At 43.8% G+C, this 243793-nt stretch overlaps 3 protein-coding genes across 4 annotated transcripts; 2 read left to right on the top strand and 1 right to left on the bottom strand.

Moving 5' to 3' along the window:
* The first annotated feature begins 54668 nt into the window (after positions 1–54668).
* Positions 54669–106529, top strand: LMLN2 (leishmanolysin like peptidase 2). Its single transcript, XM_040354109.1, has 15 exons — positions 54669–55279; positions 61448–61541; positions 64143–64194; positions 64283–64429; positions 68503–68628; positions 75526–75610; positions 79104–79240; positions 81246–81420; positions 81529–81598; positions 88406–88502; positions 88576–88671; positions 90837–90959; positions 104807–105051; positions 105521–105694; positions 106090–106529. Exons 1-15 carry the CDS (start codon positions 54991–54993, stop codon positions 106286–106288), a joined length of 2109 nt encoding a protein of 702 aa, XP_040210043.1. The 5' UTR covers positions 54669–54990; the 3' UTR covers positions 106289–106529.
* Positions 106530–108866: 2337 nt separating this feature from the next.
* Positions 108867–116238, bottom strand: C1H14orf119 (chromosome 1 C14orf119 homolog). 2 transcript variants are annotated; one of them, XM_040354130.1, is made up of 3 exons: positions 116151–116231; positions 112669–112792; positions 108867–109441 (listed from the first exon to the last, which is right to left on the bottom strand). In XM_040354130.1, the coding sequence occupies exon 3, from the start codon at positions 109436–109438 to the stop codon at positions 109091–109093; it is 348 nt and encodes a 115-aa protein (XP_040210064.1). In that variant the 5' UTR covers positions 109439–109441; positions 112669–112792; positions 116151–116231; the 3' UTR covers positions 108867–109090. The 2 variants fall into 2 exon arrangements, with proteins under 2 accessions (XP_040210064.1, XP_040210055.1); XM_040354121.1 differs by lacking the exon at positions 112669–112792 and having other exon boundaries at positions 116151–116238.
* Positions 116239–116354: 116 nt separating this feature from the next.
* On the top strand, positions 116355–243541 carry ACIN1 (apoptotic chromatin condensation inducer 1). Its single transcript, XM_040322561.1, is given in 28 exon segments — positions 116355–116513; positions 144450–144515; positions 156115–156226; positions 166223–166293; positions 167781–167876; positions 167878–167931; positions 167998–168364; positions 168367–170399; positions 170430–170578; positions 170637–173067; positions 173156–173866; positions 181859–182086; positions 188463–188575; positions 191661–191664; positions 192125–192129; positions 200238–200247; positions 221197–221432; positions 223971–224091; positions 231294–231339; positions 232661–232806; positions 234137–234286; positions 234383–234563; positions 234654–234802; positions 235693–235800; positions 237241–237348; positions 238416–238728; positions 240732–240832; positions 240988–243541. Coding segments are annotated over 28 exon segments (8526 nt in total). The 5' UTR covers positions 116355–116375; the 3' UTR covers positions 241267–243541.
* Positions 243542–243793: the final 252 nt, after the last annotated feature.

A 243793-nucleotide genomic window follows, 5' to 3' on the forward strand; every position in this document is an offset into this window, starting at 1 on the left:
CGGGTACACTGGGCTAGAGATCGGTACTTGGGTACTCTAAAGGTCTGCAGATAAGAAATGGTGTACGCTGGACTGGAGATAGGTACTCTGGGCTGGAGACAGGAACTTGGGTTCTCTAAAGAGCTGGAGACAGATACTTGGGTACTCTGATGAGCTGGCGACAGGTACTCAGGTACTCTGATGGGCTGCAGATAGGTACTCGGGTACTCTGAGCTAAAGACAGGTACTCTAATGGTCTGCAGATAGGTACTCGTGTACTCTGATGGCCTGGTGACAGGTACTTGGTTACTCTGAGGGGTTGTGACAGGTACTCAGGTACTCTGATGGCCTGGTGACAGGTACTCGGGTACCCCGAGGGGTTGTAACAAGTACTCTGGGCTGGTTACAGGAACTCTGGAACTCTGCGGGGTTGTGACAGGTACTCGGGTACTCTGATGGGCTGTTGACAGGTACTTGGGTACTCTGATGGGCTAGAGACAGATACTCTGATGGGCTGGTGTCAGGTACTCTGATGGGCTGGTGACAGGTACTCTGATGGGGTGGTGACAGGTCCTCTTTATTGCTGGGGGCAATCAGTGTGATTTGGTGTACACTGTAGGGCGGTAACGAGCTGTTACTGCAATATCCTCCTCACACACGATTGGTGTGTGAGGAGGAGAACACGGTAACAGCTCGTTACCACGGCTTGTTTACATTCTGTGTCTGGCTGTGATAGGACACAGACGGTCACGTGGTAAAGAGCCAATTTCATTTCTCTTTACCCCAATCGGGGATGGACTTTGTCAGGGTGACACGCCTCGTCCCCCATCGATGCTCTGCACGCCCCTAGTTGTGTGCACGAGCGCCGTGCACGAGGACAGGGAATGTAATCGGCTGTGATTGGACACAGCCAGTGACGTGGTAAAGAGGTACGCGACTCATCCCCGATCGTCTTGATGCAGGCTCTGCAGAAGCTGCGAGAACCAGAGGACGTCATATGACACCAGAGAGGGAGGAGATTTTCCTGCGGGCTTCATTTTACTATGGCCCGGTAAGGAAGTGGTTATCGAAGCTGGGCAGATGCCCTGTGTGTGCTGATATCTCATACCTGTGAGCTTTGTCGTAGACTTCTATGAAGGCTTTGGAAAAACTTTAAAACTCGTGCAAATGCTCCGATGCTTGATCAGATATCTGTTGTATCAGACCAGGCATCCTCAGTGTAGCAGGGGGGCCGGGCAGACTCACAGGTGATCAGTGCAGCGGCGGGGGCAGTTACAAGCACCAATCCCCCATATAGCCTTTCAATAAAGCAGGTGACAGCCACTTCTCCCCCTCTCCCTCCCACGGCTGCCAGCTGCTTTATTGAAAGGCTATACAGGGGGTATGGTTCTTGTAACTCCCCCCCTCTGTGGCACCGATTACCCGTGACTGTTCCCCTGTGTCCTCCTCTGGCTTCAGGTGTCCTCCTCCCTCCCTTTGATGACATCTTCCCTCTCTCCGTGTCCTCCTCCGGTCCCCATCCTCTTCCGGGTCCCCCTCTGCTCCGCAGGTCCTCCTCTGGTCCCCCCTCCTCCGGGTCCCCCTCTGTGTTCTGCGGGTCCTCCTCAGGTCCCCCTCCTCTTCCAGGTCCCCGCCTGTGAAAGTCATTCAAGATATTTTTCTATCCTGCTCCTTCACATTTCCTTGTCACTACGGTCCAAAATGAACATCGATTGACCACTAATGGTTAGAAAAATTAACAAACTTTCTTAGAACATCTTTTCCTAAGAATCTTCGTTCAAAATTCTATCCATCTATTGCCAGCTCAATTGTTATCAATCTTCTCAATGTTTTTAGGGTAAACTAGTCAACCACCCCCACTCTCTTCATCTCCAAAGCATAGGTGCCTCTTGACTTTTAGTCCCTAGATAAGAACATGGAGGGCTAAATGTGCCCTTTGAGATATCACAGGAAGTGCAGAGGACACAGGATAGTTCTGAATGTTTGACTAGGTATTTTTGCACTGATAAAACAGGTAAAACTAAACTCTAATGCCCCGTACACACCATCACTTTATGCGATCTAAAAAAACGACGTTTTCTGTGATGAAAAAAAACGACGTTTTTGAAACTTCAATTTGAAAAACGACGTAGCATACACACCGTCGCTTTTTCAAAAAGCTCTAGCAAAGCGCAGTTATGTAAAGCACGTACGACGTCCCTATAAAGGGTCGTTTCCATGCGGAAGACGGCCTCTTTTGCTGATATCGTGTTGCTGCGTGTTAATTTTTGTTAATTTTTAAGGTTAATATCTATCCAAAATATATTATTTTTGTATTATTTTTGGGTGTTGTTTGTCAGGTCACAAACTCAACTCGGGCCCCCCCCCCTCCCCCTAATGTTTTTTATTGCACATCAGAGGGGGTGATTAATCTGGTTAGTGATCCCATATTATTTTGGAATATTAAATTAATTATTTTTATTTTATTGTGATCCCTTGAATGTTTATAGATATTCTGTTATCAATGTTTGTTTGAATGTTTTTTTTCTTATTGTTCTATACAGTTCCCCACCACGCCACAGGAATGGCAGACTGTGGCAGCGGACTTCTCCCAGCGTTGGAACTTTCCGAGCTGCGGAGGAGCCATTGATGGCAAGCACGTCCGCATCGTGCCCCCACCCCATTGTGGATCCCATTTTTACAACTACAAGGGTTTCCACAGCGTTGTTTTGATGTCGGTGGTGTCTGCCAACTATGATTTCTTGTACGTGGATGTTGGGAAAAATGGCCGGATGTCGGACGGTGGTGTCTTTGCGGAGACGGAGTTCGCCAAACGGCTTCAGTCGGAGGACCTAGGATTGCCACCTGCGGAGGAGAACGAAGAGGGTCTGCCCTTCGTGTTTGTAGCAGATGAGGCATTTGGATTGGGTCCCCACCTAATGAGGCCATTTCCCCAACGCACCCTCACCCCTGAGAGGAGGGTTTTTAATTATCGGCTAGCCAGGGCAAGACGTGTGGTAGAGAATGCCTTTGGAATCATGGCCACCCGATTCAGATTGTTTTTAACTGCAATGAACCTTGTGGAATACAAATGGAATCACATCATATTATGCTGTTGCATTCTACACAATTATTTGAGAAGACATTCGCCAACTTACCTTACTGTATTGCCTGATGAGGCAGATGTTGTGGCCCCGGAGGTGCTCCGTGAGGCAAGCCATACAGGCTTGACCCCCCAAACCGCACGTGCAGTGCGTCAATCCTATGTTGATTATTTTATGGGGAGGGGGGCCATTGCAATGCCCGATCTTGGGTAAAAAATAAAATCTTCTTTTCTTGAATAAACCGTGTAATTAATTTTATTTTAATTGTGTTTTCCAATTTTGGGTATTCTAGCTTTTTACGAGGTTCTCATAGAGCCATGTGTTTGGGATGTACTAAATTCACATCATTGTCAATCTTAACCAACAAAATATACCTGAGTTATTTAATGAGTCAGCATTGATACAAACAACTAGCCACACATTTTTGATAGTACAAATATCTTTATTTTTTACACGAGCAAAATTTTTTTTTTCAGTATTCAAAAATAAAATCACTTTTTTTAATTTTTTTGTTTTTTTCTTATTCTAATATAAAATCAGATGTTTTTATTTTTTTGTTTTTTTCTTATTCACCATATGCAAATTCCGCGGCTAGGGGGAGTGTACAATTTAAATCAGGCGCGTTCCCGCGCCGATTTAACTGCGCATGCGCCGCCGGCGAAAAAGCCCAGTGCGCATGCTCCAAATGACGTCGCTAGGACGTCATTGTTAGCGGCGGGTACGTCAATTGCGGCCATCGGGATTCCCAATCGACTTACGCAAACGACGTAAAAATTTTGAATCTCGGCACGGGAACGGCGGCCATACTTAACATTAGCTACCCCTCATATAGCAGGAGTAGCTCTCCGCCGGAAAAAGCCGAACGCAAACGACGTTGAAAAAGAGCGACGGGCGGGCGTACGGACGTGAATCGGCGGTTTTCCTCATTTGCATATGCGACGTGTAAAACAAAGCGACGACACCTAGCGGCCGGCGGGAGATTACAGCCTAAGATTCGACTGGTGTAAGTCACTTACACCAGTCGGATCTAAGGGAGATCTATGCGGAACTGATTCTTATGAATCAGTCGCATAGCTCCGACCGTGGGATCTCACAGATCCGACCGTCGGGTCTCACAGATACGACGGGGGATCAGGAGATCCGCCGGCGTATCTATTGATGAATCTGGCCCAGTGTGTCAACATGTGCTATCTGCCATCACAGGATTTATATGTCTGTGCTTTGTGGGTGCAACCCCTTCCTCGCTCCTCAAGTTGGTGAGAGGAAGGGTTTGCACCCCCAATACACATCCATTGATCCCCCATGATGGCAGATAGCACATGTTGACATTTGGCATGGGATCAGGATAGGAACTCTTCAAAGCCACATTAAGGAAAAAAATAAATACAATTCAGCCGTTTGAAGAAACGCTGGATACCATAAACACAGCCCTATTACAGTCAGCCGACTTAATAGCGCCGAAACGTAAAACCTGCATCAGGAAAAATAACTCCAGCTGGTTCAACAACCAACTGGCATTACTGAAGCAAGAGCGTAGAAGGGCGGAAGCTGCCTGGAAAAGAAGTTCTTCAGATGAGAACCTCATTGTCTACAAAGCAACAACAAGAAAATACCACAAGGAAATCTTCAAAGCCAAGAAAAACTATTTTTCCGAGGCTATCAACAGCGCCCTTAATCGCCCACGCGAACTCTTCAAGTTGGTCACTCAGACCATGAATCCAGGATGTCTTGAAGCCCCCAATTCGGACTCACAAGAATTTTGCAGTGAATTGTCAGATTACTTCATTAATAAAATCGAGGGGATCCGACAAAGCATTCAGCAAAATAATTCCCCCTTCAACCCTCCCCGTAATGATTTACACAATACCTGCAGTAATTCACCACAACCAGGTAAGTTCACGCTGGAACCTATCTCTATCCATGCCACTAAAAATATCATCGGTACTCTGCGTAACAGCACCGCGCCGAATGATATCATCCCCACTAAACTGCTGAAGGAATGCGCCGACATCTTGGCACCTCCTATCACGCAGCTTATCAACCAATCCTTAAGGGAAGACATAGTGCCCTCCCAGTTGAAGGAGGGTATAATTCAACCCATCTTGAAGAAACCCAACCTGGACCCCAAGGACCCACTCCACCGTCGTCCAATAACAGGCCTAAATGTACTCTCAAAGGTAATGGAAAAAGTAGTGGTACAACAGCTGCAACAGCATCTAGATACCCACAACCTACTTGACCCATTTCAATCGGGATTCCGGCCTGGACACGGGACAGAAACCGCATTGCTCAAAATATGGGACGATGCTCTCGAGGCCGCAGACGAAGGAGAATCTTGTCTTCTGGTTCTGTTGGACCTAAGCGCAGCCTTCGACACAGTAGACCACAAGCTTTTATTGACTCGGCTAGCTGAAGTAGCCAGAGTCGCAGAAGGCGATTTATCTTGGTTCTCCTCTTTTTTGGAAAACCGATCGCAAATAGTGAAGTTAGGACCTTTCACTTCTGAGAAACGCACATTATCGTGCGGAGTCCCTCAAGGATCCCCCCTGTCGCCGGTGTTATTCAACATCTATCTTCGCCCTCTTTTTGAGATTATTAGCAGTCAAAAACTGCTCTACCACTCATATGCAGACGACACGCAACTATATTTCCGCATTTGCAATAAAAAGGATCATCACCTCAATCTAGAGACATGCCTCTCTTTGATAGAGGACTGGATGACAAAGAGTTATCTTAAACTCAATGGAGAGAAAACAGAACTTCTCCTGTTTCACGCCAAGCGTATGAATCAACCTACAACAACTTGGACCCCCCCGCCCATTCTGGGCAAAATCATCACCCCTAGCGCCAAAGTCAAAAGTCTCGGGGTCATCTTTGACTCTCACATGACATTGGACGCACAAATAGGGTCAGTAGTCAGCGGATCTCACCATCTGCTGCGCCTACTACGCAGACTTACTCCTTTTATTCCCAAGGAAGACATAGCGGTCGTGGTGGGAGCTATTGTAAACTCAAGATTGGACTATGCAAATGCCCTTTTCCTCGGACCCCCCAAGTACCAAATCGCTCGTCTACAAGTCGTTCAAAATACGGCCGCTAGACTTGTGACTGGGAAAAAACCTTGGGAATCAATCTCACCTTCATTGAGAACCCTTCACTGGTTACCAGTAAAAGACAGAATCACTTTTAAACACTCTGTCTAACGCATAGATGTATCTATGGGAATGCTCCCCATTATCTATGCGAAAAAATAAAAGCTCATAATCCCAATCGCGTTCTGCGATCCACCAATCAAAATTTCCTCCAGATACCCAAAGCCAGATACAAGTCCAAAGGAGAAAGGAGATTCGCGGTCCAAGGGCCTAGACTATGGAACGCTTTACCAACCAGCATTCGGTTGGAGGAAAACCAGTTGACGTTCAGGAGAAAGATCAAGACTCATCTCTTTTGATACCAAAGGAGACAGGAACAACAAGCGCCCAGAGGCGATTAAGTTCGCATGTGCTGCGCTATATAAGTTTTCATTCATTCATCTTCTAATTTTGGCTTGTTGTGGGGTGAAATCACCCCATCACGTGTTTCTAATAAGGTTGAACTTTGTAAGTTCCATTGTTTGTAGATATTTGCTTGTTTTAAAAAAGCCTGGTTTTAGGCCAAAAAAAATTTTTATTTTTCTACCTGAAAATTAAAAAAATGCATAAGTTGTGCCCAGAATAACCCCCCCCCCCCAAAAAAGGAGTTTGCGACCTGAAAATTTTAATATCGCACAAGTTGTGCACACGATAAAACCCCCAAAAAAAAATATTTTGTGTGGCTTTCTATGCTCAATACCAGTTTGTACATTTAAAAATAAATGATTACTGTGACAATTGTGGTTATTTACTAAAAAAGAGAACTACATTTGGCACTACAAGTGCACTAGGAGAACCAGGGAGACAGATAAAAGAAACACAAGCAAGAATGACAAAACTGGATTTTCAAAGATCAAATTTGGTGTTTATTTTTTTTATTTTTTTTTAAAAGAAATATGCTCTGGCATAACGAAGGCCCCCCTACCCATGAAGTACTCCACGTATCTTTATCTGGCATCTCGAGCAGTTCGGGGGGCCAAGCCAGTACTGCCAGTGTCCAGGCCAGTTAGGTTTTCTGAATGTCTGGCCTCAGGCCCAAGGTTAGTAAGGTAGGTCTCAGAATGCATGCGCAAAAAATTGTGAAGTATGCAGCAGCACAATATTATACTGTTCAGTTTGTATTCCGCCATGTGGATGGCTGTCAGGAACAGGCGGAACCGGCTGGCCATTATCCCGAAGGCATTCTCGACAACCCTCCGGGCTCTGGCCAGCTGGTAATTAAAAACCCTTCTCTCCGGGGTGAGGGTTCTCTGGGGAAATGGCCTCATGAGGTGTGGTCCCAGCCCGAAAGCTTCATCCGTGACAAACACAAAATGAAGTCCCTCCACATTATCTTCATCCCGTGGCAGTGCCAGGCCACCAGTCTGGAGATGTTGGGCAAACTCTGTTTGCGCGAATACTCCACCATCGGACATCCGGCCGTTTTCCCCCACGTCCACATACAGAAACTCGTTCTGTGCCGACACCACCGTCATCAACACTATACTATGAAAACCTTTATAGTTAAAATAGTATGACCCCAAACGGGGTAGCGGCACTATGCGGACATGTTTCCCATCAATTGCCCCTCCGCAGTTAGGGAAGTCCCACCGCTGGGCAAAATGGGATGCCACAGTCTGCCATTCCTGTGGCGTGGAAGGAAACTGTGGAGTCAAACAAAAAAAAATTAGTACTTTGGCACATTAACATTGCAATCAGATTACAAAAAGACATCCTTGTCCAAAATCAGTATAACATTTATTTGAGTGAGTATTTCAAGCCAAAAAAAAAAATAGGCCCACTTTTAGACTCCTCACCCCTCTGATGGCCCATTAAACATTTTAAGGGGGGGGTCTAGCTGAGTTTGGGCCCAGAAAAAAAATCCCTCTAGCACTCTGCCAAAATGGAATGAGAAACAAGACATTGGGACACATTTTAAGGGGGGGGGGGGCAGAACTACAATGAAGCAGACTAAAAACAAGTTTGAAAAAGACTAGGCTAGGTGTGTTTGGGCCTAGGATAGCATGCTGGAGAGGTTAGTGAAGGGAAATATGCATGTAGGTCAAAAAAGGAGCATTAAAAGCTTACAGCCTGCATGGGGACAAAGGGGACATTCACAGCATATTACAATCATGGTAATTAGGGAATGATGCAAGAAATACAAGACATTAGCATACATTAAAGACATAGATTGTGATGTTAAAGGAGAAAACTTACACCCAAAATAACAGGTTGGCAAAAAAAATCCATAAACTGATTGTGTGAACGTAAATGGAGTTCATAAATGGAGAACAGAAGAAGTCCCTTCACGATCTTCAGACAGTGCTTTCACCACACCACAGTGACTGCGTGATTCCACCACCCATCAGAATGCAAACTCACCACAATAAATGGCCTGACACTCTTGTGTTAAGGCACACAGGCTTTTTAACTGAACCACTCAGTTTAATTGATGGAACTCCCTCTTTGGAAACTGGAGCACTCAGTTAAATGAATGGAGATCCGTTGGAAAAAGGAAAAACTCCAAGATGACAGCCACATGTATAATGAAGAGAGAGAGCACAATAGTGTGATATTGCAACACAACTTTTAATAAAAACACTAAAAATCTCCCAATAGATGCACTCACAAAAATGACTCTTGTCATAAGCAGTGATTAAATCCAAACATCACACGGTGTAAACACAAACGAAAATTTTCCTCCAGGTGAACCAGTGGTCACGGCGGACCAACAAATAGCCCAGGTTTACTCACAGCCCTATGAAGGTGTACTGGAGTCGCTCTTCAGATGACTATATTGGTGACAGATGGACCGTTCCACGCCCGACCAGTTCAGTTTAAGGTATGCGGTTGTAACTTAGTACCCACGCCCCGACATGTTTCATCATACTGATTTAATCATGGGGATGCTTACCAGATGTCACATGCCGCTATATGTAGCTGCCAAGGTCCCCCCCTCACTTGCACATTGGTGCACGCCTTCCGTTCATTACAAGCATCAGCTGTGTGGACAAACGTCCCACTCAGCTGTGCTGGCATGCAAGTGTGCAGCTCTGACCAAACAGAGCAGCATAATCATGTGTGCGAGGTGGAGGCCCCCAGTGGTGACGTCGGTGTACTACACCTAATCACACTGCCTGTATTCAATGAGGTGTCTATCACCAGTGGTCAAACTGGTGTATGACACCCATTCCCACTGCCTATATTCGATACAGTGTCTAACCCCAGTGGTGAAACTGGTGTATGACACCCATTCCCACTGCCTATATTCGATACAGTGTCTAACCCCAGTGGTGAAACTGGTGTATGACACCCATCAAGCATAGAGTGTACTGCAAACTGAAAGAAGGGGGATATCCCTCTAAGAAATAACTAACAGCCATTCGGGTGTCCCCATGACCACGAGTCACCTCCAGGTCTATACAAACACGATCTAACAGTGTAAAGTCAGAAACACAAAGTACAATATCTCTCATTAATCTAAAGTGAGAGCATACTACATGGTTATATGAATCTAATATTATTCCATAATCTAAAAACACATAATCAACCATAAATCATAAACTGAACTGGTCGGGCGTGGAACGGTCCATCTGTCACCAATATAGTCATCTGAAGAGCGACTCCAGTACACCTTCATAGGGCTGTGAGTAAACCTGGGCTATTTGTTGGTCCGCCGTGACCACTGGTTCACCTGGAGGAAAATTTTCGTTTGTGTTTACACCGTGTGATGTTTGGATTTAATCACTGCTTATGACAAGAGTCATTTTTGTGAGTGCATCTATTGGGAGATTTTTAGTGTTTTTATTAAAAGTTGTGTTGCAATATCACACTATTGTGCTCTCTCTCTTCATTATACATGTGGCTGTCATCTTGGAGTTTTTCCTTTTTCCAACGGATCTCCATTCATTTAACTGAGTGCTCCAGTTTCCAAAGAGGGAGTTCCATCAATTAAACTGAGTGGTTCAGTTAAAAAGCCTGTGTGCCTTAACATGAGAGTGTCAGGCCATTTATTGTGGTGAGTTTGCATTCTGATGGGTGGTGGAATCACGCAGTCACTGTGGTGTGGTGAAAGCACTGTCTGAAGATCGTGAAGGGACTTCTTCTGTTCTCCATTTATGAACTCCATTTACGTTCACACAATCAGTTTATGGATTTTTTTTGCCAACCTGTTATTTTGGGTGTATTATTGACACCTATTTTTTGACACTGATATATTGTTTCACATAGAGGGTGGATCACTCATTATTTTTCACTTAATAGTCTAGCAATATTATATGTGTGTTTTTTTATTTTATTCTCTTGAGCGCTGCTTAATATCACATTTGATACCTTTTTTCACATCAGGTAGCACTGTATTTGCATATTACATTTTGATTGTTTAACTTTTAGAGCAGCAGCTCACATATATTTATTTATTAATTTATTTATTTATTTATATTATCAATATCACTATATTTTCACTTATATTCTCCAGTTACGCGCAGTGGGGGTGGCTCAATTAGACGGCCCTTATTTCCACCTTTTTCCCATACAAAGGAGAAAACTTACCTTAAAGAGGGGGTTCACCCTAATAAAACAATTTTTTTTTCTAGCATTAAATTAGGCATAGTAGCGCGAGCTACAGTATGCCTGTATTTATTTTTTTAGCCCCGTACTCACTGTGCAATCGTATAGAGAAGATTCCGACTCCCCGCGGGGAATGGGCGTTCCTATCCAGAGGGAGCATGATTGACGGCCGGCTATGGCGCGTCACGCTTCTCCGGAAATAGCCGAAATAGGACTTGGCGCTTCACGGCGCCTGCGCATAGTCTGTGCGCAGGCGCCGTGAAGAGCCGAGACTTACTCCGGCTATCTTCGGGGAGCGTGACGTGCCATAGCCGGCCGTCAATCATCCTCCCTCTGGATAGGAATGCCCATTCCCCGCGGGGAGTCGGAATCTTATCTATACGATTGCACAGTGAGTACGGGGCTAAAAAAATAAATACAGGCATACTGTAGCTCGCGCTACTATGCCTAATTTAATGCTAAAATGTTGGTAATGAGGGTGAACCACCGCTTTAATATAGTCCTTCTGCATCACTTGTATGATGGCAGAACACGTCTCCAGGATGATGATCCCAAGAGCCTGGGGGGAGATGCCTGTTGAGAACTTGAGGTCCTGCAGGCTTCTCCCAGTCGCCAGGTACCTCAACGTGGCAATGAGCCTCTGCTCGGCCTGTGATGGCTTGGCGCATCACAGTGTCCTGCCTCGTGATATAGGGGGATAGGATATCCAAAAGACGGTGAAAAACGAGGTCCGTCATACGGAGAAAGTTCCTGAAATCATCAGGGTTATTCTCCTGGATTTCCCTAAGCAGAGGAATATGAGAAAATTGGTCAAGCTGGCACAACCAATTCTTGGCCCATGAACTCCTCCTCGCGGCCACAGCCATTCACGGCCACAGATCGGGTAACATTATGAACTGCAGAAGACAGCCCATACGCAGCACGAACTCGAGAATGAGAACGCACTTTCAACATGGCTTCAAACCGGTCGGCTGGTCAGAACGCACTTAAAACAGAACGCACCCAGGAACAGCAAGGCCTATAAAGAACGACCCGAAAAACAGAAATCGAGCGGACAGGAACGCACTGCAAAACAGATACGACCTGACTGCAGGCACTGAAAGACAGATACGAGCCCACAAGCACGAACTGAACACCAGAAAACGATCTGCAAAGCACGGAGACTGAAAAGCGCGAATCGGCTCTGACCAAACTTTTACTAACACGCGGTAACACGGAATCAGCAAAAGCAGACCCAAGGGTGGCGCCATTGGATTTGAACTTCCCCTTTATAGTGCCGTCGTACGTGGTTTACGTGACCGCGTTCTGACACGATCGTTTTTTTAACCGATGGTGTGTAGGCACGACTGATCATCAGTCAGCTTCATCGGATAACTATTGAAAAAGTCCATCAGTCCGTTTTCATCGGATGGACCGATCTTCTGTACAGGGCATTGAGCTTACTTTACAGTCACACAACAAATCTTAAAAGGCATATTCTCTCTTTTTGCTTCTGTGAACACAATATACAACTGTTATATGACATGCATATATAAAGTCACAGTAAATAACTCTGCTTTTATCTCTCACATATGAGCATATGAATTGTATTAAGGTTATTAGCAGTTCTAGCTGTATATACATGTAAGCAGGGCTGGACTGAGACCAAAATTTGGCCCTGGACTTCATACAGACCGGCCCACTTTAAGTTTTCAAACAAGCACAAAAACAGTATTCAAAACTATATGCAATTGTGCAAAAAAAACATAAGTAGCATAACATAAGGAGTCCTCACTCACCTCGTTTTATTATTTCCCTTATTCTCTTCTGTATTTTTCTCATCCTTCTCACATCACTGCATGAAGTGGATGGCGAGCTTCACAGCCATTACTTTGACAGGCTGTCACTGAAACCGGCCCACTGAGCCATCGGCCCACCGGGAAACTCCCTGTAGTCCCTATGGCCAGTTCATGCTTGCATGTAAGTCACATTAGCAGCCTAGGACAGGTCTTAGCTGGTCAGCTAAGCACCGGGTCCTGAATAAGCGAGTTGTTTAGTCTCCAGTTCCTTCCCAACCTAATATTTAATATTTCTAACTTAAAGTTGATGTCACAATGTAGAGTATAAGATTCCTATCATCTGTGCCCAGTCTTGCCACACAGAGTTAATCCAGCTCTGAGCAATCCTCTTTTATTGTTCAGTGAACATTAACAGACTTCCAGATAAAACCTGTCTAAATACAAAATCCTTACTTTGGACTGTAAGTGACAAATTTATGATCAATAAACTTGTTTTTGGATTAAAAAAAAAAATACAAAATCCTTTTTTCTCTCCATGCTTTGAGTGACAGGTTATTTACATATCTAGCTTGGACATGTTTATCATATGTTATGTTATGTTTATCATAATATGAGGTTATCCACATGTCATTGTAAATTACCAGGATGTGTTATGTGGTGGAGGGGTGGATTTCTCACTTTTTATACTGTGGATCACCTCATATTATGATAAACATAACATACAGTAACAAATGATAAACATGTCCAAGCTAGATATGTAAATAACCTGTCACTCAAAGCAAGGAGAGAGAAAAGGACTTTGTATTTAGACAGGGTTTTATCTGGAAGTCTGTTAATTTTCACTGAACAATAAAAGAGGATTGCTCAGAGCTGGATTAACTCTGTGTGGCAAGACTGGGCACAGATGATAGGGATTACATCCACTTTAATCACTACAGGGGCACGGTCAGATAAAGTGTTTGCTTTAATATCTGCACTTTTAAGAGACGGTAATAGTTGATGTTCTATAAAGATGTAATCGATCCTGGAGAATGAGCCATGGACTGGAGAGTAGAAGGTGTAATCTCAATTTCCTGGGTGCCTAACCCTCCATGTATCTACCAGCTGATGTTCCAGTAGTAATTTTTTTACGGCCTTCTGTCTTTTAGCTGTATAGTGAGAGGGGCCTCCTGTTGTATCTATCTGCGGGTCTATGCTCAAGTTCAGGTTCCCCACCATTATGAGTTTACCTTTTTTACATCCTTCAAGTTTTTTCAGGACTTTCTTTAGGAATAAGTCTGGTTCCCTAGTTGGGTAATATATATTTAACAGTATACTTTCCATATTAAAAAAATTCCCTTTTGCAAAGAGAAATCTCCCCTCGGGGTCTGTCAGTTGCTCTCTTAAGGCTCGTACACACGATAGGTTAAACCGATGAAAACGGTCTGATGAATTTTTTTTTATTGGTCCAAACCGATCGTATGTGGGCACCATAGGTTATTTAACCTTCGGTTAAAAAAAAGCAAACTTGCTTTAAAATTTAACCTATGGATTCCTAACCGATAGGTCAAAACCGATCGTTAGTATGCAAAACCATCGGTTAAAAATCCATTCATGCTCAGAATCAAGTCGACGCATGCTTGGAAGCATTGAACTTAGTTTTTTTCAGCACGTCGTTGTGTTTTACGTCACCACGTTCTGACACGATCGTTTTTTTAAACTGATGGTGTGTACACACGACGGACCATCAGTCAGCTTCATTGGTTAACCTAGGACAACTGTCCTTCAGACCGTTTTCATCGGATAGACTGATCGTGTGTACGATGCTTAACTGTAAAAACTGTGGTCTTATCAAAGCCTATAGCCACGCCCCTCGAGTGGCTAGATGTTGAATCGCCATAGAACCACATAGGAAACGAATGTTAAGCCAGTCTACACCCTGAGGCATGAGCCATGTGCGTCTCTTGGAGACAGGCCACATTCGCCCCCAAGAAAAGGAGCTCTTTGTTTACTTTATACCTTTTTCTTGGGGTATTAATCTCCCTTACATTATAAGTAATTATATTTATTGTAGCCATGGTTCATCCTAGAAAACCACCTGGTAGACTGTGACAAATCCAGAGAGAAGGAGAATAAAAAACACCCATTCTCTGTCATGCTTGTTTCAGCTTACATGTAGCGCTGAATACCCCCTGGACTCGCAACAGCTAGTGCCCCTTTCCTCTCGTGTTGGCTTAAAAAAAAATAGTTTTTACCCCAACTGTCAATGGTATCCACAGATAGGAGAAATATTTTCAACCAGTAACGACAGTACTTAGTGAAAGGTAGCGAACCTCAGTCAATAATGTAAATTATCTAGCCTCCACGGGTTTATCAGCAAATAGCAATATTTCTCAACAAGCAGCGGCAGTTGTCACGTGGTAGAAAAAGTTAACAAATAGATTGTCCAGATATTAAGGCAATTTATCAGAAACAGTTACCAATAGTTAATAGTTAGCGACAATTGGCTAGTAATAGCGGCAATTTATCAATGAAAGGTGGTAATTATCTGCAAATGGCAAGGAGTAACAGCAATCATCAAGGAACGGGAGCAGTTCTTATAGGATAGCAACAGTCAAAATTATGGCCCCTATCCACAGATCAACTTTAGCTTCAATCAGCAATTATCCGGATACAGCGACAGTTATCCACAGGCGGAGGAGTCGCCTCCAGGCATCAACCATTTATGAGCAAATAGCAATGAATATTAACAGGGGGCGTTAATTATCTACAGCAGTCTTCAGCAAATAGTAGCGTTATCAGGAAGTAGCGATAGTTATCTGCAACAATTATCGATAAACAACTTCAGTTATCAGAGGGCAGCAGGAATTATCAGCAATAGTGGCCGTTATCAGTGAATTAAGATCATCAGCGGCAATCATCAACAGAGGCAGTGGTCATAAGGGGGTAGCAACAGTAATCAGCAAGTAATAACATTGGTTTTTCAATAAAAAAACAAATAAATATCATAAGTGTGCCTGTGCTGTGGGGAAGAAGCAGAGAAAAGCAGAAAAAAACCTTCCAAGCTTTCCACAGTCCTCACAGTTTGGCATCAGTTATCAACATATTAGCTATTTTTAAGAACTATCATATATAGGGAGGTGTTCCATTGCCTTGCATACTTTTCTCACGCAGTAAACAGTTCCGTCCACACAGATCAACACATATAGGTTGTTTGTGCTTAGCTCACCACCTCCAGATCTCTCGACAGTGGGGGGGATCCAGCTCCAGCTGTAGCTGACATGCGGTTCCCATCAGCAAGTCCTTCCCGAACAACCATCAGGCAGCATATCCATATTGTGGGGGGTGAAGAGGCAAAGGAAAAGGAGCGGCGAGCGGCAACTCAGATGTGGGGGTGAGATGCCGGGACGTCCAGGGGGGAAGCGCGAGTGCCGTGGGCAGTCACACTACCCTTCATACCTCCTGCGCTTCAGCCGCAGTCCTCCACGCACGCAGCTCACTCTCTCTTCTCCCAGCATCAGCATCTCCTCAGTGTTGGCGGGAGTTTCAGGTGGGTGGGTGGTGACAAGGCGCCGGCATCCAGCACAGGGTGCTACGTGTAGGAGCTCCCCCCCATCCACTTCGCAATACGAGCTTCTGAACCAAACCAACGTATAAATACTTCAATGATCTGAGAATAATCCTTAACAGAGGTATTGAACAAGGAATACTCTCTAAGGATGTATGCTCATTCCTTACAAACAACTATCCTACAATCGCAACTTTTTATGCTCTCCCTAAGGTGCATAAGAACAGAGAAAAAAAAACAGGTCACCCTATAGTTTCGGGGAATCAAAATCTGACAAAAGGTGTCAGCAGATATATTAATTACATCCTTCGTCCATATGTCCACAGTCTCTTCTCATATATTGAGAATACACAAGACTTTGTTAATAAACTTTCGGACATTTCTTTGGAGGAGGATGTTTTACAAAGTAAGACTTAAGAAAGTCTTATGAAAAGGTCAGCACTGTCCCAAAGGGATACTTTACTTGGACAAAAAGGGTCAAGACTGATGATAATGCAGGTATGCGTATTATAGGGAAATACTCAAATAAATCTGGTGAAATTTTTAATATCATTAAGAAATTTTGGAAGTGCTATTGTACATAGATAACAAAGATCTATCTAAAATCCTTATGAAAAGCCTCATAATCACATACAGAAGGGGTAGAAATCTTAGAGACATTCTAGTGCATAGTCATTTAGGAACTGCACAAAAAAAGTAATTCCCCCATGGATGCCGGAAAAACCATTAGGTAGCCACAGATGTGGACACTGTAAGGCATGCCCTTATATTGCCACTGTTAAAGAACCCCAAATATGGAGAAATTATTAAAATACTATCAGTCTTCAATTGTAGTACAGAGGGAAGCATTTATGTTATGGGATGTTATGAGATGGAGCATGTTAATGGCATTGCACAAAAAAAAAGATAGACCAATTGCTAGGCATGTCCCTGAAAAAACATGGCGCGGAATCTAAGGTATTAAAATTTTGGGCCATAGCTCAATTTAAATTGGGCCCAAGGAAAGGTGACCTAGATAAACATCTATTGAAATTGGAAGCATGATGGATTTTCCGTCTCCATTCTCGAGCTCCATCTGGCCTCTATGAAGGCTTTGCATTGCTATCTTTCATATATGACTAAAAATCTTTGGATTTATTGTCTAATAACCTCATCCAATATTAATACTTTTATGGATCATATTGGTATTTAGAAAAGGACATCTGATCCCTTTTTGCTCAAAAGTAATTGTATATATGTAAAGGACAATGATATATGGGATAAGAGCAATCAATAAGTGATTGCCTTGTAATTGTAATTGTCATCCACAAGATGGTGATAGGATTCTCCTCAGAAATGGGCATGTGCAGCGGCCATCTTAGATGGCCAGGTCATAAATAGAGGGACTACAAACCAAAGACAGCATTTTCTTTTCACCATGATAGTCAGCTACTCTTGGTTGCTTATTTTCTTCACTTTTCTTTGATTTTTTTTTACCTTTAGATGAAGCTCTATTTAAACAGTGAAACATGTTATGTTTGGGTGATTTTATTTTGGGAGCACCTTCTGACTTTATATTGATTTAGGTTCACGTGATTCAATTTTTGTCTTAACACGTCCCCCCCCCCTTTTTTTTTTGCATTTTTGTGGGGCGAGATATACCTTGTGTCAATGCAGTCTTGGTTAATAGAGAAGCTTTTCTGTGGATATAGTGATATATGGGGCTCGTCCATCAGTGGTTATGTGTGTCCACATGGATCAGTGTACCTGTATTGCATATGTGAGATATAGATAATCTCATAGGGCAAAGGACGATAGCCCACATCTTCAGTAAGACAGTATTCACTAGTATACTTTCTCTTTTTCTGTTCATCTCATTTTTATATGTGGCCAGTAGATGGGAGGAGAGAAAGATATACCCCCATCTCTTTATACCAGCTGGTGTTGGTGAGTAGACCTTGAGTTTATATATCCTATAAACTACCTGGAGCCTTTCTATTGAATGTAAGAGGAGATTACAACTCTCATATTGTACAGTATCTGACAAAAGTGAGTACACCCTTCACATTTTTGTAAATATTTTATTATATCTTTTCATATGACAACACTGAAGAAATTACACTTTGCTACAATGTAAAGTAGTACGTGTACAGCTTGCATGACAGTGAAAATTTGCTGTCCACTCAAAATAACTCAACACACAGCAATTAATGTCTAAACCGCTGGCAACAAAAGTGAGTACACTCCTAAGTGAAAATGTCCAAATTGGGCCCAAAGTGTCAATATTTTGTGTGGCCACCATTATTTTCAAGAACTGCCTTAACCCTTTTGGACATGGATTTCACCAGAGCTTCACAGGTTGCCACTGGAGTCCTCTTACACTCCTACATGATGACATCACAGAGCTAAAGGATGATAGACACCTTGTGCTATGGTCTTGGCCACTGTGCTGCAGCTCAGTTTCAGGGTCTTGGCAATCTTCTTATAGCCTAGGCCATCTTTATGTAGAGCAACAATTCTTTTTTTCAGATCCTCAGAGTTCTTTGCCATGAGGGACCATGTTGAACTTCCAGTGACCAGTATGAGAGAGTGAGAGTGATCACACCAAATTTAACACACCTACTCCCCATTCACACCTGAGACCTTGTAACACTAATGAGTCATATGACACGGGGAAGGAAAATGGCTTATTGGGCCCAATTTGGATATTTTTGTTGCCAGGGGTTTAAACATTAATGGCTGTGTGTTGAGTTATTTTGAGGGGACAGTAAATTTACACTGTTATACAAGCTGTACACTCACTACTTTACATTGCAGCAAAGTGTCATTATTCCAGTGTTGTCACATGAAAAGATATAATAAAATATTTACAAAAATGTGAGGGATGTACTCACTTTTATGAGATACTGTATACATCAAGAGACGTTTCACCAATTAAACTTGATAGATGATATTATTACTACATAGATATAGAACGTTGGTTCATATATAATGGCATTGACCTCATCCTATTGGTATACCTGTTAGGGTTATTTGCATACCTTTTTAAAAATTTACAATAAAGTTTAAGTTTTAGTTAAGTGGGCTTTTGGTGCATAGGGAAGCGCACCCTTGTCTAGATAAAGAAGAAATCAGACCAGAGGAGTGAGGGAATATATTCTACAACAGCCAAGTCTGGTAAGATCTGTCTAAGTCCAGGTTTACACTGGGCTGCGGGAATGAAGCCGTGCGAGTTCAGCTGAACTCGCATAATTTCACTCCCGCCTGTCAGTCCCGATTTTCAGCCGCGACTACAGAGACATCTGTGCAGTAACCTGTACCAAAGTAAATCGCCCGAAATCGCAAAAAGTAATACAGAATCTACTTTTTGAAATCGTTGCAGTGTGGCAGATGCGGCATCGCACCGATTAAGACGACACCATTGCTGGCAATTGTGGAAAATGCTGCCGATTTGACATGTGATTTGACATGTCAAATCGCATGTCAAAATGCACCAGTGTTTACCAGGGCTAAAATAGAGAGCATTAATAGGGCCAAGAGCTGGGTTCATATAAGGGGCACAGAAAGAAAGGGCAATCATGGTTACAGGGAGTCAGATGCTCATCTTTTCTCTTTTTCTTTTTCTATTTTCTAAGCTTAATTTGTAAAATTATTGGACCGGCGGTGTTACAGAGACAATAAATGAATACACGCGCTAAGTGCTAAATATTATTAAACAGATTCCATATCATTCTATAACACTGTCACGTTAATAACAGTCCCAATCCAGTAATATTTGGTGCTCATCAAAGGTTACAAAATCCGTGTTTCTTGGTGCTTAGACAAGGTGCCCCCACATGGATGTAAACTCACCCCTCAATATGGACCAACTATTTCTAGTTTGGTTAGATAAGCGTGTGGGGGAGACCCCTGAAGATTTTCTTGGGCTGACGATTTCTGAAGTGTATTTACTTCATACGAATGGATATGAAAGAAGGAACTTCATTGCGCAATACCATTTGGAAAAGTTTATTTTAAATTTTAAAAACAAAGTAGTTGAACTCACTTACTCATGTAAGGGTGCCTGTGGCCTGGCACCGGTGTAAATAGCAGGTGATTTTTTGGGGAAATCGGCCCATAAACAATTGTAGACCACTGCCGCGGTAGTTGCTCGAATCCCTGAAACAAATGGTGGGCGTAAGCCTCAGCGCATTTCAGCCAATCTAATGGGCCGTCATCAGGAAGTGTTACAGAGACCTCTGGCCTAAATTTGTTTGATAGTTTCTAGTGACAGAGATATTTAGATCTTGGACATAATCTATTAACTATAAAGTCATGGTTTCTGAAAACAAGAGAACACTGGGATTATGTAATGTTATCACTTTAAATGATGGCAGTCAGGGACACCATTAGATATTGGGGGGCCCCATATACCCTTCTACAGCCTCCACCTCAACTAAAAATGAGCCCCTTAGGACAGTTAAAATCTACACCCCACTGCCTCAGTACAGACCCCCTTTGCAGCCTAACCTCAGTACAGACCCCCCAGTACAGACCAGACCTTTCCCAGCCTAACCCCTTAGTACAGCATCCCAAGTACAGATCCCCTCCTAGCTTAACTCTTCAATACAGACCCCCCTCCCCAGCCTAAACCCCTCAATACATAACCCCCAACCCCCATTCCATCCTTACCCCTCAGCCAAGATTCCCTCAGTACAGGCCTCCTTTCCCAGACTATTCCCTCAGGACAGAACCCCCCTCCCAGTCTAATCTCCTTACATCCTAGCCCCTCCTTACATCCACAGACCCCTCTCACAAGTAAAACTCTCCAATGCAGACCCCCCAGTACACACAGACTGCTCCCCCCCAGTAAACCCGCCAGTACACATCCAATCAGTACAGACACCCCCTCCCATTACAGACCTCCCAGTACAGACCCCCACAGTGCAGATCGCCTCACCAAACACCGGCAGTTCAGAGTAAGGGAATTCTTCCCCTTTGGTTGTGTCATGTGACTGGAGCTGAGGGGAGGCTCTGTATTGGTACTGTGCTGCAATGCAATGCACTTCTGCCTGTCTGACAGCAGCACAAAAAATAAACATGTAGAGCGGCTGGCACACCCTAGATTGGCAGTACTTGGTGCGGACCACGCCCCTGCACCTACAGGGCCTTGAAAAAGTATTCATACCCCTTGAAGTTTTCCACATTTTGTCTTGTTACAACCAAAACCACAAATGTATTTTATTGGGATTTTATGTGATAAACCAATACAAAGTGGCACATAATTGTGAAGTGTGGTGTGCATTTGTATGAGTCAATACTTTGTAGAACCACCTTCCACTGCAATTACAGCTGCAAGTCTTTTTGGGTATGTCTCTACCAGCTTAACATATCTAGAGAAGGGCAATTCTGCCATGTGCAAAATAGCTCAATTTCTGTCAGATTGGATGGAGAGCGTCTGTGAACAGCAATTTTCTAGTCTTGCCACAGATTCTCAATCGGATTTAGGTCTGGGCTCTGACTAGGCCATTCTAACACGTTTCCACATGTTTACTGTGTCCCCCACATGGCGTCTCGCAAACTGCAAACTGAACTTTTTATGGGTTTCTTCATGCCACTCTTCCATAAAGGCCAGATTTGTAAAGTGCACGACTAATAGTTGTCCTGTGGACAGATTCTTCCACCTGAGCTGTGGATCTCTGCACCTTCTCCAGAGTTACCATGGGCCCCTTGGCTGCTTCTCTAATTAATGCTCTCTTTGCACGCCTGTCAGTTTAGGTGGATGGCCATGTCTTGGTAGGTTTGCAGTTGTGCCATACTTTTTCTATCTTAAAGGAGTTATAAATAAAAAAAAAAGTTTTGCTGAAATGACTGTTTACAGGGTATAGAGACATAATAGTTAACTGATTCCTTTTAAAAACGATTAAAAATAGATAAAAATCAATCATATAATGTACCTGTAGTTTCCAGTTTTGTTTTTGCATGTTTCCTGCTTCTCTGCTGTACAGAGCCACAGAGCCAATACAGGGCAGTGATGGTTTGTAAAACGAAACTGATTGGTGCTGAGGGGTTTTAGACACACAGTAATCACACCTCCTTGAAGTTCAGTGACCGCAGAGAGAAAGCTCCCAGTACTGTGGTTATCAGGAAACAGACAACCAGGAAGTGTGGAGATCAGAGAAGAATTACAGCAACTTGAGAGCTAAAACGAACAATGAGGACATGAAAACAGCACTGCATTAAGGTAAAGGAAGCTATTAAGATAAAAAAAAAAATCCTTTACAAACATTTTAAGATGATGGATTGAACAGTTGATGTTTAAAGGTTGGGACATATTTTTATAACCTAACCCTGCTTTAAACTCCTCCACAACGTTATCCCTGACCGGTCTGGTGTGTTCCTTGGCCTTCATGATGTAGTTTGTTCACTAAGGTTCTCTAACAAACCTCTGAGGGCTTTACAGAACAGATTAAATTACACACAGGTGGACTCTATTTACTAATTAGATGACTTCTAAAGGCAATTGGTTCAACTAGATTTTAGTTAGCTATATCAGAGTAAAGGCTGAATATAAATGCACACCACACTTTTCAGATATTTATTTGTAAAAAAAATTTGAAACCATTTATCATTTTCCTTCCACTTCACAATTATGTGCCACTTTGTGTTGGTCTATCACAAAAAAATCCCAATAAAATACATTTATGTTTTTGGTTGTAACATGACAAAATGTGGAAAATGTCAAGGGGGTATGAATACTTTTTCAAGGCACTGTACCTAAGTACACCACTGGCCCAGGCCCCATCAGTTCAGGAGCAGTGCCCAAGTATACAAAGGGGACTATTTAGTAATTTTCTTGATCAGGTGGATCCTCCATGCTGCGGCTCCCACCAATTTCCTGCCCCAGGGAATTAATATAACAGAAGGGGTGTAAATATTAATTTATTTTGTCTGGAGCCATGGCATGGGGGATTATTCTGCCTGCTCCTGAAAATTTGTAAATTCCCAAACCCCTGCTGTTGTGCCCGGGGTACTTTTATTTAAAGTGGATGTAAACCCAAATTTCCTTTTTTTTTTTTGTCACAATGTAGAGTAAAAGATTTCCTATCATCTGTGCCCAGTCTTGCCACAAAGAATTAATCCAGCTCTGAGCAATCGTCTTTTATTGTTCAGTGAAATAAAACGGACTTACAGAGAAAAACTTTAGTCCGTTCCGCCCCCTTGCTGTGAGTGACAGGTTATTTTCATATCTCATGCACTAGCTTCAGACAGGCATTATTTTTTAATTCCCACCCCACTCCTTTTGTGAAGTCATGTGGTCACTTTTCTGGATTTTGACTGGATGTTGGTGATCATAGCAGAATTCAGTGTAAGAAATACATAGGACAAAATGCATGTTGATGAGGGGAGTTTGGAGGTGGGTGGGGAGTCTACTGACATCACGACTCCACCCACCGAGCTCCAGACAACAGATCCACCCACAGAATCTGCAGTTTTTCAGTTCTTATAACAGACAGAGGGGAGACATTTGACAGGTAAGGATACATGCAGGAGGCATGCATATCCTTATAGATCAGCACTATGGCAGTAGTTTAGAAAGGATTAGAGTGGGTTTACATCCACTTTAATCAATGGGAGTTATAGCCCCTGGAATTACTGTGCATGCAAAGGTATTTGAAGAGTCCCCGCTCTGCTCCCAGGCCCCCTGCTGAACTGATGGGACCTGGGCCTTGTATAGGAGGACTGGCTCTACTATCAGCGTCCCTGATTGCAATTCTGTTTTGGAGCTTTAAACTCACTATAAAGATGACAAAATTGCCTGATCAATAAAGTGGATTTTCATCTGAACTACAGTGCAGTCTCTCTGTCTGGTGACTAGTATACTGCAGATTAGTGATTATCACTAATCTGCATCTTCGGATCTGATCTGTCAGATCAGCAACATTTACAAACAAATTGGAATGTGAGGGCCTTTCTGAGTAGATAATCATTTGAATAAACTGGTAAAGAGGAAGTAAACCCTGATGGGTGTTACTTCCGCTTTGTTTCCCTGTAAGGGTAAAGCATAATGGACTACTATGCATCGCATAGTAGTCCATTATGTGACACTTACCTGCAGGAGAAGCCCGCAATGTCACTGTCTTCCTCGCTAGTAGCAAGCGGCCATTCTTCACCCCTCTTCTTCCGGGGCTGCAAACTCCGGCACTGTGACTGGCGCGTGACGTTGTGTGATGTCACTCCCGCACATGCATGGCATGACCCGACATGCGCGCCCTTTCTAACTCCGGCGCATGCGCAGGAGAAATCGCCGTACGGCGATTTGCAAATATCTCCGTGCAGGTCTGGGAGATATTTTAAGCACCTACAGGTAAGCCTTAATATAGGCTTATCTGTAGGCTAAAGTGGTTGTAAAGGTTTTTCAACCACTTTAAAGCTAGCCGTACACGAATCAATCAACATTCAATGAGCTGAGTAAAAATGTCTCTGTCAAACATCACCTGCATCCAATCAGGTGCAAGCACTGTTCAGGTATTCTGATAGCCATGGGTGCCTGCAGTCAGAATACAAAATCTGCTACTGCTGTTTATTGTGGATGGGGAGTTATCCACAATAAACGTTGATTTATTCTGGGAGGACGTCCCAGGGACGTCCTGCCAGAATCCTGCTCCCGTGCGCCCCCTGGGGGGTGGTAAATTGCTGCTGATAGCGGCCGTTTACCACGTGATCGCTCCGCCAAATGACAGAGCGATCACTTGTAAACAAACCGGCAACATGTGATGACGCCGGTTCCTCCCTCCCCTCTCTGTACAGATCGGTACAGTGTGAGAGGAGAGGGGAGAGATCGGATGTCAGCAGCAGTGCTGTGGGCTGGATCTGTGACAATCACAGTCACAGATTCAGCCATCCATCCCTCCGTGCTCAGCCATCCCTGTGCAATACTCTGCAATACCCTGTGCAATACCCTGTGCAATACCCTGCAAATACCCTGTGCAATACCCTGCAAATACCCTGTGCAATACTCTGCAAATATCTTGTGCAATACTCTGCAAATACCCTGTGCAATACTCTGCAAATACCCCGCAATACTCCGCAATACTCCGCAATACCCTGCAATACACAGCAATACTCCGCAATAATGCGCAATACTCCGCAATACTCCAATACTCTGCAATAGTCCAATACTCTGCAATACTCCACAATACCCTGCAATACTCCGCAATACCCTGCAATACTCCGCAATACTCCAATACTCTGCAATACTCCGCAATACCCTGCAATACTCTGCAATATTCCAATACCCCGCCATACGCCCCCCCCCCCCTCCCGCCACCCTCCGGTGCTTCTACCGACTCATCGCTATGATCGAAGCCAGGATCATTTTTTTATTTTTATTTCATACTTCCCAGCCTAGAGGTGAGATGTGGGGTCTTATTGACCCCATATCTCACTTTAAAGAGGACCTGTCATGCTATATTCCTATTACAAGGGATGTTTACATTCCTTATAATAGGAATAAAAGTGATCAAAAAATGTATTTTTGGGGGGAAAAAGTGTCAAACTAAAATAAATAAAGTAAAATGAACAATACATTTTTTTTTTTTAAAGCGCCCCTGTCCCCGTGTGCTCGCATGCAGAAGCGAACTCATACGTAATTCCTGCTGACATATGAAAACGGTGTTCAAGCTACACATGTGAGGTATCGCTGCAAACGTTAGAGCGAGAGCAATAATTCTGGCCCTAGACCTCCTCTGTAACTAAAAACATGTAACCTATAGAAAAAAAAATTAAAGCTTCGCCTATGGGGATTTTTAAGTAGCGAAGTTTGGCGCCATTTCACTAGTGTGTGCAATTTTTAAGGGTGACATGTTAGACATCTATTTACTCAGCGTAACTTTATCTTTCATATTATGCAAAAACGTTGGGCTAACTTAACTTTTTTTTTTTTTAAGCACAAAACTGTTTTAAAAAAAAAACGTGTTCGAAAAATTGCTGCGCAAATACCGTGCGAGATAAAAAGTTGTAATGACCGCCATTGTATTCTCTGGGGTCTTCGCTAAAAAAGCATATATAATGTTTCGGGGTTCTATGTAATTTTCTAGCAAATAAATGGTGATTTTTACATGTAGGAGAAAAATGTCAGAATTGGCCTGGGTGCTCCAGAACGCCTGATGGTGCTCCCTGCATGTTGGGCCTCTGTATGTGGCCACACTGTGTAAAAGTCTCACACATGTGGTATCACCCATACTCGGGAGGAATAGCAGAATGTGTTTTGGGGTGTATTTTGTGGTATGCATATGCTGTGTGTGAGAAATAACCTGCTAATATGAAAATTTTGTGAAAAGAAAAAACAAATCATGATTTTGCAAAGAATTGTGGGAAAAAAATGACAACTTTAAAAAACTCGCCATGCCTCTTTCTAAATACCTTGGAATGTCTTCTTTCCAAAAAGGGGTCATTTGGGGGTATTTGTACTTTTCTGGCATGTTAGGGTCTCAAGAAATTAGATAGGCCGTCAGTACTTCAGGTGTGATCAATTTTCAGATATTGGCACCATAGCTTATGGACTCTATAACTTTCACAAAGACCAAATAATATACACCGATTTGTACTTATTTTTACCAAAGATATGTAGCAGTATAAAATTTGGCCAAAATTTATGAAGAAAAATTACACATTTTATAAATTGTAGAACAGAAACAAGAAAAATTCATTTTTTTTACAGAATTTTCAGTCTTTTTTCTTTTACAGCGCAAAAAATAAAAAACCCAATGGTGATTAAATACCACCAAAAGAAAGCTCTATTTGTGTGAAAAAAAGGACAAAAATTTCATATGGGTACAATGTTGTAGGACTGAGTAATTGTCATGCAAATTGGGAGAGCACCGAAAGCTGGAAATTTATCTGGTTAGTAAGGGGGTTTAAGTGCCCAGTAGACATGTGCACAACAAAAATGTTCGTATTTTTTTGTTCCGTTTCGTCTCGTTCCGTAGATTCGTAAAAATTTGTAATTTCGTAAGACTCAAGTTTTCCTATTCGGACCATTCGTATTTCGTAAGACGCAAGTTTTCCTATTCGGACCATTCGTATTTCGTAAGACTCAAGTTTTCCTATTCGGACCATTCGTATTTCGTAAGACGCAAGTTTTCCTATTCAGACCCGTTCGTATTTTCGTAACAGTTTTATTTTCGTTTATACTGAATGATTCGTAATTCTGTCTAATTTATTTTCGTTGATTCGAAATTCGTAATTTTGTTAGATAATAATTTTCGTTTAATGGATTCATAATTTTGTACTTTCGTAAATACATAGCAACATGCGGCTAATCCATATTAAGATATACTTTCTCTTAAAGGGACACTAAAGGCAAGATTTTTTTTGTTTAAAAATAACAAACATGTTATACTTACCTCCGCTGTGCAGTTCGTTTTGCACAGAGTGGCCCGATCCGTGTCTTCTGGGGTCCCTCGGCGGCTGTCTCTGCTCCTCCTCGCAAAAGCTTTCCACCTTCATGCAAGCTCCCTCGCATTGGTGGAAAGCTTTTGCGAGCGCGCTCCCGTGATACAGCGGAGGCCATAACCGCCAACTGTATCACTCGGCCCCGCCTCCTGGCCAATGAAAATACGAAGAGACAAAGGATTTAAAAGACGGAATGCAAATTTTTGTTTGTTATAGATGTCATTTTCGTTCTTTTGCTTTTTCAGTGTTTTGTATTTTAGTAACATTGTCCAATCATACGTTCGTATTTTCGCTTGTTTGTTATTTTGCTTATTCGTAATTCCGTAATTTTCGTATTTTGGTTCTTTCAGCTTTTCGGATGTTCGAATTGATCCGAATGTACGAATACTAACAAATTCGTACAAAAATCCATTCGTTACGAACGGGAATGCACATGTCTGGTGCCCAGTGGTCAAGTGGTTAAGCAAGATAAGGGGTAGATTTCTAAAGCTCTGTATACACGGCCTGAATGTTGGACAAGCATGCTGGAAAACCAGCAGCCAACCTGCTGGGTTGAAAAAAAATAAACTCATAGTGTGTACCAGGCTTTAATCTCCCTTTCCTCTGAAGTCAGATCTGCGTTTGGATCGTGCTTCAAAGGCTACTGACAGGTGGTGAGGAAGTGATGCAAAGCCTTTTCACCCCCTGTTTTAACCTCAGCCCATAGGCGCGATGACGTCACTCCGGCAAATGCAAATGTCAGAGATAGGAGTTTACTTCCACTTTAAACCCCTCACAGATAAGCAGGGGCTCATTTACACTTTCGATTGGGTGGTGGCAAAAATAGGGGTTGATCCATCGTTTTATAGCCCCCGCAACTGCCCCACTTAGGCTTCATGAACATTGGTATGCTCCAAATATAACCGAAGTTATCAGAAAATAAAACTCTAATCTCTTGTATTTGCGCTTATTTATGCGTGTTTACCGGTGTATGGCAGTTAAAAACATATGAGCATAAACTCTCTCTTTTGGCTAGAATACCAATTTATTCTAGCCACTAGGCTTGGCATGTCCTCCTTCCATCCAACTAAGATACTTAAGATACCTAAGAAAAAACTAAATGCCGGCCACTCTGGAAATTCTTCTGTAATCTTTTATTATAACATGACCATGACCATGACAGTTGACACATTTCGGCACTTAGCCTTGTTCATGGTTGTGCTGTGAACAAGGCTAAGTGTCGAAACGCGTCACTATGTAAACAAGGCAATTCCCCGTTCTACCCAATAACATGTCAAAGATCTTCTGTTACCAGTGATCAGGAACAGTGATCTCTGTCATGTCCCAGTGAGCCCATCCTCCCACAGTTAGAACACACCCAGGGAACACACCGAACCCCTAGTGTTAACCCCTGCCTTGCCAGTGTAATTTCTACATTGATCAGTGCATTTTTATAGCACTGATCAATGTAATAATGTCACTGGTCCCCAAAAAGTGTAATTTGGGGTCAGATTAGTCGCATTGAAGATCGCCACCATTACCAGTAAAAACAATTAAAATAAAAGTCCCTAAATCTATCCCGTAGTTTGTAGACACAATAACTTTTGCGCAAACCAATTTGTTTTACCAAAAATATGTAGAAGAATATATATTGGCCTAAACTGATAAAAACATTCATTTATTTTAGTTATTTTTTGGATATGTATTATAGCAGAAAGTAAAATATATATATATATATATATTTTTTTTTGTTTATAGCGCAAAAAATAAAAACCGCAGAGGTGATCAAATACCACCAAAAGAAAGCTCTATTTGTGGGTAAAAAATTAGGTCAACGTCAACGGCGCAGTTTTCAGTTAAAGCGACTCAGTGCAGTATCGAAAAAATAGCCTGGTCATTAAGGGGGCAAATCCTTCCGGGGCTGAAGTGCTTAAAGAACATAAGTGATATGGTAAATATCCTTTTTATAGCAACGCTGTTATTTAATTTACGCTTAGATCTCTAGAAAATTCACATAAAGTTTACCTGACAATTATTTTCATGTAATTTTTTAATATTTTTACCTTCTTGCCTTATTTTCATGAATGTATTTTTACCTACACTTGTAGGTATGCCATCTAGTGGCTATTTTTATATCACACAATGCTAAACAACCAGCAGGACCTGCTGTTATAATAGAAAGTATAACCCATTTACTCTCCATCCTCAGGTGCAGGTGCAGGTCCCTATAGCTCTTTTTTTTTTACAGCACACTGTGTTGCTGGACACACCCAGGGAGTATTAATTCCTCAGCTTCCCTGCCTTTAGCACCTCAGAGAGGTCACACCTGATGAGACAGAGGTAGCTAGGTAAGTGATCTGCAGTCAAGTGAGAGGCTCTCTACTCAGAACCAGCATGTGATTCTCCAGAAGACCAAGCTACCATGAGAAACACCTAGTGCTATATCTAGCTGTTCGCCTGTGTTACCAGAGCTACCATGGACGTCAGAGATGCTGTTTATGAGGATTTTATGTTGTTTTCTTTACTGTTTTATTGACGTTGTTATAGAGCCCTAAGGAGACTATGCTATACAACCACATTACCTCATTGAACCACTGAGACATTCCTGTGAGATATATACAAAACGGCTCCTTTCACAAATGCAGCCAGGGGATGGTAAAAACAGAAAACAGGCAGTTGATCCAAGTTTTTATCGCCCCCTGACCATCCACCTACAAGTGGACATGGTACTGCTCAGATGAGTACACATTTTAATGCCTGTCAACCCCATAGCTCCCAACTGTCCCTGATTTTGAGGGACTGTCCCTGATTTGAAGAAATGTCCCTCTGTCCCTCTTTCCTCCTCATTTGTCCCTCATTTTGGTCTGATCTATATATATGTATATAAAATGCACTTTTTATCTATCAAAAAGTGTTTTCCAGCACTAACCTTTTCATCCAATTTCTAAATGGCTGCATTTGTAAATTCCAAAAGCTAATATAAAGGAATAAGGGGAAAAGGGGGATTAGGCTGTTTCAGGGCCCCCCTTTTCCTCATGGGATTCATGACAGGGGGCAGTTTCAAGTATTCCCTTGGGCTTTTAGGCGGGAATCCTGGGGATTGGTTAGTACAGGCTGTTGCTAGGGGTTAAGGATGAAGCTGTGATAGGTTTAGGGTACTTTTGAGCGGGAATGGTCGTGATTGGTGTAGGCACTCCAGTTGCTGGGGTAGATTTTAAAATTTAGGGGTTCTGGATAGGTCAGTTAAGGTCATCTGACCTTCCAGAACATTCCAGCTCTTGGAGAATCCCTATTTAAAGAGCTGTTTTCTGCGGGTCAGGGCCAGCCGTTTCCAGGAGAAACCAACAGCGGATCTCTGAGCTATTGCTCTTTTCAGAGCTCTTAACACTTTCCCTGTGGTTTCTCCCAGTGGCATGAAGACGTTGATTAGGCAGCTGCTGGAGCGGGGGGACGCTGAAGGAGAGGACTGGATTCGCCAGTGCCTTCGCTTACCGTCGGGTCAAGACGCGGAGTTCGGCATCGACGACGGGGAGCTGCCGGAGGAGTCGATGGACGCCATCGTGGAGGAAGACGAGGAGGCGGGTCCAAGCATCGAATTTCCGCTTCCAGGTCGGGCCTCGATCTCGGCGTCGGCTCGGGAGGAAGAGGAGGACCTTCCGGTGAAGAGGCGGCGCACGCTGAAGAAGCGGTTCAGCCCATCCTCCAGCCCCTGTCGATCAAGGAAGAGGGAGGAGTCGGTGCCGCGGTCGAAGCGGCAGCCCGCCCAGTCAGTGTCAGCGAGAGGAGGGAGCGGCGAAGATCCGACTGCAGCGTCACGGCTTCCGGTGGCGTCACCACGGCAACGTGCAGCGTTGGCTGCTGATACAGAGAGGGGTCGGCGAGGTGGCTCTCCGGCGCCTCGCGCAGCGGAGAAGAGGAGGGAGTCCATTGCAGGGGCAGCTGGCTCCATACCAGTGCTCTGTGCACCACAGATGCCAGCACGCCCGGCGGCAGAGCTGTCGCAAGGTGAGACAGTGATGTTAGATAGATTTTCTTCTGCTCTGACACAGTTTTTGTCTGAATTTAGGAAGCAGAATGCATTTTCCCCAGGTATTCCGGTACTCTCTTCAGGTCCTCACAGGGCTAGTCCTGTGGAGGCGGCTGCGGTAGTATGGTCTAATGACAGGCATGATCTGACAGCCGGATCATCAGTGGTACCTGACCCAGTGCCTTTGGCTGTTTCTGCCCAGGCAGCTGGCAACCTAGTCTCAGCTCCGGATAGCCAAGTAAGGGAGGCAATGCCATGTTTGTTGTCCCCGTTAGGATTTCATCTCTCTGCTACTGTTAAGGAAAAAATTTGGAAGGGAGAATTTATTGAAATTCTCTCTTTGCTGCCTAATAGTAAGGAGTCGTTGAAATCTGAAAAACCTGATCGGTTAGAGGAGGACAAACGTAAGTCTAGTCCATACAAATCCTTTTCAAATTGGTTACAAGGGTTTTGTGTTTATGCCAGCGTGATGTGTGAACGGTTTCCGGTCAACAGTCTGGGATTGTTCCAGCATATAGACATCATACAGGAGGCGTACAAGGGTTTTCCAGGTTATGCATGGTTTGTGTATGATGAAGCATTCCGTCACAAGCTATCTGTTTATCCTTCTTTACAATGGGGGTCCAAGGACGTAGGTCTTTGGCTTAATCTTTTCCTTCCGCAGAAACAATTAACGCCCAGGACGGTCCCAGGTAATGCTCCATCTGTTAATAATGTAGCTTACAAAAAAGGTCTGTGTTTTTCTTACAATGATAGCCAGTGTAGATGGCCCTCATCGTGTAGGTATAAGCATGAGTGTGCCCTCTGCGGAGGTTCGCACCCAGTGGTTAAGTGCTTTCAGAAGATGTCCGTTGTCAATCAGCCCCAAAGGGAATTTTTTTCTCAAAAGCAACCACGCCGCTGAGGCAGGAAAAAATGCTCCCCTGGTTGTTTCGGTACCCAAGGCAACGGACGGCGGAGCTCCTCATTAATGATTTTAAAGAGGGGTTTTTGATTCCGCTTTTTTCTGGTACAGGCGTGACTATGGTTGAAAATTTAAAGTCTGTGTCTGCTTTTCCTTTGATAGTTGAGGAAAAGTTGACGGCGGAAATCAAGCTGGGCAGGATTGCGGGCCCATTTTTAACACCTCCTTTTTCAAATTTTAGGTTATCTCCTTTGGGGCTTGTGCCTAAAAAGGAGCCTAACACTTACCGGTTAATACACCACTTATCGTTTCCGTCAGGTACATCACTGAATGATCAAATTGATACTGATTTATCATCCGTATCTTATGCATCATTTGATCAGGCGGTTCAGAGAATTAGAACATTGGGAGTTTCGGTGTTATTGGCCAAAGCGGATATCAAGGCCGCTTTTAGGCTTTTGCCCATTCATCCTAGATGTTTTAGTTCTCTGGGGTTTCAATTTCAGGGACAATTTTATTTTGATCGTTGTCTTCCGATGGGATGTTCATTGTCCTGTTTCTATTTTGAGGAATTTGCTACTTTTTTGGAATGGGTAGTTTCCTGTACTTCAGGATCCCCCTTTCTAATCCACTATCTTGATGACTTCCTTTTTATGGGAGCGGCTGATTCCTTGCAATGTCTGGACCTTTTACATCATTTTATGAAAATCTGCACTGCTTTTGGCATCCCATTGGCCCATAAAAAAAAGGGTTTACCCTTCTACCTGTATCGATTTTCTCGGTATCACCATTGATACGGTTAGAAGGGAATTTAGGTTACCGTCAGAAAAAGTCCTGAAATTGCAACACCTTATTCGGTCTTTCATTAAGAGGAAGAAGGTCTTGCTTAAAGAATTGCAGTCACTCTTAGGCCTATTAGCGTTCGCAACTAGGGTTTTGCCGGTGGGAAGAGTTTTCTCCCGGAGAATCTATTTGGCTATAGCTGGAATCAAGAGCCCCTATGCGCACGTTCGATTGACCCTTGATTTGAAGGAAGATCTTCTAGTCTGGCAGAATTTCTTGTCTCATTTCAACGGGAGAGCTTTCTGGCAGGATGAGTTTGTATCGGATAAGGATTTCTGCCTGTCTACAGACTCAGCTGGTGCTGTGGGTTGTGCAGCTATCTGGGGTAATCACTGGTGCTGTTCTTCGTGCCATTGGATTGGGTAAGTCGGGGATTATGTAAGAACATTGTCCTGCTGGAACTTGTCCCTGTCGTGGTAGCCCTGGAGGTTTGGGGGAGTCAGTTTGCTAATAAGAGATTATTGATTAGCACAGATAATAAGGGCATCATGTTTGCCATTAACTGTCTGTCCTCCAAATCCACACCGGTTATTACACTATTGCGTTATTTGGTATACAAATGCTTGTTATTTAACATTTGGATCAAAGCTCGGCACATACCAGGTAAGACTAATGAGGTGGCGGACGCCCTATCTCGTTCACAGATGGAGCGTTTTTTCTCCCTGCTACCCACGGCAGACAGAGTCGGGACGTCTTTCCCAGCCAATATATGGGGAATCGTTTAATATCCAAGCATATTGAGAATTCTCTGGCTGCTTCTTCTTTGACTAGTTACAGGTCCTCTTGGTTACTTTGGTTACAATTTTTGAATTCTTGCGGAACCCCTGTTGGTTTAGCATCTGAGGAGTTGGTGTTATCATTTTTGGAAACCTTAATGGCAAGTGATTATTTATGGTCTCATGTGTATAAGGTCTTATCTGGTATAGCATTTTTTCAGAAATTAAATAATAAACCGCCCTGTTTATCTTATTTTTCGGTACAACAGTCTTTAAAAGGTTATAAGAATGGTCATTTTCATAGGGATAATAGATGCCCGGTCACTCCTCAGATGCTGGCCTCTTTATGTTCAATTACAAGTTCTGTTTGTTTTTCCCTTTTCAAAGCTGTCCTTTTCAAAGCAGTGTTTACAATGGCCTTCTTTGCAGCTTTGCGTATTTCTGAAATTGTGTCCAGTAGCAAAAAGGATCCGGCAGGTTTGTTTTTTCATCACGTTATTATTGATGGGGCTGGTTTACAAATTTTTATTCCTCACAGTAAAACGGATCGCATGGGAAAAGGTCATTGGATTCGCTTGTCGGCATGTCCAAGTGTATCGGTATGCCCAGTAGCATGTTTATCAGCTTATCTACAGGTCCGCCCGCATAGGGCCGGGGTGATTTTCTTACATGAAGATTCCTCTCCTCTCACTACCTTTCAATTTCGGGCAGTTTTGTCCAAGTGTTGCAAGGCTTTGAATCTCTCTGATTTAAAGATTACATTGCATTCTTTCCGTATTGGAGCGGCCACGGAAGCTGCTAAACTGGGTTTTGATTCAAGTAAGATTAAATCTTTGGGTAGATGGAGATCTAATGCTTTTCAGCTATATGTGCGTCCTAATTTTATTTCTTAACTGTTTTTAGGTGTGCCGAGGGTGGTCTGGATAATCGGACACTCGTTTGTGTACTGGGCACATCAGCGCGCGGACGCCAGGGGTTTTTCTTCCAATTTGGGTCTGGATCCGAAATTATTTCAAGTTTTTTGGTGCGGTAGGAGGGGAATGGTTTGGGATGAACTGTTGTTTGAATTTGATGCTTTAGTTTCTGTTTGGCCCAAACCTAGTATTCTAATTTTACACTTGGGGGGAAATGATATAGGAAAAATGGACTTTGGATCTTGTCTTTGGGATCAGGGATACGATCCAAATTCTTCGTGAATCCTACCCGCAGATGGTCATAGTTTTTTCAGAAATTGTTCCCAGGTTGCGGTGGTTGGATTCGGCTGTTCTCAGACCATTTGAGAAGGTCAGAAAGAGGATCAATAAGGCGGTGGAGAAATTCATGCCACTTGTGTTGGGTTTCTCTTATCGACACGTTGATCTGGAGGGTGGTTTCCTTGGGCTGTATATGGACGACGGAGTCCACCTTTCGGAGATAGGCCTGGACATATTCAATGTTGCTCTTCAGTCTTGTATTGAAAGGGCCGCGGTTTTGGGGTCTGGGGACAGGCAGGGCTAAGTCACCCTTGCCTGTTGTTTGGGGATAGTGGTTGAATGATTTAAGCCAATTCATGCAGCTTGAGCCTTAGTGGCTGAGCTGTGAAGTTTATTTGGTACAGTTGTTTCGAAGTTATAATATTTTAATGGTAATATTTGTATTGAAAGAAGAAACCAATAGTTATGCCGCGGCATTAATTTATCCAAAAAAAAAAAAAAATTATATATAATAATATTTATATAAGTGTTTGGCTATTTTAACTTAATAAAATTGATGTGTGTATTTATTTATTTAATAAATTATTTTATTTGAATTCAAATATATAAAAGGTGTGTGGTCTACAGTTATTGTTATGTCCAGGCATCCTGTTTATAATCCCATAAGGGGAAAAGGGGGATTAGGCTGTTTCAGGGCCCCCCTTTTCCTCATGGGATTCATGACAGGGGGCAGTTTCAAGTATTCTCTTGGGCTTTTTGGCGGGAATCCTGGGGATTGGTTAGTACAGGCTGTTGCTAGGGGTTAAGGATGAGGCTGTGATAGGTTTAGGGTACTTTTGAGCGGGAATGGTCGTGATTGGTGTAGGCACTCCAGTTGCTGGGGTAGATTTTAAAATTTAGGGGTTCTGGATAGGTCAGTTAAGGTCATCTGACCTTCCAGAACATTCCAGCTCTTGGAGAATCCCTATTTAAAGAGCTGTTTTCTGCGGGTCAGGGCCAGCCGTTTCCAGGAGAAACCAACAGCGGATCTCGCCACCACCCCTTTCCCTTGTCGCGGTGTAGCTATCTGGTAAATCCATTTTGCATGTTGGCAAAAGGGGATAGTGGTTGAATGATTTAAGCCAATTCATGCAGCTTGAGTCTCAGTGGCTGAACTGTGAAGTTTATTTGGTACAGTTGTTTCGAAGTTATAATATTTTAATGGTAATATTTATTGAGTTCTGAAAGAAGAAACCAATAGTTATGCCGCGGCCTTAATTTATCCAAAAAAAAAAAAAAAATTATATATAATAATATTTATATAAGTGTTTGGCTATTTTAACTTAATAAAATTGATGTGTGTATTTATTTATTTAATAAATTATTTTATTTGAATTCAATTATATAAAAGGTGTGTGGTCTACAGTTATTGTTATGTCCAGGCATCCTGTTTATAATCCCATAGTAGTGGTAGAAAAAGCACTTGTGGCTTTAACCAATCTTGTTTTTTTTGTACAATTCTCCTTTAAGGGGGCATGACAAGGGGTGTGTCCTATGCCTGCACACTTTTGCTGATAGGTGTCCCTCATTCGCATCTCAAAAGGTTGGGAGGTATGGTCAACCCCCCCCCCCCCCATGTTGGCAAATGGGTCCACGCTGCAACCGCAAGCCAAATGCTGGTCTTCCAGTTGCGGTGTGGTCCTACAATGTAAAATTACCCTTTGGCAATAAAATAGTGTCATCCACTGACACCCGCAATCACATAGGGACCAATGTCTGTCCCGTTTTCATCCGCAACGGATGGATGAAAATGCGGACATATGGTCCGCACATGTGAAAGGGCCTAAGGCTGATCCCTGCTTAGCAGGTGGATGACAGGTCAGTGCCTGATCCACTATGCAGAGCAGACATGGACACAACCCGCTCTCATCTATGGGGTAATCGAATGGAAACAGACTACATGTCCATATCATCCGATTTGATCCACCAGACAGGGGAATAGGTCCACCATCCGTCTGTTTTTGCCAGACAGGATCGGATCGGATGTCTGCTGACATCTGCTAGTCCATAAGAGACTGGAGGGTCCAATCAGGTCCGCCTGAAAAAACGACAGGTGAACCTGATCAGTAAGCCCATGTGAAAGGGGCCTTATAATGAGTGTTCAGATGAAATTAAACTCTGCAGAGATACATTGTACTGTTCTTACAACAAAATAGGAAGTCATCTGAGATTTACGGGAAAAAGGAAGAATTTTGGAGAGTTGTAGATATAACAATGAGAAGCTGCATGATCCTATTTCAGCATAAGAATAGAGAAGGTGCAGGCCCCTTAGGCATAGAGAGAAACATGGTGGCTGACATTGCTGCTTGTTTGGCTGTCATTGTAACCCAATGGCTTCAATACCTTCTAAATCACTGGCCTAGAATAAGCATGCACCAAGTGAAAACAGAAAAAATACATGACTGTGTACTTGTTCTAACTACAGTGCCTTGAAAAAGTATTCATACCCCTTGATATTTTCCACATTTTGTCACGTTACAACCAAAAACATTAATGTATTTTATTGGGATTTTATGTGATAGACCAACACAAAGTGGCACATAATCGCGAAGTGGAAAGAACATGATAAATGGTTTTTAAAATGTTTTACAAATAAATATGTGAAAAGTGTGGCGTGTATTTGTATTCAGCCCCCCGGAGTCAATACTTTGTAGAACCAACTTTTGCTGCAATTGCAGCTGCAAGTCTTTTTGGGGATGTCTCTACCAGCTTTGCACATCTAAAGAGTGACATTTTTGCCCATTCTTCTTTGCAAAATAGCTCAAGGTCTGTGAGATTGGATGGAGAGCGTCTGTGAACAGCAATTTTCAAGTCTTGCCACAGATTCTCAATGGGATTTAGATCTGGAATTTGACTGGGCCATATGAACATATGAATGTGCTTTGATCTAAACCATTCTTTTGTAGCTCTGGCTGTCTGTTTAGTGTCGTTGTCCTGCTGTAAGGTGAACCTCTGCCCCAGTCTTAAGGATTTTGCAGACTTTAACAGGTTTTCTTCTAAGATTGCCCTGTATTTGACTCCATCCATCTTCCCATCAACTCTGACCAGCTTCCCTGTCCCTGCGGAAGAAACACATTACCATAACACAGTGCTACCACCACCATGTTTCACGGTTGGGGTGGTGTGTTCAGGGTGATGTGCAGTGTTAGTTTTCCACCACACAGCATTTTGCTTTTAGGCCAAAAAAGTTACATTTTGGTCTTATCTGACCAGAGCACCTTCTTCCACATGTTTGCTGTGTCCCCTCACAAACTGCAAATAGGACTTCTTATGGCTTTCTTTCAACAATGGCTTTATTTTTTGCCACTCTTCCATAAAGGCCAGATTTGTAAAGTGCACGACTAATAGTTGTCCAGTGGACAGATTCTCCCACCTGAGCTGTGGCTCTCTGCAGCTCCTCCAGAGTTACCATGGGTCTCTTGGCTGCTTCTCTGATTATTGCTCTCCTCGCCGGCCTGTCAGTTTAGGTGGACGGCCATGTCTTGGTAGGTTTGCAGTTGTGCCATACTCTTTTTATTTGCGGATGATGGATTGAACAGATCTCTGTGAGATATTCAAAGCTTGGGATATTTTTTTATAACCTACCCCTGCTTTAAACTTCTCCACAACTTTATCCCTGACCTGTCTGGTGTGTTCCTTGGACTTTGTGATGCTGTTTGTTCACTAAGGTTCTCTAACAAACCTCTGAGGGCTTCACAGAACATCTGTATTTATACTGAGCCTAAATTACACACAGGTGGACTCTATTTACTAATTACGTGATTTCTGAAGGCGAATGGTTCCACAAGATTTTAGTTAGGGGTATCAGAGTAAAGGGGGCTGAACACAAATACACGCCACACTTTTCAAATATTTATTTAAAAAAAATGTTGAAACCATTCATCATTTTCCTTCCACTTCACAATTACAGGTGAAACTCGAACAATTCGAATATCGTGCAAAAGTTCATTTATTTCACTAATGCAACTTAAAAGATGAAACTAATACATGAGATAGACTCATTACATGCAAAGCAAGATAGTTCAAGCCGTGATTTGTCATAATTGTGATGATTATGGCTTACAGCTCATGGAAACCCAAATTCCACAATCTCAGAAAATTAGAATATTACATGCAATCAATAAAACATGGATTGTACATACACTGTATATGCCACTTTGTGTTGGTCTATCACATAAAATACATTTACGTTTTTGGTTGTAACATGACAAAATTATGAAAATTTCAAGGGGTAGGAATACTTTTTTAAGGCACTGTGAGGCCTCGTACACACGGACGGACTGTCCGATGAAAACGGGGACATGTCCGCTGCCGGATTTTGGTCTGATGGTTGTACACACCATCAAACCAAAATCCCCGCGGACAGGATACGCGGTGACGTGGCCGCGCCGTCGCCGCGACGATGACGCCGCGACGTGCGCGACCCTGGAAGGTCAATGCTTCCACGCATGCGTCGAATCACTTGACGCATGCTAGGGCTTTCGGCCGAGCGGACATGTCCGGTGAGTCTGTACAGAGGACCGAACATGTCCGACGGACAGGCTTCCAGCTGACATGTTTCTTAGCATGCTAAGAAACATTTGTCCGCTGGAAACCTGTCCGATCCGCCGGAAAATTGTCCGGTCGGACGTACAGACGACCGAACATGTCCGCTGAAACTGGTCTGTGGACCAGTTTCAGCAGACATGTTCGGTCGTGTGTACGGGGCCTAACTGGCTCACAGCCAGGCAACCAGTTTTTCCAGAAGCAGAAGTCAGCAATATTTGCCTATTTTTCTCAGTACAGGTTTCCTATTAATAATATATTTCAGCCTTCTAATAATAATGTACTTTAGGCAGTGGCTGGATTCACTAATGTGTTTGTGGTGATGTGTGGCTTGTATCAGAGTATATTACAGCATTTATACTAGAAGATTCCAGCCAGAGTATATAAGACTAGAAGTTTTCCTGCCTCTTGCTTCATGTTGTGTATTGTGTACGCTCATTTCAGCTACAACACACTTGTTACAGAGAGTATGAAAAGGACACGACTTGTCCAGTATTGTGTCACACGCTGTGGCTTTTGGTCTGAAGTGGGTGGGTTGTTCTGGAAAGCAATTCATCAGATGGAGGTCCTCCCCCATACCCAGGCTCACACGTGAGGGAGAAACTTCTGCCCGGAATAAAAGATTGACACCCAGTGTTATGTACACTGACACACACTCCAAATGTTTATCCCTTTGCTCATCACCTCATCACAAGGGACTTATTTACTTATTTACTGCTATGTGCTGGTAAAACTGAACCTTTTGAAGGAAAAATCTATTATTGTAGATGTAAAAAAAGAAATAAAGTATATGTAAACTATAATGCCCTGTACACACTATAGGAATTTCCTATGGGCTAAAATCTGATGGAATTTCCTGTCAGAATTCCGTTCAAGCTGTCTTCCATCAGTCTTGCATACACACTGTCAGAATAAATTCTGACCGTCCTAAACACGGTAACGTAAAACACTATGACGAGCCGAGAAAAATTAAGTTCAATGCTTCCGAGCATGCGTCGACTTGATTCTGAGCAAGGGGGCATGATTAGTGCCCACAGCATGGGATTGTGGCTATCCCACTTTTACTGAAAGCGGTTAAAGGGTTAACAGGAGGCTTAAGGATTGAGAGGAAGTTTGGGCGGGAAAGTCGAGTTTTTTGAACAGGGACACAGGTGTTTTTGAGCAGGAACATCACGTGTACTGCATGACTCATACACGTGCAGCAGGGGGTATTTAAACCCCCTCCTCACATAGGCAGTCAGGCACTTTACCTTACGCATTGAAGAGCTCCCCCATCCCTCCCACCCTGTCGCAGCACCTTTATGTGGTTCGTCACCCTTGGATCAAGGGGGGACTTTTGTTTAATATTTTATTTATGGTACTCGCTCGAGTCCTAAGACTGAGTGAGATTTGGAAATATTTGGAAAATAATTTAAGTTTTAAATATTTATTTATTGATGGAATTTAATAAAGATACGTTTTAATTTATATTACAATGTTTGTATTATATTTACACCAATAAAGGTGCCGCGGCCTATTTATCACCATCTTTGATGGTCTTGGTTTGGTGTTATTATTCATTAGTTAAGAATTGATATAGCCTACATTCCCATGAGCAAGCGTGGGTTTTTTCTCCGCTGGAGTTCCACCAGACGATCGGAATTTCCCATAGGTTTTTAAAACATGTTCTATTTACAAACTCCTATGGGGCCCACACATGATAGGAATTTCGAATGAAAAAAATCCATCAGACTTTTTTCATCAGAAATTCCTATCGAGTGTACGGGGCATAACAATCAACTTCTCTTATTTGCTTCCTTTTGGTCTGTTAAATATAAAATTAAAAGCATTTTGTTATATCTGTTAGTGCAAAAAATGCCTGTTGATCCTGCCATAATCCATTGTGCTCATAGCATTCAGTACACTGTTCCTGTGCTGCAAAGTTATCACATAATAGTCTAATTTCTAACAGTTCTTTCTGTGGACTACAGAACACATCCTCTCTATATTACCTAGATGAGGAGAGAAGGAGGTATTCCGTAGTCCTGTACTAGGATGACAACTCTTCTCCTACATAGATACAGTATGGGAAGCAAGTGTTGTCAGCCTAGGACAGGAATGGTGTTACTGGCAGTATCACCAGGTCAAAATAAAGAAAAAACTGAAAAAAAAAAAAAAAAAAAACAATGCTGCCACCACCTCTAAGCACTGATAAGTTGCAATATATTTAATGTTTCTACTTGGTTTTAGATGCTCTTTAACCCTTTAGCCACTTGCCAACCGCTGCACACCTATTTACATTGACAGAATGTCACGAGCAGGCATATTGGCGTACAGGTGCGTCCGTTTGAATCCGCTGCCAGGGGCACGCGCACGCCGTGGGTCCTGGGAACTCGATGTTCCCGGGAGTCCCGCTATTGCGGGTCGGCAAGGGCAGAACAGGGGAATGCCTTTGTAAACAAGGCATTCCCCTATTCTGCCTAGTGACACTGACCGTGATCGGGAACGGTCATCAGTGACATGTCACATGCAGCCACGCCCCCTAACAGTAAAAATCACCTCCTAGGGAACACTTAACCCCTGCAGCGCCACCTAGTGGTTAACCCCTTCACTGCCAGTGCCATTTTTACAGTGAGGCCGGGTACTCACGACCAAACATGTTCGCTGGAAATGTCCGACGGGCTGTTTCCGGCGTACAAGCCTGTTTTGTCATTTGGCCCGCTGGCTTGTACACACCAGCGGACCATATTTCCCGGCGGACCAGAACGCGTGCACGTAATCCACGTTTGACGTCACTATAAAGGGAAAGGCCAAAGTCAATGGCGACGCCCTCTGTTTCGCTTTTGCTAGTTACGGCTTTGCTCGTGTTAGTGAAGGTTTGGTTAGAGCTGATTCGCGCTTCTCGGTCTCCAGGCTTTAGCAGGTAGTATTTTCTGGTTCAGTGCGTGTGCTTGTGGGTACGTAGTTGGCATTCGGGTACAGGCGTGCAGTTCGTTCTGCTTTGCAGTTTCGTACTGTGCGATCGTATCTGTGTGTCGTGCGTTCTTTGCAGGTACCGCTGGATTTGATTGTGCTTTCTGTTGGAGTGTGTTCTTGACTGACCAGCCGGCCGGTTTGAAGCCATGATGGAGCAGCAGCGTCAATTTTCGCGAGTTGGTGCTGTTTATGGGATGGCTGCTGGATATGTTCATTATTCCAGTACTTTGGCCAGAAACAGGGGGAGGCGTTTCTGGACCAAGAATTGGTTGCGCCAGCGTGACCAGTTCTCACATATGCCTCTGCTTAGGGAAATCCAGGAGAATAATCCTAATGACTATAGGAATTTTCTCCGCATGACGGACCCCGTATTCAACAGTCTGCTGGAACTTCTGTCCCCCTATATCACGAGGCAGGACACTGTGATGCGCCAAGCCATCACGGCCGAGCAGAGGCTTATTGCCACGTTGCGGTACCTGGCGACTGGGAGGAGCCTGCAGGACCTCAAGTTCTCGACAGGCATCTCTCCGCAGGCGCTTGGGGTCATCATACCGGACATGTGTGCTGCCATCATCAAAGTTCTGCACGAGGAGTATATTAAGGTAAGTTCCCTCATTTTAACCTCACAATGTGTCTTTAATAATGTTGGCAACTAACATTTTTTTTAAGTTCCCAGATATGCTGTGTGTTTAACTTTTACGTTCCCTTTTCTCACTATGCATGTTGATATCAGCTTTTACATGTTCTTTTTATTTTGGCCTACCTGCATATTTGTATCTTACCCAATATTAACCTGTCCAGCATGCTATCTTCGTGCCAACCCCCACCTTGCCACTTTATATATTTTTTTTTTTTTTTTTTTCTTAAAACAGTTTAAACACCCCCCACCCCCCCTTCAAAGTGTTTTTGTCCCCATCAGAGGGCTGTGGAGTCTCTTATTAATTAAGTGGGCCTATCTATTTGTGCCCCGAAATTCTCCCTTCATAATTTTAAAATGCTATTTTAAAAATGTAAAGTTGCACAAGGATGCTTGTAGGATTATGTTTGCTATGTTTATGTGCCAAAGTACTAAATCTCTTTTTTTGTTTGTCCCCACAGCTACCCTCCACACCACAGGAATGGCAGTCTGTGGCTTCCCAATTTGCCGAGCGGTGGGATTTTCCTAACTGCGGTGGAGCAATAGATGGGAAACACGTCCGCATTGTGCCCCCACCCCACTCGGGGTCCTACTATTATAATTACAAGGGTTATCATAGTATCGTGTTGATGGCGGTGGTGTCGGCACAGTATGAGTTTCTATATGTGGACGTGGGGAAGAACGGCCGGATGTCAGATGGGGGAGTGTTCTCACGGACTGATTTCTATGATCGTCTCCAAACTGGTGGTCTGGCATTGCCACCAGATGAAGATAATGTAGAAGGACTTCCGTTTGTGTTCCTAGCGGACGAGGCTTTCGGGCTTGGACCTCACCTAATGCGGCCTTTTCCCCAGAGGACCCTCACTTTAGAAAGGAAGGTGTTAAATTTTCGGTTGTCCAGGGCTCGGAGGGTAGTCGAGAATGCCTTTGGGATCCTCACCAACCGGTTCCGCCTGTTCCTGACATCGATACATTTGGCGGAATATAAATTAAACACCATTATATTTGCCTGCTGCATTTTGCACAATTTTCTACGCAGGCACTCCCAGACGTACCTAGCCCCCATGGGCTCTGAGGCAGGACTACCCTCAGAGAACATTCCTGGCCTGGACACTGGTCGCGCTGGCTTGGCCCCCCAATCTGCTCGTGAGGTACGCGACAAATATGTTGAGTACTTCATGGGTCGGGGGGCCATTGCTATGCCAGATCATATTTCTTTCTAATTCGGCCCCCAAAAGAAAGGAATATTCTCAGAACTAATAAATAATTAGACCATTGGACTTTATACAGTTGTTTGTCATTACTGCTTTTTCTCTATTTTTCTGTCTTCCAGGTTCTCTCCAAAAATAGTGCACTTCTAGTGCCAAATTTACTTACTCAGATGTATTAACTAACCACATTTGCACATTATTCACTCATCTACAAACTGGGTATTCAGTCTAGAAATAAGAAGCCACTCATTTTTCAGCTTTTGATGTCACAACTATATTTTTTTTATTTTAGTCCTTTTTCCCCAAAAAATGCTTCTTTTTTGGATTCAAACATTTTTTTTTAATTTTGTGTTGAAAATATTTGCTTTTAATTCTTTCATTTTTTTTCTTTATTGACAGTGATTATCAAGAATACTGATCGAAACACAATGTAATAATAATTTCACTGAAAATATACGCCAGAATTTTTTCGCTTGTCTCCTATATATCTATCTATCTATATATATATATATATATATATATATATATATATATATATATATATATATATACACACTTCTAAACATATATTTTTACTACTTTTGTTCAAAATTAAAGGTTTTATTTAGTTTGGTTTTCAGTAACCCAGAATAATTTATATGTTTCAATTTTTTTGGGTGTTTTTTAAAATATTTTTTAAATTTTTTTTAAAAATTTTTTTATTTTTTCTAAGAAATTTATTTACATTTAAACATTTTTGGGTATTGTTTTTCTACAAAACATTTTTGTGCTTTGTATTTTTTTGTGTATATTTTTTTTTTGTAAATTTTAACACAACCAAAAAGTTTGGTATTTTTTTAAGCTAATTAGTTAACTTATTTCTTTAGGTGATATTTCTTGTTCGTTTTGTGATCTGAAACTGTAAACATTTACAACCAAAACAAGATCAACACCAAACCAAAAAATAAAAAAACAACAGCAGTCAGTCATGGATGGTGTGCTTTCACACTGGAACACGCTAAAATTTCTAAATGCACACATTCAGTGAAAAATCGCCAAATGTCATTGGTTAAACAGACAAATGGCCACATGTGCTATCTGACATCATGGGTGATCAATGTCTGTGTTTTGTGGGAGCAAACCCTTCTTCCTCTCAACTACTTGAGGATCGAGGAGGGGTTTGTACCCACAAAGCACAGACAATAGATAGTCTGTGATGGCAGATAGCACATATTGGCACACTGTGTGTGCATTTAGAAATTTTGGCGTATTATAAAGTACAAAAATTAAAAATGGTTTTGTGGGCGGGGGATGGGCGGGGGATGGGCTTTTGTGTTTCAGTCTTTGACACGGCCCATCATGTCAATGATATTTTTGAAATTCTGTTTGATGACTAGCATCCTTTGGCGCATGTTGTCCATTTCCGTGCTGCACTCTGAAATGACATTTCGAACATTCTGCTCCATGACGACCATCCTTTCCCGCATATTGTCCATTTCCGTGCTGCACTCCATTACTTGCTGTACAATTATTGAAGCACTTGCACGTGAAAAATGTGCTACACCATCTTCATCCCCTAAAAACAAACAAATTGGCATTCAAAATATGTAAAGAGTTTCCGGCCTATCTGCATATGTTTGGCCCTATTAATGTTGGGGTGACACTGACCTGATGGCCTGATAATTTCCACATCCACAATTTCACAATCTTCGATGACTCCTCCTTCTTCCACCACCTCAGCCTCATCCTCCACGACTCCTCCTTCTTCCACCACCTCCCCCTCATCATCCACGACTCCTCCATCTTCTTCCAGAACTCCTTCTTTATCCATCACTACCCCTTCAAAATCACGCAATTCTGCTTCGTCCAGTTCTGCCTCATCTTCACCGAATTCTAAATCCAGAGTTAAGTCTTCCTCCTCTCTTCCTTCCACATCCTCCTCTCTTCCTTCCACATCCTCCTCTCTTCCTTCCACAGCCTCCTCTCTTCCTTCCACAGCCTCCTCTCTTCCTTCCACAGCCTCCTCCTCCTCCACATGTGGAGGTGTTTGATTTTGTGGGTGTCTGGCCCTCTCTGCCTCCTCCAATTGCTGGCGTCTTCTTTCCCCTATAAGAAATACGAAAAAAAAAAAGGTATACTCATCAGCACACAGATATTGTAGATCATAAATCACACACATTGCATAGACGATACATTTATGATGATTTTTGTTTGTTTATTCTTTCAGCAATCCTCCATTTTTGGCGTAGTTCTAGGCCAAGCTCTGATCCTGCCCCTTTTTTGCAAACAAGTGACACACATGGATGTCCCCCCAAAACATTAATTCTCGTCGACCCTCCAAATAAATATCCTTTGATTGTTGAGACACAGGTGCTTTGCATTTCCAGATGTTAAAACATCAGCTTTCTTTGCATTTTGGAGAATGAATCTTGTTTGCCTGTCACATGCACTCAAGTAAATTTCTGTGATTTTGCTATTTATAAATGTTTGCAAACAAGGTTTGGGGCCAGTCAGCCATGTCCAGGTGTGTTGTTCCTGGACTAACCTCGCATTTCAGCGAAACAATGTCATATTACGCGTGTTTACTATTTCTCGAAATTTGGTAAAGCTTGTTATTTTACATAAACACAATACAGTATCTACACGTGTTCAAAAGTACAAGCAGGCCAAGGAGGCAGATGTCAAAAACTACATGTCAACACATTATTGCAGACATTTCCCCCCCCCCCCTTAAATAATATGGACTTACTTTTACGCAGAATTTTGAGGATCTTCTTCATGTGATGTGGCTCCCTCAATTTTAAATCGGACCAACGCTTCCGGAGTTGCTCCTTGGACCTGGTGACACCAAACATTCTCCTCATTCTCCTTGCCACCTTGTCCATTATGTGTGACTTTCTACGGTTCGGTGTTTTGTAGGGCCCACATTCACCATCATAATCCTTCCTCCTCATGATGTAAACCAACTCCACCATTTCTTCAAACGCCATATTAGTGGCTTTATATCTTTTAGGCCTGGATCGGGACGGTCCTGCCTCTGTCCCTTCACTTGCGCCATGAGAGCTCCGTGCCCGCTCGTGTGACATCGCCATCTTTCCTTCCCACAGAGATTAGGGGCGTGGAAACGAGGAAATGTCCCGTCAGGCCGGAGATGAGGGCGGGGATTCTTGCATATGCGGAGTGTCGCGAATGCCAACAACGTATTGACGTAGGTTACGCTGAGAATATTCGCGCGATTCCAGAACCTACACAGTTAACGCCATATTTAAATTTTCAATTGATTAGGGGCATGGCAAAGGTGACGAGGGCGGCATTTCATACATACGCGGAGTGCATAAAAGGCGCATGACGTGATTACGTTGGTTACGTGTTAATTCATCGAGCGTAACAAACGAGGATTTTGAGAGAGGCAGGTAAGAAATTTAAACATGGGATCAGCAGCGGGCTATAAAATGTAGAGCCATGGGATGGGGGTTTGGTCTGTTGGTTGCACAGTTTTATTAAGCTATTATGTCTCTTGGATACCAGAATGTGATTTTCGTACCCAAATGCTTTTGTAGACATCACAAAATATAGATGTAAAAAATGATGTAACGCATTAGCAATTATGTAGGGTGTATTCAGATCAGGCCAAGTATTGTTCTGTGTTGGTTGGACAGAGGTCATTAGGAAGTGTCTTTCATGTAATCAATGCTGAGGGGCAGGATATCTACACATGCAATAGTGCCTTGAGGAATGCTGTCATTTGTAATAATTGTGTATGGTTGTATATTTCTATTATTTCCTGCAATGGAACCAAAGGGGCGGCATGTATTTAAAAAATGTTAGCTACAACCAACCAATGGGGCAGAGCTGGCCAGTATTTTGTAAACAAGAGACACTGTGTTTGTATTTCTATATAGGTCCTACTTTTTTAACAACAGATTCTATCAATGTAAATGCTGAGCCTTTTTTAAATCGTGTTTTTGGTTTCTTTTTCTTTTTGTAATCTAGACTAAAATTACAACAATAAAAATTGTAAATGGATCTACTGCAGACCCAAGACATTATCCAGCACTTGCTGGATAAATTCCGAGAAATGCCCATCCTGTGGGATTCAAAGCAGCCCACCTACCACAACAAGGACGTACGAGCGGCAGCACTTGAACAGCTAGCAGCATACATGAGGACATGGGTGCCAGAATGCAGTGCCAACATGGTGAAGAATAAACTTGCCAACCTCAGGGGCACATATAGGAGAGCATACAAAGCTCACCAAAAGCAGCTAAGATCTGGAGCAGCAGCAAGACCACCAAAGGAACCCAAGCTGTGGTATTACAACCAGATGTCATTTTTGCGGGATCAACTGGAAGGCAGGCCATCTATGTCAAGTCTGACTCCCAGCCTTCCCTCCACGCTACCTTCCAGCGGGACTTCCCCAGATCACCACAGCCCTGCAGAGTCGGATGAAGAGGGCCTGGCTGACAGAGAGGCAGATCTGCGCCTCTACGATGATGAGGTATAGTAGTTTCAAAACTATTTATGGAATAATATTAATTATTGTTTGATTATTGACTTGATATTGGTTAATAAAATACAAGCTGGGAAGAAAAAATCAAAAGTCGTGGGCAAACAAATAGGTGTCAGGGATGACAACTGCAGGGGTCAGAGGGTGAGTCTGTTTTCAAGTTTAAATTAGCGGCAAAAAAGAAGATTCAAGCATGAAAATGTGAGTGATTATATTTATAAATATATTACAACATGTCCCTTTTTTTTACACAGGAAGAAGAGACCAGCCAGGAGGTGGCAGATCCTCTCCTCACTGACAGCCAGGCCGAAGGGGTCAGTGGCAGCCAGGAGGAGGCCGGACCCAGTGGCGTTCAGCAGCTCCCCAGGACAACCACCACCAGCCAGGCTCCTCCCCTCCATATTAGGCCACCAGGCCGAAAGAAGAAATTGGGGCAGTGGAGGAAGCCAGCCTCCAAATGATTAGGGAGGCGAGTGCCATCATGAGGGCCCCCCTCAACCCCACTGAGGCCTACAGTGCCTCCCTGGCACACGATCTAAACAAAGGCACGGAGGAGCAGAGGCAACTGGCAAAGGGCGTGATCAACCAGGCCCTTTGGTGGATGGAGAGGGAGCTGCTGACCCCAGACACTGGGCTATGTGACCCGGCCCGGCTTGCTCAACACCATACTCCTGCTGCCACATCATCCCCACCTGCAAGGGCCCAGGGAAGACCCGCTGGAAGGCAGCCTGGAAGGAAGGTTGCAAGGAAGAGGAGACGTTGATTCCCTGCCTTCCATTTGATCCCCCACAAATGGCATCTTGTTTGGACTACCACAGCTTGGGTTCCTTTGGTGTTATGTGCTGCTGCTTCAGATTTTAGTTTGTGTGCCTCCTGAGGTTGGCTAGTTTAGCCTTCACCATGTTTGACAATGCAAGTTTGCATGTATTTTGCTAGCTGTTCAAGTGCTGCCATTCTGTTTTTGTTCCTTTTTATCATTTGCTAAAATAAAAGCGTTTTTGTTTAATTTAAAAACGTGCCTATTGTTTGTAATACTGTGGGGATTATTTTAGGCATCAAACATTACAAACAAATAAAATGTTTCATCTAAAAAATTCACTAACTCATGTGGGGGGGGGGGGGGGGGGGGCATTTGGTGTGCCAACATGGTAGACAATTTAAACAACCTTCAAAATAATCCAGTTAAATATACAAACAAAAGCAAAATCCTAACAATTTGCTATTAAAAAATTCTAAATGGTGACATAACTATAAACACATAAAAAAAGTGGCAAAGATAAACATTAAACCTTAAAAAAAAAAACATATACATGTGGAGGACCACTAAAAATATGATACGTCGGGCCAATAAAAGATTGCTAAAATCTTACAACATCACAGCTAACAAATGTCACTTTTCAGTATGGAACAACTCAGTTGAAATAACATGAGCTAAATAACTGATTATTTCTAGCAAGAGAAGAATGAATAAAACGACGGCATCAAGTGTTGTTTATTGTCTCGTTTTGTTCAGTGTTCTATTGCTAGAATTAATCTTTCTATTGACGAATGTGCCATATCCCAAACAAACGTGAGTTTTACCTGAACGAGCGCTCCCGTGGCCTCATTTAGTCTGAGCATGCGCGGGGTTTTTGTACGTTGGTTTTGTGTACTCACCACCAAACATGTCCGTTCGGACAGGATTTCAGCGGACGGTTTTAAAACAAGTTTGGAAATAAATGTCTGCTGAAAAACGGCCCGGCGGGCAAATGTACGGTGAAATTCTGTACGCTCGTAACTACACACGACCAAACATGTCTGCTGAAACTGGCCCGCGGACCAGTTTCAGCAGACATGTTTGGTCGTGTGTACGGGGCCTGACAGTGCATTTTTATAGCACTGATCGCTGTAAAAATTACAATGGTCCCAAAATGGTGTCAAAAGTGTCCGATGTGTCTGCCATAATGTCGCAGTCACGATAAAAATCGCTGATCGCCCCCATAACTAGTAAAAAAATATATATATTTATAACTGTCACATATGGGAAGTGTGAACATTAAAAATGTTAACGTCCGAGAAACACATTAACCTTTTAATTTATAATTTGTTCGGCAGAAGTTTTCCAAAATGTTCCTTTTCTGTTTGTCTATTTGTGCCAATTAACTGGACGAAAAACGAACGAACAGTCCAAATGACAGATTTTTAACAACAAAAATTGTTTAGTGTATGGGCACTATTAGGGTCAATGCCAGGGTCAAAGATAAAGGTCAGGGGAAGTATAATTTTGGTAGGATTTCAAATGAAATAAAATAAAAATAAATTTGTATCAATCCCTGTACACACGGCCGGGAATCCCGTCAGGAAAAAAACGTTGGTTTTCCTGACGGGATTACTGTCAAGCTTGCCATGCATACAGACGGCCATTCAAAAGAACTGCCATTCTTTTCAATGGCAAGAACGCAGTGACGTCATCGACTACGACAAGCCGGCACTCATCACATTTGATGCCGTTGCTGCCATCTTGCTACACCCCACACTAAACTTGTATGCTACCGTGCATGCGTCGAAGTCTCATCGACAAAATGCTCTCCCAGCAGCTTTCTTGCTGAGAAAACCAGTTGTGTGTACGAGGCTTCAGTGTAATTTAGTGTCAGCGTGTTTAAAGGGGAGTTCCAGACTTTTTTTATGTTTATTAAAAGTCAGCAGCTACAAAAAGTGTAGCTGCTGACTTTTAATAAACAGACACTCACCTGCTGCACGTTCCAGCGCCGCGCCACCCGGAGCTCCGCTCCTCTCCCCCTCTCCGGCCGGCGTCTTCACCCCTAGTGTGGGCACCCGCCCGTGACAGCTTTCGGCTTCAGGGCCGGGCACTCACTGCGCATGCGCGAGCGGCGCTGTGCTCTATGAGTGGTTACGTGATCGCCTACAGGGAGGGGTCGCCGTAGGCGATATGACGTATCGCCTAAGCAGTCCCTGGGCGGAAGGAGGAAGTTAGACAGGAAGTCCCACGCCTACTGAAGCCCCCACTCCCCCCCCAAAAAAAATGACATGCCAAATATGAGGGCAAGGAGTGGTTTAAGCAGAAGTTCCACTTTTGGGTGGAACTCTGCTTTAAGGTAGGCTAAAAAAAGCAAAATGTCCATTATTGTCTCTGGGCTCTACTATGGGTACAAACAACAAATAACATACACATATGCGGTATACCTGCGATCATCAGAAGCAAGAGAATTTATTTTGAGTTGTTCTTTAATCGTAGGTTATGGTAGTTGCAAGAAAAATACAGGTACATATAAAATATATATACGTTTTTGTACTTTAGGCTAGTTTTCCTTTGATAATGAAAAAAAAAAAATTAGGAGATTTTCATATACCACTAAATGAATTTGTCCTAAAGAAAAAACAAGGAATAACCCACCTGGATACACAAACTAGTTAAGTTAATATGTACAGTTTTAAAATTACACGTCAAAGTTGCAAAATTGTGTTCAGGTGTTCGCATTTGTTTTACCCTGAAGGGGTTATTTATGGTATTAAAACAGAACATTATACACTGTAACTGCCAAGAGAGTTCATTGTGTACTGGATACTTTGGCATTACTGTATTTGCCTTGTTGTATTGTCCTATGTGGATGGAACCTGCTGCTGCTGTAAAAAAAGTTTTGAAAAAAAAAAAAAATTACAAAAACAACATTACAAATCTGACATGCATATTATGATACTAATTAATAAATTTTCTTCGAATATATTTTTCATAGGACCTTCATAATTGCCCCAGGGTTAAAAAAAAACAAATACAGTAAAACCTTGGTTTGAGAGTAACTTGGTTTGAGAGCGTTTTGCAAGACAAGCAAATTGTTTTAATACATTTTGCCTTGATATACAAGCGATGTCTTGATATAAGAGTAGCGTCATGACACAACTGAGTATAAGTGCCCATTCACACCTAGGCGTATATACGCCTGAAGCGCGACGCCGCAGCAGCCCCTGATACGCTGGAGGGGTGAGTTTACATTGTCGGCTATGAAGATGGTTCACATCTCCACGCCGAACGCAGAAACGCCTGAAACCCAAAACAAGTCCCGGACCTTTTTTTCAGGCGGCTTTCGGCGTTCGGCCATAGCTGACAATGTTGATCACCCCTCCTGTGTATGTTACCGCGGCGTATTTTACCGCGTTTTGTCACGGCAAATCGCAGGACAAAACGCCGCAATTTGTCGCGGCAATTTGCGGTAAAATACGCCGCGTTGTAGTGTGAATGCAGCCTTAAAAAGAAGAGAGGAGCCTCTAAGTGTAGCAATATGGTTACATTTAATGAAGGTACAACATTTAGCAACTTATTGCTACACTTAAGCCTCGTACACACGATAGGTTAACCAGAGGACAACGGTCTGAAGGACCGTTTTCATTCGTCAAAACCGATCGTGTGTGGGTCCCATAGGTTATTTAACCATTGGTTAAAAAAAGCCAACTTGCTTTAAAATTAACCGATGGATTCCTAACCAATAGGTCAAAACCGATCGTTAGTAGGCACGACCATCGGTTAAAAATCCACGCATGCTCAGAATAAAGTCGACGCATGCTTGGAAGCATTGAACTTTGTTTTTTTCAGCACGTCGTTGTGTTTTACGTCACCGCGTTCTGACACGATCGGTTATTTAACCTATGCTGTGTAGGCGTGACGGACCATCAGTCAGCTTCATCGGTTAACCTATGACAATGGTCCTTCAGACCGTTGTCCTCTGGTTAACCTATCGTGTGTACGAGGCTTAAGTGTAGCAATAAGTTGCTATATGTTGTACCTTCATTAAATGTAACCATATTGCTACACTTAGGCCCCATACTCACGAGCAAACATGTCTGCTGAAACTGGCCCGCAGGCCAGTTTCAGCAGACATGTTTGGTCGTGTGTGGGCGCGAGCGGGCCGAATTCCAGCAAACATTTGCCCGCCGGGCCTTTTCCCAGCAGACAAATATTCCTGGACTTGTTTTAAAACAGCCCGCTGGAATTCAGCCCGCTCGGACATGTACGGTCGTCAGTACAGACCTACCGTACATGTCCAGCCGCCCGCCGTGCCTCGCATGCGTCGAATGACTTCGACGCATGCGTGGAAGCATTTTAAAGGCGGGCCGCCCACGTCGCCGCGTCATTGTCGCGGCGACACCGCGTCATCGACGCGGCGACACCGCGGACACGCCCCGCGTATTGTTTACGCGCGGACTTCTGTACGATGGTGTGTACAACCATCGTACAGAAGCCCTCTGGCAGACATGTATGGTGAAAACGGTCCGACGGACCGCTTTCACCATACATGTTTGTCCGTGTGTACCCGGCCTTAGAGGCTCCTCTCTTCTTTTTTATACTCAGTTGTGACATGACGCTACTCTTATATCAAGACATCGCTTGTATATCAAGGCAAAATTTATTAAAACATTTTGCTTCTCTTTTATACCCTGTAAAAAAATGCTTTGATATACAAGTGCTTTGGATTACAAGCATGTTTCTGGAACGAATTATGCTCGCAAACCAAGGTTTTACTGTACAGACAAGGAATACACAAACCTTTATAAGTGAAGCCGGTTGTGTATTCCAGAAACTCATCCCCCCCTCTATTGGTGTCTTTCAGTTTCATGCTCCATGTCCCTTTCATGGTGTCATCCTAGCTCCCCTCCTCTTTCACGCTCCCTGATCCGCTCTCATGCTCTTTAGATTATTAACTTCCTGAGCAACACAAACCAGTTCTACAACTTTCTGTCTGCCAGTCTCATCCAAAGCTCACAGATGATAGAGAGACAACAAGCAGGAGAGACAGCTGATCACTATATTTGAGTCAGTGTACTTGGATGAAAGGATGGTGAGCCAGTATCTGCCTGAATGAAAGTATCTAGCAAAAAATAATAATTGGCATGGCAATTGCAGTAAACAACATGAATCTCCATTAATTTTCTTTCAGGCATTTGTCTGTGTTAAGCCCTTTATTACCACTTTTCCCTGCCAATGTTCATTTTTACATGTTTCCTGTGGTTTACTGTAATTATAAGGCTGTGTTTTTCCCTGTGCCTCCATGATGCTGTACAAAGAGACACCCAAGTGGTGTCCCCCCAAGATGCCTCTACCAACGTTAGAAGGATAGTTAGCCGTGCCGCAACATGGGCACCTCACTTGCCACTTCGGGTGACTCCCTGGTATTTACCAGGTGAAAGTGCCCTTCTTACCCTACTACAAATATCCCAACTGCAGACAGCCATGAAAGAAGTCACCAAGACCATCGGCAGTATGTTATCAGGTGAGACACAGACTATAGTACAATGCTAGAATAGTTATAGGACAATGTTTCCCAGCAGAACCATAGATTAAAAAAATAGTCTGCTTCTTTTAAGCTGTTCTAATTACCAATTTAATCATTTTATTCAGCTTTTAACTTGAATTTTGGAAAAAAATGCCTTGCTGGCAAGCACTGAGGACTAAAGCCTCGTACACACGTTTAGATTTTCGGATAACCGAATGTCTGTTTTTGTGGCATTCTAGTCTCATGTCGAAAGTGAAGAGGTTATTCACAATACGAAAATTTTTAGAAAATGGCAGAAGTGACGTAATGTGTTGAATAGTTTTGTATGTATTCTTTCGCTGCTGAGCATGCGTAGTCTTGCTCTTACGATTTTTTTCGTACGAAAACCGTACTATGGAAACAAAAATCAGACGTTGAGTTCACATCCGACAAAAATGTTATAGTCTGCACGTCCAGCTTTTGTCTGATGAAAAAGCAAATCGTCTGTTGAAAACACCGTACTAACGATCCGTAAATCGTCAGACAGCTCGTCGTACAAATGTTTCCATCCGATTTTCGTATCGTGTGTACAGGCCTTTAGGCTGACCATACACTGGTAGATCTTGAAATAAGCATTCGTACGAAAATTCTCAGTACTTTTGACAGCATTTAAAAGTAGTTAAAAATCTTGTTTTCTTTGAACTTTTTTCCAGAGTGACTTTACCGAATGAAAACCACGTTCACTGTTAGAAATCTGTTTATTTAAGAGAAATTTTCTATTCTTTTCCTCTGTAAACCGCCGCCAGCGGTTCACACTGACATCTGCGAACTGCTGCGAGTGTCAATGTTAAGTTAATGACACCCCCAGATCGGTTTGCAGATCGCAGTGCGAACTGTGAAATGGTGCAGGAATCGGATCGCATGGGTGTGAACATTCATGCGATCCGATTCCAGTGCAGACCAAAAAAAGGGTCCTGCACCATTTCGGTGCAAATGCGATGCGATTTTAGCCATACAGTTTGTATGGCTAAATTTGCATCGCACAGACATCTCATGTGATCAGCACAGCAATGCAGTGCGACTCACGCGCGATGTCTGTGATCGCACAAGTGTGACCCCAGCCTTAAGCATGATAAATTACGTTAACAGTAAGTAGTTATATCAGCAGCCCTATATAAATTGTTATCTATATGGTTCAAGGTCATTCTCCCGTGCAGTGGCGGCTGGTGCTCCATTTTTTTGGGGGGGCGCAAACAAAACCCCAGCCCCCCCTCCCCCCCGCCAAAGTCACTCGCAGACAATGGGACCTGCAAACAGACAGACAGATATTCCGATAGATAGATAATTGGATAGACAGACAGATAGATAGAGCTATAGATAGAGAGATAGAGCTACAGATAGAGAGATAGAGCTAGAGATAGAGAGATAGATAGATACAGAGATAGATACAGAGATAGATAGATAGATAGATAGATAGATAGATAGATAGACACATAGATAGATAGATAGATAGATAGATAGATAGATAGATAGATAGATAGATAGATAGATAGATACAGAGATAGATACATACAGAGATAGATACATACAGAGATAGATAGATATATAGATAGATAGATATATACAGAAATAGATACAGAGATAGATACAGAGATAGATAGATAGATAGATAGATAGATAGATACAGAGATAGATACATACAGAGATAGATACATACAGAGATAGATACATACAGAGATAGATACATACAGAGATAGATAGATATATAGATAGATAGATAGATACAGAAATAGATACAGAGATAGATACAGAGATAGATAGATAGATAGATACAGAGATAGATACATACAGAGATAGACAGATAGATAGATAGACACATAGATAGATAGACAGATAGATAGATAGATAGATAGATACATACAGAGATAGATACATACAGAGATAGATACATACAGAGATAGATAGATAGATAGATAGATAGATAGATAGATAGATAGATAGATAGATAGATAGATACAGAGATAGATACATACAGAGATAGATACATACAGAGATAGATAGATAGATATATAGATAGATACAGAAATAGATACAGAGATAGATAGATAGATAGATAGATAGATACATAGATAGATACATACAGAGATAGATAGATATATAGATAGATACAGAAATAGATACAGAGATAGATACAGAGATAGATAGATAGATAGACACATAGATAGATAGATAGATAGATAGATAGATAGATAGATAGATAGATAGATAGATAGATAGATAGATAGATAGATACATAGATAGATACATACAGAGATAGATACATACAGAGATAGATACATACAGAGATAGATATATAGATAGATAGATATATACAGAAATAGATACAGAGATAGATACAGAGATAGATAGATAGATAGATAGATAGATAGATAGATAGATAGATACAGAGATACAGAGATAGATACATACAGAGATAGACAGATAGATAGACACATAGATAGATAGATAGATAGATAGATAGATAGATAGATAGATACATACAGAGATAGATACATACAGAGATAGATACATACAGAGATAGATACATACAGAGATAGATACATACAGAGATAGATACATACAGAGATAGATACAGAGATAGATAGATAGATAGATAGATACATACAGAGATAGATACATACAGAGATAGATAGATATATAGATAGATACAGAAATAGATACAGAGATAGATAGATAGATAGATAGATAGATAGATAGATACATAGATAGATACATACAGAGATAGATAGATATATAGATAGATACAGAAATAGATACAGAGATAGATACAGAGATAGATAGATAGACAGATAGATAGATAGATAGATAGATAGATAGATAGATAGATAGATAGATAGATAGATAGATAGATAGACACATAGATAGATAGATACATACAGAGATAGATAGATAGATAGACACATAGATAGATAGATAGATAGATAGACACATAGATAGATAGATAGATAGATAGATAGATAGATAGAGAGAGAGAGGGGGGGACAGATAGACACAGAGAGAGAGAGAGAGAGAGAGAGAGAGAGACAGGGAGAGAGAGAGGGGCATATAGACACAGAGAGAGAGAGAGAAAGGGGGGAGGCATAGAGACACAGAGAGAGAGAGAGAGACAGGGAGAGAGAGAGGGGCATATAGACACAGAGAGAGAGAGAAAGGGGGGAGGCATAGAGACAGAGAGAGAGAGAGAGAGAGAGACAGGGAGAGAGAGAGGGGCATATAGACACAGAGAGAGAGAGGGGTAGGCATAGAGAGAGAGAGAGAGAGAGAGAGAGAGAGAGAGAGAGAGAGGGGGGCATATAGACACAGAGAGAGAGAGAAAGGGGGAGGCATAGAGACACAGAGAGAGAGAGAGAGAGAGAGAGAGAGAGAGAGAGAGAGAGAGGGGGGGGAGGCATAGAGACAGAGAGAGAGAGAGGGGCATATAGACACAGAGAGAGAGAGAGAGAGAGAGAGGGGCATATAGACACAGAGAGAGAGAGAAAGGGGGGAGGCATAGAGACACAGAGAGAGAGAGAGAGAGAGACAGGGAGAGAGAGAGGGGCATATAGACACAGAGAGAGAGAGGGGGAGGCATAGAGACACACAGACAGAGAGAGAGGGGGGGACCAGATAGACACACAGAGATAAGTGATCTGTTAAACACAACTGTAGGACGCTGTATTCAGAGCCCTCACACACAGACACAGACAGGGAGATGTGTAAGGCTCTGATGATTGCTGGGTGAAGCACGGCACACAGCACCCTCCCCCCCTCCCTCCTGTCCTCTCTCAGTCCGATCACAGTGCAGGCTGAGCATACAGCACAAGCTGCTGCCTGGACATGGATGGGTGGACAGGACAGACAATGAGACAAACAAAGTATTTTAATATGTTTCCTACCTTAGAGTCCTCCGGGAGCCAAAACTAAATTAACACTGCCCTGGAAAGCACCGCCCATTTCCTTTAGCAGAGAGGAAGCAGCAGGACCCAATTAGAGTGGAGACTGTGGAGACACTGGAGCGTGATTGGCTCTTGGCGCACAGCACATAGCCACAGAGCTTAAAAAAAACCTGCAAATGAAGCGTCTTGCCTGCTTGCATTGGCATGACGCTTCAATGACGCTATAGCAGTGGACTGAGTCTGTGACCGGCGCCCACTCTGAGCATAGTAGTGCTGTTAAAGGGCCTTTTTTTTTTTTTTCTTAAAGGGCCAAAAAAAAAAAAAAAAAAATTTTTTTTTTTTTACTGGCTTTGGGGGAAGGGGGGCGGCGCCCAGGCGCCCCCTATGGACGGGCCGCCACTGCTCCCGTGTGCAGTTTCTCAGAAATATATAAAACTGTAAAACAGACTTACATATGCATATTTTAAGACAATGTAGCAAGATCTAAGGCAATGCACATTTTACAAATGGATTCATTTTTTAAGGTCCTAACTGGTAAACCTGTGTCTGATGACATAAAAGAAATAGCTTTAGGATCCATGTACACTTGCTTATAAAAACGCCAGTGCTCTTGGCAGAAAAAAACGCTAATTTTGAGCATTTTTTGAAAACTGCCATTAAAAACGCAAGACAGAAGTTTTTTTTTTTTTCTGCCTCTAAAGCTTAAGATATGTCTCTAATATATGTCTCTAAAAGTCCTATTTTGCATGGACACATAGGGGTTGATTTACTAAAGGCAAATCTACTTTGCACTACAAATGTACTGCAAGTGCACTTGAAAGCAGTGGCGGCTGGTGCTCAGAATTTTTGGGGGGGAGCAAACAAACTGTGCCCATCAAACGCAGCTACTGTGCCCATCAAACACAGCCACTGTGCCATCAAATGCAGCCACTATGCCCATCAAATGCAGCCACTGTGCCCATCAAACGCAGCCACTGTGCCCATCTAACGCAGCTACTGTACCCATCAATTACAGCCAGTGTGCCTATCAATTGATGCTAGTGTGCCCATCACTCGCCGCTAGTGTGTCCATCAATTGCTGCCAGTGTGCCAATCAATTGCTGACACTGTGCCCATCAATTGCCGCTACTGTGCCCCATCAAGTGCTGCCAGCGTCCCCATCAATTCCCGCTACTGTTCCCCATCAAATGCTGCCAGTGTGCATCGCTTGGCACTTACCTGTCTCGCAAAGGGTCAGCGGCAGTGTCATGCACGCTCCTTGATGTCTTCTTCCGTCCTCTCTATCAGGCGTCCAATCACAGCGCCTGACAATTTAGGCAATGAGGTGACAGGTAACAGACCCAAGCACCTGATTGGCTGAGAGGCGGTTCAGTGTTAGCAAAGCAAATTCCTTCGCTTTACTAACACAATGCTGAGTGAACAGCGAGCGCCCAGCCTATGGCTCTAATCAGGTGCTTCCAAAAAACACCCCCACCACTGTAATTCAGGCGCCTGGCGCCCAAAAAGGGTCCGGACACCTGAATAGGGGGTGTCAGTGGCGACCATAGATAGATAGATTCATGCAATGCAATGCATGAATCTATCTATGGTGATAAAGCAGTGCCAGGAGAGAGGGGGCGGTGCCCATGCGCCCCTTATGGATGCACCGCCACTTCTTGAAAGTGCATTTTATTTGATTTTATTATCCAATCATGTGCAAGCTAAAATTCAGTTTTTTTTCTTGCATGCCCCCCTCAGATCTACAGTGACTGCACTTGTAGTGCAAAGTGGATTTGCCTTTAGTAAATAACCCCCACAGAATAACATTAGCTGCTTCTACAGGCATAACGCTAAACTCCTCTAGAATCTTTGTTTTTTTAAGCTACTGTGCATGGACCCCAAATATATAAATTGTAATATAAAATGAAAGCTTTAGCCCTGGTTCACACCAGATGCGACATTGAAATCGCGCTACTTCAGTACGATTTCAAAGCCATCAGTGCGTTGTCATGTGCGGCTTTCCAACAGCTGTGCAAATTTATGCACATATTTCTATGCAAGTCACACATGAAATCACCAAAAATAGTAAAGGAACCTTTTCAAAATCGGTGCAAGTCAGAATCGCACCGATTTGAAAGGTTCCATAGGCAGGGTGCGACTTGTCATATGATTTTAAACTGTCAAATCGCATGTAAAGTTTCACCGGTGTACATGGGGGCTTATTCTATAAATGACAGGTAGCATATATGAATAATGTGTTTGTATCTTGCAGTTCGTAGACGGGAAGGACCATTACTCCTGAATCGTGATATGAATAGATATTGTCGTTCTGTCTGGGGTGATCCCTCGCTTCCCAATTATAAAAGGTGAGACAAAGTTTCTGCTGTTTTATTCTGCTTATTTTGTCAAAACATGAATTACCATCCCTATTAGCAACAAAAAAATAAACATAAACAGAGCCCAGTTTATCATTAGGCACAGTACGCCTGTGCCCATAGGTGGCAGAAGCATATTGTCCCTGTATCAATTTTGACAAGACATTTTTTTTAAATAGTCATCTCATGTAAGTTCACATACACATTATTATAATATTTTAAGACCAGGTTAGCACCAGAAAAACAGGTAACTCTTTTGGGTGATGCAAGCAGAGGGAATGCCAAAAGTTGTTTGTGCCTACAGGCTCTAGTAATGGAAATTTGGCCTGACTGTACAAATAAATTTTGCACTTCCAATACCATGTGTGTATACAAGGAAAATATTTTCAACTGCCGTTTTACTGAACCTAAAACTTTAATAATGATTCACATAATCTAATATTACAGTGCCTTGAAAAAGTATTCATACCCTTGAAATTTTCCACATTTTGTCACGTTACAACCAAAAATGCAAAGGTATATTATTGTGATTTTATGTGATAGACCAACACAAAGTGGCACATAATTGTGAAGTGGAAGGAAAATGATAAATGGATTTCAATTTTTTTTACAAATTAATATCTGAAAAGTGTGGCATGCATTTGTATTCAGTCCCCTTTACTCCGACACCCCTAACTAAAATCTAGTGGAATCAATTGCCTTCAGACGTCACCTAATTAGTAAATAGAGTTTACCTGTGTGTAATTTAATCTCAGTATGAATACAGCTGTTCTGTGAAGCCCTTAGAGGTTTGTTAGAGTACCTTAGTGAACAATCATCATCATGAAGGCCAAATAACACACCAGATAGGTCAGGTATAAAGTTCTGGAGACGTTTAAAACAGGGTTAGGTTATAAAAAAATATCCCAAGCTTTGAACATCTCATGGCGCACTGTTCAATCCATCATCTGAAAATGGAAAGAGTATGGCACAACAGTAAACCTACCAAGACATGACTGTGTCCACCTAAACTGACAGGCTGGACAAGGAGAGCATTAATCAGAGAAGCAGCCAAGGGGCTCATGGTAACTCTGGAGGATCTGCAGAGATCCACAGATCAGGTGGGAGAATCTGTCCACAGGACAACTATTAGTTGTACACTCCACAAATCTGGCCTTCATGGAAGAGTGGCAAGAAGAAAGCCATTGTTGAAAGAAAGCCATAAGAAGTCCTGTTTGCATTTTGTGAGAAGCCATGTGGGGGACACAGCAAACATGTGGAAGAAGGTGCTCTGGTCAGATGAGACCAATGTTTTACTTTTTGGCCTAAAAGAAAAACGCTATGTACGGCGGAAAACTGACACTGCACATCACCTTGAACACACCATCCCATGGTGGTGGCAGCTTCATGTTGTGGTGATGCTTTTCTTCAGCAGGAACTGGGAAGCTTTGTCAGGGTTGATGGGAAGATAGATGGAGCCAAATACCGGGCAATCTTAGAAGAAAATCAGTTAGAGTCTGCAGAATACTTAAGATTGGGCCAGAGGTTCACCTTCCAAACAGGACAACTACCCTAAACATACAGCCAGAGCTACAATTGAATGGTTTAGTTCAAAGAAAATTCATGTGTTAGAATGGCCCAGTCAAAGTCCAGACCTAAATCCAATTAAGAATTTGTGGCAAGACTTGAAAATTGCTGTTCACAGACGCTCTCCATTTAATCTGATAGAGCTTGAGCTATATTGCAAAGAAGAATGGGCAAAAATTCCACTCTTTAGATGTGCAAAGCGGGTAGAGACATCCCCAAAAAGACTTGCATCTGTAATTGCAGTGAAAGGTGGTTCTACAAAGTATTGGCCCTGGGGGGGCTGAATACAAATACACGCCACAATTTTCACATATATATTTGAAAAAAAATTAAAAACCATTTATCATTTTCTTTCCACTTCACAATTATGTGCCACTTTGTGTTGGTCTATCACATACAATCCCAATATAATTTTGGTTGTAGCATGATAAAATGTGGAAAATTTCAAGGGGTAGGAATACTTTTTCAAGGCACTGTAAGTAAAGCTACAAGTTGGATATGCAGTAAAAAAACTGCAACAAATATGTTGTATTTCTTGGATAAAGCTAGTACTTGCTTTTGTTTTGTACTATGGTCTAGACCAGGGGTCTCCAAACTGCGGCCGAGGGCCGGATGTGGCCCTTTGCTAGCCTTCATCCGGCCCTTGGGGCAGTATTGCTTCCAATGATATGAGGCATTATTCCTACCAATGGCACCAACAATGGGACACTATCTCTTAGACTAATAGCAATGATGGAGCCCTATTCCTCCTCCTACTGCCCACCAACACTGGGGCCATGTTTATTTTCACTGATGCTCGGCCCTGGGGAATTTTCTACCCAATCCGGCCCCCCTGAAGTCTGAAAGACCGTAAACTGGCCCTTTGCTTGAAAAGTATGGAGACCCCTGGTCTAGACTAGACTAATGACAGTTGACATATAATCAGGCAACAAGCATTTCAACATAATTTATATATAAACAAATAACCTGATGACTAGAATGTCTCATTCAATGTGCTACTTCTGATTGTGTATGTTTCTTTCTCAGGTGTGGATCTCGAGACAGCTCTTACCATGGAGAAAGATGTCTAGATATCTTGGTATGAGTGTTGAAGTGTTAATACAATAGCACTGATAATATCAGCTGGAATGATAATACCACATGCTTTAATCTATCTATGTTTCTAGATACCTGAATCCCACCTCTATGGATATAAAGTGTGGCCAATGAATGGGACAGAGCCAATTTATAAAATACCAGATGGTTCTGGTGTTTCTGATACAGATTTCTTGCTGTATGTGAGGGTGGCCCAGACAGAAAAATGTGCATTAAAGGTAAGAAATGGCAGGGTCAGGAGTGCATAATGCACATAGCGCAGGGGTTATGAGTGCCTAACGCACAGATCGCCAGAGTTAGGAGTTAGTAAAGCACAGAGTGCCAGGTTCAGGAGTGCAAAACCAGTACATATCCAAACTCCCCCCCCCCAGTACAGCTCTCCCCAGTACACAGATCTTCCCCCAAGTATTGATCACCTCATTACAGATTCCCCTTACCCCTTAGTACAGATGCCCCCCCAATACAGTCTCTCCCCTCCATGAAACACACTCACCAATTTAAAGTGAGAAGAAGTCCTCCCTCAGAAGTGTAATGTGACTGGAGCCCAAGTCCTTCCCTCTGAACTGCAGCTGCCAATGTTTAGACCTGATCGGCAAAAGGTCCAGCGGTTGCAGTGCCTTGGTTGCACACAAACTGTCAGCGCTATATCCTGTACCACAAATGCTCTGGGGGGGTTGGACCCCCTTATCTCCCACCTTATCTACGCCCTACTGAGTGTCATATTCCTGGTGGAGAAATGCAGTGGCTACATCCCTTGCATGGATTGTCAGAAAGCCAGCCTTATCCCTGTTTTAATTTCAATTTTAGTTTTATTGGAAAATGATTATACAAATAGACAAATATATACATTAATGGCAAAATCATACCATCAAAACATCTTACAAATACATTATACAAACTAACATAACCAAAACAACAAATAATAAACAAAAAAAAAGGGGGGGTGGTGGCAACACATAGACATCATATATTAAAAACTTATTATATCGCATTTAGGCTCTACTCTAATTCCCGTAAAACATTCTAGTTTACTGTTGTTTCCCTAAAAGTCCTCCAGGGGGCCCATACCGGACGGCATTTTTCATATGTATCCAATTCATATATTAAGAGGGTCTCCATCCTCTCAATATAGTCCATTTCCACTACCCATTACTTCACAGATGGGGATTGTATTGATCGCCAATGTCGTGTAATAACCAATCTGTGTATCTAAAAAGACCCTTTTTAATATTTTTATAGGGGCCTGGTAAGATGGATAACAGGGTAATTTGAGGTGTATTGGGGACTAGCTCCCCTGTAACTGTAGTATACAACTGTATGATCCTGTCCCAAAAATTATGAACTTGGGGGAATTCCCACCATATGTGTATCAGCGAGCCCTTGGCAGAATGGCACCGCCAACATATGTCAGATGCGTCTGGGTATATACGCTGCAGGGATGTTGGGTATCAATACCAACGATAAACAAGCTTATAGCTTGTCTCTTGGGCCTTAGTTGCCAATGACAAGCAGTGTGTGAGGGTAATTGACTTTTCCCACTCTTCTTCTCTAATTTGAACATTAAGATCATGTGCCCATTTATTTGTAAATTCTGAGAGCTCAGGATGATTTTTTGCCTGTTTTAAAATTATAGATACATCCAATATTTTAACGAAACCTAGCAGGGGGTCTTGTGTAGTCACCAGAAACATGGAGAGCCCATTCCCACACCACGTTCAAAACACACTGGGGGACAGATCCACAAAGAAGTTACGCTGGCGTATCTATTGATATGCCGCGTAACTTCTAGTTTGCTCCGGCGTATCTTTGTTTTGTATCCACAAAACAAGATACGCCTGAAGCTGTGCTAGATCCGACTCGCGTACGTCTTAGTACGCCATCGGATCTAAGGTGCACATTTACGCTGGCCGCTAGGTGGCGTTTCCGTCGATTTCCGCGTCGAGTATGCAAATTAGCTAGATACGGCGATCCACGAACGTACGTCCGGCCGGCGCATATTTTTATGTCGTATCCGTAAGGCTTTTTTCGGCTTATAGTTACCCCTGCTATATGAGGCGTATCCTATGTTAAGTATGGCCGTCGTTCCCGCGTCTAATTTTGAATTTTTTACGTTGTTTGTGTAAGTCGTTCGCGAATAGGGCTTTGCGTAGAATGACGTTCACGTCGTAAGCATTGGCTTGTTGCGGGTTAATTTCGAGCATGCGCACTGGGATACCCCCACGGACGGCGCATGAGCAGTACAAAAAAAACATCATTTACGTCGGATCAAGACGTATTTACATAAAACACCCCCCCATCACATCCATTTGAATTGCGCGCACTTACGCCGCCAAAGTTACACTATGCCGCCGTAACTTACGGCACAGATTCTTTCAGGATACCAAAAATACGCTGTAAGTTACGGCAGCGTAGTGTATCATAGATACGCTACGCCGGGCAGAAAGATGCGCCAGGGTACGTGGATCTGGCCCTGGGTGTGCAATCTGCTGCGGGTGTCAATTTATTCTTAATGACACCCCAAATGCAGATCGCAAACATGATACGTTTGCCTGCACAGGATCGCACGGTGCCGCAGTATCATGCAATCCTGTTGCAGTGCTTTTTAAAAGTAGTGTATGCGTCCAGTGCAATTTCAGCCCATTCAAATTAATGGGTTGAACATTGCACCGCACTGTATTACGCAGAAACATGGTCTACGTTACTGTGCGATTCAAGAGTGAACTGCTCCTGAGAGATGTAGAAAAAACTGTTGTTTCATTCTTCAGCATCTGTAAAAAAAAAAAAAAATATTAGTTTTGGGTGGACTGACCTTTAAAAACAATGGGCCAAATCCTCAAAAGGGATACGCAGGCGGATCTGCTGTTCCGCCTGCGTATCCCTGTGCCTATCTTTGGAACTGATCCTCAGAAGCAATTTTCCAAAGATAGGCAGAAGATCCGACATCTGTAAGACACTTACACTGTCGGATCTTAGGATGCAGTACCGCATCCGCCGCTGGGGGCATTTCGTGTCGAAATGCCGCTTCGCGTATGCAAATGAGGACTTACGGAGATCCACAAAGCTTTTCAGCTTTGTTTTTTCTCCGTAAGTTTAGGTTTGCATGCGTAAAATTAGGGCTGCTTTTACAAGGTGTAAACTGTTTACACCTTGTAAAAACAGACCTTTTTTTCGATCGCCGCAATTTTTTTTTAAATTTGATTTTTTTTTTTTCCGCCGTATCTTTTTTTTAACCCGTCGCAACTTTTTAACCCGGCGCGATCCTCAAAACTCGGCGTATCGTAAAAACACGCGATGCACGTCGGGAAAAATGACGTCACGGGCATGCGCAGTACGTCCTAATCGCCCATTTGTATTAGGAACGCCTTGCGCCGGACGGAGTTAAGTTGCACTGCCGAAAATTTCCAGGTAAGTGCTTTGAGGATCGGCACCTAACTTGGGAGATTTGCGGCAGTGTAACTTAACTCGGAAAAGTTAAGTTAAGCCCGTTTTTTGAGGATTTGGCCCAATTTACATAGTTTATTTACTATAATGGCATTTTTTAACAAGAAGGTCTTGTACAGTAATTAGTTTTTTCAGACTTGTCACTTATATTGTACTGAATAAACTACAGCGAATATATTTAAGGACATAACTGAAAAATCTTATTTGCTATAAGAGATCATACAAAATCCAACAACCTGCACTAAGTCACTGCTTGTCATAAAAAACTCTGCACTAATGATGACAAATAATTATAGTTGCTTGGGGACTCACAGACCTTCAAGTGCAGTAACACAAACCAACCAATTCCCCCAGCGATTTAAATTATGTGATAGAAAAAAGCAAATGCATCCTTGCTGATCACGGAACATCTTATATAGCTCCCTCTAGAGTGCATCTGTATTTACTGCCTCGGTCTGATCTGTTTGGCTTGTGTACAACCTAATTCTGTTCTGTTTGCCAATTTTAATGTCACAATGCAAACACTTAGTTTAACCCTGCTTTGTAAATGGGGTATGTTAATAGAGCTCTTATTTATTCAATACAGGTACTTATATAGCGCTGTAAACTTTTATGCAGCTCTTTACATATATATTATACGTTCACATTAGTCCCCGCCCTCCCTCAAGAAGCTTACAATCTAAGATCCCTAACTCACATTCATACATACTAAGGCCAATTTAAATAGGAGCCAATAAACCTACCAGCATGTCTTTGGAGTGTGGGAGGAAACCAGAGTACCCAGAGGAAACTACTTGATATAAATTCTACTTTGTTGTGAGCTATGTCATTTTTGTGTTGTATTTTTCAGCCCGTAGTTATTGCTTATGCATCGTACTGTCAGCTGGACCACATAGGTCGTCCGATTGCTGGAATCATTGTGTTCTGTCCAAAGCGCCTTCGAGAGGGAGTATTCCAGCATCATCACATTGTACAGGTATGGCAGCCACAGCTGATCACTTTCAAAAAGTTCTCAGTAAATTTCCACAGTTTGTATCTTAAAGCCTATATTTATGTAGTGCTCACCCCCGAAGGAGCCGCTGATTAGTTTGGGATCGGCTTACTGAGTTACCTTCTTGACTTGGTCTAGGGGTGATTTCTGTGAGTGTGAATAAAGAGCAAGGGCTAGATTCAGCAACAACATACGGCGGCGTATCTCCAGATACGCCGCCGTAATTTCAAATCTGCGCCGTCGTATCTTTACGCCGATTCTCAAAGGCAGATACGTTGAAAAAATAGGCTTCCTCCGCCGACGTAACTTGAATATGCCGGCGTATAATTGTGTGCATATTTACGCTGGCCGCTAGGTGGCGCTTCCGTCGTTTTCGGCGTAGAATATGCAAATGACCCAGATACGCCGATTCACAAACGTACGCGCGCCCGGCAGAATTTTTTTACGTCGTTTGCGTAAGGCTTTTCCGGCGTACCGTTGCTCCTGCTTCTATGAGGCGTACGCAATGTTAAGTATGGACGTCGTTCCCGCGTTGAATTTTGAATTTTTTAAGTTGTTTGCGTAAGTCGCTCGCGAATAGGGCTGGACGTAATTTACGTTCACGTCGAAACCAATATGTCCTTGCGGCGTACTATGGAGCAATGCACACTGGGATATGTACACGGACGGCGCGAATGCGCCGTTCTTAAAAAACTTCAATCACGTCGGGTCACCATCCATTTACATAAAATACGCCCCCCTCATACTCATTTGAATTAGGCGCGCTTACACCGGCCCCATTTACGCTACGCCGCCGTAACTTAGAAGGCAAGTACTTTGTGAATACAGCACTTGCCTCTCTGATTTACGGCGGCGTAGCGTAAATACGATACGCTACGCCGCCGTAACAATGCGCCCGGCTACCTGAATCTAGCCCCAAGTGTCCAGACATCAATTCAGTTTTCAATGCTTTTCTCCAAGGCCCAACACGGCCAACATCTACATGACACACGACAAAGAAAGGTTGATGAGCGTAGAGAAACTTTAGTATCAGGCCTTGGATATGAAGAGAGAGCAAGCCTGCTCTCAGCAATGATATAGCTCAATTTGTCGCCACCCCAATCAGGGTGGGTAAAGTGCCCCCGGACAGGCGGTTATCTCAGGCCTGGCAGCCAGGGCGTCACTTGTGGGTCACTGGGAGGAAACAGACCTCTGCCACAGGCCTGACTCAGGGCCTCTGCCACAGGCCGGACAACTTGGGATTTGTGAGATCAATTTGAACAAATCCTCCCAGTTAGTTCAATCAGTGTCACCCACTGACAGCTTGAGCATACCTGTCAAATGGTGTGGTGACCGGATCCCCGATGGTTCGTCTAGGCCTCCTGGACAACCTCTAGTTCTAGGTTCCCCCGAGCCGATCCCCCATCGAACAGCCTCCAGCTTAGGATCCTCTAAACAGAATGTTGGGACCCAGCAAGTCGCTGGGGCCCCTCTCAATGTTGGGATGAGGCTCTGCATGGTGCACAACCTCAGCGAAGCAGGCCACGGTGGCGGGGCCCAAGGATGCGCGTACCCTGAAGGTGGGTACCGCACCTGGAACTCGGGCCCTGCATAGAACAACCCGCCAAAAGCGGCTGCCCCAGATATATCCCCCTCCCATCATGCCCAACGAGGGAAGAACTCCTCTGATTGGCTGCTGGGAGAAGGTGGGTCTGTCAGAACCCCTCTAGCGCCAACTGCCGCCCAGGGGTGATAACATACCCCTGGAGCGCAGACTGACCTAGAGGACCGATTCTGAAGTGGGCAGCAGTCTGAGTTTCCATAAATCACGAATAGGAGTAAAACTAACCCTTCCATTCCCCACTAACTTTAGTGTAGCGCCCGCACTGAAAGTGATGGGGGCGCTACATTTACATAAAAAAAATGACTAAAAAAGCATAAAGCCCTGTACACACGATCAGTTTGTCTGATGAAAACGGACCGATGGACCGTTTTCATCGGACAAAACTATCTTGTGTGGGCCCCATCGGTTTGTTTTCCATCGGTGAAAAAAAAAAAGAACATGTTTTAAGATTTTCCTATGGATAAAAAAACCGATAGAAAAAAACGTTCGTCTGTGTGGAAGTCCATCGGTCAAAAATCCACACATGCTCAGAATCAAGACGACGCATGCTCGGAAGTTATGAACTTCATTTTTCTCAGCACGTCGTAGTGTTTTACATCACTGCGTTGGACACGGTCGGATTTTTGACCGATGGTGTGTAGGCAAGACTGATGAAAGTCAGCTTCATCGGATATCCGACAAAAAAATACATCGGATTCGATTCCATCAGATATCCGATCGTGTGTACAGGGCTTTAGGGACATTACTTACCTGCAGCGTGACGTGCCCCTTGTGCTGGTTCAGTAGAAATGTTCCTCATCTGGTTAGGCAACAAGATTGCCCAGCAATGTCCACCGTTTCCTACTTTTAGAGAAGTCATACTACAGCTTCTGTTAATGAAAGAGGATCTATGAATAGAGGAGGCAGATCTCTCAATCATCCACCCATCCTCCATTTAGATCTTGTTTCATTCATAGAAACTGCAGTGAGCACTTTTATGAATGGAGAAGCTGGGTGGACATAGTTGGGTACTCTTGATAAGTGCAAGTGACAGTTCCTCAGTTCCATTAACCATACAATGGAAGATTACGGTGGCTGGAGTAAGGAAGGCATCATAAGGTGTAAGATTTCTACTGAACTAAAAAGACAGAAGCACAAGGGAAACATCACATCAAACATTAGTAGGTACAAATTTATTGGCCACACGCTTTAAATGGCCACATGATCCCAAATACAGCTTCTTTATATCTCTAACAGTTAAGCACAGATACTTAAAGGCCCCTTTCATACTGGGGCAGGAGGTGTGGTGGCAATATAGCGCCGCTAAAAATAGCGTCGGCCGAAAAAGGGTTAATACCGCCTCTGCAAAGCCGCATTGCGGGCGGTATTACCGCAGTTTCCCATTGTTTTAAATGGGAAGGAGCGGTGAAGGAGCGGTATACACACTGCTCCTCTCACCGCTCCAAAGATGCTGCTTGCACATTGAGAATGCTGGACAGGAGTTTTTCAGGCGGTATTTAGGCACTATTTTTAGCGTTATACCGCCTGAAAAACTCCTCAGTGTGAAAGGGGCCTTAAAGTGGTTGTAAACTGTGTTGCACCACTTTTACCTACAGGCAAGCCTATAACAAGGCTTACTTGTAGGTACAGTGAATATCTCCTAAACTTGTAGGAGATATTCAGTATATGCACTGCTATCGACGGTATGCGAGGGAGTGATGTCATTGCAGCTCCGGCCAATCAGAGTGCTGGAGCCACGAACCTGGAAGTAACTGCGGTGGAAGATGTCTGCCCTGTACTTTGAATGCCGACACCAATTCAGGGCATTGTTCTAAGGTAAGTATTTCATAATGATCTAGTATGCGATACATACTAGCTCAATAGGCTTTTGTCTTGCAGGGTTTACAACCTCTTTAAAGGATAGGTTCACTTTTAAAAAACAAAAATTGCAAAAAATTTTGCAGGTAAAAAAAAAACATGCATTTACTACTTTTTTTTAGGAGCCTGGAAAGAATTGCATCCAGGATCAGCAGATTGCTGGTGCCATTCAGGTCTCCTGCAGACTGTCAGTGTAAGCTGTGTGCTCGTACATTGTATGGACAGGCAGTTTCACACTGACAGGAAAAATCAATGCACTACCACAACACTCAACAGCACCCCCGTAGTTTATTGAGAACTACAAACCGACAGCCGCTAAGGCTGTCAGTAGTTGTATTTCATTAATTTACAGAACACTGAGAAGGAATGACGCAGCCTTGCAGGTGGAGCCCTGCACGTGTACTCTCTTTTTAGAAAGTGACAGCTAGTACTTGGAACTTCTCCCTGTACTGCTGTCACAGCGAGAGCTTGGACTGCCAAGCCGCTTTGGAAATGAGAACATGTTTCAGGTTCCACCCTAAAAATGGGTGGAACCTGTAACATGTTCCTTAAGCTAAACGTATCCTTAAAGTGGAACTATACTCCCCTTTTATCCAGAGCGGCAGTCTTTCACACTCCCCACCAGCCACTGTCATCTCTGGTCAGATTGTCTCCCGGGTACCGATCTTCAGCCATTTTCATTGGTCTGGCTGGGATTATGTCATTCCGTGCATGCACTGGAGTTCATTCATCTTGGCATTGTTGAACTTTGTACACTGAGCTGCAAGTGTATAGAGAGACATAATATGTCTTTGCTACATTAAAATTCAGACTGTTTGCCAAATGTTTATTTTATTAAACTCTTACTTTAAGTTTAAATAAACACAATCCAGTTTGGTACATCTTTGCATACATTTTTCCATGTTTAATCCCTTTAATAATGGTTCAATTACACAAAAATACCTTTTGATCTGCCAGAAATTCATTAAAGTGGATGTAAATCCTCACATATACCCAGTGAAGTAAACAGCCTCAGATGATACACAGATATGAAACAAATCTCCCTACATAAGTTTTACTTGTATATTTGCTGTCTTTATATACTGTTTAGAAAGTGCACATCATGTTAGATTTTTTCCCTTCCTCATTCCGCAGTAAACGCTTAGTGTTGGATTAGACAGCTGATTAGAGGAAAGGCACACACCCCTCCACATAGGCAGAGCCTTTCAGAGCTCTGCTGTGAGTAGAGTAGCTTTCTGCTAATCTATTTATAGCATCCACCCTGACACAAATTTCAAGCTGGTTTTATCACTTGTGTCAGAGAACATGTCAGAAGTTATCATGCTGATAGTGGTGCTTTACCGGCGCTTTGCCGAGCAGGGTGCTTTTAACCAAGGGGTTAAAAGTGCCCGAAAAGCGCTGCTGTCAAATTGATTTCAAAGCCAGGGGCAGTTTAGGAGCAGTGTATACACCGCTCCAAAGACGCTGCTTGCAGGATTTTTTTTTCCGTCCTGCAAGCGCACCGCCCAAGTGTGAAAGCACTAAGGCTTTCACACTTGGGAGGCAGTTTACAGGCGCTTTACAGGTGCTATTTTTAGCACTAAAACGCCTGTAAAAACGAATCAGTGTGAAAGACCCCGTAGTGCAGTAGGGGCAACTTTTTGAGATGGGAACGAGGGACACCTTTTAGCAAAAGTATGTGGGCATAAGACACACACCCTGCCATGTCCCTTAACCACTTGCCTACTGTGCACATAAACCCCCTTCCTGACCAGACTAAATTTTAGCTTCCGGCACTGCGTCACTTTAACTGACAATTGCGCGGTCGTGCGACGTGGCTTCCAAACAAAATTGACGTCCTTTTTTTCCCACAAATAGAGCTTTATTTTGGTGGTATTTGATCGCCTGTGCGGTTTTTAGTTTTTGCACTATAAAAAAAAATAGAGTTACAATTTTGAAAAAAAACACAATATTTTTTACTTTTTGCTATAATAAATATCCCATTTTTTTTAAAAAAACATTTTTATCTCCGTTTAGGCCGATACGTATTCTTCTACATATTTTTGTTAAAAAAAAAAAAAATCGCATTAACCGTATAGTGACTGGTTTGTTATATTGCCTACAAAATAGGGGGACATAATTATGATTTTTTTTTTATTTATTTTGTACTAGGAATGGCGGCGATCTGCGATTTTTTTTTGGGACTGCGATATTATAGCGGACACATCGGACATTTTTTGACACATTTTTGGGACCATTCACATTTATACAGTGAACAATGCTATAAATATGCATTGATTACTGTATAAATGTGACTGGCAGGGAAGGGGTTAACCACTAGGGGGCGGGGAAGGGGTTAAATGTTAGTGCTGCTTAGTGTTCTAACTGTAGGTGGAGGGGGGTGACTGGGGGAGGTGACCGATCTGTGTCTCTATGTACAAGAGACACAGATCGGTCTCCTCTCGCCCTGACAGGACGTGGAGCTCTGTGTTTACACACAGAGCTCCACGTCCCCGCTCAATTACCGGGCAATCGCGGGTGCCCGGCGGCCATCACGTACGCTGGGCACGCGCACACGGTTCCCAGTAACGCGACGTGTGCGCGCGCCCCCTAGCAGCCTCTAATGACAGGACGTCATATGACGTCCTGTCAGAACAAGAGAGGATACCGCCCGCCGTCATTTGACGGCGTGCGGTACTAAGGTGGTTAAAGGAAAATTTTACAACAGATTACAGCCGTTGATGGAGTAAGTGCCGGTGGACCGTCAGACAGTGGGGGGCTAGGGGGTTGCCCCCCCTGCCAAACAAAAAAAAACACCAGCCGCCACTGTTGGGAGCTATGGCACTGTAAGTGGGCACTGCAAGTTTAATATGGGAAATTAGGAGCTTAGGTCATTTCCGGCAGGTCAACGGTTATTTTCCACTACTTGAATTGTTTTCACACAACAAAACACAGGGAAATGTGTGTGTATTGCAGAGACGTACTGAATGCGTTTTGTTTTTTTTCGACCGGATCTGCTCTTTAAAATTTAGTTCCCGTGAATGACTTCCTTTCTTCAGCAACAAGTCAGTGCTAAGCAGGACTAAACCAGGTAAAAAAAAAAGTTAAGCTCCCATGATCCTACATGAGCTGTGCCTTCAATCAGCATGATGCATAGACGATGGGGGATGGGGGGGTTGTACTGTAGCAGTTTTCCAATTACAAGGAAAGAAGGTAACATATTAACTGATTGTATTAAGTGAATTCAACTGTTACTCAATTCTAAATGTGATCCTGCTCTTTAATTAGTCTGGCGCTCCTCACTTAAGGCACTTCAAAGCAAAATGTAATATGTTTATCACGTAAAATAGTCAGGATAACTACTGGTATATGTGCTAGCCTTTGTGAGTTTTATGCGTCTGTTGTATCCTTGCAGCTAAATCTTACTATGTATCCCACATCAGGTATCTCTGCATGAGATCCTTCATGCTCTGGGATTCTCCAGCAGCCTCTTCGAGAAATGGATAGACTGCAGTTTTTCACAATATGGTAATGTTGATCCTTTGTCATTTCTATTCCATACATCCTTAAACCCTGCAAACAGATACATTGTATAATGAAAGCACTTTTATGTTTACTGGGTTGGTCATTCTGTACAGCCAATGTTGTGATTTACATACTTTCTTCACACCGTTCCGCCAGGCAGGGCACACAGATAGGCTAGGTTTAGAAGGTTGTCTCTGTCTGCAGTCGGATTACTTTTCACAAGCGTTTGACAGACAAAATGTACCGCCCCTCAACTGGAAGTCTAAGGCCCCGTACACACGACCGGGTTTCTCGGCAGAATTCAGCAAGAAACTCGATGCAAGACGTATTCTGTCGAGAAAACCGGTCGTGTGTACACTTTTCGCCGAGAAACCCGCCGAGGAACTTGTCAAGCCAAATAGAGAACATGTTCTCTATTTCCTCGTTGGTCAATGGGAAAATTTGGCTCGCCGAGATCCTCGGCGGCTTCACAAGGAACTCGACGAGCAAAACTATGTGTTTTGCCCGTCGAGTTTCTCGGACGTGTGTACGGGGCCTAAAAGAGCTCATATTTCCTGAATAAACAATTCATCTTACATATTCAGATTCCTGTGTTGCATATAAACTCTTCATTGAACAATGAATCATTATCACTATCCAGAAAACAGGGAGGTGACCTGGGAAGTAATAATGCTAAATCAGGAACTGGCAGAGTGATCTCAAACATGGATGGACAAAATGACCAATCCTTTGGCAGATAATACAATGAAAGATAGCCATTGGAGTGGTTAGCACTAGGGGTGTCGGTTCAAATCCCAACCATAGCAATACCTGTATGGAGTTTGCATATTCTCCCTGTGCCTACATGGGTTTCCTCTGGGTACCTCCCTCCACCCCCAAGACATACTGGTAGGTTTATTGACTCCTGTCTAGATTGGCCCTAGTAAGTGAATGTATGAATGTGAGGGCAGAGACTGGTGTGAATGTACAATATACACTCACCGGCCACTTTATTATGTACACCTTGGACCCCCTTTTGTCTTTAGAACTGCCTTAATTTTTCGTGGCATAGATTCAACAAGGTGTTGGAAACATTTCTCAGAGATTTTGGTCCATATTGACATGATAGCATCACCCAGTTGCTGCAGATTTGTCGGCTGCACATCCATGATGCGAGTCTCCCAATCCACCACATCCCAAAGGTACTCTATTGGACTGAGATCTGGTGACAATGGAGGCAATTGGAGTATAGTGATCTCATTGTCATGTACGAGAAACCAATTTGAGATGATCTTTGAGCTTTGTGACATGGTGGTAGCCTTTAGAAGATTGATACACTGTAGTCATAGGGTTGGACATATCAGCAACAATACTCAGGTAGGCTGTGGCATTTAAACAAGGCTCAATTGGTACTAAGGGGCCCAAAGTGTGGCAAGAAAATATCACCCACACCATTACACCACCACCAGCCTATAACGTTGATACAAGGCAGGATGGATCCATGTTGTTTACACCAAGTTCTGACCCCACCATCTGAACGTCACAGCTAAAATCAAGACTCATTAGACCAGGCAAAGTTTTTCCAATTTTGGTGAGCTTGTGTGAATTGTAGTTTCCTGTTCTTTGATGACAGGAGTGGCACCCGGTGTTGTCTTCTGCTACCGTAGCCCAATTGTTTCAAGGTATGATGTATTGTGCATTCAGAGATGGTATTCTGTATATCTTGATTGTAACAAGTGGTTATTTGAGTTACTGTTGCCTTTCTATCATCTCGAAATCTGCCTATTCTCCTCTGACCTTTGACATCAACAAGGCATTTTTGTCCACATAACTGCCGCTCACTGGATACTTTCTCTTTTTCGAACCATTCTCTGTAAACCCTAGAGATGGTTGTGCATGAAAATCCCAGTAGATAAGCAGTTTTTGAAATACTCAGATCAGCCCGTCTGGCACCAACAACCATGTCACGTTCAAAGTCACTTAAATACCCATTCTTCCCTATTCTGACACTTGGTTTGAACTTCAGCAAGTCATCTTTACCTTGTCTAGATGTCTAAATGCATTGAGTTGCTGCCATGTGATTGGCTGATTAGCAATTTGGTTGTGCGTATAAATTTCAGTAGATCAGTCGTTTTTTAAAATACTCAGACCAGCCCATCTGGCACCAACAACCATGCCACGTTCAAAGTCACTTAAGTGCTGCGTAAAATTGATAGCGTTATACAAGTACCTGTAAAAATAGAAATTTAGCAGTTATTGGTTATTTGTGTACTCATGATAATTGCTAGTAAAACATTTGCAATCATAGACTTTTATTTTGGTAATGTGAAGGTAGTAAATTATCTAACCAAAAAATACCCTTGTATATACCAAATGTATATACAATCTATGGGGCATATTTGTTTCCATGAGGGAAACAGGCTATCTGTTTACTGACTTTGGGTTATGCACTGAATGTCTCCAGCCTAACCAGTGGATATTTTTATCTGGCTTCTTTGTTGTACTGAATTTCTATGTAGCAACTACAACACATGCACAGCCGAGTTGGGATAACAAACTGAAGTTGGCATTGTTGGACAACTGCCTCCAAATGTCTACAGGTCTTAATATATGTAGACTATCAGATTTAATTTCCCAGTATTAACTGCTGCCCTTCCACCACACTCATAGTTTGGAAGTCTCTGGACTTGGACATGAGACTCCTGCTAATCGGTTTGGTTACCAGGTCTCTGGCCAAGCTGGAATTCACTGAAGCTCAGCAGCTGATTGGCTGATTGAAGTAGTACTTCACAACAGCCAGATTGGTGAGTCAATGCTGGAGAGGAGGACAGAGCCGGGGGACACGTAGATTGTAGCTAGAAGCCTCGAATAAGGGTAAGTGGAGGTGGGTGTTGGGATGAGTAGGCAGATGGGGGTCCTGTAACGTCACCATGCCTGTTTTGTTGTCACAGTTTAGTACTATGGTGCTGTGTATGTGACAAAGTTGAGTAGACTATAATTGAATCTGCTGTATGCCTGTCATCATACCCCTAAATCTCCTAGATTTTGGTAAACCCCCAATTTATGGTCTACTGTTAATCTCTACAATGGGCTTTGCTAATACTAAGAACACTGCTATAGATGCATGCCAACCCAACAGAATCTCAGGCTCTAGTTGTTTCTAAAAAAAACACAGGTACAGCCCTACTATTCAGTGGACCAGATAGCACAGAAAATTGCAAAAGATTTCAGGTATTTTAACCAAACAGCACTTTTGCTCTTCTGTAATAACATGTTCTAAGAACTGAAGCTCCCCCTACTAAATAGATTGAAAATGTCAAGGCTGCTCTGATGCTGATTGGTAGCTGAAGAAAAAAAAAACGAACTCTTTGTACAAATTTACTAATCGATAAGGCCATTTGCTGTTTGATCCAATACAACAGCTAAAGATTACACACATTGCCTAGGAGATTTCTTTGCTAAATGTAACCGGTTTGTCTGCCCTTTAGTTTTTAAGTTCTCTTTTTTTTACTTTCAGGAGATGTGTGCTCGTCACGATCCCGTGTGACAAATACAGATGAAAATGGTCAACTCCGCATTTATACTCCAACTGTAATGCAAAGAATGGGGGAACACCTAGGTGTAGGAAGCACTGGGGCACCCCTTGAGAATCAGGTAAAACAGCCTGCCATATAAAAATCATGATAATATACATATAAGATGTTATGGTAGCAACTACATGCAGCTAAATTATGGGCCTGGTAAACAATTTTTTACAGATTTTTAAAATTTACTGTTCACAATCCTAATACCATAGCAATAAAAGTAAATGGATTTAAAGAGAAACATTTATGGGAAATGTCCTATATCATTATCAGGTCCCTTTGTTCAGCTTACAGGCAAACTGTGGAACCTGAAAAACATTTAAACATGGTGCCAAGTACAGGCAGAAATATGTGCAGGCTACACAAATAAATAAAAGTCTTTAGCAGTAAAGTGAAGAAACTCAAAGTATCCAATCAAATCTTAAAAAAAAAAAAAATAGAAAGAGGAAATATGTATTCTGAAAATTCTGTTTCCCTGGATACCATACACGACTTCAGTACTTTCTGGGTCACTGACCTGGCCCAACAATGTAGATCAAGAATTACTGACTTCACCCTGGCTGTGCTTACTGCCTTAGAATCCAATTGAACCCTCAGGCTGTATATACAATAATGGATATACCCCTTTTTTTCCTGCTAAATGCTACGACAAGGGCTAAAACTCTCAGTTGGCAGCACTATTAGAGTCAGACTGTAATAAACAAGTAGTAATCTAAGGCCCCTTGCATAGGGGGAGTTTACTTGTTGTGCCTCCCACTCAGCATTTTAGTGCATTATGGACATTTGTTCTTGAACCCATAGGCATACTGAAAAGAAATACTACATGGACATTTTAGGCACTGATATACAAAAAAGCTACTAAAAACTTATACACATTGATAAACTTTCACAATATACATATTGCATGTAAACGTTTATCACACCACTAAATAACACCATATCACTCCTGAATAACCGTCGGTACGCTTGGTGTGGCCACTATCAATATCCTATCAGGCTTGGTGTAGATAGATGTGGTGTGATGCAGCTCTACATGTTACTCACATAAGCACTTCCTCAGGAGATGGGCAATTACCGGTAGTCCCTGCGGTAAGGGCACCAATCTTCAACGGACCATCCACTTAGATAAAACTAGGTCAAGACTAAAAATTGGGTAGTAAATTGCGCAGGTCCAAAAATAAAAGGTCCTTTTAGATGTACAATCCCCCACATCATTATATAATATGTATCCACAGTACCACCCTGTAGTGATACAAATATATTCGATTTACTTGAACTCATAGGGCCTTAAATGCAAGTTACACTTAGTAAAGTGTTCGGCTCCGACTCTCCACAGCCTTCGGAAAGCTGCAGTTAGCGAGGCTGGAAGCTGCAACTGTGCCTCCTTGGTGCATTAAACTTTGGGAAGCTGGCACAACAGCTAGACACCCCCCTGTGCACAGGGCCTTAGTCCCTAAAAAAACACCCCACTGGATAACAGCTGTGTTTAGGGAGTGAAAGTGATGTTGATTGGAGCAGTGTTCAGTGGGGCATGTCTGGAAAACGTGAGAACCGGGTGTATGATAACCCTAGTTCAACTCTCTTGCTGAAGCACGTAGCTGATTAAAAAAAAAAAAAAAAAACGGAAAGACAAGGTATATTCATTATTGTATATGCAGTCTGACTCCATTAGGCCCCTTTCACACTTATACGACTTGTCCCACGATTTGTGATGGCAAAGTAGCATAAGTCGTTTCCCATGATTTCAAATGACAACCATTCATATTAGTACGACTTCAAGTCGTTCCGACTTCAAAGTAGTCCCTGCACTACTTTGGTCCAATTTTGATGGCACTTACACAGGCATGCCCTTAAATCGTAGCAAAATTGTGGCCTCGAAATCACGGCAAAATTGCGGTAAAATTGCGTGACTTTGAAGTCGCAGTAGTGTGAAAGAGGGTTTAGAGTATTAAATTAGGAGGGTTCAACTGGGCTACAATTAGAAGAATGACAGACGAGTACTGTCTGTACCCATAGGTTTCTTTTTTCATCCAGGTGAATAACATTTTTTACCACAAACCTCTTAATTTCTACAGGAAAAATCAACTTCCTCCCATTGGGAGTCAAGAATCATGCAGGGATCAATCTTGACAGCCTCTATCAACCCTCCTCACCTTACGTTCTTGGACCCCATCACACTGGCAGCCTTCCAAGATATGGGATGGTATGAGGTGAATTCAAGCATCAGCTATAAGCTAGCGTGGGGAAAAGGTGAGAATGTAAGATGTTGAATGTTGAATGTCATTAGGATTTTTATTGGTAAAAATTGGTGCTGCTGTTTTGGATGCTCTATATGATAATCTATGAATTGTGTCATAGGTGCTGGGAATTCGTTTGGCCTTCCTCTCACTTGCCACAAAACATCCGAATTTTTCTGCACAAATAAGAGGTAAATACCATTAATCGTAATGCTGTTTCTCAAGTCTACATTAATGTGGAACTCCAGCCAAAACATTTTGGTTAGCATGGGGAAGGTTCACAAACAACACCATCTTTATCCACATAAAATGAAGATTTGACCTCTCTAAAAAGGTGATCACTGCCACCTAAACAGGAAGTGAGGGGAAATCCCTCCAGTGGGACCACAGACAACGATAAAAACACATTTCAAAACAAGTAAGAAGGCCGAGCAGCGGCCTGTGTTTATGGGAGGAGCCCGGGGAGCCTATATAACCTCCTCGCCTCCCTCCGGGCTCCGTCGGCTTCCTGTCTCTGCACGAGACTTCCGGCGCACTTCGATTGCGTCATCCGTCGCATCCGCGTCTTCCAGCCGACACTCACCGCAGACGCCGAGACGTCCCTCCGTTCGCCTCCGCTCGACCGCGACAAGGTAGGCCTGCTCCCCCAGCACCCGAACCCCGCCCGCACCGGAGCCTCGCCACCCATTTCGGCCCCCTACCGCACCAGTAACAGCCCGCACGGCTGCGGCGGCCACACATTTCTTCATGTCGCCCCATGTCCTGCTCACCCCCCCTCTTTTTTCACGCTAACTACTGTCTCTCCTTGGTCATATTCTCCTCTCACATCTCAATTACTTGTCCGGTGTATGCAATGGTTCCCTGGCCGTTCACAGGAATAGCACTCATGCACATCCACTTGTCCAAATGTTCCCACGTTAATACTGTATGTAAATATCGCTCACAGACAATCTGTGCATCCAACTTAGGACAGCTTCACTTGTCTGGCATATTGAGAGAAACTCATAGGCGTTCTGATTGTGCTTCTGTGCAGTGAACCCATCAGTGCTGCTACACTTGCGAGGCTTTGTATAAATGTCCACTGCAGGGCTCTCCAGGGCATGCAATGTTTTTGATTAACATGTGTCTCAGGTGGCTGAGTCGAACAATTACCACATACCGAACATGTTGATTCACAGTCACACATCACTAGTTTCCATGCTGCATGTGTTCATGTCGTTTTAAACTGTGTATTTTCTTCCCCTCTATTTTTTTTTTTTTTTTTCTTCTCTCCCCTTCCCGTGTTTTGTTGTCGTTGTTTTCTTACCCACTTCACACACGCACTGCAAACCAAACTTGCAGCTTCCCTGATTCCCTGCACTTGCAGCTGAATCGCTCATCCCCAAACCCTGCCTGAGCAGGGACGCATATCTCTATCCCACATAGGAAACCCACGTGATTCATCCCTCAGGTAGGCTTACAGCTTACTGCACCCCTCTCATTGCACGGCAATGCACGAGGCACTCACGCTGTCAATTGTTGCGCGGTGCCTCATGCTCTTAACACAGCCGTTCATTTTTCCCCACTGGCTTCAGAGCAATTCCAGACACACCCCACTTGCCTCCAAACGCATACCTCCACACAGCCCGCGCTCCTCACACGTCACACCCGCACCCACACCAGCCGCCGCACCCTCGCTCAGCAGCGGCCTCACCCCTAGCTCACGCTCCAAAGCCCGGCAGTCGCCGGACACACAACAACGCACTGTCACGCCTCTCTTGTCGGACGTTCCCCCACTTACCCAGCTGCAGTACGTCTTGGGTGTACACAAGCACCTTCTCAGCTGCAGCCTCACCCCATTCCATACATGGCCAATTCCACCGTGGCCCCTTTCAGTACATGCTCCAGAGCCCGGTTGTCAGTCACAATCACACTGCACCGGTTCATGCCTCTGTCATGGGTCATTTCAGTCACTCGCCCTACCACAAACACACCCCAGCAAGCCCACACACATCCTCACACTCAGTCCGGACCCTAACATGCCCCTCTCTTTTTAGCCCCATTTCAGCACGTGCTCCAGAGTTTCGCAACTCTGCCATGGGAATTTCTGTCACTCATTTACTTGACACAAGTCCAGATCTCAACCCCTGCATGTTCCCGCTGGCAGGCTTGCCTCGAACGTTCCCCAACAGTGTCACCCTCATTTCAGCACATGCTCCAGAGCCCCCACGTTGCCAGCCACACCCGCAACGCACCGTTTCAGGCCTCTGTCATGGGACATTTCGGCCACCAAGCCGTCCCCGCCGCCTCACCCCCTTCGTCGGTCACTTACAACATTCGAGCTTGGCTAGCACCCGTCCTTATATATTGTCATTTCTCCACAGGTCAGTCAAGCTCACCAGCTCCCCCTGCACGCCAGATTCAGTAATTTCTACAGGTAAAAAAAAAAAAAAAGAGGAAAAGGGGATCCCCCATCCCCGGCAGGACACGGAAACAACCCCTTTTATCTCACCCCTGCAGGTTCCTGCTCGTCCCACCCCGACCTCCTAGACAAGACTCCGTACCCAGGGCACGATTTACCCTGAGTCATGTCTCAGGACGGCAGCGAAGACCTTTTTGCCCCTTCATCACCGCCCCCCGCTTCAGAGAGCGGCAGCGCACGCTCCTTCAGGGGATGGACCATCCCCAAGTTAACAGCGGAGTTGAGGCGCAAGCATGTGCCCTTTCCGTCCACAGCCAGGAAGGCAGAACTTTTCAGGCTCCTGTTCCCACCTCCTGCTTCAAACAACTCCCCGCCAGCCTCACCCGGACCAAGCACCCAGCAAACTTCGCTACACTCCATATCCGCCGCCGTGTCCCAACTCCACAACATGGTCGCAACACTCTCCACCACAATTACAGACGTACAGGCGAGAATGATGCTTCTGGAGGCTCGCCCACCTACAGCTACCCCCGATCCATCCACGCTCACCCCGTCTGCAGTGCAACCGCAAATACCTCCCCCGCTTACACCCACAGGCAAGTGCTCCGTAGTCCTCCCAGCCCACTTGGTTCCTGCCAACATCAGGAAGGACATCCTGGACGGCAAGGACATCAACCTAGCCACCCTCCTCATCTCGGTACACGACCTAGCCGACAACAAGGCCTACGCCTGGGGAGACGTCTCAGTGGTCCTCAAGGCCAAAGACCCAAGGCTTAACCGTAAACTATCGGTCCCGGAATTCGCCTTGGCCTTTGGCATGCTCAGAGATGTCCTATGCTCCGCCTCCCCCAGTAGGAGGGAAGAGCTGGACCTTTATCTCCACACCATAGTGGATCTGGGCTACAAGTACGGAGGGTTTTCATTCTATGACTACCACCGCTCCTTCTCAGCCAAAGCAGCAGCCAGGCTGCTGCAGTTCCAGACAGCTACAGATTGGAGTCTCATGGACACCGAGCTGTTCTGCCGCCACTTTGCTGGCCTGCGCTCACCATTATGCGCTGTTTGCCAGTCCTCCACTCACACCGCCACCTGGTGCGCCAACACCACCTCCAACACTCGCCCGTTCGAACTCCCCTCGACCTCGAGGGCAGCTCCGGGCCTACCGGCCACCCAGCAGACGTCCCAGGCCGACAAGTTCGGGCGCCCAGTACAGACGCTAGGCGGCGCGGCCATCTGCAATAATTTTAACCATGGCTCCTGCAACTTCAGCCAATGCCGTCTGCTCCATGTCTGCCTTACGTGCCATAGAGCGCACCCCAGGACCCTATGCCTAGTCAAGCAACAAAAGAAGACCTGACTAGGCCGCATTAACATCCCCTGGCTGGAGCTCTACCTCACCTCCCACCCCACCCCCTCCCTCACCACCTTCCTCGTCCAAGGCTTCACAGAAGGGTTCCACACAGGCCTCATTTCACTACCCCACACAACGCACGAATGTAGAAACCTGCGCTCAGCCGCCACAGACGAGCAGGCCATAGACCAGCTCTTACAGACAGAGCTAGAGCGAGGCTTCATCATAGGCCCCTTCACCACACCCCCCTTCAGCACCTGGAGAGTCAGCCCTATTGGGCTTGTCAAGGGCAAGTTTTCAAATAAAACACGTTTAGTTTACGATCTGTCTGCGCCTCATTCTTCCCCCACCCCCAGCCTGAACTCCCTGATCCCTTCGGAAGAGTTCTCCCTAAAATACGCGTCTGTAGACATGGCAATCCAAGCCATAATCAAAACCGGCACGGGCACCTGGCTCTCCAAGGCCGACATCTCAGACGCCTTCAAACTCTTGCCTATCCACCCGTCCCTCTGGTGTTGGCATGGCATGAAGTGGAGAGAGTCATACTACTTCGCCACCAAGCTGACGTTTGGCTCCAAGTCTAGTCCCTGGCTCTTCGACACCTTCGCACAGACTCTCACCTGGATACTCGTGCACCAAGCCCAGTGCCAAGAAGTCATCCACTACTTGGATGACTTTTTGCTAATTGAACAACCCGACACGCCTCCAGGAGACCTCCAGAAGTTGAGACTTGTCTTCAAGAATCTCAACGTCCCCCTCGCAGAACACAAAGTAGAAGGCCCAGCACACTCCATTACCTTCCTCGGGGTTAATCTGGATACCACCTCCATGCAAGCCAGCCTCCCCCCCGACAAACTGACCCGCATCAGAGCAGTCCTCCATAGTTTCACCCAAACGCAGGGCTGCACCAGGAAGCAGCTGCAGTCCCTCCTGGGAATGCTAAACTTTGCGGTAAGGATCATCCCTCAGGGCCGATCCTTCGTGTCACGCCTTCTGGTCTTCCTTTCCCACGCACAGGACCCTGATCAGATTCTCAAATTGGATACCGCAGCCTTAGCGGACCTCTCGATGTGGGAAGAATTTCTCACCAACTGGAACGGTATATCGATGTTTATACCGTCAGTGTCACCCCTTTCCCCACAAGTAGTGACCGACGCCGCAGCCTCCACAGGCTTCGCGGCTATTTTTGGCCACCACTGGTTCGCAGGACCATGGCCGCCAGAAATACTAGCGGTCCCGGGCTTCACCCAGACGTCCTCCTTGTTCGAGTTGTACCCAATCGTAGCAGCCGCTCAACTCTGGGGCCACAGCTGGGCTGGACAAACGGTAACCTTCACCACCGACAACCAGGCCACAGCCGACATTATCAACAAGGGCAGGTCCAGGTCTCTTGTTATAATGTCCTTCCTACGTCGGCTAGTCCAACTGTCCTTACTACACCAATTCAATGTGCATTGTAACTTCCTCCCCGGCAAGTGTAATCTCGCCGCAGACGCCTTGTCCCGCTTTAATTATGCCTCTTTTTTCCAGCAAAAACCCGCAGCCGATCCATCTTCAGCCCCTATCCCTCCTTGGTCTCAACTGACCCTGGACTGACACAGCACCTACAGCAAGCTACCCAGCTGATCAACCAGTCTCTCTCCCGCAATACCCTCAAAGCCTATCGCACGGCTTGGGACTCTTTTTCCAAGTTCCTGACGCGCCACTCCGCTAACACCACCCCGAGTGTCAAGCACGTACTGGCCTTCATCTCCTACTGCCACACTTGCCAGTCCCTTTCATACAACACCATCCGTCTCTACCTGGCTGGCGTCCAGCACTTTCTGGCCTTACAAGATCCGGCGAAGCCTTCGCTGTTTACGTCCCACGCAGTCAAAGCTGCCCTACGCGCAGTCCAGAAGCTACAACCAGTCGTCATCGCCAAACGCCTGCCTGTTACCAGCACCATATTTAGAGACCTGTCTGCCATCCTCGCCACATCCCCGTTTGGCCTCCTGCCTAGCTTGGTCATACAAGCGGCCATCTACCTAGCGTATTATGGTTTCCTCCGGCCCAGCGAGTTTGCCTTCAACAGCCCTGCTGGCCAAATCCTGCGCAGACGACACCTGGTCCGCCATCAAGACCGCTTCACGCTTCACCTCACTACCACCAAAACACAGCAGTCAGGCCCCGGCTTAGACATCGCCATTTTCAAGACGGGTAACGCCTGGTGCCCAGTGACCATCTTGGACCGCCTACTCTTACTTTTGCCAGCCCAATCAGACTCCGCTCCTCTACTCCCTTTCCCGGACAAACCTCTCAACACCAGCCAGTTCATTAAACACGTAAGGATCCTCCTTCGGACTCTGCACCTGAATCCTACCCAGTATTCGGGCCACTCCTTTCGTATCGGAGCAGCCTCAGCTGCCTCCCGACACGGGGTCCCCGACCATATCATTAAGAAACTAGGCAGGTGGAAGTCTGCCTGTTTCGCTAGGTACATTCCTGACCCTCAGGCGGAGATGGCACAAGCCTTCGCCAAACTTGCTCTCTAATGTTCTGGCTCAATAAAACTATAACCCTACCTGTATGTTTTGCCCCCTTATTCTGGCGTACCGTCCATTAGGGCCAGCGCACACTTCAGGTCCATTGTATGTTGTGAGTCCTAGTCAGTCTGTGTCCATGTCCGTGTCGGCCGTAGGGCTCCAACCATAAGTAAGAAGGCCGAGCAGCGACCTGTGTTTATGGGAGGAGCCCGGGGAGCCTATATAACCTCCTCGCCTCCCTCCGGGCTCCGTCGGCTTCCTGTCTCTGCACGAGACTTCCGGCGCACTTCGCCCGCCCCCCCATCCCATTTCACAGGAATTCCCAGGTTCATTCCTCTCCACAACATCTATCATTTAACAGGGTATGCCCCCTTATTCTGGCGTACCGTCCATTAGGTCCAGCGCACACTTCAGGTCCATTGTATGTTGTGAGTCCTAGTCAGTCTGTGTCCATGTCCGTGTCGGCCGTAGGGCTCCAACCATAAAGAAGAGTTACAGATTTTGTCAAGCATTTGCTACTGTTGGTGTCCCTACTGTAAATAGTTCCCTATTTGTCATTCCCTATAATTGGTGCCACCAAGACAAGAATTAATAAACATCTCCTAAACAAGAATCCAGCCAGCAATAAATGCTTAAACTTTCCCCACACTATCCAGAACTTAGAAAGGCTTGGCTGGAGTCTTGCTTTAACATTCATTTTTTGAAAATTGTATCTCGGTAGTGACATTGGCTGCCACCATTTGCATCTGGATAAGGGAAACTGCTCCACTGACACGTTCCTGGATGGATGTTACATTTATAAGCCACTCCCACACGGAGTAAGTTTTAAAATCTAGTATTTTTAAGATAATGTAGTGATATGGCCTAATAACGTTTTTCAAATTTTGGCAGGGTGAATGCTGGCTGGAGAATGACAATAAGGGATCAGAAGAAATTTACCATCATCAGAGTCGTTGCTTCTATTCAAACCTCACAAAGTTTCCAGAGGTAGCTGCATTTACTGGATGCACACTGCTTTTTCTACAACCCAATATATAGGCATGTTTCTAAGGAGCAACACTTTGTTTAAAAATTTGATGTGAGCTTTTGGTCAGAAATTCTGACCGTGTGTAGGCGCCATCTGACTTTTTCTTTCGGCATTTCCAACAACAAAAATTTCAGAGCTGGTTCTCAATTTTTCTGACGGGAAAAGTTCTTGTCAGAAATTACAATTGTCTGCATGCGATTCCGACGGAGAAAAATCCTATGCATGCTCGGAATGAATTCGACGCATGCTCGGAATCATTGAACTTAATTTTTCTCGGCTCGTCGTAGTGTTGTACAACACCGCGTTCTTGATGGTTGGAATTTTGTGTGACCGTGTGTATGCAACACAAATTTAAGCCAACATTCCATCTGAAAAAAATCCACGGTTTTCTTATCGAAATTTCCAATCGTGTGTACGCGGCATAAGGATAGGTTTAGACCTGCGTCCAAATTGCTGCTCCACTAACCGCCTGTTTAATCCCATAATTCACGCACAAATGTGTCGCAGCCTCGTTCAGTGCACGTGGTTGCGAGGAATTTGCAGTGCTTCCTATGTTGCTTGAATGAGCCACGAATGGGAGCACAACACTCAGATTAGTCTTATTTTATTTTAAATGTTATTACAAAGCTACAGTATATTTATAGCCATGGATCTGCTAGATGAAGATGTCTAGTGCATGGCCTAAACAACCTAATTACCACAAGCAACCAGGACATGTATTGCATCTTTTATGTTCAGAATTTCGATCCATATGTGGCCGTTAATGCCCAACATCATTTGCTGGACTTCTGTCAAAGGGACAAGTTGGACAGTTTTCAGTTTATTGGCTGCACCCGCTGATCAGTGTATTCTGACTGCTGGCTGAACAACAACAACAAAAAAGCAAGTGTAGCACCCTCTAATGTGCTAGAATGGAAGTGTACATAGTTGTTTAGTGTAGGTAAATTTGGCTTGGGTTTGGCTTGGGTCAATTTGGCTTGTGTCAGGGTTTAAGCAACTTAGGGAGGCTGGAATGACTCATCAGGCAGCACCTCTGTTACCTCCCCCTACTTGCTGGAACATTGAGAAACTTTCAGAAGAATGGGAGGGAGGTTAATACCCCAACCAATCCCTGGCCAAATGGGCTTTCACGGGGATGGACTTCTTAGTTTGAGTGGAAGATTGAAAATAGAGCGCTGAAGAGGCTGTTGGAGGCCCTTGAGGAAGCCCCCTAGTCTGGGGGGGTAACTTCGAGCCTGGGGCTCGTGTGCTGGAGGGATCAACACACTCTACAACACACGTGGAATCCTATCCTGGATGCATTCGAGCAGGTGTTAGGACAGCGGGAGAGAGTCAGCTTGGCCAGAAGATCTCCAGGAGGAAACAGCCAGGTGGATGGTGATTGAAACAGTCGGGGAGGACTGAGGAGAGGCAGTCTGAGATGGTTATAGAGTCAGTCTGGGAGGACTGTGGAAGATTAGCCTGCAGGGCTAGTGAAAGGGGCAGCTGCTGCCAGACAGGCTGGCACTGACAGTGCCTGAAAAGGTGGTGCTGGGATCAGTAGCCACAGGAAGGCAGCTGGGCACTGGGACTTTCCTACACACCAAAGGAGTCCACGGTCCCTGCCTGTAATGGGCCTTTGCTTTATCTGACTGAGCCCCTTTGTCACATCATCTAAAGTTGTCCCTGAAGAGTTTTGCTAAGGTCAAGTGGGCATCCCATAATACCCTTAACCCCATCCAAGTTTACTAACCCCTAAATAATACAAAAAAAAACAAAGCTGCTGGATTGTTTCTTGTCTCAAGAGTGCTGTGGAAATTATGTGTACCTGACTGTGCAGGGTGGAGGATCCCTTTTCATCAGCGGCTTCTAAATTTTATTTTTTTTGTTCAACCAACGGGTAGAACAAGCTCATTTCCCCCATCCACACATTCAAGGGCTTAACAGTGTATGGCCAGCTTTACCCTGGATGGTGCCTGAGAAAAAATGGCTTCCTGGAGAGAAATAAAAATTAAGGCATTGTTAGGAGGACTACTATTATCTCTTCAGAGGTACTAAACATATTATGCAGCATTAAGATACATAAATGTATATCTGATTCTAGTTCACTTTAATAGCTTTTATGTTTTTCCTGTACCTTGCTCAGACACTGAAGAAAGAAAAGGTGAAAGGTCGTTGTTATCTTCATCGTTGCTTTGGTCCAAACACATTTCAAGTCCAGGTTCAAGGATCAGAATGGATAGACTGCCCCGCTGGAGAATGGATCAATGTAAGTTTACAGAATCTTCCATTTCTATCTTTATATATAACAAAATTTAACTGTATACTGAAGCTGACCACCTACCTATCACTGTTTCTTTATTTCAGTGAATACTTTTTAGCTGGAAATGGCTAAACTTATGCCGTGTACACACGATAATTTTTCGGCATGAAAAAAAATGACGTTTTTAAAAACGTCATTTAAAATGATCGTGTGTGGGCTTCACATCGTTTTTCGGCTTCTGAAAAACGACGAACATGCTGCATTTTTTAACGTCGTTTTAAAAAATGACGTTTTTCGGGTTGTAAAAAATAATCGTGTGTGGGCTAAAACGACGTTTTAAACCCGCGCATGCTCAGAAGCAAATTTTGAGACGGGAGCGCTCGTTCAGGTAAAACTACCGTTCATAATGGAGTAAGCACATTCATTACGCTGTAACAGACAAAAAAGCATGAATCGTCTTTTACTATCACGGAATCAGCTAAAGCAGCCCAAAGGCAAATAGAACTTCCCCTTTAGAGTGCCGTTGTAGGTGTTGTACGTCACCGCTCTTTTTTCATAATTTTTTAAAAACAATGGTGTGTGGGCAACGTCGTTTTTAATGATGAAGTTGGAAAAACTTTGTTTTTTTGACATGCTGAAAAACAACGTTTTCTTTTCATGCCTAAAAATGATCGTGTGTACGCGGCATTACAGTTTTTTTTTTGGCACAGTATTATGATTCTTTGGCAAATGTGTAACAATGTAGTAATCATCCTCAATTCATTCATTTTGATTTAAAAAAAAATCCCCAATTTGACCTCATGAATTCTGATTTGATCACAATCATATCGTTTTGGTTGTGCAGTTTTATACTGTTAAAATAGACTTATCAGATTGTGAGCATGTTGTCAGGAGGAGAGCTTTCATCAATATCATGTCTGACATATGAAAAAGCTATAATTGAAAGTTTAACTCTCATTTCACACTGCCGCTACCTGAAAGTCGCACAGCTTACGGTGAGACTTTGCCAGGAAACTTCCTGGCAACTTGAGTACTACTTTGAGGCACAAGTCAGATAGAAGTCACCTTGAAATAGTACTTCAAGTAGTGCTAAATAGGACAGCTCTCATTTACTAAAATGGTATTTCACATGTCATGCGTCTTGGTGTTAAAACTCTATGAGAGGTTCACAGCTGCTGCGCCAAGCAGTATCAACATTTAGGGCGGTATGTGCCCAGGTATGATTCCTCGGAGTGCATACTACTTGTGTTCAGGCACACAGATTGCCGGTAGTGAGGCTGTTGCACTTGCGACTTCCGCCTGCCAAATGCCCAGTCTGCATGGGTCCTAAAGCCTTTAAAAAATCCTAAAAAAATAAATAAAAACCTGCAAGACAAAGGTGAAGCCCCCGAAGCCGTCCTCGTACACTGCTCAGGCGGCAGACATTTCTCCCAGGACTGACTTCCGGGTATCATGGCTCTGGCGCTGTGATTGGCCGGAGCGGCAATGACGTCACTCTGGCGCATGCGTACAGGGGGCTGCCAGTCACGGCACGGCCTCCATTAGGAACAGCACGCTCGCCGTTGCTAAATTTTGCCTGCGCCGTTGTCTACGGCACACACGCTGTAGACATCACCGCCCGTGAATTTTGTAAGTATCTCCTAAACCGTGGAGGTTTAGAAGATATTTCAAGCACCTACAGGTAAACCTTAATCTAGGCTTACCTGTAGGTAAAAGTGGTTGTAAAGGGTTTACAACCACTTTAAAGTGGAGGTTCATCCAAAAATCCACTTTTTGACATTAGCTGTAGCATATTGCTAACATCTGCAGTATGCGTTTTTTTTTTTTTTTTTACTTGTACTTATCGTTATATGAGCCCTTGTTTTCCGGCTCCGAGCGGGGAATCCTGTGGGGAATGGGCGTTTCTAAGCGAAGAGGAGTTGATTGACGGCTGCTAAGGCGCGTCTTGGCCTCTGTTTAATCTTCAACTGCCATGATGCTGCACATGTGATCAGTTATGACACCAGCCATTGGATGGTTTGACAGTTTGGTTGAGAGCACAACCAATGTGAGGCCCCGTACACACGACCAAACCTGTATGCTGAAACTGGTCCGCGGGCCAGTTTCAGCATACATGTTTGGTCGTGTGTAGGCGCGAGCGGGCCGAATTCCAGCAAACATTTGCCCGCCGGGCCTTTTCCCAGCGGGCAAATATTCCTGGACGTGTTTTAAAACTGTCCGCTGGAATCCTGCCCGCTCGGACATGTACGGTCGTCAGTACAGACCTACCGTACATGTCCAGGCGCCCGCCGTCCCTCGCATGCGTCGAATGACTTCGACGCATGCGTGGAAGCCTTTAAATGGCAGGCCCGCCCACGTCTCCGCGTCATCGCCGTGTCATCGTCGCGGCGGCTACGACGCGGACACGTCCCGCGTAATGTTTACGCGCGGACTTCTGTACGATGGTGTGTACAACCATCGTACAGAAGCCCTCTGGCAGACATGTACGGTGAAAACGGTCCGACGGACCGCTTTCACCGTACATGTTTGTTCGTGAGTACCCGGCCTGACAGTTAGCATTCCCGGCATGCCAGGAATGTAACTGCTTTTTCAAACTGTTAAATTGACGGGTGAACCCCCGCTTTAAGCTGCATAAAGTATGCTGTGAGAATGAGCTGAGTGGCCCTGCCATATCGAGTAGGTGTGCCAGTGTGAAAGGGGCAAGGATCCCACTGCAGACCTACAACAGCAGCACATTCTTAGTGTAGGAAATGCTAAAATACTACATTTAGCTTTATCAGTAAAGAAAGCAGCAGAACTGATCATCTGAAAGCACATCTGTAGATTATTTAGCATTAGCAAACCTAAAGGTATGGTGCACTTTCAGATGTTTTTGTGGTTTTAACTAAGTTTTAGTGTAGTTACTGTATATTACCTGTGCTGTTTGTTTTCCTTACCTTTTAATGATGGGGTCACATGTTGTGGCTGCAGTTTGCAGTGTCATGGCTCATCGATTGTTACGACCCTGATTCTGAGAACACTCTGTCTCAAGTTTAGACTCCAGCTGTAGAGGCCTATCAGAATTAACCACCAGCTCACTCTCACTGAACTATAAGAGTATGGGGTCTATATCATCATATCCTCTGATTGGAGCAAAACATGTAGTAATAGTTTAATACTTGTTAAACTATATAGTAACCTTTGTCTAGAGCAATGACAAGGATAAGTCTTTAGTAAGTGCTTTTTGAATATATAGGTACTGAACTTGAGTCATGTAGGAAATTAGCACTCCTGATATAACGTATAGAAGCAAAACCTCAATATATTTAGAGCAAGTATCTCAATAGTTAATATGTATTTCTGAAAGAGAGAGAAGGAGGTAGTCCAGACTATGGGCAACAACACTAACTATATGGCAAAATAGTCTTTAAACACAAGCAGTTAAAGAGGTAGTGTGGACCAGGTCAGTTTGCATAGTAGTAGATGGTAATCCCAATGTGCAATAATATGCTCTATATAATTATGCAGTTTAAGAAGTAGTGTGAACCAGGTCTGTTTGCATAGGAGTAAATGGTAATCCCTTTATGCAGTAATATGCTCTATATCCTTTATGCAGTTTAAGAAGTAGTGTGGACCAGATCTGTTTGCACAGGAGTAGATGGTAATCCCTTTATGCAGTAATATGCTATATATCCTTATGCAGTTTAAGAAGTAGTGTGGACCAGGTCTGTTTGCACAGGAGTAGATGGTAATCCCTTTATGCAGTAATATGCTATAAATCCTTATGCAGTTTAAGAAGTAGTGTGGACCAGGTCTGTTTGCACAGGAGTAGATGGTAATCCCAATATGCAGTAATATACTCTATATACTTGCGGTTAGGAGGTAGTCCAGACTGGGAAAATAAGCACAGGTGTAACGCTGGTGGTCCTTCTATCTAGTATAGCAACTAAGATCTGGATTCAAGTATCCCACAAGTGAAGTTCAAGGTTGGTGTGAGTTGGTGGAGGGTCTCCAGGTGGCGACAGGGTCCAACAGGAATATTCCAACAACCTGTCGCCAGTGCTGGAGGTTTAAATAGCCCGGTCTCCCATGCACGCCGAGCGCCGCACACTGGAATGCACTTCCGCGTTCCAGCGTGGAGCGCAGACGTCCGCGTACCGGAAGTGACGCGGATGTCTTTGTGAATGGAGCGCAGCTGTCATATTAGGTAAAGCTGCGCTCCTAGTACATAAATTAACGCTAATAGCGTTACATACTCCCCTCCTCAAGGGGGCCCATCCGGGGCGCCTAATAGGAGATGGTTTATCAGGATATTTGTGATGGAACTGCTTAATAAGTCTAGGGGCATGAATATCTGATGAGCATTCCCAGGAATCATCTGTGGGAGAATAGCCTTTCCAACGAATCAAGTATTGAATGGAAGAACCTCTCCTCCTAGAATCCAAAATTTTCTCTACTTGATATTCAGTCTCACCAAAAACTTGAACTGGTGGAGGAGGTTGTGGATCTCTGTTTGGAAAAGGGTTTGGTTTGAAAGGTTTAATTAATGAAACATGGAAGGATGGATGAATCTTCCAATCGGAGGGTAGAATTAATCTGACAGCATTATTGTTAATGATGTGGGAAATTGGAAAAGGTCCCGTGTACTGACGGCCAAGTTTCTTAGAAGGAATCTTGAGTCGTAAATTCCTAGTAGATAACCATACCAAATCTCCAATCTTATAAGATGGGGGTTTTGTTCTATGAGAATCGTAGTACTTCTTTTGTCTAATCTGCGCATCTTCAAGATTAGAACGGAGAGTATCTAGAGTATCCTTTATGGTTGATAAAAGATTCTGAACAGCAGGGACATTAGTTGAAGGAAAAGTAGACGGTAAATTATTAGGATGAAAACCATAATTTGCGTAAAAAGGTGAAAACTGGGAGGATGAACTGGAGGCGTTGTTGTAAGCAAATTCTGCATGTGGAAGTAAATGAAACCAGTCGTCTTGGAGGTGGGTGCAGTAACAGCGCAGATATTGTTCCAGTGTTTGATTTACCCGTTCTGTTTGCCCATTAGTTTGGGGGTGATAGGCGGTAGACATGCGATGATCTATTTGTAGCGTTTGACAGAGAGCTTTCCAGAATCTAGAAATAAATTGTGAGCCTCTATCTGAAATGATCTGAGATGGTAAGCCATGAAGTTTAAGAATATTGGATATGAAAGCCTTTGCCGTCTCTTGAGAGGTTGGTAACCTCTTCAAAGGTACAAAATGGGCCATCTTTGTTAAAACATCAACTGTGACCATGATGGTGTTTGTTCCATTTGACCTTGGGAGGTCAACTATGAAATCCATAGAAATAACGTCCCAAGGTCTATTTGGTACTGGGATAGAAGTTAATAGACCATAGGGAGGTTTTCTAGAATGTTTGTTGGTGGCACAGGTCTGACAAGAATTAACATAGTCCTGAACTGTCTTTGTGAGATTTGGCCACCAGTAATTTCTCTTGACTAGATGAAGGGTCTTAGTAATGCCAGGATGTCCTGCAAGTGGAGCATCATGAAGTTGTTTTAGTAACATAAGTTGCAATTTTGGTGGAACATATATCTTGTTGTTAAAAGTTAATAGTCCGTTAGACTCTTGTTGTAAACCCATAGGTAAATGAGATCTCTCTTTAGTGAGGGTTTGAATAAGCAACTTATTGAAGGTCATAGTAGTACCCAGAATCCTATTGGATGGAATAATTGAAAATGGTGGAATCTCCAATGTTTGTTCTTCATGCATACGAGACAAAGAGTCTGCTTTAGTATTTTGGGTACCAGGAAGGTAGGAAATAACAAAATTGAATCTATCGAAAAATAGACTCCATCTGACTTGACGGGCAGAGAGAGTTTTGCAAGATTTTAAGTGTTGTAAATTTCGATGATCAGTGAGGATGGTGATAGTATGTGTTGAACCCTCCAGCAAATGTCTCCAGTTAGAGAGAGCATCTCTTATTGCTAGTAATTCTTTCTCGCCAATAGGATAATTTTTTTCCGCTGAGGAGAGTGTCCTGGAAAAAAAGGCAACTGGATGTAGTGGTTCCGATAATGTAGGTTGTTGGGAGAGTACAGCGCCAAGAGCAAAATGCGAAGCATCTACTTCTAATGTAAAATGGTATGATGGATTTGGCAATTGAAGAATAGGAGCAGAAGTGTAACTATTCTTGAGTGTGTCAAAAGATTTCTGTGCATCATCATTCCAAACAAAAGGTATCTTTGAACTGGTTAAGCTGGTTAATGGTCTCACAATAGCTGAAAAGTTCTTTATGAACTTTCTGTAGTAATTTGAAAAACCGAGAAATCTCTGAAGAGCTTTCCTAGTTTGTGGTGAAGGCCAGGACAGAATACAATCTACCTTAGATCGATCCATCTGAACTCCACTAGGAGTAATTTGGTAACCCAAGAAGGAAATAGTAGTTTGATTGAATACACACTTTTCAAGTTTTGCATACAAAGAGTGTGTCCTAAGCCTAGCCAGAACCCAGCGCACATGTTTGTGATGTTCATCCTGATTCTCAGAATAAATTAAGATGTCGTCCAAATAAATTACAACGCAAATATCAAGTAGATCATGAAAAATATCATTAATGAACCACTGAAAAGTTGCTGGAGCGTTACATAAACCAAAAGGCATTACACAATACTCAAAAAGGCCATATCGGGTTTTGAAGGCAGTTTTCCATTCGTCACCCGAACGGATTCTGATCAGATTATATGCACCTCTGAGGTCCAGTTTTGTATAGATCTTGGCGTTCTGTAGACGCTCAATGAGTTCCGGAATGAGTGGTAATGGGTATCTATTTTTTACAGTGATATTATTGAGGGAACGATAATCAATGATTGGTCGGAGTGAACCATCTTTATTTTTTACAAAAAAGAGAGCTGCACTTGCTGAAGAGGTGGAGTTCCTAATAAACCCCTTTTTTAGATTCTCATCGAGGTACTCTTTTAAATGTACAAGCTCTGGTTGAGAGAGGGGGTAGATTCGAGCAGTAGGAATAGGACTGTCGGGAATAAGGTCTATGGGACAGTCGTAAATTCTATGTGGAGGAAGTTTATCTGCATTAGTCTTACTGAATACATCAAGGAAATCATGTAAATATTCAGGTAGGTCATGTGGAATGGCGTCAGAGAAAGAGATGATGCATGGGGAATAACAGAACTGTTTACAATAATCAGACTGTAAAGAAATTGATTTGGTGGACCATAAGAAAATAGGCTGATGAAGAAGCAACCATGGGAGGCCTAGAACAATGGGAAAGACAGGTGAGGAAATAATATCAAATTTGAGGGTCTCAGAATGACCAGTGGCACATGTAACCTTTAGGGGAGATGTCTGAGATATAACAGGACCATGAGTTGAACTGGACCCATCAATAAAAGTGAGTGACACTGGATTTTGCTTAAACACACAGGGAATTTTATTTGATTCTACAATACTTGAATCTATAAAGTTGCCGCAGGCTCCGCTGTTGACCATTGCTTCAATGGAAATCTCTTCTTGATCCCACTGTAGAGTAAGAAGGATAAAGATATATCGATTAGACGTGGAAAGGGATGAGTCTAATTTATTAATGTGGGAAAATTTACCTTCAGAGTTTTTCTTAAGTAGAGGACAGGTAGACACAATGTGGTCTGGAGCTGAACAATAAAGACATAGATTATTGGCTCTACGGCGTTGCTTTTCTGCTGGAGTCAAAGGTCCTCTTATAGTTCCAAGTTCCATTGGAGACTCTTTTGAAGGCGATCTGAATCTCCTGAAGGAAGTGACTGGGTATGTATTTGCACGTTCTGCCTTTCTCTCACGCAGACGGCGATCGATAGTCACTGATAGGTGCATGAGGTCTTCTAGAGTATCAGGGAGCACAACGCGAGCAAGCTCATCCTTCATAGCCTCTGATAAACCCAAACGAAATTGATTTCTGAGAGCAATCTCTGACCATTGGGTCTCCCTGCTCCAGCATTTAAATTCTGAAATAAAGTCCTCCACAGGCCTCTTACCCTGTTTGAGGGTTCTGATTGAATTTTCAGCTGTTAGCTGTTTGTTAGGCTCTTCATATAAGAGAGACATCTCATTAATGAAAGTATCAAAAGCTCCCAAAAGATCTCCATGTTCTTCTATGTATGTATCAGCCCACACTCTGGGTTCACCTCTGAGATAGGTAACTAAAGTGAGGATCTTTATTCTATCAGAGTAATAAGTGCGCGGACGTAATTCGTACATCAAACGACATGAACTAATGAATTGTTTATAATTCTTCCTTTCACCAGAAAAAAGTTCTGGTGGGCAGACCTTAGCTTCAGGTCTGTCTCTAGCTTGTGCATGATTGAGATTGCGTAAGGTATCATTCTGAACACGCAATTCATTCATGTTAGCAGTCAGGTTATCCACTCTTTGGGAGAGTGTAACTAAATGATTTGCAAGTTCAGCTGGATCCATCTTGAATGTTTCCTTTTTTTTTTTTTTTTTTTTTTTTTTTTTAAAGGGGTTGGAATATTATGTTACGACCCTGATTCTGAGAACACTCTGTCTCAAGTTTAGACTCCAGCTGTAGAGGCCTATCAGAATTAACCACCAGCTCACTCTCACTGAACTATAAGAGTATGGGGTCTATATCATCATATCCTCTGATTGGAGCAAAACATGTAGTAATAGTTTAATACTTGTTAAACTATATAGTAACCTTTGTCTAGAGCAATGACAAGGATAAGTCTTTAGTAAGTGCTTTTTGAATATATAGGTACTGAACTTGAGTCATGTAGGAAATTAGCACTCCTGATATAACGTATAGAAGCAAAACCTCAATATATTTAGAGCAAGTATCTCAATAGTTAATATGTATTTCTGAAAGAGAGAGAAGGAGGTAGTCCAGACTATGGGCAACAACACTAACTATATGGCAAAATAGTCTTTAAACACAAGCAGTTAAAGAGGTAGTGTGGACCAGGTCAGTTTGCATAGTAGTAGATGGTAATCCCAATGTGCAATAATATGCTCTATATAATTATGCAGTTTAAGAAGTAGTGTGAACCAGGTCTGTTTGCATAGGAGTAAATGGTAATCCCTTTATGCAGTAATATGCTCTATATCCTTTATGCAGTTTAAGAAGTAGTGTGGACCAGATCTGTTTGCACAGGAGTAGATGGTAATCCCTTTATGCAGTAATATGCTATATATCCTTATGCAGTTTAAGAAGTAGTGTGGACCAGGTCTGTTTGCACAGGAGTAGATGGTAATCCCTTTATGCAGTAATATGCTATAAATCCTTATGCAGTTTAAGAAGTAGTGTGGACCAGGTCTGTTTGCACAGGAGTAGATGGTAATCCCAATATGCAGTAATATACTCTATATACTTGCGGTTAGGAGGTAGTCCAGACTGGGAAAATAAGCACAGGTGTAACGCTGGTGGTCCTTCTATCTAGTATAGCAACTAAGATCTGGATTCAAGTATCCCACAAGTGAAGTTCAAGGTTGGTGTGAGTTGGTGGAGGGTCTCCAGGTGGCGACAGGGTCCAACAGGAATATTCCAACAACCTGTCGCCAGTGCTGGAGGTTTAAATAGCCCGGTCTCCCATGCACGCCGAGCGCCGCACACTGGAACGCACTTCCGCGTTCCAGCGTGGAGCGCAGACGTCCGCGTACCGGAAGTGACGCGGATGTCTTTGTGAATGGAGCGCAGCTGTCATATTAGGTAAAGCTGCGCTCCTAGTACATAAATTAACGCTAATAGCGTTACATCGATTCTCGTATATCCATGTAGTCATTCACCTTACTTATCCCTAGTCACCATAGGGACAGACGACTTCTTGTTTCAGGTTACACAGCTTCCAGTCCATGCCCAGCCATTTCTTCTGTGTTGCATCACAAAAGTGGAGTACTAATGTAATGAAAACACATCTCTTCCAGCAAAGTGATTTCTCTGTTAATTGCCCTGACTGATTGTGTCCGTATCAGATCTAATTACTGTTTAGCTTCTACCTGAAGAACACTAGATGAACAGATCTAGGGAGAGTTTCACGAGAAACTCGGTCAAAACCCGGATTCTGCCGAGAAACTCTGTCGTCTGTACAGTTTTGGCTCGATGGAGCCGCCGAGGAGCTCGTCGAGAAAATAGAGAACATGTTCTCTATTTTCTCGTTGTTCTATGGGAGAAGGCGGCCCGCCGAGCTCCTCGGCGGCTTCATCCCAGAACTCGACGAGGAACTTGACGTGCTTGGCACGTCGAGTTCCTCGGCCGTGTGTACGGGGCCTTAGAGTATAGACAGTGGCTGTAAACCTTGTTTTTTTTTAAATAATGAGCACGGTTTTGCACAGATCTCCTCTTCTGGGGTCCCCCACCGGCACTCCTTGCTCCACCTCTTCAGGTAATATCCCCATAACAAGCCACTTCCTATGGGGAAACTCATGTGGGCTAGATCTCGAGCCGTGCTGCCTGCATCTATAGACAAAAACAGCACAGCTCAGCCCTGTCCCACACGTCACAGAATTTTATTAACAGCAGCAGGAGCCAATGGCTCCCACTGCTGCCTCTCTGCTCTTAGAAACAGTGCTGCATTAAGATTGGGTGTTTAGATAAGTACAAGAGGGGGTGGGGAGGGGGGTCCTGTGCATAGGCAGAGAATGCATTAAGGTTAAAAAAACCTTAAGTCTTTAGAACCACTTTAAAATGTAAGTTCACCTTTACAGGAAAATCTGTAAGGGCCGCCTTACTGCATTATATAGGCCTTCAGTGGTCCTTAAGTGGTCAAAGGGTAAGTTCACCTTTACAGAAAAATCTGTAAGGTGAACCTACACAGGACCCCCACCTCGCCAACCCCAGTCCCGCTGACCTGCATGGCGGCAATCGCCCGTTCTGCCCCCGGTATAGCCACCGCACGGGTCCGGCGCTTAGAAATCCGCTCAGCTTTCTCTCATTTTCATCCCCGCTGAGAGGGCAGGGATACTCAGCTTCTTGTGGTCCGCACTGCCCATGTGACCGTGCCGACCAATTAGAATGCTCCTAAATGTACCTCCTGATGGAGTAGGTTTAGGAGATTAAGCTCCGGGGATTTCTAACCCCAGGAGTCGTGAGGTGGCTATACCACGGCTCAAAACCGACGATCGCCGCCATGCAGGTTAGCAGGACTGGGGTGTGCGAGGTGGGAGTTCAGTGTCAGTTCACCTTACAGATTTTTCTGTAAAGGTGAACTTACCTTTTAACCACTTAAGGACCACCCACGGCATATATACTGCGGCAGGGTGGTCCTATTGTGCAAAATAACATAACCGTACATCGTTATATGCACGAGACACTGCGGGTGTGCGCCTGCTGCACGACGGGGGAGCCGATGTGCGGGTGCGTCGGCCACCCACGATCACTCCTCAGAGAGGTAGAATGGTGATCTGCATATGTAAAAAAGCAGATCCCTGTTGTGTCAGGGGAGTAGAGAGATCGTCTGTTTCTAGTGATCAGGAACAAGGATCTCTCTGTACTCTCAGTCAGTCCACTCCCCCCACAATTAGAAACACCTCCCTAGGATACACTTAACCCCTTGATCGACCCCTAGTGTTAATCCCTTCCCTGCCAGTGTCATTTATACAGCAATCAGTGGATATTTATTAGCTCTGATCGCTGTAATAATGTCTCTGGTCCCAAAAAAGTGTCAAAAGTATCTGATCTGTCCGCTGCAATGTCGCTAATCACCGCCATTACTATAAAAAAAAAAAGCCATAACTCTATCCCCTATTTTGTAGACGCTATAACTTTTGCGCAAACCATTTTTTATTGAATATGCATTATAGCAAAAGGTAAAGAAATATTCTTATTTTTTTCAAAATTTAGTTTTTTTTTTTGTTTAAAGCTCAAAAAATAAAAACCGCAAAGGTGATCAAATACCACTAAAAGAAAGCTCAATTTGTGCGGAAAAAAAAGGACATTACATTTATTTGGGTACAGCGTCGCACGACTGAGCAATTGTCAGTTAAAATAACGCAGTGCCATATTGCAAAAAAAAAAAGGCCTGGTCCTTAAGGGGTAAATCCTTTCCGGGGCTGAAATGGTTAACCTGCGTAATGCTCATATTTGAAGAGAAACAGAAATTGCTGACACAAGAATGTGAATTTTCACTCTACTCTAGGCTGTTTATAGCTATGTACTGTATAGACTGCGTGCACAAAAAAAATAAAAATTACACCATGAAACCATAGATCAGTGATGGTGAACCTTGGCACCCCAGATGTTTTGGAACTATATTTCCAATGATGCTCATGCACTCTAGATGAGCATCATGGGAAATGTAGTTTCAAAACATCTGGGATGCCAAGGTTCACCATCACTGCCATAGATCAATGTATATCTTATGCAATTAAAAACATAAGAGGCAGGTAGAAGTTTTTTTTTATTGCATTTAAATACTTAGGGATCTATTTAAAAAAACGTTTTCACACTTTAATTAGGTAGCTTTCACCCAAGACTGACACACTTTTTTCTAATTGGATTCAATTATGTGTGGATCTTCTTGGATAAAAGTTGTGTGAAAAAATGTATAGTTTGTGTCAAGTTTTTTCTGCTTTCTGGGTCCCTATTGGGAAGATTTACCTCAGGACACTAATGAAGGGAAATCTCTCCAACAGGAACAGAGCCAATAATAAAAACACGTATTGGTAAAGTGAGGAGGGGTTAGAGCTTCTGGCAATGTTTTCTATTGAGGTTTATGCTTTCCCATGATGGTGACTGCCACACACCCCTTATGTATTTTACGAATGGCACAGTGAAAAGGTAAGTCTCCTTAGCGGGGTCATAGACAAATGGAAACTTGAGTAATTCCATCTTCCCCACTCTAGCCAAAACTTAAACATACTTTACTTGGAATGGGTCTTTCTGCAGAACCCCAAGGGATTTGGCAACTCAACAAATGGATCCTAAAGGCAGACAGCCACTGCTGTGCTTTCTCTAGCTAACATATACTATAAACAGTTTGAAATATGAAAAAAAAAAAAAATGACCCAACCATTATAGTTTTTCTGCTTTAAAGTGGCTCAAAAGCCTTAAGGATTTTAACCTTAAGAGAGATTAAAACATTTTTTTTTTCAGAATCATGCTTACCTTGGTGGATGCAGCATCGGTCCGATGCTGCATCTGTCCCCCAGTACCTCTAACACTGAGAACCGAGCGATCGAACACCGCAGATCGCTTCGTTTTCAGAGCTCCGTGAGCAGAGAGCTGTAGACTGTCAGTCACAGCTTTCTGCTCTGCCCCTTCCTTGCTCATCTGAGCTGTGGAGGGGACGGAGCGGCCATCTCAGCGGCTCGCTGAGAGGCTGAGCCGGGTGTCAGTCTAGGCACCTGGCGGATCCAGACTTTATTATCATGATTATGCGGTGCCTGAACTGACATCCGTGACGTCGGCAGAGAGCAGACTTCAGACTGCTCTCTTCTGAAAATGGGTTGCTGGAGTGCAAAACTAATTGACCTATAGGAGAAGTACAGCTTGTCTGTGTTTATGGACGTAGGCAGTGCAGCTCGGGATCGAGCCCGCATAAGTGCCCCCAATAAGCAGCAGCTTCCTATTGGGCACTCGACAAAGAGAAGGAGCCAAGAGCACCGGCAGGGGACCCAAGAAGAAGAGGATCGGCATTGCTCTGTGCAAACCCAGAGCAGGTGAGTATACCATGTTTGTTATTTTTTTTTAAAAAAGTAAGGTTTAGAATAACTTTAAATTCACTGCCAGTGGCAGCCCTGGTAATGTACAATTTAAAAAAAATCTCATGTTAATTACTTTTTTTTTTCTACTTCTTAATATGATAATGTAATAAATGTGTATTACTTATATTCACAATGATTCAAGCCTTAACTGCCTGCTTTATCACACAGGTGGCAGGTTTTGATGGCGCGCTATTGTGCCCAGATGGACGACTGTGCTTGGGGCTTGAAAGCCCACTCCTCCCAACCTCTACTTCTACCGCCACCCCAACCTTTAGCATACCTAAGCCTGTAACACATCAGGATATGACCGTGCAAGTGACACTTGTGCATGGCCTTAAATGGACGTCTGAAAAGAAAATACTTCTAATAGAAGAAGTCCTTGGAGTTATTGCACACCATGCAGGAGTGCAAAGGTGAAAAAAAAATCACGTCAATTATAGATGTACACCAGTGCAGGTAGATGAAATGCATAGGGGGGATTTATCAGAACTGGAGCATGTGCATGATAACCAATCAGCTTCTATCTTCATTTAATTTTTAAAGCTTAAAAGTCAAACTTTGTTTTTTTTTGCCAGCTGGATTCCATTGTGTGTGTGTGGGGGGGTTGTGGGCATTTCCCTTCACTTCCTGTCCCGTAGCTGAAACAGGAAGTGAGAGAAAAGGTTCAAGAGCCTCAAATCATATCTAAACCAGTTCATATTTCAAAAATGTCTCAAATTAGGAGCAGGTAAATTCTTTAGCTTTGAAGAAGGTACCATCAGCTGTGCACCAGAAGTATACATGTACATTTTTAGCAAAGTTTCTAATAAAACTCATATTGTATGTGTGTGTGTATATATATATATATTTTATTGTAATTATTTACTGTGTTTTTTTGTGTAGGTGCTTATTGCACATATCCACAGTGCCAAATAAGGACTTGACATTTACTATTAAACCTGAAGATCCCAGTAATTGCCCTCCACCTGCTCCAGAAACTCCACTTCATCAACTTCTGATGAACCTCACAGATCCGATCACATATGAATCTCCTCAGTTTTCTCATGTCCTCATCAGGTAAGAACATTTAAGATGGCTATACACAGGTCAGAGGGCTGAATGAAAAATAAGTGTCCCAATTCCCCCATCCACACATTTAAGGTTAATGATGGAATCCTCCTCACTGTGTCATTATATTCTGACAACAGGGAGACTTCCCCACAATCAGAACCAGCCTGCAGCCTGATCAAGCAGTTTTTTTTTTTACCAACAGGGTGGTGAACAGAAGTAATCAATCAATAGATTGATTTCTGTTCAACCACAGTGGCTATACATGGTTCGAAATTCCCTGCAGAACTGGTTCCATTTTCATCCATGTATGGCTAGCTTTACACCTTCTTAAAGTGTAACTGTTTCAGCAAAATACTTCTGCAAAAATCCTTATTATTCAATACATAATGTCTTTGCTACAGGTTGCTGGCCTCTGACTCCCATCATTACCCGGTGAATCAAGATGCTATTATAGGAAGCTGTGCCCTTTTCTGTGTATTGCTGATGATCTCCCTCCTCTGGTGCAGACACAGGGTACGGACTCGGAGTATGCAAGTGAGGGATATTTATAACGTTGAAGACAAAAATCTACAAGGTGAGCATGTGCCAGCTATCGTCTGAAAGAGGAAAACAGCTGACTTGTGCATAAGACTCACAAGATACATCAAAGGCTTTGCTTCAACATTAAAATGAGGACACCAGAATTTCTAAGATTAAATATTTGTTACAATTTTTTTTTATCACGTGAGCTATCAAGATGAAAACGTCAGCCTCCTCTAATGTTTTTGAAGCGTTTGTGTAGCTAAAACATTTTTCTAGTTTTTAATACAGTAGGAAAGTATTACAATCCCTATCAGCTGATTTTTTCTGTCCTGCTGGAAAGATATACATTTTCTCCCTGTCCTGCACATGCAACAGAAAAAAAAAAACCACACACACACACACACAAGGACTCACAGGTAAGCATTCCAGGGTTGTTGGAGTTCCACCTGGGTAAAAGTTGCTAACTTTTAATAAGGACACTTACCTGTCCTGGTAGCCCGCAAAATGTCAGGACCCTGAAGCTGACCTGTCCCTCGGCTCCGGGCTGCAAGTTTCGGCATCATTACTAAGGGAAACAGGAAGTGAAGCTTTATGGCTTCACAGCCCGTTTCCTTCTGTGCATGCACGAGTAGCACTGCACTTTCTGAATGATACCTGCTGTCTTCTGAGCCCTGTGTCTTGCAGAAGGCAGCAGGGAGGGAGTAGAGGAAGAGAGACCAGACGTTACGTAGTTTTGCCTGGAAGTGGGAGCAGATACCTGGATTTGACAGGTATTTGCTCCCCCCAAATGTTGCACCGGAGGGGGGGGGGGGTGGAGGAGTAGGAATCCGATCAGCAGAAGTTCCAGATCAGTGGACCTCCGCTTTAACACATCCCTGAGTAGCATGATGGTGCAGATTCTGTGTCTCTAAAGCCATGTATGTACGAATGTGACAAACCCCCCTGAGCCAGGGACTGATGGGCTCATCCAAGCAATTAAAAAACCCAAGAGAGGTTTTAACATCCCCACATTCTATCAAAATCTTAAACAGAGTGTTTGCCTTTATGTACATTTAATGTATTTTTTCTTATATAGTTTTTCAAGCTTTGGAAATAGAGAAAAGTGAAAAACAAATAGTTATGGTACAATGACACAAACAACACAGTGTATATTTTAATCTGCTACATAAAGTAAGGTAAAAGGTGAAGAGATGGCACTGCGAAGCAGTAAAGAAGGTATTGCACTTTTCCTTTGGACCAGAATGGCACTGTTCTTTTTCAGTGACTAAGAAAAGCTTTGCTGGAATGTAAGAATAAAACCCAAAAACAAAAAATTGTATTAAATATTTTTTTTTTTGTATTTATTTTCACCTGATGATCCAGTTAGTAAGTTACTTTAACAGAGCCCTCCAGCTAAAAAATAGCAGTTGGGGGAGTTAGAGACAAACCATTTAAGATACGTTCACCTCAAAATTAAATACACATCATTTTGCAGGTAAAAAATATCCAAAGTGGATTTGCCTTTTCGTAAATAAAACCCATTGCACTACACTGCTGTGTGATGTGATCATTTTTGAATAAAAAACGTTTGAACTAAATTGATTCTTGGGTGTGCTGGCAAATATCTACATATTGTCAGTGTATCTGTCTGCTCGTACCTCATAAAGGGAAGGCAGATACAAACTGACAGGAAGAGACAATGAACTACCTAGAGCAGTGGTTCTCAACTTGGGGGTCAAATGATGATTTGCCAGGGGTCACCAAATCCTGGACTGTTCCTGAAGCCCACACTGTTTTCCCAGGAAGGGAGATAAGAGGGGGGAAGAACAAAGAAAAAAAGGAGAGAAAGTACAAAAAGAGAACAAGAAAGTAAGTTAGAGGGAGGGATGGGGGAAAAAACAAGGAATTAGGATAGAGAGAGATAAAAGGGAAAGAAAGGAGAACAAAGATAAAGAGCGGTGCATCCTAAAATGTACTATAAGGGGTTTTAATACTGTACGAGTGGAAAGCACTCAGGGAGCGCTAAATGTCCGCGGGTTAGGGGTTCAAATTACTTGTCTTGCCTTGGGAGCTGACAACCCACGCTATGAAAATAATTTTACTGTTAGGGGTCCCCACAACTTGGGACATTTTATCAAGGGGTCACGGCATTAGAAGGTTGAGAACTGGGAGCTGCGGTGGCTCAACGCGATTGGCACTGCGCTGACAAGCCATTCACCTCTGCAGCTAGGGGTTCGGATCCCGGTCTCGGCTACATGTGAATTGAGTTTGGTGGTCTCAGCCCGGCTCCCGGTGGGTGTGCTAAGCGAGGTAAGCTTGCGCTTAGTACGCCCACCCCCCTCCCACAAAAACCACCACACTTACACGCACTCGAAATTGGGTTAACATGCACGCACTTTGACCACGCGGTCTCTAAAAAGAGAGACGAAGGACTAACGGGGCTGGTTGAGCGGGCTAGATCCTCTCACTCCCTTATAGGGAGTCCCTCTGCCCCGTTGGGCTTCAAAGCGGAGCAGGTAGGGCGGGCTGTGTGGGAGGACCCCCTCACACACCTGCCATTGCCACCCGGGGCATGGAGAAAGGTGGCAGATTGCCTCTGGGGGAGGCCTGCCTACTCCCAACTCCTACAGTCCGGCTCCTCTCTCTCGAGTACACGCACAAAAATAGATCCCCCATCTGGAGTACATCTTTAATTTATTTTGTTAGAATGCAGACACCGAAAGACTTGGTGTGTTACTGGTAGGATCACCAGGGGAAAAACAAGACAAACAAAATTAAACAAATGCAGCTGCCACATCTAACAATTTGTATGCTGCAATATATTACATTTTTGCTTTTGGGTTTAATACCACTTTGACTATTTGACACCCATTCCTGCTTGTTTCGCTCCATGGTGGGGGATCAGTCCTTGCTTGCTACTCCAGTCATCTCCTTATGGAACAGCGCCACAAAATCTGGGTCTAGCTGCTGCAAACGATGTATAAATTCATTCCTTTCTTCCTCATCCCAGCTCTGGAACCACTGATCCCAAAGTCTTATCTGGCACTGAAACAAGCTGGGAGGTGGAGCAGAAAGGTTCAGGGAGCCCAGTCCATCAAGTAGAAGACACAATTTGCCAGGCACGGCCTTACACAGCAAGTCCTGTAGAAAGTGGTTGCGCTGTGTTTCTGTCCATTGTGCAAACCAGTGTAAAATGCATCGCATCTCCTGTGCAGGGACATAGGAGATAGGGACAACGTCTTCTGTCATTGCCTAGAAGACAAGGTCACACAATTAGGCATCTTTTCAAGATGAAATACATTTTTTTTCCCCACCACCTAAAAAGGAATGTAATGTACAGTATTTCAAACACATTTGAATTGTTTAATGCGGTCTAAAGCTGGACATCCACTGATCGAAATTAGTCTTGTTCAGCAGTGACTGGACAAATGTTGATCAATGTGTGGTATCAATCGTTTGATCAACTGCTGTGGAAGGGACACATTGGAAAATATTCCTCCATTAGTGGCTGAAGCCACTAATAAATGTAGTTTGGACAGCAGCAAGTGCCGCTGTCAGAATACAATGTCCCGGTGGAGGGGATTGAGCCATCCACCTCGTTTGTGTGGACTGAGGAATTCAGCCTCCTGGCTGAAAGAAAAAAAATAATAATAATAATAATAAAATAAACAGTATGGCCAGCTTTAGGTGTTTTCCCTCACTTTAGAGATCATATCTTTCACTTCCTGTCGAGTCTCTAGGACAGAAAGTGATGGGAAATCTTCCATTATGGGACACTGATGGCACAAATATAAAATAATGAAACAAATAAATTGGACTTAAATCTTTTTCTCCAGTAGTTTACTAAGAGACTGCATCCAAGAGCTTGGACACAGGCACATCACCATCTTGGCCATCTACCTTCATGAGCAGCTTAAAAAGGAGAAACCCACTCTTGTATTAAAAAAATATATATATATCTAAATTATTAACATATGGCCTATACAATTGTTGCACAATCCATTTTGTAAATTTACTTTTATTAAATTACCTTTTCATCTCAGCCTGTGTTCACACATATGCGATGTGGGAACCAGCGCGATTCTAGTTCACACCATCTGCAAATCGCTGCAGGTTTCAATACAAAGTTAATGACACCCCCATATCGGTTCACAGATTGCAGCACAAACTGAATTCGGACAGGAAATGGATCGCATTGATGTGAACATCCATGCAATCCGATTCCAGTGCTTGAGGGGTTGGGTGGGGGGCAAGGTTCCTGCACCTTTTCTGTGCGAATCCAATGCGAGTTCAGCCATACAACTATATGTTTGAATTCACATTGCACAGACACTGCGTGTGATCTGCACCACCAATGCGGTGCGAATTATATACAGTGTCTGTATTCGCATATGCATGAACCCAGGCTTATGCCGCGTACACACGTACACATTTTTTCATGACGTTTTTAACGTTGTTTTTCAGGTTGTAAAAAATGGTCGTGTGTGGGCTTTAACGACGTGAAAATTTTCACGATCGTGTGTAGGCAAGGCCGTTTTAATGATCAAGTTAAAAAAAAAAAAAAAAAAAAAAACTTTATTTAATTTTTGGTAACGTACAACCGAAGGGTTAACCATTTCTAGATGAATAACAGACACTGCAGCTTTCCTCATTAGAACATTAAAGGCCTCATGCACACTGGGTGTTTTTACAGATGCTTCTAGTGCCATCTATGACGCTATGCATACTAGCTTATTATGCCTTTCTCTTGCAGGGTTTTTTTTTTTTTTTTTTAAAGATATGCTTCAGAGGGTTTACTGCCTCTTTAAAGGAGAGTGCTACTACTGTGTGAAAGTGCTTATCCTATGTGGCGAATTGCAGGAAGCCCAAGGGTGGCCTGGGTAAAAGGGTTACTAAACCAACAACAGTAAAATCAGTCTGTATATGCAGAAAAGCATGCTTGTTATACTCACTGTGGAACCTCAGGGGTTATTCCTGTGCATTGTGTAAAAAGGCTGTTTTATCCTGTCTTCTCTTATCCTCCCTTCTTCCACAGTCCCCAATCCATCTCCTGATAGAACAGAGCCTTAGAGGTACTCTAAACATGCTCGGTTTGGTGTGCATTGCTAGAAAGTTTTTATTTCTTTTGGGAGGATGCATGTGATCAGCACAAGGCCAATGACACTGTCCAGGCAGAGGGTCAGGGATCCTGCAGCCTCATAGGACAGTCAAGGGAGAATAAAAATGCCTCCTCCAAGCTTTAACCAGACACTGATAGAAGTCACAATGATACTATATACTGCTGATGAGAAAAGGTATTTAGCAGTTTATATTTACATTTTCATGTTCTGTGCAAGACCAAATATAGTGAATGAAGGGTCCTGGGTTTAGCAACACTAAGTTGTTAGAAAGGCAGTACCAAGCACTGTGGTGACTTGCTATTCACCCATCTTGTGTTAGCATTTGTATGAGTGTTTATGCTCAGTCTGGTGCAGTGTAGCAAAGATATACAATCATTAAAGCCTAGCTCTGCGTGCTGGCACTGCAAGGGTTAACTGCTTGTTTTGTCTAGAGGAGAGAAGTGCCTTTATTTACCCAATTTTTGTTCTGCTGCCCCTGAAAATGCCTCCCCCTCACACACACTCCAACAGTTGGCCGTCTCCTGGCTTCATGATGTCCAGTGCATGGCTATGGTCCCTACGTTGGTCTTTTCTTTGTCCCCCTAGACCAGGGATATGCAATTAGCAAACCTCCAGCTGTTGCAGAACTACAAGTTCCATGAGGCATAGCAAGACTGACAGCCACAAGCATGACACCCAGAGGCATGATGGGGCTTGTAGTTTTGCAACGGCTGGACGTCTGCTAATTGCATATCCCTGCCCTAGACCTAATTGAGCAATTAACCCTCATAGTGTGTGCACAGCCCCACTGCAAGTGAGAAGTTTAAAGTTTCCCAGAAGTCAGCTTTAAAAAGTGATACTAAACACATACTGTATAATTTACATTGTCCCTTCTATTTCTGTATATGGATGATGGCACTGTAATTATTTTCATAAAAATAAATCAATTTTTCCTAACCGATATACAACTGTCACATGACCCAGCTCTTCTTCCCAACCTGTCTACAGGAGGAGCTTCTAGTCCTTTGCTGCTGGTCACATGTTCAAAAACACAAACAAGCAAAAAAAAAAATCCTTTGGAATACAGAGTAAAAAATAATGATTATTACATTAATAAACGGTTTTAAAAATTGTCATACAAATATATATATTTTGAATCAAATCTTGACAAGAACATGATGTGGGAACAACACGGATGAATTTCTGGACAGCTGCACTCTTGAACAATTGTTGCCTTTATTTAAAACAGGAACAACACTACAAGTCACAGCAATCGAACCTCAGACAGCTGACGCGTTTCACACATCTAGTTTTTAGTCATAGCCGCTGTCCAGAAATTCATCCTTGTTATTCCTGCCTTGCTGATTGCATTGCCTGCACCTGGAATCTTTGTGGGGTGGATTATTGCCAAGGTCTCCACCTGGAGCAGCCATCTCTTTCCAAGAACATGATGTGGGCGGAGTTCTGCCAGTCAGGGGCTGTGTCACGTCCCTCCAGCCTGTATCTTAGAATAAGAGGGGAAAAAGGAATACCCTCCAATGGAGTAGGGATTATTATGGGCAAAACAGACAAAATGAACTCTGGAAACAAGATTATAAAACAATATAAAACGCCATTACATATCAGAATACAAAAAAAAAATTTTTTCAAAAGAATAGGGCTTGTATACAGATGTATGGTAGCAGCTCAGAAAGGTGGCTACCAAAACCATAACCAACAATGATGGAATGAGACATCCATAAAGTTTATAAGGTTCTTTGTCTGGTATGCCCATATTAATCCCTACTCCATTGAAGGGTATTCCTTTTTCTGTCTAGACTGGGATGATGGCATTCTCACAGCTCTTTGCCATATGTTCTTTAGAATAAAGGAGGGTGAAGCCTTCATCAATCAAGATGAAATATTCCCTCCACCCCCATTGTTTTTAGCTGGTTAGTGGACATGGAGGAGGTGGGAGCGAGTGGACTGTCATTTACAACTGTGTATACACCCACGTGTGTGACTGATCACATGGGCTGCTCCGATGTGAAATGGAGGAAATGCTTAGGGTAGAAATACACTGAAAACTGAGCATGTACAGAGCTGCTCTGCAAAATCCCTAGCCGAATTGGGAACATGAAGGTGGAGATAGAGAGCAGCAGGATCCACAAGATTTTTTGCAGAATAGAGAAAAAGAATCTCATAGTCACTGAGTATAAACAGCATGTAATACCAGGGCTGTGGAGTCGGTAGATAAAATGTTTTGACTCCTAAATGTTCCGACAATCTAAATTTAGTAGGAGTCGGAGTTGGAGTCGGTGCATTGTTTGCTGACTTTGACTCTGACTCCAGGTACCCAAAATTTCCTCCGACTCCAGGTACCCAAGATTTCCTCCGACTCCAGGTACCCAAGATTTCCTCCGACTCCAGGTACCCAAGATTTCCTCCGACTCCACAGCCCTGTGTAATACACCATTTATTGATGGTTTTTATGATGTGGGTTTAGTGACATTTTAAAGCAGAATCATTCAACAAAATATATAAAATGGGCTCCATGAGCTTTTAGCCATAAACTGCTAACATGCACAGCATATTAACACATTATGCAAGACTAACCTGGCAACTGATCCCCTCTAGCACTGCGGTGTCAGCGCTCCAGTCTATCAAGTACGCTTCCAACTTCTCTTGGTCTTTCTTTTGGGTTTGGAATCTTTTGCTGCTTGATTGGCCAGGAAGCACCCTTTACCAAGGAGGCCCCCAGGTCCCACCCCTTCCATGTGAAGGAGTATGGGGTATGGGGTACCCCTACCCATTCACGCCAAAAAAAAAAAAGCGTAGTGTTACAAGAGACAGTTTCCCCAGTCATAGCTCTTACGTGTCTTCTTTCTCCGGTCTTCTCCCTCTGGTAATGTATTCTTCCTCCACCACCCCACTAAAAGTAAAAAAAGAGTCTGCCTCTGATGCTGGCTCCCGCTGTTGTGTCAGCTGCCAGTCTTAAAGCGGTAGTTCACCCTCCTTTCCATCATTAGACCATTAAATTCGGCATCGTAGCGCGAGCTACGGTATGCCGGTCTTAAATTTTTAATCCCCGTACTCACTGTGGTATCGCTGATTGAAGAATCCGACTCCCGCGGGGAATGGGCGTGCCTATGGAGAGGGAGGATGATTGACGGCCGGCTCTGGCACGTCACGCTCCCCGAAGACAGCCGGAGTAGGTCTCGGCTATTCACGACGCCTGCGCACAGGCTATGCGCAGGCGCCGTGAATAGCCAAGCCTATTTCGGCTATTTCCGGAGAAGCGTGACGTGCCAGGGCCGGCCGTCAATCACCTTCTCTCACCATAGGAACGCCCATTCCCCGGATTCTTCAATCAGCGATACCACAGTGAGTACGGGCATAAAAAATGTAAGACCGGCATACCGTAGCTCGCGCTACGATGCCGAATTTAATGGTCTAATAAAAAAAAACTTTTTTTTTTTTTTAACAGGGCGAACCCCCGCTTTAACTATGGGCGTGGCCATCCAATGACTTCACCCAGAGACCCCACCCCTTCTGACGGCACTGTGCCGTCACAAGGGGCGAGGTCTCCATGTGACATCACCAGTTGGCCACGCCCTATAGCTACATAAAAACAGGCAGATAACGCAGCTTTTATTTTTAGCGGGTTGGCGGCGGCAGAAGACATCACTGGAGGGAGAAGCCCGGAGAAGAAAGACACGGAGCCATGACGCGGGACAGTCCTCATTTCTGATAAAGAACCTGTCTCTTGTTTTTCGTAACACTACACTTCCATTCACAAGGGGGGGGAGCACGATCTTGGGGCCTCATTTGTTAAAGGGGCTCTCAGATTCCAAGAAGTATAAAGGGAAAAAAACTGCGCTTACTATAATCAAATTAAAAAACAAAACAATACAAACTCTAACAACCCCTTACAGCAGCAATAGTGGGATGAACACAGTGAAAATAAAAAGGAAAAATTATGCGAAAGGTCCAAAGAGATGCTAAATAATTGAGTCCCAAAAAAATCCAATTAGTACCCTGCCCGCAGACCCCCACAACCACCGCCCAAGGTTGTCGGAAAAGGGCTCTTGTTTTTGTCCCCATCAGCACAGAGCCCCCCCCTGCCCCAAAGCACCAACCCCCCCCCCCCCCCCCTCATGTCGAAGGCATGTGTCCTGGTATAGTCCAGGAGAGAGGGGGTGTCTGGGGTGCTCAACCCCTCCCCCTTTTCTAAACTGCCAGGCTGCATGCTCGGATAAGGGTCTGCTAGAGATCATTGGGTGGGAGGCCCACATTATGCGTTATTATTTATTTTTACATTTTGGCGTGGGGTTTCCCCAAAAAATCCATACCAGACCTTTTTCAAAGTCGAAGCAGTCATGGGGAACCATTGATTTTGACATGTCATTCAACTTGTGTTCTCGAAGTTGGAGCGCATGTGGGACAAGTGTGAACTGGCCCTGATCCCGGCATCTGTGTGATTTCCTTGTAACAAACATGAGCCTAGAGCTGGATACACACTATACAACTTTTGTCAGATTTCCCTTCAACTATGTAGTGCAAGGACCTGCCTCATTGTGTTTAGGTTTGACCTCAATTAGAAGATTTTGGTAAATCTAAAAAGGAAAAAAAATTAAATTTAAATAAAATTGTATATAGTGTGTATGCAGCTTTAGACTCGACATGTTCCAAGCACAGAGCAGCATTATTGTAATACGAAAGAATTGCATTCGAGCGCTTTTGCATATTGCTAGAGCACAACAGGTTCTGCTGCAGACGCGACAAGCTATTGAGAAGCAGCAGATATTACCTTACCCAAAACCACAACTAGATGTCGCTGCCGCACTGCACTTTCTATTACGTCCAAAACAAACACCACTTACCACGAAAGCGAGGCTTGTGTGGGCGGAACCTCACGTCTGAACGAACGTGAGGTAACAGGAAGGAGGGGGGAAAAAAAAGAGAATCTCCGAGTGGAGCCGAGCGGGGAGGCGGAAGTGCCCGAGGCTGACGTCACGCAGCGGGATCGGCCGAACTCGGTCGTATAGCGCCCCTCAGCCGGTGCTCCTTCTTCCTGCTAGGTTTTGCAACGACTGAACACGTCCAAAATGGCAGAACTAGAAGACGTGACGCTGGACGGGAGGCCGCTGGACAGCCTTCGTGTAACTGATTTAAGAACGGCACTTGAAGAACGGGGACTAGCTAAGAGCGGCCAGAAGAGCACACTCCTGAAGCGTTTAAAAGGGGTAAGTAGTTTCACAGCATCCCGCTCGTTACTACGGTATAACGGCACCTCTCGCGGAAACGCGCACTCCCCACAACAGTGTTCCAGCGCGCTCCCGCCGCCCCCTCCTCTTCCTATCGACAGACCCAGTGCGCTCGCGCAGAGCAGTAGGCCGTGCTGGACATGCGCAGTGGCGTTCGGCGCGTGCGCACTTGGCCGAGTGAGGCCGTCTTCCCGCCCTTTGTCGCTAAGCGTCGGGGTATGGGTGCGCGCTCGGTCTGCCAAGCGCCGCCCCTTATCCCCCGCGTGCTCGCGCACCTGTAGGACTGTGGCCTGTGAAATGTATATAAACACTAATGAGTGTGAGATGATGTTATGTGACCGAGGACGGTGTAGAGAGGAAGGCATTGTAGTGAAAAGGCGTAGCTTGACATTGTTGTGCCTTATGGCTGACTTGATTTGTGTACTTCGATTGACATATGTTTATGTGACCTGGATTGGGTTTGCATTCTTGTGGATATATAGCATTTAAAAGCCTGCAGTGGGGATGTGTACAGTCTCTATACCTGTACATATTTATCATCGTTCTCTGATGATCAGTGCTATGCGATATGCCGTGTTCTGATTCGATCTGCACCAACAGGTCCAGGTGTATGTCAATCATCCCACCCCAGTCTACAGCAAACCGTTTCCCATTCCAGCCCCCCTCAGGGGAGATGTACTCTTCTGCCCATTTCAGTTTCTAATAAGGTGATCCTGGTTAATCCTATTCACGCATTAGCTTTATGCCAAGCATATGTTGGCTTGTTAGGAGTGGCCAGATCATGCATATTACATTTATGATTAAAGTTGATCAGGATATCTTTTTTTTTTTTTTATAGGACTGCTGATTTCCTGGTATGAATTTTTTTTGCATTGTTACATTGGTTCAAGCCATAATCATACACCATACCTGTGGCAGTGGAGTGAAATCTAATCAGTGACTGCCTCGTAGCACAGCCCTTTGTTTAAATTTTAAAACCAGTTTGTGAGCTTCTTTTAAATCCTATGACTTGGCATATAGGGCAGCATCTCTGGAGTTATTCATGTTAACTGCTAGATGACTTCTGTATTCCAGGTTGGGTGACACCGGGGCAGCTGTGCATACTAACCAACTGGCTTCTAACTTCAGCTTGTTCAATTCAAGTGATAGTAAAGGTAAAAGTAAAGAGAAAAACGATAAATATATTCTGTGCAATAGTTTTGCACAGAGCAGCCCCAATCCTCTTTTTGGGGTCCCCCATGGCGCGCCTGGCTCCTCTTCCGAGTGCTCCATAACAAGCGCGCTTGCTGCTGAGCCCCGCTCTGTGAATGGGGCTCAGCCCTGCACCCTCCTCCCTGGCTGTGATCGTCAGCAGTGGGAGCCAATGGCCCCCACTGCTGTTTCTTAGCCAATAAAGAGGCAGAGATGTGGGAGAGCAGCTGCTTTCGTGCATATCGCTAGAACAAGATCGGGCTCAGGTTAGGTTGAAGGTTTTTTTATCTTTATGAAAACCTTCAGCCTGTACAACCACTTTGACAATAAAACCTGAAAGCTGATTGGTTACTATGCACAGCTGCACTAGATTCTGTGTGCACCAGTTTTAGGGCTCATTGACTCCTGCTTCAACAAGGCTTGAGGCTGGGTTCACACTACTACACTACTTTCATCCTACTTTGCTCTGTGTTCAATGTTTCCCTATGAGAGCGTCTTGTAGCGTCCTACACAAGTCGGTCCGACTTTGAAAATGCTCCCTGTACTACTTTTGGTCCTACATTGATCCTACTTCAGGCCCATTGAATATCATTGAAGTCGGACCAAAGTAGTATCCTGTTCATGAAAGTAGGATGGATGTAGGACCAATGTAGGATAAATGTAGGACCAATGTAGCAGAGCAAAGTAGGATGAAAGTAGTGTAGCAGTGTGAACCCAGCCTTAGCCCTGGTTTACACTGCTGCGTTTTGAAATGCAATTTGACATGTAAAATCCGCGGCTTTTGCCGGCGATGACACCTTCCTAATTGTTGCAACGCCGCATCTGCGGCGCTGCACTGATTTCAGAAAGTAGTTTCTGTACTACTTTTTCCTATTTCGGGCCACGATTTACATTAACTGTGCAGATACCTGCACATATGTCTCTGTAATTGCGGCTGAAATCGGGACTGACAAGCGGGAGTGAAATCGTGCGAGTTCAGCTGAACTCGCACGGCTTCATTCCTGCAGCCCAGCATGAACCTAGGTTCAGACGCGCTTTGTTAAAGCTCTCTGAGTGCTAGTCTAAGCTTCTGTCACAAAATGTAATGGTTGGCTTACAGTCCTGTTTACACCTTGCTTTTGCTTCAAAAATGATACCCTATGTAGCTTCAGTGGTGCTTCAAAGCCTCCATAGTCGTCTATGGCAAAGCTCGCTCAAAGCCTCATTTAATCACCAAGCAAAAGCAGGTGTAAAACAAGACTGTAAGCTAACCATTCTATTTACTGACAGGGGCTTTGACTGGCGTTCAGTGAACTTTAACAAAGCCTGTCAGAAGCCATGTTTTGAAGCAAGTGTAAACTAGCCCTTAGTAAATCTTCCCTGGGTGTCATTAAACTCCCCAAAAAAATTATGGATCCTGTTACTTTATACTAGCATGTTATACAGCACAGTGCTTGTGCTGTGTCATTTGGTCCCCCCTCTATCACCTGAACTACCTGGCTGGTTCTGCCCTCCTCCCTGTAACCTGACCATGGTTTATCATGGCTGCTGAGCCTTGACAGTGTGGTCAGTTTATGTGCCTCCGTCATCCACAGCTTTCCCCCGTCCTCTCCCCCCTCCCTGCCTGTCAGCTCTTGCCAGTGCCCGCCCCTCCCCTCCTGCTTCTGAAATTACTGTGTAAAGTAAAAATAATCCCCTCTGTTAAAACGTCCTATGCTACAGTGTGTGTTCTTTGTAAAAAAAAAAAAAATGCCCATTTCTACCATATTTCAGAGCGTTGCTCGGCACTCACATTGTTCCTCGCTCCTCTCCTCCCGACTGACGTCAGTGGGGGATTCTTGGCCCCTCCTGGTGCTGTCAGATCGGGATTGGGAGCAGTCACGTGAGCAGTGCACTGAAATAAGGTAGAAAATTTGCATATTTTTTTACAAAGAACATGCACTGCAGCATGGGACGTTTTCTAACCAAGGTTTGTGTGTACCTTACAACCACTTTAAGGATGCATTGTGAGTGCAGAGTGTCATGAACCCAATCCCGATCTGACAGCACCAGGAGGGGCCAAGAATCCCCCCCACTGACGTCAGTGGGCAAATCATTTTTCCACAGGGCCACTGTCGTGAAGGGCCAAGCCAAAGTTTAGTGTATAGTTAAAAATCTTTTGATTAAACCAGCAGATGTAGGTGAACAACGCTGGGCTGGGAAGGTCGGTAAGTATGTAATCATATAGAAAACAAACACCTGGTGCTAGGAGTAGTAGGTACAACTGCTCGTGAAATTGTGTAAACACATGAGTATTAGAAGCAGTAATGAAGAAATGCTTTCCCTGATCTTGCCATAATGTTGGTGAAGAGCGGGTTGATAAAATCAGTGAAGGGGGCTGGCAGGGACAGGGGTTAATTAACTAGTGTCAATATGTGACAAGGATCACCTAGGCTCTGAGGAAAGGGGTGCGCCCCAGAAACGCGTCAACCATTTTGCCGGCTTGATACCATCCGATCCTTGTTGTCATCAGGTTTTGCTGGCGATGCTGTGTACCAGTCTGATTGCTTGACAAGCGCTCTGTACAACTCCTTTTGGGAGTAAGATTATTGTTTGTATTCCATTTAATAAAATTTTTTAAACGGTACTGAACTAGGTCGGTGCGCCCTCCTTTTTCTTTTCTTCTTGTCAATATGTGACTGACAGGCTTAGGGAGATAATGGGCAGAAGAACTGCAAGCACTAGAATTGGAGTGACGGAGACCGCAGTTCAGCTGGGATTTCTGCAGATCCTGACCTGGAGTGAAGAACACGTGTGCAGCTCCTAGAGTTTGCAGCATGCAGGTACTGACACAGGAAGAACCTGGCCGGGTGGCAGAAGAGCGTCATTGCATCTCCTAGGCAATGCTCTACTGTCAGAACTAAGCCTCCCTGCTATACCAAGAATCGGGTCCCTGGGATCGTTTTCTAGTTCTTGCAGCTCTTCACACGGACATCTCTCAGCCTGTCAGCTTGCCTCTCAGTGAGGAAACTGACAGGCTCAGAGAAGCATGGTGATGTGGAGGCTTTGAGGCCCGGATGTGGCCCTGGGGCTACAATTTGCCCAGGGCTGCTTTAGAGGGCATCACCATAGCACTCTGTGTAATGATGCATATTATTGCGCTTGCTACCCCGTATTGTTTGGCTGAACTCCAGGCATGTATTTTATTGCTTAGTTACATTGGTCCAGCTTGGACTAATGTAGGTATGCATGTGCCTTACCTGTGGGATCCACGTGGAACTGGAAATTACTTTAGTAATCGCCGCTGTCCTGGTCCAATGCTGAGTGACTGAGTGCTTCATAGTGACCAAGGGGAACACAGTACTATGCTTTACAAACCATACCTGGAATTCAGCTTTAAAGAGACCCTTCATCCACATCCTACCATTACAACAGAATGCATGCTGGCATGTTCTTACAGAAGCACTTCTGCAGTAGTAATTTGGGAATTCTACCCAGGAATATCTCAGCTGCTGTTTGACTGAAAATCAACATTTCCACATGTGTCAGATTCTCAGACTTCTGGGCCCTTACACCATCATGGTGGTTCTGCAGCAAGTACACAAATCTTTCAAGAATGCCGTTGGAAGCCACTGCATAGCATTGAAAGCATGTGGCAAGGATGACATGGATCTCTAAAGATCCACCACTTACAGATTTTTTGTCACCCACTGGCTTCTATTGGCCATCTGTTGTTGGCACTCCCTCCTCTATCTTACAATAACACTGCACTTTTTGTTTTCCTCAGTCCCCCCTGTAACCTAGTTCTATTACCTATTGATCCTACCAGTAGATCCTTCATATTTCTAAATTGTTTAGGACCCAAATACACCTGTAATCTACAGTGTGTATTTTGCTGGGAGGATCACAAGGTGAAAATGAACAAAAAGCCGAAAAACTAATGCAGCTGCCACATGGAAGAATAAGTAAACCAACTACTCTACATTTTGATTTATATTTTGCAATAATGGAGAACTGAGGTTTAGTATTCTGTGTTTAACCACTTGCCTACTGGGCACTTTTACCCCCTTCCTACCCAGGCCAGCTTTCAGCGCTGTCACACTTTGAATGACAATTACACGGTCATGCAACATTGTACCCATATGATATTTTTTATAATTTTTTTTCCACACAAATAGAGCTTATTTTTGGTGGTATGTAATCACCACTGTTTTTTTTTTTTTTTTGCTAAACAAACAAAAAATACCCGAAATTTTGAAAAAATAAAAATAAAACCCAGCTCGAGGAAAGAAAAGCAGATAACCGGCTTGTGTTTACATCTGTAATCAGCTGTCATTGGACACAGCTGATCGCATGGTAAAGGGCCACTTTGATTGGCCCTTTACCCTGATCAACGATCAGATGAGTCTGTAGGACTCAGCAACCACAGAGCGTGCCGCCCATGCGCCACAGGCAGCACGATCACAGGAGGATGTCAAAGAAAGCCAGCTTTGTAGCTGTCTTTCGGCTATAGCGGGGGTGAAAAGCAGTTAACAAAGTTTCTTATCTGTAATTTAACCGCTCCATTTACAGTGGGTATTAAAAGAATTGTCCCTTTAGGCTACTTCCACACTGAGGAGCTTTAAGGCACTATAGCGCTAACAATAGCGCCTGTAAAGCGCCTCTCCTGTCATTCCAATGTGAAAGCCAGAGGGCCTTCACACTGGAGCGGTGCGCTAGCAGGACACTAAAAAAAGTCCTGCAAGCAGCATCTTTGGGAGCAGTGTACACACCGCTTTTAAAGCGCCCCTGCCTATTGAAATCAATGGGCAGCAAAACGCGGCGCTTTGCCGGCGCTTTTAACCCTTTTTCACTGAAAAGCGCAGCTAAAACGATGGTAAAACGCTGTACTGCCGACGCTCCAGCACCTCAGTGTTGAAGTCCCCATAGAATCACATTTTGTTGCTTTGCAGCCTGAAATTAAGACCCAGATTTTGCTTTATCCAGCTGTATTTACTCAGTGCAACTTATCACATTCAAGTGAAAGATGTATCATCAACATGTCAGAAAAAAAAAATCAAAAACAGAAGAGTTGGAAAAAGGATCACAATGTCAGTATTTTGTTGAACCTCATTTTGCTTTAATTACAGCCATATGTCTCTACTAACTTTGCACATCTAGACTTTGCAATATTTGCCCACTCTTCTTTAGAGAAACTGCTCATGTTTAGTTTAATTTGCTGGACTGCAGTCTTGTCATTCCACAGATTTTCAATGGGGTTTAGGTCTGGGCTTTGACTAGGCCATGCAAGGACATTCACCCTTTTCTCCTTCAACCACTGTGTGGTAATTTTGTGCTTTGGGTCATTGTCATGTTGGAAGATGAACCTTCTCATTGACAACTTTCTGGCAGAGGGCAGCAGATTTTCCTTAAGAATTTGACAGTATTTTGCCCCACCCATTTTCCTTCTATCCTGACAGTGTGCACCTCCATGCTTTACTGTAGGAATGGTGACTCAGAATCTCCAAGGTGCGTTTTGGAAAAGCTCAGTCGTGACTGCATGTGGCTTTTTCCTTGCAACCTTCCCATACAAGCCACTTTTTTGGGGAATTATTGATGCTGTCACATGCACACAATGACCACCCTTTGTCATACATTCCTGCAACTGCTTCAGAGTTGCTGTAGGCCTTTTGGTAGCCTCTCTGACCAGTTTCCCCCTGGCTCTTTCATCCAGTTTGGAGTGACATCCTGATCCAAGGAGGGTCTGTGTTGTACCAAATGCCTTCCACTTAATAATACTTAACTGTGCTTCTAGGCCTTGATAAAGCCTTTGAATTTTTTTTGTATCCATCTCCTGACTTGTGCCTGTCCAAAACTTTATCTCAGCGATCTTTTGACAGTGCCTTGCCACCCATAGTTGATTGCTTGCTTCAGGTGCACTACTAGAGACTGAAATGCTCCAGGAAAGCTCTTTTAATGCTGGGCTAATACAATTAAATGGCCCAGTGTGTGATTTGAGAAGGTGATTAGCTACACCTGATTGAGTTTTTAGAGGGGGGGGGGGTCCTTTTTCCAACTTCATGATTCTGTTTTTGAGGTGATTTTGTTTTGTTTTTTATTTATATGACATGTTGTTATGTCTTTTGCTTGGATGTTATAAGTTGCACTGAGCATATGCAGCTGGGTAAAACTAAAACTGTGTCTGTCTTAATTTCAGACAAATGTGATTATTTTAATGGGAGGGGGTGATTCTTTTCTATACCCACTGTATTTTATGATGCTTGGGTGCCATATATAAATATCTGGAAAAGGCTGGATTTTGCCATTTTTGAAAGAAGCGCATTTGTGAAAATTGGTACAGACTTGGAGCTATTTTTCATTCATCACTCATTTTCCAATACACAACCAATAATGGCTCCAACGTTCCCTGTTCCTAGTTATTAGCTGTCCAAGTCCTATTCTAAACATCTGCATACACATCTGTAATGTATGTCCAAATCACCACTGACCTTGTGTTACAGAAGTAATAAAATATACTGGAAAAGGGTATGTTTGAGCAAAGTTTTTTTTATTATGGCAAGTATGATGAATGGGGTTTGGTTAGACCTTATGCTAGGCCCAAGAAATCTTGCAGAGATCTATTAGGCAGCTAAAACCAGAACCAATCCTGGTTGTTATTGCCGTGTTTTGTTTTGTAAATTCTTCAGACAGTATTGATTCACATTTGCAAGTACAATCGATATTGACCCATATGTTTGCTCTCTTCATTGTACAGTGCTGACCAATATGCTTTCTCAGTGCCCCAGCGCTGACCCATATGCTTTCTCCACCTCACAATACTGATCCATATGCCCACAATCTCGCAGTACTGACCCTGCTCTTGATGGCAGAGAACTATTCATATACACTCTCACTGTGACTGCAAGCTCGTTCCTGTCATTCACAGGGAGCATGATGAAAGAAACAAGATGCAAGTGCCAAGAAGTTTCTTGCAGCCACCAATTCTTTATGTGACTGGAAATGGAAACAAATATTGATCTTCTGTGTCTGGTTTGACCTCCTCCATTTTCTCTGTCCAGGGTAGCAGGGGGACCAGGCTTTCCCTGATCATCAGAGCTCTAACCCATTCTTCCTCTCCATGCTAACCCTGGGTCCTGATACTTAAAAGCAGCATTATCCTGCTTGCCATGGCCGCTCACAACCAACACTCAGTTCTGGATCAAAACTTCGTAGTGCCATTGGGTTACTGAATCTGCACAGGAGGGTCCATTAAGTAAAGTGTAATTGGGTAGAGCAATATTTTAGATGCACGCAGAGAACCCACAATCAGCAGGGCAAGATTTGGTGTTCTGCCTGGAGCCGAGAGAGAGGGCCACAGGGAACAGAACATAGCTGCAGGAGAAGAAAAGGTTGCATCCTCACTGGCTTCCTCACATCACCCCCGAAAACACTTGTAGATATCCCATTTTTACTAAACACCATCTAGTGGTAGCTCGTGAAATAAACTGGTTATAAAATGCTTAGATGCATAGATGCCCAAAGCTTTTTTTCATCCTCGAGGTATCTGTGCTGATGGTGCTTAGCACTGTACACAACTGATAACATTATGGTGTAGCCAGTATTTGTGTGTCATCCTATAAGGAAACTTTGTTGGTACAGAGACTGCCTTTCTCGGATCTTTCAAAAACCCTCTCGCTATCGACGGGTTGCCGACCCTCGCATTAGTGTAATAGTCATTGAAAGAATCTTCCCATTGACCACAAGTGTAAGGAGCAATTTCCCCCTTACAGATGGTTAAAAAGGTTAATGGTGTCAGTGGGAACTTGTCTGAGAGGCAGAAATTGCTGATTGCTCCAAAAACCCCTATAAACCTCTCTAGAAACCCTGATCTAGATGCTTGTCTGCTGGCTGTGGTATAATGCCAGTGTACCTTTTTTATAATCCTATCATATGGCTAACATGAAAATATTTATTTCCCTTAATTTGGTAAGCTGTGTTTACAGAAGCTTCAATATTAAATCATGTGCAATATAAAATAATGTGAATTTAAGTGATGTGCATTTGTACTCTTAAAACGGGGGTTCACCCTATGAACGCAAAAAAAATATTTTTTTTCTTTTACCATAAAATCAGGCATTGTAGCGCGAGCTACAGTATGCCTGTCCCGATTTTTTTACCCCCGTACTCACCTTGTACTCGTACATCGAAGATACCGGGGAATGGGCGTGCCTATGGAGACGGAGGATGATTGACGGCCGGCCCTGGCACGTCACGCTTCTCCGGAAATAGCCGAAATAGGCTTGGCTTTTCACGGCGCCTGCGCATAGCCTGTGCGCAGGCGCCGTGAAGAGCCGAGACCTACTCCGGCTGTCTTCGGGGAGAGTGACGTGCCAGGGCCGGCCGTCAATCATCCTCCCTCTCCATAGGCACGCCCATTCCCTGCGGGAGCCGAAATCGATAATGTACGATTACAAGGTGAGTACGGGGTTAAAAAAATCGGGACAGGCATACTGTAGCTCGCGCTACAATGCCTGTCTCGATGGTAAAATCATGTGAGTGAGGGTGAACTACCGCTTTAATGTACTATACATAAGCATAATGGTGGCATCAGCGGCAAATCGCTGCTATTTTTAGCGGGCTTTACCGTTGTTTTTGCGGTACACTTTTCGAGCCAATAGCGGTGCGATTTTGACCCCCGCTAATGGCTGAAAATGGGTTCAAAGCACCGATGCAGCTGTGCTTTGCTGGCGCTGCCCATTAATTACAATGGGCAGGGGCGCTTTAGGAGTGGTGTATACACCGCTCCTACAGCAACTTAAAGATGCTGCTTGCAGGACTTTTTTGAGTGTCCTGCCAGCGCACTGCTCCAGTGTGAAAGCGCTCAGGCTTTTACATTGGAGTGAAAAGAGAGGCGCATTACAGTCGCTATTTTTAGCGCTATAGCGCCTGTAAAGCACCGCAGTGTGATAGGGGTCTAATAGTGTACCCAAACATATCAACTGAAACAGACCTAGTATGCATATGTAAAATTTTGGTTCACGTTGTACACAAACAAGAAGTTTGTAACCGGGCTTTATATGAGCATTCTGCAATCGCTTGTAGTTCAATAATGAGATTGGGAGGGTCAGATGTGTACATCAACCAGATCTCTATTGCTTGCTTAGAGCTCAGTTCTGCCAGTTAACTCTGGCATTGCAGATGCAGGCCACCTGCAAGGGAAAATGTTCAGGATTTCTGAAGTTCAGCTTTAATTGATAAGGAAGCTGAAGTGTTAAGAATCAAAAATTGGAGTAAAGATTGGGGGAATGAACATTAGTCTTTGATACACTGATGACACAACCCTCCTCTCAAAAACAAGGTCTGAAACATTTGACCTAAAGGATAAAAGTAGGGTTGTCCCGATGCCACTTTTTTAGGACCGAGTACAAGTACCGATACTTTTTTTCATGGACTCGCCGATTACTTTTTTTTAAAATTTGTCCATGTGTCTCCCCAAATGCAGCCGTGTCCCCAAATTCAGCTTTGTGTAGGTCTCCACCCCCCTCCCCCGCAGTCTAGTTGATCAGCGCTTGGGGAACATAACAGCTCCTGGGATGGGTGATCTGTCTATGAAAGTGCCCGGACAAGGGGGAGGGGCTATATATGATGTAGCGTGGCGGGGAACACACAGCTATTCAAATGAAAGCTGTTATGTTCCCCGAGCGTATCATTAAAGCATCGGGAGCATTTGCGCAAGTACTACTAGTATCGGTATCGGGACAACCCTAGATAAAAGAGAGAGAAATTTTGGTCTCCTTTTTGAACTGCGAAACACTTATTTGCTTTACTTTTTCACATAGGGCTAGGCAGATTTGGACAGCTTTTTTCCCTTTTATACATTGAGTCCTAATTTAAAAACTGCATTTTGTATTTACTTGGGTTATCTTTGTGTAATATTAAAATTGGTACACCCTAATCAATATCTTTCCTCCCCTGAAACTTTGGAGGGCACTCCTGTAATCCCTATTGCTCTGTTGTGGTAAGACTGCTTCTCGGCCAACAAAAGATAGGTTATATGTGCCTTGTCAGCCTAACTACCCGCATGCAAACATAAATATACTCCTACATCCCTATGCGCAGTAACTGTGTGTGTGTGTATATATATATATATATATATATATATATATATATATATATATATATATATATATATATATATATATATATATATATATATATATATATATATATATACAGGGGTCGACAAATCCCGGGCGCCAGGTCGCCATGGCGACTAGAAATAGGGTCCTGGCGACTTGGCTTGGAAGGGGGGGCAAAAAAAAATTTTTTTTTTTTTTTTTTTTGTGAGCTGGCACCATCTGGTGGTGAGCCGTTGGTATTACAAGTTATTACCACCAGATGTGTAAGCTGGCGCCATCTGGTGGTGGCCGTTGGTATTACAAGTTAAGCATTACAAGTTAAACAGCAATTCTAATGTAATTTTTCACTATTTTCACTGCCATCTTCTTCCCTCTAATTAGAACCCCCAAACATTATATATATTTTTTATCCTAACTAGAGGTCGACCGATATATCGGCCGATATTTGGCGTTTTTTAATTAATCGGCATCGGCCGATTTGTGCTTTAAAAATGCAGATTTAAACTTCAGCACCGCAAAAAGGCAAAAAGCTTCTGTAATAGAAGACCTTCTCTCTCTCCTAGGCAGCCTGCCAAGTTTTAGAAAAGATATACAATGTTGCTACTTATCAATGAACTGAACTCTGTGTAGGAGAATTCTCAGTTTAACCATTTAAAGGCTAAATCTTTTTTGACACTTGTTGCATACAAGTAAAAATCCTGTATTTTCTGCTAGAAAATCACTTGGAACCCCCAAACATTATATATTTTTTTTTAGCAGAGATCCTAGTAAATAAAATGGCGATTGCTGCAATATTTAATGTTACACGGTATTTGCGCAGCGGTCTTTCAAACAATTTTTTTGGGGAAAAAATATACTTTAACAAATAAAATAAAAAATAACTAAACAGTAAAGTTAGCCCATATTTTTTTTTTTCGTCCAAAAGTTTTCATTACCTGTTTTTGTGAATATATATATATATATATATATATATATATATATATATATATATATATATATATATATATATATATATATATATAAAAAATGTAATACACAAAAACAGGTAATGAAAAATTTTGGACGAAAAACAAAATATGGGCTAACTTTACTGTTTAGCCCAAAATCGGCCTAACATATCGGCCCAAAAAAATCGGCATCATAAATCGGCTATCGGCCGCCGCGATTTCTAAATATCGGCATCGGCCAGAGAAAAACCCATATCGGTCGACCTCTAATCCTAACACCCTAGAGAATAAAATGGCGATCGTTGCAATACTTTCTGTCATGCCGTATTTGCGCAGCGGTCTTGCAAGCGCACTTTTTTGGGGAAAAAATTACACTTTTTTAAATTAAAAAATAAGACAACAGTAAAATTATCCCCATTTTTAATAATAATGTTACGCTGAGTAAATTGATACCCAACATGTCACGCTTCAAAATTACGTCCGCTCGTGGAATGGCGTCAAACTTTTACCCTTTAAAATCTTCATAGGCGACGTTTAAAAAACTCTACAGGTTGCATGTTTTGAGTTACAGAGGAGGTCTAGGGCTAGAATTATTGCTCTCGCTCTACCAATCGCGGCAATACCTTACATGTGTGGTTTGAACACCGTTTACATATGCGGGCGCTGCTCACGTATGTGTTTGCTTCTGCGCGCAAGCTCGTCGCGACGGGGCGCGTTTTCTGGCTCCTAACTTTTTTAGCTGGCTCCTAGATTCCAAGCAAATTTGTCAACCCCTGTGTGTATATGTGTGTGTGTGTGTATATATATATATATATATATATATATATATATATATATATATATATATATATATATATAATATATTATACACACACTGTACTGTATTACATCACTGCAGTGCACCAACACACAAAGTGCCCATTTACAGCAGTTGTTATAGTCGCATGCTTTTGGTAAATGTATGGTTTGTGTGGTCTTTTACAAACTCTGAAAGCTGTAAGTGAAAAATATAAAACCTCAATTTTTTTAGAGTAAGTTGGTTATTTACAGTTTTGCATAACTTGATTTTCACAGTTTTTTACAAAAAGATGAATTATCAAATCTTCAAATACCGGTATTTATTAGCTTGACACAGCTTTGCAAACTCTGAAAGCTGTAATTGAAAAAATATTCAACATATTTAAAATGATTTGGACACCCGAGGTATAAAGTGGAGTGCAGGGCCTGACAGTGAAAGGGTTAATAGGCCAGGACCTTCCACTACTGTTCAAAGTCACCATGTAAGACTGTGTTCATACCTTTTGCAGGTGTGATGGTGCTCATGTATTTGTGTACATTACCTTTTTAAAGGGGTTGTAAAGATAAAAAAAGAAAATCCCTAAATAGCTTCCTTTACCTTAGTGTAGTCCTCCTTCACTTACCTCATCCTTCCATTTTGCTTTTAAATGTCCTTACAGTGCCTTGCAAAAGTATTCGGCCCCCTTGAACTTTGCGACCTTTTGCCACATTTCAGGCTTCAAACATAATGATAAAAAACTGATTTTCGATTGGATTCAGGTCTTGCCTTTGACTTGGCCATTATAACACCTGGATATGTTTATTTGTGAACCATTCCATTGTAGATTTTGCTTTGTTTTGTTGGAAGACAAATCACTGTCCCAGTCTCAGATCTTTTGCAGACTCCATGTTTTCTTCCAGAATGGTCCTGTATTTGGCTCCATTCAGCTTCCCATCAATTTTAACCATCTTCCCTGTCCCTGCTGAAGAAAAGCAGGCCCAAACCATGATGCTGCCACCACCATGTTTGACAGTGGGGATGGTGTGTTCGGGGTGATGAGCTGTGTTACTTTTACGCCAAACATAACGTTTTGCATTGTGGCCAAAAAGTTCGATTTTGGTTTCATCTGACCAGAGCACCTTCTTCCACATGTTTGAATATGTTGTAACTTGCCCTCAGATCCGATCTGCCTAAGCAGAGGTTGGATCCCCCTTTTTTTAAAGACCGGATCTGACCTGAGGTAGGCTGGTGTAAATTGACACAAGACCATGTACACCCACTGGTCCATAGGAGTGAATTGACCATCCGACCAGGTCCATCTCAAAAACTGACAGGTGGACTTGATTAGAGGTCGACCGATATTTTGAAAATCGGGGTGGCCGATATATAATGCCGATTTTTTATTTTTTGGGCAGGTGGCACTGACAGGTGGCACTAGCAGATGGCACTGGCAGGCACGGATTGGCACTGGCAGGTGGCACTGGTTGGCACCAATTGTCAGGTGGCAATAATTGGCACTGGCTGGTGGCAGTGGTTAACACTGATTGGCACTGGCAGGTGGCACTGGTTGGCATTGGCAGATTGCACTGGTTGGCATTGACAGATGGCACTGGCAGATTGCACTGGTTGGCATTGGCAGATTGCACTGGTTGGCATTGGCAGATTGCACTGGTTGGCATTGGCAGATTGCACTGGTTGGCATTGGCAGATTACACCGGCAGGTTTCACAGCTGATGGTGTAACTGCTCTCTGCTACAACGTGTGTATGAGACTGCATGGAGAGAGGGGAGCTGAAGCATTCAGCGTAATTTCGGAGGTAGGCGGGACCCAGCAGCTATCCAGCCAATGATTGGTCTGTTTGAGAAATGGGTGGGGCCACATACACGTAGCGGCCCGCCCAGATCCCATTCCATTGGCAGGTGTTGGATAGCCTGGTTCCGCCCACCCCGACAATCAACCTCCATTATGACAGGTCCTTTCTCTCTCCCTACAGTTACGCGCTGCTCTGCCAACAGTGTGGAGAAGGGAGAAGCATTCTCCACACTCTGCAGGCAGAGCTGTGGTGACTGCAGTCAGTGTTATATTGGCCTAATTTGGAGAATAATCGGCCGATGCCGATCTCTCCAAAATGGCCAAATATCGGCCGATATATCGGTCGACCTCTAGACTTGATCAGACTCTATCACTAGATAGCTATGTTAGTCCTGTGTGCATGCATGGGAGTGACGTCACGGAGCCGGAGTCCACGGCCCTGGAGAGTAGAAGATTGATGCTTCCACCAGCGGGGATAGTGTGGGCTTCAATTGCAGGTAATTGCCACATAATGGGCTAGTATGTGATGCATACTAGCCCATTATGCTTTTACTTTGCAGGGAACGACAAAGGAAGTAAAACCCATCAGGGTTTACTTCCTCTTTAACCACTAGCCGACCGCGCACCGTCATTATACGGCGGCAGGTCGGCTCTCCTGGGCGAGAGCCCGTAGCTATACGTCCTATCGTATAGCCGCCACTAGGGGGCGCGTGCGCGCTCCCCGCTCGCCCCCGACTCCCGTGCGTGTGCCCGGCGGGCGCGATCGCCGCCGGGCACACGCGATCGCTCAGTACAGAGCGGGGAACGGGAGCTGTGTGTGTAAACACACAGCTCTCGTTCCTGTCAGCAGGGGAAATGCTGATTTTCTGTTCATACAATGTATGAACAGAAAATCAGTGTTTCCCCTAGTGAGGCCCCCCCCCCCCCCCCCACAGTAAGAACACACCCAGGCATACTTAACCCCTTCCCCGCCCCCTAGTGTTAACCCCTTCACTGCCAGTGGCATTTTTATAGTAATCTAATGCATTTTTATAGCACTGATCGCTATAAAAATGCCAATGGTCCCAAAAATGTGTCAAAAATGTCCGAAGTGTCCGCCATAATGTCGCAATACCGAAAAAAAAATCGCTGATCGCCGCCATTACTAGTAAAAAAAAATATTAATAAAAATGCCATAAAAATACCCCCTATTTTGTAAACGCTATAACTTTTGCGCAAACCAATCAATAAACGCTTATTGCGATTTTTTTTACGAAAAATATGTAGAAGAATACGTATCGGCCTAAACTGAGGAAAAAAAATGTTTTTTTTATATATTTTTGGGGGATATTTATTACAGCAAAAAGTAAAAAATATTCATTGTTTTCAAAATTGTCGCTCTATTTTTGTTTATAGCGCAAAAAATAAAAAACGCAGAGGTGATCAAATACCACCAAAAGAAAGCTCTATTTGTGGGAAAAAAAGGACGCCAATTTTGTTTGGGAGCCACGTCGCACGACCGCGCAATTGTCTGTTAAAGCGACGCAGTCCCGAATCGCAAAAAGTACTCTGGTCTTTGGGCAGCAATATGGTCCGGGGGGTAAGTGGTTAAGAGCCTTTCACTCCAATAACGGGATAGTTAGATAATGGGAGACTATGAGTCCCAAAATGGGCATACAGAGCATGTCGCAACTGCAAATACTTCTAAAAACAAACATACACTGTTTGCACAATTATTAGTCGGGTTGTATTTTTGAGGAGGCTCCATTCACACTGGCTTCAAAAATGCTGCTTCTATAGGAGCTTGTAGAAGCAGCTCAATGTTATCCTATGTGTCCATGCACATAAGGACAATTACAGGCATATTTTGAGCTCCAATGTTTTAGAGGCTGGAACAAAAACCCTTCTGGTTTGCGGTTCTGATTGGAGCTCAGTGGCAGAAAAATGTAAAACTCTCTTCTAAACTCATCCAAACTTTGTACAAGAAACATTCTATAAGAGCGTTTTTTTTTTTTTTTCTGCCAAGTGAACTGAATTTTTTGAAGCCCAGTGTGCATGGAGCCAAAGTGGTTGTAAGACCTGCCGGGCTGCGTGCTCGGATAAGGGTCTGGTATGGATCCTGGGGGAACCCCCACGCCGTTTTCTTTTTTCAGTGTGGGGGATTCCCCTTAATATCCATACCAGACCGAAGGGCTTGGTATCATTCTAGGGGGGGGGGGGGGGGGGGGGGAACCTCACGCAAATTATTATTTTATTTTTTTTACATTTTCGCTGGGGTTCCCCTTCAAGATTCTCCACACACGAGCCGCCCCGCAAGTCGGATCATCTTGATCCGACTTCTTTTGCAACCTCTATTCAAATCAATGGGCTCCCATAGGGAACCATTTGATTTTGGATAGAGAAAGAAACGCCGGACGAGGCTTAACACAGCATTAAGCCTCGTTAAATCACGTTTGCCGGTGTCTGACGTCTTTACAGCTCTAACGCTGGAGCTTCAGAACGCACTGGTCCTGTTTTTTTTTTTTTTTTTTTTTTTTTGCAGCTTAAAAACGGCTCAGCCATTTACAGCTCAAAAACGTCATAGTGGGCATGAGGCCATAGGCTAACATGGAGAGCCGTGTTGGTTTTTTTTTTTTTTTTTTTTTTTTTTTAAATCAAAAATGTTTATTTAGAAAAAAAAAAAAAAAACAGAAAGGAAAATCACAGGGAGTACACAGCTCATTAACACATCACCGAAACATTCCACCAGTGCAAATAACAGTTCACACCTGAATCACCGCAGACTCCCAAATAACAGAAGACCTCAGTGCGAGGCCACTATTTAAAAGGCACTAGCCCCACTGGAATACACACGTCCCCCAAATCATATACAAACGATAAAACCAATGAATCAAACTCCCCACTCTCCGACTGCCCCCCATGGCTGACCACCCCCCTCATCTACCTAAGCAGCCTATCCATGACCAGATCCACCGGGGATAAGCCAGGTGAATCCAACCACGGGGCCCACACTTGTTCAAACTTTCTCGAGCAGCCCCTGTGTTGATAGACATACCTCACCAATCTTATGGCGTCACCCATTTGAGCAATCCATTCCTTCAACGTTGGAGGATCAACTGCCTTCCAATGCCGAAGGATTAGCCTATGGGCCTGAAACAGAGCTCTCAATATGGCTTGCCTGCTATTGTCGTCCAGTGACGCATCATCTATAATGCCAAGAAGACATGGTTTCGGATCAACAGGAATGCTAGTCAGATAAACTCTGTTAAGGAGAGTCACGACCCCTGACCAGAATAAATTAAGCTTGGGGCACCGCCACAGTAAATGGATCAAGTCGCCATGGTCCCTTGCGCACCTGGTGCAATTGGAGTCTGGCCTCACCCCCATTTTAAATAGTCTGACGGGTGTGTAATGCACTCTGAGCACAATATACAATTCGGATAATCGCGGAGAGCCGTTTTTAAGCTGCAAAAAAACGCTCAGAAAAGTGGCTGTAAAAACGTCCCTGGACATGAGGCCTTAGAGTTTGAATCTGGTAAATATCATCAGACTCGGAGATCATGTTTTTTATTTAAAGAAGAAAAATGTAATACTGTTTGTTCTACCGATTTTTAGACAGCACTGTAATATATATTATGTATGACAGACTCCCTTATCATAGGCAGGTGGCTTGCTTGCCTTTAACCACTTAACGACCACCGCATGTAGATATACGTCGGCAGAATAGCACGTACAGGCAGATGTACGTACCGGCACATGCCTGCCTAGACGTGGGTCGGGGGTCAGGACCCCCCCCCCCCCCCCGGTTCTTGCGGCGGTCGGTAAGCCTCTGGTAGCGATCTGGGATGAGGGGGCGGCTATTCGTTTCTAGCCACCCCCTCGCGATCGCTGCCCGCTCTCTGCCTGAACTGTAAACACAGGCAAGGAGGAAGTGATGTAATCTCTCCTCTGGTGGTCTTTTCGTTCGGACCCAGAGGAGAGAAGACATCAGAACAGTGAGTTGCACCAACAGCACACTAACAGAGTTACACATAGGCACATAACCCCCCCCAGATCACCCCCCAGCCCCCTGTCATAGTGTCACTGATTGCAGTGATCATTTATTTTCTGATCACTGCATTTAGTGTCATTTGTGACAGAAAAAAGTGTTAGGGCAGTTAGCTTTAGGTCCAGGGTAGCCCCCCCCTAATAAAGGTTTAACCCCTTGATCACCGCCCTAGTTAACCCTTTCACCCCCTATTGCCAGTGTCACTAAGCGATCGGTTTTCTGATCGCTGTATTAGTGTCACTGTTGCCGCTAGGTAGCTAGTTTTTTTTTGAGGTTCGCCGCCAGGTTTCTATAGCGTTAGGTACCCCCATAAATAAAAGTTTTAACCCCTGATTGCCCCTAGAGTTAACCCTTTCACCAGTGATCACCGTATAAGTGTCACTGGTGACGCTGGTTAGCCAGTTAGTTATTTAGTTGTATTAGGTTCGCCGCCAGGTTTTTAGAAAGCGTCAGGTACCCCCATATATTACCTAATAAAGGTTTTAACCCCCTGATTGCCCCCTAGTTAACCCTTTCACCAGTGATCACCGTATAAGTGTTTCGGTTGACGCTGGTTAGTTAGTTTGCTGTTTATAGCATCAGGGCACCCGCCATATATAACCCAATAAAGCAGTGGTCTCAAAGTACCGGCCCGCGGGCCATTTGCGGCCCGCGGACCAGTTATAAATGGCCCGCAGGCAGGGTGGAAGTGGGGGGAGCAAAGAGTAAAAAAAAAAAAAAAGTGAGCTGGCGCCATCTGGTGGTGGCCGTTGGTATTACAAGTTAAGCATTACAAGTTAAACAGCAATTCTAATGTCATTTTACACTATTTTCACTGCCATCTTCTTCCCTCTAATTAGAACCCCCAAACATTATATATATTTTTTATCCTAACACCCTAGAGAATAAAATGCAATACTTTGTTACGCCGTATTTGCGCAGCGGTCTTACAAGCGCACTTTTTTGGGAAAAAATTACACTTTTTTTTTTATTAAAAAATAAGACAACAGTAAAGTTATCCCCATTTTTTTTAATATTATGAAAGATAATGTTACGCCGAGTAAATTCATACCCAACATGTCACGCTTCAAAATTGCGTCCGCTTGTGGAATGCCGACAAACTTTTTTACCCTTTAAAATCTTCATAGGTGATGTTTAAAAAAATCTACAGGTTGCATGTTTTAAGTTACAGAGGAGGTCTAGTGCTAGAATTATTGCTCTCGCTCCAACGATCGCGGCGATACCTCACATGTGTGGTTTGAACACCGTTTACATATGCGGGCGCTGCTCACGTATGTGTTCGCTTCTGCGCGCAAGCCCGTTGGGACGGGGTGCGTTTTCTGGCTCCTAAATTCCAAGCAAATTTGTCAAACCCTGCCTTACACCAGTGCTGGTGGTAATAATGCGCTCGCTGACACCAGTACTGTTGTTTTTGAAGTTTGAAAGTTTGCATGCGGCCCCCCATGGCATACGAAAACTTGTCTTGTGGCCCTCAGGTAATTTGAGTTTGAGACCCCTGCAATAAAGGTTTAACCCCCTGATCACCCGGCGGGTGATATCAATTAAATTTTAGCGTCAGTCAGGGTCTGCGTCGCCCCGGGCAGCGTTAGGTTAGTGCCAGTAACGCTTACACCCACGCTCAAAACATACCCCCCCCCCCCCCCCCTTAGTGGTATAGTATCTGAACAGATCAATATCTGATCTGATCAGATCTATACTAGCGTCAAAATATTAAATATTCCATGGACTCGACATGCCTCTCAGCAAATGGCTTGGGGTGTCTACTTTCCAAAATCGGGTCATTTGGGGGGGGGGTTGTGCTATTTTGGCATTTTTTGGCCTTCGAAACTGTGATAGGTAGTGAGGAGTGAAATCAAAAATTTGCTCCCTTAGAAATGCTGAAGGCGGTGCTTGGTTTTTGGGGCCCCATACACGGCTATGCTCCCAAAAAGTCCCAAACATGTGGTATCCCCGTACTCAGGAGAAGCAGCAGAATGTATTTTGGGGTGCAATTCCACATATAACCATGGCATGTGTGAGCAATATATCATTTAGTGACAACTTTTTGTAAAATGTTTTTTTTTTTTTTTGTCATTATTCAATCACTTGGGACAACAACAAAAAAATATTCAATGGACTCAACATGCCTCTCAGCAGTTTCCTTGGGTTGTCTACTTTCCAAAATGGGGTCATTTGGGGGGGGTTTTGTACTGCCCTGTCATTTTACCACCTCAAGAAATGAGAGGCAGTCATAAAATAAAAGCTGTGTAAATTCCAGAAAATGTACCCTAGTTTGTAGACGCTATAACTTTTGCGAAAACCAATAAATATACACTTATTGCGATTTTAGTAAAAAAAAAAAAAAAAAAAAAAAGACATGTGGCTGAATAAATTTTGGCCTAAATGTTTGACTATAATTATTTAGTTAATTCAATATTTTTTACTTTTTGTTATAAGAAAAATCGTTTTTTTTTTCAAAATTTACGGTCTTTTTCCGTTTATTTTGCAAAAAATTAAAATTGCAGAGGCAATCAAATACCATCAAAAGAAAGCTCTATTTGTGGGAAGAAAAGGACGCAGATTCAGTTTCGGTACAACATTGCATGACCGTGCAATTACCAGGTAAAGCAGCGCAGTGCCAAATTGTAAAAACACCTTTGGTCCTTTGGCTGCATATTGGTCCGGGGCTGAAGTGGTTAACCACTTTAGCCCCGGACCATATTGCTAGTCAAAGACCAGAGCACTTTTTGCGATTCGGCACTGCGTCGCTTTAACTGACAATTGCGTGGTCGTGCGACTTGGCTCCCAAATAAAATTGGCGTCCTTTTTTTCCTACAAATAGAGCTTTCTTTTTGTGGTATTTATTTGATCACCTCTGCGGTTTTTAGTTTTTGGGCTATAAACAAAAATAGAGCGACAATTTTGAAAAAAAAAAATTTTTTTACTTTTTGCTATAATAAATATCCCCCAAAAATATATAAAAAAAAATATTTTTTTCCTCAGTTTAGGCTGATACGTATTCTTCTACATATTTTTTGTAAAAAAAAATGACAATAAGCGTTTATTGATTGGTTTGCGCAAAAGTTATAGCGTTTACAAAATAGGGGGTATTTTTATGGCATTTGTATAATTTTTTTTTTTTACTAGTAATGGCGGTGATCAGCAATTTTTTTCGGTACTGCGAGATTATGGAGGACACTTCGGACACTTTTGACACATTTTTGGGACCATTGGCATTTTTATAGCGATCAGTGCTATAAAAATGCATTGGATTACTATAAAAATGCCACGGGCAGGGAAGGGGTTAACACTAGGGGGCGGGGAAGGGGTTAATTATGTTCCCTGGGTGTGTTCTAACTGTAGGGGGGGTGGACTCACTAGGGGAAATGACTGATCGCTGTTCATACATTGTCAGGCATTTCTCTCTCTGAAACGAGCGATCGCGGGTGCCCGGCGGCGAACAAGCGGGGGCGCACGTGCACGCCTCTGGCGGCGCGCACCCCCCCCATTGGCTGCTCGGCGAGATGACGTATAGCTACGTGATCTCTCCCAGCAGAGCCGATCTGCCACCGTATAACTGCAGCGGCTGGTCAGCAAGCAGTTAAAAAAAAAAAAAAAAAAAAAAAAAAAAGACTTCCTTCAAAAAAAATAATTCATTTCAAGAATCCAAGATTTTCTAATTGTTAGTGGGGTCAAATCAATGTTAGTTTTTTTACCACAGTGACGGGGAAAATAGGAGCAGAATAGAAAACTTCTTGGTCAAAGGAATTTTCAGACGGTGTATGTGGTTTTTGTTCAGAAATGACATCCATTTTCAAACAACATTCTTTCATTCAGCAAATGTACAAATCTCTTTCGTATGAATATTCTTATCCAAAAATCCAGGGCTGTGGAGTCGGTAGATAAATGTTCCGACTCCGACTCCTCAGTTTTATGTACTTCCGACTCCGACTCCCCGACTCCGACTCCTCTGTATTAATATGCAAATGTATTTTATACATTCCTTGAGGGAAAGAAACACAACCTACCACAGGACTATAGGCTGGGAAGCCAACAGTCTACTGTATTGCTCAGTTTAAGCAAAAGACAAACGCAATGAAAACAACGTTTTATAAAAAAAAAAAAAATATTAATCAATCAAGTGGCTGGATAGTAGCAGCAGGCATAAACATCAGGAACAGGATCTTTACCAGTTCAAAAATACAAACCACATTATTTGGTTGTTTTAGAACAAAAACAAAGCTTATCTATAATGAACCAAAAACAAAATCTGTAAAACCTAGAAATGGTTTATATTAATCTTGAAATGTAGTTGTAGGCTTAGCAAATGCAAATCAATTCAATGTAGAGTTCTAAGGAAGAGAATTGCCTCTGCCAGATCCTCTTTCATAGAGGCTCTTAAGTCAGACTTTATTATTTTTAGGGCTGAAAATAATCTTTCGACACTGACTTGGGTGGGTGGCATTGCAGTAACTATTCTGGCCACATCACTAACGATCTCTGGATAAACAAGGATGGCTTCTTCAACAGTAAGTTTTGATGAGCGATCATACTTTTCAACTTCTTTTAGTGCTTTATAAAACTCCTGTTGGAATTTTTTTATTTGGACACTTACTGGTTCTCTAATTCTTCGTTTGAAGAAGATGATCCGGAGTTACCACTATTGCTTAAAAGAACTTCATCCCTGCATGCATTGGTCTTTATTCTTACAGTAGAGAAGTCATTAATTATAACTTTTTGTGAATTGGGACATTTAAACTTGCTTTTTTTTTTTTTTTTTTTATTCCAATCTAAATTTAGTAGGAGTCGGAGTCGGTGCATTGTTTGCCGACTCCGACTCCAGGTACCCAAAATTTCCCCCGACTCCGACTTCTCGATTCCGACTCCGACTCCACAGCCCTGCAAAAATCGATACGTGTATTGCCAGCACTAGGGATCGCTTCACACCTATGCAGTTTGCTTTTGATCCATTTTTTGCACACGCGATTTGCATTTTATTTTATTTATTTTTTGCTTTTTGGGGGGGGGGGGGGCTAATTTGTTGGGCTGATTAAAAAAGCAAATTGCGGCAAAAACGAACTACATGCTTCTCCATTGAAATCTATTGAACCAAAAAAAGCACAGTTTTGCGTTGAAAAAAGTCCTTGACCCTTTCCAAATTCACAGCGGCTGAAATAAGCATAGATGTGAACGTGTCTCCATAGGAAACCATGTTTAACCCCTTGCCACCCAGGCCAATTCTGACATTTCTCTCCTATATGTAAAAATCTTATTTTTTTTTGCTAGAACATTGCATAGAACTCCCAAACAGTATATATATTTTTTAACAAAGACCCTAGAGAATACAATGGTCATCGTTGCAACTTTTTATCTCGCACAGTAATTGCGCAGCAATTTTTTAAACGCGTTTTTTTTTTTTTGGAAAAAAACGTTTTATGCTTAAAAAAAAAAACAGTAACGTTAGACCAATTTTTTTTGCATACTGTGAAAGATGAAGTTACGCTGAGTAAATAGATACCTAACGTCCCCATAGGCGACGCTTTAAATTTTTTTTACTGACCAATGTTCGCAGCGATACTTCACATGTGTGGTTTGAACACTGTTTTCATACGTGGGCGGGACTTATGTATAATTTTACTTTTTTTTTTACACTTTAAAAAAAATAAAAGTAAATTTTTGATCACTTTTATTCCTATTACAAGGAAGGTATAGGAATATGGCATTACGGTCTTCTTTACAGTGAGATGTGTGGTCAATAAGACCCCACATCTCACCTCTAGGCTGGGAAGCCTGAAATAAAAAAACAAAAGGTCTTGGCTTCCCGCGCTATTTGTTTGAATGAAGAGGCCGGGCATGACATCATAATATCATGCCTGGCCTCCGAACGATCATAGAGACTCCGGTGACCATCTGGTCTGCCGGAAATCTTTATGGTAAACATCCTGGGCGGCGGATCCTGTCTCTGACTCACCGCTGGAAGCGGTTCAACCCTCGCCATCATGGGCAAGACCAAAGAGCTGTCAAAGGATGCCAGACAAGATTGTAGATCTGCACCAAGCTAGAATGGGCTACAAGACCATCAGCAAGAAGCTTGGTGAGAAGGAGACAACTGTTCGAGTGATTATTCACAAATGGAAGAAATACAAAATGACCATCAATCGCCCTCAGTTTGCAGCTCAATGCAAGATTTCGCCTCATGGGGTAAGGATGATCATAGAACTACAGGGGAGGAGCTTGTGAATGATCTCAAGGCAGTTGGGACCACAGTCACCAAACAAACCATTGGTAACACAATATGCTACCTTGGATTAAATGCAAGGTCCAATCCTCAAGAAGATACATGTACATGCCAGTCTGAGGTTTTCCAATGAACCTCTTAATGATTCAGAGAAGGATTGGGATAAAGTGCTGTTTTCAGATGAGACCAAAATTTAGCACTTTGGCATCAATTTGACTCGCTGTGTTTGGAGGAAGAAACATGCTGACTATGGCCCTTAGAACACCATTCCTACAGTCAAGCACAGAGGTGGAAACATGGGGCCAGATTCACAGAATAGATACGACGGCGTATCTCCTGATACACCGTCGTATCTCTTGTCCTATCTATGCGGCTGATTCATAGAATCATTTCCGCATAGATAGCCCTAAGATCCGACAGGTGTAATTGACTTACACCGTCGGATCTTAGGATGCAATACTTCGGCCGCCGCTGGGGGGATTTCACGTCGTATTCCAGCGTCGGGTATGCAAATGAGGATTTACGGCGATCTACGAAGGTTTTCGCGTTCGTTACGTCGTCGCTAGTAATTTTTTCCCGTCGCAAAGTTACACCTGCTTTAACATGGCTTAAAGCGGAAGTAAACCCATCGATGTAACACTTAAAAAAAATGTTAAAATTCCCGGCATGCCGGGAATGCTAACTGCACATTGGTTGTGCTCTCAACCAAACTGTCAAACCATCCAATGGCTGGTGTCATAACTGATCACATGTGCAGCTTCATGGCAGTTGAAGATTGAACAAAGGCCAAGATGGCAGCTTCCTTGGCTGAAAAAGATAGGAGGGTTTACAACCGCTTTAACTTTAGTCGAGCCATGTTAAAGTATGGCCGTCGTTCCCGGGTCGAATTTCAATTTTTTTTTTTGTTTTGGCGTAAGACGTCCGGGAATACGAATGGACGCTACGCATGTCGCCGTTATAAAAAATTACGTCACATCGCGCAAAGCACAGCGGGAATTTCTAAACTGAGCATGCGCATTACGTCCGGCGCGGGAGCGCGCCTAATTTAAATGGTAAACGCCCCATTTGAATTGGGCGGGCTTGCGCCGGACGTGTTTACGATACACCGCCGCAAGTTTGCAGGTAAGTGCTTTGTGGATCAGGCACTTACACTGAAAACTTGCGGCGGTGTAACGTAAACGGGTTACGTTGCGCCGCCGCAATTGTACGAGAATCTGGCTTTAGGACTGTTTCTTGACTTTGCCGCATTGATAGGCAAATAGAAGGGGCCATGTATTGTAAAATCTTGGATGAGAACCTTCTTCCCCAGAACACTGAAGATGGGTCTTCCAGCATGACAATGACCCAAAACATACCGGCAAGGCAACAAAGGAGTGGCTCAAGAAGAAGCACATTAAGGTCATGGAGTGGCCTAGCCAGTCTCCAAACCTTAACCGCTTCCAGCCCAAGGAAGTCATATGACGTCTTTGACTTTCAGTGGGGATATCTGAATGATGCCTGCAACAGCACCAATTCTGTGCACCGCAAGAACAATCATAGCGGCAGTTAAGCCGCTTGATTGTTCTTACAGGCGGCTGGCTGGAGGGGACATCTTCTAGACCCCACATCTATTTATACAGAGGACCTGTCGCGCACCATACCTATTACAAGGGATGTTTACATCCCTTGTAATAGGAATAAAAGTGATCAATTTTTTTTTAAGCGTGTAAAAATAAAAAAATTTAAGTAAATAAACAAAAAATAAAAACCTTTCCAGCGCCCCTGTCTCTGTGTGCTCGCGCACAGAAGTGAACACACACGTAAGTGTGTAAACATATGTAAACACTGTTCAAATCACACATGTGAGGTATCGCCATGTGTGTTAGAGCAGAAGCAACAATTCTAGCACTAGACCTCCTCTAACTCTAAACTGGTAACCTGTAAAAAAATCGAAAGTGTCGACATATGGAGATTTTCAAGTACAAAAGTTTGGCGCCGTTCCACAAGTGTGCGCAATTTTAAAGCGTGACATGGTGGGTATCTATTTACTCAGCGTAACATTGTCTTTCACATTATACAAAAAAAAATGGGCTAACTTTACGGTTTTATTAATTTTTTTATTCTTGGAACAGGCCCCCCCCCAAAAAAACATGTTTGAAAAATTGTTGCGCAAATACCGTGTGACATAAAAGTTGCAAAGACCGCCAATTTATTCCCTAGGGTGTCTGCTAAAAAGCATAAAATGTTTGGGAGTTCTGAGTAATTTTCTAGCAAAAAAGTTTTACATGTAGGAGAGGAGTGCCAGAATAGGCCTGGTATGGAAGTGGTTAATCCAATTGAAAATTTATGGGGGGAGCTGAAACTTTGAGTTGCCAAGTGACAGCCAAAAAAACTTAAAGGGGTTGTAAAGGTACACGTTTTTTCACCTTAATGTATTCTAATACTCTTTATAGTGTACTTCCACTGTGATTGATGGATGGATTGATTTTTTTGGTAGTTACAAAAATTCAAAATTTTACAACTGTCATGGCAACCGGAAACAAAAGGGAAAGCTTTTAATCAGGGCAAGTGTTCTGGTGAGTTCAGAAGTGACTTTCTCTTCCTGTCCTGTTTCCAAGACAGAAATTAAAGTCGGATCTCTCCAATGGGACACATACTGGAGGTGGTATCACACTGCCCTATGCCATCCAAAAAAAGTTTCCTATTACTTTTTGTGTTATTTTGAATGGAAAAAAAAGTAGCAACACAATGTACTGGTGTGTTAAATGTGTGTGTGTGTGTGTGCACAAGCTGCATCCCATAGGTGTGAATAGGCCTTCATAAATTCATATAGAATGTAAAATGTACAATTTTAATTGTAATTTTTGTTCCTGATAATTTATTTTCAGGCACTGATGCTGGAAAACCTCCAGAAACATTCGACTCCTCATACCGGGTACCAGCCAAATTCTCAGGTATGTGTTGTGTGTTGTAGCAGTTTTTTTTTGTTTTTTTTTAACCACTTAAGACCCGGACCATTATGCAGGTAAAGGACCTGGCACCTTTTTGCGATTCGGCACTGCGTTGCTTTAACTGACAATTGCGTGGTCGTGCGACGTGGCTCCCAAACAAAATTGGCGTCCTTTTTTTTCCCACAAATAGAGCTTTCTTTTGGTGGTATTTGATCACCTCTGCGGTTTTTATTTTTTGCGCTATAAACAAAAATAGAGCGACAATTTTGAAAAAAATGCAATACTTTTTGCTATAATAAATATTCCCAAAAAATATATGGGAAAAAAAAAAGGTTTCCTCACTTTAGGCCGATACGTATTCTTCTACATGTTTTTGGTAAAAAAAATCGCAATAAGTGTTTATTGATTAGTTTGTGCAAAAGTAGTAGCGTTTACAAAATAGGGGATAGTTTAATGGCATTTTTATTAATAATAATTTTTTTTTTTACTAGTAATGGCGGCGATCACTGATTTTTTTTTTTTTTTTTCGTGACTGCGACATTATGGCGAACACTTTTGACACATTTTTGGGACCATTGTAATTTTCACAGCGAAAAGTGCTATAAAAATGCACTGATTACTGTGAAAATGGCAGTGAAGGGGTTAACCACTAGGGGGGGCGCTAAGGGGTTAAGTGTGCCCTAAGGGAGTGATTCTTACTGTACGTGTGACGTCACTGATCGTCGTTCCCTATAACAGGGAACAGATGATCAGTGACAAGCCACAGAGAAGAACAGGGAAGGTTTGTTTACATTCACCTCTCCCCGTTCTTCAGCTCATGTGACCCCATCGCGGTACACCGGCAGAGATCGGGTCCCACGGTCACGGAGCTTCGGGTCGCGAGCGCGACCCACGGCTGAGCACTTAAAGGGCAATGTACCTGTACGTGCTTGTGCCCAGCCATGCCATTCTGCCAATGTATATCAGCGTTAGACGGTCCTCAAGTGGTTAAACCCAAGCAGACAAATTTTAATATTACAAGTCAGAACGGTGAGGTAATTGGCTGTAGTGCTGTCAAAGCTTTTTATGTAATTTTTGATGAAAGTGGGGGAAGAGTTCGAGCCTATTCATAATTTCTGTTTCTGCCTGTGTCCCTATTGGGAGATTACCACTTCCTGTCAGGACAGGAAGACATTAGAAAATCCATCCAAGGTGGACACAATACAAATACATTTTTGGTGCAGTTGGGAAAGTAAAAATGGCTAATGTTTTCATTGTTATCTGCATGTTTTCATGCAGGGAGCAGGAAACACTGTGGAAGAGCAGGCAAAAAGACTGTCACGAAAACCTGTCATGCAGTGAGTTCAGTTTTACAGCACCACATCAAGATACTTGCAAAAAGCATATGCATTTTTTTTTTTTAAACACATTTCCTGTGACACCTGCACTCCCCCCAGGAAATAATATATTTCTTGAATGGGATTGCAAGCAGAAACTTTATCTCTTCCTGATGTTATCCACAACTAGGCTGGAGTTAACCCCGGCGTTTTTAAAATATCAATTGTGCTTTTGTGAGAAATGTTAAAATTTTACATATAGCCTTGTGCACTGTCCGTCTACAACTGGCCACATTGGACCATAGAATGCTCACAAAGGCACAGCGCCTACCCATATCACATGGTAACAAATAGAATGAAAATTTGAATAGAAATGAAGATGGTGCCGGAACTGGAAGTCACAAACGCACTTCCGGGGGCTGTTCATTTGCTTAAAGGCAGCACGACGTGATAAACTGAGGACATGCTGCCTGGGGAACAGTCTGCTGAACGCCGGACAGGCACATTTAGCAGGACAACAGCAGCCTATCTCTCTGGCCGATCTCCGCTTGCCTGATGGAGCTTGAGGATGGAGCACCCGCTCGGCTTGAACCAACGGCAGCTTCCGGGTCCCATACTGCCCCCAAGGTAAGCCGTTCTCTGTGGATAGCTTCTATAGCAGGGGACTTTTTTGTATGGGCCTTTTTTGTTTATGGTTCTTGTTTCTGCTTTTTTCTAGGCCAAACCAGTGAAGAAGAAATGTGGGAACTGTAGGGCCAGTCTTTCTGATAGTTATAAGAAACTATTTTGTGAGGATTGTATTCCATCCAGAGCTAGTTCAGAGACTTCCTCTTTTAAAGAGTTAATGTCTTCTATGAAGGAGGTAGTGGCCTCCATTCGGTCCCTTAATGACAGGGTAGCTGGACTAGGGCCTTCCTCGTCTAGATCCATAGCTCAAGAGCCTTCAGCCTCGGCTAGATCCCTTCCTCTGTTAGTGTCTGAGACCATTAGTTCACGCCATGCTTCTGATCTAGAAGAAGGTGAGAATCCGTGTTCTTCTTCTGATGAGGAATCTGCATCAGAGGAAGATACGGGTAGCTCTAAGTATCATTTTCCAGTTAAAGATATTGACAAACTATTAAAGCGGGGGTTCACCCTAAAAAAAAATGTTTTCTTTATCTACCATCCATTCCAGCATACTAGCGTCGGATACAGTATGCCTTTTTTTTTTTTTTGCGCTGTACTTACCGTTTAATCGTCCAGTTTCGTTTTAGACTCCGGCGGGGAAATAGGCGTTCCTATGAAGAGGGGAACATGATTGACGTCCGGCTATGGCGCGTCACGCGTTCCAAAAATAGCCGAAATATGACTCGGATATATACGGCGCCTGCGCAGTCAGCTCCTAGTCTGTGCGCAGGCGCCGTATAGCGCCGTGAAGAGCTGAGTCCTACTCCGGCTATTTTCGGAACGCGTGACGCGCCATAGCCAGACGTCAATCATGTTCCCCTCTTCATAGGAACGCCTACTCCCCGCGGGAGTCTGAAACGAAACTGCAGGATTAAACTGTAAGTACAGCGCAAAAAAAAAAAAAGGCATACTGTAGCTGACGCTAGTATGCTGGATGGGATGGTACATGGTTGTTTTTTAGGGTGAACCTCCGCTTTAAAGTCAATAACATTGAGATGCCACTGCAAGCCCAATCTGTACAGGATAGAATGTATAGGGGCCTACAGGGGCGGAAGTTTTCCGGTACACCAGTTACTTAAGGACATGATTCTTTCTGAGTGGAAAGAGCCTGAAAAAGGGTTGTTCCAGTTTAGAGGGCACAAAAAGGTTTCCTTTTCAGTCTGAGTTTGAGGAGGTTTTCTTTAAGTGTCCTAGATTAGATGCCTATATGTCAAGAGGTCAGATCTTTCCTTTGAGGACTCTGGGGTCCTTAGATATCAAATGGACAGAAAGGCCGACTCGTTGCTTCGTAAGGCCTGGGATGCTTCAGCTTTTTCTTTGGGTCCAGCGGTAGCATCCACCTGTGTGACTAGGAGTTTAGACGTATGGGTTCAGCGTCTGGATGATCTTCTTTCATCCGACACCCCCAAAAAGGAGATTAGGGAATCTCTCCTACTCATTGCTAGGTCGGTGGCTTTTTTAGCTGATGCAGCGGCAGATTTTGTAAAAGCTGTAGCCAGGTCTTCTGCTCTCATTAATTCAGCTAGGCGGGCTATCTGGCTTAAGTCTTGGGAGGGTCACCTTACATCCAAGAATAAGCTCTGCGGCATTCCCTTTTCAGGCAAGCTCTTATTTGGTTCTTCCTTAGTGGAGGTCCTAGTTCGTTCCTCTGAGAAGAGTAAACTGTTCCCTTCTTCCCAAAGGAATAAACCCCAGAACAAGAGGCCTTTTCGCGGCTTCAAAAACAAGGTTAATTTTAAAACCAACAGGCAAAGAAGTGGTCTTTTAACAAAGGCAAGCAAAAAGGGGGACTCTCTTTGCTCATTCAGCCCATTCCAAAAATCCCCAGTGATGCAAGAATAGGGGTAGGGGGAAGGTTGTCCCATTTCGTTAAAGAATGGGCAGAGATTTCCGACAATTCCTTTATTCTTCAACCATTGGAAAGGGGTTACAGGTTGGATTTCAAAAGTCCCCCCCCCCCCCAAGATTTTTTCTTACCCACCTGCCAAGAGACAGCAAGCCATTATGAATCTAATTTCTGTGTGGGAAAAAGACTTGCACGGGTCGCCTGCTGGACTGTATGCAGGAGCTTCTAGAGTACAGCCGGTGTGCAGGCGTAGAATCGGCAGACAGGTGACACCCGTGAGGTGTTGCAGGATTCAGATAATACTGCGACTGGAGCGTAGGTCAGAAGAAAGCCTAGGTCATGAGCCGGGTTGGTATCGGAGCAGACGTGGTCGGGTGGATAGCTGGAGTCGAACACAGGAAGCAAACAGGAGACAGGTCAAGGACAAGCCAGATCGGTAACAGGAGACACAGAAACGGAAACATCACGATCCTAAAACACTGGAGGAGGTGAAGATCAACCAGCAAATGCAGACTTCCTTATATAGGCCCATGTGACCTGCTGGTAGAGATGCTGGGTCCTAAAGCCCTTCTCCTGCCAGAGATGCTGGGTCCTAAAGCCCTTCTCCTGCTGTTGGTTCCCTGACAGGAGGTTCCTTTCGGCTAGATATAAACATGCTACCAAGATTGTCAAACACGTTCTTCCCTGGGACTGTCGTTGGTATTAAATGCTCTTACAAGGGCTCCTTTTGAGCCTTTGCATGAGGCTTGCCTTAAATAAATTTCTTTGAAGATTTCCTTCCTTTTGGCCATTACGTCAGGGAGAAGGATTTCTGATCTACAGTCTCTTTCCTGTAATGACCCCTTCCTGAGGATTCTAGAGGACAGGGTAGTGATTAGGCCTGATCCTTTCTATTTGCCCAAAGTATCTTCGAATTTTCATAGGTCCCAGGAGGTAGTCCTTCCTAGTTTCTGTACCTCTCCCAAGAATGTGGAGGAGAAAAGATTTAGTCTTTTAGATGTGAAGAGATGTCTTCTGCTTTATCTAGAAAAATCCAGCGGTTTTAGGAGTTCCTCCCAACTGTTGGTGTTCAGTGGCCCCAAGAAGAGGTCCAAAGCATCTAAAAGTTCTATTGCTAGGTGGATTAGGGAAGCTATTTGTGAAGCATACAAAGCATCAGGTCGCACCCCTCCTTCTCAAATTAGGGCTCATTCAACGAGATCCATGGCCACGTCATGGGCAGAAAGAGCGGGGGCATCCATGGTAAGAAATTTCTAAAATGCTGTCTGGTCGTCCTCTCATGCATTTGTCAAACATTATAGAGTTCAGATGCTTTCCAGCCAGGACCTCTCCTTTGGTAGGAAAGTGCTTTAGGCTGTCGTCCCTCCCTAAGGTATAGAATCTTGCTTATCCTCTCAAGCAGCTGTCCTGGAAGGTGAGAGGGGAAACCCCCCGTTGGATTTACCGGTAATGGTAATTCCAGGAACCTTTCAGGACAGCGTCTATATTCCCACCCTATTCTGTTTTTTCACTGGTTGACCTTGTTTACCTGGTGGTGGTGTTTTTATATGAGTTTCTGTGTTTTGTTTTTCTCTGCAAAGTGCACTTTTGGTGGAGGTTTACTTGATCTTCTAACAACTGAGGGTCAGAGGAAAGGGAGGGGCCTTTTAAATTGTATCTGATTTGTGTTTCCTGTAGAGGGCGGAGCCAATCATCTCTCGTAGCTGTCCTGGAAGGTTCCTGGAAATACCGTTACCTGTAAGTCTAACAGGGGTTTTCTCATCCCAAAAACATCTCAGGAGTTGGAATCCATAGTGTCATTTACAGAACCTACTAGCAAGAGTTTGTCTTCTCCCCCACTTAAGCTCTTAAATTTTATTCCTTGATCAAAAAGATTGCCAAATCTCTTTGCTGCTATTCAGCAGCTCTTCCCTCAGGATTTCATTACTCCATTTCCAAACAAGGAACGATTTCAGGGTTTCTATTCAAACCTGTTCCGCTCACATGCCTGGGTCTTTTGATACCAGGGTCAGCCCTTGATTTGTGCCTGCATTAGGGTCTTGTGTCTGATGGTAGTCTCATTTTGAGGCAGTGCTGTACACTCAGTTTCACTCCAAACTATTGCACTGCAATATTTCAGCATAAGTCAAACTTGCTTGGTCCTTGGACCACCTCATGCTTCTTACTTGGTATTGTGGATTTCCAACCCAACGCTGGAGTCAGGGAAACCCTTTTCTTCAAAAAACATAGACAGTTCTCATGGCGCATGCCAGCCTATCCTGCTTTTGGAGGAATCCTGGATTTCCTGTCAGTGTAGGGAGTTTGTTGTCACAGGAAGCTCATCTTTCCATCAAGATTGTGGGACTCTGAGCAATTCCGTTGTCCCTTTAATGCTGGCCCTCTCAGCTGTGAGGTCACCTGACCAGAATCTAGTCACAACTCTAAGAAAAACAGACTTGATTATCAATCGTGAGGAGTTATTAAAGGATGAGTGTAGCTCTATTCATCAAAAAGTATAAAAGATAACATGTATCCACACTGCAGTGAAATTATAGTGTGTAAACCCCTTCGGAACCCTGAAATAAGTAAATTTTAAACAGTCATCATATGGTGACCAGTATCAAACATGGTCCGCCTGAAAGGGTGCTTCAAGAGTGTGACCGAAACCAAAACGAAAACAATCCACACCACTCAATTTCTGAGCATCTGACTCTTCAGTAATGCCTCACATTTTCCTGTAGATCTGAAGAACCCTTCAGTATACTTCATAGGAACAAGGAGGTTTTGAGGCCAAAAGCCTCCTTCCCAACCAAGGTGGTTTCCCTCTTCCATCTCAACCAGGACATTGTTATGCCTTTTTCTTTATCATGGTCCTCTCCATCTGAGGTCTCCCTCTGCTATACAAATGTAGAGCATGCTTTCAGAATTTACCTCTCAGCTTCAGCTTCTTTTAGCTGTACATAATCGACCACTAGGAGATGACCCCTGGTTTCTTCCCAACAGGTCCAACCTGCTGTCTCAGGGCCCTCTACTCCATCTTGCTTCTCAGTTACTGACTTTAACAGCATGGTTGTTCAAACCAAGGTCTTAAGGGATGAGAGAGAGAGGAATAGTCAGTCATTCTTTCTTTACTAGAAGCAAGAAACGTCACTTCAAGAAGGATCTATTGTTGTATCTGGAAATCCTGGTGTGAACACAGGCACTTCAAACACAGAGATTACCTCTTGGATACTTGCCTTCCTAGAAACAGAAACCACTGTTTAAACCCATTAGGGAAATCGCCTTAAATTGGAGGTTCCATCAAAAAAACAATTTTGCTTTAAACTGTAGCTTACGACTAAAAAAGAAAAATTGTTTTTTTACTCATCTGGAAATGCCTGTTGCTATGCGGTCTCACGAAATCTGCCTTTGAAACCACCTAGGATTCTGACATCATCTCCCTCTAATGCTCCTGGGAAATGTGTGTCATTTTCCCAGATGCAGTGCGCTGTCCCAATTATCACTCCCCATCCAAGACTTCCAGGAAGTAAGTGCCTGTAGGCTTCACAATGCCCACAAGCAAAATGGCAACGGTGTAGATATAGTTTTATAAACTATTTTTTTTGAATATCTATGCGGATCGGCGCGGATTGTAAAATAGTAAGTGACCAGATTTATATTATAAAAACGCAGGATGAAAGGAAATACATTTAAAAAATGCAAATTGTGGTTGGAACTCCGCTTTAAATGATTTTTCCTTAAAAGTGGTCTTCTTGGTTGCTTTCATGTCTCTCAGATGTGTTTCTGAGCTAGCATCTTTCTTGTAAGGAACCATTCCTCACTTCCTAAGGGTGTATCAGTCTTCCACCTCTAGTGAATGCATAGTCCTTTCTTTTTTGTACCCTGCTTCAAAGCTACCAAAGGAAATCGCTCTCCACTGCCTGGACATAGTTTAAAGCCATACAGTCTACCTCAAAGTGATGGCTTCTGTCAGGAAAGTGCACTCCCTATTCATCCTACCTACAGGACCTTGCAAGGGACATCCTGCTTCCATGTCCACCATCGCTAGAAAGAAAGCTCATTGTCTGAGCTTACACTCTAAAGGATAAAGCTCCTCTAGTGGTGGATGTCTTCTGTGGCTGCAGCTTTCATCATAAAGATTCTTGCGGTAGCACTCTGAAGTTGGGTCTGTTAAACCTTGTTGGGATGGTTAGAAACAGTTATGTTTGCCTAGTTGTTGCCCACCTTTCTCATTTATTGCTTGGGGATGTCCCAGGGTCTGTGAATATTATTTAGTTTGTGTATGATTTAAGATCAATGGAATTTTGATGTTGAAGTACAGTACATGCCACCTGGGTTTCTCTGCATTGCTTGCTACAAAACTGAGAATTCATAGAACTTGGCAGTGTCCAGTCATCTGAAGGCAGCAGCCTTTAAACCATGGTCTATAGATATTTAGCCTGTCCTGTACTGTAAGTTAAGATATGGAGTTTACAGGTAAGCCAATTTGTTTGTGCCAGGTCGTTGCTTTTTTACTTCTTCAGAACTGCCTGGCATACTTTCAGTTTTTTGTTTACTGTGCCTTCTAAAAGCGGAGTTCCACCCAAAAATTGAACTTCCGCTTATCCTCAGGTGTCACATTTGCCACCTTTCAGGGGGGAGGGGGGAGCAGATACCTGTCTAATACAGGTATTTGCTCCCACTTCTAGCAATAGATCACCGCAGAATCTACGCCATATCCGGCCCCTCCTCCGTCCCCCCTACTGTCTTCTGGGAGACATACAGATCACAGAAGACAGCAGGGACCAGTCAGAACTTGCAGCGTGACTCGTGCTTGCACAGTAGGGAACCAGGCTGTGAAGCCGCAAGGCTTCACTTCCTGAATCCCTTACTGAAGATGCCGGTGCCTCTACCCGGAAGCCAAAGGACGAGTCTGCTTCGGGTGAGGACATCGCGGGTGCCCTGGACAGGCAAGTGTCCTTATTTTAAAAGTCAGCAGCTGCAGTATTTGTAGCTGCTGACTTTCAATTTTTTTTTTCCGGCGGAACTCCGCTTTAAACCCTCTGAACCTCCGCTAACTTGTGGTGTAAGCTCTTTGACTTACAGGTGTATTTGTGCATATATCCATTGTGCCTTTTTATATTACTGAGAGGATTCAAGTAGTGTTAAACCCCCAGTGTTTTTTTAGCTTAAAGTGTTGCTAAACCCACAACAGTAAAATCGGTCTGTATATGCATTAAAACATGCGTGTTATACTCACTGTGAAACTTAAGGGGTTAATCCTCTGCATTGTGTATAAAGGCTGTGTGATCCTGTCTTCTCTGATCCTCCTCTTCCTTAACTGACTCCAACCCATCTCTTGATGGAACAGAGCATTAGAAGTCAGGCTGCACACGCTCAGTTTGGTGTGTATTGCTAGAGCGTTGTGTGTGTGTGTGTGTGTGTGTGTGTGTGTGTGTTTTTTTTTTCTTGGCAGAGTGCATGTGATCAGTACAGACAGAGGATCAGGGGAGAATGAAAACTCCCCCTACAAGCTTTAAAGAGGAAGTAAACCCTCTGTTTTTCTTATTTTTTTTTTAAATACACCTGCAAGAGAAAGTTCTAATGAGCTAGTATGCACAGCGTACTAGCTCATTATGTGTCACTTACCTGAGATCGAAGCCCCCCAAAGTCCACCTCGGTCCCGTCCACCGCTGCCGCCATGTCCCCTCGATGCGCATGCGCGACAACACGGCATTAACCCAGTTAATGCCATTCACAAAAATGGCTCCGCTCAGTGCGCCTGTGCCGTTTGTCTACGGCGCCCGTTTCTGTAAAAAATATCTCCTTAACCGTCTAGGTCAAGGAGATAATTTCTTTGCACCTACAGATAAGCCTTAATCTAGGCTTACCTGTAGGTTCAAGTTACAAGAGTGGGTTTACAACCACTTTAAAGCATAGGTTCACACAAAAAGTGAACCTCCGCTTTTTGGATCCCTCCCCACCTCCGGTGACACATTTGGCACCTTTCAGGGGGAGGGGGGTGCAGATACCTGTCTGAGACAGGTATTTGCACCACTTCCGGGTCTGATCCCCGTGGGGAATCCAGCCTGTGACGTCCACATACCCGCTGTCTTCTGGGAAACACTGTTCCCAGGAGAGAGCGGGGGACCAGTGACAGCGCGCCGCGATCCTCGAGCATGCACTGTGGGAATCGGGCAGTGAAGCCGTAAGGCTACAAGGACTGCTGTATACTGCTGATGAGAAAAGGTATTAATCAGTTTATATTCACTAAAATAATCAATATTTCCATGTTCTGTGTACTGTGGGAGACCAGATATAGTGACTGGTAGCTTCTGGGTTTAGTAACAAGTGTTAATAAACCCAGAAGCTGCAGTCACTATATCTATAACCTATAATGAGCACAATATCATTCCCCAGTAAGCTAGTAGTTTCTTAACCTCAGCACTTGCAGATTACAATTTTTAATGCTGCTGGCTCTCGTTGTCTGCAGTGCTTCCCGAACTTCTGCCCTTCATAGGAAAGGGTTGGATAACAGTGCACAGGGCAGTCCAAAGCCAGTCTTTATGCAAGGATGAGTAGGGGAGTGCTTTGCTATCCTAGGCTATGGGGCTGTGTGTTTCTATAATGCAAACAGGGCAGGGGAATACATTTCTAGTCTATGGCCCGGATTCAGAAAGGAGATACGACGCGTATCTCCGGATACACCGTCGTATCTCTGAGTGTGCCTGGTCGTAACTATGCGACTGATTCAGAGAATCAGTTACGCATAGATTTCCCTAAGATCCGACCGGCGTAAGTGTCTTACACCGTTGTATCTTAGGCTGCATATTTACGCTGGCCGCTAGGTGGCGCTTCCGTATAGTTGCGCGATGAATATGCTAATTAGGTAGATACGCCAATTCAGAAACATACGTCCGGCCAGCACATTTTCCTTACGTTGTTTACGTTAGGCTTTTTTCGACGTAAAGTTACCCCTGCTATATGAGGCGTAGCTAATGTTAAGTATGGACGTCGTTCCTGCGTTGAGTTTAGAAAAATTTTACGTAGTTTGCGTAAGTCGTTCGCGAATAGGGCTGTACGTAAGTTACGTTCACGCCTAAAGCAATGGCGACTTGCGGCGTAATTTCGAGCATGCGCACTGGGATTTTTTCACGAACGGCGCATGCGCCGTTCTAAAAATACGTCAAATACGTGGGGTCACAGTGAATTTACATAAAACACGCCCGCATCATCCCCATTTGAATTAGGCGGGCTTACGCCGACACACATACGCTATGCCGCCGTAACTAAGGGCGCAAGTTCTTTCTGCATACGGAACTTGCGCCCTAAGTTACGGCGGAGTACTGTATATGTGATGCGTTACGCCGCGCCGACAGATACTGCAATGTATCTGAATCCGGCCCCATGCATGCAAGGGTGGCTCCATAGGATGCTGCAACAGAAAGGAGCCACCCTGAAACAGGAAACAAGGACAGCTTTCATGGCATCAGCTTAAATTGAAACATAGGCAAGTATTAGAAGATAAAGAAGCTGCATACTGAGGTCTTTGATGTTGTGCTTAGCGATCGTTATGAGCAGAGGAAACATCCTTTTAGAGTAGTTCACTCCAATGGAAGATCCAGCCTTTTTGTATAACTTGATGATCTCGTCTGTAAATTTCCAATATGATGCAAAGACCTGTCAGAATGAATAGATAAGTGCTCAAATAAAGTTTCATATAACTGCATGATTTTATTAATATATGTTGTCAACTTTGGATGCCTTGACCATTATCATGCAGATAAAATGATTGTGTAATTATGTTGCCCTACAGATGGGGGAGGAAATGGGACAAAACAGCTTTATAAAGCAGTACCTAGAAAAGCAGCAGGAACTGCTACGACAGCGGCTGCAGAAAGAAGCACGAGAGGCACAAGAAATCGAAGGTATAGTTTGAGTATTTGTGAAAGAACCTTGCATCTGTCTAAAATTACACAGCATTAAGGGTCCATTGAAAATCACGTAAAACCTTTCACATGCACGATCCAGTGCCCGAACAAGTTCCTCTGTGGCTAATTTTGACTTGAGGGGAAAAAAGGATTGTAGATGTGGCGCTGTTCCTCTTAGAAAAAACTGTACCTTATGGTGATGTTTAAAATAAAGTGACAAGTGCTGTGAACCACTAGGTGAAAAAATATATATGTAAATAAAAAATAAAATGAAATAAATTTGTCAACCTTGGTCTAATAAATTAAGTGGTGTATTTGTGTTGCACCCTCTGCAGGGTGCACAAAGACTAAGGGCCTGATTCCCAAAAGAGATACGCAGACTTAACTGCTGTTCAGTCTGTGCCTAACTTTGGAAACGATTCTCAAAAGGCTTTTTCCAAAGTTAGGCAGAAAATCTGACATGTGTAAGACACTTACACGGTCAGATCTTAGGATGCAGCACCGCATCCGCCACTGGGGGCATTTCTCATTGAAATGCAGCTTTGAGTATGCAAATGAGGACTTAAGCAGATTCTCAAAGCATTTCATCATTGTGATTTCTGCGTAAGTTCCGAATTTGCTTGCGCAAAACTAGGGCTGGTTTTACAATGTGTAAAGTTAGTCACACCTTGTAAAGGCCCATTCAAGCGACGGCATTTGGTATGCATTCCTGAGGGAGAACTCCACGGCAATTTTAAATTCAAAACCGGCATGGGTTCCCCCCCAGGAGCATACCAGGCCCTTAGGTCTGGTATGGGTTGTAAGGAGACCCCCCCTACACCGAAAAAATCGACGTAGGGGGTCCCCCTTCAATCCATACCAGACCCGTATCCAAAGCACGCTACCCCGGCCCGGTCAGTAAGGGAGTGGGGACGAGCGAGCGCCCCCCCCCCCTCCTGAGCCGTGGCCAGGCCGCATGCCCTCAACATGGGGGGGTTGGGTGCTCTGGGGCAGGGGGGGCGCACTGCGGGCCCCCCCACCCCAGAGCACCCTGTCCCCATGTTGATGAGGACAGGACCTCTTCCCGACAACCCTTGCCGTTGGTTGTCGGGGTCTGCGGGCGGGGGCTTATCGGAATCTGGGAGTCCCCTCAAATAAGGGGCCCCCAGATACCGGCCCCCCACCCTAAGTGAATGGATATGGGGTACATCGTACCCCTATCCATTCACCTGGAGGCAAAAAGTAAAAGTTAGTAAACAACACAACACAAGGGTTTTTTTAAATAATTTATTATTCTGCTCCGGAGGCCCCCCTGTCTTCTTTATTAGCTCTATTACCAGGGGGTCTTCTTCTTCCACTCTCCGGGGGTCCTATCTTCCACTCTCCGGGGGTCTTCTTCCACTCTCCGGGGGGGGGTTTCTTCTTCCGCTCTCGGGGGGGGGCTTCTCCGCTCTCCGGGGTCTTCATCTCTCTTCGCCGCACTCGCTGTTGACTCGGCGAACCCTGGTTCTTCTGCAGCTGTCCGGTGCCCTTCTTCTTCAGCGCTGGCTGCCTGCTATCTTTGTGTGTTAGCTCAATTAGTAACAGGCAGCCGGCGCGGTCTTCTGTGACGTCACCTTCTTCTCTTCTGTTCTTCTCCCCTCTTCCGATGTTGCCCTCGTCGCCTCTTGTCACTGTAATGATGGAAGCGCGCCCTTGCATCCCATTTATATAGGCATCACTGTCCCATCATGCTCCGGTAGGTACTCACGTGGTGGGTGACCCGTGGGTAGGCACCCCACCACGTGGGTACTCTGCCGGAGCATGATGGACCGGTGATGCCTATATAAATGGGATGCAAGGCGCGCTACCATCATTACAGTGACAAGAGGCGACGAGGCAACATCGGAAGAGGGGAGAAGAACAGAAGAGAAGAAGGTGACGTCACAGAAGGACCCCGCCGGCTGCCTGTTACTAATTGAGCTAACACACAAAGATAGCAGGCAGCCAGCGCTGAAGAAGGCACCAGACAGCTGCAGAAGAACCGGGGTTCGCCGAGTCAACAGCGGAGAGCGGCGAAGAGAGATGAAGCCCCCCCCCCCCGAGAGAGCGGAGAAGCCCCCCCCCCCCGGAGAGCGGAAGAAGAAACCCCCACGGAGAGTGGAAGAAGACCACCGGAGAGTGGAAGAAGAAGCCCCCCTGGTAATAGAGCTAATAAAGAAGACAGGGGGGGCCTCCTCGGAGCAGAATAATAAATTATTTTAAAAACCCTTGTGTTGTGTGTTTACTAACTTTTACTTTTTGCCTCCAGGTGAATGGATAGGGGTACGATGTACCCCATATCCATTCACTTAGGGTGGGGGGCCGGTATCTGGGGGCCCCCTTATTTGAGGGGACTCCCAGATTCCGATAAGCCCCCGCCGCAGACCCCCGACAACCAACGGCAAGGGTTGTCAGGAAGAGGTCTGTCCTCATCAACATGGGGACAGGGTGCTCTGGGGTGGGGGGGGCCCGCAGTGCGCCCCCCTGCCCCAGTAGCCACCCAACCCCCCCATGTTGAGGGCATGCGGCCTGGCACGGCTAGGAGGGGGGGGGGGGGGGGCGCTCGCTCGTCCCCAACTCCCTTCCTGACCGGACGGGTAGCGTGCTTTGGATACGGGTCTGGTATGGATTGTAGGGGGACCCCCTACGTCGATTTTTTCGGCGTAGGGTGGGTCTCCTTACAACCCATACCAGACCTAATGGCCTGGGTATGCTCCTGGGGGGGGGAACCCATGCCGGTTTTTTTTCTTTGAAAATTGGCATGGAGTTCTCCTCTCAGGAATGCATGGTGAGCGACGCTGTCATTTTTTTTTTTTATTATTTGTTTTTCCGGCGCCTTATATTTTTTTTCACCCGTCGCAACTTTAGTGTCCCGTCGCAATTCTCAAAGCGCCCGCGTTAATTACGTTCGCGCGCTGCACGTGGGGAAAATGACGTCACACGCATGCGCAGTACGGCCGGCGCGGTGAGCGCGCCTCATTTAAATTTTAAACGCCCCGCGGAGAGGAGGACCGCCTTGGCGACGCGGCACTTAAGTTACACGGCCTGAAATTTCTAGGTAAGTGCTTTGAAGATCGGGCACTTAGGTAGAGATTTTAAGTCAGTGTAACTTAACTGCTGAAAGTTAAGTTAGGCAGCTTTTTTGGGAATCAGGCCCTAAATGCCTAGTGCTAGTCAATAAGGAATGACCCCCTGGGTCTTAATTGGTCCTGTTGTGTTAGTGCTGTGAAAAGGGTTTGACCCCCCTGTGATAAATGGTAAACTGATATGCCAATCAATTATGATTTATACGTGTATATTAGAAGCCTTGATACAATTATGACACACTATGTAAACTAAAAATTGATGAACAAATAATCCTAAGTGAAAATACCAATTAAAGTGACTTGTGCTCTTTTGAAAAGTGTCCAGTGCTCTTGCAGGAAAAGATGTAGTAATCCTTTTTCCTCTTAGTTTGGTGATGATTAGGATTGGTGATCTTAACCATGCTCTTACAGTAAATGCACTCACCGGTTTGCCTTCCCCACCACGGGCACTACGCGGCCACGGTATATGCCACTGTGTAGCACTTTGGGAAAATACGTCATCTGGACATCTTGAGTGACGAAACGTGTAGGGCGGTGTTACATTAAGTTTTTCTTCACTTCCGGTCAAAGCCGAAAATAGGATTTTCTGCACGGCATCTTTCGTTTTGTATTACACGTTTGTTTTTTAAGCAAAAAATACGAGGACATCTCCACTTTTTAAATAATAAAGCATTGCTAAAGCTGGATTACGCTATGGGCATTCTTTCCTCTCTTGCATAATAATATTGGTGGAACATTACTAGCAATCGTTGGACGGATCTTTTCCCAGAGTGCTACACAGTGGCATATACTGTGGCCGCGCAGTGCCCCTGGTTGGCAAGGCAATTCTGTGAGTGCATTCACTGTAAGAGCATGGTTAAGATCACTAGATTACATCTTTTCCTGCAAAAGCACTGGACACATTTCAAAAGAGCATGCGTTACTTTAATTATTTCTTGTTTTCTTTTTTTTGCACCCAATGCAAAAAATATTTTCACTTGGGATTATTTGTTCATCAATTTTTTCTTTACATTGGGCCAGATTCAGGTAGAATTGCGTAAATCCGCGGCGGCGTAACGTATAACATTTTACGTTACACCGCCGCAAGTTTTACGGGGCAAGTGCTTGATTCACAAAGCACTTGCCTGTAATCTTGCGGCGGTGTAACGTAAATCCGTCCGGCGCAAGGCCGCCTAATTCAAATGGAGCGTGTATCATTTAAATTGGGCGCGTTCCTGCGCCGAACGTACTGCGCATGCTCCGTTTTGAAATTTCCCGCCGAAATGATGTCGCACCGACGTAATTTTTTGAACGGCGACGTGCGTTGCGTCCGTTCCTATTCACGAACGACTTGCGCAAAATTTTTTTTTGAAATTCGACGCGGGAACGACGGCCATACTTTAACATGGCTAGTCTAAATATAAGCCATTGAAATAGCATCCGTAACTTTACGCCGGGAAAAGCCGACTAGCGACGACGTAAGAGAATGCGACGACCGCGCCTACCTTTGTGGATCGCCGTAAACAGCTAATTAGCATACACGACGCGGAAAACGACGCAAACTCCACCCAGCGGGCTCGGAAGTATTGCATCCTAAGATCCGAAGGCGTGCGAAGCCTTACGCCTGTCGGATCTTACCCAAATGCTGTCGTATCTTGGTTTGAGGATTCAAACTAAAGATACGACGCGGGAAATTTGAAAATACGCCGGCATTTCAGTAGATATGCCGGCGTATTTCATCTGTGAATCTGGCCCATAGTGTCAAATTTTTTTAAAATATCATTGTTTGACATATCAGTTTACCATTCATCACTCAGTGCACTTTTCACAGCACTAACACAACACAAATACACCACTTAATTTATTACATCAAGGTTGACAATTTTTTTTATTTTATTTATTTACATATATATTTTTTCACCTAGTGGTTCACAGCACTTGTCACTTTATTTTAAACATCACCATAAGGTAGAGTTTTTTCTAAGAGGAACAGCGCCACATCTACACTCCTTTTTTCCTCATTTATCTGTACTCCACCTAGGTGGCAGTATTTTGTAGGGGCAGTTCTCTGGTTACTATATCATTTTTTTCCTGCCTTGTACATTCCTTCGCGCGGAATCATACACCCATTTCTTCCATTAATTTTGACTTGTACACAAAGGACACTGAATTTTCATTTCAGATGCTGCTGCACTGAGCGATATACATGGGCCAAACCTGCTTAAACATGCAAGATACCTGTTATGCTGAATGTTCTGGTTTTAAAGTGGATGTAAAACCCTCACATATATACCCAGTGACGTGAATAACCTCAGATGATACACATAAATTAAACAAATCTCCCTACTTAAGTTTTAAATGTATATCTGCTGTCTTCAGCTTTCTACATGCTTTAGAAAGTGCACATTGTGTTAGACATGTTTCTTCCTGTTTCAGCAGTAGGAGGGGAGTCTGGGCATACACTGTGTGTAAGCCAAGGGTGCCCAACCTTTTAAAGCACGAGGGCCACGTAAGCGAATTGGTCACTGGTCGCGGGCCACAATGAGCAGATTGGGCGGATGTCAGGTCAGTGTCTGCATATTCAGAGTGGATACGGACACAACCCACTATACTCCCTTTTTTTTTTTTTTTCTGATGCTCTGCTGTTTACTCGCACCGCTGGGGGAAACACAGTGTACCTTTTGGCTTTCCTGCACTTTCCAATAGACTTCTATTGTATTCTGCAGGTTTGGTGCACTTTCAGAAAGCTCACTAAACTCGCAGTTATTAACAGAAGTCTATGGCTCAGTGCAGGTAACCCGCAGGTGCGCTGCTCTGCATCTGTGGGTCAGTTTGAAAGCAGCCCAGTAACCACTGCAGAACAGATATGCCCAAATATACACTGTGATTTTAGTAATAAACTGACCTTTAACAGTATTCTATTCCACAGCAGGAGGTCGCGGGCCACAATAGAGGGCTCCGCGGGCCACATGTGGCCCCCGGGCCACTGGTTGGGCACCCCTGGTGTAAGCTGATTGGAGAAAAGACCCCCCCCCCCCCCTTCACATAGGCATAGAAACAAAGAAACTTTCAGAGCTGTACTGTGAATAGACCAGCTCTCTGCTTATCTGTCTCTAAGTTACCTCTTCCAGCTGCTTTTATCTCCTGTGTCGGAGAGCTTGTCAGAAGTGATTATGCTGATAATAGAGGAACGAGACTTAGGGCTTTGGAAAGAGATAAGACCCCCTCTTGCCCTCTCCTCCATAAAAAAAAGTTCAATGGAGATGCTTAAAGAAAATGACTACCACAGTCAGGCAACCAGCATTTTAAAGGGTCAGTAATGGCACATCATTGAGCACTCCCCATGCAGTCAATATTAACCGCTTTATAACTGCCTGCCTGAATTGTACTGCAGGCAGGTGGCCCCTACAGGCACAGTGATGTACTTCTATGGTGCTGCCTTCTTCCAGGTTCAGTGTGTGCACCCCCTAACCCCCCCCCCCCTGGATTTTGTCAGCTGGTACCAGCCAGTGATTCATGGCTTGGAACTTGAGATCGCTAAAAAGATCGGTGGTGTCAGTGAGAACTTTTCTGAGGGGCAGTCCCCTCCTGGCAGTCCCCTAACATTGATCCAGGGCAAACTGGGTGCCGTGCTTATGGCATCCTGGGGGAACCCAGAGAACACCTCAAAGTGCTGTCGCACCATAGCTGAGTAACACTCTTTTAAGGAGCCCTCTTTAATACTACACAACGACCAGTTAGTATTGAGGCCTAGAGCCTCCTTCCTAAGGTGGTTTTGGCCTTCCACCTCCACCAGGATAACAAAGCCGCAATCGCGGCTGTCGGCATGTGATCGGTGATTCTTTTTTCACCGATTTTCATGCTTGTAAGCCTGGAGGAGAGATGTGAGGTCTTATTGACCCCACATCTCTCCATAAAGAGGACCTGTCACACTGATTCCTATTACAAGGGATGTTTACATTCCTTGTAATAGGAATAAAAGTGATCAATTTTTTTTTTTTTTTTTAAGTGTAAAAATAAAAAAAAAATAAGTAAAATAAAAATAAAATTTACATTTTTTTTTTTTCAAAACGCCCCTGTCCCCGTTATCTCGCGTGCAGAAACGAACACGAATGCAGGTTTCGCCCACATATGTAAACACCGTTCAAACCCCACATGTGAGGTATCGTTGCGTGCGTTAGAGCGTGTGCAACAATTCTAGCACTAGACCTACTCTGAAACTCGAAAATAGTAACCTGTAAAAAATGTTAAAGCGTCACCTATGGAGATTTTTAAGTACTGAAGTTTGGCGCCATTCCATGAATGTGCGCAATTTTAAAACGTGACATGTTGGGTATCTATTTACTCAGCGTAACATAATCTTTCACATTAAACAAAAAAATTGGGCTAACTTTACTGTTCTGTTATTTTTTAATTCATGAAACCGTTTTTTTTTCCCAAAAAAAGGTGTTTGAAAAATTATTGTGCAAATACCGTGCGAGAAAAAAAGTTGCAATGCCCGCCATTTTATTCCCTAGGGTGTCTGCTAAAAAAAAATATATAATGTTTGGGGGTTCTGATTAATTTTCTAGCAAAAAAATTGTGATGTTTACATGAAGGAGAGAAGTGCCAAAATTAACCCGGTGGGCAAGTGGTTAATAAGAGAGTGAGGCCTCGTACACACGACAGAGTTTCTCGGCAGAATTCACCGAGAAACTCGGTCAAAACCCGGATTCTGCCGAGAAACTCTGTCGTCTGTACAGTTTTGGCTCGATGGAGCCGCCTAGGAACTCGACGAGAAAATAGAGAACATGTTCTCTATTTTCTCGTTGTCCTCGTTGTTCTATAGGAGAAGGCGGCCCGCCGAGCTCCTCGGCGGCTTCATCCCAAAACTCGACGAGGAACTCGACGTGCCAAGCACGTCGAGTTCCTCTGTCGTGTGTACGGGGCCTGAGGTTTATCCTTGCAATGGAACTATGCAGCTATGTATATTGGACATTAAAGCGGAGTTCCACCCTAAAGTGGAACTTTCGCTCATCTGATTCCCCCCCCACCTTTTAGGGGGGACAGGTTATCCTTTCCCACTTCCGGGAGTCCGGGACGCTGCCCGTGACGTGACAGCGGCGCTCCCTCCTCCCCCCCGGCCGCTGGGTCAATAGGGAGGAGCTGGGTGTCGCGCATGTGCAATAGGGTTTCCGTCGTGAAGCCTTAAGGATACACTGCCGGGTTCCCTTACCCACAATGGCGGCGGCAGCCGACATCGAGGGACTCTAGGACAGGTAAGTGTCCTATTATTAAAAGCCAGCAGCTGCAGTATGTGTAGCTGCTGGCTTTTAATTATTATTATTTTTGTCGAACACCGCTTTAATGCTTGCTTACTGTTCTGTAATGTTAGTATATTGTGAACAGTGTATTCATCTTAATTGTACAGGACACAGAGTATTCATACACTATGGGTTATAGGTGTGTACCTTCTGGTGACTGGACACTAGCAAAGCTTTAGAGAATGCCTCCCTGGGCATCTCCCCTATAACTATAAACTACTCCGTGAGTCGTCAGTTTTGTGCTAGCATCTGAAAGAGATTGACCTTTTTTCTCCTTCACTGAGAAAAGAACCCTTTCCTTAACTAGTTTATTATTTTTCATTTATTTTTTATTCTTCAGGTTCAGTTTCAATAAAGCCCTCACTGTATTCTAATGTCTATATAGAAGCAGTGTATTTGTATCAGTGCAACTTCAGTAAAACCTTGGGAACCATATCCTGACCCCACGCTGTGGAGACAGCCTGTAATGTTGCTTCGGGCACTGGATCGTGCATGTGCGCTCACCTTTGCACTTTGTAAAATGTGTTGTCAGCCACTGGGCGCTATACAGGTCCAGGGCCATAGTCTATAATTGTATGCTCCTTGTGATAGGTGAAAGCTGGACTGTATATACAATCCAGTGTCGTGGACAGTCCTTTTTTTTTGGTGCAATGCTTAGCCCACAAAGGTCTCCAAGCCTTTCCTAAAGCCAAAGTGTTCTCACTCCTGAGAATGGGGGAGGGGGCGTCTGTTACAGTTTGTATATCTCTGGGTCACCGATGCCCTGGACCTGTGCATTGAATCAATGATTTCAAAGGGGTACAAAATAGAGTTCAAAAGTTTACCACCCCAGCACTTTCTTCTTTCAAATCAACCAAAAACTGCCAAAGAACAGTTCGATTTGCAGAATGCCCTGAATTACCTCTTGTGCCAGGAAGACGATGTGTAAGGGCTGCCACAAGACAGGTTTAAAGGACTCTACTCAAACCTGTTTAACTATCCAGGCCAATTATGACACTGCGCTCCTACGTGTGTGTGTGTGTGATATATATATATATATATATATATATACACAAATATAATAATTTTAGCAGTGGCCCTAGAATAGAAAATGATGGGTGTTGCAATTTTTTATGTCACACGGTATTTGCGCAGCGGTTTTACTAATAATTTTGTTTGGGAAAAAATGTCCTTTTATAGAAAAAAATTGGGTCAAATGTTTTTTATTTGTGAAAGATGATGTTACGCAGAGTAAATTATTGTTGTATGATTAGGAAAAGAGGAATTTTTACTTATCTGTACATTCCATATCTTGGAGTACAGTATATAGGATACAGGCCACCCTCTCTTCCATTCCTTGATTTACCCTCAGTGGGTTAGGTTTATAGGAAAGGTGCCCAGTGGGTGTTCCCTCTGAAGCTTTGCCAGTGTCCAGTAACCTGAAGGTACATGCTTATAACCCATGCTGTATAAATACTTTCCTTACTGTCTTTTTAAGAATTTTTTTTTATTTACAGAAGTCAAAAATCCTTTGTTTACCCCCCCATTATCTTATTTGTCCTGTATTATGCAATTTTGTGTTGAAATAAAATTAGGTTTCACAAAATGTTTTTTACTACTACATACAAGCTCTCTTTGGTTCACAGAACCTTTAGCGAATCCGAGAAGAAAATACAATCCTGACATTGTGCCAGAGCCTCCTGATATTATCTGTTCTTTTTGAAGTGCCGGATATTGAGCTGGAAAACTACTTCAGTATGTATTTTTAAATAATTTAATTACATGATATACAGTAAATAATTATTTTTTTTTGTTTAAAAAAATAAACAAATGGCACACATGCCATTTATTCACCAATGTATTTGTTTTAGCCATTGATTGTAAACTGTTTCTAGAAATGGCAAATAATCAAAGCTTTGTTTTATTTTCTGGCCTTCATTTGAAGATTTCAGATAGATGGCTGTTTTTGTGCGGTTTTTTTTTAGAGTACTTTGTAATTTGACAGTCCATGAGTTTTGGCACATCTTAGGCCTCATACAGACGGGGAGACAGGTCCGCTAAAACGGTCCGCTGGACCGTTTTCAGCGACATGTCCCCTCAGAGATTTCTGTCTGATGGTTGTACACACCATCAGACAGAAATCCGCGCGGACAGACAGCACAGTGACGTGTCCGCGACGATGACGCGGCGACGTGCGCGACGCTTGGAAGGTCAATGCTTTCCACGCAATGCGTCGAAGTGATTCGACGCAAGCGAGGGATGTCGCCGCTCGGACATGTACGGTGAGTCTGTACAGACGACCGAACATGTCCGACGGACAGCATTCCAGCGGACATGTTTCTTAGCATGCTAAGAAACAATTGTCCACTGAAAAAAAAAACGTCGGCTGGACAAATGTCCGCTGGAAACCTGTCCGGTTCGGCCGTACAGCACGACCGAACATGTGAGACATGTTCGGTCGTCTGTACGAGGCCTTAGCGGGTCTCTTATTAAAAAAAAAAATTATAAATAATTGCATTCAAAAATCATAAAATCTAATTTTTCCTTCAAATGTATAATGGAAATCCATATCGGTACTTTAAACAGAATGTTATTTAATACATTATCGCGTCAGAAATAGGATTCAGCCGTATCAAATTTCAGTCTAAAGTTAAAATAAAGCTGAAACTCATGCATTCATTGTAAATATATTCAATACAGCTTGAAAAATAAATACTGTATTTGTATTGGCTCCCTGCTGTCATCTGTGTAATAGTCTACACACTGTTGGTGTTAGCCTAAAATTGTAACATTCTTACAGGAGAATAGAGTACACGGGTACGTTTTATTCGTTGTGCTGATTTTTTGCCCAGCAAACAAAGTGGGGGGAGGAGAGGAACCAAAGAGGCAGAACTCTTTCAGCAAAATGTTGTGCACATTGAGGATGTTTGCAGCTATAATAGTAAGGTAGAAAGTATATATGGGACATTTAATTAAGATCCCTGAGATTATGATTTTTGCCTGAATATCTGCTTTAAGTAATGTTGTAGATGTGAATCGAGAGACCTTCTATTTAATCCATTATTAAATGAGCAAAGTGTTAAAAACCGCTAATGTCAAATCTGTGTATGATGACACAGCTGGATGTCCAACTACTATTAATGTAAACCGCAAAAAAATAAATACATTTTCTGTGCCATGCGGTAATAGTGGAGATAAAACCAGGATGAGGTGCCATTTTATAATTTTTTCTTTTTTTTTTTTTTTCTCTCTTTATCATTAAAGAAAAAAAGCCTTTCTGTCTTGGAAGACCCAGATGATTTCTGAGGAAGAGATTCCCAAAAAAAGGGAGAGGAGGTCACCCCGAGTAAAACAGGTCAGATTTACACCCATACTGATCATAAAAAATTTACATATCTTAAGACTGGTGCAGGCATTAAAGAATATACCTTAATTTGCAGCTAAAACTTCAAAACCTCCAGTTTTAACACCACCAACACAGGACCAAGAGCCACGTAGATCATCCATCCGTGGCCGACGGTCTAAAGGAGACTTTGCCAAGGAAGAAGCAGAAGATGTGGGTGAGGAAGAGGAGGAAACAATGGAAGAAAGGGAGCTACCCATTGAGAAAGATGAAGAAGAAACCCCTAAAAGAAGACGATCGTCAAGATCAGCTACTGTCCAGCAGAAAAAGTCTCCAAAAGTCAAGCATTCACCTTCTCCTCCTGAATTATCAGAAACTGTTTCCAAATCAACTTGTGCTGAAGAAATAGCAGAGGAACGTGTTCCACCATTGCTTTCTCTGGAAGGCTTCAACATCGGTTCTCTGAAAAACAGATGACCACAGCAACTGAGAAAGCAGTTTCCCCACAGTTTCTTCACAAGGAGTCTTCAAAGAGTCGTAGATCTCCTCAAAAGTGGGGGCGTCATGTGAGAGAGCGCAATGAGAGCAATTCAAATACTTCAGCACAACAGCCTCCAGCTGCTACTTGTATTATTCAGCAGACTCCTAACTGGTGTCAAGAAGCTGAAAAAGCTAGAACAAAAATACAGGATTCACATATGACAGAAGAGACTGTGAAGAGTTCCACAACAAAAGATGTCAAAGTGAAATCATCACTTGTTCTTCTAAAGCCTCCAGTTCGCTCAAAATCTGTGGGTAAAGCATATGTGAGTGAACAGAGCCTGCATATAGTGGAGAAGTCATCATCAAGGGGGGTTCAAGCTATGTCGATTTTAGAGAAGCAAGAACCAGAATTTCATGAAAATAAAGAGAGTACCATTACATTGTCAAGCTGTCCTGAAGTGGGAAGGTCAAATGTTAAGACCATGTCTATTTCAGAGAAGGTAAACAAGGACAAATTGAATGCAAATTCAGCAGTGTGCGGTGGTGATGCTTTTGAATCTGACAAAGCAGAAGTTGTTTCCTCAGTTTGTGTTTCCAGCTTACCTAAAACAAGAAAACTAAGAGTCCGATCATCCTCTTCAAATCGGAATCAACCGGAAACTAACATTTTACAAACCGTTCCTGACATTCAGGAAAAACATAAAACACAGGTGCCTAATGTGGAGCAAACGCCTGTACCTGCGTGGACTATGTTGGACAAACCAAAGCTGCGGTCATGTGGGCTAAAACAGACAAAGGAAGCAACTGATTTTCTTAGGGGACAGGATAAAAGTGTAACAGAAGAGCTTACTAAGAAATCAGATTTAGATGTTTCCCATGTGTCTGGTTCTGACATATTAGGAGGGGCCACCAGCAGCACTGACCCTTCTCTGGGTGATGAAGTCTCACCTTCTGGCTCAGTAGAAGTACAACAACCCTTTTTAGGAAATCTGAGCTCTGAAAAAGAAGAACCTATGCATATAAATGCAATTTCAGAAATCAAACAAATAGAAGTCAAACCATCTGCTGAAGATGATTTGAATATGTTTGAAAATACTGTACAATTAGAGGAATCTGTGAAATTAGAGCAACCAAATAAAGTTACCTCTGAAACTGTTGTAGGCGGGATTCCATTACAGCAATTTGCTAAAATAAGTGAATTCGAATCTGAAGCTACAACAGGGACATGTGAATCATCTTTGATTGTGGCAGAAAGGTGTGAAGATTCTGCAATCATATCAGATGCTAATGAAGGATCTCTGGCTGTCCATGAAGCTATGATGTGTGACCCAGATTTACAAGAAACGTCTGACATTTTGACACAAGTGGAATCTCAACAAATAACATCACAGAAAGACACAATCACTGAGCCAGTTTTTTTCGAACAATCAAGCACAACAGAATATTCTAATAAATCTTTTGAATTAGATGCTCAGGCAGAAGATATTGCAGGTGTTAAAATAACTCCTAAAGCCATGGTCAAAAATCAAGCTTCACTTGAGGCTCCAGAAGAAGCCACCCCTGTTGAAATCAAAACAAAACTTGCCCAGGAATTTTTTACAGTTATACCAAAAATGACCGGGGAGTTGCCCACAGAGGAGCGTGCCGAGGCTGAGTTGCCCACAGAGGAGCGTGCCGAGGCTGAGTTGCCCACAGAGGAGCGTGCCGAGGCTGAGTTGCCCACAGAGGAGCGTGCCGAGGCTGAGTTGCCCACAGAGGAGCGTGCCGAGGCTGTGTTGCCCACAGAGGAGCGTGCCGAGGCTGAGTTGCCCAGCGAGGCCGAGGAGCGTGCCGAGGCTGAGTTGCCCAGCGAGGCCGAGGAGCGTGCCGAGGCTGAGTTGCCCAGCGAGGCCGAGGAGCGTGCCGAGGCTGAGTTGCCCAGCGAGGCCGAGGAGCGTGCCGAGGCTGAGTTGCCCAGCGAGGCCGAGGTGCGTGCTGAGTTGCCCAGCGAGGCCGAGGTGCATGCTGAGTTGCCCAGCGAGGCCGAGGTGCGTGCCGAGGCTGAGTTGCCCAGCGAGGCCGAGGAGCGTGCCGCGGCTGAGTTGCCCAGCGAGGCCGAGGAGCGTGCCGCGGCTGAGTTGCCCAGCGAGGCCGAGGAGCGTGCCGCGGCTGAGTTGCCCAGCGAGGGCCGAGGAGCGTGCCGCGGCTGAGTTGCCCAGCGAGGCCGAGGAGCGTGCCGCGGCTGAGTTGCCCAGCGAGGCCGAGGAGCGTGCCGCGGCTGAGTTGCCCAGCGAGGCCGAGGAGCGTGCCGCGGCTGAGTTGCCCAGCGAGGCCGAGGAGCGTGCCGCGGCTGAGTTGCCCAGCGAGGCCGAGGAGCGTGCCGCGGCTGAGTTGCCCAGCGAGGCCGAGGAGCGTGCCGCGGCTGAGTTGCCCAGCGAGGCCGAGGAGCGTGCCGCGGCTGAGTTGCCCAGCGAGGCCGAGGAGCGTGCCGCGGCTGAGTTGCCCAGCGAGGCCGAGGTGCGTGCCGAGGCTGAGTTGCCCAGCGAGGCCGAGGTGCGTGCCGAGGCTGAGTTGCCCAGCGAGGCCGAGGTGCGTGCCGAGGCTGAGTTGCCCAGCGAGGCCGAGGTGCGTGCCGAGGCTGAGTTGCCCAGCGAGGCCGAGGAGCGTGCCGCGGCTGAGTTGCCCAGCGAGGCCGAGGAGCGTGCCGCGGCTGAGTTGCCCAGCGAGGCCGAGGAGCGTGCCGCGGCTGAGTTGCCCAGCGAGGCCGAGGAGCGTGCCGCGGCTGAGTTGCCCAGCGAGGCCGAGGAGCGTGCCGAGGCTGAGTTGCCCAGCGAGGCCGAGGAGCGTGCCGAGGCTGAGTTGCCCAGCGAGGCCGAGGAGCGTGCTGAGTTGCCCAGCGAGGCCGAGGAGCGTGCTGAGTTGCCCAGCGAGGCCGAGGAGCGTGCTGAGTTGCCCAGCGAGGCCGAGGAGCGTGCTGAGTTGCCCAGCGAGGCCGAGGTGCGTGCTGAGTTGCCCAGCGAGGCCGAGGTGCGTGCTGAGTTGCCCAGCGAGGCCGAGGTGCGTGCTGAGTTGCCCAGCGAGGCCGAGGTGCGTGCTGAGTTGCCCAGCGAGGCCGAGGTGCGTGCCGAGGCTGAGTTGCCCAGCGAGGCCGAGGTGCGTGCCGCGGCTGAGTTGCCCAGCGAGGCCGAGGTGCGTGCCGCGGCTGAGTTGCCCAGCGAGGCCGAGGTGCGTGCCGAGACGGTGTTGCCCAGCGAGGCCGAGGAGCGTGCCGCGGCTGAGTTGCCCAGCGAGGCCGAGGAGCGTGCCGCGGCTGAGTTGCCCAGCGAGGCCGAGGAGCGTGCCGCGGCTGAGTTGCCCAGCGAGGCCGAGGAGCGTGCCGCGGCTGAGTTGCCCAGCGAGGCCGAGGAGCATACAGAGTTGCCGGTCGAGGCGCCCACCGAGGCTGAGTTGCCGGTCGAGGCGCCCACCGAGGCTGAGTTGCCGGCCGAGCATACCGTGGCACCCACCGAGGCTGAGTTGCCGGCCGAGCATACCGTGGCACCCACCGAGGCTGAGTTGCCGGCTGAGGAGCATACCGAGGCTGAGTTGCCGGCCAAGGCACCCACCAAGGCTGAGTTGCCGGCCAAGCATACCGAGGCCCCCACCGAGGCTAAGTTGCCATCCGAGGCACCCACCGAGGCTGAGTTGCCGGCCGAGGAGCATACTGAGGCACCCACCGAGGCTGAGTTGCCGTCCAAAACACCCACCGAGGCTGAGTTGCCGTCCAAGCATACCGAGGCACCCACCGAGGCTGAGTTGCCAGCCGAGCATACCGTGGCACCCACCGAGGCTGAGTTGCCGGCCAAGCACATGGAGTTGCCCACCGAGGCTGAGTTGCCATCCGAGGCACCCACTGAGGCTGAGTTGCCGGCTGAGGAGCATACCGAGGCTGAGTTGCCGGCCGAGGAGCATACCGAGGCACCCACCGAGACTGAGTTGCCGGCCGAGGCACCCACCGAGGCTGAGTTGTCGGCCAAGCATACCGAGGCGCCCACCGAGGCTGAGTTGCCGTCCGAGGCGCCCACCGAGGCTGAGTTGCCGTCCGAGGCGCCCACCGAGGCTGAGTTGCCGTCCGAGGCGCCCACCGAGGCTGAGTTGCCGTCCGAGGCGCCCACCGAGGCTGAGTTGCTGGCCGAGGAGCATACTGAGGCACCCACCGAGGCTGAGTTGCCGGTCAAAACCCCCACTGAGGCCGAGTTGCCGGCCAAGCATACCGAGGCGCCCATCGAGGATGAGTTGCCGGCTGAGGCGCCCATCGAGGCTGAGTTGCCGGCCGAAGCGCCCACTGAGGCTGAGTTGCCGGCCGAAGAGCCTACCAAGGCGCCCACCAAGGCTAATTTGCCGGCCAAGAAGCATACCAAGGCAGAGTTTCCTGCCAAGGTGCACACCAAGGATATTGTAGCAAAAGACCCTGAGCTGGTGGACCACAAAATCACTGAGCCACAAAGTGATGAAGAGATTCTTGCTGTGCAAAAAGAGTCTGAATTCATGCCATCAGAGATTTCGACAGACGGTCAGAATGCTGATGCGAAGATGACAGATGTGCATGGGCCCAGGGAAGTGAAAATGACCGAGGTAAATGTTCCATTTTCTAAAGTGGAGATAACTGAGGGGACTGTTCTGTCTACCCATGTGGAGATGACTAATGTAAATGTCCAAAGTACTGCCCAGAAACTGTCTGAAGGTGAAAATGTTGATGATGTTCGAGAAACAATTATGACCGAAAAATCTGTAGATTCAAAAAAAAAAACTTGTGGATGAATCGGAGGAAGTTCCCTTTCATACTACATCAAATCCTTTATCCACCCAGGATGCATCTAAACGGTCTCCTGTGGAGGCTGTTAACTCTTCGTATCCTGAAAGGGAAAACGCCAATTATGCATGTTCCAGATCCTCTACAAGCAAAATTTTGCATACAGTAGAGCAAAATCCAACAGAGCTACATTCAGATATAAAAGTTTATAATGAACAGATCTTATCGCCTAACAATAGCAGTAGCAAAATCCACAAGACTATAGAGCTAACAGAGAAAGTCGAATTGCATATGGAACATGTGTCGGTTATTAAGCAAGATGAATTCCTTCCAGGCACTATGTCTCCGGAACATCATACTACAGATAAATTACAGCCTGTTAAAGAGGAGGAAGACTGTGTAAGAACAGTGGAGTTGCATGTAGGTGCTGAAGAAAGTGAAAATGTTGCCTTGGTAGGATCCCGACGAAGATCCTCTTCATCATCCTCCTCCTCATCATCCTCTTCCTCCTCTTCTTCCTCCTCTTCCTCATCCTCTTCCTCATCCTCTTCTCATTCATCACGCTCCTCATCAGATAGATCCTCCCCCTCCAGACATAGCTCCCATTCTAAATCAACCTCACCAGAAAGGCCAAATCGTATGTCACGGTCGTCAAGGTCATCATCATCGTCTTCATCCTCTTCTAGTGATAAGGTGAGAGTTTTTTTTATCCTGAACTGTTGGCAGTCACTTTGAATTATGTTGTGAATTTTAACCACTTATGCTCCAGAGCAATTTTTTTCACTTTTTGCACACATTAAAAAAATCTGCATTTTTGGCCATAAAATTACATAAAGCCCACAGAACATTATAGATTTTCTGAAAGCAGAGGCCTCGTAGAGTAAAGGGGTAACAATTTTTTATGTTGCACGATATTTGCTCAACAGTTTTTCAAATGCATATTTTCAGGAAAAATAAATTAGATTTTAGTGCATACAAACACAATATAATATCCAATTCTTGGTAATGAGGTTGTGTCGAATAGATTCCAAATGTGTGTTTTTTTTTGTATTTTCTGTTGATATTCTGTCTCTATCATTTAAAATACACCTGTGATAAAAACTATAGACCTAATGCTCTGTACACACGATCTGAATATCGTACAAAAAATGTCGTCCGAGGAAGAATCGTCCGATAATCGGATCGTTAGTACAGAGCTTTCGAGAGCCGATCATGACGGTTCATCCGATATTATTTTATCGGACATGCACGAAAAATGTTCTTGTACGGTACCAGATCATACGATTTTCGTTTAGTCTGTATAGTTGTCGTACGAAAATACAATACAAATACATTACAACACATGATATCACTTCCGATTTATTTATTTTTCTGTCGTACAAGATTTTTCGTGACTAATAATCTATTTAATTTCTACTTGCGACTATTAAGCGAAAAAAGTCGTACGATATTCGGATCTTGTGTACGGGGCTTTAATTTCTTTGTCAGTGGGCAAATATATATATACAATGAGGAAAATAAGTATTTGAACACCCTGCTATTTTGTAAGTTCTCCCACTTGGAAATCATGGAGGGGGTCTGAAATTGTCATCGTAGGTGCATGTCCACTGTGAGAGACATAATCCAAAAAAAAAATTCCAGAAATCACAATTTATGATTTTTTATATATTATACCATAGTTTGTAGGCATTATAACTTTCACGCAAACCAAGCAATATACAGTTATTGGGATTTTTTCTACCAAAGACATGTAGCAGAATACATTTTGGCCAAAATTTATGAAGAAATTGCATTTTTTTTTTTTATTGTTTCATTGGATATGTTTTGTAGCAGAAAGTTTAAAAATATATTTTTTTCAAAACTTGCGGTTTTATTTTCATTTATATTGCATACCAAATGGCACCAAAAGAAAGCTCCATTTGTGTAAAAAATAATAATATAACATTTGTTTGGGTACAGCACTGCATGACTGCGCAGATACCAGTTAAAGTAGTGCTGTAGCAAAAAATGGCCTGGTCATGAAGGGGGTAAAATCTCCCAGAGCCGAAGTGGTTATATAATCAATGCACATTTATAGTAAAGCTGTAGATGGGGGTGGGGAGTTGATCTAGCTAAGCAGGAAACTGCATAAAAGGCCTGCCTTTATCATCAGAAGTACCCCAAAATTCCTATTTAAGATGCTTTTTAAAAATAAAACCTTGTACAGGGCTGAGCAAACTTGCCCCCTCCCTGAATTCTTTGTTTCGGGCTCAATACATTGCTGGACTGGCACTGGCTCATTGTTTTGAGGGAGGTCAGAAGTTGCATACATGTTCTACAGCAAAATGCCCAGTGTTTATTTTTCAGGTTTACTTTAACCATTGTCATTCTAGGTATTTTACATTGGTTTCATTAAAGGTATTAGTTTCAGTTCACAGGCACATTCAAAACGGGGTGTTTGGCACATGTTTTCAACACCTGAAAGTTCTAAAAGGCATACTGAGACTAATAGCTCAACCCATTCTACTGGGTTGATCAAAAATTGCATTGCCAGGAGAGTGTTCACCGCACAGGCAAAATTGAGTTTGCACAGCCCAGGCGCTAGATGCTCTTTTGCATCCAGTGCCCTTGTACATTTACTCTTTTACTTGTACAAAATAGGATAGAGCAGTGATGGCGAACCTTGGCACCCCAGATGTTTTGGAACTACATTTCCCATGATGCTCATGCACTCAGCTGTTTTGTTTTGTTTTTGTTATCAGTGTTATTGCTGTCACAAGGAATGTAAACATCCCTTATGACAGTAAGGCTGCATTCACACCTAGGCGTAGGCAATAGCGGCGTTTTCCAGCGTTTTTTTTTGTGCGTATTCATGCTAATATGCGCGTTTGCATACAGCGTTGTCCGACGTTTTTGTACTTGGACGTTTTTTTTTTAGCCAATAGGAAAAACTCATCTTTTCATCACTTGTTGCTATGTTGGTAGATTTTTTTAATCTTCTGCATGGGCGACAAGTTCTATTGACGAAACGCCTGTAGCAAACGCTTGTTGTCGCGCAATACGCGCGTATCTGGCGTTTTACATTGATTTCAATGGAAAACCAAAAACGCTCAAATACGCGCATATCGCGCGTATTGCGCGACAAAAAAGGGTCCGGAACTTCTTTTGACTACAGGCGATGCGCGTCAGGCGCATCAGCGTGCAGATGTGAACCATCCCCATTGACTTTCATTGCTTTTCGTCCCTCTGGCGTTTGTTCGCGTCGCGCTACATGCGACAAAACGCGAAGGTGTGAATGGGGTCTAATAGGCAGTGACAGGTACTGTTTATGGAGGGATCGGGGGCCTATAAGACCCAAAACCCCTCCTCTGCACTTGAAAGTATTCAAAACGTCAAGATCTGCGTTTTTTTGTTTTAATTGGCTCTTTTAAGATGCCAGTAATCTGAGACTCCGACAAAGCATTGGCTTTGTTTGGGTCTTTGGACAGCCGGCGGATGTGCCGGTTGGATGCTCAGGCCTCCCGTGGGACGGGAGAGCCTGGGCGAGCGGCGGAAGGAGGGGGGGGGGAGACTGTCCTCTCCTGCTGCTTGCAATAACGAGCAGCATTGGTTGTTCTTACAATGAAGCTGACCGTCCACTCTAAAGCATGGTACCGGGGTGATGCCTGTAGCTGTACGCATCACCCCAGTAAAACCCCTTAAAGATAATCGGCCTTACCGATAATCGGTCGATCCCTACTCATGGGTGTACGAACGTGTCTTCCTTCTCTGCTCTAAGTGAATCCTTTTTTCTTTTCTTTTTTTTTTAGTTTTTTCTTTGCTAACATTATCAAAAATGATTGTTTGATGAGGTCTGTAGCTGCTTATTACCACGGCAACTTCTATTTAGCAGCTTTCTGGATCAGTTGACTACCAAGTTGTTGGGAGTATACCTACAGGGAGGAGTCTTATCTCTATCTCCTACTGGCTGCTGGGACCACAAAAGTTTTCTAAAAATCAGAGCTATGACTCTTTCTAGGATACTGCTTCCCCACTGGTTCCGCGCTGTGTTTATCTATGTAGAATATTCTGATTTTAAATGCAAGTTGCTGCTTTCAAATATTTTTTTATCGAATTACTGCGCTATGGAGATCTCCTTTTTCTTCTATGAGTTGTATATGGAGTATATATGACTAATAAAACCAGGCTTGCCCAGAGCTGAAATCGGGAGCCTTTCTCCCCATGTCATGGAAGGTGCTCACGAAAGACGCTAGTCCTAGAAACCTTCTCAGTATAGGGGACTTAGCCTAGCTCCCAATCAAAATCTTGGAACTGGGTGATTTGGTTGGCCCTTCAATGCTTGCACCTCTCGTCTTGGTGTCCAGGTTTAACAAGCCAGACAGGTGTGTTGCCAGAACCAGGGATCCTTAGGCCATGAATGCCCTGGTTAATCTGTAAGATCAGACATGATCTATGCTTTTCCCCATCTTGCTTCTTGTTCCATCATTGGCAGCTGAATTAGACAAGTTATCCCTGAACCTACAGTTTAAAGGGTAAGCCCCCCCCCCTTTTCAGGTTAAGGCACACACTATCAGACCTGTCATTGTTTTGTGGGCTTTTCAGCATCAGATATTTAACTAGATTTTCAGGCGGACACCTGGTCTTCTGTTCACACATTTGTTTAAGAATAAGTGCATATTTACAGAGATTTGTCACCCTCAACCTTTGGGTATTTTTTACACCCTGTACCCCAAGACTTCTTCTCCAGGCTGCACCTGTGCATTACACTCCGATCGACTCTATGGGACTGTCAACCTGGTGAGGAGAGGGGGGCTTATGGCATGTAAATAATGACCGAACGTTGTGGGTGATGGATCTAGGTAATTACGGATCTATGGAGGGTGGGGATGGTTTAGGTTGGGGCACAGGGGCAAAGTACACTTTGTCTGAAAGTGAATTTTTTTTGTTGTTTTACTACCAGATGGATCAGGCTACTAATGCCAGTTTTGGGTGTAAGGTGCTTCGGGCTGCTCTGACTTATCAACCCTCTGTTTTCCTTTTTATACCATGGGTCTGTTAGTGTTTTTTGCTGTGTTGCTTTGTTTTTGCACATCCCAATTGTCTAAAGCTAAGATCCTGTGTCCAGTAATGTGCAACTAAGAAAATGGGATATATGTATACATACTGTACCTGTAAATTATATTGCAGGACACAGGTTTCCCAACAGCCCCCTTTCCCCACCCTCTGCTATTATGATCCACTGTTTTTATTGTGTGCTACTAAACTGAGGCTTGCTCTGAGTGGGAGGTTTTTTTTGGGGGTTGTCCTTGCAATTTTGCCATTGTCTAGTCATCTGAAGGTAGCTGCATAAATTATTTGACTAAAGGCTCATACACACTATAAGAAAATCGGGCGAACATTTTTGTCCAAAGAATTTTCGTACAGTGTGTACAAAAATTCCCGAAGGGACAAACTCCAAAAAATTTCTCGTACAGCAACAAAATTAACAATTTTTAATGTGTACCGTTTTTGTACAAGAAAAAAACAGAAACTAAATACTGCCCAAATCAGAAACAATAAACAATTTTGTATGAATTTTCGTTCATTGGTTCCAATGTTTTGTAGAACAACGTGGAAAATTGGATGAAGGTTCAGTGTCAGGCTCGTTGTTCCAGCCTGATGCTGCAAACTTTTGTCCCTGGCCTGACATCGCCTATGCTCCAGCTAGCAGCCCAGAAATGCTTGCATGATCTGCAAAGACAGATTATGCAAGGTTTCCCTAGCTGCTCCCAGGAGTGCTGGTGGCATTAGGGCTGGAGAAAAAGTGCTGCAGTATCTGGTTGGAACAGCAAGCTTCCGATGTTTTTAGAAAGTGTTGGAGGAAATGGCAGAATATCAGATGTGTTTGCTGCTCACATTTAGCTGAAAGCGGAAGTTTAATTTGCTTAAATGGGTGAATGAAATAAAAAAAACATTCCTTTTTCATTGTACCTCATTATAATTAAAGGGGTTGTAAAGGTTTATTTCCTAAATAGGTTCCTTTAAGCTAGTGCATTGTTGGTTCACTTAACTTTTCCTTTGATTTCCCTTCTAAATGTTTGTTTTCTTTGTTTGAATTTCTCACTTCCTGTTCCTCCTCAGTAAGCTGTTCTGGCTGACTAACCACCATGGATGATATGGGCAAGCTTACTGAGAAGAAACAGGAAGTGAGAAATTCAGACAAAGGAAAAAAAAACATTTAGAAGGAAAATCGAAGGGAAAAGGTAAGTGAACCAACAATGCATTAGCTTAAAGGAACCTATTTAGAAAAAAAACAACCTTTACAACCCCTTTTAATACCGTCTCTCTGTGCTTCTCTGTGCGATGCAGACAGATCATTGCTAGTGGGAGGGGCCGACAAGTTTCTTTATATAGCTTCCTGAAGATCACCCCATCTCACTTTTTCTCATGAGGTGGGGGTAGCTGTCACCCTGGAGAAGTGAGCATGCCTAGGTAAGCTGTATTTCCATTCAGACCTACCAAAGTGTAAAGCCCACATGTGATGCTGAGCCTCCATGACTGGAAGAACTGAAATCCAATTAATAAAAGGGGTCGACCAGAATAGTAAAAACTGGGAAGAAAAGGGTTAGATGGTGGATGTCCTCTAGCCAGGAAATTACGAGTGCTCAAACTAAGCAATTTCAGTACAGGAAAAGGGTGGAGTTCAGCTTGAAAAGATAGGCAGTCAACAATTTTTTAAATTAAAGTACATTCTCCTAATCTGTTCATCTTAGTAGGCATGGAGTTGTAATGAACTCTCTTCTAGAATATGGAAATATTTGAATGCCCAGAGTCTGACCCCAGTTGTAGTTGAAGGAAAATTTGAACTGCATTTTAGTTCAAAGCTCTTATGTAATGAAACTTTCAAATCATATCTGCTTCCTCCTTGTCTTTATTACATGAAGTCTGATGTGTTTGTCACTTGTAGATCTTATTGTTGTACAAGCTTTATATAGCGCCAACAGATTATGCAGCACTTTACAACATAAGGGCAGACTGTGCAATTACAATAAACTTTACTACAGTAGGAATCGGAGGGGACTGGAGCAGCTATGCACAGTAACCAATCAGCTTGTTTAGCTAGGGCTCATTTACATTTTCTCTCAAAAAGGTGATCTAACACTTTAAGGTTTCAAAATGAAAGCTAGAAGCTGATTGGTTGTCTTTAACAGCTGTACCTGATTCCTGACTGCTTCAATTTTAATAAATTCCCCTCAAATGTATTTAACAGCTAAAGAGCAACTTACTAAAGCCCTAGTACACATGGGCCAATTTTTGAGAAATCAGTCAGGTCAATAAAAACCGTCCGACATTTTGGCCAGCTTCTGTTGGACGAGCATGCTGGAAGACCAGCACCCAACCGGCTATCGATTGGCGCTCTCAGGCAATGGCAGAGAGCGCCGATCGGAGTGTTCTGATGGAGAGCTGTCCCCTGTCAGAACACAACAGCTCAGTGAGGGAGATCACAGTAGTGTATAATTAGTACAGTGGCTCCGACCAGAGCAGTCAGTTTTTTATTTCCTTTTTCTTTCAACTGGCTGGATTGAATGAAAAAACTAAAAAAAGCTGATAGTGTGTGCTAGGCTTTAGACTTGGTTCCTCCCATGCAATTTTGCACATTGGGCAGCTCTGCCATGACCAATCCCAAGCTTGTGCTGAGGAAACAGAAAGGTTGTGCTCTGGCCAAGCGACCCAGCCCCATATATCTTTACTGCTACAAAAACATGAAACGTGAAGTTCACCTTTTTTAACTTGTTACGCTCATATTCAGGGTGTAACAAGTTACAGATGCAGTGGCTCCACCCCCACCCCATTTTGACAGTGAGTCGGGGAATCTTCTGCCTCTTCATTCATTCACAGTGTTCTGTGAATGTGAAAACTACAAGTGCGCACAGCCATTGCGGCTGTCGGCTTGTAGTTCTCAATAAACTACCAGCGTGCTGTTGAGTGTTGTAGTAGTTTGAGTCTTCCTGCAGGACTGTGGCATTACACCCACAATCTGATTGTGGGTACAGTGCTTTGCAGGCTCCTAACAAAACAAAAAAGTTTTATTTATATATATATATATATATATATATATATATATATATATATATATATATATATATATATATATATATATATATATATATTATAAAGGTGAACATATCCTTTAAATTACTTTTGCCCTCAGTATATGTTGCCTGTGAACTGAAAACAATTAGATAAAGGTCTTCTACCTTATAGGAGATTTTATGATGGAGAATATATATGATATGAAAATCTGATTCTTTTAAAGACTTTCTAGAACGGGAGTATACAGTTATATATAAACACAAATACAAATCTGATTTTATTATTTTTACGATTTTTGACCCTTTGTGCAATAGAACAACCCACACAAACCGCAGCAGGACATTTACTCCACTGTTAAGTTTGAAGAAAACATTTTTAGTATAATTCCTGCATAGAGACATTTTTTTAGTATTTGAATGCAAGTGGTGAGGTATTTGAATAGATTTGTATATGATTTTACATGGGATTTCTAACCTATCTAGTTCAGATGAAGGAAGAAAAGAATGTTAGGGGAGGATTTCATGTGTTGCTACCCCAATGGTTAGAATTTGATCAAATTTTAACCTGGCCTAAAAGATGCCTGTGATCGATGTGGGTGTTTAATGTTTTTGTTGTGTGCTTTTTATTCTGAAGGAACTACCGTGTAATAAAAGTTCTTCACAAAGGGAAAATCAAGAAACCTTTTCTCCTGGAACATTACCGTTAAATTTGGAAGCAACAAATCCAATTCAGGATTCCTCTCCACCTCCATCACCAAAGGTAGCACTGATTCCGCAAGATGCACCAACCTCTGACAGTGCTACATTATCCCTTGAGAGGCATCGGCGGACGCATGAAATGTCTGACGACACAGAAGAAGAAGTAAGTCAATTACATTTTAAACCATTCTTATTTTTTTTTTATCCCAACAAGCATATTTTCTTACACCAACTTGTTACTTTATTATGTTAGTGCTCTATTAATGGTGAGTGGTGTATTGTAACTAATATTGCTAAAAATAACCACTCCTACAACTTGTTTTCCTAACAGATCTATTGCTTGCACCAACACTAGGTTACACTGTCCTTTACTGTATTTGTATGTGCATAATAATTCATTGTGTTGGTGTTCTGTTTAACTATGGATGATATTTCATATTACTGAAATATAACCACTCCTACCTTCTAAAATAGTTATTTATTCGTTATTGAGAAACACAGGATTTGAGAGACTGTTGGGTTATATTGCCACCTACTGCAGGATCCGACACTGGTAAACAAAAACAAAAAAAAAACAAGTGACTGGCCTGATATAACACTTCTTACTGCCAGCATGTCTTTTTTTTTTTTTTTGTGTCCTAGGATGAACACCTTTTTCTGCTCTACAGAGAAAAGCCAAACTTTTTTGACAAACTGTGACCAACTCAATATGATGCTGTTATACTTCCCAGCATGCCTCTGTTTTTTGCTACTGTCCTAGGGGGATGGACACTTTTTTTTTTCTATGCTCTGCTGAGAGACTCCTCCACAAGCTTCTTGAGCTGCTCTGTCTGCACAGCTATCCGGATTAGCGTATCCCTCAGCAATAGCTTCGAACCTCACTGGACAGACGATTGCAGGAAATCTTTTCAGATGTGCATGTACTGTATGGCTCTGCATGGTCACATCCAGACCTGCGTGGGAAGCCGATCGCTTTTCCAGGTCCAGATTTTGGTGTGACAGTGCCTCTGAAGACCCACTTTGCAAGTAAGCTATACAGATTAAGCAACTGCAGCTATCTCATTTAAAGAACCATTGGGCACCATTTTTTTTCAAAAATTGTTGTTGGTTTACGGCAAAAAACAGCGGTTGAGCAAGGGGTGTCTTCTGCTAGTTGGAGTGTCGCATGCATGTATCCTGTTCCCAGTCAGCTTTGAGGAACCACCTTCCTTCGCTGCTCCTGATTACAAATGACAAACCAGGGCATGCTGTTAGTAGGAGGGGTTAAACTGCCCTGGTCATTGTGGGTTTTTTTTTTTGCCAATGTCCAGTCCTTCTGTACGTGGCAGTACAACCCAACAGTCTCTAAAATCCTGTGACCCTCAATAAATTGGTTTTACAAGAAGTACAAAATCTCATTTATTTCTCGCACCAACGCAAACCCACACTAAGCTTTTCTATAGCCATATGTACTTGGTGGTTTTTGTATTCGATACACTGGTCTACAAATTTTGGGAAATTATCGACCTCTGAAATAAAATATGCAAATTCTTACATATTTTGATTCCATAAATTAAATTCCAGGTGATAGAGGTGCTAGTTGGCTAAAGTTTTCAAGATGGCTCACAATAAAGATTTATACACAGGCAAGTATATTTGCCTACAAGGGAGGGAGGTGTCTGATGATCGTAATGCCTCGTAAATTCTCGACAAAGTACGGTAGAACAGTGAAAATGGTACCGCATGTGTCAGGACCTGTGTCATTGTTTGGGCCACCTGCTGGTGGCGTTGTTGTTTTCAGAACCAAAGGGTGTAGCTCTGGTGGCCACCAGGTGTCTCCCAGCAAATGGACCATACAGGTAATTGGGCTGCACCTGATAGGACTGCTGGGGGTATATAAGCCTGCCTTGCACTGAGGTCCAGTGCTTCAGTGTTCACCCTGCAAGCCGTGTCCCTGCTTGAGCCTAATTTGTTGCTGTACCCTGACGCGGAGACCTGTCCCCTGGAACCTGCTTCCTGCTGCCACTATCTGGCTTCCTGCTCCCCTTGTCACTGCCTTTCTCAGAAGTGCAGTATGATGGCAGTGGTAAAACAGGCATACCACCTATATTTTGGATTTAAAATGGGGGATTAGGACAAGAGTTGGGCCCCTCATTATTTTTGCATTACATGTGCAACTTATCTGCGTCATTGGCTAAACATTAAGAAAAAGTCCATTCCTTTCGCAGTCCCAGTGGTGTGGAGGAAGCATGACAATGTTACATGAAAAAACAATAAATGAATGAAAAGTTATGTTATTGGTATCAATAAAAAGATGAATTTATAATGATTGATGTGGCACCATTTTCATTGCTATATCACATTTTACAGAAAAATTGTGGAGCATAATCGCACATTCCCCTTGTAATTTTGAATTATTTTGATGCAATTTTGACGTGAAGCTGTATCTTGGAAACTGGAGCCAATTAATACTCGGGGCTTAATTTTCCTTTATTAGTAACCGAATTCTGGTAAATTTTGGTTACTTTCAATTTCGAGGCTTTGTCCTCGTATTATCAATTTATTGGTGGGTGATGAATGTTGATTCAAATTACTGGAAAAAAAAAAAAAAATTATATGTAATTTTTTATTTTTTTTGCCTCCATTCTTTTTAGGATTATTTTTTTTTCAATAAATACAAACATATACCATAGAAAAACATCCTAATACAAAACAAACCACATGCAAATAAAGACAAAAATTCCCAACATTATAGTTTTAAAACAGACATTCTAATTTATCCCAGCCGTCTGCTCAAAATAAAAGGTACTTCAGTACTTCTGAGCTTGTAGCATTTTTAATATTCTTCTAACCGGTACCAAAGCGGGTACATGAATGCATTCTGTTCAAATCTTTTGAAATTTTGTTGAAAGTTCACCTATCCTGAAAAGTCAATTGCTGTCATTAAAAATTTACATCGACTGGCAATACTTCTTTTTTTCTCTGTCGGAGTTCCACGCAGACGATCGGAATTTCCCATAGAATTTTTTTCCATCAGAAAAAAATAAAACATGTTCTATTTCCAAACTCCGATGGAAAAAAAACCTTATGGGGCCCACACACGATAGGAATTTCTGATGAAAAAATTCCATCAGACTTTTTTAATCAGAAATTCCTATTGTGTGGACAAGGCATTACTGTCTGAGAGGTAATTGCCCTAATATCTCCAATCATTCACCCTCTTTGTTGCCTTTGATATGAGACTGTTGCTGTCTGCCTTTCAAGGCATATTAAAATCAAGTATTTACTGTATGAAGTATGAAATGTTTTATACATAAGAAATTTTACCCTTCGTATAATCTGACATCACCACATACTCTAATACTGGGATTCTATAATTTCTCATAGCTCTCATCGTCTTCTGAGAGCTTATTGCATGACACAGTTGTAAATACCGGGAGAAACTTTGTTTAGAGAAATCTGTTCCCATATAGAATAGTATAGTATACAAAACTCTGATACTTGCATATACATACATACAGTAGGTATACATATTCTTAGAAAAATGGGTGTAAAACAAGTAAAATCCTTTTTCTATTTTAAGTTTAAAAAAATATATATATTTACTTGCTCTGTGCAGTGGTAAAGCACAGAGCAACCCCTTGCCTCCTCTGATGGAGTCCTCTGCCAGCGTTTTGTCCGTTTCTCCTCACCGTCATCTGCCCCATAGTGTGCTGTGTGGGCACACTCTCAAGTGGGGCTATGTGCACCAATAGATGGCTATACCGCCTTCGTCGGTTATATGCTTTAATATTTCTATATTTATTCTGTTGCTCCATATAAGATATTTCAAGATGCCCCTTGATGAATTATGAAGTGCGTATAATAATTGAGGCATCCGGCTCATCTTTGTATGGTTGGATCTGCCAACTATAGAAAAAGGTAGTTAAAGGAGTTGTAAAGGCAGAAGGTTTTTTATCTTAATGCATTCTATGCATTAAGATAAAAAGCCTTCTGTGTGTAGCAGCCGCCCAAGCACCCCCTAATACTTCCGTGAGCCCCATCTTTATACAGTGATCTCCACAAATCCCTCAGCAGTCCAGGACTCTCCCTCCTGATTGGCTGAGACATGTCAGCGGCGCCATTGGCACCCGCTGCTGTCAATCAAAGTCAGTTAGCCAATCGGGAGAGAGGAGGGACAGACGGCAGCTCCGTGTCTGAATGCACAGAGCTGCAGCTCGGATCGGGTCCCCCCATAGCAAGCTGCTTGCTGTGGGGGCACTAGACAGGAGGGAGGGGCCAGCAGCAGCAGCGAAGAGGGACCTGAGAAGGATCCAGGCTGCCCTGTGCAAAACCACTGCACAGAGGAGGTAAGTATAACATGTTGGTAAAAAACGAAACTTTACAATCGCTTTAAGTCCATGAATCGCACTGTGCCTGAGATTTGACAATAAGTGTATCCACAGTAATAAAGCATACATCTTAGGGTATGTAGAAATTGTTCCATTGTTTGTAAACCGTTGTTTGTATACAGTAAAACCTTGGATTGCGAGCATAATTTGTTCCGGAAACATGCTTGTAATCCAAAGCACTTGTATATTAACCACTGGACGTCCTCTGCTTTGTGCGGTGATATCTGAATGATGCCTGCAGCTACAGGCATCATTCAGATATCACCGTCTTCAGCCGGCGATTCTGTGCAACATAAGAACGATCATAGCGGACATCCCCCCCCTCCCGCCGCCATCCGGTGCTTCTCCAGGCTCTCCCGTGCCATGGGGGGCCCGGAGAGTGAACAAAGCAATCGCGGCTGTCGGCATTAGATCAGTGAATTTTTTTCACTGATCGAATGCTTGTAAGACTGAAGGAGAGATGTGGGGTCTTATTGACCCCACATCTCTCCATAAAGAGGACCTGTCACAGTGATTCTTATTACAAGGGATGTTTACATTCCTTGTAATAGAAAATAAAAGTGATCAAAAAAAAATATGTAAAATAAAGTGTTAAAATAAAAAAATTAAGTAAAATAAAATTACAAACAAATTTTTTTAAAACGCCCCTGTCTCCGTTAGCTCGCGCTTAGAAGTGAACTTGCATGCAAGTCCCGCCCACATATGTAAACGCCCTTCAAACCCCACATGTGAGGTATCATCGCGTGCGTTAGAGCGTGTGCAACAATTCTAGCACTAGAGCTCCTCTGTAACTCGAAAATAGTAACCTGTAAAAAAAATGAAACCGTCGCCTATGGAGATTTTTAAGTACCGAAGTTTGGCGCCATTCCATGAGTGCGTGCAATATTAAAGTGTGACATGTTGGGTATCTATTTACTCGGCGTAACATCATCTTTCACATTATACAAAAAAATTGGGCTAACTTTACTGTTTTGTTGTTTTTTAATCAATGAAACCGTTTTTTCTCCAAAAAAAAGGCATTTGAACGATTATTGCGCAAATACCGTGCAAGAAAAAAAGTTGCAATGACCGCAATTTTATTCCCTAGGGTGTCTGCTAAAAAAAATATGTAATGTTTGGGGGTTCTGAATAATTTTCTAGGGAAAAATTGTGATTTTTACATGAAGGAGAAAAGTGCCAAAATAGGCCCGGATGTCAAGTGGTTAAAGCAAATTTCCCCATAAAAAATAAACAAAACTAAAATGATTAGTTCCACGACCATTTATTCATATGCCCATCAGTTTATAGTCCGTATAACAAATATGATAACAATGTGACCAGGCTGTGTAATCATAAAATGCCCAGCCACAAATGGCAGCCTCCACAGGGGGATTAGAAGCAAAATCCAGCAGGAGCTACAGAGTATAAAAGAGAAGAGAGGCACCTTAAGGCCTCGTACACACGACCGGACATGTCCGCTGAAACTGGTCCGCCGACCAGTTTCAGCGGACAGATCCGATCGTGTGTACATCCTAGCGGACAGATTTCCAGCGGACAAAGCTGGAAAGCTGTCCGGCGGACATGTCCGCTGGTTAGTACACCTAATCAGCGGACAGATATCTCCCGCATGCGTCGAATGGATTCAACGCTTGCGTGGAAGTATTTTACTTACTGGTTTGGTGACGTGGCGGTGTCAATGTCACCGCCACGTCACCGCGCTGTCTGTCCGCGCGGATTTCTGTTTGATGGTGTGTACAGCCATCAGACCGAAATCTCCGAGCGGACATGTCCAATGAAAACGGTCCGGCGGACCGTTTTCATCGGACTGTCCGCTCGTCTGTACGGGGCCTTAGTGTAGAAATAAGTTGCTAAATGTTGTACCTTTATTAAATGTAACTGTATTGCTACACTTCGAGGCTCCTCTCTTCTATTTTATACTCGGTTGTGATATGACGCTACTTGTATATCAAGTCAAAATTTGAAAAAAAATGTTGCTTGTCTTGCCAAACGCTCTCAAACCAAGGTTTTACTGTATTTTAAAAAGTACATTGAACATTTTAAAAGTCATACATTTATTGGACTTAAAGTCTGTTTGGTTGGGATTTCCTTTGCCTAATTTTTACTTCAATGTTCTGCATCTACAACCACAGCTTGCACTCTAATGTTTTTTTTTTTCCCCTCTCTGTATAGAATCGCATTAAGAGAATAAGGTTAGAGCCGCAGTCTGAGGTTCTGGACCAAAGCAGCTCGGTCCAAAGTGAGCACGAGGTGGGAGAGGAGCAGAGCACAACAGAAGAGAATGTGTAAGTGGTGCAAAGGTGATAAAAAAGAGGGAGGGTTGTACATATTTTTACAGAGGGAGTGTTGTACACTAAAGCATAGTATTTTTTTTTCTAAAACATACAAGACATAAGCATGGTATAAATTAATCAAAATTTGTTCAGTTCAGCAGCAAGCGGCAACATTTCAATATGTATGTATGTATGTATGCCTGCCTCCCTGTTCAACAGAAGCCAATCGTTAGACCAGCTTCTGTCAAACAGTCCTGCTGGAAAACCAGCTTTCGATCAGCACATGCAGAAAATGGCTGCTGGACTGATTTGTGACCGGTGAGGGGAGTTCCTGCTTTTAGAATACAGTGGTGTAGCAGCAGAGATTGCTGCATCCACATTGCTTGTGTGGATGTGGGAATCTGTCAGTTTTTGAGAGCTTATTCTTATTGCTGCACTACCAGGGCAGGCTGTAACTTTATCTGCTTGCTCCCAGTTTAGCTCATGCAAAAAAAAGCCTCATTCTCTTTTCTTCAGAGAAAAATACATTTCTATGATTATTTTTTTTTTTTTTTTTCAACATGAAAAATCTGTGTGGGGTCTCTTGTTCCCATAGTCTGCTCATTTTGGAGACATTTCCTCTCACTTATTTCTGTGTTTACACAAGTAATTTTCCTGCCCAATGGGACACAGATGACCAAAAAAAAGGCAGCAAGCAAGCAACTTCAGGTGATTGGACACTGGTAAAACAAAAAAAACTGTGCTTAGGCCACGCTAATAACCTCTCCTGCTCCTTGAAACTCCAGTTTTTTTTTTTGCTAGTGTAGAAGTTTTCATTTTTTAATCTAGATACAAGATGCCAATATGTTAATTTAAAGGCATACAAAATATATTTTCTGTCTTTTCTGCCCTCCTTGTCTCCTACCCTCCAATCTGCTAGCATCGACTAAATTGATTTGCTGGTTGGCTGTCTTGGGCCAACTTCTGTCCCAAGGAATGGTTAAACCAGTTCCTCCAGTGGAAAGGTCCTGAAGTTTTCATCCACACCTATTCAGCCCTCAAACCAGATGGAGGCATCCGTCCCATAATGAACTTAAAATCTCTAAACATATTTTTGGGGGAATCAAAATTCTGTATGGAACTAGCAAGATCTCTCATTGCTTCTTTCCTTCTTTCAGACAAAATAATTCCCTTCACAGCAACATGTTCTGTGTTTTGTTGTGGATGACCAATTTTTTAATTTGTGGCACTACCATTTGGGTGCTCCTCTGAACCCCAAAGTGCTTGCCCCACCTTTTGCACTTATGCATACCCAGGGCACTGCCTGTGCCTGTGGGGGTTTCACCTGGGTACTCCGTTTTTTGTTTGTTTTTTCCCCTCCCACACTCCAGACATACTGGTAGGTTAGTTGGCTCCTGTCTAATCTAGGCCTGGTATGTATATGCATGATTTCGGGCTATGGATCTTTTAGATTGTAAGCTTCCTGAGGGCAGAGACTGATGTGAATGCACAATAAACGGCAAAGCACTGTGTAAATTGTCGAAGCTATACACACCCAGGCGTTTTCCCTACACTGATTGGATCTCTTCAGGGCTGTCAGGGTCGAATTGGCAACCTCGGCTTCTGTTCACAAGTATGAGTTCTTTTTTGTCTTGTGGATCAGACAACTTATTTCCAGGGCCTATGACCTTGAATTGTTCACCATTTCAGGAAAAATGAAAAGGTGAAAACCGTACTCCCTCACCCTTGGTCCCTTCTGTACTTTCCTCTGTTGATGCTGAGCTATCGGTGCCCACGCAGCTAGTGCAGAAGTCCAGGGATTTTACATCCCTGCTCTTATACCTCTTTGTGTAGTTCTTTCAAGATGGATTAGTGATTATCACATTCTGGTCAGAGACGGCGCTGACCAATCTGAGTTGGAAAAGGAATTCCTCCTTCCCCCTACAAGCTCATTTCCTCAGGTCTGTTTGTCTCTTGGGCCTTCCAGCATCAAGCATCTGTTTTCCAGATTTGCACGGCCTCCACCTGGTCCCATCTTCTCATGTTCTCCAGGCTCTACCAGGTGGATGTTCAGTCTTCGGCTGGTGCCAGCAAGGTACTTCAAGCTGTTATCGGCGTGTTTTTGGTACCTTAACCCCTATGTGTTTTTTTTTTTTTTGGCAGTTCTGTTTTGTATGTTGATGTCCACCCCTTAGTTGATTGCTTTGGGATGTCCCATGGTCTGTGACAAGTCCTGTATTGTATGATTAATATAATGGGAATTTTTACTTGTCTGTAAATCCCTTATCTTGGAGTACTTTGCAGGACACAGGCCTTTCCCCTCCAGTCTTTTCTGGTCACTCCTTATTGCTTGCATTAAAACTAGAGTCACATAGAGTGGGTGGTTTATATGAGCATTCAGCAGGGGTAGTCCTGAAGGTAGCCTGCATTAAACCCAGGGTCTATAAATACATGTCTATAAACAAGCAAACTGCGCTAAATATCCCTACATAGCAAACGGCAGCAATCAGCTGTAAGATACACATAGTCAAAGCACAATAAAAGGAAGCTGCGCTAGAACATAACTTAAATGTGAAAGTACATAAAAACAACTTATTATAGTCCGTGGTAAACATGAACACCAAAATTGCAGAAAGAGCAAAAATCTGTGTATCGCTTTTCAGAGTGAGGTAAAAAAAGTGAAGGTTGGTAGATCGCTTGTCCTTGTTTGATGCTAGTGATTCACAAACACAGCTTGACAAATCCCTCCACCACATAGAATGCACGCTTACAAGATAACAAGTGTTGTGACGCTTGTGGTTTAGGGGCAGCCTGGGCCTTTATCTCCAGCAAGAAAATCAGATGACAGCTCTTACGGTATATGGAAAGCTTCTCTTATGGTGGAGCAGGGCAGATGGTCTGAGTCTTTACACCGGATCCAAAGGAGCCAATCTCATTCAATAGGTAGGCTCAAAAAAGGTGACCCAGAAAGAAGAAAAAAAAATTGCCATGGTTTAAAAAAACTAACTACATTTATTCAAATAAGGTAATGCACTTGCTTGTAAGAGCATGGAAAAAACAGCATGTGTAAAAAGCCAGCAGGCTAATGTAAACGCCTGTCCTTCCGGGATCGTAACAGTGCAGTGACGTCTATATAGAAAAAATAGTGCAGCGCAAATAATACAATAAATACAATAATAAATCAATAAATCAATTTGGTAAAGTGCAAAGTGATAAAAGTGCTCCAAATAATCAATGGTGATCAAAAGTGCAATAATCTTCAACAGATCCGTGACCCACAGGAAAGGGTTAACCTCCACCAAGAGTAAAGGGTGGCCTCTCACCTCAATACTTCGACCTGTGGCTAGGTCAAAAGGCAAGAAGCAAAATCTCCAGAGATAGGTAATCAGCTTTACATGGGTTCAATTCCAAAGAATCCACCAGATGGCACCAGCGGGCAATAAGCAAGGCAACACTCTCCCATACAGCAATAACATGGACCGAAAAGGAGTAAGAAGGACAATTCTAAGTGCTAACTGCTTAAAACGTTTAATGAAATTTAAAAGCATAAGATAAAAAACTCACATAGTCCTGCACTCATAGACCGAGTGCAGGTATAACAGCAGTTACCGGAACGAACGTCCGGATCAATGTACACAGCCTGTTGGGTCTCTGTGAGGCAAACGCGGATGACGTCGACGTAGCTCCTCCCCCTCGTACGCGTTACGTCCCAAAGTGGGCGGGACTTCATCAGCGTGGGGCGGGGATCTCCGTGAACGTCCCGCAGCGCAATATATACCATGTGGTTGCCATAGCAACATTCACAGGGACTAGTTAGCCAGCGCCATCTTGTGTCCACAAAGCAGAGTACAAGATAGATAAAATATTTATTTAAGGGCCAAAAAGTTACAATACAATTAGCCTAAGGCTGGCGCCATCTAGTGTTTAAAGAAAAAAACACCAGACAAAGGATAATAAATCCTAATGTACATCAGCCAGGCAATATAAAATTAAAAAACAAACGAATAAATAATATAAATTAGACGTCAGCCGCCTTTACCTCTTCCAGACCTCAATTATCACATGATCATCATCATAATAACCAAGCAGTAATTAAATAATTCAATAAAAACATTTAAAATAAAATACAGATATATTATTTAAAATTTATATATAAAAATAAAAATTATATATATAAAAAATCCCCAATAAATTTCTCAACGATTAGATATAAAACAGTTGAGATCAAACTCAACGTTTAATCCCAACGGCACTGAAACCTTCATCTCATAGATCCAATAGGATTCACGACGACTTAATTGTCGAATGTAGTGACCCCCTCTCCAGTGTCTAGAGACCTTCTCTATACCCCAGAATTTGAGGCATTTGGGGTCTCTTTGATGATGGTCTCTAAAGTGTTTAGATACACTATGGGTCTTAATGCCACGTTTAATGTTGCTCACATGCTCGCCCACTCTCACGTGCAGCTCACGTGAGGTGCGCCCTATATATTGTAACCCACAGTCACACTCGAGCATATATACTACACCCTCTGTGGCACAGGTGATTAGCTGCTTTATCGGATATTCTACGTGGGTTACATTAGAAGTAAAAGTTTTACGTTTTTTAATGTTCAGTTTTGCATGTTTGCATGTGGCACATCTGCCACAGGCATAGAACCCTGACAAAAAATTAAAGAGCCTGGGGCGAGGAATAACAGGAGGGTCAGTGACTCCAGGGGCCAATCTATCTCTCAAAGACGGTGCTTTTTTATAGATAAACTGAGGCCTCTCAGGAAGCGCAGGGCCAAGGATTGAATCTCCCCTTAGTATCGGCCAATATTTGGCAACAATTTTTTCAAATGCTTTGTGTTGGACATTAAAATCCAATAGCATCTTGAAATTATTGTTCACTAGATCATCTTTGGGAGGATTATCTTGTATCATCAAATTTCTATCTGCAATCCTGATTTTCTCTATTTCTTGCTCTATCAAAGGTTTGGAGTATCCCTTAGCAACAAACCTAGTGGCCAGCTCGCGAGACTGCACCAGGAAATCCGATTCCCTAGTGCAGTTTCTTCGCAATCTTACAAATTGGCCACGAGGTATGTTACACAGCCACAACCTATGGTGGCAACTATTTAATGGGATGTATCCATTCCTATCCACCATCTTAAAATGATTTTTTGTCACCAATCTAGACTCAGATTTGGATATCTCTAAGTCTAGGAAGGTCACTTGTTCCGTAGAGACGGTCCAAGTCAAGACTATACCCAACTGGTTTGAATTCAGCCTAAGCATAAAGGCATTCAAAGATGACATGTCACCTTCCCAGATAAGTACTATATCGTCTATGTATCTACGATAGCAGCGGAGCTGAGGTGGCATATCATGGAAGATCGCATCTCGCTCCCAGTGGGCCATAAAAAGATTGGCCACACTGGGAGCGAAACGAGCCCCCATTGCAACTCCGCAACGCTGAAGAAAAAACTGCTTATCAAACCAAAAATAGTTTTTAAGTAAACAGAATTCCAAGCTATCCAAAAGAAAACGAACATGCTCGGGATCTAGATCGGTAGAATCCAGAGCCCATGCAACCGATGTAAGGGCTGCATCGTGCCCTATAATGGTGTACAAAGACCCCACATCAGCTGTCACCAATATCGTTTCAGATGTACACTTGATTGAATTCAGAATTTGGATAATTTGCTTGGTATCTCGTAGATACGCAGGCAATTTGCAGACTAACGGCTGTAAAAATATGTCCAAATACTGCCCCAACCGTGAACTGACTGAATCGATCCCATTCACGATCGGGCGGCCTGGAGGCCGTTCTGCATTTTTATGCAATTTAGGCAAGAAGTATATGATCGGTGTCCGACAATAATAAGGGTCTAAATACGCAGCTTCCTTCTTATTGAGGATCCCAGATCCCTTGCCTCTCTCAATCAGAGTATGGAGGTCATTTTTAAAATTCACCATTGGATCACCTCGCAGTAAGAGGTAGGTGTCTTGGTCACCAAGTAGCCTACCCATTTCCTCAAAATAATAGGTTTTACTAAGGACCACTAACCCCCCCCCCTTATCTGCGGGGCGTATAACAATCTCGTTACGTTTTTCCAGAGAGGCTATACCCCTCTGTATACATTGTGAATCTTTCACTTTCTTGATTCTCAAGCTATCAAGATCTTTACAGACAAGATTCCGAAACACATCCAAGTGTTTGGTATCAGTGTATTGGGGATTGAAAACAGATTTGTTTCTCAATGTAGAGTGATGAAAAGTTACAGCTATATTGTTCTTTATAACTGGATTTGACAAGAAATACTTCTTTAAGTTTAAGTTTCTTATATACTTCTGTACACTTACATACGTTTCAAACTTATTAAGATTACGCACAGGAGCAAATTTTAAACCTTTATCTAACACTCTTATCTCATCCTCAGTAAGATCAACTCCACTAAGGTTAAAGATTCCAGTGCCGATCACGGCCTTGCTCTTTTGGACTCTTCTCCCCCCCCTGACTCCTCTTGATTTTTTCTTTTGGGCCTAGAGGTGGCTGAATCGGTGGAGGAGGGTATGGGAACGGAGGGGGCTCCCTCCAATCTCCGGTCCAAGTCGGTGGGAAGGGTGGAGGGGCCCTCCACCCTTCCCACCGACTTGGACCGGAGATTGGAGGGAGCCCCCTCCGTTCCCATACCCTCCTCCACTGATTCAGCCTCCTCTAGGCCCAAAAGAAAAAATCAAGAGGAGTCAGGGGGGGGAGAAGAGTCCAAAAGAGCAAGGCCGTGATCGGCACTGGAATCTTTAACCTTAGTGGAGTTGATCTTACTGAGGATGAGATAAGAGTGTTAGATAAAGGTTTAAAATTTGCTCCTGTGCGTAATCTTAATAAGTTTGAAACGTATGTAAGTGTACAGAAGTATATAAGAAACTTAAACTTAAAGAAGTATTTCTTGTCAAATCCAGTTATAAAGAACAATATAGCTGTAACTTCTCATCACTCTACATTGAGAAACAAATCTGTTTTCAATCCCCAATACACTGATACCAAACACTTGGATGTGTTTCGGAATCTTGTCTGTAAAGATCTTGATAGCTTGAGAATCAAGAAAGTGAAAGATTCACAATGTATACAGAGGGGTATAGCCTCTCTGGAAAAACGTAACGAGATTGTTATACGCCCCGCAGATAAGGGGGGGGGGGTTAGTGGTCCTTAGTAAAACCTATTATTTTGAGGAAATGGGTAGGCTACTTGGTGACCAAGACACCTACCTCTTACTGCGAGGTGATCCAATGGTGAATTTTAAAAATGACCTCCATACTCTGATTGAGAGAGGCAAGGGATCTGGGATCCTCAATAAGAAGGAAGCTGCGTATTTAGACCCTTATTATTGTCGGACACCGATCATATACTTCTTGCCTAAATTGCATAAAAATGCAGAACGGCCTCCAGGCCGCCCGATCGTGAATGGGATCGATTCAGTCAGTTCACGGTTGGGGCAGTATTTGGACATATTTTTACAGCCGTTAGTCTGCAAATTGCCTGCGTATCTACGAGATACCAAGCAAATTATCCAAATTCTGAATTCAATCAAGTGTACATCTGAAACGATATTGGTGACAGCTGATGTGGGGTCTTTGTACACCATTATAGGGCACGATGCAGCCCTTACATCGGTTGCATGGGCTCTGGATTCTACCGATCTAGATCCCGAGCATGTTCGTTTTCTTTTGGATAGCTTGGAATTCTGTTTACTTAAAAACTATTTTTGGTTTGATAAGCAGTTTTTTCTTCAGCGTTGCGGAGTTGCAATGGGGGCTCGTTTCGCTCCCAGTGTGGCCAATCTTTTTATGGCCCACTGGGAGCGAGATGCGATCTTCCATGATATGCCACCTCAGCTCCGCTGCTATCGTAGATACATAGACGATATAGTACTTATCTGGGAAGGTGACATGTCATCTTTGAATGCCTTTATGCTTAGGCTGAATTCAAACCAGTTGGGTATAGTCTTGACTTGGACCGTCTCTACGGAACAAGTGACCTTCCTAGACTTAGAGATATCCAAATCTGAGTCTAGATTGGTGACAAAAAATCATTTTAAGATGGTGGATAGGAATGGATACATCCCATTAAATAGTTGCCACCATAGGTTGTGGCTGTGTAACATACCTCGTGGCCAATTTGTAAGATTGCGAAGAAACTGCACTAGGGAATCGGATTTCCTGGTGCAGTCTCGCGAGCTGGCCACTAGGTTTGTTGCTAAGGGATACTCCAAACCTTTGATAGAGCAAGAAATAGAGAAAATCAGGATTGCAGATAGAAATTTGATGATACAAGATAATCCTCCCAAAGATGATCTAGTGAACAATAATTTCAAGATGCTATTGGATTTTAATGTCCAACACAAAGCATTTGAAAAAATTGTTGCCAAATATTGGCCGATACTAAGGGGAGATTCAATCCTTGGCCCTGCGCTTCCTGAGAGGCCTCAGTTTATCTATAAAAAAGCACCGTCTTTGAGAGATAGATTGGCCCCTGGAGTCACTGACCCTCCTGTTATTCCTCGCCCCAGGCTCTTTAATTTTTTGTCAGGGTTCTATGCCTGTGGCAGATGTGCCACATGCAAACATGCAAAACTGAACATTAAAAAACGTAAAACTTTTACTTCTAATGTAACCCACGTAGAATATCCGATAAAGCAGCTAATCACCTGTGCCACAGAGGGTGTAGTATATATGCTCGAGTGTGACTGTGGGTTACAATATATAGGGCGCACCTCACGTGAGCTGCACGTGAGAGTGGGCGAGCATGTGAGCAACATTAAACGTGGCATTAAGACCCATAGTGTATCTAAACACTTTAGAGACCATCATCAAAGAGACCCCAAATGCCTCAAATTCTGGGGTATAGAGAAGGTCTCTAGACACTGGAGAGGGGGTCACTACATTCGACAATTAAGTCGTCGTGAATCCTATTGGATCTATGAGATGAAGGTTTCAGTGCCGTTGGGATTAAACGTTGAGTTTGATCTCAACTGTTTTATATCTAATCGTTGAGAAATTTATTGGGGATTTTTTATATATATAATTTTTATTTTTATATATAAATTTTAAATAATATATCTGTATTTTATTTTAAATGTTTTTATTGAATTATTTAATTACTGCTTGGTTATTATGATGATGATCATGTGATAATTGAGGTCTGGAAGAGGTAAAGGCGGCTGACGTCTAATTTATATTATTTATTCGTTTGTTTTTTAATTTTATATTGCCTGGCTGATGTACATTAGGATTTATTATCCTTTGTCTGGTGTTTTTTTCTTTAAACACTAGATGGCGCCAGCCTTAGGCTAATTGTATTGTAACTTTTTGGCCCTTAAATAAATATTTTATCTATCTTGTACTCTGCTTTGTGGACACAAGATGGCGCTGGCTAACTAGTCCCTGTGAATGTTGCTATGGCAACCACATGGTATATATTGCGCTGCGGGACGTTCACGGAGATCCCCGCCCCACGCTGATGAAGTCCCGCCCACTTTGGGACGCAACGCGTACGAGGGGGAGGAGCTACGTCGACGTCATCCGCGTTTGCCTCACAGAGACCCAACAGGCTGTGTACATTGATCCGGACGTTCGTTCCGGTAACTGCTGTTATACCTGCACTCGGTCTATGAGTGCAGGACTATGTGAGTTTTTTATCTTATGCTTTTAAATTTCATTAAACGTTTTAAGCAGTTAGCACTTAGAATTGTCCTTCTTACTCCTTTTCGGTCCATGTTATTGCTGTATGGGAGAGTGTTGCCTTGCTTATTGCCCGCTGGTGCCATCTGGTGGATTCTTTGGAATTGAACCCATGTAAAGCTGATTACCTATCTCTGGAGATTTTGCTTCTTGCCTTTTGACCTAGCCACAGGTCGAAGTATTGAGGTGAGAGGCCACCCTTTACTCTTGGTGGAGGTTAACCCTTTCCTGTGGGTCACGGATCTGTTGAAGATTATTGCACTTTTGATCACCATTGATTATTTGGAGCACTTTTATCACTTTGCACTTTATGGACTTTACCAAATTGATTTATTGATTTATTATTGTATTTATTGTATTATTTGCGCTGCACTATTTTTTCTATATATTCACTTTGAGATATTCTTGAGTTATATCTACAGTGCTGGCTTGCAATTTAGTTTAATTTGTATTTATTTTCCAGCGCTGAATCACTTTTTATTTACTAGTGCAGTGACGTCAGCACGTCCTTCCCCTTGATGCGTATCATCACAATCTGACTTCCTGGGGCATGTGCGACGCTCACTCACTGTTTAAATATTGTATACACCTGAAACCACACCTCAATCTGAGCCTCAGGCAGACTCAAAATTCGAGAAGGCAAAACATTTTTTATTAACCCTACTAAAATGCTGTGAATAAATATTGGTAACTAATATTAAAAATACATTTAGAAAATAGTTCTAATATTAAAACGCAACCTAATTCGCTACAAAATTTCTAGTGAAAATGAATTTCGAAAGAAAAAAATAGATCCCGAATTAACAAACTTATATGGATAGATAAAACTATAAATCAGAGACTGATACGATATTAAAAAGTCCCTCTTAAATAGCTGAACCAACATATATAAAATTTGGGTCATACTAAACTCAAATTAAAAAATTCCTGCACCTACCATGTCCTTTTTCTTTTTAATTTGTACCTGCCTCCCCCTCTAGTTCCTCTTTGCTCTACTGGTCTTTTGAAAGATTCCGGACATGTTCTCAATCTTTTATCGGGATATACACCTAAGGAAGGGATGTGGTTAGTGACGGCAGACGTCACTTCGTTATACACGGTCATACCACATGATCAGGGTTTGGCTGCTGTTAAATTTATATTTGTGGTGAGATTCAAATTTTCCAAGCGGCCAAATTTCTTTCATTATGGAACTTCTCGCATTTGCAGCTTCACATAATTACTTTTCGTTTGATGACCAATTTTTTTCGCCAGGATAGAGGAGTGGCCATGGGGGCTAAATATGCCCCTAGTCTCGCTAATCTCTACATGGCCTGATGGGAGTAGGATGTCGTCTATGCCCAACAGAGACCTCGGGTGGTCCTTTGGGCAAGATATATAGAGGACATCCTCCTCCTGTGGGATGGTAGTGGTTCTGAATTGGCTCAATTTGTTCACTCTTTGAACATCAATACGAGAGGGATACATTTGAGTCCTGAAGCAAGCCGTACAGAGATTAATTTCATAGATCTTGGAGCGTTTGCTAACCAAAAAAAAAAACAGATCCTGTTCCCTTAGAATTGGCGACGGCGGCTGGTCGGCAAGCATATACAGCACAGTGCTTGTGCTCTGTCATTTGGTCCCCTGTATCGCCTGTAATACCTGTCTGATCCTGCCTGGCTAAGCCCTTCCCTTGTACTTTGACCACGATATATCAGGGCTGCCGCTGTCTTAAGTATGCGCCTTCATCATATGCTGACCTGCTCTGTCTCCTCCATCCTCTTTCTGCTCGTGTCCCCCCCCCCCCCTCCTGCTACTCTCATACTAAATATTAAATGCTCTCATCCCCTCTGTATTTGAACAATAAGTTCCCCTGTGTCTGTTATATCATAAATATATTTATCTGTACTGATAAGTGTCTTCCTGCGATCAAGTGACTCCTCGGCTCTCCTCCCCGGCTGACGCCCGATAGAACGGTCAGCCGGGCAGAGGAGAGAGGAGGCAAGAAGGAGGAAGATAGTGTGTTATCAGTGCAGATAAGCATATTTGTGATATAACACAGACACAGGGGAACTTTTTGTTCTAATACAGAGGGGATGGGAGCATTTTATACAAGTGGTTTAACAAGCACTTCAGCTTCGGAAGATTTTACCCCCTTCCTGACCAGAACACTTTTTACAATTTGGCACTGCGTCACTTTAACTGACAATTGTGCGGCCATGCAATGCTGTACCCAAACAAAATTTGCGTCTTTTTTTTTTTTTTTTTTTACGACAAATATAGCTTTCTTTTGGTGGTGTTTGATCACCTCTTCGGTTTTTATTTTTTGTGCTATAAGCAAAAAAAGAGCAACAATTATGAAAAAAATATATATATATTTTTTGCTATAATAAATATCCCCCAAATAATTTTTTTTAAAACACATTTTTTTCATCAGTTTAGGCCAATATGTATTCTACATATTTTTGGTAAAACAAAAATCGCAATAAGCGTATATTGATTGGTTTGGGCAAAAGTTATAGGCCCGGATTCACAAAGCACTTGCGCCGACGTATCTCGAGATATGCCGCCGTATCTATGCGCCGTCGTATCTATGCGTCGTGCCCACAAACTGAGATACGCCTAAAAAATAGGCTTCATCCGACCGACGTAACTTGCCGGCGTATCGTGGACGCATGTGGCGCTCCCATTGATTTCCTATTCAAATATGGAAATGAGGGAGATACGTCGATTCACGAAACTTACTTGCGCCCGGCGCATAATATACGCGCTTTGCGTAAGTCGTACGTCCGGCGTAAAGTTATTCCCCATATGAGGCGCAACCCATGCAAAGGTATGGACCAGGGAACGCAAGCCGTCGTATCTTTTGTCGTTTACGTTGTACGTGAATATGACTAGGTGTAGGTTACGTTCACGTCGTAGGCAGTGATCCGGCGTATCTTAGGGAGTAGTTCCGACGTGATTCTGAGCATGCGCACGGAATGCGTCCACGGGACGACGCATGCGCCGTTCATTATTCGTATCTTTATGGTGCTCGGCCCATCATTTTCATGGGGTCACGCCTCATTTGCATGACTCACGCCCACTTCCACTTACGACGATTTACGCATAAGAAACCCAGCGCAGATTTGGTGGCAAGTGCTTTGTGAATTCGGTGCTTGCCTCTCTGCGCTGCGTCGGCGTAGCGTAAAGAAGATACGCTACGGCGGCATAAATAGGCATTATTCTACTCCGACTCCTCGACTCCGACTCCACAGCACTGGTTAGCACGCCGTCCGTGCCCCGGGACAACGTCCGATTGTGATGAAACGCATCGGGTGGAGAGACGTGCTGACGTCATCGTGCTATTGCGATCCCGGAAGGACGGGCGTTTTCTTTAGCCAGCCGGCTTTTTATACATGCTGTTTTTTCATGCTCTTACGAGTAAGTGCATTACCTTATTTTATTAAATGTCATTTTTTATTTTTTTACACTATGGCGATTTTTTTTTTTTTTGGGTCACCTTTTTTGAGCCTACATATTAAATGAGATTGGCTCCTTTTTGGTGTAAAGACTTGGACCATCTGCCCTGCTCCACCATAAAAGATAAAGTTGTTAAGGATAAAAGCCTGGGTTGGGTATTAAGCCACAAGCGGCATAACGCTTGCCATCTGGTAAGTGTGCATTCTATGTGGTGGAGGTATTTGTCACGTTGTGCTTGTAAATCACTAACATCACACAAGGACTTTTTTTTTTTTTGGCCATCTGTGTCCCATTGGGCAGAGTTTTTCTTTCACTTCTTGTCCCATAGTCAAAACAGGAAGTGAGAGGCAATCCATTCAAAGTGAGGAAATCCCTGGTTGTCACCTGAACTAGTGAAGAGAAAGGATGAGTCTCCTTAATGGTTTTGATTTTTCTTTCCTTTGAATATGCAGCCTCTTCTTCCTTAGCAGTGATACACAGTAACATCCTTACACATTACTTATTAGGCCCCGTACACACGATAGAATCCATCCGCAGATAAATCCCAGCAAATGGGTTTCTGCGGATAGATCCTATGGTGTGTACACGCCAGCGGATCTGTTTCCGCGGAGAAATCTCCTCTGGGATGGATTCCAGCAGATCGGATATTTGCTGTGCTGCACAACAAATCCATCTGCTGGAATCCATTCCAACGGATGGATCCGCTCGTCTGTACAGACTTACCGGATCCATTCGTCCAAAGGGATTCCCCGCACGCGTCGTAATGAATTGACGCATGCGTGGAATTCCTTATATGACAGCGTCGCGCCCGTCGCCGCGTCATAATCGCGGCGACGGCGCGACACGTCATCGGCAGAGGATTTCCGCGCGGATTTCAATGCGATGGTGTGTACACTCCATCCCATCGAAATCAGCGGAAATCTTTGAGAGGATTTATTCGTGGAAACGGTCCGCTGGACCGTATCTGCGGATAAATCCTCTCGTGTGTACGGGGCCATAGAGTACGTTTTTCAGTGTAGCAACTAGCTGAAATTGGTGCACTGTCAAGATCGCCTTGTGGCTGGTAATTTAATAGGGTGAAATAATTAGGGTGAAGTATAGATGGGTACTAGAATCTATAATACTGTGATTAAAGTACAGCAAGTAAATCCAAAACCAGAACATTGAATTAAAATTATTCTACCTTCTATTTAATTAGATTTAGCAAAGTGTGCCATTTCCTTCGAAAGGGTTATTTTTGAATGCTATGTATCAAAGTACAAAACATTATTAATTGTGTGGTTTAGATCATGTGTTTTGTATTTCATCCATGTTAAGTGTTTTTGTAAGGTTTGTTAAACATTGTAAGTGACCGCATACAGCAGGGGTGCCCAACCAGTGGCCCAGGGGCCACATGTGGCCTTCTGATGTGGCCCGCAGCATTCGTCTATGGGATGGTGGTTTGGGAAGCCCAGATCGCAGTTTGCCAACCCGCCATTCCAGAGCATCAGTGTTGTGAATGAAGACCGTGGTAGAGGAAGCAGAGCTACATAAGCTGATGCTTCCTGTATAGCGCCGGTTCTTGTCACAAGTGGACTGATACCAAATGCACTCTGTTTTAACATGCAGGTTTGGTGTGCTTTCAGACAGTGCCCCACACCTGCAGGATATAATAAAAGTCTAGGGAAAAGTGCAGCTAACAGGTGCACTGCTCTGCACCCGCGGTGTGGGAAAACCACACGCATCAGTGTGAAAGCAGCCTTAGGTCCCTTTCTCACGATGAGTTCGATCGAATAGGACCCTCCATTCACCTTTATGAAGCAGCAGATGTAAACAGACTTGTGTCCGTTTACACCCGCCTACCTTCAATCCGATCCGCTAAACAAAAAAAACGGAAGGGCATCTGTCTCCTTCAATATGGCTGGATTTAATTGGCCCATATTGTGGCCCGCGCCCAATTACCAGGTCGCTTAAGTGGCCCTCGCACTTCAAAAGGTTGGGCACCCCTGGCATACAGTAATATGATGAGTACACCAAATTCACAAAACTATGGTGTTTGCATAAACATCTCAACCATGCAACATGTTTGCACATGCTTAGATAATAATTTACCATAGCCATCTGGACAGCAGCATATAAGCTTCAGTAATATGGTAATATTGGCACACAACAAAGATGGCAGTCACAATAAATTGCTCTCCATATTTTTCAAAGCCCATCGGCTTTCTGCTAACAACCTCCATTTTTATGAGGACTAAATGCCGCCATGTTCTCATTCTTCGAGGAAAACAGGAAATCCAATTCAGCTGAGTTATACTGTCACTTCCAGAGGGATTGGACTTTGGCAAACAAGAAAATTGTGGTCCAGCCCAGAATAACCCTTCCTACTCTGAGCATACCTCAAATTTTTTTATTTATTTTTTTGCTCTAGGAGGATGGACAATCTGATTTTTCTCCAAGCAAGTTTCGTATATATCTGCAGAGATGGTCTCTTGCAGCAGCTATTTAGATGGGCCTTTCAGAATCCTGAAATTGAAGGGCTATATCTGGACCCTGTTGGACTGGAAGTAGCAGGGCTAGCCAGGCATGTCACTGGGCTCTGCATTGTGGCACTTTTCATACCCCAGTTTACTGTGTTAGCCTTGGAGCACTCTCCAGGTCCAGAGTCCACAGCCCCAGGTGTGAACCTGTCTCTGAAAACTCACTTTGTAAATATGCTGTGCAGTCCTGAAAGCTAACTTGGTATTAGGTCAGCTGGAAACTCTTTCAAAAATCCCAGTTTATGCTGGTTTGCCACAGAAGGGGTTAGTGCTAAGGGATCAAGCATTGATGTCATCTGTTTTGTTAACGTCTGTTTGTAAGGACCCATTGACAAGTGATTGGAGGCCCTCTCTAGGAACTTGGTTCCCTCTGGCAGTCTCTGCACTGCAACCAGTGTTGGCTGTGATCTTAGTCTGCCAAACGCTGACTGGGCTAAGGCCATCAGAAGGGATTTTCTCACTATGGCAGTTTGTCCCTTTAATTATAGAGGGTTGGGAGCTCATGTCTGCATGTTTTGAACTGCCGCATAGGCGAGTTGTTGGAGGTCTTCCATATTCTTTACATTCGGAGTTTCCTGTCAGTTAACATGAGCAGGACTCTTGGCTAAAGTATTTGACTGCAGAATCGACATGCAAAAAGCCTTTGCTTGGAGGGGACGGTGCCTCTTTGGAGCTACCCTGAAGACCCTCAACAAGGATGTCACTAGGGAAGCACTACCCATCTGCTCCATCAAAACCTAGGGCTCAGTCTGGGATGGTTCACTCAACCTCGGAAACAAAGAGTAGTTCCTTTTTGTTACGCCCAGGCATCAACCTAAATAGCCAAGGCTAAGCCCAACTCCCAGACCTCCCTCAAACCCTAGACTTCCAGATCCCCTAAACCCTCAGATAAATCTTCAGTGTGAGGGGACTGCCTCCAAATGGGCTGGGGGATATTTGTTGGCCTTTGCAGACATTTGTATAGCCAGCATTGAGTGGGTGGTGGTTTCCAGGGGCTATAATCTAGAATTTTTACTCCCAGCCCTCTCCCTGGTTAATTTCTTCCAATCTAATTGTGTCAAATTTGCTGATGGAAGGTTAACAGCTTGATCTATGTCTTTCCTTCTTTGAAATAACTTGCATGAAAGGTCATTTGGGGATCCTCATATCTCCATACTGATCCAGGTGGATGCAGTAAATTGATCAAACTGCTGGTAGATGCTCTATGGCTACTTTCAGACAGCCTAAATCTTCTGACCCAAGGACATTTTACCATCCTGCTTCATGGCCAATGGCTTTAATGGCATATCTGTTGAAGCTTCGGTTCTGAGAATCGAAGGCATCTCTGAAATGGCGATCTCCACAATTTTCAAAGCTGAGAAATCTACATCCCACAAGGTCTGCCATCACTCATGGAAGGTTTACTTTGCTTGGTGCGAGACAAGTAACTTTTCTCCATGAAATTCTTTGTGGGACAAATGCTTGTCCAGCTAGGCCTGGCTCAATTAGCCCTTGCTCAATTAGCCCTTAATACCAATATGGGTCAGGTCTCTGCATCGGCAGTCATTTTCCAGCGACCACTGGCTTCCCATTCTTTGATCAAGATCTTTATACAGAATGTGACTCTCCCATTTAATCTGTGGCATCTGAATTGGGTTCAAAAGGCAGTTTTTGAAGTGCAGAGAAAACCAATCAGGGATAGCTGCTTTTCTACTCTAACTGAGCAGGTTGCATTTTTTGTTGCCTGGACAAAGCAAGTGTCTGATCTGGCAACCTTATTCTGTAAAGAACCCCTTTTGGTCTTACACAGAGACAAGGTGGTGGTGAGGCCCAGAACTACCTTCCCAAGATGGTTTTCAGCCTTTCACTGATGGTTCTCATATGGGGGATCCAACTTCACTTTCCACCATTTTTTCGGTTGCTTATGGTCTTAAGGGTTGGGTTCCACGCTTCCCTGTCAAGGCACACTCCTACTAGATCTTTGAGCACTTCTTGGGCTTTTTGGAATCTGGCAAACTGTTTTCCAGATTTGCAGGGCTGCCACTTGTTCTGCCTAGTGGATGTTCAGGTCTCATGTGATCCCAGCTTCAGGCGGCCCTTTCAGCTTCAGGCAGTTCCCCGTTCTGTTTGTTTTTTTTTCCCTCCGTATCATACTTACTGTTAAGAGTATGAGGCTGGCGTAAAATGATTTAATTTGCCAGTGTCCAATCCTCCTGTAAGCGACAGTATGACCTGACTGCATCTAAAATGCCTGTGTCCCTAAAAAAAAAAAATGGTTTTACACTAAGTACAAAAATCTAATTTTCCTGTGGCCCATATATGTGGGGAATTAAAGTGGAACTACTCCATGTGCAAAGTAAAAAATTACTTATGATGCAGTCTGTCAATAGCATTACACAGTAGACTTTGTTTTTCAGGGTCCACCCTGTAACAGCTTTATTACCTGTTGATCCTACCTACAAGTCTATTATTTTTCAACTTCCTTTTAACAGACCAAGCTGTTCAGAAAAGTGGCAGTTGCTCAGGTAGTGAGAGTGCTGTTGATTAAAGCAGTGTTCAGGGTGGCGTGTCGGACCATTGGAGATCTGGACCGCTAACCTGCTAATGTAAACAAACACCAGGTATTTCTAATCTGCTGGAAAAAAATTAACTTTATTTTAGTCAATGTTTTGGTATTTGAGAATTAATTACATCACTGTAAATTTAGATAGTGAGGTCATTGACAGCTTGCTTTAACGCTTTTTACTGCTGGTTAAGATGATGGCAACAAAAATTATGAAGTATGATCCTACCTTCCTCTTTCACAAAACACTGCTCTGAATTCCTGTGCATGTGGTTTTAGCCTTGCCTTCTTCATTTCTTATGGAATTACTAAGTGCACAGACCTCCATAAGCACTCCTTGTGCATAGACGGAGAGCACAAAGTTATCAGTTCACAAGATTTCAGGCAAAATCAATGGGTATTTTTTACATACCTCAAATAGATATTTTAAAAACCCTATTAACCACTTAAGACCCGGAGCAATATGCAGGTTAAGGACCTTGCCCCTTCTTGCGATTCGGCACTGCGTCGCTTTAACTGACAATTGCGCGGTCGTGCCACGTGGCTCCCAAACAAAATTGGCGTCCTTTTTTTCCCACAAATAGCGCTTTCTTTTGGTGGTATTTGATCACCTCTGCGGTTTTTATTTTTTGCGCTATAAACAAAAATAGAGCGACAATTTAAAAAAAAAAATGCAATATTTTTGCTATAATAAATATCCCCAAAAAAGATATAAAAAAATATTTTTTTCCTTAGTTTAGGCCGATACGTATTCTTCTACCTATTTTTGGTAAAAACAATAGCCATAAGCGTTTAACGATTGGTTTGCGCAAAATTTATAGCGTTTACAAAATAGCGGATAGTTTTATGGCATTTTTATTAATAATTTTTTTTTTTTACTACTAATGGTGGCGATTTTTTTTTTTGTGACTGCGACATTATGGCGGACACATCGGACAATTTTGACACATTTTTGGGACCATTGTCATTGTCACAGCAAAAAGTGCTATAAAAATGCATTGATTACTGTGAAAATTACAATTGCAGTTTGGGAGTTAACCACTAGGGGGCGCTGTAGGGGTTAAGTGTGACCTCATATGTGTTTCTTAGGGGGCGGGGCTGGACGCGTGACGTCATTGATCGTCTTTCCATATATCAGGGAACAGACAATGACAGTGCCACTGTGAAGAACGGGAAAGGTGTGTTTACACACACCTCTCCCCATTCTTCAACTCCTGTGACCGATCGCTGGACACCAGCGGCAATCGGGTCCCAAGCCCACGGTCACAGAGCTTCGGACGGGGCCGTGTCTGCGCGACCCACAGCTGGGCTCTTAAAGGCGACGTACCTGTACGTACCTGTTCCCAGCCGTGCCATTCTGCTGATGTATATGTGCAAGAGGCGGTCCTTAAGTGGTTAATGGTATATTTAATAGACCAAAAGGGAACAAATTAAACCCATTTTAATGGTATAGTACTATAGTTAGATTAAAAGCAAGCAAATAAGAGAAAGCAGTTGTTAGAAAATACAGTACATACACTTCAGAGAATGCTAGAGGCTTGGTTAACACTACTGTGACCTTCTGTGCGACTTCCTGACGATTTGCTGGCGATTTGACTAATATTTTGTCTGCATACCCGTACAAGACTTTGTCTTGTACAGGTATGCAGAGATAACAGCATACCCAAAAGATGCCATGCACTGCCTGGGTAATCTACCTGTAATGTCGGATCCAAATCGCATCAATATAGAGGAGGATCCGACTTGGGAGGCAAATTCCATTAAAGTCTTTGGGCACAAGTCGGACAGAAGTAGCCTTGAAGTTGGAGCAACAGTAGTGCTAATTAAGACAGCTCTCATTGACTTGCATGGGATTTCACATGTAATGTGACTTGGGGGTCTCACAAGTTGCAGCAGTGTGAACTGAGCCAGAGGGAATTGGTAAATAAATGTAACTTTCAGGAATAGCAAGTGCTGGTATCTTATGAAACAGGCTTGACCAGAAATGTATGGACTTGCACAGAGAACGGCAGGCACAATTATGATCTAAAAATGTGATTTATTAAGGACAATGGCAGTAAAACAATATAAAAAAAAAACATCCAATACACCAAAACCGCATGAACCGAATGAGTGAAAGTGATCCCAATAAATAAACTACCTAAACCAACTAAGCTAACTATATATAGATGGCAGGGTAAGGCTAATGCCGCATACACACCATCACTTTATGTGATGAAAAAAAAAACGACGTTTTTAAAAACGTCAATTTAAATGACCGTGTGTGGGGAAAACGTCATTTTATGTCTTGTGAAAAACGACAAAAAAAATGTGTTTTTTGTGTCAATTTAAATGATCGTGTGTGGGCAAAACGACGTTTAAAACAATGTTTTTAAACCCGCGCATGCTCAGAAGCAAGTTATGAAGCTAGCTTCAATGGAAAAGAGTGGTGAACGTAACCTCGCTTTGCTAGAGCATTTAAAAAAAACTATGGTGTGTAGGCAACGTCGTTTTTAAAAATGAAGTTTCAAAAACGTTGTTTTATTTCATGATTTAAAACATCGTTTTTTTTTTCATCACATACAGTGATGGTGTGTACGCGGCATAAGAGTAGTCAGTATCAGAGCTAAGGTCTTACACCAAAGGAAGATCAGGCAGAAGGAGCAGGGGACAAGCCAGGATAAGGAAAGGGAACACCAGGGCAGGAACAAGCAGGCTGGCCGGAGCCGTGAAGACGTCACTCCCAAGTGTGTGCGCAGGTTCTGAAGGAACCACACAGGTGCCAGTTCCTTCAGAGTGATTTCATGTCTGCATGTAATGTAAATATCCCGTAAGCCTAGGTTCACATTGCTGCAGGTTAGAAATCGTGCGAGTTCAAATGATTTCAACCTGGCAATGCAGTATGACTTCAGCTGCAATTTTACAGACATCTGTGCAGTTCCTGCACAGACGTCTATACAAAAATCGCACTCCGAATGCGCCAAAAGTAGTACAGGAACTACTTTTGGGAACTGGTGTGGCGCCACAAAGTCTGCGCCGCACCAATTCGGAGGATGCCATTGCTGACAATAGCCACCGATTTGGCAAATCGCATGCTAAATCATACCAATGTGAACCTAGGCTAAATGGTGCACGTTTTAGAAGATATTTACACTACCTATAGGTAAGCCTTATTATAGGCTTACCTATAGATAAAAGTCAGTAAAGGACGTTTACTTCCTCTTTAACTGTTGCTTATTCCAATACACGTTAGAGTTATTGAGGCTAATATACTGTAGTTGCTAATATGCTTTGCCTCTAGTTGCCAATCTATAAATCTCTGTTTATTGCAATAACAAACATGAGTGTGCAATCATGTAAAAAAATTCTTAAATCCTTATAGGCTTACCTGTAGGTATAAATCAAAAAGAGGACTTCACTACCTTTTTAAGGTAATCACTGTAGTAGTAACTCACAATATTCGTTATAAATTATACTTTACCGCATGAATGATCTTTAAATGCCATAATAATAAAGAACGGTCTCTTAATATGGTAAACAAAAGTATAATATACTTGGAAATTTGCAGGTTGCAAATTGTATGTGCATTAAAATTGTGGCTCTATTTTTTTATTTATTTTTTTTCTATTGAGACAAAGGAAATTATTAGCATTATCTGAATCTGGAAAAACAATATACAATTGGAACATAACCACTTGTCTATCACTGCTGATCATGGGGCAGATTCATCAATAGATACGCCGGCGGATCTCCTGATCCGCCGTCGTATCTGTGAGACCCGACGGTCGGATCTGTGAGATCCGACTGTCGGAGCTATGCGACTGATTCATGAGAATCAGTTCCGCATAGATCTCCCTTAGATCTTAGGCTGTAATCTCCCGCCGGCCGCTAGGTGTCGTCGCTATTTTTTACACGTCGCATATGCAAATGAGGAAAACCGCCGATTCACGTCCGTACGCCCGCCCGTCGCTCTTTTTCCAAGTCGTTTGCGTTCGGCTTTTTCCGGCGGATAGCTACCCCTGCTAATATGAGGGGTAGCTAATGTTAAGTATGGCCGCCGTTCCCGCGCCGAGATTCAAAATTTTTACGTCGTTTGCGTAAGTCCGTCGGGAATCCCGATGGCCGCAATTGACGTACCCGCCGCTAACAATGACGTCCTAGCGACGTCATTTGGAGCATGCGCACTGGGCTTTTTCGCGGCGGCGCATGCACAGTTAAATCGGCGCAGGAAGGCGCCTGATTTAAATCGTACACTCCCCCTAGCCGCGGAATTTGCATTCCGCCAGGGGGAGTTAGGATCCGACGGTGCAGTTTGCGAGGTAAGTGCTTGGTGAATCATGCACTAGCTTTGCTAAATTGCACCGGTGGATCGTAAACCAGGTAGATCTAGCGGATCTAAAGATCCGCAGATCTACATGAATCCGGCCCCATATATTGAAGCTGAGAGACTGGAATTTTAAACACTGTCCCTGCTGCTTTGGGAGATGGGAGTGTATTTAAGTTTTGTTCAGCTGGTGTTGAGCCGGTGGAAGTGATTCAGGTATGTGTATTATGTCACTGCTGAGTTTGGTTGTTACTTTCCCCAGCTGCTGTGACCAGGGAAAAAGGTAATGGAGCATGTCTAAGGGAATGTTTGACCATTTTTTCAGAAGCGCATTAGTGAGCTGAGGCACTGATGTTGGACGAGAAGGCCTGGCTCGCAGTCTCTGCTCTAATTCATCCCAAAGGTGTTCTATTAGGTTGAGGACTCTGTGCAGGCCAGTCAAATTTCTCCACCCCAAACTTGCTCATCCATGTCTTTATAGACCTTGCTTTGTGCACTGGTCCAAATCCATTTGGTGGAGGGGGGATAATGGTGTGGAGTTGTTTTCAGGGGTTGGGCTTGGACCCTTAATTCCAGTAACGGGTACTATTAAGGTGTCAGCATACCAAGACATTTTTGGCAATTTCATGCTGACACCTTGGTGGGAACAGTTTGGGGATGGCCCCTTCCTGTTCTGACATGACTGCGCACCAGTGCACAAAGCAAGGTCCATAAATACACGAATGAGCGAGTTTGGGGTGGAGGCACTTGACTGACCTGCACAGAATCCTGACCTCAACCCGATAGAACACCTTTGGGTTGAATTAGAGTGGAGACTGCGAGCCAGGCCTTCTCATCCAACATCAGTGCCTGACCTCACAAATGCGCTTCTGGAAGAACTGTCAAATATTCCCATAGACACACTCCTAAACTTGTGGACAACCTTTCCAGAAGAGTTTAGGCTGTTATAGCTGCATAGGGTGGGCTAACTCAATCTTAAACCCTACCGACTAAGACTGGGATGCCATTGAAGTTCATGGGCCGGATTCAGATACAATGGCGTATCTGTCCGGCCCGCGTAACGTATCTCCGATACGTTACGCCGCTCTAACTTTGGGCGCGAGTTCTTTATTCACAAAGAACTTGCGCCCTTAGTTACGGCAGCGTAACGTATGCGTTGCGGCGTAAGGCCGCGTAATTCAAATGGGGATGTAGGGAGCGTGTTTTATTTAAATTATGCTTGACCCCGCGTATTTGACGTTTTTTTTAACGGCGCATGCGCCGTTCTTGAAAACATCCCAGTGCGCATGCTCGAAAATCCGCCGCAAAACGTCATTGCTTTCGACGTGAACGTAAATTACGTCCATCCGTATTCGCGAACGACTTACGCAAACGACGTAAAAAATTCAAAACTCGGCGCGGGAACGACGGCCATACTTAACATTAGCTACCCCTCATATAGCAGGGGTAACTATACGCCGGAAAAAGCCGAACGCAAACGACGTAAAAAAAAAAAGCGCCGGGCAGTCGTTCGTTTCTGAATCGGCGTAACTCCTCATTTGCATATTCCTCGCGTAATAATACGGAAGCGCCACCTAGCGGCCGGCCTGGAATTGCAGCCTAAGATCCGACGGTGTAAGTCACTTACACCTGTCGGATCTTAGGGATATCTATGCGTAACCTGATTCTATGAATCAGGCGCATTGATACAACCGTCGGAACTCAGAGATACGACGGAGTATCAGGAGATACTCCGTCGTATCTCTTTCTGAATCCGGCCCCATGTGTGTAAAGTTCATGTGTGTAAATACTTTTGACAATATAGTGCATCTGCAGATGGGCTCTGCTCTCTTCTTCAGAGTGAGGTTTTCTTCCGAACCGAGGTTAACAAAGCAGGACAAGCAGTAGGATCCCACACTTTAAGAAGTGTTGGATTCCTTTTATCAATGTAGAACATGTCAATAAAAGGTGTGGATCAGAAAACAAGTTTGGACACGTGTTTCGCTGCATTGAAACTACCTCAACTAAAGAAGGCTGGGTTCACACTTTAACACACATTATTGCAATGTATGTTAAAGCGGAGGTCCATCTTTAAACAAAAAATTCTCTTTCGTTCATTGACGGACACAGCACTTTCAATCTTGACCTTAGGTTATATCGCCTCCTTCTTGACTAGGCAGAACATGTAAAAATGGCAAAACTGCACAGTACCGCCCAGAGGGCGGTCCTACTGGCTATAACCCCTCACACTGCATCCAGCAGCTCAGTTTTTTTCTGCCTAGTGTAGAAGGACCTGGCTCCCGGTGGGGACCATTGGTCCTGGTGATTTTTTTTTTTTTATTTCATTTTTTCTGCCGATTCCTGTGATCTACTATCAACAGCCGGGCTGGGTGATAGGCTGAATAATATAGATCCTGGTAGTCTCCCAAGTCCGGCGATCGAGCGTGAGCAGGCCTTATCTACATGCTGGGTCGGCCACGACATTCCCCATCATCCAGGGGTGGCCTGTGAGCTATATGACTGGGCCACTGCTATCTGTGTAAGTGTGCTGTGACCAACAGCCACCCCATACCGCTTGGGTCATAGGTCTGTCAGGGGAATACGTCCAGCAATCCCCACAGGATGGGTAAGTATGGTTCCACCTGTCCCGGCAGGATGGAGCAGCTGGGCATTCCTTGGGAGGTCAACTAAGGGGGTCTCTCACTCTCCCTTTCTTCTCTCCCTGTCCTTTTCCCTCCTCCCCGAGCTTGGGCCACTGTTTGACTGGTGGGGGTCCTCCGGGGTGGGGGGCTCCGAGTCCTGGCAGGGGGCTGCGCTGGGGTTTGGTGGTCCTTCCCTGTTTTTTTTACATTGTGGGGTGTTCTAGTGTACTTGTGTGCAGGCCGCTGTGCCGGTCAGAGCGGTCGCATCCATTTTGGTGTGGTTTTAGTAGGGGAAGGCTGGCAGCCATTTTCCCAGAGCCCGCGGGCGTTCCTGATGCGGCCGGCAGCCATTTTCTTGTGGTTTGTTTTACCTCTAGCGCTTGGACTGTTTGTCTGGAACGGTGCGAATTGCACAGAACGCCTCGTGACTGACACAGGGGAGGACGGCAGCGCAGTGTCTAGGTCAGGGTGGTAAGTCCTGCCTCCCCCGCAGGACTTACCACCCTGACCCAGACACTGTGCTGGGCCTTAGTCTGTGGCAGCTAGGAGGGTGGATTTTTTTGGCTTACCTAGGCACCTATCGGGTGTCAGGCGAGTGTGGGTCAGCATGGCGTCGGACATCCCTGTGGTGGTAACCGGTTCCCCTGCACCTGCGGTGCCTATGGACGCTTTGTAGGCGGTCCTGGAGTCTTTCGTTGCCAGGATGGAAGCGGCATGCAGGCGCAAGTGAGGTAAAAATCTACGGCTGCATGAAGGTTTGCCCCCGCCCGGCTCTCGGCTGGGGGGGTCGCCTTCGGGAGTTTGCAGCTCAGTGGACCTCCCTCCTTTCCGACCAGTGGGTTTTGCGAAGTGGTGTCATCAGGATACAAGAGTTTCTTGTCCGCCAAACAGGTTTTTTCCCTCCAACCTTCATCATCTTCTGGCGTGTCAGGACACCCTGTTTGGGGCAACGCAAGACCTGCTGAGGCGCAGGGTGATTCTACTCCAATCTGTTTGTAGTCCCAAAGAAGGATAGGGTCTGTCCGATCCTGGATCTCAAGGCCCTCAACTGCTTTGTAAAAGTACAAAGGTTCAGGATGGAATCAGTTCGCTCTGTGGTCGCTGCACTCCATCCGGGGGATTTTCTGGCATCCTTGGAAATCAAGGACGCATACTTGAATGTTCCCATATGTGTCAGGCATCAGAGGTTTTTGCGGTTTGCGGCCGGGGACGACCACTACCAATTTATAGCTCTCCCTTTTGGCCTGGCATCGGCAAGGTGCTCTCCCCGATTCTGGCTTTTCTGAGACGGCGAGAAATCGCAATCGTGGGCTACCTGGACGACCTCCTTCTGAGAGCAGCTTCCGCCTCAGAATTAGAGGAGGAGGTGGCGATAGCCAGTCGGACTCTTTGGGAGTTTGGTTGGGTACTGAACCTCCAGAAGTTGGTGTTGGTGCCGACTCAACGCCTGGAGTACCTGGCTTTGATTCTGGACTCCTCAGAGGCGAGAGTTTTTCTCCCTTCGGACAAGCTGCAGACTCTTCAGGCTGCGGTGAAGCTGTTGGCGTCCCGCAGGTGGTCTTCACTGCGCTTTTGCATGCGAGTCCTGGGTCTCATGGTGGCCACTTTCGAGGCGGTACCGTATGCTCAATTCCACCCTTGAGTCTTGCAAAAGGAGATTCTGTCCAAATGGGACAGGTCTTCGTTGTCTCTGGATTATCAGATTTGGATGAGCCACCTAGTCAGGGAATCCCTGGTCTGGTGGCTGAGGTCTCTGGCCCTTCAGTCCGGGAGGTCGTTCCTTCCTTCCTCATTGGACGGCGATCACGGCGGATGCCAGCCTGACCGGTTGGGAGGGTGTTTTGGGCGTACAGTTGGCACAGGGTCGCTGGACGCAGGAAGAATCCCGGCTGCCAATCAATGTGCTGGAACTTCGGGCGATCAGGCAGTGCCTCTCCACATGGTCACGGAGGCTGCAGGGATGCCCAGTAAGGATCCAGTCGGACAATGCCACTGCGGTGGCGTATGTCAACCATCAAGGAGGAACGAGGAGCACTGCTGCAGCATTGGAGGTCGCTCACATCCTGCGGTGGGCAGAGCGATGCGTGCCGGCTCTATCGGCCGTGTACATTCCTGGTGTAGAAAACTGGCAAGCAGACTACCTAAGTCGTCAGATGCTGGACCAAGGGAAATGGTCGCTACATCCGGATGTATTTTGACGCCTTTGCCTGAAATGGGCCACGCCAGATGTGAATCTCCTGGCTTCTCCACTCAATCGGAAGGTATTGAGGTTTGTGACCAGGTTCAAAGATCCCAGGGCGGACGCGGCAGACGCGTTGGTAGCTCCATGGGGGTATTATCAGCTGATTTATGCCTTCCCCCCCACTAAAACTTCTCCCTCGTCTGCTTCGCAGAGTGGAGACCGAGGGGATTCCCTTGATTCTAATTGCCCCAGATTGGCCTCGGCATCCCTGGTACGCCGACATAGTTCAGATGGTGGCACATGTTCCTTGGCAACTGCCGATGCGAGAGGACCTTCTGTCGCATGGTCCTATGCTTCATCCTGCTTTACAGTCACTGGCTTTAACGGCATGGCTGTTGAAAGTCAGACCTCGGTCCCTTAGCACCTGTCGGATTCGGTAATCTCAACCATGCTGAGGGCACGGAAGTCATCTTCTCTGAAGATTTATCATTGCACGTGGAAAGCCTACATCTCTGTGTGAGGAGATGGGGTGGCGTCCGCGTACATATTCGGTTTCCAGGATCCTGCTATTTTTGCAGCGGAGAGTGGATTAAAAACTTGCCTTAAGCACCATTAAGGGGCAGATATCAGCCTTGGCTGTCTTTTTTCAGCGACCCCTGGCGACCCATTCATTGGTGAGTACGTTTGTGCAAGGGGTTCTACATGTGGCCCCTCCGGTTTGGCCACCGCAGCCTCCGTGGGATTTAAATCTGGTGCTCTCTGCGCTTCAGAAACCGCCGTTTGAGAACATTAGGGAAATCCCCCTATTGACACTCTCTCAGAAAGTAGCCTTTCTGGTGGCGATTACATCTGCCAGGAGGGTTTCTGAGTTGGCGGCCTGGTCTTGCAAGTCCCCCTACTTGATCCTCCACAAGGATAAGGTGGTGCTACGCCTGCAGCCTTCGTTTCTTCCAAAGGTTGTTTCAACGTTTCATCTAAATGAGGACATTGTGCTTCCATCCTTGTGTCCTCGGCCGTCGAATCCTAAAGAGGTTGCTTTGCATTCCTTGGACGTGGTCAGGGCTCTGAGGGTGTATCTGTCTGCTACGGCTCTGTTTCGGAGATCAGATTCACTGTTTGTGTCGGTAGCTGGTCAGAAGAAGGGCCTGGCGGTCTCGTCGGCCACCATTTCTCTGTTGATTAGACAGATCGTGATCCAGGATTGTGCCTTAAAAGGGCGGGCGCCTCCCTTTCCTGTCACAGCAAATTTGACCAGGGCAATTGGTGCCTCCTGGGCTTTCCGATATCAAGCATCAGTTTCCCAGGTGTGTAAGGCAGCGACCTGGTTGTCTGTTCACACTTTCACTAAATTTTATAAGGTTGATGTGAGCGCATCTGCGGATGCCTGCTTTGGCCGCAAGGTTTTGCAGGCGGCTGTTTTAAGGTTGCAACTCCTTCATTGAGAAGCTCTGGTTGTTATGGGTGGAGTTTTTTGTTGCTATTCCCACCCCTCATTTTTTTTACACTGCTTGGGGACATCCCCAAGGTCAAGATTAAAAGCGCTTTGTCTGTCAATCAGCGAAAGAGAAAATAGGATTTTTGTTCTCACCGTAAAATCCTTTTCTCTGACGTTCATTGATGGACACAGCACCCACCCTTCCTTTGAGTTATAGCCAGTAGGACCGCCCCCTGGGCGGTACTGTGCAGTTTTGCCTAGTCCTCTCCTGAAGGTGGCAATATAACCTAAGGTCAAGATTGAAAGTGCTGTGTCCGTCAATGAACTTCAGAGAAAGAGGTTTTACGGTGAGTTCAAAAATCCAATTTTTTTTTAAAAAGTCAGCAGCTACAAACACTGTAGTTGCTGACTTTTATTAAGCACACTTACCTATCCAATGTGCCTGCGATGTTGGCCGCCCGAGGCCGATCCAACAATTGTGGCAAGTCCTGGCGCCGCCATCCTTATTAAGGGAAACAGGCAGTGGAGCCTTGCAGCTTCACTGCCCGTTTCCTACTGCGCATGCACGAGTCCCACGGCGCTTTGTGAATGGGCGGTGTGTCCCAGGAGGCAACACAAGGAGAACGCGGAACAATTTTTTGGCGCCTTTTTGGCTTCTTTTTTTTTTTTAGGGCGGATCTCCGCTTTAAATGTATTAACGCATGACAGTGGCATTCACTTTGCATGCACATGTGTTGTCTAGCATTGCATTTCCAAAACTCCTGCATGTTCTGTTTTATCTTAGTTTTTTTGGTGTATTTCCAGCCCTTTCGTTTTAAAAGGGCTACTTTATCACAATGCATATTAGCAGTACAGGTGACAGTGCCTGTTAAGAGGTATGTTCAGATTCTCATACCTTTCAGGTTGGTTATATACAAAAATATTTGACAAAATGAAGAAGTGGATCAGGCTGGTGACCTACATCAGTAAGGTAATCGGAGCTTGCGTGCAAAGTTTCAAGATGGATACAAAGGTCTTTTAGTAAAACCAGTTTAAAGACTTACAAAATAGAAGACTAATGCACATTTAAATCTCTATCTGCCCACATGTGCCTCCATGTTCAGCAAACATGCAGGTCCAGCAATCAAATGTTCACTTTCTGTATCATTTAAGAGTATGTTAATGAAGTTGTTAACCTCTTCCTGCCCGTCCTGGCATTCTACCTAAAAGTTCTGAATGCTCAGGGGTTAGGAAGGATCAGCGATAATGTGACCACTGTGATTGGATGTCACAGTGGTCACATGATAGGAAGCCAGTCCCACTGGCTACCAATGTTTTATCAGGACCAAGAGTTGTTTTCAGCAGCTTGGTCTTTATGCTGGGAGCACGTTTCCAGTACATAAACATTACCTGCCCAGCTATACATATGTGTAGTGTGTGGGTATTAAAGCCCAGCTTTTTGCTGACACACATCAGTTACTGAGGCATAAAGGGGTTAAGTATATAAGTCAAACCAATAATGAAATGTAATAATATGGCAGCTTACCAACCCTTGGATGAAGTGGCTGCTGACGTTTTTTCATTTTTCAGGTTGAGAAATTTTTTAGCAAGTACAGCGAAAATTCTGTACTGTCCGTGATACTTCTTTTATTTGCATGAACATATTGTTTTTCAGGACAAGCTTTCTGGGTATGAGGGAAATTTTAAAGTTGCCCAATGGTAGCTCCTGGTGTTTTAGCCTGTTCAACAAAGTAAGACTTTAGAGCCTAGGCAAGCCCAGAAGTAATGTTAGAGCTGGAGCTTGAAAGTGCCCTAGACAGCCAGGAAACCCAGGACGTCCACCAAGGATGGGAGATCCCATCTGTGGATGTCATTTGACTATGGGTGGGTAGGGAAGTGGTTAAAGATAACAAATGTTCCCATCCCTTCAGCAATTTCTGTGCCTTGATATAGGGTCCATGTATTGCCAATCTGGGCTCCTGCCCCTCATCCTATACCAGCCTTATTGCCTCCTGAAACATTCTCATGGTGGGATCTTTAGATGATCTCCTGATGAGGTAACAATTGATGCAGGCTCTATCGATCAACCTGACATGATCCTCCAGGTATTACAGTAATTTGGATAGAACCAGAACCTTCAGAGAAAGTCGCTCAATCTCATTTGCCTTGGGAATATCTGAACAGTGCACTCACAGTTCAGGAGAAAGTGATTTTCCTCATTCACAGCTTTAGGCCCCTTTCACATGCAGATGGTTTTTCTACTAGGTGGACATTCTGCCTTACCAAAAGCCAGATTCTGGTATAACAACCAATGGGCTGGCTCTTTGACCAGCCTTAGGTTAAGGCTGGGTTCACACCAATGTGAATTGGATGCGGATTAAATTCGCATCTAATTCACACGAGCAGGAGATAGTGATCGGCTCTCGATAGAAATGGTTCACACATCTCTGCAGTGGCTCCGATGCGAATTGCACAGGAGCCCTGTGCGTCTTTTGGCTCGTTTCAGGTCTGAATTCAGCCCAAAATTTGGGTTGAAACTGAACCTGAAATGATGAATGAAAACGCACTGGACTCCTGCTGCGAACCTCTTTGTGTTCCTGTGTGAACCCAGCCTAAAGCAGAGTTCCACCCAAAAGGGGAAGCCCTGCTTATTTGCCTCTGCCCCAGCCCCCCCCCCCCCCACGATTGGCACCTTCGCTCATGCGCAGTAGGGAACCAGCTGTGAAGCAGCACAGCTTCACTTCAGGCTTCCCTTAGCGGAAATGGCAGCGGCAGCACCCTATAGTTGATTGAAAAAAAGGTGAAGACACTGCTGGATTCCTGGACAGGTAAGTGTCCTAATATTAAGTCAGCTTTCATTCAGTTCAGAAGACAGGCTCTTTGAAATGTGCGACACAGCAGTGCCTACTCCCAGGGCATAATGAATATGTCACAGAATTCAAAGAAGTAAATGTGTGGGGATCTTCACATAGATGGGGTGGACTCCGTCAAAGAATCCGCCTGCTCAGCGCGTGGATGATAGGTCGTTGTTCGCTCTGTGCAGAGCAGACATGGACACAGCCCTCTCTCCTCTTTGGGGCGGTTGGACGGAAATGGACCGCCTGTATGTTTCCATCCGACTATCATCTGATCTGCCAGACGGATAGTGGATCAGATGATGGTGGGTGTCCGCAGACATCCGCCGCTCTATAGAGGGCAATGATTCGCCTAATCGGTCCCTCAGTGTGAAAGAAGCCCACGTTTACAAAACTTCAAGATTGTTTAGACTAGGATTAGTAATGAAATACAATGTGGAAATGAACGTGTGATATATTTTTTTTTTTTTTAACCAGAGATATATATATATATATATATATATATATGTGTGTGTGTGTGTGTGTGTGTGTGTGTGTGTATGTGTGTGTGTGTATATATATATATATATATATATATATATATATATATATATATATATATATATATATATATATATATGTTACACACACAGTTTAAATTGCATTTTGACGGTTGCCAGTGAAATGTGTCCCCATTGCAGGATTTTCCCTCTCCCCTGACTTTCTTTTCCAATGACGAGTGGGCATGGAGTGCAGAGATATTTCCATAGTTTAGCTGGGTGTGAGAAGAACCATACCGCAGAGTGTAGATGGGCACACATCTGATTGATAGGAACTTTGCATAGGTGAGCTAGATGAAAAGGTCCCATGAACTGAGGTTTGTTCCAGGCATGCGCACGCAGTTTAATGGATGGCCTGTGTCGGTAACCTGATCGGCCTCTTGGCACCCACCCCCCCCCCCCCCCCCCCCCCGCTGCCTGTGGGAGCAGCCTCCCTCCTCGGCCCTGTCCCCGCCTCCTCCCTGTACGCGGGGCTGCTGGGTAATCACCAAGATGGCCGCAGAGCGTGTTTGAGTAGTGCGCCTTTACCGGACGCCCGTTGGCGCTGTTTGTTGGAGACTAGAGCGGAGTCCAGGCGGTCACATTAATCCATATCTGCTTTTCTGCCCCCTTTTTTTCCCGTCCCTTGTCTTCCCCTCCCTTATCTCCCTTTCCATTCGACCTCCACAGGCTCCTTTCCGCCCACCTCCCCCCCTCCCCTTTTCCTTTCAGCCGGCTGCCAGGGAAATGTTATCAGAAAACAAAGACTGGTAAGGGGATTCGGTTCAGGTTTGGTGGCCTTGTTTTCATTCGCAGCCTCCTCGGTGTGGTGGGTTAGAGCGGGGCGGGAGGAAGAGGTGTCCTTTGTTGGGTGGCCATGTGATCGGGGGAGGAGGGGGATGGATGTGCCGCAGTGTGTGTGGTGGTCGGTAGGGATGGCTGTTGGAGCGGAGCAATCCGCCTGGACGGTGTTGAGGGAGGGAGGGGGGTGAGGCGCTTCTCATACGTGTAGAGGGACGTACAGCATGGGGTGTGTGTGTGTGTGCGTGCTGACATACTACTCCTCCTAGTACGACTCCTGGTAGTCATCAGCTAGGGCCTACTTTCTGCACACTTCTTTCCTTACTATTCCCCTGTACAGATTTACTGTCTCATTCCCAGAATGATTGGTATGGGGCCCAGAAAGTGCTGGAGACAGAACACAAGATTAATCCAGGTTTCCCTTTTACAATTGTTAGGGTTATTTTATTGCTTGTGGTTCAGTGATTCTCTTTAGTAGTGGTTTTTGAAGTTGCTGGTATTGTATTTATAGATCTAAAGGGAGCTTGTAGTAACCTAAAGTTGACCTGTTTTGTGCAATGCCCATCAGATGCATGTGATTGATATCTTTTGGACTCTTAACGCAGAATTCCAGGATCTAGCATAAAACGGCTCCTACCTGTGTGCCAACACCTATGCTTAACTAACTCTGTAGAAGGGAAGATTTATATACATTGAAATTTGAGCGGATCAGCCGAGATTCAATCACTTTAAGACCCCTTTCACACTGGGGTCACCCAATGCTCGGCGATAAAAGGCTGCTCATTTTAGCGGCGCTTTACCGCTGTTTAAGCAGTGTTTTTGGCCACTGGCGGGGTGCTTTTAACCCCATAGAAGGGGTTAAAAGCGTCCGTGCTTCTGAAGCGCCTGAAAAGCACTGCCCGCTCATTGCAATGGGCAGGTTTGGTTTGGGTGGGCTGTATACAGCGCTCCCAAACCCCCCCCCCCCCCCCCCCCAAAAGGGACTTTTTTTCTAACGTCCAGCAAGTGCACCGCCCGGTTGTGAAAGCACATGGGAGGCAGTTTACAGGCGATATTTCTAGCGCTAAAATGCCTAAAAACTGCCTCAGTGTGAAAGGTCTATGGCTGGCCATCCACGGTTCAAATCTGGGCCGGTTCAGCAGGAACCGGCCCAGATTTGCACCATTAATGGGCAGGCTGAATGTACTAAGTTGATTGCAATTATCGCAAGCGGTTGCTGGCGATAACCACTGTCTTTCCTTGCCCGGCGAAGACAATGGCTTAGCAGGGGGTTTTCTCTGTCAACACTGACTGTGTTGATGGGTGAACCGGCAAATTTCTGTCCTGCAACCCGTGGTTGCGGAAAATAAGTTTGCACAATTTATGGCCTGCATTAACCTTTATATACACTTGCAGCCTTCTTTTGTCACGGAAAAAGTGGCAAAATCGCGCCGCAATTTGCAGCTGGTGGTCAAAACGTTTCTAAACGCAATGCTTCTGCTTTCAGGCAAGGGAGGTTGAACCTCCCCCCCCCCCCCCCCCCCCCAACTGCAGGAGCTCCTAAACTCTGGTTAAAGTCTGTGTGTACATTGACACCTAGGCTTTCATGCAGTTGTGTTTAGGAGCTTTGGCAAAAAAAGCAAAAGCATCTAAGCTCAAATTTAGGAGCTGTAATGTATATGAAGCCTAATTGGCTTGTTTCCCCCATTAACACACAGTAGAATAGAGATTGGAATTTGGATCAAAAACCAAAAAGAGGGGAGGTTGTGGGCAGTTGGACTATTGCGGTACGATAAGCAGTTGTAAACACACTGTTGACAGGGGAATCCCTCCCATCGAGACATTGCGTTTTTGAGAATACAATGATTATCGCTAGCGGCTAGAACAGCCACTAGCTATAATGGCAAGTAAAATCTGTCCGGCTGGTTGTACCCAAGTTGGTCAATCAATCCACTTACATTCAGCATGCTCATACATGGTTCTAATGGTGGCCTAACCTATCTGTTTTACATGCACATACTGCCGGTTGCTAAACCCCCAAGCAATAGTGAGGCATTCCCCAATCACCACTAAGCATATTGATGGGAGTATCAAGGCATTTTAAAAAGAGAATTGAATCATTTATAGGCTGCTTTACCTAATCTCAGGGTGCTCCAGTCTAGTCATGTGATTGTCCCAGCGGTCGGCTTCAGGGGAGAGAGGAGAGTGCGCCCACAACAGATGGAATGCCTGGGCGATGTCACCCATAGGCTCACTCTGGGGAATTTGTTGTCTGGCTTCAGGGGAGAGGAGGGACAGCAGACACTGGGAGCTGATAATGTGACTAGACCGGAGCGCTCTGGGCAAAAGTGTCTTCCTTCTACAGGGTAGTTATAATAGGTGTTAGAAGGGGACCGAAAACCGTTTTAAGCTTAGCTAGGGCCTAGAATTCCACCCTAAAGCTGTGTGCGTTTTTGATCCACCTTTAAACCATATGCGCTTGTGATAACCCTGTATGTTTTTTGATAACTGTTAACTTTATTTTGCAGTGCAACCGAGAGAGAGGATACTATAATGGATGCTGTCGAAAATCAAGCGGAGGTTGAGGTCCAGGAAACTGCAAAGTCTGAAAATCAGGAGGAGAGTTGCGAGACAGATGAGAAGAAAGAGGTAAGAGTTGATTTGCACCACAGCCAGACTTTCAGGGGCCTAACACTGAAGTATAATGAGACCCTAGGGGGAGCACATGTGTGGGATCTCTCACCCCATTCCTTTTCAATTTATAGCCATTTATTTAGCCAATGTCTTTGACAGGGTAATTTTTCCATAGTTTCACTTCCCTGATCAATTAAAAAATATCCTGCAAGGCATAAATGGGGTGTGAGGCCCAAGACATGAAACATGTTCATTGTGAGATATGGGGGTACTGACACTTCTTCATTATGGGGAGGGGGAGGGTTGTATAGATTACACATTAAACTAGACACTCATCCTATGCCTTGTGATCACCTTAAACTAATGCTAATAGTTACATGCTACTTTTCATTATGGGTGGGTGGGAATCTAAAAAGTGAGGTCTCACAATATGGGGTTGTTAGAGGGAGGGGGAGATGGTGTTTAAAGGTGCTCCCTGCTCTCTCCCACCTCCCTTGTCCACCAGCGAAGCCTGTATAAGTGAGTGTGCCGTTCCTTCCTTCGTAAAGACACCTGTCCCATCGCCCCAGCGCTTCCACCAAAACCCTGCTGGACTTCCAGGCACAGCAATATCCAGTCAGAGCCCAGCTTTACCCGGGCAGCCCCGAGGGTGCCGAACAGACGCTACTATGAGTGTAAAGAAAGGAGGGCTGGGTGAGCTACCTGTTTCTTTCTGCAGTTCTTCCAACAACATTAAACTCAGTGGCACATTGTCACATCAAGCACAAAGACTTTCCTCCTTTGAAACAAAAGACTTTCTTTATGAAGTATGTGTATATTTGGGAATACTAACGCTGTAAATGAGTTGGCTGACGAAAGGACTGCTCAGCACCACTTAAGAGCTTGAAACTAAGATGGCACAGACATTGGCGTTTTTGTTTCTGAAGAGAACGGTGTTTCCTAAAATGACTTGCTAATCATGATTTAACTGGAGGATTTATATTAAGCTGATACATTTGCTGCATCCACAAACGTACAGATTACAGAAGATGTGTGGCTCCCCACATTGATGCATAGCTTATTCAACTGTTTGTGAAAAAGTTAAAACACCCAAGTGGACATTCTTAAAGGCTAAACCCAAATGTTTTCTGATCTCCTAAAGAATGCATGACCTAGGTCTCAAGTTTTCAACAGAAATCAAGAAAAAGTAAAGTTCTGCCCAGAACTGTATAAAGGACTTTGATGTACTGGAGTAAAGATTTGTTGCACTGTTCATCCATGCTGCAGACCGGAGGCTTGTGTCAAGCTGCTTATCTATTGACCCTCTCTGCAATTTACATGGGTCTTTGCTATTTGAAGAAAAAAAAAAATGTTCCTGCATCATTGAACTTTTAGCAAAACTGACTCTTAAAAGCAACTGAAAAGTGATTTTAAGGCAGCCCCATCACTCACCCACCCTCCTCACCGTTCACCACTTCCCATCTCACCCACCAAAAAACACACGACAAAACCAAATCCAAAATAAGTGGAAGGGTACCGGCTGGCCATTCCTGAGCCACGTGGGAGAGACACACGGGGTACCAGGACACTTCATCATTCCTCTGATTAATCGTTGGTTTCTTTTTATATATTTCAATTTCTTTCCTTAGCCTATTGGATTTTTCCTTTTTTATTTTACCCTTCCTATTTTTATTTTTATTTTTATTTCTCATTCTTCTATACTAGTTTATCTGTTTTTAAATAAAGCTTTCCACTGGAATCTTAAGCTTTTGTATTTGGTAAAGGTTTTCCTCTTTAAAGCAATTTTGTGTTGCCGAGATCAAAAAACCCAGTAAAAGTAGTTTACTACTTTTCTGCCACCTGTGCTTTTGAATCTTCATTCTCCTGAATTCTTATCTGGCTGAAGAATGTTCCTTCCATGAGTTTTGGAGTGGTCGATGCTTGGTCTCCCACTGCTTTGGGGCGTCACCCACCAGCTGCTATGTCACACCTGTATTCTGTGGTGACATGGCAGGTAGAACCATGGCACATTGTGCAGAACCAGGCACCCAGCACTTCTAATGTGTGTTGTATCCTGAAGATTCATTACAGCCTAGGTTTTCAAGAGTGAAGATGTGTGTATGTATATGTGATATATATATATATATATCTTACACTGACTCTTTCACAGGTCCCCCCCCCCCCCCAATAGATTTAAAACTTAGGAAAATGTATAGAAATATAGTAGCTATCTTTGAATTTGGCTTTCAAAATTACAAGTTTTTTTTGGACCGTCCTCCTAATCCAGATTCAACCATATAGCAAATCACCAATCTGGATTGTGTGTAGCCTGAGTTCTTATTCAGCATACTTGTTCCAGGTCAGGGGCTTGCTCCAAGGATAGGGATGCCAGGTTCTGGGTAACGGCTCCAAAACCTGTAAATGAGTTTGGAATGGCAGCTTTTATATTTTTTTCACAATAGCTCTATAAATCGTGTTTTTATTTTTGTGATGTGCAGTGTGACCTCCACCACCAGGTCTAAAGCCTTAAACAGTGTTTGTATACCAGTCTTGCTTCCTTTTTTATATACAGGTGGTGTGAACATATATTTTTATTAGAAAATTGGTGAAGACTTTTTTTATTTCATTTTATATTCCAAAGCAGCAGTGTTAGTATGCAACATAGAAGCCCAGAACTGGGAACTGTGATTTGATTATAGTGGGCACATCACGGTCATTTAAAACAATAGGATTTCTTTACCAAATACAAGTTCTAGGTTTCAAGTGGGGCTTTTTTTTATGAAACTTATTTTTTCTTCTATCCTTTATATTAATTTGCTAAAGCACACATTGCAGAACATTAGCTTGGATTGATTTAATTGTTACATGAATATATTGCTTCTTTAGCTGTTTTTCTGTAACCTAACCAGCCTTAAACGAGTTGTAAAGGCAGAAGATTTTTCATCTTAATGCTTTCTATGCAATAAGATGAAAAGCCTTCTGTGTACAGCAGCCCCCCTAATACTTGAGGTAATCTGTCCAGGACTCCCCTCCTGATTGTCTCAGACACAACAGCGGCGCCATTGGCTCCCAAGGCTGTCATTCAAAGTCAGTTAGCTGAGGGGGGGGGGGGGGGCGTGTAAAATGTCAGCTGTGTCTGAATGGACACACTGAGCCTCGGCTCAGATACCCCTATAGCAAGCTGCTTGCTATGAAGAGGCAGATCCAGGCTGCTCTGTGCAAATCCACTGCAACAGAGCAGGTAAGTATATTGTGTTTAAAAAAACAAGAGACTTTACAATCACTTTAAAGTGGTTTTGTTTTACTTGTCTATTCTTCCAAGAATATATTTGTATACATTGTGCAGCAAGTTTTGCTAGAGCAAAGTCACACCAATGAAGGCAGTGTAACCATCTAGTTTTTAGGAGCCTGAAATCATATGCTGTAACTGGATTTTACTAGTCTTTTGTTGGAACAGCAGTTCTTTGTACAATACAAAACCTGCTGTGTGTACAGCCATTGCTCAAAACAAACAGGAAAACCTCTTCTTTGGGTCTCTGTGCACCGATAGAGCCAAAATACTTGTTCAGTAAGGCCTTGTGTACACAGGATTTTCTTTTCTCCTCTGAGCATCAGAACTCCTGGCAAATTAATGGTTACTTTAAAAATGTGCCCAAAGCCACATATTGCACATGCGTTTTGAGTGTTAAGCAATTCCACTTGCCAGAATATTTTTTCTGGCCATTGCAATGCATGAGCGCTCAAACGCACCTACTTTACTTTGTATCAAACCTCTAAGGATAAAGTATCATTGTTTAACCACTTGCCGCCTGCTAACAGTACATTTACTGCTAATACTAATATGTCACAAGGCACTTCTGGTCTTCAGGCATGCCTGCTGATCTGTACTGTGATTGGACGCAGCTTTAATTTGTCAGGTTACAGCCATTGATTTTGGCTGTATACTTGCTGATCGGCTGTGGGCAATCATGGCAGAAAGTTCTGTTTGCAAACACACACCGCAGCATTCTGGCTTTCTGATCTCTGAAATCATCAGTTCTGAAAGTGAGGAAAACTGGGTTCTGCGAGCAAAAGCAGCACACGTACACTTGTTACAGTTAACCCCTTGATTGCCCATCGCAGCAAATGGCTTGTAGTTCTCGGTGAACTAAAACGGTGATCATCAGCACCCTCATAGTTTGACACTTTTCTCCAGCTTTCTAACAGTCTGTTCAGCGGTACGGCAAGAAAGCTGGAATAAGTGTCTACAGGAGCCTGGCATTGAACTCGCAGTCCTCCGCTCATGCGTGCAATGCTTTGCTGACTCCTGGGGAGAGAAAAATAATTAACATTTTCAAGTCTGGGCTGATGTTAATTGGCTTAGGACTGTCACATGAGGGTGAAAAGACTGTAAACCCCATGTAAGCTCTAACTAGAAGTTTGACTTGCTTAAACGCTTGACTTCTGGAATATTTATCCCCCCCATGACCAGGCCATTTTTTGCGATATAGCACTGGTTTATTTTAACCTTTTTTCTTACAAATGGAGCTTTTTTTTTTTTTTTTTCTGCTATAAAACATATATAGTAAAAATATGAAAATCAAATTTCTTAATTTAGGCAATATGTATTCTGCTACATATATTTGGTAAAAAAAAATCCCAATAAGCGTATATTTATAGGTTTAAGCAAGAGTTATAGCGCTCTACAAACTATGGGATGTATATTTTTGTTATACTGGTAATGGCAGCGATCAGCGACTTATAGTGGGATTCCGATATTGCGGCTGACATTTTCACACTTTCTGGGAACCAGTGACACTAATACAGAGATCAGTGCTAAAAATATGCACTGTCACTGTACTGACACTGGCTGAGAAGGGGTTATACATCTAGGGCGATCAGAGGGTTAACCGTGTGCCTAGCCAGTGTTTTACTGTGCTTCTTTTACTTGGGTCCCTTTCACACTGGGGCGTTATTCGAGCGAAGCCTCATCTGCAATCCCAATGTGCTGGGATTGCAGACGTTTTAGGGCGTTTTTGCAGTTCATTTCAATGGAAAGGGGCGTTTTTGGAGCGTTTTTTCAGCACCCAATAGCTGCTCCAAAGATGCTGCTTGCAGGATTTTTCTCAACGCCCCGCCAGTGCAACGCCTCAGTGTGAAAGGGTAAGGCGTTTCTGCAGCGCTTTCAATGGAAAGGGGCGTTTTTGGAGCCTTTTTTTTTCAGCACCCGAAAGCTGCTCCAAAGATGCTGCTTGCGGGGTCCATTGAGATGCATGGAGAGCGTTTTATGACTATTTTTAACGCTAAATCGCTGTAAAAACGCTTCAGTGTGAAAGGGGTATAAGGCAAGTGATGGATTTTGTTCTCTGCTTTGCAGGGACACAAAATCCGTCCCCCCCCCCCGTTTCAGAACGGAGATCTGCTTTGTTTACATAGGCAGATCTGTTCTGTGTCTCTGCCTGACAATCGACGAGTGACGGTGGTCATCTAGTGCAAAAGTTCCCTAGGCGGACATGCAGAATCCCGTGTGTGTGTGTGTGTGTGTGTGTGTGTATATATATATATATATATATATATATATATATATATATATATATATATATATATATATATATATATATATATATATATATATATATATATATATATATATATATATATATATACACACATACATACACACACACACACACACACACACACACACACACACACACACACAATTCCGTGCAGGATGGTCGCCCTCTAGTACATATGCTATGGGGTGGTCTTTAAGTGGTTAAACAACTTTTTACCTGTACTTGTTTGGCATGGCTGAGACATCACAAGTTTTGTTGCATGTTCCTGTGTGTGTACCTGTAAGTTATGAGCATTTTCATCTCTTCCAATAGCAGAGAAATTAACCTTTTTGATTGTCCTACATGAGCAAAGCTATTTATGCTTTAAAGAGGAAGTAAATCCACTTTTACAAAAAAAACACCTGCAAGACAAAGGCATAATGAGCTAGTATGCATAGCATACTAGCTCATTATGTAATACTAGTCTCAGAACGAAGCCCCTGTAGCCATCCTCGTACACCGCCAACATCTCTCCCGGGGGTTACTTCCGGTATTGCGGCTCCGTCGCTGATTGGCTAGAGCTGCGATGATGTCACTACCGCGCATGTGCACGGCAGCCGCCAGGCACGGCCTCCTTTAGGAGTGGCATGATTGTCGTTGCTACGGTGCATGCGCCGTAGACATTGGTGCCTGTCATCTTTGTATATATCTCCTAAACCGTGGATGTTTAGGAGATATTTCAAGCACCTACAGGTAAGCTTTAATCTAGGTTTACCTGTAGGTAAAAGTGGGGTTGTAAAGGGTTTACAACCACTTTAAATGAGTCCAGTGCTATAGAACAGTGGTTGCCAATCACTGGGCCACATATTCCCCCCCACCAAACTCTAGCTTTCCTGTTTGTTCAGGATGTCGCAACCTGGCAAGAGTGTGCTGTCCTGCACCCTAGCCGCCTCTTGGGATTAGGATAAATGCCAAGTCTTGGAATAAGGTTAAAGCCCAGAATCACAGCAAAGTAACTTGCACCAGACTCCAGCTTCTCTGCTAGTACAGAACATGAGCTATAGCTGGCTAGAAGGAGCCACTATGTAGCTTTACCTCCATTCCAAGAGTGTGTGACAGCACAGATCTTGGTGTCTGCCTGAGCCTGTGACACTGAGGGGCCCCAGGCAGTCCTGTTTCACAGCTGGAAAGTGTGTGCGATGTTGGTGTGTTTGGTTTTGGTTTTTTTTCTCTCTCCCCCCCCCCCCTTCCCTTTTTGCATTAAAAAGGTTTTCAGCATATATTGGCCAGCCTTTGACAAGTATGAGTTAAGAAATCAGATTCTGTTTCTAGATAATGCAAAGTTCTTGGTGTCGGAGATTCTCGTATGAGAGAATTGTAGGATATTAACGACATTTGATGTCGAATGTCTAATTACAATTTGTCTTGAAACAAGCACAATTAACTTGATTAATTCCATCCAGCTTGTGTTCTGCAATCTCAAATCCTCACAAAAAAATATAAAGGGTTTGGCTTATATCTGCAGGTGTTTTTGTTTTTTTATTTAATTTTTTCTCTCTGCTTTTCCCCTTCCCTTTGCTTTTAATTTTGTTTCTGATATCATTCAAGATTTAATTTTCTAACAATTGTCTTTTCTCCCTGGGATGCCATAATGCATCCACCCCCTTCCTTCTGTCTCTACCCTTTGTCCCCTTTCCATAGAGTACAACACCACCAAGGACTTTTAAGCGAAAGATCTCTGTTATTTGTAAGTAAGAATATTCACTTAGTTATGGGATTTTCTAGGGGGGGGGGGGGGTCATGTTAAAATGAAACATTGCACATTTTGTTTCACCTGAAAACAGTCAGGCAGAGGCAGTTCATGAATTGTACAGATCACATAGTGTTGCATGTCTTAAAGGGTTGTACAGGAAAGTTTTATCCCCCCCCCCCACTAAATAGCTTCCTTTACCTTAGTGCAGTCCTCCTTCACTTACCTCATCCTTCCATTTTGCTTTTAAATGTCCTTATTTCTTCTGAGAAATCCTCACTTCCTGTTCTTCTGTCCGTAACTCCACACAGTAATGCAAGGCTTTCTCCCTGGTGTGGAGAAAGTCTCTTGAGGGGGCGCGCAGGAATGTCAGGACGCCCACTAACACACAGCTCCTTTCTCTATCTGCAAAGTAGAGTGTCCTGACTTGCCTGCTCGCCACCCCCCCCCCCCCCCCCCCCCCCCCCCCCCCCCCAGAGGCTTTCTCCACACCAGGGAGAAAGCCTTGCATTACTGTGTGTAGTTACAGACAGAAGAACAGGAAGTGAGGATTTCTCAGAAGAAATGAGGACATTTAAAAGCAAAATGGAAGGATGAGGTAAGTGAAGGAGGACTGCACTAAGGTAAAGGAAGCTATTTAGGGAAAAAAAATTCCTTTGCAACCCCTTTAAGCTTTTATATAGAACTTTTTTTTCTTGGATGTAGGAATACTGCCATTTTAATTGCGTTCTAACAACATTGTGGGATCAAATTTAAGATGAAAGTGATTGGATGAGTTAAAAAAAAAAATCCAGTCGTTTTTAACACACGAACAGCTTTGGGTGTACAAAACAACTTTTTAAGCATTTACATTTAGTATTTTGGATGCTTTGTCAAACTTTTGCATTTAAAATTGATTGGGTTGATGCAGACAAATGTTTGTTTGCATTTGTGTCGAATGAAGCCAGAAGCGACGAGTATTTAGTCACTTCTGGTTTTGTTTTTAAGCCATTAATGGCCACACAAGCATCTGATCAAACATATTGTATCTCCCAGAATAAAAACCTGTAGCTAGTATATTGGGAAAGGAAGTCTTTTCCCTTCTCTGGTCATTCAGCCTTCTGTTGTGAATGTACCCGACTAGCAAGAGTGACATTGGTGACTCAAAGTATTCCTGCAGAAATCTTGGAGTCAATGGCTTCTGGTATGCTGACTAGAAATTGTAAACATATGTTCGCATGTCAATATCATGTTCTCAACTAAAAAATAAAGCTGATCATGATGTGAAATTATGGTTGTATCCTAAAATTGTTAGACCTTTACTTTATTACCATTTCAGCAGCTACAAAAGGTTCCAGTCAGCCTGCACCTACCACAGGCAGTGATAATGAAGGAACTCATCCAGCTCGCCGCAGGCGCTGGGGAGCCAGCACAGCTACCACTCAAAAGAAACCCTCAATTAGTATCTCTACTGAATCTTTAAAGGTAATATCTTTATAATGTTACTTTTTTTTTTTATTTTTTTATTATACTTGTAAATAAGGATTTCCATTGAACTATCCAGTGGTGACATCTGTTAACAATGCATGTAAATACTCTATTATTGCTTTTTCTAATGATAAACTCTGCTTATTGGAAGCAAACCTAATTTCATTAGTACTCTATTTTTCATCCAAGCATGGCTTTAATGCACCAGTCCACCCTACTCACTTTTTGTCAGTAGTCTGACAATCCAAGTGTTTAATGCAGAAGGGGTTTTCTCTAATGCACCCTCTGCGGGCTGGCTTTAAAAAAAAAAAAAAAAAACCCTGTGTGCAGCAGCTCCTCTTAGGCCCCGTACACACGGCCGAGGAACTCGACGTGCCAAGCACGTCGAGTTCTGGGATGAAGCCGCCGAGGAGCTCGGCGGGCCGCCTTCTCCCATAGAACGAGAAAATAGAGAACATGTTCCCTATTTTCTCGGCGGCTCCATCGAGCCAAAACTGTACAGACGACAGAGTTTCTCGGCAGAATCCGGGTTTTGACCGAGTTTCTCGGTGAATTCTGCCGAGAAACTCTGTCGTGTGTACGGGGCCTTATACTTTCCTGAGCCCCATCCCAATTCAGGGATGTGCACAAGAGCAGGGACTCCCCTGTGGGTCTCTTCTTCCTTCTCACTGGCTGAGCTAGCAGTGGGAGCCATTGACTCGGCTACTGTCAATCCGACCCAATGAGGAGAGAACAATGGCGAGGCTGGCTGCGCTGTGTGTAAATGGACTCGGCAGCTTAGAAGCAGGCCTGCTTGGGTGCCCCCATAGCAAGCTTTTTGCTATGGGGGAAGGAGGGAGGGGCTAGGAGGATCAGGGTTGCTCTGCAAACCATTACACAGAGCAGGTAACTATATAACTTTTTTTTTTTTAAATGTGCCTCTAATATCACTTTAAGGCAGTAGTAAACTGATATACCTGCAAGGCAAATAGAATGTGCTAGTATGCATCATGAGGTCACCGGCTACATGTACAGTAAATATCTCCTGAATGATGCATGTTTAGGAGATATTTACAGTACCTATAGGTAAGCCTTGTTTACTCCTACTTTAAGGAAAAATGTTTTTGAATGTAATTGTTGGTCAGTGACAAGTTAGGAACCCACACAAGAGGCTTTGGAAGGTATGCTTCTACTGAGACTATGGGCATTATGGATTTGGAGGTAAGTGCAGGAAACATTCAGATTTATAGCACAGCTGTAGCTTTTGTTGGATATCCTTCATGTATCACTGATTGGTTTACCTTTTTCTGTAGTTGCACTTTTTTGATTTAAAACATTCTCTTTTTAGAGTCTTATACCTGAAATTAAAGAAATAAAGCAAGAAGCAGTCGTAGACCTTCATGCTGAAGATGCTCGTATTTCTGAAGATGAAAGTGAACGAAATGGTGACGACAACTCCCATGATAAAGGATTGAAAATATGCAGGACTGTTACACAAGTAAATATGCGGTTTCATTTTCCTAATACAGGTAAAAATGTTGATTTTTGTTTTTTTTCAAACGCATATTGAATCATACCAATTTAAACTTTTCAGGTAGTTCCTGCAGAAGTTCAAGAAAATGGGCAGGAAGAGGAGGAGGAAGATAAAAAGTCGGAGGAAGCTACTGAGGTTCCAGTCAAAGAGCCTGTCCCTATGGAGGCAGAGGCACCACCTTCAAATGAGCAGGAAGTAAAGAAGGCTTTACCAGAAAGCCCAGCACAAGCAGAAGTCAGAGGTAATTCAGATTTATTTAAATGTGATTTTTTTTTTTTTTTCTTCTAACATTTTTATATAAACTTTCTTGCTGACTAAAACTTCTTGATAGTTACCTTAGGTGATACCTTACTAAGGAGGTCAATCAGCCAGCAGAAAACAAGTGTTTCCATTACAATTGACGACCCGGTTCGCACAGCTTCACAGCAGCCGTCACCCCCAAGAAGAAAACCTAGTTGTATAGTACACATCTGCAATCTGGTAAGTGTATGAAGTTCTTCCTAAGCTGGGTGTACAGAATATTCATTGCAATTATCTAGACATCAGTAGAGCTTTTAAAGGAGAAGTTTGACCAATGTTATGGCAATACTTCTCCTGTGGGTCACAGGAGTGCACTTAGTTCACTCCTGTCTCCCGGATTCAGCTCAGAGTGGACTACAGTCTGTCGGCTGACGTCAGAGATAGTAATAACAGATCTGCCCAGATGTTAAACTGGCAGCTCACTCCGCCTCACATGCGGCCGAGAGCGTGAGCCAGCCACTCCTACCCCTCCAGTCTGGCAGCCAAGTAAGTGCTGGAGGGGCAGAGCAATAGAGTGGTGACAGTCACCGCTCTGTCAGAGCAGACCTGAGTACTGAGCAATCGGCCATCTTTGATCGCTTAGTTCTTGGTGTAGAGCCAGTAGGGGACAACTGCAGCTCGGCTCGGTGCTGCAACCAAGGTGAGTATGATCAAATATTTCCACACTTCAATTTCAATTTTAATGTGAGTGTGGCTATATAGGTAATGTATATAAGATAAATGGTTGCTTTCAGCCAGATGGTTAATTTTTGCAAGTCCTTGTAGTTAAGTAACTTTTTTTCACTAGCTCTGGGAATGTAAGGCATTGGCCCATATTCCCTGCAATTCCAACACCCTCATGGCTATAAAATGTTAATCATTTTAGATGCAGTCCTCTGCAGGGTACCATAATTATAGGAGTTCAGTAATAGACAACCTCAGATTTCCAACAAATTGTGGAAGCTTATCACTATTATAATTTAACTTCTAGTAGTATAGAGCAACTAACACATGTTAGATGCTGTACAGTCATCGAGTACCCCCCATATGTTTTGGCTATTGGACCCTAATGTTGTGTCTTTTTTTTACAGGTTCGTCCTTTCACGTTGGGACAACTGAAAGAACTACTTTCACGTACTGGTACTTTAGTAGAGGAGAACTTTTGGATAGACAAAATAAAGTCTCATTGCTATGTCACAGTAAGTTCCCATGACTGATTTTCCTGCATTCGTCAGACCATAAAGCTGGAGAGTGCAACATCTGTCTCGCTTCTGCATAGAAACCAATCAGCTTCCAGGTTTTATTGCCAAAGCTTATTTAAACAAGCTGAGGTTAGAAGCCGATTGGTCTCTATGCAGAAGTGAAACTGATTTTGCACTTTCCAGATTTAGTAAATTAACCCCTATGTGTTAACCTATTTCTATCCATTAGTACATGCTTGCTTTCACAAGATCAGCCTCCCAACCACCACACTTTCTGGAGTATTGTATCGGGGGCTTATTTTGGACACAACCCAAGCCAGCGTTTTCCTTTTTGTAGGAGAAAGCTGCTTCCCTATATTCCCATGCAGTACAACCTTCAAGGTCACCCAGTCATTGTGCAGTTGGGCAATGCCGTTGTGCAGTTGGGCAATGCCGTTGTGCAGTTGGGCAATGCCGTTGTGCAGTTGGGCAATGCCATAGCAGTGATCTATATAAACCGTCTAAGGTGCGCCAAATGTTAAGCTACCATAAAAGAAACAGGTCTTAATGCACCAGGGCTAAAACTCACATTCCATCTCTCTTGTCACTGGATCGAGCCCAATCTCGATCCAGTGTTTTGCCTGAAAGCAACAGCGCTCTCCCTCATCACTGGGTCACCGACGGCCGCACGTGTGTGTGTGTGTGTGCGCGCACGCCCAGCTTAGCCCGAACTAGCTATTTAAACAAACTAAAGCTCAAGATCAACTTTAGGAGAATAGGAATTTTGACTTGCCTGTAAATTCCTTATTTGGAGTACAGGTCACAGGCCATTTGACCTGTACTCAAAGTCTCAAGTTTCACAGAGCATCAGGTTATATAAGTATGCTCTAAGTTTATTTTTTAATAAAGAATATGTGTGTGTGTATATATGTATGTGTGTGTGTGTGTGTGTGTGTGTGTGTGTGTGTGTATGTGTATATATATATATATATATATATATATATATATATATATATATATATATATATATATATATACACATATACATACATACACACACACACACACACACACACACACACTCTTTAATATTACATATTACATTTTTTTGCATCGCTTTGCGGGCACAATTTATTTTCAGTAAATGTAGCTGTGGTTGAAATGAGGTTTAAGTAATCTTGTACCAAGAAATATTGTTAACCACATTCTGAATATGCTAGTTGTTCAACATGTGTTTTTAGTTTTTTGCATTACTAACTATTAGAAAGCATGTAACAAGGAAAAGAAATTGGCGCTCTTGATCTGTATAATCCTTTCAGGTCAGTTAATAGTTTTGGAGCCTTTGGATCTGCATTGTGGCTAGCATCCTCAGGAAGAGGGGTCTGAGATGGCCGCTTCTATTGTGGCTCTTTTGTCCAAGTGTTTTTTTGCTAATGTTACTTTGTGGTCTCTTGTTAGTATTCTACAGTAGACGAAGCCATTGCGACAAGGAACTCACTACATGGAGTGAAGTGGCCACAGTCCAATCCAAAATTCTTATCAGTAGACTTTGCAGAGCAAGATGAGGTAAGACCTTTGGAACCTATTAAAAACTTTTGATTTCTACGCTGGTATGTAGCACTTTTATAGGTCCTGTTCAGAGTATGTAGCGTGTTAAGAAAATATCAAAAGAAATGGGTGTGTCAATGCTAGTTGCCTGGCTATAAATCTTGACTCTTACTACTTCTAAAATGCTCACTCGGAACAAACATGCTTATTTAATTTTCTTGCTGCATATTGGTTCTGTCAGTCATTCATATGGTTGCAGCCGGAGAATCCTGTATGGCAGGCAAGTAACATTTTTAGTAGGTCAGCAATAGTCGCACAAGTAATTCTCTCATGTGTTCCCTTTTAACCACTTGCCACCCATCATAGCAATATGACCGACAAAGTGATTCTGTTATCCTGACCGAACATCATATGACATGATCAGGATAACAAGCCAGCGTGCAACGCAGCGATCTGAGGTGCTTTGCATCAGTCTGACACACTGCATCTCCGATCCTGGTATTGAGCCTCTGATGGAGGCTTCTTACCATGTGATCAGCTGTGACCATTCCAGCTGATCATTGCACAAACCAGAAAGTAACGGTAAGCGGCTTTTCTCTGTTCACACTGACGGGGAGAGCCGATCGGCAGCTCTCCCTGTCAGAGGGAGGGGTCTGCGCTGATCAGCATATTGATTATCAGTGCAGCTGCCAGCATGTGCCCCATGAATAACGCCAATCGATGCCCATCAAAGTGCCCCATCAGTAATGCCTGTCAGTGACCTTCAGATGCCACTCAGTAATTCCTGTCTGCAGCTCCTCATCGGTGCTGCCTATCCAGTGCCATGTGTTAGTGGTGCCCATCAGTGTGTTTTTTATTCCGGTAATTTAGTTTAGCAAAAAATAACCTCAGCGATCAAATGACACCAAAAGAGCTCTATTTGTGGTAAGAAAATTATAAAATTTGTTTGGGTACAGTGTTGCATGACTGCGCAATTAGCATTCAAAGTACAACAGCGCTGAAAATTGTCCTGGGCAGGAAGGGGTGAAAGTGTCTGTCTGGTGTTGAAGTGTGGTTAATTTTGTTTTTTCTTTTATCTGTCTTAGCTGGACTACCACAGAGGAATCCTTGTAGCACGTCCCCCAGAACCCAAGCAAGAGGAGCCCCCACACCCACACCCACATTCTCATACTCATACTCATTCCCACATGCCTCCATTACGAGGTGAACACAGGGAGCATGATCGGGGAGTCCGAGAACAGTGGGCAGAAAGAGAACGTGAAATGGAGAGGAGGGAACGTACTCGTTCTGAAAGGGAATGGGACAGAGATAAAGTTCGGGAAGGGCCCAGATCACGCTCCAGAGACAGGCGGCGTAAGGAGCATGCCAAGTCCAAAGAAAAGAAAAATGAGAAAAAGGGTACGTGGAGGGTTTTTCTATTTGCTCTTTTGCTTTCATTTGGCTTTAACCTAAAATGATTTATGTAACTTTGTTTTGCTTGCTATACCATATTCCTATTACTTTATTACATACAGTTTAGTAACTGTATTCTTGTGCTGCAGTGTCTGTTTCTCTTAATTGTTCAAATTAATTTTCAGCCATTCTTTAGTTTTCAGTTGTCAGGCCTGACTGGCTGGTAAACTTGCCCCAAAAGTGAAAAACTAAAGTTGAATAACTGTGCAGCACTACCAGTCAGAAGGCAAATAATTAATATGCAGTACAGTAGTTACAGGTCAGATATATCCAGTTGCATGCATAGTTATAACTTTTTTACGTAGTTTTAGAACAATGACACGTGATTACTAGAGATGAGCGGACACCTGGATATTCGGGTCCGAACCCGCACTCCGAACCCCATTGTAGTCAATGGGACACTGACTTTTAGAAAAAAAAATGCGCGGAGGTCCCCGCAAATTCAATAACCAGACCCTTTAGGTCTGGTATGGATATTAAGGGGAACCCCGCTGTCAATTTAAAAAAAAGACGTGCGGTTCCCCCTAAATATCCATAACCAGACCCGTTATCCGAGCACGTTGACCTGGTCGGCCGCAGAAAAGAGGGGGGGACAGAGTGCGGCCCCCCCTCTCCTGAACCGCACCAGGCCACATGCCCTCAACATTGGGAGGGTGCTTTGGGGTGCCCCCCAAAGCACCTTGTCCCCATGTTGATGGGGACAAGGGTCTCATCCCCACAACTCTTGCCCGGTGGTTGTGGGGGTATGCAGGCGGGAGGCTTATCAGAATCTGGAAGACCCCTTTAACAAAGGGGACCCCCAGATCCTGACCCCCCCCCCCCCCCGTGTGAAATGGTAATGGGGTACACTGTACCCCTACCATTTCACAAAGGAAGTGTAAATTCTTGTTAAAAAAAAAAAACGCACACCGTAGAATAAAGTCCTTTATTAAGAAAAAACTCCAGCGGTGATAATCCACTCGTTCCCGGCTTCCTGCTCCAACGTTGTCCTGATCCAGCGACGGGTGTGGGTGATCTCCAGCAATGAGCTTTACAGTTCGGGTTCGCTCAACTCTAGTGATTACCTGAAGTGCTATTGGGCATACTTCCAGATGCCTAATTTTAAGGCACCAGACAAAAAATACCCTTGCATTGAAACCCATATCCCCAGGTCCTGCAAGGGTTAAATGCTGGGTAAGCTAGGGCAGAGGAATAAGAAGTAATACTTGCCTTATTCCTTGCGCCGTCAGGCTTCATCCATGCTGTGCAACTAGTGCTTCAAAGCCTTTTTTCTAAGGCGCTTGGCATTGTCGTCAAATGCACAAACAATTGTCCAGCATTGCATGAGGACCGCAATCACTCGCCCAAAACTTTGAGCACCAAAAGCATGCCAGAGTAGAATAACATGTAAGCTTTATTCCTCTTCCTTTTAACACCAACTAGTCTTAAAAATTTTCCCCCTGCCCCTTTGCTACCTATACTGCCTGACCTGTTTAAAAAAAATGTGTATACTTGCCCATTTCCAGTCCACTCTCATTGCGTGATCCCATGTGTTAATGAGCTGCTGTAGGGGATGGGAGGGAGCACCGGACAATTGCTGGGAATTGCTGTAGCATTGATGCCACTCATAGGCTCGCAAGTCCCAGCTCCCTCATCTCCTCAGCAGCTTCCAGTGACACAGGGGAGCTGTGACTGTGGATTATGTGGCTGGAGGGCCCTTTTTCTGCTTCAATTTTTGCACTCCAGTGTGATGAATAGTATCCTCACTGGCTAATAGTGAGGCTCACAGTGGGTGGGCCAGACCCAAGCACTAGAATGTTGGTTGGCACTTACACAACAGAGTGTAACATGGGACATGTGTATGGCCATGAAATGTCCTATTATGGCATTCCATTTTTTTTTCTTCTTTTTTTTGTAACTGATTCACACTTTTTTGCAGTCTTTAACCTTCTCAAATTTGTCCATTTCAGAGAAAGTGCAGGAAGAACCTCCAGCAAAACTCCTGGATGACTTATTCCACAAAACCAAAGCAGCCCCATGTATATATTGGCTACCCCTAACCGATGACCAGGTATAGCAAAAGGCTTTTTTTTTTTTTTGCAGATCAAGTAGACTGCTTTAGGTTTGCTAAATTAAATTTCATAAATGTTAGTACCTTACAAAAACACTGTTTTAAGAGGGCATTACTGTATTGTACAGAGCCTTATGATGTTTTTGTTTCCACAGGCTTCGAAAAGGGTTGCAGACAGGGCTGAGAGGGCAAAGGAAAGAGAGAAAAGGCGAAAGGAGTTGGAAGAGCAAGAGGAAGAAGAGAGAAAAGAGCGAGCTAAAGAGAGGGAGAAAGAAGTGGAAAGAAACAGGGAACGAGCACGAGAGGCAGAGAGAGAAAAAAGGAGAGAGCACAGTCGAGAGCACCCTCGTGAGAGGGAACGTAGGGATCCTAAAAGGCACAGTAGAAGCCGAAGCAGGAGTACACCAGTTAGGGATAGGGGAGGGCGACGCTGACCTTCCTTCTGCTGGTTACCCTGCTGCTATGTACATGTCAAGCCCACATATTGTTAGACTCCTAACTCAGCCCTTCACAAGGGAACCGTTTATCGAAAAAATAGAACTCCGACAAGGAGCTGGTTTCCTTCTAAAGGAACTCTGCTGGCTTCTCCCATCCTCTGGACAGCCCTTTCTCTGAGCTGCTCTGAATTTTAACTCCTCACTGTCTGGAGCTAAACCAGAGATTGTCTTTGGCATACCATTGGACATTTCTGAACAATTTGTGCAATGAGTACCCTTATGTATCCTTCTACCTGTCGGAGTGCCAGGAAAAAGGTTACTGTTTTATCCTTTGCCACATGTGGCATCTACCCAATGATATTATTTTTTTTTTCTTTTGTGTTCCTTTTAATTTTTTTTATTATTATAAATGAAGTGAAATATCAGAAAATAAAATTCTGCATTAGTTTTATATCTTTGTAGTGGTTTAGTCCATTATCCTGTGTAATATATTGTATAATAAGAGTTATGATGCACAGTTGGAACCAGTTTTTTTTTTTTTAATGGATCCTTTATACCCGCTAAATCCTTTTTTATATCAGTGGACCTTGGCATCAATATGGTACATTTCTAGGACCCCTGCTCTCATGTGTTTTTTTTTTTTTTTTTTTTTTTTTTTTTCATTTTTCTTAAGCCATAAAATTAGTTTCTATTGTTAACCTTGACTTTGTCTGTGGAACCCATTGAGGATCCTGATCCATGATTTGTGCACCTAAATTGAATACCTGTGACACCCAACCACTTGTTGGTTGCAGTATAATTCACCGGATCTGAGCATTATCTGCCTGAACAGCTACTGTTTTATACATCTTTCATAAGCAAGAACCAAAGAGGTTGCCTAATTTTATTAGTGTTTATTTTACCTTGTAACTTCTAAATTGGAGGATGGAGATCTAGTATAATCTCTCTAAATAGAGAGAGAGAGTATAGATATATATCTCTGACCCTTAGTTTTTTGGTAATTAGATTTTCTCCTAGCCCTGACATTTCAGCTTTTCGGTGAAATTTGGTGTCCTCATTAAAATCTGATTCACTGGAGACTTTTCACTAACCCCTTTTCCATTAATATTTGTTCAGCCCATTGTGAACTGTAATTTGAACAATATATTTTATTCTGGCTGTATTCAATCCAGAGCTTCATTTTCAAGTTGGGTGCCATTAGCTAAAAGTGTTATCTGCATATTTTTTCGAGGAAATTAGCATTTTTTTTGTTTTTTTAAAGGACAGCTCTGCTATTGCTGCCTCCTTGTTTCGTTTTAGGCAAGTTTCTTTTTAGGAGCTTCAAGTATAGACAGAATGGCTGTGCTAGAACACAAGTCTGTTTTTGAATATACTACAGTGGACACAACCACTTCTAGATCTAGCCTATTTAATAATGTACATGCAACAGAAGAATCTGCAAATATTATTTTCTCTGATCCATTATGGGACATATAGTTATAGTCATATACTTGCTGCTGACAGGAGGATTGGACAAGCAAATCAAAAATCTGCAAGCCAGTTCAGGATAAACCCTCCTCTACCCATCATTCCTAATTGTTTGCTAGTGTCCTAGGACAGTGGTTACCGACCTCCGTCCTTAAAGACCCCCAACAGGCTGTGCTTTGTGAATTTCTCTTGGATAAAATTGTGGTCATGAATACCTAGTCATTGCAAGTGATTTGCATCTGTTCAAGGTAAAAGAATAACTAAGAACCTGACCTGTTGAGGGTACTTGAGTACTGATTTTGGGACTAACTGCCCTAGGAGGATGGTCATTAGCTCTGCTGAGAAGGTAAACTATAATTTTCAGTCAGGACTCCTCTACACCCTACTTCAACTGGTCTCCATATGGCAGCTGTCTGGGTATTTCCTTAGCTTTGTACTTGAGTGTCATACTCGGACCCTACTTGGCGTTTTGGGCTAGCCTGGCAGTGACCTTCGGGCACGGATTTCTCCCTGTGGCTTTTTACAAACCCAATACTGTTAAGTTTTTATTGCGGAGTGCTTTTCAGTTTCAGAGCTGGTGGCATTGTCTCAGTGCTTGCCTGGTTTCTGAAGACTCGCTTTGAGTAGGCAGATCAGGCCGTGCGATAGGCTAGCAATATTTGTTTCCACCACTGAGCATATTTTCCCTGTGGAAAGGGTTTCATGCTGAGGGACAGACATCCACTACTACAGTGGTTTTCAACCTGGAGGTCGAATGATTTGCCAGGGGTCCCCAAATCCTGGCCTGTTTCTGAAGCCCACACCGCTCTCCCAGCCTTTTCTCGGCTGCCAAGCTGGGCTGTTCCTAGAGCCCGCGGCCGACCACTCAGCCTCTTTGCAGCCACCCATTCAGTTCACGGCATGGCTGGGGGGCAGAGACTAGAAGTCAGCTGACTGGTGAGGAAAGTGAAGTGGGAGGGGCTGAAGGAGACCCTGTCTCCTGATTTCAGCATAGGTGTCACTGCTGCGAGACACCACTGTAGTACGAGTTCCACGCTACGAAAATAATTTTACTGTT

Source organism: Rana temporaria, chromosome 1 (genome assembly GCF_905171775.1).
Source record: "Rana temporaria chromosome 1, aRanTem1.1, whole genome shotgun sequence".
Taxonomy (NCBI): Eukaryota; Metazoa; Chordata; class Amphibia; order Anura; family Ranidae; genus Rana; species Rana temporaria.

Excerpts from the sequence above, each read along its gene's own strand:
- LMLN2 (XM_040354109.1), top strand. The coding sequence starts at position 54,991 with ATGTTCATTTTTACATGTTTCCTGTGGTTTACTGTAATTATAAGGCTG. Across the intron at positions 68,629-75,525 it reads AGCATCATCACATTGTACAG|GTATCTCTGCATGAGATCCT; the intron begins GTATGGCAGCCA and ends ATCCCACATCAG. Across the intron at positions 88,503-88,575 it reads ATAAGCCACTCCCACACGGA|GGTGAATGCTGGCTGGAGAA; the intron begins GTAAGTTTTAAA and ends AAATTTTGGCAG.
- C1H14orf119 (XM_040354121.1), bottom strand. The coding sequence starts at position 109,438 with ATGACAGAAGACGTTGTCCCTATCTCCTATGTCCCTGCACAGGAGATG.